Genomic DNA, 233089 nt, shown 5'->3' with positions numbered 1-233089 from the left:
TTGTTACATAATATACTATTCCAGCACCGCATCAGCTTCTCAAACTTGTTGCCAAAAGTTTAACCGATACGAGTGGTGATAAAAAAGAATTAATTCCACAGTGGATTTATAGTTTCTGTGATTACGTAACGGTAGAACCGGTACCGTTGTATTAATACTACAAATGCGTAAAATGGGTATCGAAGAAGTTCATTGCCTTCGGTACATCTACATAATATATCGATTAATGCCGTAAAAGTCTTTAGCGCGGCCTTTATTGGATGTATTTATTGCCTGATAGACGCTTTTTTTTATGGTACTCCATATACGAGGCGTTACTGTGTCGTAAGAATAATACGAGTAACAAAATCAACAATCCCGAATCATAAACATATTGCCAATGCTACTAAGGTGATAGAGAGACAAATTATAATGGACCTCATTGGTAATCTTTGACCTGATAACAATATGCTTTGACAGGTTTATCTAACCCAACATTAGTTTAATAGCTTTTCTCATGTTAGCTGTCAGATGTAAGATAAGAATGTCCTGAGGATTTATCTGCTTCCTAACAACCATATCATTTGGCCCATAAGAATACAGGTAAAAAAACTGTTTTACCACTGCCCAGTGTGGTTTATATCTGATCTAATAAAGGTATATTTTTCTGTGCTCTATAATAACTATAATCGGATATTAAAATAATCGTTAGAGGCCTATCTTCAGAACTATTGGAACCATATAAATATTTGGTAAATTATTTACATATACAACATAATAATGTACCGAATGTTACAAATTTACTTTTCACTATTGGGACCTGAGTAACTAAAAAATATGGAGTTGGGTAAATGGGATCAAAATTGCGGCACCTGGCTGACTATTTCTATGTGTAATTGGAAGTATTTAATCAAATTGAAGTTTAAGAATACGCTGAATTACTACCGACCCCGAAAGCCCGATGTGCACTTTTTTTTTTCAAATTAGTCAGTAACGCCAGACACTTTGGATTTTTTGAAGATATCGTGTAAGCTTCCAGTTATCGATTCCAAATTGGAGTGAATTTTATTAGCTGTACCAATAACTCCAGTCACGCGGATTGTTGACCAAAAAGGAAAATGAAATAGAGCTAGAAAACATCTCGAATCTGCTAGGATTAAATACAATTTTATTGAAAGTTAGTATTGACTATCCCCGTATAATAAAGTGGTATAATGTCATAAAGATAAAAATTTGGCAACTGTTTGTCCTCAGAGGTAGATAAGTAAGACACAGCCCCCTGGGGATTTTTATGCAAATGAATGAATGAAGATCTGCATTTTGCGACTAGTTCACAAGAGCCGTTTCTCGTAAAAGTATTCTTCAGACGTTTTATTGCAAATTGGCAATCGACGTTGCGAAGCCAGCTTTGCTTTGTGTTTTGATGGTCGAATAGTTGCGATTTCTTATTTTGCCGAGATTTTCTCTTGTGAATGGCAGTTAACATTTTCGAATACGATCAGGTCAAGGTACTGATTAAAATTCAGGCTGCGACCTACAGAGGATGGGCAAGGTACGATGATCCGCACGCACCCAATTTTCTTTGTTTTGTTTAAGTGTCCCGAGGAACACCTCGTTTTGCGGTACCAGTAAATTGGGTTCCTTTTTAAGCGATAAAATTCAACGTATTGTCGATAGTCAAAGAAAATGCAAGATAATTTCTAACTACTTTACAGTCTACGCATGTTCGTGACTAATGAACAGAGATTACACGTTCTAACGGAAGAGGCAATTTTCACAGATAACCGCGTTCCACAACGAAGAAAAGTGACGTGAAATCCTTGAAACAAATTGCTTTTTGCCCGTTTTTTCGTCGCACTTGTTTCATTTAACAATTTAAGGAAACTCTTTAGACGTTTAAACGACTTAAAGAAAATAATTGTATCATTATATGTCAGTGTTTCGCTTAAAGCTTTCATATTTACCAATTAAGCGTTAGATTAGGCGACCGTCCCATTAGCGCTGTAACATTGTTGTCTACATTCGCCGACTGTTTTCGGCGTTTTGTCAATCCCAGATGCTATAATTAACCAATACACTTCTATCTTTTCTGGTCATATGTTATGCATGCCATGTCGTTTTTATTACAGCTAATGGTGGTAATAGTAAAAAATTTGTTCACATCAAAAGTTTTGAATTATAATTTATAATAAATTAACAACGACATAATCTGTTCTGCCTACGTCATATCATTGATATTTCAAAATAATCTAGAGCTGTCAATGCAAGATATTGTGACATCACAAAGCTGAAATGAAACCGAAAAACTTCTGGAAAATGAGATCTCAAGATTCCTATATTCTCAAAATTCGGTTGACCTGTGACGTTTCTTGAATTATTACTTAAATGCAGCCTCAAGACGTTTCCGCCTAATCACATTAGACCCAGCATGTTCTGCTATCTGTCTCATGCCTTACCAGGCAGCAAAATGTTAGTACATTATTGCGTAGATTGCTAGTACGTTGCAGATTACTCTTGGAATACGAAGCACCGCAGATCGATCTAACGAAAGACCTGTTACGATGCAACTTTCCTTGAATATTGCCAAAATATTTTTGTGGTTATTAATAGTGCTGGTGTATAATTGGGGATGACAGTAAATAATAAAAGAATTGTTCTGCTAAGATTTAGACCAGAAGATTATATGATTGCATCTAGATTCGTATATTTCCCATATAGATAGAAACGGTAATAACAAAATTGTTGTATTATGTAAATGGACATACGAACAAGCGGTATAAATCGAATTGTCTTGGGTCAGGTCCGAGCACCTACTTTCTAATAATAGCCAATAGACCGCGGCTTGCACAGTGGTGCAGGGATTCGTTGGTTTGCTTCAGAACTGTCGACGTATCCCATTTAGAGAAGTTTTGGAAGTGTTGGCCGGCGGTAATATAGGGCTATCTACCACACTTAGATACTCCGCGACAAACAGCAAACGAAACTTAAAAAATTATTTTATTCAAATCCACTACACATTGATAATGAACGAATACACACGTTAATTGGAACTCCGATTAACTGATATCAAAATTTTCAAACCACTTTAGATATTTCATTGGCATTTCGTACGCTGCTTTTAAGCAGTTTACAGCTTTTTTCAGAAATACGTTTTTTATAAATCACCTTTCAATACGGAACAAATTTGATCCCTTGAATTTTTCCGAACGATGCACCAAATAAAAAAAGAAGCATTAAAACCTACACTTTTGTTGTTGTTTGTTTTGTTTCTTGGCATAATATAGTATTCATTAAATTAATGGCGTATAACTACTTCAAAATGATACTGATGATACTATGTACATGGTGTCTCATTTTGGTTAGTTTTGAGGTGTATCTCCGTTATTTTCATAGATAGAAAGTTGCGGTTTTCATGACGAGATATTACTTTTTCGTCAAACTAACGGTGCTGTTAACAAAATTTTCATATCTCTTTTAGTTTTGAAGATACAGAGCTAAATTGCAAATTTTGCATTTTTATTCAATCATATCTCAAATATCAGATAACTTATCGAAAATGTGAATGCGTCTTTTGCATAACTTTTCCCATAGAACTCTTCCACATTCAGAGTTAGTATACAGGACCAGAACCCCATTGTTTTTATTAAACACCCTATATATATATATATATATATATATATATATATATATATATATATATATATATATATATATATATATATATATATATATATATATATATATATATATATATATATATATATATATATATATATATATATATATATACATATATATATATATATATATATATATATATATATATATATATATATATATATATATATATATATATAGATATATAGATATACTATATAACATAGATTGTTTTTTTTACCTGCTCAAAAACAGATAATAGTATCCACTTTCTTTCAGAAACAAGCAAAAACAATGCTTACTTTAATAGAAGGCCATTAATAACAATACCAAACAAATGAAAGTTGCTAACGAAGAATTATTAAAAAAATAAAAAAATTTTTCTTTGCAGATTTCGAATGGCTAAATGAATTGCCTCTCGAAGTTCTGCTATACTGTCATATCGTTTTTTTTATAAACTTCACTTTGTATAAATTGAGAGATCGAAATATCGCGAACGCCATCCAATCCATCCATCCATCTTTAAGGATAGTTATATAATATCCTAAAACATATATCTCTTCTTTCCGACTTCTCTTTGTTACTATGCGGTTGAACAAATGATCTGTGCTCAACAAAAACTGTTTTTAAAGGAGCAAATACCTTAAAAAATGGTTGCCTTGTCTTCTTGTTGGTTATATACCAAGCACAAACTTATAATGAAAATAGAGATTATCATAGCGATAATAGCTTAAACCTTTGGAAATATCATTCCGAAGCCTCTTCAGAAGTTTCATTACTCTACAACTAACCAAAACAAAGGAAATAAAATGCTTTACATCGATCCAAAAATCACTTAGAATATTTGACTTTTGTTTCTGTTTGTTGTCATAAACAATAGCCACAGCCGACTATTAAATTATGCATTTAACTTTCGAAAATGCCCTATACCCAGCAAAAGTACCCAAAATGGGACACCCTGTAGCTTGCTAATACCACGATTGGTACTTAGATATTTCAAAGAGATTCTACAGGCTTTCAGCTAGTATAAGTTAATAAAACATTTTGCTTGGAGGTTATGTCACCTCATCAAGATCTTCAAGTATAAAGTAAAAAATCAATAATTTGTTTAGAACAAAACTGGAAATTATAAACTGAGATCTAAAATAATATCATTTTAGTCTTCCTCATTGTCTAGTAAAAGTAATCAAGAGGGACAAAACCCAACTCAGGAAGAACAGAACTGCTCACTTACTCCGTTGCTGTTATTAAATTAACATTCAATTCCATAACTTCATTATTATCTACCACATTCCCTTTCATAAGCCAATCAAGACCAACCAGTTAAAAATACTCGTTCTCCTATCTCTCACTAAGTATCAGTTTCGATCATAGGGGCAAATGAAGTAATTTCAAAAGTTGACTGCATCCCACGTTTCAACAAAATAAAATAGAAAAGCAGGTCCCATGCCACTATAATAAGATCGTGATTAATAGGAAGAAAGTGTGCCAACACGGTAAAATATGCGTCCGGCTTATTTGAGATGGCGGTTATGGCCAATTTAACGTCAAATTACCTACATAGTTGTAATTAATGACCTTTGAATATTACCCGGCGTCATCCCTCAATAATAATTGTATTGTTAGCGTTGGGTTTGTGCAGTTAATCCCAACAGGATTGAAATTCTTACCGTGCGGAATAGACAGCACCTGCAAACATTTGCTTTGTCGACGAAAAATAAACAAATGGTACGAATTTTTTCGAAACAGCTCATTATCATGCTCGGGATAAGAACTACTAATCGACTCTTAGGATGTTATCTGTACGGAGTAATTTCTGGCGATAAATCATTGTGATTCGTGCTCGGAATGGCATTTACTCTGCAGTCACATTTCTTTCTAATGTCTCATTACGTTGCGTTTCTAACACTAAAAATTCAAGCGTAGCGAGAAAAAATTGTACGCCACTTTTGTTATTGTACTCGGTGATTCATATATTTAGCGGGGGGTGGGGGGAATTGGGAAATATCTGATTTACAAATAATAATATATTAATATATTATAATAGTCTTATGAAGAAGGTGTTTTCATTTAATATGGCATATACAGTGTGTCCAAGATAAGGATGCACAGCATGGGGATCTCGGAAACTATAAGAGATACAGTGTCGGTTAAATTAGACAAAAGTTGCGCATTTTGATACCGAACAAGATCCCGTTTTACAAATTTGAAAATTCCAAGCCGTTCCGGAAATATCCGAGAAAAACCGAAATATTGCGATTTCGTTTTTATTATTTTTTAAAGCTATTTGAAAAGATATGAAAAAACGGAAAACACTTTTCCATTGGCACTTTTTAATCTCTCCAAATTGACGTTAACAAATTTTCATTACAGCGTTTCGATTCCATGGAACCACCATCAACTTTGATTTTTCTTATGGGACGGAAAAAAAGTACACACAGTATTAGGTTGTGCTTTTCATTGCGAATTCAACGATGTACGATACAATACGGTTACTTATGTTTTTATCCAGAAAAATGGCTTTTTAATACATTTCTAGTATTTTATTGTAGTAGGCCATGAGATCCGAACGATGAAAGGCAAAAGAAAATGGTTGACAAGTTCGAGTTAATGTGTTTATTTATTTACTAACTCTAACTGTTCATTTAACATAACAACTAAATCCAACAAGTTAATGAAAAACAAATTCTATAACAAATGTTCGAATAAATGACCTCCATTTTCTAGGCATAAGTACGCCCGTCTCACGGTAGACTCCAAAACACGACTTAACATTTCAGGAGTAATTTTATTAAACGCTGCTCGTACTGATTGACGTAATTGTTCCTCGTTGTCAAAACATTCTTTGAATACCTCATTTTTTATGTAGCCCCATAAGAAAAAGTCCAAGGGAGTTAAGTCCGGGGACCTTGGAGGCCAAGGTGTTTCACTGTAAGTCCCAATGTATTTTCCATCAAACCGTTCAGTTAAATATTGGCGAACTTCTCTGGAGTTATGGGCTGGGGCACCATCTTGTTGGAACCAGCAGCCTTGCACAGCGCCTAGCGGTAAATCATCTAAGGCATCTTCTAAATCGTGCCTCAAGATGTCAAGGTACCGCTCGGAAGTTAAGGAATTATTATAGAAAATAGGGCCTATAATCTTGCTACCAAAAATCCCACACCAAATATTAAACCCAAAGCGAACTTGATGTCTGGATAGTCTATTAACACGTGGATTTTGTTGCGACCAATAGTGTGTATTGCGCCTGTTATAAATACCGTTATTGGTCACCATACTTTCATCAGACCAAATCACTTTATATGGAAAATTAAAACTCTCATCACACATCCTGGTATACCACTCACAAAAATGTCTACGTCGTTCGTCGTCACCCGGTTTTAATCCTTGACATATTCTGAATTTGTAAGGCTTAAATTCATTTTTCCTTAAAATAAACTGAGCTGTAGATTTAGCTACCCCATTCTGGTCTTCAATTTCTCTGGTAGAAGTTTGTGGATTTTCGATAACAGATTGTAGAACAATGTATTGGTTTTCTTCATTGGAAGGTTTTTGTCGGGATAATGCAGGCTTCTTAAATGATCCATATTCTTTCAGATTAAATAACAAACGCCGAAAAATACTCTTGTCAGGTTGTCTCCGCTCTGGGTATTTGTTAGAATACATACGCTCGGCTTCCACACAATTTCTTTGGCATCAGATGTAGCAAGACAGCATATCACATTTTTCTTCGTTTGTAAAATTACCTCCCTCCATTGTAGAACAAAATAAATTTGAAAAAGACAACAACAATAAAAATACGAAAACAATAACTAAAGGAATAAACTTATGATCGACTGATAACAAAGACAAATAACATTAATGTGTCATTGAAATTGACTGGATGTCATTTTGTCATGGCCTACTCCATTTAAATGCTGAAATGTATTAAAAATCCATTTTTCTGGATAAAAACATAAGTAACCATATTGTATCGTACATCGTTGAATTCGCAATGAAAAGCACAACCTAATACTGTGTGTACTTTTTTTCCGTCCCATAAGAAAAATCAAAGTTGATGGTGGTTCCATGGAATCGAAACGCTGTAATGAAAATTTGTTAACGTCAATTTGGAGAGATTAAGTGCCAATGGAAAAGTGTTTTCCGTTTTTTCATATCTTTTCAAATAGCTTTAAAAAATAATAAAAACGAAATCGCAATATTTCGGTTTTTCTCGGATATTTCCGGAACGGCTTGGAATTTTCAAATTTGTAAAACGGGATCTTGTTCGGTATCAAAATGCGCAACTTTTGTCTAATTTAACCGACACTGTATCTCTTATAGTTTCCGAGATCCCCATGCTGTGCATCCTTATCTTGGACACACTGTATATAGGACATTGCCATCTCGTATAAACAAATCTACATTCCATCATCTTGTTGTTGGAAGATGTAAAATGAAGACGGGGCGGGAAGGTAAACTTCTTCTTTATGTGACTTGATAGGGTTTTTTAAACTGCGCCTCGTTGAAGACAAAAATTATTGCTTTTACCCACTGGTTAAGCGAAATTTAAAATATTTGGGAGCCATATAAAAATGTGCGAAAATACACTTTTCCTATAACGTACATAAAGATCGAAGGAAGGAAGTGCAGTCATGAAAGGAGATGTATTGGATCAAACGTACGTCTATATATTTTCGTTTAAACCCGCATATACACTTTCGCATAGTCAGGAATGACAAATAAATGAAATTCCAACCTATTTTTCGCTGAAAATTTAAGTGGATTTGAAATGCAAATGCGAATTGCACAATTGCTATTCCGCTTATTATTTTCCTTTTTGCAAATTATCTACGACTCTGTCTTTTTCATGGCAAGCTTCGTGTTTCAATGAAATTTTCTGCAAGGCAGTGTCGCCTGCAGTGGCATATTGCGCTTTTTTGTTCTACAAAATTGTAAATGCAAGAACATAAAGTTTACTATTTTTTATTTACATTTAGTAACAGGATTTTTCCTGGTACTCACTCTCCTTTGTTGACGTTTCCGCAAACATACTGCTGGCCTATTCAGATGGCTTTTGAGTATGAGCTTTCAGACACTCCAATAACTTCGATGAAGGATAAGGTTAACAGAAAATAATTGAATGAAACCAGAAACGTAGTCATTTGGAATCTCACGGCCTGGACAATAGTGAAGAAAATATTATAAGGAAAATATATTTCTCTTTATCAAAACCAGATTGTTCCTACTTTGAAGAAACTTAAAAGGTAACTATAAGAATATCCAATACATTTGCTACTCGTGCCAGCCTTCATAGAGTTATTTGTAAATTGGGATATAAATACAACACAACAAACAAAAACAAGAAGTACGGTCAATAAGTTAAACCGGTGGAGGGTAGTGGTAAGAAAATTGAAACAAACTACGTTAAGACATTTTGTTATATTATTATTATTTATTGATTTTAAATTACATTTACATTTATTATATTGTATATAACTGTGTTTTTAAATTCGGCACATATTATTTTATCTTACGATTTGGTTCTTAAAACTTTAACTAGTTGCTTTTTGTAGTCTTCAAAATAAAGGTGAAGCTGACTAAGGAACTCTCGCTAACTCCTTTTTTTTGCTGCGAATCGTTGATACTTTCTAGCTAAAGTGCTGTAATAACTAGCATTACCCTGAACTGTCATAATCATTTATAGTGTGATGGACTATAATGTAATCCCACATATTCCGTACTTCTAATTTAATAATCTTTAGGAAATTACAACGTATAGATTCCAAAAAAGATGTATAATTTACCTAGATGAAACTTCGATACGCACGATGCAGTATCCAAGCACCTTCAAATAAGGGAAAACGCGTCACCATAATTCAAGCTGGATCTCGGAAGAGGGATTTATTCCCCACTGCTTGCTGTTCAATATTAAAGACTAGCTTGGACTGCCTTGAATATATATGCGCAGAACATTTTGAAAAATTGTCTATTTTATTGTCCTCAGCAGCGTATTTCGATAATTGCAATCAAAATCCTACTTTGAAACAAAGTAGAACAGCCTACACAAGTTTCTTTTTGAATTACATTTTCGTTAATTACATTCCATCCAACTTGCATACAACTGCTAATCTGCTAATCGTTGATACTTTTACCATAAACTGTCATAACCACGTGTGATAGACTATACTGTAATCGCACATATTGCGCACTTCTAATTTAATTATACAACGTATAGATCCAAAAAAAGATGTATAATTTGCATAGATGAAACTTCGATACACAAGATGCAGTATCCAAAAGCGTTACTATAATTCAAGCTGGACTTCGGAAGACCGATTTGTTCCAAACTGCTTGCTGTTAAATATTAACGACTCTAACTTGGACTGCCTTGAAGGTACAAACGCAGAACTTTTTAAGAAGTGAAAAATTATATAATTTGTTGTCGTTGGCAGGTTATTTGGATAATTGCGATCAAAATACAAGACCATATACTTTGAGACAAAGTAAAACAGCCAACGCAAGTTTCTTTATTAATTACATTTCAATTTATTATATTAACTAGTTGTTTTTTTGTATAAGTGTCTTAAAAACACAGTAATCCCACATATCGCGTACTTGAAATTAATTAATCTTCAGGAAATTAAAACGTATAGATCCTAAAAAAGATGTATAATTTACCTAGATGAAACTTCGATATACAGGAAACAGTATCCAGGCGCGTCACTATAATTCAAGCTGGAAGAGGGATTTGTTATAAACTGCTTGCTGATAAATATTAGAGACTCTACCTTAAGAAGTGAAAATTTATCTAATTTACTGTGGTGGGCCGGTCATTTCTATAATTGCGATCAAAATCCAACTTTGAGACAAGGTAAAACAGCTAACGCAAGTTGCTTTTTTAATTACGTTTTCATTTATTATATTGCTTCTAACTTTGTTTTTAAATTTGGCCCATATTATTTTATCCTACGATTTGGTTCTTAAGACGTCAACTAGTTGTTTTTTGTACAAGTGTCATCAAAATAATGGTCAAGCTGACTAAATAAATCTCGCGTGTGAACTCTTACCGTGTGATGGGTTGTAATGTAATCGCACATATTGCGTACTTCTAATTTGAACTGAGGTGGCTTTTACTTGATGAAAATCCATTTAACAAAATAAATAAGAACTAAAAGTTCAGATTTTCACGCAATTATATATTTTCACATGACAATTGTTTCGACAACACGGTGTCTTTATCAAATCAGTGATCAAATGTTGTCGAAACAATTGTCATGTGAAAATATATAATTTCGTGAAAATCTGAACTTTTAGTTCTTATTTATTTTGTTACTTCTAATTTAATAATCTTCAGAAAATTACAACGTATAGATCCGAAAGGAGATGTATAATTTACCTAAATGAAACTTCGATATACACGAAGCAGTATCCAAACGCGTCACTATAATTCAAGTTGGATCTCTGAAGTTCCCAACTGCTTGTTGTAAAATATTAAAGACCTTAATTTGGACTATCCTGAAGGTACAAATGCAAAACTTTTTGAAAACTGATAAACAAGACCATAAACTTTGAGACAAATTATATCTGCAAGTTTCTTTCGAAAATGTTTGTTTCAATGATTCCGTCACTTCTTATACATTATAATGTACATAGAGTCTTCAAAGTTCCAAAAATTAATCACGCGGAATTCTGCTTGAAAAATAGATTTTAAATTTGAACCCAAGGTGGGTCAAATTTTGACAAAAATTACTTAATAAAACTAAAAATTAAATTACGAAAATTTGTTTCAGTATTTTCCATATTAATACATTTAGACTTTTTGGGTATTTTACAAGTCTCCGAAGTCTAACATCGATCGAAATTTACGGACAACGTTCGAAGAATTGGGGATACTGACCAGTCCGAACAATGTAACGGGGCATAGAATTGTCACCTGCATTTACTAGTTAAGAGAATCAATCAATCGAAATGGGTCGCGTTTGCTTAGACCTTGACGCGCAGCACCCTGCTTCGACGGTGCTATCGGTCGTGCACCTGAAGAATTTTAACAGTAGCGCCGCACCATGGAGGGGGCGAACGCACCTAGAATCTTATATAGCCGACTGCGATGCTTTTCCCGAGTTTAAACACTTCGAAATACGGATTTTAGAATTTATGTACCGCTCGAGCACACGCGCTAGAACACCATGCACGCGTGAAGAGGGGAAGAGGTTTCCCAGTTAATTTCAACCAAAAAAAAACAGTTTCGTTTTAGATTCCGTAGTGCTTTTTGTTATTGTTATTATTGTGATATTCGCTTTCCTACCATGACGTCCGGTGTTAAACAAACTGTTATCAAGTAAGTCTCAGATGATTGTTTAAAAGATACGATTCCTACGTTTGACGTGATAATTAATTAAATATATGGCAAAATCTCAAAAATGTTGAATAAGTAATAATAAATAACGATTTAAATTGCGAAAACGGAGGTAGCGCCATATGGAAGTAGATGTAAGCTAATTATTTTAAATAACTTATTTGGTATTCGTGTTTCCCTTAAGGCATCAGCTTTATAAACTGATCTACCAATGAAAAATAAAAAAATATTTGCATTATGCCTTGCAATTCTTTTGTTTTGTTTTGATACTCAATTCTTAGCCTCATCCATTTTGCATTACTTATCCAAAAACAAGAATAAAACATAAAAAGCAACATAAACAAATTTAATCCCCAGAATGTTATTTCAATTGGTGTAGAACTTCGGTTGTTTCGGTTGTTTTGTTTGGAATACGTAAAAATGATGCGGCATTGCAATGATATTGTTTTGTAAACGAATATAGTGAATGAAATTTGACAAAATAAAGTCTTATCAAAGTACAATGAGCGTTAAGTAGGGTTCGCTGTGCCCAATATCGTTTTTCACAAAGTTTCGAAAAATAAGCAGGCAGCAAAAAAAAACTAATGCGAAGAAACGTAGATTTCATGCAAAGTTGGACGTAATTAGGTTTCTTGAATCGCGCTGTTTGCTAAAAGGTGTGAAAACGTTCAGCAGTAATGTAAAATACAAACATACACGTACATTCGAAAATTGTAAACTGGACGTGACACTCAATTTAGTATTTCCTGCTAAAAAAATTTGAGTGTCGATGAATTGACGCACAAATGGTGAAAAAATGCTACATACTTGTATTTGTAAAACATTAACTAGAAAAACTGGAATTAGAGTTCCTTCTTTTTTGTGAGTTGTGCAAAGTTGTAATTTTTCAATTATTTTAGAATAGCGGATGCGATTGGATAATGGATAATATAAAGCAAAACAGCCAACTGTAGCTTACGTTTTACTTACTCTGTATAAACAGAAGATAATTTTTTAACTTTTTTTTCATTTTTATTTCTGCTTGTTTTTATATATGTTATGCATTACGTTGTTATACCTATTATTATTGTAGACGTTATCTAATTTTTTCTAATCGTATGTATATATATATATATATATATATATATATATATATATATATATATATATATATATATATATATATATATATATATATATATATATATATATATATATATATATATATATATATATATATATATATATATATATATATATATATACGTATTTTCTTTCCTCTATTGCACTTAGAGATGCTGTAATTCGTTTGTTATTTATGTATATCAACTGCTATGCAAATAATTGTTCACATATATGTAAATTATCATACCAATAAATTTGCAGCTGCTGAAGATAAAATCAGCTTTTATAAGATGTTGCAAAATTTGTCAACCATACCCATTTTTCGGTTGGATATTTTCAATATGTATCTTTTTCAGTTTTTCCTGTTAATGAAATAAAACTATATGAAAACCTGTTTTTCACAAATGGCAATTGGTTTAATAAATATACACCACAATTATATAAGCTCTCTTAAGTTTAGTTTCAAAAAGAGATAAAATTTTTTGACTAACAATTGTCAAATTTTTGAAAACATTTGGTATTTAAAAATTTAGTGTTCATTTCGAGTGTTCAGCAGCAGTAAATAGCGGTAATCACTTTCTTATTAAATATTAGCCAAATTCTATCTATTATTTTTTTAATAGGCAAAGATGAGGACAATGGTGATTGTAAAATAAAATTCTATACGAAATAAGCCAAATCAAAAATATGCTTTTTAAGTTTCACGCTTTGATTCACCTAAGTGTCACTCCAGATTTGCGTGTGACGTATTGCCGGTAGATTCCAAGAAGAATATTTAATCCAGATGAGTCAGTTCAAATTGCAGTCTCAGTTTGTTAGAATACAATGGCATATTTTTTGCTTCATTATTGATTTTTTGTGTTGATGGTTACTACTTGTAACCCCCACGCTATATAGTAAAGATGATTGTATGTAGATACTGAGATCGAAGTGTAGATTACAATTGAAGTGATGACGATATAATGGTATTGTTGTTGACTGTGACGTATTGGAAACACTTCATAGATTATTTTAGAAAATGCTGTAAAATTCTTAGAGACAGAGAGAGTGAATATTTTAAAAACTTCTTTAAAAATTATTCCTTCCTTGATTGCTATTCTCAAATGTTAAAATCGAAACGTTAATTTTCCACAGTGCAGAATTCCGCGAATTTTCTAGCCTCAAATCTCTAATCAAAACAACTAAAAAAATATCACGATTCTGCTATTTATCATAAAACTTGATGGGTTAGTTGTTAAGCGGCGATTGCTAATACTGGTACAGATCAATTTAAAATACCAGGCTTAATTTATTTATGTTATTGTTCAACATATACGGTTTGAGCTTTTTGTAAAAGGAGTTAAATAAACGCTGGTGAATCGTTAATTGTGACGGCTATTTTTGTCCATCGAACGTTAAACAACTTCTCTTGACCATGACCTCTTCGATCTGTCAGTCACGAAAAGTAATTGTTACTGCCACTTCCTCAATCAAAAATTTGGAGAACTCTTGAACATCCACTTGTATTTTTTTTGTGTGAATTGAAAGTACAAGTCAGGTTTAATTAAGTTTATATAATCATAAATCTCTAAATCTGACAGTCATGTTTAAGAAACTAATTAATCACCTGAAAGGTGTTTTGATGTAGTAAAAACAACAATAAGTAGGGAAAGTGGAATATGATAAATATTATTAATGAATTTCGTTTTTATAGGAAATTCGCGTTATTTTAGTTTACAGAAAGACTTTCACGATATTCGACGGCGCTCAATACATTAGGAGAAGAAGAAAAAACGTACGAGTTTCAAGATCGCATGTTACATTCATATTAACAATAACGGTTTTAAAAAGAAAGTAACGCAATTTGATAGTCCCGTAATGATTCCTTACAGTTTCTGGTTTCACTTTTGCGGTGACATATGTCGAAGAAAATTGCTCTTTATGTTTATGGTAACTTTTACTTGGAGTTTGCAGATGTATGACAACAAAATACAATATTGTATCAGAATAGTGTGTTCCTGACTGTTTCTTACTTTTATTACAAATTAGGTAGCAACCAACAACGTAAATATAAGTAGTTGCTCGCTTGGGACAATGTATCTATATGCGCCAGTCAACTCTATGCAAACTGCAATCGTCTATAGAATCAAGTATCGATTTTGGCAAGGAAATTTTATTTAGAGGAAGAATGGTAGTAGTGGACATTAATGTCTTCGTTAAACACGTTAATACTAATACCAGGTAATTCGAATAAGAGATTCTTACAATAAATAGAACAAGAGGTACTTTGTCAATTTATTTGCTTTATTTTTTATTTTATCTTTCTGTATACTAATTGATTTGATTATTTTTACTAAAAGTTTCATGCTTGTGTTCATTAATAAAAAAAATTAATGGTTAGTTCTTGTACACCATATTGTTTCAGTATTGTGCACAATTTATCTTGACAACATTTTAATTGGCTGTAACTTTTTTGTTTTTAGAGATATCAAGCCAAGTTTTTTCCTAAGTGACGTGTAAAACAAAACACCATCAATCTTTTGACATATTTTACAACATATTTTTTTTAAAAAACACTGAATGAAAATATGTTTATGTTAGACATATTAGTCATTATTGTTAAAATGGTTTTTCGCGAATTTAGCATCAGTGAAAGGAGTGATATGCTTCAAGTGTACTTTCTGAATAATAAAAGTATATTAGACACTATCCAGAGCGCCAAGCTCCTTTACAACAGATATTTCCAGGGCTGCAAAGAAATTTGCAGAATACGGTAACGTATTAAATGCTAAAAAGGTATGCCGGAATGATAATGTTTTAAATGAAGAAAATAAGGCAAACATTTTAGGATTCTACGAAGCACATCCAGTTTCCTCTATTACTCAGTTTTGAAAGAATATAAAAATAATGCATTTAAATTTCATAAAACTCAAAAACTAAGTGGAGAACAATGTGAAACTAGGATGCAGCTTTTTGGATTTTTTATAATAATAATTTTTTGAAAAACATTTTATGGACTGACGAAGGTTCGTTCACTACAAGAAAGGGTTGTAATATACAAAATACGCGATGTTGGTCTTTAAATATTCCTACACAAATACAAGAAACAAAAACCCAGGGGTACCAATCAATTAATGTATGGTGTGGTGTCATAGATGGGCATATTTTGGTTCCGATATTTATAGATCAAAGGTTAACTGCAGATCATTATTTGCAATTCTTAGAGCACCGAATAGAACAATAAATAGTAGATTTACATCTAAATATATTAGCGCTGATTATGTGGCAGCAAGACGGTGCCCCTTCTCATAATGTTGTGCAAGTGAAAATTTTTCTTAACATGGAATACCCCGGGGGTTGGATAAGGAACGGCGGAGCTACGGATTGGCCAGCCAACAGGCCGAACTTAATTTTAATGGATTTTTATTTTGAGGACACATGAAAAATTACGTGCACCAAACTCCTGGTAATAATGTCGTGGAATTTCGGCAAAGGATTTCAGAGGCAATCAATAAGTCAAGAGACAAACCGGAAACGTTACAAAATGTAACGTACAATAAAAGTGTATGAGAAATGTGCTCAGCAGGTGGTCACATACAGCAGTATTTAGCATAGTTAAAGAATTTTTTACTTCAGTGTGTCTTGTCATTTTCGTGTTTTTGTTCTACTTTAATTTATAAATAATTATTGTTATTGCAGTGAGTTCCGGCACTCCTTGAAATTATATAAAAATTTCCTATTTTTGCCGATTTGTCAAAAACGAGTGGACTAAAATATAAAGTGTGTAACACCATGTGAATTGAAATGAGATATTCTATTAAACACATATATAATATACAGAGCGTTCCATTAACAAAAATATATGTGTATGAAAATTGATTGATTGATATTGCTTAAATGTATATATTTAAATAAAAATTTTTAAGACCTTGAATAGTTTTAAATTTTCGGTATGTATCAATTTTTTAAAAACGTAGATTTTTTACAAATATATAAGCCAAAAAAAATACACAAATCATTTCAGTAAGCATGATATCGAGAAATAAAATAATTACATATACAGCTAGAATACCCTATTCTCACATTTACATAAAAGAGCAAGAGAATGACTAGCCGTCTTTTTCTACTGTAACATTTGCCTCACTTTTTATCACTCCATTGCCATTTAAGTTTTGGGTCCAGTTCAATGATTTTTGCTGTTCAATTGGAATTTCTGGGAAACCTTGAACTATAGGTCACCATGAATCATAGAAGTTGTTCGAAATTCAAAATTATCCATTTTAAATAAGGCCACTCTTGTAATGTAACATTCAGAGATATTAATATAAAACACTTGAAGTGAAATTTGAATTGTCGGTTACTGAATGCGTAGTTTATTTAATTTCATATACCATTTTTTACATTAGTTTCAAAATTTAGCCAATTTAGCGGATTTACATAAATGATAGTTGGTTTAATACTTCTTTACCAACGAACTAAACTAACCCAGAAGCACTCAGTAATAATTAGAATCTTTAAACAAAATCGATAATGCGTTCTAGTCATAAAGGAAAAACTCAACATCATGAGATTTAAACGTCACCGAAAATAAAAATCTCGGTGTGGTTGCGATTAAAACACCAGCAATGTCAGTAATAAATCGCCGAAAAGGCTAATCCATCACAATCGGTGCACTTAATTTAACCTACTCGCTGATTACGCGCTGATCGTTTGAGCAGATGTTTTACGCGACGGGCGACGCTCATTTATTTCCTGGGTATATTTAGCTTTAAGACTAGACATAATAAGCTACTTACCGATTTATAAATAATATTTCAAAGTGGTAAATAAATAAACTGTATGTTATATGTTTAAATATGTAGTATTATCGATGAAGGTCTTATGAAGTAAGGGAACCCGATCAAGCGAAACAAATTTCATGCGTTTTGGTTAAAATAGCCTGGAAAAAATTATCGCATCGGGATCCAATTTGGTTGTAGGTGGGTACTAGATTGCACTTTTCTTTTCTGATGTATGGATCATTTAATTTGCAACACCTGCTGGTTACCTCGGATGTTTCTCGGAGTTACTAGAGCGCTTTTGACATTCCTAACCTACTTTTCGACGAATCCCTAACCTTCTAGGTCTAATAATTATGGTAGCAGTGCACACCACATCTCAAAGTTCAAGATTCATTGTATGATTTTAGAAGAAAAAACGACACTTGAGTGCAAAACATAGCTGAGAAAGTTCGTTTCCTTGATTTACTCGTTCCTGTTTATTGAATAAATTCTACTTCACGCTCTTTTGGTTTGAGTACTAATTAAATTGGCGTCATGACGGCGTAACGTGTTTTAATCGAAATTTGTGAATGTAAAATACATGACATTCATCTTTTATTCCTACCATCAATTTTCTTCGATGCAAAAATTTATATAAAATGTGCTTAAATTTAACCGGTGAATTCCCGGTCAATCTTTAATACGTGTAGTTCATCCAAATGGCTCTAGTATGCATATTAACATCGTTGTCCAAGATCATGGTTATTTCAGAAGACCATTTTGTAAAAATATGTAAGTTTCGTATTTTTCAGTTGAAAATATTCATTTTTAATTCAACTCAACTCAAAATCAATACAAAAAACATTTACTTTTACACTAATTAAATAAGAGATTCAATCTGCAAAATTTTGCAACTGTTTTTATAATCCCATTATTTCTGGTCTAATAAAATATATACTTTTTACAAAGTTCTGGATTGCTTTATACAAAACTTCTGGATTCCCCCTGCGTCGGTTTTTGCTGAGTCGAAATTGATGACGTTTCGCCAGTCATCCTGTTGGCTTCTTCAGAGCTTGACTGAAACAGTTTCAGTCACGCTCTGAAGTATTACAGTAGCCTGTGGATGTTTTGAAAAAAAAAAACTAAAAAATATAATTTTTGTTTGTTTCGTTGAAATTTCAAAATTTAATATCTTCTTTTTTACATATGTGCACTGTGTTTATTAATTGATTGATACTTAAGACTGTACATCTTTGGCAGATTTTAGGAAGAAAATTGAATTTTAACAAATGTCCTAAACGTATAGTTTTCGCCATCTAAACATTTAATACCATGGACATCACTGGTGAATGTAGAAAATTGATATTTGTCGCAAAAAATGTTTTCAAAATCGGTTGCAGTATTTAAGAGAAAACAGTTTCTTCGTTTTAGCTTTTTTTTAAGTAAAAAGAGCTGCATTATACTAGTTTAATGGATCAAATTTACTTAAAAAATGCAGCTTCCAAATATTAATTTATTTGTAATGAAAGTGGCTGGCCTACCATTCAGTTCAGGCTTCGTACGGACAGCACCGATAAAAATTAGAAAACTTTTTCTTCTACGCGCTACCCTAAAATATCCAATTATAGACTGATTAGGCAGCGGAAACTGTCGCCTTAAAACGTCGGGTGTATTAGTTAGTGTCACGACCTTATCAGAACTTCACAAAAATATTTACAGTGATAGGAAGTTTATATACAAAAAAAACCTTTTTTGCTAACTTGTAGCTTAACAATTAATATATTTTTCTCTTTAAAATCCTCCACGGATTCGCACGGCTAAGTATAGGCACTCAAACGATAATATCCAACCCCCATCATTCAACGAACGTCGCGAAAACGCAGAATAAAAACTTAATTTTGAAAAGATAACTTTCCTTTTAATTTTTTAAATTCATCTTGGTTTGCGGATTTTTTTTCAATAAGCGAAGGTGATTATTGGATACCGACTTCGAAGCATTTACATCACGGAAAATTTTTCAATTTGCCCAATATAATTATCATTACTGCCATAATAACTTGAGTAAATAAAAAATTATGGTCGGCTGTCTCGATCCGTTGCCGCTTTGTTTTTATTTTTTTGCCACGGCACGTTGCGAATCTCAATTGCTAATTAGGAATTCCCCTCTTTTCACAAAAGCGAAGAAGACCGGATGCGCTCTCGGCCAACCAAAAAAACCCTTTCGACCACTTGGAATCGTACACCTCGGAAAAATATTCGAAGCGAGTCTGAAAGGAAGCCGTTTTGGGTGACGGATCAGTCGTTGAACAAAAAGTCTTTCGGAAACTGTGAAAAATTATCGGGGAAATGCTGTTCCGCTTTTTAGGTACCATTGTCTGGCGGCATTGTCGCAAGTTCTATTGTTCAAACCACCTCTCGATACATAGAAAACAAATCTTTGCAAAATGCCGTGGCAAATTAATGGCAAATATCCGTTCGATATAAAAAAATGGGTAACCTTGCCGCAATAATAGTCATCAGCTCGGTGTGCACAACCTGCAAATTAGGTTAAAGTTTTTTTTTATTCAAATTGATAATTTAGTGCCCATTGATGCGGTATATGTTGGCGTTGTTGTAGAGAACAATACTCATTTTATTGTGAGGCAGGTAAACGATGCCATTTTTTTTTAATTAAAAATTTAGCTTTTCGGTGGGAGCTAAAAGTATAAAATATGTTTTTTTATTAGTCGACATTGTGGGGTAAGAAATACAAAAAACTGAGTGATGTGTCCCGTTTCTTTTTTTAGCGTTTCGTTTAATGGGTGTAAATTGGGTTAGAAGACCATCACTCGGTTATTTACAGAGTATAGATCAATTGGAAAACCAAGAGGTAACATTTACAATGAAGGGAAATGAGATCGTTGAATTATTAAAAAGGACTAAAAAAAATAAAAAAAACAGTTTTTAAGTTAGCCAGGGCGGAGCAATTAGCGTTATATATTATTGAAACCACACGGAAAAGTAATTTTTTTGAAATTCACATATACGGGGTGTGACATGTTAAGAAAATGTAAGTTTTGGTACCATCTTAAAAATTAAAACATCCATATTTTCTTTAAGTATGCAACGGAATTCTAATAAAAAAGTCATAGCACTTTTCTTTTTAAAGATTTTTTTATCTCCATAACAGATAATCTTCTAATGCAATCTATTAAATAATTAAATAAAACATTTAAAAAGAGAACGGGACACATATCTCAGATTTACGACACCAATTACAAATTATTGGTACTATACGTAGGGAAGGGTGGGGGGCAAGGCGGTCCAATTAAGCTTTTTATTATTTATCCAATTTACCCAAATTCTGGCCAAGCTTCTGGCTGTATATATAATAAATATAATTATTTGTTAAAAAATATTTTGATATCGATTAAAAAATTGTTATTGGTATTTATAAGATTTTCGAAAGCTCAGTCTTTACGCTAAATCCATAGATTAATCTAAAAAATAGCACTCAATAAATTAATTATGATTCGGAATAGGTTTTTTAGAATTTTTAAGCGGACCATTTTATCCCTATTATTACGCAATTGGCAAAAATGTACAAATAACCAGAATTTATAATTATAATAATGAAACAAAAATTGTTCTGGGCCGCCTTGCCCCACCCTCCCCTATTCTGAATAAAGCTCGCCGTTTTTCACAACATTTTTGTAAGCCATCTAACATCTAACAGAAAACTCATTGTGCCCCCACCAATGTATAAGTGCTTGAAAATTAATTTACACAATTAAATGTCTGAAGAAGGAGGAGATGGGGATCGATTGGCTGCTTTGCTATTTGCCAATGAGACTCTATTATACTAAAAATATACTTCTTTAAATTGCCAAAGGATTTATAAATAGTTATTTTGTTATGAATTTTATTATTGTATTTTATTATTCTATTATATTCTTATTATTCACTTGGATATTGATAGTGTGTTCTTTGTATCGGTCGTCTTTTACGAAAACATGTGTGTCGACTGTCGAAGTGTAGAAGAGTATCAATGGCACTGTTAAAACACATGCTTAAAAAATATTTCAAAACAGTAAATCTTCTAAAACGGGAAGCCAGAAGAAAGTCGAATACTTTCCGACTATCAACAGGTGAAATGTCATGACAAAATGGTATTGGAGCGTGAGTTTCATAAAAGAATGACCGAAGGAATTTATCTACGTGTTCCATATTATATTTTTTCTATGATCATTAGTTTTTAGGTATTTTTGGGTACCTTCACAGAGTGGTTAAAATCTGTCGAAAACGTCCGAAATGGTTCTCTTTTCAATAATGTTAGATAGTTAGTGAACTGTCAAACTATTTTTAATTATTGCCGCCACCACAACTTCCCATCCAAACTAATGCGTGTTGCCAGAATAAGCTCTGAAATAACGACAAATGTGATCGCAGGAAACTGCGATATTTGTAATCAAATATCTGAATTACAATCGCAATTATGCAAGCGACGACGACATAAATATTGAAATGTGCAAACCGAAAAGTGAAAATAATTAAATGTAAGGCGGTTATGTCATTCACTTCACATAAATGTGACATTCCAGCTAACGTTAAGGCACCTGTAGCGGAACTAATCACTGTTGCGCTGTCAACAGGAAATTCTAAGGCTAATGAACTGTAATTTTGGGCGATCCGCCTGGTTGACAATTAAAAAAAAATGAAATTGTTATTTCGCGTCTGCCTTCCGAAAATAGAATGCCAAAGCTCTTCCGTGCAACGACTTTCGTAACAGATGGTAATGGCGGGGATAAAAAATAATTAACAAATAATGAGAAACTACCGGACAAAAGTGACAAAAAAAATGGTAAAAGTTGTTTTAAATAAATAAAGACAAGATAACAAGAAGAATCTTTCTTTCAAAAACAAAAGAGCTAGAGGATTTTATTTTTGCCACAGAAACATGCATTTGCATATTTGTAGTTATCAGAAAGGCACATTGCAATCTTAATTTATCTCTTGTTCTTATTGCACATTTAAACATTCGACTCCGGCAAACGGTTGTATCAGAGATTGCAATAGAAAATGTTCTTTCAACCGAACAGGAATTTTCTTTATAAATCTACTAATATCTACTATATCCATATACAGTTTCGAATAATATCTTTCTTACCTACTACCAACGGCGCGTATATTATCTTATTTCCATAAACACCCAAATCCACTTTGAACATGATCTCGACTTAACCGACTTCAGGCATATAATCGCGTTTGTGTATTCCAAACACAAAATAGGTCTTTGCCTACGTTTTCTTATTAAAGTCGCAAAGAAATAATAAATAAGGTCTACGTAAAATCGATCGCAATTTTGTTATGGTTTTAATATGGTTAATAGAGTTTGTAGACTTGTTAGCTGCCATTATTATTTTGTGTTTCCTACTCTAACGACTCTAATTTTCCTAGACACCTTTAACTGTTTATTCCTAACCCGGCTGCAAGTTTTATACGGAGTCAGTTTTAAACTAATTAAATCATAGAATACGACCCCATAAATGATTGACATCTGAAGTCCACACTTATGAATGGCAAGCAGTTCAATGTGACCCTAAATGCGGTTTACGTAATTTGTTTCCAGCCAGAGACAATATATTACCGCACACTTAAGTCACTTTTTCTAATTGAATAACGTCTAAGTTACTAATTAGGGAGCAAAATGCAGTGATTAAAGGATATGGTCCATACGTCGGTCAATAAATAATAAGGAGACTCCCTCGGATAAAAGGTATTTTGATCAAATTCGACTTGTTCAAAAGCGACTAACACTATTATTACTTACTTAGATTGAATCAAACTAGTCAGACATCGCGTCCTTGAAATGAATTCCTCCTAATCTGCAAAATTTACAGTCTACTGCTTCTGAAAGTCACTGCGGCAAGATCGTTAATTTATAGCTTTGTTGTGATACGCAATTCTGTTTTTTCTACCTAGATTTTTAATTTAATTGAGCACCAGCTATGAGCCTGAAAATTTGCGTCTGCCAAAAATCAATGAGAAGAACGTTGAATTCTTTTTGGTACTTACCTATTTGCAAAACGAAATTCCAAAAGACGGTTTTCGATGCATTTCTGCAATCACGGATTTTCAAAGGGATTTTTATATATAGACGACATTATCTAAATAATAATTATGGAAACAAAGACAACCACATTGTGGATTGTAAACAGCACACATTCTCATATCGAGTGTTTGATATGTAAAATATGAAAATTCAGGCAGAAAAGTATAAGAAAAACTTATGTAACACGACCTTTGTGGATAATTCATTTCACACTGAAGCGATACTACGTTTGTGACATATCATTGCTCTTCCAAGACCTACTTTAATAAATCTAATGACAACCACCGAATCGAAGTTATCCTTCACATACGTCGTCCTTGCCTATAAAACCGATACACACGGATACATTGTTTGTAATCCGCTTACAAATATAAATAACGTAGTACAAACATCGTGATTGTGCGTAAAGTTTATCTCGAAAATTGTTTTTAAAGCTGTTTCCAACAAGTCTGTATTTTTGTTTATGGTGGCGATTAAAAAAATGATAAATCTGACGCTCTTCACGCGTTTCGGAAAATAAGTAATAAATAAATAATAAATAGAGGATCGTTTTTTTTTCAAAAAATTTTTCCTCGATTTGAAAGAATTGTAGGGACACTATCATAATGCCTTCAACCCGTTTTTGAAAAGAATTGTAAACATACTTGCATACACGATCAGGTTTCCGTAAATTATCTTTGTTTTTCGAATACCTAATGGGTACCAACAGATCGTGTTTTTTGTGTAGAAAAATCTGCGGTTTGGGAATTATGGATTTTAAAGCCGCAATGTTTCGTAAACACAAAGATATGTCCTGCAAATTATTGTAATTGCAGTTTCGTCGGCAGAAACTTACCTTACATTTTTTAGAATTAATTTTATAGCGTGGTATCGCGTAAATTGCAACAACTTTGTAATATTTATTATTTAAAGCTAAAATGTATTATTCGAGACGACCAGAGCATTGGAAAAATTCGCCATTTTCAAAAATGCTTGGTGTTAGTTGGCCCGTTCCTGAAAATTTGGTACAATAGTAAAATGGCAAATTTCTTTGGAATATAAATGTTTTTTTTTTTACTTTATATTAAATCGATATTTATGCAGTCGCTTAAAACACATTTTTCTCTTATGTTTTTACTATTTCGAACACTCGCTGTCTGATATTACAAAGTCGTAGCTGACTTGAAATATTTTTTCATATTTTAATACTGCACAAACGAATACAACAGACTACTTACCATTAAATTGCAAATGAGCCTGTTCCTCATTATGCAGAAATGTCTTATCTCCCATTATTAATAAATTTTATGCGGAAATATTAATATTCGCATTATATTTGTGAAAAGTGCCACCATATGTCGCTTACAGGAGGAATCTATTTTGAATACCCAACGTCTAATGTTTCGTAGGAAATAGCGATCTTAACATTTTAAACTTATTTGTTGCGTATTAAACGGTATTCAAAACGGTATCAAAATGTAGTAGAATTTCAAGAAAAAACATTCAGGATAAAATCTTATATTAAAAATAGGTTTGGCGGTCTGCTTGAATATTAAATGTTTCATGTTTTCATGTTTCATTTGTCCTACATAAAATGGTATTTTGTGTTTTTAAGCCTAATGTTAAATCACATACAAGTTTTCTTAAAAAATGAGTTAAAACTTGCAGTGGCTTAAACCTACTTTTACTATTTAAATTAAAAAAAAAATAGTGTAAAAATTTTACTAAATTTTTGTTGACTTCCACTTTTTTCGCAACTGCTCCTTTTTTATTATAAATCGTATTTCTGCCATCAACCCAATTCGACTCTTGTATTGTGGAACAGCTGCAATATTCAACTTCGTAACTTCCACATAATTGTTGAAAGTAAGGTATTCTGTTGACAAGGATTCCGAAGGTGAATCAATTTTAAATACTTTAAATACTTTTGTTAACAATTCATATAATGTATATTCATATAAAACGTGGGTCACCATGTACAAATGGCTAACAAAATAACAAAAATCAATTTGCATAGATATGCACAATGGGCCAATCTCAGTACTCATTCAGATTATCTCAAAAAGATAAAAACGGTAATATCTGCACGGAACTTGCCCTCGATCATCCAAATTCAGTTGAAACAAAGATGTCGCACGATCGACGACTTTCTTTCCGTTTGTTCTCGGATATAGTGTAAATCATACCAGGCGGTAATTCTTAGGGAACAGCGTAAACGTCATGGCACCTGTCCAAGTATTAAGAGATGTCATATACGTCGGGATTCCGGCGAGGATAGTATGTGAAAAGTAAGTTTAGAGAAGGACTTTTTTCGTGCAGTCAGTTGTTTCCTAATAATATTCTTCATTTTCTTGATATCGCTATTATCAAAAATCATCTGGTAATACCACTGCAATTCTGCTCCATTCTAATGAGCCAAAATTCCTATAAGTAAAGTAGTAGATGTTTTTCTACTCCCTTCTGTAAAATATCTAAGTACACACCAATCCTGGGTGCGGGAAGCGTCACTTTACCGCGTGAGTTTCTTGTCCCACGTATCCGAGCGACTTCGGATATTTCCGGTATACTGCCGCACAGGTTTGAGAGCAATCGGATGTTTTCGGAGATTTACCACTCGGTTCAAATTTTAACGTTTGTCAATTCTGACGGTCATGTCAGTGAATGTATTCGTGTTGCACTTTGCAAAACTGCACCCAAAAAGTAACGGACGTAGAAAAGAAAATGCGACACGTTTGCAAAACTTTTTAAGTCACTCAGTCACACAAAAACAAGCTGATGTATAGACGAGAATGTATTATTGCTGCCAAAAAATGTAAATTCAGTTAAGAGGGCTTTTTAAAAGAAGGTTTGCTAATACTATACCGGATGCTTGTTACAAAACTTCTGGATTCCTTCTGCGTCGGTTTTTGCTTAATAGAAACTGCTGACGTTTCTCCAATCATCCTGTTGGCTTCTTCAGAGCTTGACTGAACAAAAACCCAGAAGAAGAAGAAATCCAGAAGTTTTGTAAAAAGCATTACAGTAGCCTGTGGAAGTTTGTTTGAAAAACTATAGCGGATGACGACGAAGCTATGTCCACGGCAGTATTTCAAAATGGCTTGAGATAAACATATGCAGTTTGGTATGTTGATAATATTGAATATTGTAGACATTTGGAGGAAAAAAATTGTCGAATCATCAACTAGTATATTTTCAATTTTTTGGACTCGCTAAACAATTCTAAACAACTCTTTGTTTAAACAATTTTTGAAATAATGCTATAACTGACAAAATTTAGGTTCTCGTGCGAAAGGATTGTTTACAACTTAAAAAAATATACACCTTTTTTCTTCTTTTCAATTTTGTGTACATGGAAGTTGAATTTATCATAATTGGATGTGGGATAAAAAAGTAGGTTGGGGTTCATTTTTGTAAGTTAAACTGTTTTCGTGAAGTAACTGATTGAAAAATTGGTTCGCGATAACTGCATTTTTTTTTAATGGCGTCAAATTTTATTGTTGATGTTTTATTGCATTGTGTTTTCAATAAGGAGTAAGCCACCGTAATATTTCTTGTTCTTGCCTGCATTGTTTTTATTTTACTATTATGGTAAATTTTTCAACGGCTGAATTTCAGAAACTTTTGTTTTGCCACAGAGAAGGTTGGATGAAAGTTGACAAAACTATTGGTCGATTAATGTGTGATGTGGAATAAAACACTTTAAATTTATTAAACCACTTAACGCGATATTTAAACTTTTTTCAAAATGGTTTATTCCAACTTAACCAGGATGAAAGGCCAAGATGAAATCCTCATAAAATGGAAGTAGCATACTGTAAATACACCCTTAACCGCGCTGTTGTGGTTGTCTCCCTGATTTGTACGATGTGTACACAATTTTTTATACGTAGTAGAAAAATATAACAACGTAAGTATAATATTTCTGTCAAAACCAGCCAAACAAAAAAAAGAGTAATTTCACGTCCTTAAAATTTGCACTATCTTGTTCAAGACCCTGTATTATATTCTACAGGTACGTACGTGATGTTGGTGTAAACCTTAGAAATAAACAAAGCTTGCATTCTGGCATTTCGAAAAATTCATGAATATTAAAAAACCCATTAGCATATCTCACTGATTGGTCGTAGTTTTTATCTATTCACCCACCTTAAAAATTTATTGCATTACGTTTATATGATTTTATGTTTTTGCGTGGGAATGAGCCCGAGTTATAATTTTAACACGATTTTTACAACAATTCGAAAGAAGTAAATCAATTATTCGCGAACACGCAAAGTCCATTAAAAATTGGAACGGGCATAGAAAACATTTTTAAAAACGGGTGCGTATGAACAGGCGACAAAACGTGGTTCTGCTGAAACTGCGTCGCATCGTTGTTTTCATTTAAAACTGGAACGAAATTACACCTGTCGTTTGATATTAGGCGGGATAAAAAATATGAAAACTGATGCGGTTTGCATTGGTGTTTTTAATATTGAAGATTCTTGATATTTGAATGGCACTGCACATTTTGCTAGATGGGATTTTTTTTGCGAAAATTGATTCTTAGTAGACATACATTATTAAAATTTGACCTCCCTGCATCTCAAGTAATGTTAAATTGCTTAGGGTATAACTTTAGTAACAAACACCACGTGTTTTAAAACTACTTGCAATTAAAATTTTAACCCAATATGGCAATATTTACAGAAAAAATCAGAAATGGCTTTTTCCTATAGGTTCTTTTTATATACATTATAAATAAAGTCTCCTTTTTTCATATAGCGGCCAACATAATGAGCACACTCTGCGAGTAACTTTTTTAATTCTCAAAAACACCTACGATTGTAAAGCCTACAATGCATTAAAAGATAGTAGTGAGTTTTGTTATATACCAAATTTACAAAATCATAATCTAATTATGAAAATAACAGACTTGGCAATTACATATATTTTATAAACTAAATTCCAGTTTTACTGATATTTAGTATTTACATTATTACATTTTGTAATAATTCTAATACTGAAGTGGTTGCCAGATCCTGGTAATTTTAAACCAGAATATTATCATTATCATCGATAAGAAAGCTCATAGTTATTTATCATTATTTAAAATTTTGCCAAAGTAATAGCCACTGTAATATTAATAACAAAATTCAAACACGCTTTGTCGCTTTTATTGTTTCAGAAACCCAACATGGTGGAAAAGAAGGACAAGCATGGAGAGATGTCTCACTCTCACGACTGCAGTAGTGTTCATTATAGGAATCTCGTTAATAGTAGCTCTTGCCACGGTATTATACAATAGGAATACGGAAATTGCTAGTAAGTAAACCTGTTGTTTAAAATGTCCGCAATTAAAATAAAAATCCTTAATGCTACTTCGGATAATCACTTCATTGTGTGTGTGTTCTGAAAAATTGAGGAGCAGCATGCATGAGATAAAATTATTTTATCCTGTCTGATGACTATTACTATATTCCTCGTTTGTTTAAAAAAAAAGAAATTTAGTATGATTCACTGTGAAATAGATTTATAGATAAAAATATATACAAATATTTGCTAAAATATTGTTTTGTTTTGTGTTTTGCGTATGCGTTCTCGCAGAGAAGAAAGAAACATTTATTCTGGGTTATAGATATTATACCAGTATCTTCACACAAAACATCCAGTTCCTGTGCTGTATTATTCGAATTTATCCATTTCCACTTTAAGTTGTTCGTTACACTTCTTATACATACCCAAACTAACATTTTCCGATAAGGTCTATGTATTTCGCGGTGTAAAATGTTCATCTTTTCAGAAAGCTCTAACATACAGAGAATTATTATATTAAGATGATTTTCTCAGAATGGAAAAACTGATAACCACATATTCCGGACAGCATTGTTAAAAACCGACATTTTTACGCATTTTACCGATAACAAAGAATTTTAAAGGAAGACCTTTGTATAGCGGGTATAGATTCCACTAGGATCCTCACCTTGGTTCCATTAAGAAAAAACCTTGAAGTAATTGCAAGAAGTATAATTAAGTGGTATCCCTACATGCTAAAGTGCAAAGTTTCACTAACGCTCACCATATCATTTTTTCTTTAAATTTGAAACGTTGAAGATAATTATTGAATTAACAAATTCTTCAAATCTTCAATATTTTATCTATTATATTGGGATGCTTGAAAGTCAATTACATTTTTCTTTATATTTGTGACCCTTGGGAACTTAATGAATATTGTTCCATCGAGTAGCCATCTGCAAGTAAACTACAATGATACAAATGATTTAACTTAATTTTTTAAAGAAATTAGTGAATCGCCGTTAGGTTTCGGTGCACAGTTCTGTGTGGAGAACCGCCAATGAAAATCCAGGAAATAGCACTTGGAATCAATTTAGGAAGAAGCGTGAAAAGTGTACAAAAGACAAAGACAAAATTTGAACAAAAACATATATTTATAAAAACCTTCTGGATTTGAAGTTTTGTATATTCGACTTGAACAGCTGCCGGTGGTGATTGAGCCTGTTCAATTTTTAACGAAGTATCATTGTATAGGAACTTGATATTTTTTTTAAACTTGAAAAGCTGAGTTCATAAAAAGTAAATATCAAACATGATTCATTCCAGGTGCAAGTTTACCTTTTTCTTCCACATCAACAAGTTTGGACTATCATGATAATTTGAACTGTAAAATATGTAAAATGACTAAAAGAGAAACTGATACTATTGAAAACATGTTTTTTTTGTTTTTTTTTGCTGTAACATAATTTTTGTAAAAATAATGTTACATGTCTATCACAACACTTACAAAAATGATAATACTATTCTTCCTATGTGTTTTTCGATTTGATTGATATAATTATAATTAGTCACCCTTGGGGCTCGTATAATAAGACCTGATTTGACTGACTATAGCGGAAATGTGTAATGTCTAATAAGTGAATGTAGACCCCACCCTGATGCTAAATCATTATTTTGTTGTTAGCTACAACCTGCACCAGGTTCAATTAGGTTGGACGATACATCAAATAGGCTGGTTCTGGAAAATTTCACAACTCACTCCATATAATTTTATAATGTGTCTGTGCAAATTTCTCTTTAAAATGTTGGCAATTTCTCACTTAGAACACTAAGTTCAAGTAAAAAAGGTACTAAACAAATAAAATGCACTTTTGGGGTTAATATTCCCACCTAGTTTAATTAGATAGCTCTGGGATAAAGTCTTGATTTTTGGTTAGTGTAAATGTTTGTGGAATGGACTGTTATCTCTTAGATGTAGCACTTCTTCTTTCGTGCAGAGAATTTTAAACATCTGAAAGTCCGAATCGCTTTGTATGTTTTACTTCTTATGAATCATTCCTTGTCCAATTCTAAAAAGTATATTGCCTTAAGTTTCAAATGGTGAAATGTAATTTTCAGTTTCAACAACTCCATAGTCTATTATTATTCTTTGTGAATTGAAAACCTCAGTTCATAAAACGGACAATTACATTAAGTGGGTGCAACATATCGACACGTTAAAAATATCGATATAGCGTTGAAGTCCTCTCCCTCCATTGTAATCGAATCGTCTGCATGAATTTCAGCGTGATCTCAGTACGCTCTTCCCCATCAACAATTCAAATTAGTGTTGCTGATGCCTCCGTAAATACTCTCAATTTAAATACAATCGTGTCATATGCATAAACCGTATCTCTCTTTTAAACCCCCGCTTGTAATACACATATAGCTTGCATTATTCATTTTGCGAAACCGTCTCGGGGGTCAATGTACGGCCGCCAAAATATTTAGGTTGAACGAAAGTACCTGCGGATAATGTTTCAATATTTTTTCAGCGTTTGATGAAATCGACTTTTAGATTTGTCTCGATGTCGAAACGAAATTGAATTGTTCTGGGCGGGCTTATGTTTGCCCACATTTTCTTTACAAAATGAGATCTCTTTTTATGAAATTTTGTTATCCCTGACAAGTGCCAATAGAACACCAAAACCCTCTATTACCAAATGATCAGATGTCAAAAAAGTAACATCAGCCAAGTGTCTCATAAAATACTACCTACCTCACCCTTTTGATGATTAATTCGGCATTCTGGATGGGTTCCTTCGTGGCATAAAGGATAGTAATGGTAGAAGAAAAAAAACATTTACTGAAAATAAAATTCATTACACAAGAATGATGTTTATTGAGTTGGGTGAAAAATAAAATACTTTTAGGCTAGGCTAGGTCACTGATTGGTTAACAACAACATGCATCATGCAATTTATTCCGCTAAGAAAAAGAAAAAAACGGTAAAGCAGTAAATTTTCAAATAAAATAAAATACCATAAAAAATAAGGCCCTAAATATGCTATTATGCTATATGGGCTTGCATTTTATGGTCCACATTAGGTTTATGTTATCCTTGTTACGTCAATGGCGAATAGAAAGATAAACTTAATTTTTATATTATACAAGAATTTGTTACTTTTCTTTTATTGTTATTTTAAAAAAATATGTTAGATTTTTGTATACTGTGTATGTTACCGCTAAAAACCGGAAACAGTTGGTATTAATAATAATGGAGAATATTGGGAATTATGCTTAATTACTGAAACTATTAGTGATTATTTCATAATTATTGAGTATTTTAGGAGTTATGCGTAGTTACTGAAACTCTTAGTGATTTTGCATAATAACTGAGCAGTTGAGGAGGTATATGTATTTACTGAAACTGTTAGTGATTTTGCATAATTACTGAGCATTTTAGGAATTATGGATAGTTACTGAAATTCTTAGTGATTTTGCATAATAACTGAGCATTTTAGGAGTTATATTTAATTACTGAAATTGTTAGTGATCTGCATAATAACTGAGCAGTTTAGGGGTTATGTGCAATAACTGACACTCTTAGTGATTTTGAATAATAACTGAGCAATTTAGAAGTTATTACTGAAACTGTTAGTGATTTCGCATAGTAGTTGAACAGTTTAGGAACTATGCTTAATTAATTAAAACCGTTTGTGATTTTGCGAAATAACTTAACCATTAATATTGGTAATAACCGAAAATTTTACAGGAAATATGCGTAATACCTGAACATTTAGTCGTTATGCATGTATTATTAGCTCCTAGAGGTAGAAAACACAAGAAAATAGATACTTATTCTGAAATACATTTAAACAAGAACAACCTTTATAATTAACTTTACTCCTACATATTGCAAAATGATTTATTAATTTAAACAAGCACTTTACTTACCGCAGTTGCACCGTTGAGGTTGATACAGTTAAGAAACTGTGATATTCTTGTTTGGGTTTGTTTTACGACTTAGCTTCTTAATTTCTTAAATTGAATATAAACCTATCGGCTGTTGCCAAGGTCATAAATATGACAAACACTCGCCCTAACCTATATTTAACTTGTGCTCAGAACTCACTAACCTTTAGCAAGGTGGTGAACTTAATCAACCCTAAATAAAAAATTGGGAATATAAATTTTAACATATTTAGCTTCACATGCCTACGAAATCTCACAATGGTACCCTTCGTGAAAATACTGAAGCCAAGTTCACACAATGACTAAATATTTTAGGTATTACGGGCAATTCCTGTAGAATTATTTCATATTATCAATATCAATGGAATATTATGCATAATATCTGACGATTTTAGTGTTCATGCATAATTCCCAATGTTCTCAGTTATTATGCAAAATCACTAAAAGTTCTAGCAATTACGTATAATTCCTAAAACTTGACGTCAAAATTGAAATTAAATTAGCTGATCAAAAATAAAATAATAAATAACATTCGATTAGAAGTGGGTTTCTCTTCTGAGTATGTACAGTCTTATACGAAATACTTTTAATTCGAAACAACACATTTTGCACCAATCATGGTCTAATTTAATTTGTTTCGCTAAAAAAATTCGCTAAAAGGTCCATCTTTTATTGGTCGGTTTTGTTGCGAAATTTGCAGTAATCGGAAAAACAAATATTTACGATGCTATTATATACCGTTTAATGCTATTACGGATTTTTCTTATCGATAATTTGTTCAAAATGTAAAGTGACCGTGAGCTAAAATGTCTTGCCGTATTTTTTATCGCTCTTTTACACTACTGGCATTGTGTGCAATAATATGCCAAATTGGCAAATTATTATAAAACTCAAAGTACAAGACACTTTTTCCAACAATATCGTTTAAACTTCTTATCTGACTCAATTATTGTAAAATGATTTAAATATTTACAAAAATACCTCTTCGGTATTTCCGTTAATCTGCTAAATATCCAGGCAGGCACCCGTATTTGAATATATTTTACATACAAATTAATTAGTCACCAATATTACTAATTTTTTAACCTTACCTAAACAATATTTTACGAATACCCACCCACAAAACTTAAAGAACTAATTTAGATACGGTATTTTTTATTTTCAGAAAATCGTTTTCCACCCGGGCAATGAATGAAAATAAGATACGAGTAATTAATATGAATTATTGCGACATTGTATGCAGAAAACGTTTATTGTGTACGACGTCAATATTGATTAGACATCATCGAATTTCGTTTTAGTCGCTTACTTTCTTTTTGATAACAATCACTATGAAAATTTTATTTCAGGTTCTCAATTTAGTGCCGAGGCACTGCAAGGACCATTCATTATAAATGCTCACCCGGACGGCCATAATCGAGAGTCGAAGCTTTGTCTTACTCCGGGATGCGTCCACACCGCATCCAAGTAGGTACAAGAACGGCTAGCTCCCGCGCCTAAGTCGTTTTACTCATTACCCCCATTTCATATTTCTAATAACCAATTTTTCTGTTAACTTCAGAGTGCTGGAGTATATGGATCAATCGATAGACCCGTGTGACGACTTTTACGAATTTACCTGCGGCAACTTTCTGAAGAAGACCAATATTCCAGACGATAAATCCTCAATAACTTCGTTTAGTATTATAAGTGACACGCTTCAAGAGCAGTTGAGGTCGATGATAGAGGAACCGATCCAGCCCGATGAACCAAAACCGTTCCAACTGACGAAGAAATTGTATAGGGCATGCATGAACAAAACTTTGATCGAAGGCGAGGGTAAGTAACTGATGGATGGTTAATCCCAATATTCCTTTGTTACCATCAAACTTCATTTCAGGTTTGACGATTATCCATTCGATTTTAAAGGAGTTGGGTGGCTGGCCAGTGCTAGACGGCGAGAGATGGAGGGACGGTGATTTTGACTGGAGAAAATCTGTCTATCGGTTTAGAAAAGTGGGCTACAGCGTTGATTATTTTATAGATTTCTCGGTTGGGATAGATGTTAAGAATTCCACAAAGAGGATAATTGATGTAAGTATAATCGACAATCAATTTCCTCGGAGAAACAGTTTCATCTTCAGCTCGACCAAGGCTCCTTGGGCTTGAGAAGGGAGTTTCTAACCAAAGGTTTAGACGATAAACTTGTAAAGGCATATTACGACTATATGGTAGATATAGCAGTGCTGTTCGGTGCTGACAAGCAAAGGGCTACCAAGGAATTAAAAGAGTCGTTAGACTTTGAAATTAAATTGGCAAATGTAAGTTTAAGCCTGGTTAGTAGCGCGTGTTATACGATTTCTATTCCAGATTTCTTTACCCAGTGAAAAAAGAAGAAACGCCACAGCTTTGTACAATCCCATGACTGTTGCAGAGCTCCAAAATAAGTACCCAAGTATACCGTGGATAGAATACATCAATACCTTACTGGCGCCCGATACGGAAGTCGGGAACGATGAGGTAGTGTTCATTCAAAAATTACATCTCACTGATATTTTAACAGTTCCTTTAAAATACTTCAGATAGTGGTTGTCAGTGTTCCAAAATACATTTCCGATTTTGAAGCTCTCATAAGTAGAACGCCAAAGAGGGTGCAAGCCAATTACGTCATGTGGAGAGCAGCTGCTTCGTCGGTATCATACCTTACAGAAGCACTACGACAAAGACAGCTCGAGTACACTACGATCGTCACCGGAAGAACTGAAAGAGAAGCTAGATGGAAAGAGTGCATCGACATTTCTGCCGGAAGGTTTGTATAATGGCACTTATTTTATTCGAAAAAACTAACATAGTTATCTAGTCTATCAATCGCTTCCGGAGCGTTATACGTTCGCAAATATTTCAATGAAGAAGCGAGACAGAACGCAAAGGAGATGGTAGCTGACATTAGGGCGGAGTTCGAAGAAATCCTGAGGAAGGTCGACTGGATGGACCAAGAGACTAGGATGAACGCCATTGACAAAGCTAAATCTATGTCGACTCATATAGCGTACCCGGACGAGTTATTGGACGATAAAAAACTTGAAGAGTTTTACGAAGGAGTTAGCATTTTTTCCTAAACATTGTACTTTGGCTAACTGCTAGTGTTTCAGCTCGAACTTGATTCCGAAGAGTACATGAGATCGATTCTAAATCTAACATTATTTGGTACTAGATTTTCTTTCAAGAGATTGCGTCAGCCCGTTAACAAGACCGACTGGATCACACACGGTAGACCAGCCGTCGTTAACGCATTCTATTCGTCCATCGAAAACAGTATTCGTGAGTACTTCGAATATTCCAGACTTACGGAATTTCGTTTTGAGGAAAAAATTTTTTTTGTCAGAATTCCCTGCCGGCATACTTCAAGGGGTGTTCTTCAGTGCAGACAGACCGAGGTACATGAACTATGGCGCCATTGGTTTCGTAATAGGTCACGAAATCACGCACGGATTTGACGATCAAGGCAGACAGTTTGATAAAAATGGTAACCTGGTAGATTGGTGGCAGCCTGAGACCAAGAAGCGTTTCGTCGAAAAGGCCCAGTGCATTATCGATCAGTATGGCAACTATACCGTTCCGGAACTAAAACTGCACGTGAGTAATAAAAATAATTTTATTATTAGACAACAAAAGCTACGATAGAAGAAACGCTTATTCGCCTTCCTTGGAAATTATCGTCAAACTAATTGGCCTACTAAGTGCCAACATGACAGAGGTTTCAATCACTTAACCACCATTTCCATAAATATTCCCTGTACTACTTTGTAACTCTTCTTGAAGATTATTTGTTTAAGGCGGGCCGATGATAAAATTAAGTTTAATCTATATTTTGAGAGTTTTTTTGATATGCAGATAATGAAAAATTTTAGCACACCCTAAGTTAAACTTCAAGTGCGACGGAAATTTTGAAAAAACAAGCGAGATGGAAGAAGTTATGGTATTGTTTACATTAGTACATAGCAACGGGAAAATATTTGGCAAATATTACAACAGATCATTCTTTATTTGATTCCATTAATGTTGCGGTGAAAATTTAACCTAGGAGTGCGATAAAATTTTTGTTTATGTTTTAAACTATTTTCAGATTGCTTTACAGATTGTTCCGATGCAGTTATTATGAGAATAGCGTTATTTATCCTATAATTTTAATTTAATTCTTAGTGAAAATATGAGTTGTTGGTTGTGGTTAATATGAGTATTTAAACATACAACAACAATCCTTCCAAGTACAGCAGTTTTGTAAATGCATTTCTCTACTAATAAAATGTACATATAGATATTCTAAGGTGAAGCTCATTGTAAATAGCGAAATGGTAAAAGCGTGTATATATTTGATTGCGTATATATATTTTATCAGTGCACATAAAAAAAACAATGAAACCAATCCTGGAACAAAACGAAATAAAAAAAATGCTTTTCGAATACTCCCAAGAACAATTAAATTATTTTTTATACCTAGTTTCTTAATGCGAGAGAGTAATGGAATGTAAATTTGGAGTAACAAGGGTCACTAAATACGGTGGATTAACTTAAAAGTTATAGCGGAAAGTTCATTTCAATTTCAATTTTGAAGACCCACACGCCTCGAATTGTTCCTAAATTAAAGTCACACTAATTTTACATGATTATAATTATTCAATGTAATTCAATCAATTCAAAAAATTCAATTCAATCAATCAAAAAATTCAATATTATTATAATATATTCAAATCAAATCAAGAAATATACAGAGTGTCGCATATTTTTGCTAAATAAATACAGATTTAAAATTTTGCAGGTTGATGGTTTATATTTCTGAAGATACTCAATTGAAATTGCTGACTCCAAAAATATTTGTGTTTTAGATATCGCAAAAAGTTTATTTTTGTTTCGAATGTGTACCAAAATTGTCATTTACTTTTTTCATTATTTTGTTCAATATACAATTCCATATTATGCAACAAGTGCGGTAAAGGACATTTGACCCACGAGTTTATCTGACACGAGCGGAGCGAGTGTTTAATAAACGAGGGACTTAAAAAGTTTACCGTACGTGTTGCATACTATACTTTTTCTACGACCGTTAGTTTTTGGGTACATTTTCGCAAAACAACACGAATATATTCACTGACACGACCGTCAGAATTGTCAAACGTCAAAATTCAAAGCGTGTGAAATATCTCCGAAAACATCCGATTGTTCCCAAACCCGTGCGATAAAATCCCGGAAATGTCCGAAGTGGCTCGGATTCGACAGACAGGAGTAGAAAAAATTATTAAAAGTTAATTAATTTATGTATTTTGCTTTTAGAAAATAATGATTTTTAGTAAGTAACTGATTAAATTTAATAAAATAATTACAACAATGATTTTCATAGTTCAAATGGCGCTCGACTGGCCCTCCATTTATTCGAATACATTTTTCTATTCTAAGTTTCTGGCTGAATATCTAAGTCTAAGTTCTGGGATGCTACTGGACAGGCTTCACCTATTCTGGCACAAAGTTTACCTCGATTTCTGGGCTTTATTTTATAAACTTTATTTTTTTTATCACAAAAATAAAAACCGAGCGGATCTCGTAAGCCAGGATTCTGTTTCTTCCTAACCAACGCCTAGCGAATTTCTAGATGGAAATATATATGCTCCTGCACATTGAGAAAATATTAACTAAACGACCAGCATTTAATGATTCACCAGTCATTGACCTTCTGGGAATATCGATGTTTACAATTTATAACCCAGTGGGGATTATCTCTCGCCCATTTTGAGGTAACACACCCCCATTGGTGGTGATTATAGTCTTATTGTTCTTATGCTTATTTTCATTTTCTTCTGATAATAGGTGTAAGAACTTTGGTTTATAGGGCTTGATTTTGTGAAGGATGAATCACCTGATTTCATTCTTACTTATTTTCAGCTGAGATGATAAATCGTGGATGCGCTCGATTTGCCGTCAGTACATCGTTATTCTCAGGATGTATTCACTGAAGTTGGCCATTCTGATCGATTTTAACTAGTTTAATTGAAAAGAGCAATTATAGCGTCTGCTTTTCCATGTGTGATGGAAGCACGTTGCGGATGTCTCCTATTAAACTCTGCAGCAACTTCTCTGCTACTACGAGCAAAATCACCAAACAATCCGATTATTTCGATTTTTTTCGGTTAAATCAATCACTAAATAGAACTCATTGTAATAAAATGAAACTTTAATCTAATTCACATTAATGATTTCACAATTGTCTAATTATTACTTTCCACGACACACTAGTATATCGAATAAAAAAATAAAGTTATAATAATTTTGGATAGGTATTGACCAAATTAATGAAAAAGCTAAAATTGCAAAATTTCGTCATAGAATTTGATAGGTTTGGTTAGAATAATATTCTTAACAATTTTTCAAAGAAACTTGAGTCGTTTGTTTAAAAATCAAGCTTGCTGACGTTTCGCAAATCATCTTGTGGTAAAATTTGTTTTAACGTTATCTTTCTTAAGAAGTTTTGATATGTGCTCAGTGATGCTGTGGATGCAAGGAAGGACGAGAGTGGCAGCTGTGGGGTTGCTTTTGGGCTCGGAATATTGTGGTGAAATGTATTTTGTGATGGAACGCTTCATATCTCTCATGTAGAAATTATTAGAGAGAATTATGTTACTCTGTAAACCAGAGTTGCTAACCGATGGTTTTTGGACCCGATGGTGATGTGACAATGATAAGAATATCTAAGAATGTTTCCGTTTCCGTTAAGTTCTGAAGAAGACAGCCCGATGATTGGCGAAACGTCAGCAAGTTTGATATGGAGGAGGAATCCAAAAGATTTATAAATAGTAATATTCGGAAGAACTTTTTTCGGTATCTCGAACGCGGCTCTGTAATTTATGGAATAAAAAAATTAAACTTCTAATAATGTTGTGTATTGGCCGAAATAATGAAAAACAATGACAAGCAAATGAGTACCTTACAAAATGTGAACCATCCACCTCTATGACTGGGCAGAACTTCAAATCTGTATCTATTTGAATATAGAGGTGTCATCATCTTAAATGCGACACGCTGTATAAATTGGTGGTTGGACTCTCCAGCGCTATTTAAGTTTAATTAATTTTGAAAATAATAATTTTCATTGACCCTAGTCATTTTCAAGAACGGACTTTGCCAACAACTGTCGGAAAGTAACTATAATTCGAATTTAAAACTACATGTCAGTTACCTACTACTCTCGCGACCCTTGATAATCGTCTGATATCATACAATACTACGCCATTGGAATACGACTAAATACACTAAATTTTACAGTTCAATAATCATTAATAACTCTCTCGCGTTTATTCGATATGCTAAAAGAAAGATTCATCGATTTCATTTTAGAAATTCGGTTTACGCAAGATGTAAATAAACTTCCCTTATAAATAACACGTCACACGTAGACACTCTCCAGTAGTTATCTGCATGTTCGCACTAACCCTGAGCTTAACCTTCCGTTTCTAGCTGAACGGCATTAACACCCAGGGAGAAAATATCGCGGACAATGGCGGTATCAAAGAGGCCTATCTCGCTTATAAACGATGGGTCGATAGGAACGGTAGCGAGCCTTATTTACCAGGCCTCAACTACACGGGTCGGCAGATGTTTTGGGTGTCTGCGGCCAGCATCTGGTGTTCTCTGACGAGAGATGAGGAACTAAGGCAATTGATTGTTACCGATGAACACGCACCCGATAAGTACAGGGTGATCGTACCGTTGAGTAATATGGAATACTTTGCCGAAGACTTTAATTGTCCCCTGGGGTCGAAAATGAATCCGACGAAGAAATGTAACGTGTGGTAGGCTGACGGATCGGCGGTTCCAAAAGGATGAAAGGTCAACGTTTTCGATTGCAGTGTGTGTAGCTTAAATTATTTTAAGGATTGGACTGGATGTATGTCGAAGTTGTTGGATTTTATTAGTTGTGGCCGATGGTCCTCTGCGAAGAAGAGTTTTTAATCATCTAGGTTTCGAGTTTCGTTTCCACATTGTCGCACGTGTCTCGGAAAATGTATTTATTATTTTATCGATAACTTATACTTGTGGTTTTATCTGGCTTTTCGCGTAATATTGTTATCTAACAAAGAGATCTGACGAGTGAATCCAATTATATGAACTTTGTGACGTATTGGTTATTGGCAATTGATGAGTTTAGCGCAATTTAGGCGGTAATTTTTTCTGTTACTGTCTAGGTAGCAAATCTGTATAAGCAGTAAGCAGGGGAAAAGAAATATTAAAATTTTGACTTGTACCCAAATCCTAACGTGATATTCAGATTTTAATTCGACATTTTTGAATTGTTATTTTATTCTCATTTTAATATTTAAACGATTTCGTACTATTTCGCTAATTGTGTTATATTTATTCTATATTTTATAGTTTAAAAACTTTACTTTTCATTTTCATATTCAAATTTGTAAATAGTTTATTAGATTTTGTACCCTAAAATTGAGGACTGCTTACTTCGTTTTTTTTTTCAGTAACCTGCGAAGTGTTTTTTTTTAAATAAAATGATAAAAAATTGATAATTTATTTTGTTCTCTAGTTGGTGATGGAAGATTCGCTTTTTAACAACATGCATGACCCGCTTTGCTATGACTGCAGGGTAGTCCGGTTACCAGTTAGTGCATCACATCATTTAAAAACACGTTATACCGAGAAAGAGCAAAGGAGCGAGTTATGTAAAATAAAATGCCTTTGTTGCTTATTGTAATTCATTATTGCTTTTGTTAAATAGTACTCACACTTCTTTTCTAGAAAGGTAAGACTGTAGCGCACTAAAATATATATTAACTAAAAAAGTTGGTGTATAATCTCGAACTGTAAAAATTCAAAAATTATGGTACTAAGGCCCTGTATATTTTAGATCAATCAAACTATGATTTATAAAATTTTTAATTGTTCGCTCACTAACTGTTAAAAAAAAAACTAGAAATGGAAGAAAAATCTAAGACTTTGTCTGGCCCACTCAATGTTTTGGTTTAACTTAGCTTTCGTAATGACAGTTAGTAAGTGGCTGTAATTCTGTTTATTATTATATTATATTATTTTTCTAATTGGCGTCGTTGTCTGTTTAACTTTGTTTTAATATTTTCCGCCATTAAATGAAATTAAACTAGGATCCTTTCTCAAAGAACAGAAAGCATGGCTTTTTATAATAAAATAAAAATTAATATAACAATCCTACAATTATGAAACTTTTAAAAATGACTTTGTTTTCAACTCATTAATCGACTTACCATCATTGACATACTCCACAGAGAAAATTAACTAGTTTCATCGAACTTCTTCGAAACGTTTTAGCTGAACGGAATAAACACTCAAGGTGAGAACATAGCGGATAACGGCGGCATCAAGGAAGCTTACCTGGCCTACCAAAAGTGGTCGGAACGTAACGGCAAGGAAGCCTTCTTGCCCGGATTGAAGTACACCCCCAACCAGATGTTTTGGATATCAGCCGCTAACACGTGGTGCGCTAAATATAGACCGGAATCGTTGAAGTTGAGGATTCTGACCGGGTATCACTCACCAGGACAGTTCAGGGTTCAGGGTCCGTTTAGCAATTCGGATTATTTCGGCAGGGATTTCAATTGTCCGGTCGGATCGAAAATGAACCCGGAAAAGAAATGCAGGATCTGGTAGATTTGTTTGGGTAAATGGAATCAATAAATTTACATTAAACTCTAACTTATAGGTTAAGTTTTTTTGCCGATATTTGGCTGATGCCAAGAACCATTTTTTCAAGCAAGTTGTATCAGAAGTAGCACGGTGCAAAAAAATAGTAGTTTCTGGGTTATTTGGATTAAACGTACTCATCTCAATAAATGTGCACAAATATAGCTACAACAATCAATTTAATTTTTGATTATTTGAAATTAAATAAGATATCAAACAAGAACACAGTTATGTTACAGAACATGTTATTACATATCATTAAAGTTAAAAAATATTTATTGCATATTTGTTAAATTCTAACGTTGCGTGGAGATTATTCTTTTTCGGTCTATACGCAACGGTATAGAAGTTTTGAAGTTTTGTAGAGTTACTTGTCAGTATTTTGGTTTTGAGGATTTGTGATATTTTTCCACAGCGTAGAAAATGTACGACAGCAGAGAAGCTTGCAGTAGTTTTTATTTCACGGAAATAAGTACCTTCGATATTGTTGTAATGTAAGAAACTTTTATGAAATAAAAGTTGTTTACTAAATTTTGCAAATGTGTGCTTATTGTTACGTAGATCATAGTAGTAAAATTATCACTGTTGAAATCACACATTCCATTGTATCAGTTAATAATGTTTCACTCAAGATCTTTTGCAATTTCATAGTTTCTTTTGGTCTGGAGATACACTTCTTGTGAATCTACATCATATAATATTCTTGCTTTTTAAATGTTAAAGTTTGTACTAATATGCGTGCAACATTATTTATAATTCATTAAATCGCTAAACCAATATACTGCTGAGACAATTGCATAACAAAAATCCTTTCTTAACGTTAACTGTTCGACTTCCAGATACACCGAAACTGTGAAATTTATCGGCTGCCTTGATATTCAACTCCTTGCCTTGTTCGGTAACTCTGAAACCAAGTCGACACTTAAAAACTAGCAAACTATGAAAAACTATGCAAAAATAACAGAAGAAGTCAATATTTCTAATTTTGAGCCCAATCGAAACTTTGCTAAATATTTCGATTTGAATTTGTTACCTCTTCCGCAATTGATATGAGATTATCAGCCATTGATTTTCCAGTCTGTAGCACCATCTGATATAAAACGCCAGTCTTTTTGTTCTGCAGCAGCTCGTGTGGAGGTCCGAATTCAACAACTCTGCCGGCATCCATCACGAGAACTTTATCGGAATCCATTATAGTGTGCAACCTGTGCGCCACAGTTAACACAGTGCACTGGGAAAACTTTTTCCTTATCGTAGATTGTATGAGTAAGTCCGTTTGGGGATCAACGTTAGCGGTAGCTTCATCTAGGACCAAAATTTTGTTATTCCTAATTATGGCTCTAGCCAAACACACCAGCTGCCTCTGGCCGACGCTGAAGTTTGAACCGCCTTCCGACATTATCGTTTCAAGACCTTGAGATAGTTTGGATACAGCTGGTTTCAGTTCGACTTCCTCCAGAGCACTCCATAGTACCTAAAATAGAAACAGTATTCATACCGAATAGTATAGTTAATATCACCTCCTACATTATCGTCATATTCCCCAAATGGGTCCAAATTCTTTTTGAGTGAACCGGAAAACAGAACTGGTTCCTGCGGTATGATCGAAATATTAGATCTCAATTTGTCCAAGCTTATCGATTTTGTATTCAGGCCGTCTATGAAGATATTCCCTTCAATGTCGGCTAGCCTGAACAGAGCTGCGATAATAGAGGATTTTCCGGCCCCCGTTCTGCCGACTATCCCAACTTTTTCTTTGCTCTTAATTTCAAACGACATATCGTTTAAAACTTTAGGTTCACTTGGCGCGTATCTCAGGCTGAGATTCTGGAACTTGATGTTTCCGTTTTCTGGCCATGTTCTCGCTGGTTTAACACGGCCTTCGTCTTTTTCCGGCATCACATCCGCATATTCCTTCACTCGTTCAACGCAGGTCATTGTGTTTTCTAATTCACTCCATTGTCGCGCTGCGTACTGTAAGGTTCCGATTAACGTTATGGACTGTGTGATCGCCAAACCTACGTTGGCCGCGTATGTTTCTGAAAAGGCAGACCATAAGTAACTTAAAAAAATCTTGCTCTACTCGTATTGATTGGAAACATTTACCTCTGTTCAAGATCAAGAAACAAAACGTTACTATTGCAATGAAAATCACACATTGAAAATCCAGCCAAAGTCCAAAACATCTACTAGCCGCCAAATACATGAAAAAGACCGAACTGTATTCATTTTGGTAGCCGTCGAAATCTTTTTTTAAAATTTCTTGGGCACCAAATGCTCTGATTGTCGTTAGGCCCTGTAAGGAGGTAGTTAGCTGGGAATAAACGGGACTCCTAGCTAAAAATGTATTTAAAATAAGCTGGATTTTTGATTTGATTAGGCATTTACCTATTCCTTCCAGTCGCTTAATATTTCTGCTAGTTCTTAAATATATAAATCTGATATAATAAAATATTACGAGGAGGACAATTGCAGGAATCAGCATCCAAAAGTTGACAATTGAAACCACTGCAAATGCTGCTATAACGTTAACACCATACTAGAAAGTGGATGTATTTAAAGAACTACATTATTGCCAAACGCTATAGTAAAATAATGTCATGCATACATACTTACTTGCATCGTATCCACAAACATTGAAGGCAAATATTCGTCTATTACGTTCATATCTTTAGAAAATCTGTTCAAAATTCTCCCAGATGGGTTAACATGAAAAAACCTCATGGCAGCATAAACAATTTTGCCGAACATTGTATTGTGCAATTTTATAGAAGCCTTCATGCAACATCTAAAGAACCACAACGATCTTACGATCGTTATGACGATAGCAACTGCTATTAGGCAGGAATATGCAATCAGGGCCGTGTGCTCTCCCACATTGTCCAACCAAAATTGCTCTAAGTTATTTAACTGCACTGTGCTATTATCCCAACTATAGAGCGCCTCGGAATATAAATCTAATTTCGGCGACGATTCCGGATTGCGATCTTTTATAATTTGCTCCATATTAACCCTAAAACGTAAAAGAGATTTGTACAAACGTTCCACAAAAATAGAAGTACTATATTACCAGTATGTCAAAAAGTAATCACCAAAACTTGCAAATGCTTGAGCCAACAAAAACGTTAAAAGTACTAGGAAAATAGTACAGCCATTACCTCCAGAGAGTATATAAGTTTTGTAAACGCTCCAGTTGACAGTACCTCGCCCTTGACCTTCCTTTCCTTCCGTTGGGTTCTTTTCATTTTTAGAATCTATTTCTGCAGTTGATGTTTTAACACCAGATGCTCTTTTCTGTTCTATAGCCACGTCTTCTGGGTCGTCAATTACATCTTTTAACTCCCCCAAAAGGTTTGTAAAATCAGTTCTGGAATTTTTAATTTGCTCATACGATCCAGAGTGTTCTATTTTCCCGTTGTCGAGCAAATAGATACTTTCGAGGGTTTTAAGGTACTGTAACTGATGCGTGACTAGAACAACACATTTGCGTTTAAGATAACCGGCGATACATTCATCAAAGAGAAGTCTGCCAACGTGTGTATCAACTGCTGATAGCGGATCATCAAGTAAATATATGTCGGCTTCTTTGTAGACTGCTCTGGCGAGGTTGATTCTAGCTTTCTGACCTCCGCTTAATGACACTCCTCGCTCACCAACAATGGTACGATCTCCGTAAGGAAATAACGTGAAATCTCTTTCTAACGCACAGACTTTAACTACCTCGTTGTATCTTTCGACGTTGAACTCTTGTCCGAAAGTGATGTTATCTCTAACGCTTCCAACAAACACCCAGGGCTCTTGAGAAGCATACGAAATTCTTCCCTGTATTCGGGCAGTACCAGATACAGGCAGAAGTTCTTTTAAAATCGCGTGCAAAAGCGTTGTTTTGCCACTACCGACAGGACCAATTACTGCTGCCAATTGACCCGAAGTTGCGTCCATGGAAATATTGTTTAAAATATTTGTGTTGGATTTCTTTACCCAGGTGACTGAGACGTTATCCATGTGAATGCCGACTGGTGCGTTGGCCGAGTTATTGAAGTCATTCAGAAATGATGAACTTGAATCAAATGTCACTTCGTCGTATAACAAAAACCGCTTTATTCTCTTGACTGATATTGCGGCTTCTGCCATCTGTGTTATGCCCGTGGGCCAATATATTGCGACCGATACGTTCAAAATACCATAAAAGCAGGTGGTAACAAACACGTAATGCGGATCTAAAGTTTTCCCTAGGAGAACGTAGGACATCATGCAGAAATAAATTGAAGCTCTGTTTAGGAACATGAACAAGGACATTACAAATGCTCTGATCACAGATGTCTTGCCAATTTCACCAAGTTCTGTTCTAAAATGAAGAAGTAGTTTTAACACTTGGGTCGATAATGTTATACAATTTCTAGCTAGTACCTTCTGCTGATTTCCACCAGCTTAGCGAATGGTTTTTCCCATGTATACATCTTAATCACTTGTATACCAGATATAATCTCGTTCATTAGTCGGATTCTTTCGTCGGTCTTTAAGGCTGTGCTGAGTCGATATGCTGACGACTTCTTCGCCATCCACACTAAAAAAAAAATTGAATACCTTATCATGGGAATCCTGATCTTGTGTATTGGAATTTAAGTTCCGCTATATATCATCTTTCTGTACTTTACTTACTTTGAAAAGGAACGAACGCGAGCATTAAGACGACTCCTAAAACACCAGTCCAACCTACATAAAAGCTCAATAGCAACAACACAACTATTGTTTGGATAGGTGCCAACCATAAGTTATGAATATGCATGATCATCATTTCGAATCGAGTCACATCGTTGGAGATAAGATTAACCATTTGGCCTATCGTAGTTCCAGCAAGGGCTGACTTATTCAGTTTAAGGGCTTTTCTATGAGAAGAAACAAACTTTAAAATCGAATTGCGTTTGCGGTTAAAAATATAAATACGAAAATTCGTTTAGTAATGCAATACGATATCGCATACCAAGAAAACTCGCATTTTTTTTCTTAGATGTCGAATCAAATGAGGCAAATGCATTTAAGAAAAAAATCATACACAATTTTTATAAAACTTAATCCGCATATGTAAGATCCATTTTGTAATCATTTTTATGGCTGAGTATAATCGAAAGGAACAAGGCTATATTACAAAAATGTCACATGTCTACAGATGATGTATGATGTATTGTACTAAGATAATGTAACCAATGAGATAACTAGGTAGCGACATTGTGGAGCGCAGTCGAGAAGAGTATATCATGCAATAAGTGCGGTAAACGGCATTTGAGTCACGAGTTTATTTGGCACGAGCGGAGCGTAGCGGAGTGAGTGTTTGCTAAATGAGCGACTTGAAAAGTTTACCAAACGTGTTGCATTTTATACTTTTTCTACAACCGTTAGTTTTTGGGTACATTTTTGCAAAACGTCACATAACCGTCAGAATTGACAAACGTCAAAATTCAAGCCACGCGGTAAATTCTCCGAAAACGTCCGATTGCTCCCGAACCCGTGCGGTAGTATCCTGGATGTGTCCAAAGGGGCGCGGATCCGTGGGGCAAGAAACTCACGTGATAAAGTGACGCTTTCCACAAGCTAGATCGGTGTATAATTAGGTATTTTACAGAAGGGAGTAGAAAAAGAATTTTACAGAAATTTAGAGAAGAAGCGATTTTTTTATGTACGAATTTAAATTTACGTATTTGGTATCTTAATTACCTGTAGAGAGTTGTGGATGCGGCTACCCTTATCATCATACCCAAATGCAATGCATGAAGCATAAATGTGTGTTGGCATAAAATGTATACCAGAGAAGACAGTACTATTAAAGTTGCATAGATGTAAGCCTCATTCTGGCTCATAGTTGAATCTGGTTGGTAGTACTCCAACAATTTCGATAGAGCTATAGGTTGGGATAACCTTTAAAAAGAATATATCGTTTCCCACATCCTCTAAGATTATAAGAACAAGCGTCTTACTTAGCGCACATTTCCATAAAAAAATACAAAAATCCCAGGATGACGAGATTTTTTCCAAAGACTCTTCCCAATGCCCACCACAAAGACGGATTCTTTTTCTTTTTTAGCTCCTTTGTCCATTCTTTCTCGAATTTATCGGCTAACTTCTTCGAGTCGTGTGACCTTAGCGACGGTAAAATATCATCTTCGTTAAGGTCCGTTCTGAATCCTTTGTAGAAGAGTGGCAGAACCCATCTTAAAATATGAAAAATGGTACTGTTGGTTTTTGAAGAATCATTCACAAAAATGTATCATAGTTAAGAGCTTTGCAAATTGAACTAAATTAACTATAAAGAAGATAGATACTTACAAAAAAAATATTTTGGAGATTACATTCGCTTTTGTGTAGGGATGGTTCTGCTGAACACTTTTTGTCCCTTCCACTTGTGTATTCTCCATGCTGTGGAAGAAAAAAATAAAACAATCACGACGGTAGACAATTTTTTAAAGAACAAATTACAAAATGTTTTGGGAACCATTGGCCCTTTACATAATTGTTTCCATAAACTAACCAAATTGAGTAAAATTTTTTCAAGTGGAAAATTGAGACTGGACAATCTAAAAAAGCCTAAGCAGTCTAAAATATCTTAGGTACCAACCAACCTCTTTCGGCAATTCCGTAAACATCCATGGTTTTTTAAGTTTATGCTTGCATCTCATTGTATGTTTGCTATTATTTATTACTTATTTATTTATTTATTTAGCGCTTGGCTATTTACATAAGCAAGTAAAATTTGCATTAACAAAACTATAAACTTCGCAAGTACAACGTAAGTCTCTTCTTGAACACTCTTGGGCAAGGCGCGCCCTTAATATTATCCGGCAGTTCATTAAAATTACAAGCACCATCATAGAGTTTTCTGTAAATTTGTTGTTTTTACCATAGAAACATAGAAGTGCTGATTGGAACATATATTATATTGATAAAAGTTTGACCTTTTTTCCAACCATAATTTAAGATAGCCTGGTTGGTGACCGTGCGCAATTCCATAAACCAACATTAAACTTGCTCTTCTAATGAACTGCCCGACATTTAGCCAATTTAGCTGGTCTAACATACTCTTTATAGGAGTATATCTATCACAGTTCAGGATGATTCTCATAACCCTATTTTGTTGTAACTGTAACTTATTTAAATCATCTTTTGTACAAGATATAAGCAATGAACAAACATATGAAAAATGAGGCAAAATTATACTAATATACACTAATATCCTAGTCCACTGCGAAAAAAACCTCGATACACGGTTAAAAAACCCTATTTTCTTACCAATTTTTTTTGCATAGATATTCAACAAGGTTACTAAAGCATAATTGTGGATCCAAGATCAACCCTAAATATTTAATTTCGGAAACAAACTCAATTTTATTACCCTGTATATCCACAGAATACCCCGACTTATAAAATTTTTGACAGTTAACCTTAGAACCGATCACCATGCACTTGGTTTTGGAGGTATTTAATTTCAGTTTATTTTGACACCGCCATTCGTAGAAATACTGCATTTCGGTGTTCAGTTTGGTAGCTATTTCTTTGCAATCGTTTCCAGAGACTGAAATAAGCGTGTCATCAGCAAATAAGTTAACAAAGGAGTTTTTAAAACCTGATACATATCATTTATATAAATAATAAATAAAAGCGGGCCCAACACTTATGGTACACTTATATGCTTGTTTCGTATCTTAATTCTTGAGAGATTTTGTAACCTGGACTAAAATTACTTCGGGAATAGCAAGGTCAATTTTATTTCAGGCTGTTCTTATTTTTATGATAGTATTATTTGGAAAGAAAAATTTTGATTTTAACATTTTTAGTGTTACTAAATTGAAAAGTGAACGGAAAAACAATGAAGCTGCATTGGCTTATTTTGTAAAAATCAAATATTGAAACCAAAGTCTAGGTCGGTCAGAGACGAAAACTGTATGTTTTTGAAACTGCTGCAGAAAAACTGGTGTCTTAAAATTTATATTGTGGATTTCTTCTTCGAAGAACATTGGTATCCGCTTGGCAAAACCTTTAAAGCTTTGGTACTGCGAACCATTTACCGTCTATAAAAAAAAATTGTCGCTTCGTCAAGTACTTGAAATATATCTTACATTTCGATAAATTGTACACGCTTATTAGAAATAACCACTTATACATACTCGTCTTACGCATATTTTCGCAAGTCCTTGCCACGCGCAAATTTAGGTTTATTCAATTATCATTAGAAGATAAAGATGACATTATGAATAATATCATGTCTATTACGAGGTTAGAAGGATATTGGAAAATTGTACTCTGACGAGGCATATAAGAAATAGTCTGTGTTGATATTATAAAGCAAAATTTTAAAAATTTGAGATTATGTAGAAGTTGATGCGGATTAAAAGTAAGGGTACAATAAAATACTATAACTTACATTGGGTAAATATTTTGTAGTGACGAGTGGAGAGCGTGTGTAATAAACGAGTGAGTGTGTCACTTACCCACACGCATACATGAAATATATCTAGTAGCTCCAGAAAGTACAGCAAATATTTTTACCAAATGCTCATGATTCAATGTTTCTTTTAATGTAGAAGACATTTTAAAAAACAGTAATTTTTTTTTTGAAGATCATCCTTTCATAATAATATAGTAATTCCTTTAATTACTTATAGTACCTTGGAGTTTTTTTAGATTTCCTTCCGAACTAATACTAAAATTGATCAAAAATAGGTAATGGTGTTAAATGGTAATTGAAATGATAACCCCAAGGTTAATTATATGAATTATATGAAATATAAAGACATTTTGCTGTAGATGGAAAAAAATCAATTTTACCTGTGCAGGTGTCACACACTTCTACAAGACTGTCGCGAATCTTCAGACTATAATATATATATATATATATATATATATATATATATATATATATATATATATATATATATATATATATATATATATATATATATATATATATATATATATATATATATATATATATATATATATATATATATATATATATATATATATATATATATATATATATATCAATCGGTATCCATTAATATCTGCTGGAGATAATAAATTTAAAATATCAAGGTCACAGCACCTAACTTCCTTATACACAGTTTCCTAGAAAATTTTAAGGTAGACCCCTTCACGTTTGATCCAGGTTTTTAGACATCTCGATTATTTTAAAAGTGTTTTTAACTGGTAGTAAATACCTACATTGAACGCATTGTACACGGAATTTGATGTCTCTCACAGCATACAGTTGGCCAGAAAATTTCATGGTACGTTCTTTCGCGTTTCCTCATACTTAATCCAAAATTTTCTTAGATATCTTGATTATTTCGAAAGTGTTTTTGATCAGTAGTAAAAACGGAAGCAGAAATTAACATTTTGAACTGATTTGCCACTTAGAGGGTGTCCAAATTTTATCAACCAAATATATAATTCTGAAAGCTACGGAATTTCGTAAGAGGACACCCTCTAGATTATTGTATAATTTGACGCAAAATTTAATTCTACAGCGACCAGCCTTTATCTATACGTATTATCGTTATTATCATTATATCATATCATTATTATTATGTTATTTGGATTTATTTGGATTTACTCACATTTTCGTTTTCATGGAGATAGTCAATTTTGAAATGTTATTAAAATTGATGTTTTTAGTGCAGACTGAAATTGGAAATACATTCCCGTCGATCCTGATTTAAAGCCTCAATTTTTAAAGAGTTATTTCACTATCTGAGTTTTAACTATCCTATGTTGTCTTATAGCGGCTATCTGTTTGTTAGTGGAATTTCAACTTTTGATTTTACACATCAATTTAGTTACTTATTTGATGGAAAACGCCTTTAATTCAACTAACAATTAATAGGAGGTACTTATGTCAAGACGGCGTAGAAATACAATGACGCGGAAATGTGCTGCTCTCTATTTTTAATTTTAAATATAGATAAGATTGTAAAAACACTGACTGTCACCGATTTTTCAATTGAATTTTAATTGTCATTTAAACTTATTCAGTAGCATCTTCTACAAAAAACGGTGCGAATACGACGTTAAAATTTATGATTTTGTATACGTGGGATCTTTATAATAGGCGTATAAGCTATCAAAACAATTATTTTAAACTGTTATTACCATCATAAAGCAATTAACTGATATTTAAAAATATTTAAGCGCGCCCCCTTAAGATGTATGAATAGAATCATAGTGTTTGGAGCTCCTGAACAAGTGTTGCTCGTTGATTTACCAGTGAAACTTGCTTAGATTTTAAGTTTGTTCTGAATTTTAACACACATCTTATTTCCCAAATTATTTGGAAAGATTTATAATTATTCGTTATGCGGTAAAAATAAGTTGTTCATATAAAATAATTTTAACCAAGTTTCGCTATTTTTGGTATCAAAACATAATATTTATTTTAAGAATCCGACATACTGAAGAATCAAATCAAAACATATTTCTTTCCATACACTCTACTACACTCTACACTCTAAAACTTTGCTTATTGTGTGAACTTTTAGATTCAAAATAAAAAATACAACACAAATCATCAAAACACATAAAAGCTTCTATAGCTTATAAATACAGCATGGATAAAAATGAGTAAAGAATAACAATAACACTTCAAATTCAATACAACATCCACTAATCTTATACATTGAGAAAACAAAGAAAGTTTTCTTTTAATTTTAATTTTTTTCCTTCTATATATTAATATAGAAAATATTTAATATTTAATTAATTTAATACTATTCTATTCATTTATTAATTTATTTTGTGGAATACCGCAAATAAGAAAACGCGAAAAAGGATTACGAACTAGATAATGAATGTGGATCCAAAAGTCTAACGGTCGATATCTTCTTTAAGCAATCATGCTTCTAAATTGTCGAAGTGTTCCATTAAATGGAATTCTCACCATTTGTTTGGTTTAAATTTTATACTTTGCGAAAAATCTCTATAATTATTGTTTTCAGAAAATATGGTGCATATTTCTTTAAATTTTACTATTTTTTCTATTGAAGACATTATGCGAAAACTAATGCTTCCTACCTACAGCTAGTTTTTAAATCTGATGTTTCGCTTCCCATTGAAAATGTTTTTAAGGTTTCTTGATAATAACGGATTTCGTTAGATTTTTAAATAAAACCAGGATAACAAAAAAACGATATAATAAATATTTTTCTATTATAGGTTACAAACTTAACTCTAAATCACATGCAAGGTAGTAAACGTAATTTTGAAGAAAAATATTCGGAAACAAAAATTAAATCCGAAGATTATGCCTGGGTTGATCTTAAAGTAGCTGCGATGTACGATAGCTCTGAAACAAATAGTGCGTACAGTTATCATCATGTTAAAGTTTCATTACTCCGCAGTCCAGGGAAGCCGACTTGAAGTTATCATATGATAACGCTAGGTAAAGGATACAGAACAAAATTAAGAGTTTTCAGAAGTAGTGGTGAAAACACCACTAATAGGAAATTTCTGACGACGATGATAAAGTTCAAATAATATATTGTTTTGGAAAACTGAATAATATTGAACTGAGGTGGTTTTTACTTGATGAAAATCCATTTATCAAAGTAAATAAGAACTAAAAGTTAAAATTAAATTATATATTTTGACATGACAATTGTTTCTACAACACCGTGTCTTTATCAAAACTTAATTAAAGTTATTGTGAGAATTTAAGTTCAATAAAGGAGAGGTATTTAAACCTAATTGGTCGTTAAGCAATACGTTTTAATGTCTCATTTTGTTAATCTCCATGGCTTCCAATAAATTTAATTTTCTACTTTTTGTGGCTGCATGTAAAATATCAAAATTGTAGTCAAAAATGTGTTTTTCTATGTTTAAGTGTGTTGCATAATTAGAATCTAGACTATTGTTTTTAAACGCTCTTATATGTTCGTTAATGCGTTTCTTGAAGGATCTACCTGTTTGTCCATTATAAATTTTAGGATCCACATTTCAACCTGTAGACAGCTGATTTTTGGGATTCTTTACATTTCGTTACATTATATTTTAAAAATTTTCCTATTGTGTTGCTAGTTCTGAAAGCTATTTTTCAACCACATTTTGATGAATGTTTTGAAACTTTTTCACTAGGTTCTCCTATGTATTTAATTGTTTTAAATTGTTCGTGTTCTGTATTAGGTTTCGGATAAATAGAGTTTACTGTTGTCTGTAGTTGTTTTTTATTTATAATTTTATCTATAATGGACGGATTGTAGCCGTTGTTCAGTGCAATTTGTTTAATGATATTAAGTTCTTTGTTGTAATTTTCTGTTGAGAGTGGTGTATTAAGAAGTCTGTGTATAAAAGAGTTAAATGCAACCATTTTGTGTGTATAAGGGTGATTTGAGCTGTTATGTATGACTGTGTCTGTGTGTGAAGGTTTATGATATATTGAAAAGTCTAATTTGTCTTGCGTTTTCGTAATAGTAGTCTAAAAAATTAATAGAGTTATCCTGTTCAATCTCGATAGTGAATTTTATAGGATTATGTAATGAATTAATGTAATTTAAAAAAGAATTCAATTGTCTGTCCGTTCCAACAAAGCAAGCAAAGACATCATCCACGTATCTATACCACGATAAAAACTTTTACTTTTTTTTTTTAAAAGGTAAGGACCCAACTTAACGACAAAAATAATTTAAAAGTTTGCACGGATTTGCGGAGCCAGTTAATTATGGATCGTTATGTAGAAATGTAATTGAAATTGTTACCTCTTCCGCAATAGATATGAGATTATCTGCCATAGCTTTTCCCGTCTGTAGCACCAGCTCATAGAATACGCCAGTTTGTTTATTCTGTAGCAGCTCGTGTGGAGGACCGAATTCAACAACTCTGCCGGCGTCCATCACGAGAACTTTGTCGGAGTCCATTATAGTGTGCAACCTGTGCGCCACAGTCAACACAGTGCACTGGGAAAACTTTTTCCTTATCGTAGATTGTATGAGTAAGTCCGTTTGGGGATCAACGTTAGCGGTAGCTTCATCTAGGACCAAAATTTTGTTATTCCTAATTATGGCTCTAGCCAAACACACCAGCTGCCTCTGGCCGACGCTGAAGTTTGAACCGCCTTCAGACATAACGGTTTCAAGACCTTGAGGTAGTTTCGACACCGCTGGTTTAAGTTCAACCTCTTCTAGAGCACTCCACAGTACCTACAAGAAAATCAGTTCATACCGAAATCTATTCATATCAAACACCATCTTTTACATTATCATTATATTCCCCAAATGGATCCAAGTTTTTTTTAAGTGTACCAGAAAACAAAACTGGTTCCTGTGGTATTATTGAAATATGAGATCTTAATTTGTTCAAGCTTATCGATTTGGTATCAACATCATCTATGAAGATATTTCCTTCAATGTCAGCTAGCCTGAATAGAGCTACGATAATCGAGGATTTTCCGGCTCCCGTTCTGCCGACTATCCCAACTTTTTCCCTGCTCTTAATTTCAAATGTCATGTCGTTTAAAACGTTAGGTTCACTAGGCGCATATTTCAGGCTCAGGTTCTGGAATTTAATGTTTCCGCTTTGGGGCCACGTTATCGCCGGTTTAACAGCGCCTTCGTCTTTTTCTGGTACCACGTCCGCATATTCTTTCACTCGTTCTACGCACGTCATTGTGTTTTCCAATTCACTCCATTGTCGCACAGCGAACTGCAAAGTTCCGGTTAACGTTATAGACTGGGTGATCGCCAAACCCACATTGGCCCCGTATGTTTCTGAAAGGGTGTATCGGAATCTTAGTGGATCTTCCGTAATTTCTATTGATAAATTTTACCTGTGTTCATGATCAAGAAACTAAAAGTGACAATTGTTATGAAAATCACGCAGTGAAAATCCAGCCAAAGTCCAAAGCATCTACTAGAGGCCAGAAACATGAAAAATACCGAACTATATTTGTTGTGATAATCGTCGAATTCCTTCTTTAACATTTCCTGAGCGCCAAATGCCCTGATTGTCGTTAGGCCCTGTAAGGAGGTAGTTAGATGTGAATAAACGGGACTCCTCGCTAAAAATGTATTTTAAATGCTCTTGATTTTTGAGGTTGCCCTAGTTGCTTCTGTGTTTACCTATCCCTTCTAGTCGTTTAATGTTTCTGCTGGTCCTCAAATATATAAATCGTATGTAGTAGAATATGAACAGGACGACAATGGCAGGAATCAGCATCCAAATGTTCACAACCGAAACCACCGTTAATGCCGCTAAAACATTAACGCCAAACTGGAAAGAGGATATATTTTAAACTCTATATTACACGTTAATATGAGTTTGTTGGGTTAAAATTGGTGGAGAGTGGAGGGTGCTGATGACCAAGTGTACTGTTTCTGTTCACATGTGCCCATTCTTTACCGTAAATTGTATTTCTTTAGGATTAATCAAAAAATGTAGATATGCTGTCTACAAGTTAGACCCATGCCAAAAGCCAATTCGAAATTTCCATGTCAAAACATTTCCGCATTACCAATCTGCATCCAAATTATTTCAAAAAGAAAAACAAAAATAGACAACGAGATAAATTAAAGATAGATTTATGTGAACAATTCATTTAGCAATCCGACATTAGCGATAAGTACATACATACTTCATTAACACCCTAAATGGCTTTATAATTTCTACGCTCTTACTTGCAAAGTATCCAGAAGCATTGTAGGCAAATACTCATCGATTTGATTCATATCTTTGGAAAATCTGTTTAAAATTCTTCCCGATGGATTGAGATGGAAAAACCTCATGGTACCATAAACAATTTTACCGAACATTGTATTATGCAGTTTTATGGAAGCGTTCATGCAACACCTAAAGAACCACAGCGATCTAACAATGGTTATTATGACCGTCACTGCTATTATACAGGAGTAAGCAATGAGGGCAGTATGCTCTCCAATGTGGTCCAACCAAAATTGTTGTAATTTATTTAAATGTAATGTGCCATTGTCCGAACTGTAGACAACTTCAGAAAATAAATCCAAATCCAGCGTCTCTTTTTGGTTCCTCCTAATCTGCTCCACATTGACCCTTAAATGTAAAAAGGAATTTTACAAAAATGCTACAAAAAATTAGTAACTAAATTACCAGTACGTCAAAAAGTAGTCTCCGCAGCTTGCGAACGTCTGAGCTAATATAAATGCTAACAGCACCATAAAAATGGTGCAACCATGACCGCCAGATAATATGTAGGTTTTGTAAACACTCCAGTTGACGGTTCCCCGCCCTTGGCCTTCCTTTTCTTCCGTCGGGTCCTTTTCAGTTTTGGAGACAACTTCTTTAGTTGATATTCTAGGACCAGAAGATTTTTTCCAATCTATGTTCTCATCTCCATTCGAGTCATCAATAATATCTTTCAATTCCTCCAGAAGATTTGTAAACTCCGTTCCGGAATTTTGAACTTCCTCATACGTACCAGAGCTTTCTATTTTACCGTTGCCGAGCAAATAAATACTTTGGACGTTTTTGAGGTACTGTAGCTGATGCGTAACAAGTACAACGCATTTGCTTTTAAGATATCCGGCGATACATTCATCGAACAAATGTCTGCCAACGTGTGTATCAACTGCTGATAATGGATCATCAAGTAAATAAATGTCGGCTTCTTTGTAGACTGCTCTGGCAAGGTTGATTCTAGCTCTCTGACCTCCGCTTAATGACACTCCTCGCTCACCAACAATGGTACGATCTCCGTAGGGAAATAAAGCGAAATCCCTTTCTAATGCACATACTCTAACTACCTCGTTGTATTTTGCAACGTTGAATTCTTGCCCGAAAGTGATATTTTGTCTAACGCTTCCAACAAAAAGCCAAGGCTCTTGAGAAGCATATGAAATGCTGCCTTCTATTTGGGCGGAACCAGATACAGGAAGAAGTTCTTTTAATATCGCGTGCAAAAGCGTCGTTTTGCCACTACCGACGGGACCAATTACTGCTGCCAATTGCCCCGAAGAAACGTCCATGGAAATATTGTTTAAAATATTTCCCTTTGCGGTCTGTGTCCAGGTCACTGATACCTTGTCCATATGGATACCGGCCGGCGCGTTCGTCTGGTTGTTGGGTGAATTTAGGAACGATGAACTAGAATCAAATGTCACTTCATCGTACAGCAAAAACCGTTTTATCCTTTTGACAGATATGCCAGCTTCCGCCATTTGAGTAATTCCTTGAGGCCAAAACATTGCGACCGATAGATTTAAAATGCCATAAAAGCAGGTGGTAACAAATACATAGTGAGGATCTAGAGTTTTCCCTAAGAGAACGTAGGACATCATGCAGAAATAAATTGAAGCTCTGTTTAAGAACATATTAAAGGACATTACAAATGCTCTAATCACCGATGTCTTGCGTATTTCACCAAGTTCTGTTCTGAAACGGAGAAGTATTTATTTAATGAAGATGAAAAATGTTATAAAACTTCTAAATAGTACCTTCTGCTGATTTCCACCAGCTTAGCGAATGGTTTTTCCCAGGTATACATCTTAATCACTTGTATGCCAGATATAATCTCGTTCATCAGTCGGATTCTTTCGTCGGTCAATAGAGCTGTACTGAGTCGATACGCAGAGGACTTTTTCCCCATCCACACTGAAAAAAGAATCCATCAATAGAATTACAGTTTTGATTTCTAGACCCACCCTCTCCAGGTTACTTACTTTGAAAAGGAACAAAGGCTAGCATCAAGATAACCCCTACAAGACCAGTCCATCCTACATAAATTCCCAAAAGTAACAACACGACTATTGTCTGAAGAGGAGCCAACCATAAGTTGTGAATATGGGTGGTCATCATTTCGAATCGCGTTACATCGTTGGAGATGAGATTAACCATCTGGCCTATCGTGGTTCCAGCTAGGGCGGATTTGTTCAATTTAAGGGCTTTTCTAAGACGAGATGAATATTTTAAAATCGAATTGCGTTTGCGATTTAAAATATATAGTGAACGTATATTGGTTTGAATTTTTGTATAATAAACCAACAAAAAATCTCATATCAAAGAAAACCACGGTACTGTCGTGTTGGTCGTCATTCAAATAAGTAACATTCGAGTCTATGATTTGTCCAATCCGTGGTCTTTTCTACAAGAAGATGTTTTTTTCAAGATAAACTTTTGCAAATAATAATAATAATATTTATTTAAATCAATAAAAAAACATATATAATTTACCAACTTATTGTAATGTAAACATTAAATTAATATTAATACAAAAAAAAAACACTAATACTCAAGGTATTCTAAGTTAAAAACTTGACAGCCATCTTTGAACATAACGCAGATTAATTTAACTATGTTTACTATATAACATGCAAAAGAAAAAAAAACCATAATATTCTACCAAAAAAAGAAACGCTTTTATATAGTTACAATACATTAATGAATCTGTGAATTTGACTTATAATAAATATTCATTTAGAAACTTAAGTTAAGTCAATAAACCACTTAGTTATTTTTTTTTTAATGATTTTAATTTTATTTTGTTTTTCAGTTCTATATAAATTATAAATTTTTCGAGCAGTATAAAAGTAATTCTTTTGTCAAACGGATAAATGCATTTTTTCTAAAGTTAAATTTTCTCCAAGTTTAATTAAGTCAGATCGCGGATTTAACTTAAATATAATTTTCAAAATTCTTTTTTGTATTACGTAAAGGGGCTGAAGAGTTGTGCGATAGACACCACCCCAACCAATTATTACATAAGATATAAGTGATTGTAACAGTGAAAAATAAGTAGAAAGAAGTAATTGCTTATCAGATATTTTATTAAGTTGCCGGAATAAATACAATAAGAATCGTAACTTTTTCACTAACTGTTCGACATGGAAGTTCCACTTTACATTTGAGTCAACATGAATTTCTAGAAAGGTAATATGCTCAGCTCTACGTAAAAACCAGCAAATGTTTCTAAACAATAGTTTTATAGTAAGTTTATTGTTTGCAGGTAGCCGATCATTATAATTTGATCATGAAATTTGAAATCTAAGTTAATTGCTAGTAAATTATAGTCAAACCACTGTGACATGAGTTGCAAGTCCTAACTTATGCAGTTCCCGACTTCGTCCCAATTGTTACCTTCAACAAACAAAACTGCATCATAAGCAAAAGAGATGATTTTACCGGAAAAATCAATAGTAAGTAGTTGATTTATGTATATACGTTACAGTTCTCGGCTTACTGAAACAGGTTATTAATCTCTACCATTCGTTGTCGATTTTTCAAGTAAATTTCAATTAGTAAGTGAGCAAATCCTCTTATACCAACTGAATATAATTTAGTCAAAAGCCGCGAGTGGCTTACAGTATCGGATGCGTTTGCTAAGTCAATGAACACTGCAGAACATGGTCTTGAATTATCTAAGCGTCTACATACATTTGACAATAGCATAGCAATGGCATCATTAGTTGACTTGTTATCACTAAAACCAAACTGGCATTAGATATTATATGATTTTTAGTAATAAAAGAAACTAGTGGAACATTTAAGGCTTTTTCGAAAATTTTTGTTACATTAGATATAAGACTTGGCCTGTAATTCTCAAGAATGTTTCGTTCTCCTTTTTTAAAAGCAATTTTGAGATTGAGATTTTAGTTTTCTTTTATGATTAAAATCAAAAACTTTTGCAAACCGCTAATCAGAAAGGTGCATATACCAACATTAACGTTAATTGTTACTACCATTGCCATTACAGTTATTTAGCTTAAATTCAGTTTCATTAGATCAACAGGACTGCAGAAATAATTCAAAATCTGTTTCTTAAATTATGTTCGTTTTCGGTATGCAGAAATCTATATTTAAGGTCATCGTAAGTATAAATACTACCTGTAGATAATTGTTGATGTTGCTATTCTTATCTTCATACCCAAATGGAATATATGAAGCATGTAAGTGTGTTGACATAAAACGTATACAAAAGAAGACAAGACTATTACAGTTGCGTAGATGTAAGCCTCGTTCCGACTCATAGTTGAATCTTGCTGGTAGAACTCCAACAACTTTGATAGTGCTATAGGTTGAGAAATCCTGCAAGAAAAATCAATCGATGATGCGGCTTTCAGTTTTTTAATTATACGAGTAGCCTACTTAACGCCCATCTCCATAAAAAAATACATGAAAGCAAGAATTAGAATTATGAGGTTTTTCCCAAAGACCCTTCCCAATGCTCTCCACAGAGAAGGATTCTTTTTGTCTTTGACCTCCCTTCTCCATTCTTTTTCTAGTTTATCTCCTAGTATCGTCGAATCGTGTGACTTTAGTGACGGAAAAATGTCATCTTCGTTAAGGTCCGTTCTAAATCCTTTGTAGAAGAGTGGCAGAAGCCATCTGAAATTATAGTATCATTTTTTTCTTAACCTTCAATTCGATAAACTTTTAAAAAATATTGCAGGTCAACTTTTTTTCTGGAAAATATTTCATAGCTTGTTTTTGTTGTCAAAATCGTCGATTTATCTCGAAACTTTAGCAGTTGAGAAACATTTCCTGTTTACCAAGAAAAACTAATTTTAAAGAAACGATCTCTTAAATAACTATCTGATACCGGCTCGATTTAAAAAGTTCCTCGCGCTATAAATAAAATAGATAACACTCAAATAGTAATTGTTTGGAAACAATATAAAAATTCGCCTGAATTTTTATGCAGATTTACTTATAAAAACTATCAGCGATCTAAAACAACGAAAAATTATCGCACAGACTTAAGTTAAATAAGTGTTTTTAAAGGATTTTCTCAAACGAAATCTAAAATTAACAAACTGAAAAATGGTACTTACACATAAAATATTTTGGAAAAAACATTGGCGACTTTGTATGGATTTTTCTGCTGAATAGTTCTTGTCCTTTCCTCCTGCGTATTCTCCATTCAAAATGCCGATACTGTTGAACGAAAAAAATCAAAACAATTACTAATGTCGGCTGCCTATAGACTCGCTGCCCCGTCAGAGTTGGATTAAAATTCTAGCGCAAAACAATTTTGAAAGTTTATACAAGTTGGTCAAACTTAAACTACAGCAGCTGACAAAGGCAAGCTCAGAAACAATTGTTTTCCACGTTCCTATTATCACCGTTGGTTATTTTGTTGCGTTCAGTAGAGAGTAGCTGTTAGAAGAACCACCGCGATTGATTTAAAACGCAGCTATAATAGGACGAAAGGATTCACTAGCTAAAATGCGAAGGCGACCATCCTGTAGTTGTGTGAAGTGCTCGATTAGTCTCAGTCTTTCGCAAGTACTTGTATAGATTTATATCTTTGTGCAATAGGCACCTATTATTACATTTAATATTTTTCTCGAAAAATTGAGTTCCATCTTTACAAATCGTGTGACAACATAGAGAGGAAATTTACAGGATTGCTACAACTGATTGGGAAACCCTTTTTAATAATCTTGGAAATTAAATCTGACTTCAGTTTAAGTAATCCAGATACTCTTTCGGTTTTTACAATGGCTACACATTCACTCTTTCACAAAGCCTTAGTTAATTTGATACCCTGTTTCCCGATGACGAAATATTTTAGAACACTATATGGTAACTTTTGCATCAAAAATACTCGAGAAGTATCGACACCTATCAACACCTTGTATAATATACATACGCTTCGTTTATATTTATATTTTCAATACAAGTTGTTAAAATTTACTTATCTACAAAAAATAAAATATTTATCGGTAGAATTCAATCTTTGTTTTTTAATTAACCGATAATAAACATTACTCTGTGGCAACCATACTTGGTGTTGGTAAACTTTGGAGCTTATTTAGTATTTTATGTATTTAGATTAACACGTGTAAATTTTTTTTCTTGTCAATCCTGCTTGCAGCCATGAATCTACACGAGTCAAGCCTTCATGGTTAGAAGTACTATTGTGGTAGAATTGTGCAATCTTAAAGGACGTAGAGTTGAGAGATTATTTGTGAATTTTAAAGCGATGGCCATAAAATTTCTGATCCCAAAACATCATTGAAAATTTTATATGTAACAAACACGTCTCTAAAATGAATGACGACCCTTATTTTGCTCCTCAAAATATGAAAAATTTCTTTTCGAGTGGCGTCGACTTCACTGTCCAATAACTATAATAATAACTATCCGATTTTTTAGTCTTTTTACGACTAACTTTAATATTTTATCCACAAACATATTACAATGCAGGTGTGAATTATATCAACTTCCCAAACATCGTACACTAATAGGGCATTTTACAGCCTCTAGCATAGACCAATTAAACTTTACTGTTTTAGCACTTTTCAAATTTAAAATTACTAAATAGAAACACTTATTTCTACTCACTCCATCGAGTTACGATTAGAAATATATTTGTCTCTTCGTCTAATCTTTCCAAACTTTCATATCTAGATTCTTTCCCTGGACGACTCGTATCATCTCTAAAAATATGGCAAAACAGGTCCTTATGATGCCCAGCTCTTGGATTTTGAGACAGTTTTTCTGGCACTAATTTTTGAATTATTTTATTATGACATAGATAGAAGTTTTTGGAAGTTGACGAGCCTAAACTTTGTAGAAAGAAAATCACTAGAAAATAACAAACTAAATTGTCTAAGCAGGATTAAAAGTTTAGTTGGTCTAGACCTTAGCAACCATTCCTGCATCTACTTAGGTAAGACAAGTACGAATGAATCTTCATTTAGAAATTTGTGACGTTTTCCATTATCAAAATTCTTGATTCTTTTGGTGCAATAAATAATTGTTTTTTAATTTTTATCCAACTTCTGGATTCCTCCTGCGTCGGTTTTTGCTGAGTCGAACTAGCTAACGTTGCTTGACTGAAACTGGCTCGTATTTTACTCTGTATGGTCTGTTCATAGATATAAGAAAGTGGCCATTTGCTTTTGAATGGGATTATTCAGGGGTGGTCATTAACATACAACGCAACAAGATTATTATCTAAAGTTTCGGAATTTAAATTCAGGTAAAATTGTGGTTCGTAATAGAAAATAATTTTATACCTACCTGTGTTTAATATTCTTTGGTTTGGTTTACTACTTAGTTTAAGTTTATTAGTAATCATTCTTATTTCGTGTGTAATACAGCGTGTGTTGAATCGTGTGCGAATTATGCAAAATATGTGCGAGTCTAGTGTATCTCAGGAGATTCTCCCGCCCAGATGTAGAAAACACTATTCTATTGAGATTAAGGAAGTTATAAACAATGTTTATTTGACTCTCATTGAACGTGGTGCCAGCAAGTAAGCATCTTTAGAAGAAACGGCCACATTGACGAAAATTCCAATATCAACTGCGAAAAAGAAAAGAAGCGATGCTGACATTTTCTCGAGTGCAGATGAAAGTGATCAAGTTATAATACGGCGTAAAATTTACCAGTTATACGAGGAACAAAGCGTGCCTACATTAGATATCTTAATTAGGAGGCTTAAAAAAGATGAAACCGGTGTTAAATGTGGCGGAACTACTTTATGGAAATGTATCCAACCCATGGGTTTTAGATTTTAAAAAATTGAAAGTTTTAATGGAATGGAATCTTTTAGAATTCGGAAATGGCGACTGGAATATCCAGAAAAAATTAGGATTTACATAGAACAACAAAGGCCAATTATTTACTTGGATGAAACCTGGTTCGACACTTATGATACCCCGGAAAAGGGTTGGGTTGACTCTAGTGATAAGTGTAAAACAAACGCGCAATCAAAAAGAGGTAAAAGAATAATTATTTTGCATGCTGGCTCTGGATTCTAATTGGACTTTCTCTGTCTTCGAAGAATATTAGAGATTCTTCTCTGGATTACCGTGAAGACACCACCGCTGATTTATTTGAAGGTTGGTTTAAAAACAATTTAGTTCCAAACATTCCTCCTAATAGCGTCATTGTAATGGACAATGCAAGTTATCCCAGTAGACAGTTGACTAAAACCTCTTCCTCATGTGACACAAAAGCAACAATCCCAAACTACATGTATAATAACGACATTTATTTTCACGAAGATTATACCAAAAAGCAATTAATTGAGGTTCTACAAAGCTTGAACCTACAAAAGGAATACGTCTGTAATAATTATGCAAAAAATCTAGGGCATACAGTTTTAAGGCTTCCACCTTACCACTGTATCTTTAACCCCATTGAACATGTTTGGCACCAACTGAAATCTGCCATTCGTCATAACAATGTTTTTCCCCGTGTTAACTCCAATGTTCTCAAACTTATAGAAACCGAAGTTTCTAACATCCCTCCACAAAGTTGGACAAATTCTGTTCGTATATCCATATCGCAAATAATATAGAACAAATAATAATCACAAGACGCGATGATAGCGATAGTGATACTGATATATTATGTGAATAATTTGAAGTAATTTAAGTAGGTAATAAAAATAATTTGTAATTTTATTTTATATTTAAACATAAATACATAAATAAATAAATAAATAAATATTGTTTAGCATCTTTCCTAACAAAACCCCAAATAATTAAATTCTAAACAAAGTACGGACCTGTTCGGCCATATTTCATGAGGGCCGCAAACACCGCCTCGGATGACTGATTCTCATAATAATGGTGACCGGAGACCTGAGTCGCGGTTAAGATTGTTAGATTGCTTATAGATTTTTATAGAGTCTCGGATTTTTCGTTGGTCGAAGAATTCATTACATGCAAGAATTTTAATTTTATTGAATAAAATTTTATGCCCTGTTTCGTAATTGTATTCGGCAACTGCTGATGAGTTTATTTATTTTAGTCTCATGTTCTTTGAGCCTAGTTGATATTTTTCGTCCTGTCTCCACAATCTATTCTTTGTCGCATATGCTGTAAACTCCTGGCATATGAAATAGAATGTTATCTTTAAGGAATCGAAGATGTTGAGAGATTTTTGGGAAAGTGGTAAATCTGGTTTTGACGTTATATTTCTTTACAACTTTTGATATGTGGTCAGTGATGTTTTGAATATAAGGAAGGACAACAGTGGCTAGTGTGGGATTGCTTTCGGCTTCATTGCTATTGGAAGGTTGTGGTGAAGTGTATTTTGTGATGGAACGCTTAGTACCTTTAATGTGGAAATTAGAGGCTGAGAGAGTTTTATGGTTCTGTAAACAAAAGAGTGGGTAAGCAATACTTTTCGGGCCGGATGGTGAGGTGACAATGCATTAAGGTATCGGTCTGTATGCGTAAGTTTTCTGTAAAGACAATGACCCAATGTGAGGGCTGATTTTCTATTGATAAGAATATCTAATAACGGGAGGTTGTTTTTAGTTTCTCTTTCAATGGTAAAACGTATGTTAGGGTGCATAGAGTTTAAATGTCTAAGAAAATATACTATTCCTGACCATGAGGCCAAATAACAAAAGTATCATCGATGTCGCGTTTCCATACATTTTTTTAAGAAGGAAGGTGTCGAGAGCTTTCTTCTCAAAGGCTTCCTTAAATATATTAGTTGTGATAGTGGAGAATCTATAGCTGTTCCCAACGTTCAAAAGTTTGACCGTTTTAAGAGAAATATGTTCCCGACAAGCATTTTTCAATTAAGGTGAGAAGGTTTGGTTTCAGGTTTTCGAAGTGAAAGGAATTAAGTACAAAGCTGTCAGTTTTCCCTGTAAAGGGTTTTTTTGCTAGAGAATATGTTGGACAATAGGTGGAAGGGGTAATCCGGGTTTGTGGATCTTTGGAAGCCTGTAGAGACGAGGAATGTTAGAGTCATGAGGGGCGACAGATTTTTTCAAGGAGTCTGATAGCGAAGAAGCCTTAATAATAGATTTAAAGATGCGCTCCATAGGTGACAGGATCTTTTTTAAGTTGAATGAGGAATGCAGAAGTTTTATGAAAAGTGTTACAGTAACCTGTGGAAGTTTCTTTGAAAAATTAAATAACGGTGTTGAAAAGTCATTTTAAGTGTTTAATAAACAAGTGTCGGAAGAAGTTTATGAACGTGATGACATACTATACTTTTTCTACCACCATTAAGTTTTATTAGCTTCAGAACTGACAAAAGTCCAAATAACATCAATGTTTTAAATCTACCGATTTACCAATCCAATCGTTCCCAACCCGTGTCTAAAATATATGAATTGGCCCTCGACCAGTGTTTAATAAAGCAGACGTTTTAAGCCACACTTTTCTAATGGTAGATAATTGCATAAGTCGGAATATTGGAGTAAGGAATGAAAAAAATAATATACGCACCACCTCAGAATAGTCTTTTTCCTTTTCCGAATTTAGTACGTCATATACCATTGTATAAGCTCTATTATGTGCTAGAAGTGAAGGAGGGAAAATCATTCAGTTTAAATATCGGTCCTACAAGTTTTCTGCTTTTACATATTGGAGAAACAAATTTCATCGTTGTTCAGCGAAAAAAAAAAACTAAACATTCCTAGCGGCCGAGTCTATTAAACTACCCCCTTAAACTAAAAAATCACTTAAATTGATATTATTTTCGATTTATTATGTTTTCTGCATAGGAACAAAAACGGTCAAAATACGAGGAGTGCGTAATCGAGTACCGCAGAAATGAGGCTTTTAACCTGTGATTTACCTTACTGAGCAATCAATTACCAGATTAATCCTCGGTGATTGATCGAATAGGTGCTGTAAAACACTAGAATATATCATTCCATTATAGATACCAATTTGTTTGATTATTATAATGGCTATACAGTGATGGACCTATATAACTATGAAATAAATATATATATAGATTAATTTCGTTGATAAAACTTCTTTACCCGTTTTTATTCAAAGACGGTATACAGGGTGATCACTATTAAATCTTTGAAATTGTAACAAAATTGCTTAAAATTTTATGATTCATTTTATTTCTTTTAAGAAATTTTATATTTTAAATTTAAATTCTGCGAACGAATCAACTTCTTAATACGCCCAACCTATTATTCGATTCGATACATGTGATCGTTGAGTATATTTATTTTATTTGACAATTAAACAACTTGTGACAACAAAAGAATGATTTAGAGTTTACTTAAAGAAATCGGTACTTTCGCAATATGGTTTGAGATAAGTGCTGATAATATTTAGTATTCTAGCAGTTCTAAAAAAGTATGATCAGTGATCATAAATAAAATGATTAGGTGCAACTTGCAACAAAGTTCTTTATAAAACAACGGCGTACTGAAAATGTATCAAATCAGGAGAAACAAAATGAGTAGAGAGTTGTGATAAAGTCCCTTATGAAATAAAGGAAATATTTGAAATAGCTCTTAAAATTATTTAATAACATACAGAGTGTTCCCTTTATATATCAAGATTTGGGAATTTCAGAAAAAAACTGTAAAAAAAACATAGTAAATTCATGCCTAGAGAATGGTTACTTTTCAGCCTGCTGGAAGACAGTTGTTGTGTGTCCCACTCCTAAAGTAAGTTCTCCTTCATCGTTTAATGATCTAAGACCGATTAGTTTGCTACCTGTGTTAAGCAAGGTTCTGGAGAGAGTTGTCTACTTACAGCTCTATGAATTTGTTAAAAATAATGACATCCTATCTGTTTTTCAATCTGCGACCATACAAATCACTCTCAAATCATTCACTTGTATGTGCTAAACTGCTATACTTCGGACTACCTGGCCAACTTTTGGCCTATTTTTGCAGCTACTTGCAAAATAAAAGACAAGTTGTTCGGACGACAGCTGGTGTATCGAAAGTTATTGAAGAGTTATCAGGGGTGCCTCAAGGGTCAATCTTGGGGCCACATTATTTTTACTGGATTTGATTTAGGTACCGGTTTGGCCAATCTCAATCATATGCTGATAATACCCAGCTTGTTTATTTTTTTGACCCGTTCCATTATGATGGGATCGAAGCAGATATTAATTTCCATCTGCCGCAGGTTTTTACTTATAGTGAGAGACATGCTTTAAGATTAAATTCGGTTAAACTCAGGTGCTACTCTTTGCTCGCGACTATGCAATGTACTAGTCGTTTTGTCGTTTGCTACCAAGGAAAAAATTTAAGAGTAACGGTCGACGTATCATTATGATTTAGTGAGCACATTTCAAATTTAAGTTAAAGAACTTAGGTTTTACTTAAGACTCTATATGCCAATAAGCATATATGCATTGTCATCTTGCCTCGTATTTTTTTACCCATGTTTAACAGTCCTTGATCGTAGACGCCTTCAAAAAATACAAAACTGTTGTAGGTATATGGCTTAAGGAAATATGACCACGTGTCCCCTAAAATTAAATTGTTGCAGTGGTTGTGAATAAGCAATTCACTTGAGTACCTATTCGCTGTGTTAATATAAAATATCTTAAAGTCTTCTAGGTCTCCCTATAAAGTAAATATTAAGGAGAATACTCTAAGTGTGCCTCAACTCAGATCTGCTCTTTACAAGCGAGCGTACTATTAGATAAATAAAGTGCTGATTGGGTTTTTCATTTTCTAATTAACCACAGAATTATTTCTACAATTACTTACTTCCTTTTTTATTTATTTATACTTCATTTTTCATTCAGCCAGCTTTTTTTTGTTACAAATTATATTGTCATAAAGCTGTATAATATATAGATTAATTGGATTAATGTTGAGTAGCTGACGCTGTCCAGATCAGTTTTCATCTATTCGATAAGTTGACGAATAATCGAGCTACAAGGGCTTCTAAAATTGCAACATTTTCAGAATCACCCTGAATCTAAAAATCAAAGCTAGGACATTTCGATTGCATTTAATAAAAAATCAGCTTTATTGAAAATGTATTGCAAAAGCAACAAGAACCATCTATTCCTACTAAGAATTAATTAAATTATTAATATTATTATTAATTAATTAAAATTAATGGGAAACATATCGGAAAATTAGACCCGAATTATTATAATAAAAATATAGTACCAAATACCTGTCACTAAAATTTTTGATTTAATTTTCCCACGTCGTGTTGTGCAGATTAAAACGCCCACCATGTAACATTTCAAGTTCATTCAGTTCAAGGCGTAACCTCTAAACGTTACAAACGACAGAACTGCACTTTCCTAGGAGCCATTCGGTGTTGCAGATATACTGGCGTCACTGTTTTTCACTGTTTGTTCGCTTAAATCGCGATGTTGTTCTCGGTTTAGTAATTAATTATAAGAACGTGACCGATTTTAACAGAATGTTAAAGAGAAATATTTCCAATGAGTTGGTGTTATCTTGACGCCATAATTGGCAATGCAATGCTTTTGTCGACATATTTTGAGAAATTTGACCTTGTTTCGCTCGAAATTAAGAACACAATTTTCATACAAAGTTGTTTTCTTCGAATGATTAAGCATTATATATAAATATATAAATTATTTGGAAAGAATTTATAACGTAAATTTTTAATACGTGTTTTGAAAAATATCGCATGTTGTATCGAGTTGCTTGACGTTTTGTCAGTTCTGATGGTCAAGTCGCAGGTCACTGAATGAATGTGTTTTTGCCTGCCATTTAGCTCCGCCCCCTCAAACAATATAAATGCAGGTATAGAGTAAAATAAGAGTCAGTTTCAGTAAAGCTCTGAAGAAGCCAACAGGATGATTGGCGAGGTCTTAGCTAGTTCGACTTACCAATAACCGACGCAGGAGGAATCCAGAAGTTTTATAAAAAGTAATATGATAGAATTCTACAAACCTTCTGGTCAAAACTTCGAATCGCTACTAAACAAACTCGTAACTAAAATGGAATAACATGATATACCATGCAATAACTGTAAATTTTAAACTGTTGAAAAAACATTTTCTTTTGTTATTTCAAAAACATAACTATATTATACTCAAATCATTTTCTAAAATATGTTTTTACACAAGCATTTAATCAAGCGTTTTTCTTATCTATTGTTTTCTAATAAAAGCGTTCGAACATTAATGGTTAATGTTTTTGTAGATAAATGTCATATTTGCAACATTTCATATTACTTAACACCTGCCAATATAATTATTTTGCGGTACGAACTCTATAGTATGTTCAAATTTCTATTGAAAATCTCCAGTAAATTTTGACACTGTATTGTATTGTTTATTCGAACTTTTTTTAATCGAAATTTTTTAGCGACACAGTTCTTCTTTCGATAAATTTTCTACAAAGTTTAGAGTTGCATTTTCAATTTCACGTTACCGATGAAAAAAATTTAAAAATTTTGGCTTTGGACTACAGCAACCGTAAAAACGATTCTTCGTTTAGAACTAACTAACGATTAATGAATAGAGTATAGAGAGATCATCTGGCAGGAACAAAATATTTTAAATTTATTGACCAATATTAATGACTAATAGAAATTTCATGCAGCTGGGTTATAGATATCACGGTAAAGAGAATAAGACGGACAGATATGCAGGGTATTCGGAATTTGGGTTCGCAAATTTGGAGGAAAGATTCAATGTGGTATAGAGTTATAGTCTGTCAATTTTTTTTTAACGCTTAAACGCTTAATTCTCAACGTAATCAGCTGGTGTTTTACACACAGTAGAACTACCACCTTTGCTGGAAGAGATACCCTTGCAGTGCAGACAAAACATGTAGTTAATGGAACATGGCGCTCCACTCTGTACCGCTGTACGAAGGTATTTAAATTATGCATTACGCACCACACCTTAATCCGATGGACTTCTTTTTTTGAGGGCTCTTGATCTACGACAAAAAATAATAAACGGGTCCGAAATAAGCATTTTTTAAAATGTATAAGAAAATTTTTAGAAATGAACGGTGGGTATTTGGACATGAATTGTAATTAGCGGTGTATACTGGTTAATTCCCGATTATTGTTATTTATTAATTTTTTATTTTCCAAAATGTGAAATGCATTTATGTTACCCTGAAAATATGGTTTCAAAATAATTTGGAACAATTGTCCGCCACCAGTTCAAAATATACCGTGTGCCATAGAAATTGCCATACCCGGTATATGCTTAGCTATATTTATATTTCTTGATTGCCTGCATGAAGTGTAGTAAACGATAACACTTTTGTCGCCAGTCTGTTAACTAATAACCGGCCTTTCTTTTATTTCACAAAAAATTAGAGGTATTCAGTTTTACTGCCTTTGCGATATTGAAAACATCCTTTAGCAATGCCTTCTCTATGGAGGTAGGCCTTATATCGTCAATTATGGGAACGAGGTAGACAGCAGGTGTACAAGATTGGATTACAATTCCTTGACGAGCTAATGTATAGAAATAGTTATGTTTCCACTTTCAGTACTGGCCGTACAATTTGTACGCTATGAGGTCCTAAGACAACCAACTGCGAACCTTTAACACATCGAGGCTGCAGTCAATATGCAAACCAAAAGTTAGTAAATGGAAATACTTATTTTTGCTTACTGCATCTAACTATAATGGGAGCCTTTCAACACCATTTGGATATTTTTTTGCGATATCAAGTGGTTTCTGATTTTATAAATTGCTTTGTTATCAATGCGTGTCGATGAGATGTTGTCCTGTGAGTCCTTTTCATGGCAAACATAAGCTTTGAAGGAAAAGAAATATTTAGAAAACGTTTTTCTGCTATGATTAAAAGTGTATTTGGCCCAGACTATATCAAGCGAGTAGTATTTAACACGTTTTTTCCGTACATATTGCCAATGCGTTATCACAGTTGTCACAGCTACTTGCAAGTGTAATGTTGGTATAGCAACGATCTCCCGCTCTATCATGACCGTAATCAAACTTTTTCATCGCTAGTCGGTGATTCTCAAACAATATATATTAGTTAAAGAACGGTAGGTGAGGTATTAAATTAATCACACATATATACCACATAAATCACTGTTACAGAAATTGGATGGCAGCATGAGTTTAAGACGAAGGTCCTCGATTTTTGACAATGTTATGACTAAAAAACAAGAAATAAATAAAGAAATTTTTAAGAAATCTTTCGTATTTTCCACGTCTTGCGGGTAAACTGTTTTTTGGCTTTACACCATGTTAAATTTATAAATTTAATACCTTCGCGTAAATCGAAAGATATTGAATGCACTCGAACTTTTTTATTTGGTCTGTGTAATTCCCCTTTAATCTTTTTCCGAAGTCTTCTTAAATACCGAAATCATCGGAGGTCCGTGTTCGCGCGCTCAAAACGAGCTCTAAAGGACCGAAATTAGTTTTTTGTAAAGTAAAATAATGTTGAATTATACTTCTCCATAACTTAAGATTACTACTTTCCTGTGTGAATAACTCAATAAGAAATAATTATATATTAAGTATTAAATATGAAGCAAAGGTACTTCGGACCATTGAAAAACTAATTAACCGCCGATTAACAAAGAGTATCTTTGATGGTTAATACAAAAAAACAAATCAAACAAATTGTAAAAGAAATTACTGAAATGTTGATAAAATAATAATTGTCAAGAGAAAACACTAAAAATAGATAAAACCAAATTCAGAAATGCTGCGTTATTTAACTATAGAGTCAATTATTCAAAAAATTGCTTTAGACGTTCCCATATCAACGAACACACCTTTTCATTTGGATCTAATATGTTTTGGAAGCACCAGTTTCACCAAATAACAGTCAGAGTATCGCTTTGATAAAGTTCAGTGAATATATTTTTTACTTAGCCAACTTATCACGCCACCAAATCACGTGGTGAACAGGTGATGAACCCTTAAATATTAAAAATTTAATTCAAAGACGGCCTTGAAGGTTATCATCTAGTAAGCGTATCGATTTTATTATTTATTAAGTACATATAAATAATTTAATTTTACATAAATCGGGGACGCCTTAAACTTTTTTACAAACTTTCGTGTTCCTTGCTATTCCGTTCACGTTCTTCTTGTGATTTTCTGTAGCTCTGAAAAATAACAAAAATGAAATGAATTAGGAAATAATCTTTATTTGATATACCACCCGTATAGGGTAAATTAAAATTAAATATACTGTTGACGTGCCTTTGGCTAACTCCTATCTAATAAAGCTTAATCCACTCTAGTTTTAGTGTATGCCCACAGAACAGAACATGGTGATTATCCTTTTTTAGGTTTCATCTAATCTAGTCTAAACTACTGAAGAGATCGATTTGAACTACCTTAATGCTGACCTACCTAAATCTGACATCACAAATCCAATTGTGTCAAAAATGTGTAAGAAACGGGTTTTTGATTCATCGAATTTTTTAAGTAATGCAAGAAGCATTGCAAATATATAGCTTTTATATGGGTTATGTTAGCGAACATGTCATTAAATGATCATTTGGGTAAAAAGGAATCTAGATAAACAAAACAACCAACATTTTGGCGTTGATGTCGCCATGATAGTCCACTGAGCAAGAGAAAGTCAAAATTACTGACTGTGTGACACTGAAGAATAGGTGTCCAACTCGAACTTTGGGGACCGATTGGTGGGAATAGTTACAAAAAATCTATTTTTTATCGGGTTCTCTGGGCTAAGTGAAATTTTAAACTTTCCGTGGGTATGCATCAAAGAACCTTCTTTCCTTTTCCGCATTATTTGATATGCAATTTAATAACCAGTCGACATTCACTTTTGGTATAACCGAAAATAATGTCGTTCGTGATTAATTATTAGTTAAAATAATTGTATAATCTTATATATAATACTTACCTCCTCTGCGATGAACATAAGATTATCAGCCATAGCTTTTCCAGTCTGCTGTACCAATTCATAGAGCACTCCGAATTCCTTGTTTTGTAACAATTCGTGTGGTGCTGCGAATTCCACCACCTTACCGGCGTCCATAACAAGCACTTTATCTGCGTCCATGATGGTGTGTAGTCTATGGGCAACTGTTAACACTGTGCAATTTGAAAACTTTCTTCTAATGGTGGATTGAATTAAAGAGTCAGTGTGTGGGTCCACATTAGCGGTCGCTTCATCCAGTACAAGTATTTTATTATTTCTAACTATAGCTCTCGCAAGGCACACGAGCTGTCTTTGACCGACACTAAAATTGGAACCGCCTTCTGACATTTTGCTCTCTAGACCTTGTGGTAGCTCTGAAACGGCCTTCCTGAGTTCAACTTCTTCAAGTGCGTTCCATAAGACCTGCGAAAAAGCAGACAATAATACTACATTTTTATGAAATTATAAGATAGTTGCCTCATCACTGTATTCATCGAAAGGATCCAGATTCTTCCTTAAGGTACCAGAAAATAGTACAGGCTCCTGTGGAATTATAGATATTTTAGATCTTAATTTATTCAGTGGAACTGATTTCGTATCCACGTTGTCAATTAGAATTCTACCCTCAATATCAGAGAGCCTAAATAATGCTGCTATTATGGACGACTTGCCAGCCCCAGTTCTGCCGACTATACCTATCTTCTCTTTACTCTTTATTGAAAAATTCAAGCTCTTTAGAACAAGCGGTTCCGTTGCGGCATATCTCAAAGATAAGTTTTCGAATTTAAGATTTCCTTCCTCTGGCCAATTTTTCGGCGGATCTTGGGTGGCCTCGTCACTCTCTGGTGTAACATCGGCATACTCTTTTATTCTTTCTACGCAGGTCATTGTATTTTCCAATTCGCTCCACTGCCTCATGCCCCATTGGAGCATACCAGTTAAATTAAACGACTGGGTAATGGCCAGACCCACAGTGCCACCGAAAGTTTCTGAAAACCAACTTTGTAATAAGTAGCGCCCAAATAATGTATAGGTTACTTACCTGTCCCAATTAACAAAAAGCTGAAAGTTACCAACGTGATAAATAACACGCAGTGCATGTCCAACCAAAAACCAAAACACCTATTAGCAGCGACGAACATGAAATACGCTGAGCTGTACTTGTTTTGGTAGTTGTCAAACTCGACTTTTAAAATTTCCTGCGCCCCAAAAGCGCGGATTGTCGTTAGACCTTGGAGTGAGGCGGTCAAATGGGAATAAACTGGACTTCTTGCTAAAAGAGAAAATAGTGCCGATTAGGATAATATTTAACAAATCAAATTCTTGGAAATCATCACAAATATACTTACTCACTCCTTCCAGCCTCTTAAGATCTCTACTAGTTCTCAGGAATACCACTCTGATTGAATAGAATATAATGAGAATCACTACTGCAGGTATCAACATCCAAGGATTGACGGTGGAAATCACCAATATTATGGCAGAAACCATTAAACATATCTTAAAGGATGGTGGCGTTGAGAATGAGATCTTAAATTTCAGTTTAAGACTTACTTGAGTGGTATCCAAAAGAGTCATCGGCAACACTTCATCTACTTGATTCATATCCTTGGAAAACCTGTTCAAAATTCTTCCCGACGGATTCGTGTTAAAGAATCTCATAGTGGCATATACGATTTTCTCAAACATATTGTTGTGCAATCTGACGGATGCCTGCATACAACACCGGTAGAACCACAATGATCTCGTCAATGTCAAAGTAATAACCGAAATGACCAAGCAACTGTATATCGAAAGACAAATCTCTTGCGTCATGTGCGTTAACCAGAATTCTTGGAACCACGTTAATTCGCGAGAGAATTCATCCAAAGGAACGTACGTGTCATTAATTATTGCAAAACTATCGTTGCTCGGGAGAAATTCTTGTGCCGGTGAAGTATCGTTAACTGAAGAGGAAAGGTTTGCTGCACTGGTCGTGTTGGTAGTAGTGATTTTCGCCAATTGGCCGATATTGACCCACCAAGTTAAGTAATAATCTATTAAACTACCAGTTACTTGGCATACGACAAATGTCACGAAAAGAGCAATAATTTTACACCAGTGACCTCCAGCCAGTACGTACGACTTATAAACAGTGAGCGCGACTGTCCCTTGTCCTCGTCCTTCCTTTTCTATTGAAGGATCTTTGTCGTTTTTCGGAATCACTTCTTTCGTAGATTTCCTCCTCCTCCGTACTGGTTCTAAATCAGCCTCGGGAATTGCGTCTTCTTCTTCGGACTCATCTTCATCCATTACGTCTTTTAGTTCCTCGAGGAGCTTGGTAAAATCGGTTCCAGATTTCTGGATCTCCTCGTAAGTGCCAGAGTTTTCGATTGTATGGTGTCCGAATAGATAAATCTTCTCGACGTTTTTTAAATACTGCAACTGGTGGGTCACGAGAACAACGCATTTATTTTTGAGGTACCCAGAAATGCATTCCTCGAACAAGTGTTTACCTACGTGGGTATCTACAGCCGATAGGGGATCGTCTAATAGATAAATATCGGCATCTTTGTAAACCGCTCGGGCCAGATTTATGCGGGCTCTTTGACCTCCACTTAGAGAAACGCCGCGTTCTCCAACAATAGTGCGATCCCCGTAGGGGAACAGGGAGAAGTCTCTTTCCAGAGCACAAACTCTAACTACTTGTTGGTATTTTTCGGAGTCAAATTCCTGTCCGAAAGTAATATTTTGTCTAACACTTCCAACAAACAGCCAAGGCTCCTGCGAAGCATAAGAAATTCTACCATTTATTTCTGCAGTGCCCGTAGTAGGCGGCAGTTCCTTCAGTATGGCATGCAGCAGGGTGGTTTTGCCACTACCCACCGGTCCTATCACTGCCGCCAATTCCCCGGAAGATACTTCCATGGTAATATTTTGAAGATTACTCTCTTCGTGCTTCTTTAACCATTGTACGGAGACATTTTTCAAATGGACTCCGATCGGTCCGTCCTTGACTGAGGTCCCGTTCTGCGTTTTCTTAAGTTGATCTTTGGTTTGGAAACCGTCCAAGAAAGTCGCGCTAGAATCAAATTCCACTTCCTCGTACATCAAGAACTGCTTAATTCTCTTCACTGATATACTGGATTCGGCTAACTGGGTAATACCTTGCGGGAAAAACATGGTGACGACGTTACGCAAAATCGCGTAGAAGGACGAAGTGACAAAGACGTACTGCGCAGTTAATATGTTTCCAGTCAAAACGTAGGTCATCATGCAGAGGTAGATGGCGGCTCTGCTGAGGAAAAGGTTAAAGGACATCATGATGGCTCTGATTACGGATATTTTCCGGATCTGTTGAATTTCCTTCCTGGACAGGATAATTTACATTAAAATCTACAGCCAAGATACAAAAAATGAAACCCACCATCTGCTGATTTCGACGAGCTTGGCGAACGGTTTCTCCCAGGTATACATCTTGATTACTTGTATACCGGAAATAATTTCGTTCATCAAACGGATCCTTTCGTCTGTTCTCAATGCGGTCCCTAAACGGTATATGGATGTTTTCTTTCCCATCCACACTAAAAGCAACCAAGTTTTTACAATTTGCTTGGAAATTTCAGAAGGAAGCACGTACTTTGGAATGGAATAAATGCAAGCATTAGACAGACTCCTGCTAAACCGGTTGGTCCGACGAAGAAGTACAGAAGTATCAACACCACAATCGTTTCCAACGGGGCCAACCATAGGTTATGCATATGCGTGGTAGCTAATTCGAATCTGCCGACGTCGTTCGAGATTAAATTTACCATTTGTCCTACCGTGGTCTCCGCCAAAGCCGATTTGCTAAGTTTAAGCGCTTTTCTGTAAACTATCGTCGAGGTAGCCACCCGGATTTTCATACCCAGGTGGAAAATATGCAACATGTAGGTATGCTGACACACGACCGAAGCAAAAAACGACAGTACTATGAAAGCGGAGTAGAGGTAAGCGTCTTCCTTTGACATTTTTGAATCAGGGTCGTAGTAGTCCAAGAGTTTGGATAAAGCCAACGGCTGCGACAATCTGAAATTAAGGCGACGTGGAAATGTTTCTGAGAAGCTCATAACACTTACCTAATGACGACCTCAATAATCAAGTACGCGACTCCAAGAACCGCCACTTGTTTTCCAAATACCCTCATTAAGGCTTTCCATAAAGAAGGGTCCTTCTTATTTTTCACTTCTTTTTCCCATTCCCGTTCCAATTTGTCGCCCAAGTAGGTGGAGTCGTGGGCCGACAAAGCGGGATAAAGATCATCTTCTTCCAAGTCTCGTTTGAAACCTTTTCTGAAAAGGGGAACTATCCATCTGAAAACACCACGGCGTTTGAGGCAACACACATCGACAACAGCTGGAAAATTGCTTACGTAAAACATATTTTCGAGAGAATATTAGCTTTTAAGTAAGGGTGGGTTTTCGTGTTGTATTTCCTGGCCTCGGCATCTTTGCGATCCTCCATTTAGGCATTGGTGGATTTTTAGTTCGGATATCGGGAGTTCTGAAAATTATCACCGTTACGTAATATACTACTTTAAAAAGGCATTTTTTTGATTAAATTTCGCTTCATATATCTTATCTGCCTATAAACGAGGGCATGACTTTTAAAATTTTGAAGGGCGTATATTAAGCGCTTTGTAAGTGGTTTGCATTATTTAATATTCGATATTGGCGATTTGTGCTTAATTACCAATGGAGATTTCAAACAATTTCGATACTCTTCACCAAAGACTAAGTTCTAATTATATTATAAACGATATCTTCAGTAGAATCTGCCTTGATAGTATAACGTAATGGAAATGAAATGGAAATAATAACATCAAAACGCTAGACCCAACAACAATTTGCTTTTCGTAGAACGACCTATTGGTTTTAACCAGCATAAAAGTTATTATTTCACATGCTCTTCGTGATTAATGTCGAAACCAAATAACCGATTTTGAGAGATATGCTAAAACCGATATGCTATCTCCATAGCCCAAATGCTTTACTCTTAACAGTATAGATTAAAGATACTATTTAAAAATTTTATGGATTCTTTCTGCGACGGTTGGCGAAACTTTGAAATTGTGGTTCGAAATAGAGCATTTTCAAAAAATAGTAATGTTCTACCTCCTCTCCATCTTAAAGTCCCTTAAAATGTCGATATTACCAAGTAAACGCATCAATAACTACGAGTCGTCGGTTCAAGTGGATAGAGTTTTACGATATAACTAGTCCCTGAATTTTTTCTCTGATGGAAATGTACTAGATGACGATCGAAAAAGTGAAGATAAATCCATTGTCGTAATTACACAATTTTGAAAACAATGATAATTTGAAATGAGTCCGCGATCCGAGAACAATCCCCAAATCTTGCGCCAACATTCCGATAGATCTTTTGCAAATAACGTATTTGCTTTTTTTTGCCTTCAATAGGGTAAACTAAACGTCCACAAAATAAACATGCCAACTTTTGCTCCATTTACTATTGTGTCATAATCTAAATTCCAGGCAATAAATGAATATCTTGCATCAATTGGTTAATACGGAAACGCGAAAAATTCTGAAATGTCACCTATAATATGGCTGCTAACACAAACTCTACAATTATGGTTGTCATTCTTTTAGTCATGATTAAAAATAATTGAAATGGTTAAATACTTTCGTGATATTAGCGAATTGAGTGGCACAGGATGTAGCTGCAGCTGATGCAGTGCAATTTTTTAGGTTATTTAATAAGTGACAGCTAAGTTAGTTTTTTGCTGAGTTTCTAGAAGAAAATAAGATTTCTCTCAGTTTTTCTCAATGGGAACCTCTACTCCATAAATTCAGGAAAAAAGACAAGCGGCCATCTTGGCAAGAAATATTAACATGTCATGCATCATTTTAACAAGAATTGGGTTCGTAGAATGCGAATACTGTAGTTGAATTGGAGATTTCTAATTAAAATTATAAGGTTGGCATCACTTCCAAATGCACTGAATCTAAATATGAAAAAAAAATGTTTAAAGCTAAAGAAAAAAGTAAGATAGCAACTGCATCTTGTGTCACTCGGTAAACAAGATAGTTCTACATTTTTAAACCCTACATTTTTAAACATATTAATTTAATTTTTTAATATAGTAATGAATGCACATTTTGTGACATATGCTTAACCGAATGTGATTTAAAAATTATCTATACACTCCACTATCCATAGAGATATAGGAATTGTTCATCAAAAATGCAAAATGTTGATCCGCTCTCCAGACACTTCTGGCTATCCGCTGCGAACCAATACGTAAAATACGTGATAATACGTATACGTAAACATGATGCAATAACTATTCATTTAATTAAAACGTTTCATTTTAGCAATACGTCAATAAACGTAAATAAACAAAATTAACGCGATTCGCCGATTAGTGCGGAAATTTTAACCGTTTTGTCGTTTGGGAACATTAATGAAAATATAAAACTTTCTGGTTCCAAAAGTTCGTTTTATCACACCATCATCATGTTTCATCATCTGATCGTCGAAGTTCTTTCTCTCGGGATTCCTTAAAAATAAGTTTTATTCCAAAACATCCAGCAATATTCGAAAACCCATTCAAAATCCGTTTTCTCTCTCGACAGGTGCGTGAACAGACTCCCTAAGCACTTGTCTCACTTCCTCACAAATCAGTTGCGTGCGTAATCATTCTAAAGAAAAGTGCCAAAGCCAAGGCTTTCATTGTTGCCTTAGGCAGTAACTCAGCGAATGTTTGATTTAATGAACACGTGACTTTGAAATATTTTATACGGATGCACTGCAGAATACAGAAATTTATTCAGTCACATCCCTTACTACACTTTTAATTAAACTGTTACATTTATTCATCAAGTATATAAAGAAATACAATTAGCCACAAAAAAGCGTAAAACAATTTTTTTTACCATACGTTATCAACATTTTTTATGATTTATCGCAGGTAAAGAAACACTCATTTATAAAGGAGTTTTTCATGGTCTATGCTGAACTGAAATATCGATCTCAAGTCTAAGTAGAAGTGAAAAATTCTTTGGTGAATTGAAATTTTTAAGATAGTACAGATCTCTGCTTTTGCAACTTTTGAAGCGACGACGACATTGAGATGCAGTACATCATAGAAAAGCAACAAATCTCTCATTAGTCGTCTAGTACTCGATTGAACGTTATTTCTAACAAGAGCAATCGTAAAAATCAGCATAGGTGCCATATGTTGGTGTAAAATATTCCTTAAAATTTTACGAAATATGTAAAAAGAGTTTTATGAATCTATGGGGAGATATATAATAGAAACGAATTGAACTGAGGTGGCTTTTACTTGATGAAAATCTATGTATCAAAATAAATAAGAACTAAAAGTTCAGATTTTCACGAAATTATATATTTATTTATATAGAACATATATTTATTTATGATAAAATCAGAACTAAAATTTATAAAATATTTCGAGCCATTAAATTCAAGTTTGCGTTGAGAGTTGAAGAAAACGATGACAAAATGGTCACCGAATATTTATTTTAAAATATAAAATAAAATGTTGTGCTAATTTCCTTAAGGGACAATTATTTTTGGACTATTTTTATAACATAATTGCAGTTTTTATCTTTTTATGACCATCGTCTGGCATTTTTGTTTGAAATTGCAGTGACTTCCACTAGAAAATACATGCATTGATACAGTTAGGTACTGCCAACAATTTTTGTAAACCCATAATACCAACTAACGATATATAGCACCATACCATATCATGTAACATATAAACCTTCTAAATTATTACAAATCGTATACTAGCAATACCCTTAATTATCAGGATACTCACGGTCCGCAGAGGTCGATGGCACATTAAATCACAGTTTCAATTCCAACACAGAAGACAAACTTATCTAAAAAATGACCGGCGTCAAATCTGGAGGATACAGAGTACGAGACTATGATTCGAGTCCGCTCGCGGAATTGTGATGAACATTTTATTCGCTACAGATAAGCGCTGGTATATTATCGCGTATTTTTATCTCGTATTTGTATAAAAGGCTGCCAGTACCACATTTCAGTTGTTAGCGTTTGAACACAGGTAGAAACCTATGGTCGGCGCGGAATTGTTCACATGGGGCGTTAGGTGGGGATAACGTATTAATTATTAAGGCCAGGCTGAAAGCAGTTAAGCGCCACGCTTTGCCCGGTTCGTTAAAATGCTAACTTTTATCAAAATTGTTTTTACGCAATGATAATGACAGTCTGAAAGTGTTGTTTTCGTCAAGGCTATTTGTATCGTCAAAATAATTTGGCAGTATGACTAGCAAATATTTAATTATGATGAAGTATTGCTGGACCAATGGTCTTAAATACTTCGTAATTTAGTTAGTAATTAGTTGAGATATTGCTGATCTATAACGACTTCAACTACTTTTACATATTATTTAAGTTGTTTTATAGTACCATAAACGGTTTGATAAATGAGGAATATAATTAATAATAAATTAATTAATTAATTAATAAACAGTGACTGAAGAAGTTTTATAGAATGGTGGCATACTAAAAATGTTCTGCGACTGTCATCTTTTTGGTACATTTTTGCAAAACTACAAGAATAAATTCACTAACGGGTGACGATCAAATTTAACAAAACGTTCCCAAACCCGTGACTAATGTACCATAAACATCCGCAATAGTGAATAAAGAATCTAAGACGTATTTAGGTGACACTTTCCGCATTCTTGGTTCATAGATAATTAGGTATTTTAGAGTAAAGAGTAGAGAAAATTGTTTAAAACATAATTGTCGATATGATATAAACTAACCAAAACTAATCAAGACTATTTCTAAGCGTTAAAGCATATTTTAAAATTTGTGATCGAAAAGTTAGTTTATGATACTCGCAAGTAGCATTAGATTCACAATAATTATTACTAAAATAAATGCTCAAAACTTGGTTTAGCAGATAATTAAGTAATTAACAACGTAAAAGTGAAAAAAAAAATTACAGAAATTTAAAATAAATGGAAATTCGAAAAATGCGGATAATACAGATTTGCAGTGTAGTACCGACGTATTTCTATTTAAAAAGCTGAGCCCCTTTGTAGAAATTATTTTAAAAACAAAAAATAATGGATTCTTCAATTTTTTTTGATCCACTTCACAAATAACACATTTTATTTAGCTCCCAATTGTCATGTGCCCCTGGTTTCTTAAAAAAAAAGATAGTATAGTATAGTATAATATAAGTATAATTTTTATTTATAACGTTTAATGTAAAAGAGGTCGGTATATTTGTACTGAGGGATGTGTGATACAAATTTTGTGTTTATATAATTTTACTTAATTTTATTCTATTTTGTTGCAATGTTTTTAGTTTGTTACGTTTTGAAGTAACATTACATAGTATTGTGCAACATGTAAATACATGGTTACTGTTTTAATTAGAATAAACCTATACGCTTGTTTTTAACGAGTCACATACACATACACCTAAAAACCCAGCTCGAATGATAGATAGCCTAAACAATGATTAAATTTTTCTGCTTAAATCAATAAAACTCATTAAAATAATTATAGGATAGACTGTGTAAAGAATAGGAAAATTAATATAAATGCAATCAAACCATTTCATCATGAACTCTAATTATGATAGTATTCAAATCTTTAAAAAACGTGGTATTATGTGCACCTCTTCGTAATCATCTTGCATTGAAATGAATTATCAGAAGTAAAATAGTAGATAAGATTTTTTGAAAGCAATTAAATTTATCGCGCAATCTTTTCTGCATTGCAAAAAGCTGTTACGATGTCATTTTTATCTTAGAATTTAAGTGGAAAAACTGATGAAGTGCGATTTCAGTGTTTGCAAAAACGCCACCGAATCATGAAAAGTGAAGAAACTACCCTCATTCACCCTTATTCCAACGCCACTTTAATATCAAAAATTTTCTTCCTGTAAGTAAAAACTATCACACGCCATCTAGAACGAAATTAATAAATTGTTGGTTGGTCATTTTAATTCACCCATACAAAATATTTGAAGCGTCGGCGTCATTTTTTTCTAGATGGATGATTCCTTTATTCAGAAAGGGTTTCAGTAAGAAATTATCCGAGAACGATATATATATCCCATTAAAATCACTCGACTCTACTCTCTTAGGTAACCAATTGAGAATTGAATGGGGAAAACAACTAAACACTGAGAAAGTACCTTCGTTATGGAAAGTCTTAACCAAAGTATTCTGGAAAGAGTTTACGCTCATGGGATTTTGGTTAGTTTATTAAGTAATGAGTTCCATTTCACTTAGTATGTGATTTATTTTGTTTTTCTTTGCAAATTAGCTCAACCGATGGCCTTGTCCAAATTGCTCGAGTATTACTAATCCGATTCTACCATGACTAAAACGGATGCCTACATCTATTCGTCTCTAATAATTATCACATCTTTTGTACCAGTATTGTGCATCCATAATTACATGCTACGACAATCTTTGCTAGGTCGTAAATTTAAGGTATATATAATAACTTTCATTTAATAAATATCGAGCACTATGGTTTAAGATTGCAACAATGGCCCTGATTTACGAAAAAGTCTTAAATCTTAATAAATCGGTTTTTGCTGAGACAACGGTAGGCCAGATGGTCGACCTGATATCGAACGACGTGACCAGATTTGAAGCGGCCATGTTGTTCATTCAAGATTTGTGGATGACTCCCCTCCAACTGATTATCGTGCTAGTGCTGCTATATATTTACGTTGGACCAACGGGGCTAGCAGGGGTAGCGGTGATGATTGGTTTTATACCATTTCAAAGTAAGTGCGTCTCAAAAACTTTTCGTCATAACATTAAAATTTCATTATGGACGTTCTAGTTTGGTTGAGCAAGAAAATGTCCGCCTATCGGCTGAGGACGGCATTAAAAACTGACGAAAGGATTCGCATAATGAGCGAAGTGATATCTGGTATTCAAGTCATCAAAATGTACACGTGGGAAAACCATTTTCTAAGTTGGTGGAATTTAGTAGAAAGCTTGTTGAGTTACTAGAATTAAACTCTTTTTTCCGTAGAGAGGAAATAGAGGATTGTTCTATCCTGCAGCTTGTTTTTAACTAGAAGTTCAATCTACGTATGCTTACTGGTCTACATTTTAAGCGGCAAACGCCTTACCACTCAATACGTTTACGTCTTGACCTCGTTCTACAGAATTTTGCAAAAATCCGTGACTAGTAGATTTCCCCAGGGCGCTATGCAGTTTGCTGAAACGTCGATATCCGTTCAGCGAATCAAAAAATTTCTCCTACTACCCGAGGTACAGCCCATCAGTAATACTGAAAGTCTATTAGGCAATGCGCAGATAGAGCTATCAAATGTTTCAGCGAAATGGCTGAATACTATTGAAGATAGCACTCTAAGTAATATCACCGTACATGTTTCTTCGGGGTAGCTAGCAGCTATAATTGGACCGGTGGGCAGTGGGTAATCTACCTACATTTAATTTTGAAAGAACTGTGTCCGGTAACGGGCACAGTTAACGTGAGAGGCAAAATTTCATACGCTTCACAAGAGCCATGGATGTTTGTGGAGAGTATTCGCCACAATATTACATTTGGGGAAGAATACGATCCTATTAAATATCAAAAAGTTGTTAAAGTTTGTTCGTTGGAAAGAGACTTCGCTCTGCTACCTTACGGAGATCGAACTATTCTAGGAGAATGTGGTGTTTCATTGGGTGGAAGGCAGAGGGCTCGCATAAATTTGGCTAGAGCAGTATACAAGGATGCTGATATCTACCTTTTAGACTTTTAGACGACCCATTAGCGGCTGTCGACTCACACGTGGGGAGAGAAATATTTGAAAAATGTTTAGTACTGGTGACGCATCAACTTCAATATTTAACCAAGGTTCAGAAAATATACGTTCTTGAAAATGGAGAAATTGGGGTGTCGGGAAACTATGAAGAAATTCAAAAATCCGGTAAAGATTTCACCAAACTGCTTTCTAAACTAAACCGATCGGAAGATATCCCGGATGAACACGAAATCCCAAAATCAAGCTGTGAAGAAGACCATCGAGAAAGTAATCCAGAAATAACCGAGGAGAGTAGAGTCCATGGAAAAGTTAGCTGGAATGTCTACAAATTTTATTTACGTGCTGGAGGAAATTGTGAAAAATTTTTTACAATTCTCACACTTTTCGTATTTGGTCAAGCCATTTACAGTATTTCCGAATACTACTTAACATTTTGGTAAGTAACCCACACAAAACGAAACACTTCTAACGAACCAATTTAACTCTAAGGATTAATATGGATGAAGCCAAGGAAATGAAAAATGAGACGGTGAAAACGACATTAGAAACGTTTTGGACGACGTACATGTCTGAAGATGTGAGCTTAATGGTTTACTCTGCCATTATCGCTTTAGTAATTGTTACAATTATGAGTAGGTCGCTGTTGTTTTACAGAACTTGTATAAATGCCTCTGCTAACTTGCACAAGATCATGTGTGATAAACTCATGTATGCGAAAATGCAGTTTTTCCATAACAATCCTTCCGTCATAATACTTAATAGATTTTCCACCGACATAAACCAGGTGGGCGAAGTTTTACCCTTATCTCTACTCGATACGTTGCAGGTAACAAAAAATATTCTATAAAATTTGGAACTTGATGTAATTTTCATTTCAGGATGGTCTTATGGTGGTCGCCATAACCATCGTGGTAGCTTCAATAAATCCGTGGATGTTGATACCATCTATAATATTAACCTTAATCTTCTACTTGCTTAGAGTTGTTTATTTGTCTACAAGCAGAAATACGAAACGGCTTGAGGGAGCAAGTAAGAAAGAAAATTACTCTTCCTCTCTTGCACTTATATTATCGATTTCAGCAAGAAGTCCCGTCTATTCCCATTTGACAGCAATATTACAGGGCCCTACCACTATTGGAGCATTCGCTGCCCGAGACACATTAAAAAAAGAATTTGATTACTGTCTAAATCGCAAATCTTCCGCTTATTTTATGGTAACAGCTTTGTGTTATATTCGTTGCGTTAGTAACAATGAGCTTTCTTTTTTTTGATTCAAGTAATTTTGTCAGGTGATATAGACATCAAATAATCGTACTTTTTTAGAAGCCCTAGGCACAAATGTGGGTCTTGCTATCACGCAGTCCATAACATTGACGAGCTTGTTTCAGTGCAGCGAACTCGAAAACCAAATGACTTGCGTTGAGCGCATTAAGGAATATGCAGATCTAGCACCTGAGTCTGATGCAGGTGCCAAGGAGCCGCCTGAAAGCTGGCCCGAGAAGGGTGCTATAATTTTTGATAATTTGTGCCTATACTATTCGCTCAAGGAACCTCCTGTTCTGAAACACTTAAATTTTCAAATAAATGGGTCAGAAAAAGTTGGTATTGTTGGTAGAGCTGGTGCCGGAAAGTCGTCAATTATAGCAGCTTTATTCGGATTAGATCATATTGATGGTAACATATTTATTGACAATACAGATACTCGATCCATTCCACTCAGAAGGCTTAGGATCGAACATATCCATTATACCCAGAGAACCGACGTTATTTTCGGGCACCTTAAGAAAAAATTTAGGTCCCTTTGACGAACATAGCGACGGTGTACGGATACAGCAATTGAAACAAACTGTTGATCACTAGTTAATTTGTAGGTGTTGTGGGATGCTCTTTGCGAAGTCGAGCTAAAACTTGTGGTATCTGATACGCGCGGAGGTTTGGAAAGTCTGATATCTGAAGGAGGATCCAACTTCTGTGTCGGTCAAAGGCAGCTGATACGCTTAGCCCGATCTATTGCCAGAAACGTTGAGTCTCATACCGATTCACTGATTCAAACCACCATTAGAAAAAAGTTTTTGAACTGTACCGTGTTGACTATTGCCCATAGGCTTCATACTGTAATGGACTCGGATAAGATATTAGTGATGGATGGTGGACGCGTAGTGGAAATGGTCGTCCGTATGAACTTCTTCAAGACTCGACAGGTTTCTTTTATAATATGGTTAACCAAACGGGCAAGGGTTAACTAGTGCAATTATAATGTCTATTAATTTGAAAAAAAAATCTTCTATTAATGCTGTCTTTTATGTAAATAAAAATTCCACTCGTATAAAAATAAAACGGGGAAATGTGAGATTAAAATAAGTTTAATGATAACAGTACAGATTAGAGTTAAGAATCAATCGTTTTAACAGATTAAAATACGATTTGTTGAATAGGAATCAGGACTAATCAGTCATCTGGCCATCCACTAGTTTTTGACTTTTGCGTATACATCCTCGAATGATAAATACATTTTTAATACAATTTTTAATACTATATTGATTTGGATTTCCTAACAGGGGCTTCTAAATTTCTCAGGGGCTAGGTCGGCTGTACAGGGTAGTCATAATTGCAGTGTTTTAATAGAAAACAATAGCTTATGTTCACGAAATTTTTTGAAGCGGATAAAAACATTATTAAGACATTTTTTTGCAGATATTTTCTCTAATTCTCCGTTTTTCCATAGTATGGTTGTTGCTATCTGTAATGAAAAATGGAGAAGACATAAGGTATTTTTATATATTTTTTGTGTAAGTATATAAGTATTATATAAGTGTTTTATATAGGCATCCCTCAGACACTTTAAGAATTACTTACTGCGAGAGTTTACAGAACCTTAGGCCCATTAAAAATAAAGTAAATGAAAAATACTAAATCCTAAAGCTATTCAAAACTACTCTTTTCATATTATTGATTAGATATTATTAGTACTTAAAAAACACCTCGTATATATTTCGGCAACAAATTAAAAAATTACAGTTCTTATACTTTATATATTATTTACAGTTATGCTTCTAATGGATACATACTAGTTACGATGGCAAGTGTGAACGAAGGTTTCCTAATCGGATATAAATATTCATTTCGATCACCAATCCTCCCCAATTTCAACGAGAAACTAATCCACATGACAACACCGTCGACGTATATTTTGGACTGACCTTCAAAATAAGCAAATCTGATTCGGCTTTTCTGATGCTATTTATTTTATTCATATTACATTGTCTTAAACACTTAAATATTTACGTTAAAATTTCAATGAAAGAGTCCAATCTTTCACGCAAATTGATAATGTAATTTTGATACTCAGTTATCAACCGCATGTGATAATTCGGAATGTTTCATTATGAAATTGTAAGTTAATGTCTACGTTAAAATAGAAGTGGCGCGAACTTAGGTAAGTTTACTTTAGCTTCAGTAGAAGTAGGAAATCCTCGCATATTAAGTGGGTATTGTCAATAAAAATACATACAATTTTCGTAATACAACATTAACTCATTGATCTCCGAGCACATTTTTTGATTATCAGCATTTGTTGTTCAAGGTTATGCCAGATGGCGTTAGTTTCGACGACACAGTAATTTATAATATACTTGGCGGGATTACAAGGTGTGTTCAAAAAGTAAGGTGATTTTTAAGTTTTGTCATAAAGTATTCATTAATAGGTGCCATATCCGCTGAATATGGTGACTGAGACTTCTGGTTTTCTTTTTGGGCAAAAAGTTAGACACACACAAGCCACGATGAGTGAGCAGGTGATTTATTGTGATGCTAAATCCATGAATTATTTTCCCATAGTTCCGGACGTTTTCGTATTGCTTCTCGAAAACGGTGCATAACTTCAACGTAATACTCTTTATTCACCGTACGACTTTGTGGTAAGAACTCTTGAGGTACTACGCCACGATAATGAAAAAAAACAGTAAGCATAACTTTGACATTTAATCGAACTTGACGTGCTGTTTTCGGGCGATTCTGGGGTTTTCATTTGGACGACTGGCCTTTGGTTTTGACGTCGTTTAACAGCTCTTGAGCGACGCTCCTTCGACGATCCCTGTGATCAAAATTAAGCAATTACGGCACAAATTTTGCTGCTACACGTTTCATGCTCAAAACTACGGAAATAATTGCATGGCGCCAGCCAATAGAGATGCCGACGGGTTCAGCTACTTCTTTAATAGTGATTCGATACCACTGGTGCGTTCATCGGCCATCTTGAAACAGCTTGTACGACTTATAAACATTTTTATTTGCTCAAAGTAGAGTCACCATATGCCGTTGTCAACATTTCAAGCGTTCTGCAGCACTGTATTAAATTTTTTACGCAAAATTTTATGCAAATTTTTTGTTACATTTTTTTTGACAGATAAACTCGCCGAGTATACAAAAAAAAGTAAACGTGCCAACCGGCTGGATCTGTGGGATCAAAATTTTGAGAGTATAGAAATATATATAAAAAATATAGGAATATTAATATTAAGTTATATATAAAAATATTGAATATATAAAAATATAAAATATAAAAAAAATTATTAATAAAATATGAAAGCAAGCTAGCGAAATTAAAAACAAACACAATTAATTTTAAATAAGATACACAACTCTTTCTTAAAATGGATTAGAGCTGGATAAGTCATAACTTCAAATATATATGAAAAATTAGACAATGCGAAGATATCTACAGTATTTTGAACAAAAAAATCCAAGAACAATCTAAATACATAGCATATGATTATTATGTTAAATTAAAACTACAGAGAATAAATTATATATTCAATTCACATTCAATTTGTGAGTTTGATGGGTTTAGCTAAAATTAGCATTTTTTATCAGAGAAAAGTCAGAATGTCAACCGACTGACAAAAACTACGCGCGTGAAATGAAAAATTTTATTCTTTAACTTATCTGAATAATTCTGGAATGTTTAATGTATAGACATTACCGAAATGTTTCAATATCAGTTTATAAAATTAAACCATCACTTCTAGGTAGTATTTCAAAATACCGAATATAAAGGTGTCAAATGATCCTTTTCCAGAATCGTGAAGAGATGGAGGACTACAAAAACACGAAGACGAAGGCAAACAAGTACGCCCAACATCCTTACGCAGCAGCCAATATATTTTCCAAATTATTTTTCACGTAAGTGGATCACCGATTTCGTCACGTCGATATAGTTGTTCTTTGTCGCAGGTATTTGTTTTCTTTATTTCGAGAAGGTTTTAAACGAGAATTGACAGAAAACGACCTTTTTCCCACCCTAGAAGCCCATCATTCGACAATTCTCGGAAACAAACTCGAGACGGAATGGAACAGAGAAATGAGAACGAAAAAACATCCGTCACTGTGGAAAGCGCTTTATAACGTCTTCGCAAAAGAACTGGCAATTTTAGGATTCTTCTTACTGATAATCGAACTCCTAGTCAAATTGGCCCAACCCTTAGCTTTAGCGCAATTGCTAAAGTATTACGACAAAAATTCCGCCGTTAGCAAAAACGAAGCTTACATTTACGCGTTCGTGATAGTAGCTTCGTCCCTAATAACAGCGGTTTTCCAACATACCTACTATATGCTCAACCTATTCCATTTGGGAATGAAGATCAGGGTCGCAACGTCAACCCTAGTTTATAGAAAAGCGCTTCGACTAAGCAAATCGGCCATGACGGGGACCACGGTGGGTCAAATGGTCAATTTAATCACTAACGACGTAGGTAGATTTGAACTCACCACGACATATATCCACAACCTGTGGCTGGCGCCAATGGAAACTATCATAGTTCTCGTATTGCTGTACCTGTACGTTGGGCCGTCCGGATTAGCCGGAGTGCTGTTGCTATTGTTTTTTATTCCATTCCAAAGCGAGTATAACCATGACGTGGTCAATAAGTTAATAGTAATCGGTTTATAGTGTGGATGGGTAAGAGGACGTCAGTTTACCGATTGAAAACAGCCCTCAAAACTGACGAGCGTATAAGGGTTATGAACGAAATAATTACGGACATGCAAGTGATCAAATTCTACACCTGGGAGCAACCATTTGCTAAGCTGGTAGAATTCACACGAAGGTAATTGCAAATGTACGGCGTGAGCACTTTATTAGGGGCCTGTATCTTTTCTCGGGAGCTACTGATTTTAGAAAAAAAAAGTTTATACAAAAGTTTTAATTATAATATTAAGTTTAAATTAAATTTTAAAATTATTTTTTTTTTAGGTAACTTTATAAAACTTTTATAGAAACTACCTATTCAAATTTTGTGTAGTTTATACAGAAATTGAGATTATATATTTCTTTATGCAAAATTATGTTCTTAGTAAATATAATCTTCCACGGCTGGCAGTAATGACTACTTGATCAAATTTTAATCACATGTTTAGAAGACTTCCTTCTAATGATCTGCCCTGACTAGGTATTTTAAAACTATACAGGGTGTCTTAAATTAAACACAACTTTTTTAAATTTCAACTTGCAGTATTCGTTTTTTTTTAGTGAGACGCCCATATTTTTTTTTTGTCCAAAGCGGGTCAAAATACCTATAATTTGGTATAACCTAAGTCTAATGATTTACGAAATACTGACACCTAATTATTTTAAAAAATTTTAAAAATGCATTTTTTAATTAATTTTAAGGATCTTTGCAATGGGTCTTTTTTGTAGATAAGCTAATATAGATATTATAGGTTTAGGAAATTAAAACGTCAACGGTGTAAAATAATATGTATAATTATGATAGAATTTTAAAAATTTAAACAAGTAACAGTAACAAGTAGAAGCAACAAACAACAGTAACTGTAACAATTAAAGTAGAAACTAAAGTAAAACAAAATAGAAAATCTACAGTAAGTTTTCAACATGTCCACCATTTTGAATAATGCAACCTCTACATGGTTTATCGCATTAGAAACAAAATCTTTTTATTCTTCTTCTTCTGTAGCTCACAACCCTTTGTGGGTCTTTGCTGCAAGTACTACCTGCCTCCACTTGCCTCTGTCCGTGACCTCCTCTCTCCAATTCTCTACACCCAGGGTGTGCAGGTCATTGGTAATATTGTCTCTCCATCTTAGTCTAGGTCTCCCTAGAGGCCTTTTTCCGGAAGGATTTTCGCCCAAATACGTCTAATAAGACGTTCATTTTGGGATCTCTGGACATGTCCTAACCACATCGTAGCCTGTGTGCTTTAATAATATTTATGATGGATGGCTCGCTGTACAAGTTTTCCAGTTCATCGTTGGTTCTAATTCGGTATTGCCCTGTTTCCTCATCCACTGTAGGTCCATATATACTCCAAAGATTTTCGCTCAAAGCAACTTAGCAGTGCTTCATTCTGCCTTGTGATGGTCCAGGTTTCCGAGCCGTAAGTTATTACCGGTCTTTTTACTGTTCTGTATATTTTGATTTTAGAATTTCTTGACAGTACTTTTGATTTTAATAGATCATGTAGCGATCTTGTAGAAACAAAATCGGTGTTATTTAGTTGGATTACAGCTTCTCATTTACCGTACCGTAGTGCATCTTTATAAACCATATATTTAATTGTTCCCCATAAAAAAAATCCAGTGGGGTAACATCTGGCCTTCGAGGTGGCCACCAGATGTTTCCATTTTGTCATATCCAAAGATTGCAATTTTGATTCAAAAATTCAATGATATCGTTTCTCCGGTAGTACGGAGGGCCAATTTGCTGCCATATTAATTGAGCAGGTTTACAAGCCGGTATTTCATTTACTATTAATAGCTGTATTTCATTTCTTCGAATATTTAAATATCCTCTAGAGTTTAAGTTTTCTTTAAAGAAAATTGACCCTATAACCTTTGATCGGTATATTCCGCACCACAATTTCACAGATCGTCTATCTCGTCGTGTTACTTCCAACACCCTTTTCTGATTTTCATCACTAAAGTAATGTGTATTTTTCAGATTAAAAATTGGGGCTTTTGAATGAAAAATCGACTCATCGGTCCAAACGCCAGGCGTTATCAGCTAAATGCATGTCCATTAAAATATTGCAGTAGTGTAATCGTGCGTCATAGTCCCATTCCTCTGGATATTGGACTGTAAAAACTTAAATGCTTTTCGCTTATTTAGTTTTAAACAATTTCTGAGGCCAGCTCTTTTAAGATACAACTCCAACGCGGCTTGACGAGTGGACGATTCTGGCATATTCTCAACTGATTCTCTGTTAGAAGGCTACCTAGGCTTGCCTAAACTTTGCATAAATTTTTCGAAATGGCGTCTTCTCTGGAATCCGCCTTAGAGGAAACTTTCTTTGATACTCACTGAGAGCCAGAGCTGGACTTTTCGTAGATCACTAGATCAAGTAGTCATTACTGCTAGCCATGGAAGACCATATTTACTAAGAACATAATTTTGTATAAAAAAATATATAATCTCAATTTATGTCTCAACTACACAAAAAGTTTCTATAAAAGTTACCTTTATTTTTGGCAAGGATTCTAAAAATATTAAAATACATACGGTGTTCGGTTTAAAATTTTAAAACTAATGTCGGTTCAGCACTTATTGGACACCCTGTATATATAAAAACTAAATAATTTCACATTTTAATTTAAACCATAAAACTTTTGTTTAATTTCTTTTTTCTAAAATTAGTAGTTTCCGTGAAAAGGTACAGACCCCTAATAAAGTGCCCACCCAGTACAATCTGCACTATTCATTATTACCTATAACACATTTCTAGGCAAGAAATCGAACAGATCAAAAATATCTCTATTATTAGGGCCATTATGATGTCATTCAACTTGTTTCTTAATAGAACTGCCATTTATCTTTGCGTATTGACGTATGTGGCAACTGGAAACATTCTAAATGCCCAATACGTATTTGTTGTGACATCGTTTTATGATATTTTGAAGATAGCCGTCACGATGTCGTTTCCACAAGGCGTCGCTCAGCTGGCAGAATCCGATATATCGGTTAAGAGAATAAGAGAGTTTTTGTTGTATGATGAGGTCGAAAATTTGACAAATGAACAATCGCGATTTAAAGCCATCACTGGCGAAGATAATGGAATCAAATTAGAAAACGTATCTGCAAAATGGAACAAATCCCAGACAGATTTTAATGTAGAAGATATTACGATGCAAGTTGGACGGAAAGAATTAGCGGTGGTAATCGGTCCCGTCGGATGCGGAAAATCCACGCTCCTTCATGTAATATTAAAAGAACTCACGCCAAATGCAGGGGCTATAAAAGTGAATGGAGTTATTTCATACGCTTCACAAGAACCTTGGCTATTCAGCGGAAGTATTCGCCAGAACATTCTCTTCGGAGAAGAGTTTAAAACAAAAAGATACGAAGACGTGATAAGGGTATGTGCATTGGAGAGAGACTTCGATCTAATGCCGTATGGAGATCGAACGCTTGTGGGAGAACGGGGCGTGGCTTTAAGCGGTGGTCAACGAGCTCGCATCAATCTTGCTCGAGCCGTTTACAAAGACGCCGACATTTACTTGTTGGACGACCCGTTGTCGGCTGTGGACGCTCAAGTTGGGAGGCAGCTGTTTGAAAAATGTATAACTGGGTACCTGAAAGAAAAATGCGTAGTTCTGGTTACTCACCAACTGCAATATTTACGAGAAGTCGAAAAAATTTACCCCATGTCGGGCGGTCAAATAGGGCCCCCAGGTTCGCTCGAGAAAATCCAACATGCCGGCAAAGCGTTTGTAGGGAAACTCGAAGAAACGGAATTCGACGGAATGGAAGAAAACACAATCGATAAGCTACAGGTATCACCTCAAACAACCAACGATACAAAAACCGATGAAGAACCCGTAGAAGAGAAAGAAGGGAAAGAAGAAGGGACAGTTTCTTTTAATATATACAAAGCGTACATATCAGCCAGTGGACATTGGTTGACAATTGTGATGCTGGTTATAACGTTCATCGTTGCTCAAACTTTTGGAAGCCTCTGTGATTATTATTTAACTTGGTGGTAAATCGCCCCGCAAAGGCACTCTTAGAATGGACCACACGCTGTTATTTTTAGGGTCAACGGAGAACAGTTGAAGGAAGAACCAACCGCTGGAATAAACATACTATCACCCAAATTTTGGTTACCACCTCTAACACCAGTGCAACGTCTCGCAGTCTATACTATGCTGATTTCTGCGGTGATAGTGCTGACTATATCTAGATCGTTATGGTTTTACAGAATCTGCATGATCGCTTCCGTAACGCTTCACAATGAAATGTTTAACAAAATCGTTCGCGCTACGATGCGCTTCTTCAATGTAAATCCTTCTGGAAGAATTCTGAACAGATTCTCGAAAGATATGAATCAAGTGGATGAAATTTTGCCCATAACTTTTCTGGATACGATACAGGTGCATTAAACTCATCGTACGGATGAATTCACATTCCTTTCTAGTCAACGTTGGTTTTAGGTTGGCTTAAACGGTTGCGCAATAACCATTGTAGTAACTTCGATTAACCCGTGGATGCTGTTGCCCGCTCTTATTGTATTAGCCATATTTTATGCCGTCAGAACGATTTTCTTAGCAACTAGCAGGGACATTAAACGCCTCGAAGCAATCAGTAAGGACTTTTAACCACCATCGCTTCGAGAATAATATTATGGGAACCTATACTTTTTACAGTGAGAAGTCCTGTTTACTCTCATTTTACTGCATCTCTGCAGGGCCTGACGACGATACGAGCATTTGGTGCCCAAAATGTGCTTAACCAAGAATTTGATTACTATCAAAACAGATACAGCTCTGCTTATTTTATGTTTCTAGTAGCCAACAGATCGTTTGGCTTTTACTTGGACGTTTTCTGTGTGGTATTTATCGGTTTGGTAACTTTCAGCTTTTTGGTTATGAATACCGGTGAGTGGGCGTACTTGCAATTTCTTACTTAAAGTCGTATTTTCTAGAAAACTTGAGCGGCGACGTCGGCTTAGCAATAACTCAATCCGTGATGCTGACAGGCATGCTGCAATGGGGCATGAAGCAATGGAGCGAACTTGAAGTGTCCATGACTTGTGTGGAAAGAATTAAACAGTATTCAGAAATCACTACCGAAAAAGACGAAGGAAGCCAGCACCCATCCGAAATGTGGCCCAGCAGTGGCAAAATTCAGTTTTGTAACCTGAGTTTGAGATACGATGACAACCAAGCTGACGTTTTAAAGGGAATCTCATTTTTGGTGGGCGCTAAAGAAAAAGTTGGCATGGTGGGAAGAACTGGTGCCGGAAAATCATCCCTAGTTGCTGCTCTGTTTCGGTTGGCTGAAACCAGTGGATCTATTTTTATCGATGATATAGATACCAAGTGCATACCATTGAAAACCCTCAGATCTCGCATATCAATAATTCCACAGGAGCCTGTGCTTTTCTCAGATACTTTAAGAAAGAATTTGGATCCATTCGATGAATTTAATGATCAGGTAAAGTATGTAATAGTTTCCAATCAATATTTATTAGTCGTTTATTTATTTAATAGACCCTCTGGGATGCCCTCGAAGACGTCGAACTCAAAAGTGTAGTATCGGATCTACCTCATGGCATGCAAACCAAAATGGCCGAAAGAGGAGCTAATTTTAGTGTAGGCCAGAGACAATTACTTTGTCTAGCGAGAGCCATAATTAGGAATAACAAAATATTGGTATTAGATGAAGCTACAGCCAACGTTGATCCTAATACGGATGGTTTGATACAATCTACTATTAGAAAAAAATTCTCTGAGTGTACGGTCCTGACTATAGCGCACAGACTGAATACCATTATGGATTCGGAGAAAGTTCTGGTATTAGATGCTGGAGAAGTTGTAGAATATGGACAGCCATACAAACTTTTAATGAATCGTAACATCTTTTACGATATGGTTCAACAAACCGGAAAAACGATGGCACAAAACCTGAGGACCATTTGTGAACAAGTAAGTTATGGTTTGATAATATTGTAAGTTTGACTGTTGATATTTCTAGGCCTACGAAACCCGTGATAGATGATAATGGTTTTTTTTGTATTCACTAAACCAATAAATCTGTCAAATAAAACTATTTTTACTCAAAATAATTTATTTATTTACATTCATATTTTATTTATATAAGTACTTTGTATAAGTACCCACGTCAATTTCTGACTTTTTGCGCTTCTATTTTTGTTAGCTAGAAACAAAAATGGCTCTGCTTATCCTATGATTAATGTAAATAGCATCATACCTGTTGCCTAGCGATTTCAGTCAAGTTTTCAGCCATAGCTCTGCCGGTCTGCTGTACCATTTCGTAAAATATCCCACCATTTTGAAGCAGTTCATAAGGTCGACCAAATTCAGTTACGCGTCCAGCGTCCATTACCAAGACCTTATCTGAATCCATGATGGTATGGAGTCGATGGGCTACGGTTAATACTGTACAGTTGTGGAATTTTCTCCGAATGGTTGATTGAATTAAGGAATCCGTATGCGGGTCAACATTGGCGGTAGCCTCGTCCAGTACAAGAATTCTGTTGTTGCGAGCTATGGCTCGAGCAAGACAAACTAGTTGCCTCTGCCCGACGCTAAAATTCGATCCTCCTTCAGACATCCTGCTCTCTAAACCTTGCGGCAAGTCTGATACGACCGATTTAAGTTCCACTTCGTCTAATGCATTCCACAATATCTTCAAAATGAAACTTCAACTAGCAACCAAACGATTGTCCGAAACATCCCCAAGTTCTTGATCCACAACAGTAATAAATCATCTTACCTCATCGCTATATTCGTCAAAGGGGTCTAAATTTTTCCTCATGGTTCCGGAAAACAGTACAGGTTCCTGCGGGATAATAGAAATACTGGACCTAAGCCTATGCAATGGTACATATTTTGTATCCACATTATCGATAACAATTGTTCCTTCGTTCTCGGCCAATCTAAATAAAGCAGCGATAATAGAAGACTTTCCTGCACCCGTTCTTCCCACAATTCCAACTTTTTCCCTACACCGAATATTCAAAGATAAATTTTTCAATACATTCGGTTCATCTGCTGCATATCGCAGGGACAAATTTTCGAACGTTACGTTGCCTTCTTCGGGCCAATTTTTAGGAGGTTCTTTTGTTTCGACATCCTTCTCTGGTTCTATGTCAGCATATTCTTTTATTCGTTCCACGCATGTCATTGTATTTTCCAGTTCGCTCCATTGTCTCATACCCCATTGAAACATGCCAGTCAAGGTTATTGACTGCGTAATGGCAAGACCGACGTTTCCGCCCAACGTTTCTAAAAAAATCAAAAGTCGTAATGGAATACATTCAACAATAACCTTAAAAAAGCGTACTAGCGTCAAAAAACAAGAAGCTCAGGGTGACTAAGGCTACGAATACAACACAATGCATATCCAAAGTCATGCCAAAAGACCTTCCGAGTGCGGTAAAGGTAAAATACGCCGAGCTGTTTTCATTTTGATAGTTATCGAATTCCTTCGTAAGAATCTCTTCAGCACCGAAGGCCCTAATTGTTGTCACTCCTTGTAGTGTGGCCGTAAGGTGAGAATAAACCGGGCTTCTCGCTGAAATCAACTGATGATGCTACAAGTTTTTACAATATGAATATCATACTGATTCCCTCCAAGCGTTTGATATCTCTACTAGTCGCGAGATACACCACTCTAAGAAAATAGAATATTGATAATATTATCACAGTCGGTAACAACATCCAGGGATTAACAGACGCCACCACTGCCGTTATTGCGACAACCAGATGTGCATTCTGGAATAACAATGTAGAATAAAATGGTGAAAGCTAGAGTAGAAAAAGTAAACCTGCAGTGCATCCAACATACTCAACGGCAAGAGCTCATCTACTTGATTCATATCCATTGCAAAGCGGTTCAAAATTCTCCCGGAAGGGTTAGTATTAAAGAACCTCATTGTTGCGTAAACGATTTTATCAAACATATTTTTATGCAGCTGCGTGGACGCTCTCATGCAAAAATTGTAAAAAAATAAGGACCTCGTAAGAGTAGCCACTATCATAAATGCTATCAAACAGGAATATGTCGTTAAAATAACGTCTTCGGACATATAAGTCATCCAGAATGTCTGTAAGGCAGTGTTGGAGCGAACCGGACGTGTAAATGTATCATTAACAAAAATGAGATCATCATAAGGAACTATATTGTCTATGGCGGTTTCATTCAACGAATTTTCCGTCTTCATTATTGCTACGCCATTTTCCCTTTTCATCTGCTCCATATTGACCCTTAAAATAATAAATTGCTTAAGGCTGTAATTTTTTTAAAGTCTCACCACTTACCAGTAGGATAAATAGTAATCCGTGAAACTGCAGAAAATCTGAGCTATTATAAATAGAGCAAAAAACAAAAATATTCTGAAAGTGTTCCCTCCGGCGTAGAAATACGACTGATAAACCTTAACGGATATCTTTCCCTCGCCTTTGCTTTCCTTAGCAATTATGGGATCCTTGGTAGTTTTTGAAATCGAGCGTTTTTTCGTTGATCGCCTCCTCGGTTTGCTGTCATTGTTATCTAGTATCTCTTGATTTTCAGTTTCAGAACCTTCTGATTCCTCATCCTTGTTGAGTTCGTTCAGAAGCTTGGCAAATCCTTCAGTCGACTCTTGAATCTGTTGATAGGAGCCAGATTTTTCTACTGTACCACCCCCAAGCAGGTAGATTTTGTTTACATCTTTTAAATATTGCAACTGATGTGTAACCAGGACGACACATTTATCCTTAAGGTACCCGGTAATGCATTCCTCGAATATGTGTTTCCCTACGTGGGTATCTACAGCCGATAACGGGTCGTCGAGCAGATAGATATCGGCCTTCTTATAGACTGCTCGAGCCAAGTTAATTCGAGCTCTTTGTCCGCCACTCAAAGACACACCACGTTCTCCAACGAGAGTACGATCGCCATAAGGAAACAACCTAAAGTCTCTTTCTAACGCGCATACTCTTACGACTTCCTGATATCTTTTGGCGTCGAACTCATCACCGAAGGTAATATTTTGACGAACACTACCAACAAACAACCAGGGCTCTTGCGAAGCGTAAGAAACTTTTCCATGGATTTCCACTGTCCCAGAACTAGCAGGTAATTCTCGTAGGATTGCATGTAGTAGAGTTGTTTTTCCACTACCCACAGGGCCAATTACAACTCCTAACTCGTGAGAATTAACGACCAAATTCACGTGTTCTAGATTGTATTCATTACTTGAAGATACCCATTTAATGGCTACATTTTTTAAATGGATGCCGACTGATTTCTGCGGTATGACTCCATTAGCTGAGAACTTTTCCTTTTGGAAATCATTTGTTGCTAATTTCTGAACGTTTAGTGATTCTACTTCTTGAAATAGCAAGAACTGCTTTATCCGTTTAACTGATATGCACGATTCTGCCATCTGCATGGCGCCCTGTGGGAAACCTATTGTTAAAGTCTTTTGCAGAATGTGGTAGAAGGAGGTGATGACGTAAACATATTGCGCTGTGAGAGCGTTTCCAGTTAAGTAGTAGGTTAATATGCAAATATATATGGACGTTCTTGTCAAGAACAGCGTAAATGACATGTTTATTCCTCTGATAATGGACGTTTTTTTTATTTGCTGAATTTCTTTGCTGAAATTTTAGGGTATTCGTGTAGAAAAGTTTGAGGGATTTTCAGAATGAACGCACCGTCTGCTAATTTCCACCAATTTCGCAAATGGTTTTTCCCACGTATACATCTTGATCACTTGTATACCTGTAACGATTTCGTTCATAAGTCGAATCCTCTCGTCAGTCTTTAAAGCGGTTCTAAGTCTGTAAATGGACGTTTTCCTTCCAAGCCACACTAAAATTCTAATCTATTATCTAATTAAATAGACCGATGCGGTTACTTACTCTGAAACGGTATATAACCAACAACAAAAATTAGGCCCACCATACCAGTAACCCCGACGTTAAAGTATAGCAAGCATAGTACCACCGTTAGTTCGATGGGTAGCACCCACAGGTCTTGCAGGAATCTTGTGGCCTGCTCAAATCGGCCTACGTCATTTGATATTAAATTCACCATCTGACCCACCGTGGTGTCAGCAAAAGCTGATTTGCTCAGTTTAAGGGCTTTCTCATAAACGAGGGCTGACGTTGCCACTTTCACTTTTCTACCCAGGAGGAACTGTCGGAACATAAAATTATGTTGGAACACCGGCGGTACCAAAGTTGTCAATATAACCAACGAGGCGTATATATAGGCTTCATTTTTTGACATAGCTGAGTTCGCTTCGAAGTATTCCAATAGTTTTTTGAGGGCTAGCGGTTGTGACAATCTACGACACGCTTCATCAAACTCTTTCCTCGGCTGATGCCACTTTACTTACTTGATGCAAGTTTCCACTAGCAAATACCAAACACCAAGAACGACAGCTTCCTTCCAGAACACTTTCGCAAGTGCCCTCCACAGAGAAGGAGTGGCCTTCCTTACTTCTTTTGCCCATTCCACTTTCAGTTTCTTACCCAGGAATGTTGAGTTATGAGATTTTAAAATTGGGGATAGGTCTTTCTCCGTCAGATCTGTACTGTAACCTTTCTTAAATAACGGCAGCAACCATCTGCAAATGTATTCGTAGATATAAATTTAAAAAGCAACAGATCTGATCTGAATATTTCCAAAACCAAAAATATTTTATTTAATGCGATTTACTGACGTATTTTTTCAGTTCAAGTGACACCGTTTATCCAAGAGGAGTTCACGACTCTGAAATTTTGTAATTTTTTTTTAAAATACCTTTACGGTATTTAGTAACGTTCACACTAAAAATACAAATTTATATAAGCATCCATTATAAAAATAATATTTTAGTTTAACGTTTGGTTGCCTCAAAATGTGAAACTAATATCCAATAACTCAAACTTACACAAAAAATACTTTGGATAAGAAGCTTGCTTCCTTGTACGGGTGTGGAGTTTTGTTATTATTTCTTGCCTCTGCATCTCTGTAGTCTTCCATTTATTGCATTTGTATATTTTGGTTTGAAATTTCCCTTTCCTTCGATTTTCCCTATTTTAATTACAAGAACCTGAAAACTAAATGTCAACGCTGAAAAATGTCGTAACATTTTTCGCAAATACACGTACAGTCTATTTTTAAGCCATGGAATTATTTTTGGAAACGGAAAACGTATTCAACGAGTGTGATATACCAAGAGCGATCCACATTCGACTTGAAATAGCGATTCAATAAGAGGCAAATAAAAGTTTGACATCGAAATTTCACGTAATAGTAAAAAGTCTCAGCGAAAACGGGGGATATTTATAAATATCGGACGAATAATTAAACCATTATGTAATCAGTTTATAATCTGAACGCATAGGCATATAAGATAATTTTTTTCATTAAATTTAAGATAATAAAATTGTTAGTATTAGCGACTCATATTACTCAGTCACTTTTAGATAACGAGCTTACATGGAAAATCACTGCAAACTTTATAAGACTTAACCAGATTCATAAACAATACAGACGGTACAGGAATAATCTTCTCAAAATGAAAATGTATCTCATAAACATATGACTCCCTAAATTTGATAGGGTAATCATTATTTCATGAGGTTGTGAAATTTTAACCAAGTGGGTTTCATGGATTTTACGTCTTTATTTTTAGGTAAAAGAGTAACTTTGGTAATAATAACCACGAATTTTTATCGCAATTCAATGGTATATTTTTAAATTTGCAAGTTTGACGAAAAGTGAGAACTATTAGTTTTTATGATTTACTCCATTAAATATCTATAGTTAAGAATTCATAAAATTCAAATACTAAAATAATTAATATCTCAAGTATGGATGAGGCAAAGCTCTTCAAAGTTGCATATAATTTCTCCGCAGTAATTTTAAACAACCTCGCAAGTGCGCAATCTAGCTGATTTTTTAATAATGAAATATATGCTACAAAGATAAGCATTAATAAACCCGTAATTAATGTTTTAATATATTAGCAAATAAATAATACTCCGACCGGTTAGTTACCTTAAGGTTTTGGTTAGTTTGGTTTTTTATAATTCGAACTTATTGGTTACTAATATATTTAGTTTCATAGCAAATAGAACAATAACCATTGGGGTTGGTAAGAAGTTCAAAGCAATTCCACTTTTCTTTCTTAAAATAAAGGGCATTGAAGTTCTTCATTAATAGAAACTGGTATATATCGAATGAGTAACTAAACAGTATTGCTTAAAATTGATTGCCAGTTAACTACTAAGAATTCATTTGCATGTTCTTGCTAAGAGCACATGATAATAAATGTAAAAATTCTTTATAAGCTTATGGACATTCCGTGAAAATTTTTAGACCTTGCGTTAATAAAACTAATCGTTTTTTTTTTAAACTTCACCCACTCACGATTGACCTATTAAGGTCCTCGTAACAGCTACAGATAGAGGACTTTTAGTCAGTAGATATCAGATCTTATTTCGGAGATAAAATCATTTTTCCCCTTTAAACTTAAAAAAAATGAGTTTAACCTATCAGCTTCCTTTTCCACGTTGATCCCTAAGAAATCCAGTGAATAAATATTTTGTTAATACCAAAATAAGTAAACACGAAAAACAAGCTACAAAATAATGGAGCTACTCAGTTCATATGTATGTACTATGTACAATGTATAAATACGAAGTGCAGAAATGCGTACAAAATAGGTAAAGTCTAATAATACACCTACGTTTGCTTTTAAAACATTTATAGGTCTGTCGTAATGCATTTGAATTTCTTCGACTTTTTAGGTTTAAGAGACAAACGAAAAATTTAAACAGTGACCTGGACCTGATGAAAGTACACTAAAGACAAAAAAAATGGATGAGCAAGGTTCTTCACATTAATTGCAAGATTTTTAATGATGCATTTAAAAATTGCAAAATGGTTAAGTACTCACATATTACTTGAGACATTGGCTTTTATTGTAAATATGTAGTAGGAAACACACAATTTTCCTAGTGTAATAAATAAATAAATAAACAAGACATATGTCAACTCCTAAATTAATTAATTAATCGAAACACATTTTATTCATGTACTATTTAGATTTACAATGCTGATGCTAGCCATTATTTTGAATCCAATGTTATGGATCTGCAACTATGCAATCATCTTCCGAAAATGAAGAAGACCATATCTTTTTGGTATACTTAAATAAATTAAAATTTTGACATACGACAGAAACATGTGAAAAATAAAATTTAAAATTTAAAGATAAAAATTAAAGAGAAGCATAAACAAGAATAAATACCAATTATTTGAACAATTCCATACCAATGTAAAATGTAATAATCAATAACAACATTCTGTAGCATCAAAAATAAGTTAATTAATTAAACAAATATTATGCAAACACAACGGGCGGTATATTCACGAAACTATAGCGACAAATAAAGATAAAGAAGTTTTGCTTAATTCTAAAAAGCAGTCCTAAACCATAGCCATTGCATTTTACCTGGCCAAATCGCCCCAATCAACAGCGATTTCCACTTCACACACACACGCGCCTTCCCGCTAAAAACATCAAACCTACGACGATTACGAAAATTTTAGCAATATCTATGAACGAATCGTAAGTTCGCATATTCGTCTAGATATTGGTTTCAAATTTTTACGCGGCGCAAGCGTATCTTTTATAAATTCCAAGGACCAGCGTTTCCAGTGAACTTAATTGTGTAGAATGCGTCAACGATAATATAGAATGAGCGATTTTAATTCAGTGATAAGTAACAAGCTTTATAGTCTATATTTCAAATCAATTATTTTCTTTGACTCATGGTAAACCAACCGTGAAAATCAGAAATTTCAAATTGAAGAATATGATGTCGTAAAATTACACTTTCAGTAATTCTCATCGGTCCACAATTGAATATTTTAAAGTATAAGGGCATTTAGCTCTCCCTTTCACTATTTAAATAGTTATTAATATAAGTAACCGATTTTGAAAATGATATTTGAATATCAATATTCCAATTAATTTGAGTCTTCTTATTGGTAAAAAATTGAAATAACAATACTAAGAAAAGCAATGGCAACAAGACACTGGAACACAGTGGGATACCACTCTTAAGATACCTTCTGGAATTTTGAAGAAGAAAAAGAATTGATTTCATTCTTTTTACTGCAATAGCCCTTCAGCCACACCACTGACACTTGAGCAAACAATGCAGTGCAATGAACGCAGGGCGTTTTTATTTTCGTATCAATGCGAAAGGATTTCGCCGACTAGCAACCAGTAATACAGAGTGTCACAAATCCGGTTTTCGCTGTTGGGATATACCAGAGATCCCAAGTGGGTTAAATGGGAGGCAACGGTGCGTTTTGAATGAAGATGAGCGATTTCTCTTTATCTTTCCTTACCTTATCTCAACGACATTATTTAAAGTATTTTTAATTTCAAAATTGTTTTTTTTACAAACATAATTATAATCAACAAAGTTGTATACTTTGACCTAGTGGTTCGTCCAAATTATTTAGTTTACTAGAACTCGCTGGAAATGGATAGTCATCCACAACTAAAGACAGCTCGAAATATGAGACTGGTAATGACATATGTTTATTTAAAAAACAAAATATATGTATTAAATATTGTATGGTCATTCTTGCGCAATATTGCAAAATTTCGTTTAATATGCAAAACTTATTTTAAAATTACAAAATGTTGTGAAATCTATATGAACAATATGAATAGGTGATGCTGCGTTTATATATAAACATAGATTAGTTAGTTAGCGCATTGTGCGTTTAAGACAAATTTGTCCTCGTGGTCTGAACTAATTTCAACAATCGTCATTTAAAACATTGCAAAGTATATTTTAAAACATCAATAGAAATCCCTTTGTGAGCAAAGCTAAAAGGTGTAGCTGTATATAAAACAATATTCAAAGTTCCAGTGGAGCAGAGATTTCCCGCTAGTAAGAGAGAGATAATTTCAGGCTACAAAATTAATAAAAATTAAGTAACATTATTCTATTGTGCACACTATGTACTGTGACAAAATCAATTGCAAAATTGGAGTTACTGCTAACAAAAATTTTGCAAAAGATGCAGATATCGTTATATATACAACTGTATAAATTAAAGACTCAGGATAAACATAAATATTTATTCATTACAATTATGTAAAATCTCAATTTCCCCTGTAGTCTTAAGCCTAATTTTATATACATACTCCCTGGTTTGTTCATCCGATTGAACATTTAGGACCAAGTTAAATATGTCATTTTGATCCTTATCTTTTTCTACTTTAAAACTATGAAAATCGTAAATTGTTGTATTCAATTCCTTCTCCAGCAAACCATAGCATTTTTCCTTAGAGACCTCTGGACAGAATAAAATCTCGTACAATTCTTCCAGAAGTTCCGCCATTATAATTCTGAAATTTGGTTCGTTTTTGTACAGATCCAACGAAATCTTCGATTTATCTTCAAATAGATATTGCCTATAATCATCCGATTTTTGTTTGAGTTTGTAGTAGTATTCATTACTTCCAGCATTTTCTAGAAAATACAAAGCTGCTTCCAACTTAACCAGAGGCAGTACGAAATCAACTGACTGCAAGAACTGCTCAAAGTTAAATATCTTCTCAACACTAACCCCAAACTTGTCCAGTTCCTCAGTTAGTCGATCATAATAAAATCTCAAGAGATAAGTAAAGTAATGCTGTCTAAATAACTGATGAGTTGTCAAAAATATCATACTTAACACGTCGTAGGCTGGCAGAAAATACATTACAGATTGAAAGCCAACCAGTACGCAGTGCACTGGGGTGTTGCCGTCGTATTTAAATAAAATATTCTTAGTGTGAAGGTTTCCATGGCACAATATATTGTAGAACTTACTTTGAGGCTTCATTATATTCTTTATTGATTGTAAATAAGTCTCGAATTTCGAATTGAGGATGTCTATTTCATTCTGGTAGTGAGGATTGTTGCGAAACAACGCCTTTATACCTTTGATACTTGCTTCGAACCATCTGCTATAAGCATCGCCCTGGTTTTTAGCAAAACCGATATATTCGTCTTTGGAAGGGGCCTTTTCTTCATACGCAATGCTCGAAGCGTGAAACTGGGCTAAAGTTTTCAGGGCTACACTTAAATGTACCCTGTCCAAAAAAATTGGATAAGTTCGTTTAGCTCGGACGTAATATTTGACCGATAAATCTTCAAATATCAATGCGCCTTCAGACTTTTCCAGTAAAAATTGTGGAGCAAAATCCGGCCGGCATTCCGGTAGCACAGATAAAATATTTGGAAGATGGCGGGCAAAAAAGAATGTCTCCTTTGAAAACGATTCAGATGACTTTAAAAGTTCATACTCCGGTGTGTCCCTGTCGGGACATTTTTTAATAAAAAATCTGAACTTTTTTATGTTCTTTTGTACTTTGGCATTTATTTCCAACACGAAACCAATTTCGAAAAATTCAGTTCCTTTACTGAAATAAGGTTTCGTTTTAAAATTAATGAGCTCGAAGTTGTCGTTTTTTATATATCTTTTGAGTAGTTGGACGCAATCTTCCTCGGTCACAATATTATTCATCGTAGAACACAAACGTAACGGTTGTTGAAAGTAAATAAACGAACTGCCTAATATTTCCATTAGCTGCCGATATTGATGAAAACAGGTTATCGAGAGTGGATTAGTTGATAACACATTTTATCTGACTAAGTTTTGTCAGATCCTTAAACGAGTAGATATACAAACTTTACCTCTTTCAGCTCATTTTGGACCGAGTATAACAAAAAAAAGTGAAGGTAACTAGTTGTCAAAGAAGCAAAAGTGCACCTAAATAATTAACAACAAATTATTTATTCGTTATTAAATAGTGTCTTGTTTGACCAAATAATGATTCCAATGATTCGAAACTCTATCGATTTGAAGTTGAATTGGAAAAAAGTGTGCTGAAACATCCACACTGAAACATTATTTTAAACTGATGGTGTTTCTAATTTTAGTACTATTTACTACCCATTTTTGTATATTACGAGATAACTTATATTGTTCGTTGCCCTATTGCTTTTAAAATTCATATCGACCCCTCATTATCTGGTCAAAAAGGGACGAGAATTGATATGACTTATAAGCCGCCAATGTCAATCCAATTTGGGCTACAAATTAACTTCATTCTTAAACGAATGTTCTCATTTCGGTGACGTTTCCTTTACGTCAATCAAAATCGTCAATTTTAGGTCAGGTCATGGTTATTGGGTGATTGGTTTTGGTGGAATTCCAATTTTCTCGCTTGCCAACCCCATTATTCTCCAATTATTCAAATTCAGTTCATAAGAAAACATTTTATATCTGTTAAAGGTTTTATCTTGTGACTTCAAAATGACGCATTCTTCAACAATTCGTAACGATCTTTAAATCAATGAGGGACCGTTCATGACTCGAAAAATTCGTAATTTTGGTCACCATTTGCTACGTGCATTTTAATTTTATTACATGATTTGTTTCAAGAAAATTATAAAGAACCATGTAACGTAGAACATGTAAGGGTCCTTCGAATACAAAATAATATTAAATGCTCACTTCTCCACAGATTCCAGTTTAAAATATGTGCAGTTTATATTCAATGTCTGAAATGTCCTGGTTTGTTTTTTTTTCTTTAGACATCTTCAGAAAATAATTATCGTTGTTATCCACGTCTAAATCTTTATCTTATCGTTTAAACAAGTATCCAAGTTACGTTCTGAAAGTTAGACCTTCGTGACTATGAGATCCACTTCAGAGGTTTTAAAATTTTGGATCCCGCATCTTAAATGTTGACGATAGCTGGCTGCTAGTAAGCAACTCGGATGTCATGGACCACCGACAGCAAGATGATTTGAAAGAGAACCCCAGAGAAACGGCGAATATATTCTCGATCATAACATTCGCGTAAGTACTGGTAAATAATATACAATATTTTAAAACTGTTTAAAAGCATCATTTGAAAATAAATTCTACATACATTCATAAAACGGAATCAGCTAAATGTCTCCTAAATCTTTTTTATTTCGGGCAGATATAATTTTTCATTGCTAAGAAAAGGGAAGAACAAGGAACTACAAGAGGAAGACGTATATAAAGTTGTACCTTATCTATCGTCCGAACGACTAGGAGATAGACTGGAAGGTTACTGGTACAGAGAACGAAAATTTAACAATAATCCTTCCATAACACGATGTCTACTGAGATGTTTCGGACCGATGTTTTTATGTTATACCGCTATCCAGCTTGTTTTCGGCACTGGATTTCTGTAAGTAATCTTAAACTTAGCCAAGACGGAGAACATTGCTTGTTAGTGATTTTCGTTGATTGTTTATGAGCAATAAAACAGCACATTTAGCCAACCAAGTAAACAAAACTCTCTTTTGTACTTACATTAATGTAAACGCGATATCCATTAGTATCCCAGAAGGGACAAAGCATCTGCATAATGCTGGGCCCAACATATTTCCAGTTTCCAGAAAAATTCCGGGCAATTTATGTGACCGACATTAAGTATTAAGGGCTATTAAGTCCATGTTGTGTAACAAAACACCGAATTTCTTAATCAGTTTTTACTCCTATTATAATTATTGAGCTAGGTATGTCATACTAGTACAATACAGTGAAATGTTATAACATGAAACATATGAAAATTGATTACAACATTTCCTATTACTCAACATTAGCAAAATATAACAATATTGACCTAGTGTTTTCAAAAATCTTTCCGTATCTAGGGAACATCCAAAAATAAAATTAGTTTGAGGGCCATCAATTGAGAAAAATAAAAGCCTGCAATGGATACAATGCAATGGGTAGCGTTGTATCAAGAGAAGCAACACGTGTATGCATTTTTAACTCACTACTTGACTGACTATCTATAGGGCAATTGTAGAAGCAATAAGAAAAGATAAAGAATGGATACTGTAGAAATGTATATCCCTAACGGAGAGATTAGAAGAAGAATGGAAAGAATGTACATTATAACAGAAAGAATGGAAATCAGACAACAAATAGTGTGTGTATCTATTTGGCCAAAATATGGATGAAGGTACTGATGATAGAATGAGGGACAGAATTATTGTTAGGGTCGGATGGAAGGATAGAAAACAACAGCGATCGAAATGAGGAATAAGGCAAAGACTATAGAACCCCTAAATAGATATAAATGGGACCAAAAAAACGTTTTTTTATCACTTTTGAAATGGTTAAAGATAATTATCTTAATATTTTGTATCAGACTTGTTGATTAATACTACTACTATTAACACTACAAAAAAACTGTTATTTTTTGTGATCTCTTTGAAACTAAATGATGAATTTTTTTTTGTAATAATCTATTTACCCTAAAATTATAGAAATGTTTTTTAAAACACCCTATACAAAGTTTTAATGCTAAGGGAATCACTTTAATTATATTTCAATCAAAATATTTCGGAAGCTGAGCTTACTTCAATAATTTCTCTTCGCAGAATCATTCAGCCTCAGTTGTTTTCCAAAGTGGTAGCGTACTTTCAGCCCAACCAAACATCGATTTCAACAAACGACGCATATCTCTACGCCGCAGGTGTAATAGGGCTAAACATCATAAACGTTTTCTATATAGAAAACTTTTTTCTCCTGGTGACCGAATACATAGTTAAAGTAAAAACCGCTCTGTGCTCTTTAATATACCGAAAAGCACTGAAGATTAGCCCCGCGGTGTTTTCCGAAATGTCGATCGGCAAAATAGTCACCCTGATCACCAAGGACGCCGTGGTCCTTGACAATGCGCTGGGAATGACCAAGGACATGCTCGTCGGCTTTTGTCACATCGTTGTCGTAACCGTTATTTTGTACCGAAGAGTTGGCTTCTCTATTCTACCGGCCGTTGCAGTTTTCCTCGTCATTATTCCCATGGAACGTAAGTACAGCAATAAAAAGACGTCAAAATTATCATTTTAAGTTTCCATTCACAATAATAATAAATAGTCTTTATTGGTCAAAAAATAAATTAATTAATAAATAATTTTTTGCACATCTTATCACAGCGTCTGTTTCATATTGTTTAAAGATGCAAAAAATAAAGCTTACCATAAATCGCATATTTCCGGAATTTACTAAAATATTGTTTCCTCTATTTTCAAATGGACAAACTTTAGTCATTATATCTTCAATAATGCTTAATAAAAGTCAAAAGAAATTGACAAACGCGTTTGATAGACGCCACTGTAATCACGAGTTTGATTTGAAAGGGAGCGGCGTTTAATAAACCAAAGACTGAAGAAGGATCGTGTTAGGCATCCTCTTTCCTTTACCATTAGTTTTTGGGTACATTTTTAAAAAACATTCACTGAATGCCCAGTGAAGTGGCCATTAAAACTGACAAACGTAAAATACCATTCGACAATAAAAAAAAGCATCGCCCAATGGCATGGAACACAGTCTAAAGGGGCAATAAATATAAGTCTTAAAAAAACCGGACATTTCTATATACACATTGAAAGTTGAGATAAAATATATATATATATATATATATATATATATATATATATATATATATATATATATATATATATATATAGACTTTGGAATATCGGAAATAAAAAAAAAACACCTTATCAACGCCTGATTGGTGAAAAGGCGAAAAAAAATGTGAAAAATGAAACTAAAAACCGTTAAGCGATTTTCTAAAACTTATATTCGGTATAGTCAATTGTTTTCGTCTGTTAATCAATAATATTAAACTAAAAATGTTGAAATGATGATTGATTGATGCAATTATTAACTTTGACATTTAAGAAAATCTTATATACTCAATACAAAATTGAAATTATTGTTGCTGAAATATTATTAAGTACAGTACTAGAACATTTTTGATATTTTTGAAACCAATGATGTATCTTGTTTTAGTTCTCCTCGGTCGTAAAACAACACATGTTAGATTACAAACAACCCAGCGGACCGATGAAAGAATTCGGATTATTCAAGAGACTTTGGGTTCGATAAAAATCATAAAGATGTACAACTGGGAAAAATATTTCGAAAAAATGATTACCGCGGCCAGAAAGTAAATCGAACCTTAGCAAAGCGAGTTTCGTATACTAACTATGGCGTTTTTCAGAATCGAAACGGATAAAATCAAAGTGGTATATTACCTGAAGTCTCTAATAGTATCTCTAGGCAGTTCTACGATAAACCTGGCGTTTTATATATTGCTGGTATCGTACATCGCAAGGGGCTATCGAATCGACGCGGAAACTATCTATTTCATACAGAGTTGTTTGGGTTTTCTAGGAATCGCCGTCGGAAGTTCCATACCATTCGGGATAGCCCAAACGTCCGATATGCTAGCGTCGATCCGGAGAATTCAAGCGTTTCTAATCGCCGAGGAAACCAAACGGAAAGATAGCTCCTTCCTTCCTATTCGAGACCCAAAAATTTACCTCGACAAAGTTGCGGTCGAGATCGTCCAACACGAAGTACTTAAATCCGTTTCGCTAAATCTAGATGAAGGTTTACTGTTGGTCTCGGGAAACGTGGGAAGCGGCAAGAGCACCCTCTTAAAAACCATCCTCCGGGAATATTCAATTTCCAAGGGAGAAATGGAAGTAGTGGGCACCATTTCCTACGCTTCGCAAGAACCGTTCCTCTTTCCGTCTTCAATTAGACAAAATATACTTTTCGGGGAAGACTACAATGAAAGAAGGTACCAAGAGGTGTTAAATGTCTGTGCGTTAACTTATGACATCAACCAGTTCGAAAAATTAGACTATACTATTGTGGGAGATAAAGGTATTAACCTGAGTAAGGGTCAGCAGGCCAGAATTAATTTAGCCAGGGCGGTGTACAAAAACAGCGATATTTATTTGTTGGATGATTGTCTGGCTTCGCTAGATAACCACGTGAACAACCATATATTCGAGAAATGCATTCGCGAATTTCTTGGAAACAAGTTATGCGTCGTGGTCACCAACAACATTAACAATATTAAACACGTTGACGTCAGTAGGGTTTTGTTTATGGAAAACGGTACTACTTTGGACTTGGACCAGCAGTACGGCAGTTTAGATAAAAGAATTACTTATTACATGGACGAGGAAGCAAACGTCAAACTAAATAAAACTACCTCGAATGAAAAAGATAACAGTGAAAATTCGACGGAAGCCGATACGTTACTGCCACCGAACAAGGAAGTAGTACTGAGTAATCTTTATCGCGAGCAAAGTAAAGAAGGAGGAGTCGCGTTGAAGAACTACTTCAAATATATCGCATATATTGGCGGATTCGCAGGGTTAAGTTTGTTGTTACTTACATTTCTAGCAGCTCAGATTTCTATATCCTACGCCGACAAGCTTATAAGTAATTGGTAAGTGTGGATTTTTTATATTTAGTGTTCCGACTGTCCAATTAAGAAAGGCACTCGGCCCTGTTTCGAAAACTAATTGTCGTGGGGTAGACAAGATGTGGAATTTTCAATCATATTGAATAAGTTTTAATTACTATTGACATTTTAAATATAATGTAGTTTTCTTAACATAGGATTTAGGATTAAGCAAAGAGATAAATTCCAGATTGGTGTTTTAGGGTAAACCTAGAACCAAAAATAACGGAGTACATCGCATTCAATCGTACTGACGATCCGGAATACGAGGCGGCTCTAGAAGATCGCGAGAACATGCTTAACTTATATACGATCTTAATAATGGGAGGCTTGATATTTGCAGTACTCCGATCGGTATCCAGTTTCTACTTTTGCATGAAAGCGGCCAGGCGACTGCACAAGGCAGTCATAGTCGCGATTCTCAATACCTACATGTACTTTTTCGATGATCATTTAATTGGAAACATTATCAATCGGCTTTCGAAAGATTTCCATTCTGTAGACGAATACATGCCTTTCGTGCTTTACGAAAGTCTTCGGGTAAGCGAAAACATATTGTTAGCCCAACATTTCCAAAGTATTCTTTTGATCCGTTAGGCTATTATTATAATAGATACACACACATACTGACTCGAATCGAAACGTGGAGGAGCTTGTGCGTGCCACCATCTTGTCTATTTTTATCTATTCTATTTTAATCCTTTCAAGTCCCAAACATAGCCTATAATACTATCGAGGGCTATTATTTTGACAAAACCCATATAGCAATGGCCAACTTACTCAAATATGTTCTATTGAATTATCATAACTCGAAAAATGTGTGAATGATGTTCGTAAAACGGATGCGGTCCAAGTAACACTTTGAATCAGAAAAGAGATTTTTGAATTTATATTCTGGTATCCACCTACACTGTTTTTCAAAGGAAGCAGCAAAACATTTTTATAAAATTGCATAATAATTTTTATTAACTTTTATCTAAATTTTTATTCTTTGCAAATCTTCAAAATTTAATTTTATGAAAGATAGGTATAGTTCTTTGGTATCGTAGAGGGAATGAGATATTTGTTTCTAAAATAGATTTAAAATATGTGTAAAAATATGTGTAATTTAAAATATGTGTAACTAAACGTTTTATACCAAATTAAAAAAAATTGTAATATGTAACCACGCATTTGGTTCAGTTTATTTTAAAAATGACTATAACGGCTTACAAGTTCAAAATAGAAAATAATCAATCAACATCTAAATGGGAAAACAAATGTTTAGTATATTTATAGATCCAATGTTAATTAAAAACAATAAAATTTCATACAGATAACATTTGTCAAGGTGTCATCAAAACATCATCAAACAAATAAAATGTTTCGGTTTCCAAGGCAATTTTCGATCATTAAATCCTATTTTCAGATAGGAAACAGACTAGATACATATTTTTGATATCAGGATATAAAATATATTTATTCCAAGTACAAGTCAATAAAACGTTTTGTTCAAAAGTTGTGAGAGAAAAAAATTATAAGAGAACTGTAAATCCCATAGGCTTTAAATCATAATAGTATGGTCGCCTCTTTGATTAATAGTTTAAATTAGGCACTTAAATCCAGTAGCTGAATATGCTTTTTGAAATTTTGACTAGCTTGAATTTGTATTGGATAAGAAGTTAAGGAAAAACGTTTTTACAAATCTTTTTCCTTGCTTTTTTTAAAGTAAATTTTTGCACCCAATGATTTCTGACATTCTGTTTTGCTGAAGCAGCAAATTAAGAATCCCTTTGCTGACCCATAAAAGTTCTTTTACCAACTCTGATTCAATTGACCAGCTTTAGTCCACAGCGATGATATTTTTAGTAAAATTTAATTTAGCATTAGTAAAATTAACTCTCTTTAGTTATTTTTCGGTATAGCCGGTGTAATTACGTTAATCACTTCAGTCAACTGGGACTTTTTCATACCAGCTGGGATACTATTCGTAAAGCTTTATTTTGTTCAACGTTTCTACCTCCCGACAAGCAGAAGTCTTCGCAGATTGGAAGCGTCAAGTAAATTACTGTTATTCATAGTTTTCTTTGGTTAGTAGCGGAACATTACTTTTAGCGCGTAGCCCGATGATTGGATACTTAAATTCCACACTGGAAGGGCTAACCACAATAAGAGCGTCGGAGCAACAGAATAAACTGAAATTTGAGTTTGATAGGCATCAAGACCTGTTTACATCTACATACCATATGAATGTTGCTGCTGGAAAACTTTTTAATCTACTTCTTGGATTATTCAGCACCACGTTTACGATGTCGGTTATTCTGAAGTTCCTTCTTTGGTCCACAGGTAAATAATCCATGTGGCACTTATTGAAAATGCTGTTTTTTTGTATTTTACTACAGACTACAAAGCAGGAGACGTCGGCCTGGCAATATCCCAATCTATGATGCTCGCTGCCCTCGTTCAAAACGTAATCCGTCTCACAACGGAAGTAGAAAGCTCCATGACATCCGTAGAAAGAGTCATGGAATACGCGCACGCGAAAACCGAAAATAAAGCAGGTCAAGTAATACCCAAGTGGCCTTCCGACGGGAGCATACGTTACAAAAATGTTTACTTAACCTACAAGACAGACGGCAACACCGTACTGAAAAACATTTGCTTCGAAGTCAAAGGAGGGAGTAAAGTCGGCATCGTCGGACGAACTGGCGCCGGAAAATCGTCAATTATATCCACCCTGTTCAGGCTCTACGATTTCGAGGGGAACATATTCATCGACAACGAGAATACTAAAAACGTATCTTTAGATTTCCTGAGGTCTCACATAGGCATCATACCGCAGGATCCGGTTTTATTTTGCGGCACCGTACGTTCCAACATCGATCCCTTGGGCAAATATTCAGACAACGAAATATGGAAAGCGTTAGAAAGAGTAAACATGACAGCGCATATCACGAGTTTAAGTCAAGAGATCAATAATAGCGGATCCAACTACAGCGTGGGCGAGAAACAACTCCTATGTCTCGCTAGGGAATTAGTTAGGGAGAGCAAAATCATAGTTTTGGATGAAGCGACTGCCAACATGGATCCGGAAACGGACCGAATGGTACAAAATCTCATTGAAGCGAATTTAGAGAGTTGTACTTTACTCGTCATTGCTCACCGATTAAGCTCTATAATGGATAGCGATAAAATTTTAGTGTTGGACGCCGGAAGAATAGTCGAATTCGACAGTCCGTCAACTCTGCTCAAAAATAACAATGGTCTGTTTTACAAGATGGTTAAAGATGACAATTTTGCGAATATTTATTAAGTTCTTTGATTATTTTGTAAATAATAATCTGTTAATAAACTTTTAGACATTAGCGGGGGAGTTTTTTAATAGTTTTCCATAAGTGCTCTAGTTCGCAATCCTGGCGAATTTTTAAAAGAATGACATTACACCTTAAATCGATACAAAATATTTCAGAAAAAGAAAACATTCAACCGCTAAATTCTTGATATTTAATTGGATTTTGGAGAGCGACCGACAATGCGTGTTTCCATAATTAATGTTAATAAGTTCAGAAACCTCATTTAATAAAATAATTACATATACATTTTTCAGACTCGACATTTCTCAACTTCAATTTAGAATATAGTTTATCTTGCAAATTCAAAAATGAGAAGAAAGAAATTGTACGCTGGGGTTTGCAAAAGTAAGACATTCTTTTTTTTTAAACAAAAAGTTCATTAACATAAATTTTAAACATCATAGAATCAAAGAAATGCTCCGCTCCGCCATTTTGAGAGAACCGCTTGCCGCTGATGAAATGGTCGTTAAATATTGGAGGTTCATATTATTATCAGCCTCTTTTAAGCTTATGTTAAATTCAACATCAATTCCTAATTCATAACAAGGACGTAACATTCTGTGATCGATATTTGTGATTAGTCACCCTAAAATCAGACTAAATCTAATTTAAAACATTTTATCGGATATTCTTGGATGTTTTGGTTACCAAAAAACATTTTTTATGATCGAATATTCAAATAGCTATAAAGGTATAAATTTAGACCACAATTTTTTATATAACAATGAAAACAGAAAACTGTTGTCAATAACAAACTTGCACAAATATTTTTTTTTCCAAAATTTCACTTGACTGAAAACACATCATGAATTAATTTTCAAAAAAAAATAACAATAAAAGTGATCAATAACCGTTTAATTATTATTATTATATTAAATGCCAAAAAATGATGGTTCACTTTAGATATATATAGAAATTACCTGTTTCCCAGGCAGAAAGCTCCCTTTTATTAAGGATTCCATATTCGTAACAAATCAAGTAACACATCAAAGTTCAACAAACCACAGAATTCGAAACATCTGCCTTTACGCATACCTACTGACCTGAAGCAGACGTAACGCTAGCCCACAAATTCTTCAGTCCGAGTGTAATTATAGACGGCCTATAAAAACCGTCCTTTTATTAAAAATGGTTCAGTCTGATTTAAACGCGGTGTAAACTTTCTGTAATTAATCGTCTTTGCTGTACTTGATGTGAAACTCTGATGACTGTAATAACAACTGGTCCGTGTATAATTGTATCGACAAAATTTAGTGGATGTTTCCTGCGAGTCAATTCAGGGATGTGTTTCAAGAGAATCAGTTAATATGGAACATAAGTGATATGCAGCATAGCACAGAAAGATGATTCTAGTTAGTTCTTTATCAATAAACGCGACCAAAACAAAAGCAAATAAGACGAAACTAATTTTTAAAGTTTTTAAAGCGACACAGTAAAATTCTAACACAGACTCATCCAAATTCTATGCTGCAGATTTAGAGAAAATATAAATAATATTTATATTTAAAATCGTTGCTGCAGAAGAAGGTTTTAGGTGAAGTTAAAGAACCTCATAACTGGCTTTCGTAGTTTTTCATCATCATTTTATCACTGTGTGTGTCCCAAATGATGCATCAAATGCCGGAGATGTACCAAAGATGTACAATTTACTGTGGATGTACATGGACTACTAATGCAGTAAGTAGGGTTTGTGAAATAAATTAAATTAGATAAAAATAATTAAAAATCCCTGGATCTAAATTCTTTCTTTTGTGTGGTTAAAGAAAGAGCTTTCACGGTGCTAGAATTATAACTAATACAAATTTTAAGCTTGAACAAGTGAATGCCGCAATAGTAAATGATCGATGTAGTTCATTTGCAGTTTGCCTGCTGAGGTAGTATATATTTTAGATTTTGAAGAATACACAAGGGATATGCTATAATAAATTATCAAAACTCTCAAAAATCGAACTGAGGTGGCTTTTACTTGATGAAAATCCATTTGACGAAATAAAAATGAACTAAAAGTTCAGATTTTCACGAAATTATATATTATAACATGACAATTGTTTGGACAACATTAAATGTAATGTTTACAAACTACCTGCTTCTACATATACCGAAAAATGACAATAAGTCCTTGATTAATGTTGTTGTGAGAATTTAAGTTCAATAAAGGAGAGGTATTTAAATCTAATTGATCGATAAGCAATACATTTAAATGTCTCATTTTGTTCATCTCCATTGCTTCCAATAAATTTAATTTTATACTTTTTGTGGCTGTATGTAAAATATCAAAATTGTCGTAAAAATGTGTTTTTCTGTGTTTAAGTGTGTAGCATAATTAGAATCTAGACCATTGTTTTTAAACGCTCTTTTATGTTCGTTAATGCGTTTCTCGAAGGATCTACCTGTTTGTCCAATATCAATTTTAGTACAAGGTCCGCATTTCAACCTGTCACATCTGATTTTTGAAATTTTGGACAATTCGTTTTATTGTTTTTTAAAAATTTTCCTATTGTGTTATTAATTCTGAAAGCTATTTTTAAACCACATTTTGAAACTTATTCACTGGGTTCTCCTATGTATGTAATTGTTTTAAATTGTTCGTGTCCTGTATTAGGTTTCGGATAAATAGAGTTTACTGTTGTCTGGATTTGTTTTTTATTTATTATCGATAATGGACGGATTGTAGATGTTGTTCAGTGCAATTTGTTTAATAATATTAAGTTCTTTGTTTTATTTTTTTGTTGAAAGTGGCGTATTAAGAAGTCTGTGTAAAAAAGAGTGAAATGCATCGATTTTGTGTGTATAAGGGTGATTTGAGCTGTTATGTATGACTGGGTCCGTGTGTGAAGGCATATAGTAAATGGAAAAATCAAATTTGTTTTATTGTTTCCGTAAGAGTTAAAAATTAATAGAGTTATCCTGTTCAATCTCGATAGTGAATTTTATACGATTATGTAATGAGTTAATGTAATTTAAAAAAGAATTCAGTTGTCTGTCCGTTCCAACAAAGCAAGCAAAGACATCCACGTATCCACCATCCACCATAGGAAACTTTAACTTAAAGGATGTTCTAGTATGATATTTTCCAAATTATCCACAAAAACCTCGGTTGACAAAGGACTAAGCGGGTTTCCCATAATCTTTCTTAGAGATGTAAATCTTTCCTTTAAATTGAATAAAATTGAAAGATACTATTAAGCAATCTAATAAATCTTGTTTCACCAATGGGTTAACCTGTTTCCGAGTTAGGGTGAAATCTACTAAATCTATCACATTCATAGGTGGAATACTGGGAAATAAGTGTTGTACATCAAAAGACAATACTGTTGCTTTAGAAGGGATTTTGTTATCTTTAATTTTGTTGATTAATTCAAAAGAATTTTTTATGGTTAATTTTGGTTTAAAATCTGTGTTAAACTTTAAAATATTTACTAATTTTGTTGAGAGTTTAACTGCTGGAGCTGTTACATAAGACACGACTAGTCTAATCTTGTTTATGTAATTTAACTAAAGAATATAACGTCACTACTGTGGCGTTAGTAATTACTTCCTTGACTTGTTTTTGATATAACTCGGTAGGATCGTGTTTGATAAATTGGAAAAGTTCTGGTTTAAGAAAATGGTTGGTTTTTTAAATATATTCTGGGAGATCGATAGCTATTACTGTCTTCCCTTTATCTGCACGTGTAAATATTATGTTATTCTCAGCTTTGTTTTTGATAGTTTTTGCTAGTGACATTTGAGAAATTTTTGGTGTTTATTGTTATCTATTAATTGAGTGTTTATTATATTCGCTAATCCATGTTTTTTTTTAAATTAGAATCGTTAATGTCCTTAATTGCTAATTCCCAATCGATCCCTAAACAGTCTAATTCTCTGTTAATGTTCGAGTGCTGTAAGTTAAAGTTGCAACCTTTTTCCAGAAATTCAACTCCATTTTTAGAAAATGTTGTGTCTGTTAAGTTGTAAAATTGGTGGGTGGTATTAGAAATTAATTTGTCTAGCTTTAGTTTTTGTCTAAGAAATTTTTTATGAATGATAGATGAAATGTCTGTTTGAACTCTATAATCAAATGTGTCAAATTCTAGGGGATTAAGTCTACGAGACAATTCAGAATGTATTACGTTTACATAAATGTTTGTATCCCGTTTTCCGTGCTCGTGTCTTCGTTCTTCCTTCATCCATTTCGTTTGGCCTTGGATCTAGGCTCTCCTTGCAGCGGGACTTCTGTTGTTAGTTTTTAATTTTATAAACTTTGGAGAATATATAATTTCGTGAAAATCTGGACTTTTAGTTCTTATTTATTCTCTCAAAAATCTATGAACAAAGCAATTTCTAATTTGCCTTCCTTTTTACTTGATTATGACCGCCTAAGTACTTTTTCCGTTCCTTAATAATTTAGGCCAGTAAATTCGATGGTCATCACGAACGAGGTTTTTACATACTTGCTATTCGTTTAAATAAAGTTAAACATCCCAATGTGCCAGTTAATTTTACTTCAAAGAAATAATTAAATTTTAAATTGGAAATATAAATGACCGAAAAGATCGTTGAAATTTTATAAACAAATATTGGTTTGATGACTTCGCTGAAACGTTGTAAAATCGAAAATACATTAAACGCGTAGCCAAATGATTATTGCTGAATTTTCTAGAATGCATGTCAAGTCCACGCATGTGATGGAGGCGACGACTCCTTTCGAGAATTCCTTTAAAAACAATGACGTTCGTAAAACTGCGATAGGGGACTTATAAAATCATTCATTGTACTCCAGCTGTAAAAACAAAAAATTAATGTTAACTTTAACTGGAACCTATATCATGTGTGGAAAATTTAGTCATAATTTATTAATATTTTAACACTGTGTAGTTTAGTGCACTACAGTTCTTCTACAAGGTTTAAAGAATTTTTTCCAGTTTCAAATTTTGTTGTTATATGGGTTGTCTCTAACTACGTTCTGATATGGAAGTGATTATTTGGGTCAAGATAAGAATAATAGATCATATAAACAGTCAAGGAAAAAAAAAATTTTTCTCAGAAGGTGTCAATAGCATCAAAATTAAATAAGTTTTATTAAAATAATAAAATGGAAGAATTACTCACTGATTTCTCACATAATTCTTGCGATTTCCAAAAACAGTAATTTCTAAATAGTGACGTGTTACAAATTAAGCCGACAAAGAAATATTTTGGTTTATTTAATAAATTGCTAATAGTTTATAAGACCATTTAACAATTTAATTTAATAAATTCTGAATCTATGCAAAGTTAAATACGATGAAAATGTGCGGAGAATTATTTTAGCGCAGATGTGTTGTTCTAATAAATTTATCGTATACTAAAAAGGTTCACGAGGTGGACTAGGTGTTAATTTGATTTGAGGATATGCACGACAACAAATATCAACATTTTTTGATGCGCTTCACTAACAGAGTTATATACAGAGCGTGTCAGTTTATTCGCTTAAAATGGTCCGAACTTTTTTTAAGATTGCTGTTGTGTTTGGTTGGTTTTGGTTAGCTGAATCAACAACAACCTTTATTAAAATTATTGCTTACCTAACCACAGGATGGTCAAACGCATACTTTGTACAAAACGCTTACAAAATCTAAAGAAAAAAATTGAAAATTGAATGAAATGGAATTACTACTGCGATATTCACTTGTCGCCATTCCGAATTAAAAAGTCGAGAAAATGGGTGCAAGTCCATGACACACTTCTAAAAATGAAGAAAAATATTTAGCTCATAGATTAAAATTAAATTGCTATAGTTCAGTCCATAACTGAAAGCTATTTTATAGCTACCGAGTTTAAGAGGCGATCTTGAATTTTTGTAAAATTATCGCGCAGTTGTCACAAGTAACAAGTCGCAACAATGTTGGAGGACGTGTCACTCATCAGAAGGCAAAAGTTTTTTTATTGTTGCAAAAAATAATCCACGAGAACAAAGACAGCAACACAATTATTCCAGTTCTGAGGTAATATATTTTTCATTATTTTTCTTCCCCTGTTTGCATAATGTATATCTTCTCTTCTGTTCTTCTATTCCACTCATTCCACACGTAGACCTCCCAATCAATTTTCTTTTCTGCGCACTATAAGAATAATAAAAATTAAATATGGCCCACTTCACATAACATAACAATAGATATTTTTTTTAAGTGTGCTTGAAATTTACATTGAATTCCTAACATTTTTTGAGTGAGATACCAGTAGGTATCGATATTTTGAATACAACTTCACCGACTTCTTAAATACTCTCGGAAGCTCGCTTTATGAAAATTTGCGATCTTACAGCATATCCGCTATGTCAGCAACATCAAAAAATCACTAGACGAAGTCGATGCTAATTATTGACGTACACCGGTTGTCCAAAATCGAAAGCGGTTGCGTCAAGTGACGCGCTTTTGGTTCTTCCGACGGTACATTTAATTCCAGGCTCGCCTTGTTTGTTTATATTTATGTTTGCGTTGCCAGGCGGCATACTTTCGCATATACGTGCGTAACATAATTATAACCATCCAACAATCATCGCATATTTGTCTCACGCTGCCGTCCATATCAAAACGTCAGAATGCGTGGCGGGAACCACTCCTTGGCATGTCTTTAAAATCTGCCGCCGCCAGTAGGCTACCCGTTGATCCTCGTTCGAAGATTTCGATACGTATTTTCCACTAACTTATTATTTTAATATGGTATTGTATTTTATTTGTACTTCTATTTCTTTATTCGCATTTGAATGTTACTGTCAGTGATGATACATAGATTGTACATTATATGCCTGTTATTTTATCATATATTTTAAGTATAAATAAAATGTAAACCAACAAATATATGAATACCAAATATAGGCATTCACCAAACAAATATTAGCATAAATGCTCACACAAAAATTATACAATATATTTAATTAACACACTTCTAAATTAACGTTTAATATACTTTTTCATCCTGGAAGCTCTTGTCAATAGTTGCCATTTTGTTAAAACATTTAATTCCTACGTATGTAGGATGCTGTTGTGCTGGAGAGTCTTGAAAATGACTGTATAAGATTATGTGGTTATGTAGGTCTTTTCTGTTTATATTAGGTGTTTTTAGGTACACAACGATGTTAATGTTTGAGAAATATTTTCTACAACACACTGTCCTTTTGATACCCGTCATATATCTAATTGCTTTTTTTGTATAATAAATATATCAGCTTCCATGCGCTTAGCTTAGGTGCTATATTTTGTATATGAGTGCTCCATGTCATTTTTTGGTCTATAGATATACCTAAAAATGTTGTACTTGCTACATTTTTAATTGATTCGTTCTACAATCGTATCAAGACACTGCGTGAAATTCTTTGGTACTACTTTTATGGCCACGATTTTATCCCAGTTCAAATTTAAATACGAGACTTCTTATGCCCATATATTCTAGTTTTCTTAGGCGCAAGCCATGACAGCCGCTATGAAAGACTCTACTAAGAGCAGTACTAGTTGATTTATTCATACGAAAGCCATTTTGGTTTTTTGGGAGTAACTGAAATTTTTTCAAATAATTATTTAATTGCGAGTTGTAAGAAAATTCAAAAACTGACATTGTATTGTGAGTTTTTAGGATTGGTTGTCTCACCCTTATGCTAATAAATTGGAACATTTTAATTTCTGTAGGTACGTACCTTCGGCGAAGCTGATTCATTAGGAAACTTAGTGGAGAGCTTATTTGTTATGACACTTTTATCAGTATGTTTCCTAGTATGATATCAATCATAGTTTGTTAATGACAAAAAGACTCTGCAAATGCTCAAACCTTTATCAAATTTACATTGCTCTACATCGCTTGCCAAAGATAACACAAGGTTTTGTATTTGGTTTTGAACTAGTGAAACGGGGTTCTAGCCAAGAGCTATTTGGTTTTGTTACATCCTTACACTTACGCTATAATGTGGTAGGTTTTCTGAGAAATATTACCTGAATTGGCCGCATGGAAATAGTAACATGAGTGTTACAAATCATTTGAACCGACGCAATAAATAAAATGAGTTAAATTGTTCAAATAAAAAGGGGAATAACCAGGTATGTTCAAAGTACAATCACGATAACTATTTTTTAAAGATTTTTTGCAGTGAATTGAATTACCAGTTCCTACTTATTAGATAAATTATGATTTAGGACTACAAAAAAAAGTCAAATCCGATCACTAACGCTGCTGAAAGTAGACTAAAATTATTTAGTTTGAGCTTGCTTGGTTGTAGGATACTTGTCCGCTTTAAATGTTTATCAAATAGTATTTGAATTTGCCTACACAATGGCATTGATATTTCTTTCTTGCATAAAAATGTGACAAACTTAATTGTTTAATTTTTGTACCAATTTTTTTTGGAGCCATATTTATATGTATATTAGACTAATCAATTACAAAATAGGCAACGGCATCCGCGGACTACAGCTGAAATTACGTACACTCTAAAAGCCTAGCAGCTTCAAAGCCAAGATGTCAAATACATTTAACTACAGGAAAGACCATCAATAATGTTTACAGCATACGGAACCAGAGATTGAATTTTTACTAAAAATAAAACTGTATGCCGATGTCAGATGTTTTTGCTTAAAGCATCTTTCTTACCAATCACTTTGTACATTCAATATATTCCAAAGCTATGATCTATCCGTCAATCACTTTTGTATGTAATTTTGTAATTTTTTTGTAAACCGCAAACGCTCTTAGGACAGAAAAATTATTGGAATTATAACAATCATAATAATTAGCACAATATTTAATGTAATAGATATATGTAATATTTCTAAAATCTAGATTATAACATCGTACAGGGTTTAATAAATTTTCTATAATTATTAATTTCAGTAGGGGCACTATAGGTAAGAAATATAAATTGAAATTTGCAGTTCGCATTCTCAAAAGGGTAAGTTTCCAATTTCTACTTAACCCTATATTTGCAGTTGCGGATGTTGGGCTCTAACTCCGAAACAGTGCATCTAACAGAAAAAAAAGTTCCGCACACTTTTAAAGTACATAAGATTTTCTGTAATCTGAACCTAAAAGGACCTCGATAGGACTATTAGGTCTCAAGATACGCCTCGTTAAAAATTGTCGATGTCTTCTACAAGGTTTGGAATTAGAGTTTCAGCGACAGTTCAATATACCGAGAAATATCAACGTCGACGTCGTGTCAGACCCTTTCGCCTCGCTTCTTGGTTCCCGACGATTGTAAACAACACTAATTTTTCGCTTTGTATATAATTTATTCTATTGACATAAATGGTTATGATGATGAAGCCGGCCAAGTTAAAACCATGCATTTCACAATCAACGAGGCACATAATTATTGCAGACGTGAAATGATTTTTTACAAATTTAATGGTGTACAAGTTTCACACAGTTTCGCATATATTATAATTTTTAGTTTTTTCTTTTTTCGAATATCAAGAAAACTATTAACTCTACGGGATTCTGCGGGCACTTAATTTAAAGCAAAATACCTGCTCTCTAATTTCATTTGACTCAAATCTACTCTGAATTTCAAACCTTTAAAAAAATACCAATTTTTAAAGAGGCGTATCTCAGGGCCTATTAACAACTTTTTCTGTTAGATGCTCTGTTTCGATGTTAACACCCAGAAACCCAGAAGCTGCAAACTTGGCGAAGACTATGGAAATCTATCCTAACAATATGCCATAAAATCAAAACAGGGTGATTTTTTGGGACCTAACGCGATTTTAGACTAGCTTATAAATATTAGAAATATTCTGTCAATTCTATTCGAAGAGAGCTTGCATCAACTGTAAAAACTCACAATGTTGGGACAGGCTGTATCCATTATAAAAAGTAAAACTTATGCACTCATCGTCTAACTGGAGGAAAAACCGTAGGGGATAGGTAGGTGCATGGTGCACATAACAAAATTTTCTTAAAATTTGAGATGCCTCTGAATCTGCAATAATATATTAAAACAAACATAGGATAGGATATAGTTTAAAAAAAGTTTAGTTTGCTTTATATATTAATCGGAGTATTGATTTCTTTTAGTTATAATGTACTCTAAAAAAAATATATTTATTAACCGTATATTTTTGGAAAATTTTGATTGTCACCTTTTATGCATACCAGATTTAACAAAGTTTCTTAGTTTGGTTCTCTAACAGTCATAGCAGAACACTCCTATCCCCATATAATAACATTTCACAGAGGTTGAGGTTCTGAAATTTTTACAGTATTTCATTGAAGGTACTTAATTCTTAAGTCATAACTTCGAAAATGTAATGGCAATCTTAGGAAAGCAATAACATTTATATTATCCACAGTTTACGCAGTTTATTTACTTATGCTAATGTTAATTATGTATACCGAATGTAGAAAAATCATCCCCACCACCGTACACGATGAAGAACGCGGCACTCTTTATCGTTAACATGTAACATCGGTATTTCCGACATGGTTAAAATCTCGAACCTTGTGCTTCATTTAAACATTAACAACGACGAGACTATAACGACTATGACAACGATAGATCTCGTGTAGTTTCCCACACATCACGCAAAACTAAATTGTTCGTTTTTCAAAAAAATGTTTCTCGATTGATCGAATTTTGGCGCCTTCGCGAATTTTTTTTTTATTCGATTATCTAAGCTCGAAATGCGTTGCGTTCGCGGTTGTATCGACGCGATAAGGTTGGGAGGATTTTATCAACGAATTTTTTAGATACGGTAGTGCGAAAAATGATTCAGTGCTCTACGGACGGAAAAGCTACGGAACATGGATCAGGAAGACCGACAAGTTAAGAAGAAGAACCCAAGAGAAGGTGCCTCGTTCCTTTCCATCATCACATTTTGGTAAGTACATTAATTATAGTGTACTTACACTTATTTATTGTTTGTTGTCAATGCAAATACCTGCACTCTCTGTCATTAATTTGCACTGGAAATATAAATTTTTCGCACTCAATTTGATATCATCACAACTTATTGGAACTGTGGCACTGCCATGAAACGCATATTCTAGATAAAAATCTATATTTCAGAAATATCTTGTTAAATTCAGCTTTTGAGCTTTTATTTTCATGTAACCTTTGGAGAAATGTTATATTGTTTAAGAAAATCTTTACTGGAGAAAAAAACTAAAAAATTAGTTTGATTTGGGTATCTGATGTCAAAACTCTTGCGAAGTATCCCTGTTATTTTTATAGATAAAAACTTGCTGTTTTGCGGCGGTATTCTTATCATGCAGTGCATATTTACCAAAGTTGTGTGTTTTTTTTTAATACAGACCCTTTACAGACCACTTTTTTCACTACCCAAAAGTACCTTTTTCTGTATATTTTCTTTGCTTGGCCATTTAAGAAGTCTCCAAAACTAATCAACAATCACTAAGTTAAATTTACTAACCAAACTAAAAAAGTCAATTATCAATATCTTCATGGGCCCAAATTAATTTAATGAAACATCACAATTATTTTTCACAGCAAACTATTTTCGGTAAGCATAGCCAGGGCTTGTTTAAGGGAAGAAATAATTAAAATAAAAATAAAATCCTTGACAAAAAAATGCCGCAATCTAATAAACGTTAAGGAAAATAAGCAGGTCCGTATTTGGAAAAAATGAAGACCAGACTTTTTATTTCCAATTTGACAACAGTATCTTATAGCAGATAAAAAGTTGCTATAACAACGGATATTATATTAAAGATGTCTAATGAGGTTAGGAAAAAATAGAAAAGTTTTTTCTGGATATCTCCGATACTAGTAGGATTTTTGCCTTAATTTCAAAACAATTTGAGACCTACTTTTGGCAGTTGCTATGATGCCAATAGTGAGAAGCTAATTTATGATACCCTGTATAATACACGATTACATTTGTAATTAGCAAATGGCATGTTTGTTTTCACGTTTTAAACTATTCTAAACCATCCTTTATCTTATTGACTCCCTTTCTCTATAAATAAAAACAAATAAGCCTCCTGTAAACTAATTGTATGTAGGGTTGACGGAAACTACATTAGAAAAGTTTTTTACGGAGAAAACTACACTTATAGCCGTTAACTGTACAATCCCATTTTTCATGGTTTCGCGGCGTATCTCCGTTAATCAAAAAGCTTGCTTGTGGTGGTAGCCTTCGTCAAGTGGCACAAACAGAAATATTTTAGGATTTTTTCAGATAATATAGTGACCCTGCTACGTTAAAAATTGATACGCCTCAGGCAGATAATGATTTTCTGCATTTCACTAACGCCACTTTCTTTCTAAACAGCGATTTCCACACACTTAACTCGTTCTCCTAGAACATTTACTTTAAAATTTATATTAGTGTCAAATTATTTTAATTTTCTAATTAACCATAATCAATACTTACCTGAACATAGTGTTGAGTCAGTTATTTTTTTCTCCAACTTCGATAAAAATTATCTTTTATTTGTTTTTAAAAAACTCCGGAACTCACTCATATTTAAAGACAAGGCCGGTTCAAATTGTTCATGTTAAACCACTTTTTTAAAAAGTGAAAGTGGCATTTGTTGCAAAGTTGACTTGAAAATTACTTCAATTTGAAAACTGTTTACCAACCTCTAGAATTTAGGATAATAGTAATATAATTTAGCTGTCAGTCATCTCATTTCTTAATTAGTAATTATTTCTCTCTGTATTATTTTGTATTTTTTGATGACTTACTAACAAAAAAATTAAATTATAGATATATAATAAAATTATTGCACACATAAGAGATTCGACGCAAAACCACCAAAAGCGGGACACACTTTACATATTGCAATATTGACATGTTTAGGAATCAAAAATTACACACACATACTTAAAACTTATATTTTAAAACTCTTTATAAAGCCAAATTGTGCACGACATCACATCCGCAGTCTTCGATATTCTTCAGGCATCTAATAAAATATATGAGTTTCCACGTTGGACCGTTCCATCTTCGTAAGCAGAAGGTCTATAAATCTGCGTGTGGCTCCATTTTCGCATTGTATTCCGATTGTCCAAGTGAAGTGCTTTAAGTTTTTCAATCGCAAAACTCCTTTCGCTATCCGAAAAGTTTCAAGAGGCGTCGGAAAATGTTTAGAGATTTTCAATTTCGTCACGTTCTGACATTGCTCGAGAAGTTTCGGAAATTGCTCTCCTACAATGGGATCCACCAACTCCAAACTCCTTAAACGAGACATTGTTGCCACGACCCTCAAAGTCTGCCGCGGATCAGCATCACCTCCAAAACTTAAAGTCTCCAAGTTTTTTAAATGCACGAGCGTATCCTGGGGGAAATTATGGAAGAGTGTCGTCAAATATACCCCGAAAGTTTGCAACTGATCCAGATGACTGATAGTGCGGGCTTGATCCACAGTCATTCTAACCGAACCCAGGTGTAGATGGCGAAGCTTCTCCAACGTGGTGAGCAAATGAATCGATTGTAGTTCGAAGAATCCCCGCAAATGCAGAGTTGTCAAATTTCGCAAGTTAACGAGAGATTTGCAATCGAAAACTATCCAAAATCCGGACAAATTCAGCTCGCGTAGACTGCTCGAACAATGAAATTGCTCCAAGAATATATCCGGGAATTCGTAAAGCGATAAGGTGCTCAATGTGGACGTCCTTACAATGCGTCTGAAAATGTGTACCTGAAAAAAAAAAAGAAAAGCTAATTTCAAGGCAGAGTGGAGATGACAATGATGAAATTTTACAAAGTTAAAAAATTCGATGTATAACAAAGTGTTGTAAAGCTTATTAATTAATAGATAAATCACTCCCATAAGTGTTTATTAAATTAGTTTTAAAATTTATTTGTTTAGGATGTTATTGATCACTATGGTACAAAAAAATGTATGACAACACACAACCAGATTATTTTTTCGACATTTGACGTTTTCCTATTTGGGCATCAATAACTATTGTCTTTTATGTTTTTACATAAGTCGAATTTAGTTACAAAAAATGATAAGGATACGACTCGTGTAAAGTACGCAGAAAGTGGATTTTTATAATAATAGGCTTTGCTCCAGTGTTTATGCAATCAGCTACCCTTTAATTTTTTCGCATTTGTTTGAAACACCTTATATACATTCTGTTAAAATAAAGCTTAACATAACCCTTCACTTTTGACAAGGATACATCCATTAACAATGCGTTAGAAACTTAAAAAAGTATCTTTGACCCATTTATTTTTAGAACGTTTTGTATATAATTGTATATAAAGAAAATATTTTTACCTATAACAACCAATAATAAATTCATCTATTTAGGTTCGAAAATATAAGTTCTATATAGCAATTTTTCGAATGCTCACATTCGAGAGTGACATTGTCCGATTGAATATCAGACGATAAAATCGTAGTTAACTTTAAAATTACGTCAAAGTAGTCATAGTAACTAAATAAATAAACTGAAATTGACATTGACGACGATTCCTCGTTAAAAAATTATTGTGTTGACTGTACAACACTACATAATGATTAATTAATATATGAAAAACAAATCAGTTGTTTACTTCGTTAAGTATGGTTGCTAATATTTAAAAAAAAACGTTCATACCTTGGTTGTTATAGATCCGTTAATTGATCGGAAAGCATCGTAATCCATCACTAAATGAGTACTCCCATGTCTTCTTAACACATCGGCGAAAAGGTCGCCGTCTTTTAGCCTGACATTGGTCAAGTTTATTTTACGCCACAAATCACTTCTACACATAATAACTTCGTTCCACATTTTGCATACCTTCGATGCGTTCGATAAGTCTCTCGGACCCAGATACTTAAAAATTTCAGCCAAAATGTGCTCCATTCTTTCTTTGAATAAGCAATAGTTACAAGGATAGAGCTTGTCTGGAGTAGTTATTTGCTTCGCATTCGTATTTGATCAAAAATTAAGCTAATTGCAGTGAGTAAAATCAAATTACTTATTGGAAAGGATTAACCCTAAGCCCCTAACTAGACCAAGCGTACCCTTTTAATCCCGGGAGTTAATTGTCTTAGAATGTAAATTTAATGGAACATTAATATAAAAGGTACTACCACAGATATTAAAGAAAAAAATCCAATAAATGTATCATTAATTTAACATTAAGGGTAACAACAAGATCATTATAGATGCAGTCTGTTAACTACCGGAAATATCTGTTTTTCGACTATAGGCATATTCACACAAAACGTGGATAACTAATCCCTTGTCATCATTTAAAAATATTTTTAGCTGCTAATTTCGCCTTAAAAATGTTAAATTAGGTTTTATTTTAAGTTTACCGTTAATAAACCCAACCCTTTCGGTTTTTGAGTTATTTTTTCAAAACATACAATAATTTTGATTTATGTTTGTTTGATGCCATTACGTTTTTTAGGTAAAAGGTACAAGCGCAAATATGTATAAATAATTATTTTATACAAATGGGAGAATTAGTGTAGTCGTTTTTCATTATTTTATTCGCTTACTGAAATTATTCACATATTTTGTGATGAAACAATATTTTCATTAAATTAAACAGTGCAATTATCTAAAAAAGGGCAGTCAGCACTTTTCAAAATTAAAGTTTCGCTTTAAAGTCCTTTTGACTTTAAAAAAATTTAGTAGAAACTTTATTGTCATGTATGCAGTGTGTATTTTTTCAAAAGGATTATTTCCAAAACGTCTTAAAATACGCACATGTTTAACGAATATTTTTTATTTTTTGAATAACGGAAACACTTATTCTGTTTTCATAACAATTAAATCAACAGACAAAGAATATTAAAATATCATATTCTCTCATACATATTGTGATGCTAATTACAAATCTTCGGGCTTCCTGCTGCATCGGCTGTTGATAAATCGAACTTACTAAAAAACACTCTCTTTAGCCGGGTTATACATTTCTACAACCATATGCAACACAACAATTTTTCATTTTAAAAAATGCTTATTAATTATCACTAGCGTAGGTATACTACATATACAAAACAACCTTTTATGGTATTTATTTGACATTAATATTATTGTGTATGACAAATAAGAGAATATAAATTTAATTTAAAATATATCTAATAAATATTAAACAATCAAAAAATCATCTGAAAATTAATTAGTACCAGTTTTTGCGACATGCTGTATATGTAACGAAATAAATCAATCGCTAAAGCGAAGTTATTTGTGGAATGTGTGCCTTATCTGCCACATACGTAATATTATTATCGCGGCTTACTGAAGAGCGATATTTGAAACGGTAAACTTTGCGTTGGTAAATTTCGCACCCTGAAAAAACTTCTCAAATTTTTTTAACGCGACGTAGTCTGGAAAATGCATACATTTTGTCCGCAATAAATTTAACCTAGCCGCAAATAATTAATGGAAACTTAACCGCAAAGAACGTGTTTTTAAAATTCAACGTATACCTACCGCATGCTTCAATTTTATGACACGAAAATTACGAGGGGCTATAAAGAGAATTGCGTGAATCTTAATTAGATACTAAATATTTTCGCACCTACAAGGTTTCTAGAAGATAAAATTAACATCGTAACGAGTTTTAAGGATTCGATTTCAACTAATGCTATGTTATTTGCGTTACTAAAGTTGTGACCAAGCAATAACATTCAAGCAAAAATTGAAATTTTGATTTTAAAAGTATTAACGCAAATAGTTTATATGCGTCAAGTTTGGTATCGAACTTTTTAGTCACGAGTTGGATTTGGGAGGAACGGAGCTAGTGAATATAATAAACTTCGCACATTTCCAAATGTTGTTTAGCAAAGTTTATGTATAATATATAAGCAAAGCAAATAAATTTGATTTAGTAATCAATATCAAATCTTCCACGTTCGATTTAGATGTTTAGAACGTTCCTTGATTGATCTTGCAGATATCGCAGATTACTGCTGTGTATCGCAAACACGAGCAAGATTCAAATACCTTTAAGAGCTCCATAAATTTAAATAGAAACATTTTTTTTTAATTAACTGGATATTTCTCTTGTAAATGAGTTTTATGTTTTAATTCTGAAGGTGATTAAGTGAAAAAAAGCAGAATTAGTGCTAAAAGTCATTTCATTTTCTTATGTAGAGCATGTACATTTAAAAATTCGGTAAACTAGTTCTGTTTATTCGCTTAATGCTCAATAAACATCTAAACTTTATGTTTCAATTTTGGAAAATTTTCTTTATGCTTGATAATAGTTTTGCGTAATTTTTCGGGCATTCAATTATTGAACGCAACATGTACAAAATATGTCATACTACAGGATTTTATAATAGATCTATTGACATATGTAAACATTTTATATGTGCTCGCACATAAACAATTCTGCTTTGTTAAAACTTAGGAAGACGGAGGGTAATAAATTAAAATAAATGACAACCGACATGCCTGACCGTGAGCGTGACATTCGCATTAGTGAATTACAATAAGCAATTCCTGTAAAATTGTTCCATTAATATATCTAGACCATAAGTTTTCAACATAATTCCACAAAAACTAATTAAAAGGCAAACACTCTTTTTTAAGCTTTTCATTTATTTGCGACTTACTTCTGATTACTTTCTGACTAACTAAATTGATAAGATTATTAAATACTTGTAAACCGCAATGAGTATAAAATTGATAATGATTGCAGATTCAAATTGTTGTTGTTATTACGCGCAGGTTATTCCCGACATTCCCAGAGGTTTATTTCGTAAAGCAATTATTTTTATAGAATATTTTTGCTATTTTATTATGTTTAAACAAATTTTAACTATTTGTAAAAAGATATAGGTTAACGATTTGTTCATAACATACAACTTTTTATTTTGATTATATTGTGTTGCAGTTCATATCTGTTTCTACATCGACTTCTTATTTAAATTAATGAGCCAAAACTAACAACAGAAATAATAACTATTGACCCATTAACTACCCTAAAATGAATTACAAGAAAATGGAATTTTCTATTTTTACCTACTTTTAATTTAAGAATTGGTGCTTTCTACCTCAATTTGAGATTCTCTCTCCAACAGTATTTATTTATCTATATATTAATGTCAAATATATGTATGTTCCCAATGATGCCTCTCTACTTCTACTTCATAGAACCACTGTTGTTGACAGATTATATAAAAGTGAACATTTGTAATTGGTTTAGAAAAATTAGTTTTAAGAGTGGAAAATGATACCAGAGAACACTGGATTGTTGTTTTTTCTTTTAATTAGACAATATTTTTTTGCAGCTTTACATTTCCGATATTACGTAAAGGATGGAAGAAAGATATATCTGAAGCGGATATCTACAAAGTACTTCCCAAATACAAGTCCGAAGATTTAGGAGACAAACTCGAATCCCAATGGGTAAAAGACACAAAAATCAAGCAAAAACCGTCGATAACGAAGTGTTTGGTGAAATGTTACATAAAGTATTACATGTTTTTGGGAGTTGTACAGTTGTGTATGAAAACTGCATTTGTGTAAGTTCCTAAATGGACTTTTTCGTTATTACAGCAAAATCGCACCCAAAACTTTTTCTTCTTGTTAATTTCTTTAAAAAAATATTATACATTTTCAAATCGCGAATTCAAAGCTTTGTATATCATATATTTTAGGTTACTCCAACCCAGGGCTGTCTCAAAGTTTATCGCCTACTTCAGCCCAGCTCAGACGTCGATCTCTAAAGCCGATGTATACGGATACGCTTTTATGGTGATAGGCATCAATCTCATAAATTGCATCTACAATCATAATTTTCAACAATGGGTCGCTGAATACTCATTAACAATCAGAACGTCTCTATGTTCTTTGGTCTACAGGAAAGCCTTAAAATTGAGTCCGACTGCATTTTCCGAACCCGCCATGGGCAAAGTGGTGACGATGATCACAAAGGACGTGTTCTCTATAGATGGCGCGCTACCCTTTTTGAACGACATGTGGATAGGTTTGATCCAAACCATCGTTGTGACGTTCGTTTTATACAGAAAGATCGGGAGTTCGGTATTTGTGGGTATCGGATTCTTCTTGCTTGTTATACCGATTCAAAGTAAGCGAATTTTTGTACTTGAAATTCAATGCTTAGATTATAGGACTAGTTTGCCACCTGAAATTCGGAATTAATAGAAAAAGAAATAGAAAAACAGTAAACTACTTTCAAAAATTCTAAAATAAGAATTGATAAACTAAAAAATTAAAAATGCAATTGTGTCTAACTTTTCAGCACATCAAGAACATATTAATTACCACCATTTCACGATGGCTTTTAAATTGTTCATACAAATTTTATTTATTGAAAAATACAACTACAGACAGCTGGTTCTTTGAAAAACGGGGTTGATGATAATTATCCTAACTGTAAAAACAGCTACGTAAAAACAATCTATTTTTAAACTTTTGTGTTTATTATGAAAGATAGTATAAGCATGAAATGAAACTAATGAATTGTAAAAATACTAATTATAAACATTTTTGTAGCTTTTTGTGCAAGAAAAGGTGCACTGAATCGTTTAAAAGCTGCCAAGAAAACTGAAGAGAGGATTCAACTGGTGCAAGAAACATTGAGTGCTATAAAAATTATCAAAATGTATACGTGGGAGAAGTATTTCGAAAAACTCATCAACGCCGCGAGAATGTACGTAATTGTCACATTAATTTTGTTTCGCTATATGCGTTATCTTTGTCTGGCTGCTATATAATACTGCGTAGCGACTAAGCATTTTATTCCACTTCGTAACTGTTAAGTAGTTACTTTAGACATTAGAGAAAAAAAAAACTAGAAAAGCTATAACAGTCCAATCTACACTTGACAATTTTGGGAAAAATGCAATGAAAACTAATTGGAGCCCGTTATCCGACTTTAAATAAAACAATTTTTTTAACTAGACTGGTTTCGAGTATGTTACATAGTTATTCTTAATATTTTTAAAACTTTAGAATTACTTGTACCGGTATCTTTGTCAATATTGCGGCTAGAGACTTTCTTTATCTTCTTTGTTGTAAATTTTACCTGTTCCTTACCAAATTATCCATACTCACTTAAATTATGATACATTTTATCAAATGTTTGCTTTCCACACACGTACACACACCAATACTCAATTTAATGACAATTCAACTTTGACTTTATCCATGACCAACTGAAAAAATGTTTTCCGATGTTATTGTGTTGCAATAACACTGCATTAAACTAAAAAATACTTAGAGATTTGTATTTGAAGTCTTTTTTTTTATTTACATAAGTAACTCAGTCACACAAGATAATTAAAACTGGCATGTTTTGAGAAATATCCTGTATCTTCTAGTCTAATCTAGTCTAGTCCAGTTTCTCAGTTTTTTATTGTCCATTTGGTCCATACCCTATAGTATAAAATAATACACAGCACCCTGGTGACATATCTTTAATCTAGTTAAATTTCTGAATGTTCGCCAGCCTCAAATTACTAAAGAATCGAGTCCTCTATGCAAATTAGAGCTCAACCAGACACTTGAGCAATGCAATAATAATTGCAGCGGCTAATTAAAACACTGTTTATTGTATGTCCGAAATAAAAATTGCAATTGCAAAGTTGCCAAGAGGCTTTAAATAATAAAATAGTTCTTTCAATTTTCTTGCAAGTCCAGAAATTGAAGGACCTGTTCAGTCATTATGTATAAAAGAGATTTTTTTAAATTCGAATTTTGTAATTGCTAAACCTTTAACCTAAACCTAAACCTTATTTTCTTCTTCAATACGTTTCAATGTGAAAGAAGTTCAGACTAAAATAATTATTCTGACGGATATTTACAATTTTGGAATTTTGCAGAAAGGAAACGTCAAGGCTCAGAATCATCTACTACTTAAAAGCGCTCATTCTAACCCTGGGAGGCTTAACCATGAAGGTTGCCGTTTATCTAGTCATTATCACATACACTCTGACCGGTTATCAAGCAACAGCCGAAATGATATTTTTTATTCAACAATCATTCGTCGTGCTGAAATCCTGTATCACGACGTCCATACCGATGGGCGTGAGTCATAGTGCCGAATTAGTTGCTTCGCTGAAACGAATTCAGGCTTATTTAACTGCCGATGAGTTCGTCCCGAAGGATAACTCCAAGTCGGTAGCAACGCATCCGAGAATTTACTTGAACAAGGTGTCGATGCACATCAAAGATAAAGAAATTCTTAAATCTGTATCGTTGGATATAGAAAAGGGACTGCTAATTGTATCGGGTAACGTCGGAAGTGGGAAAAGTTCCCTTTTACAAACCATCATCAATGAATACCCTATCTCTGGCGGCGAGCTAATCGTCAAGGGAACGATTTCTTACGCTCCGGAAGAACCATGGTTGTTTCCGTCCACCATTAAACAAAACATCCTATTCGGACAGCCGTACAACGAGCAACGATACTACGAAGTGCTAAAAGCTTGCGCACTAACTTACGATATAAATCAGTTTGAAAAAGTCGACAATACTGTAATCGGAGATAAAGGAATCAACCTGAGTAGAGGTCAGCAAGCTAGAATAAGCTTGGCTAGAGCCGTGTACAAGGACAGCGATATTTACTTGCTAGATGACTGTCTGTCGGCCCTAGATGGCGAAGTCAATAAACACGTGTTTCGAGAGTGCATAAGACATTTTCTAAAAGACAAGATCTGTATTTTGGTGACCAACAACATAAACAATATCAAGTACGTTCCCAATAGCAATTTACTTTACATGGAGAATGGAATGACGCTAGACTTGGTGCAGCAAAAGGAATCTTTGGATAAAAGGATCACCTATTACATTGACGAAGACGGTAATTATCCAATCGAAGACAGCGACGTTGAAGCGGAAACTAACGTTGATGAAGACGCGACCGAAAGCGATCAGTTGTTGAGGCAACGAAACTCTGAGCCAAATAGAAATATGTACCACGAAGAAGCGAAAACCGGAAAGGTGTTGTTGAAGAATTACGTGTCCTATTACAAGTACGCTGGCGGTATTTTGGTTTTACTGTTTATGATAATACTATTCGTGACGTGCCAAATTACAGTCTCCTATGCAGATAAGCTCGTCAGCGTTTGGTAAGTGATCGCGCCCCGTGCAGCATACATTTTTTTTTAAATTGTTTGTTTAGGGTGAATGTCGAAGCAAAGCTGACAAAATTCCAAATAAAAAACCAAACCGATTCGGACGAATACGCCAGTACCGTACTAAAAAGGGATCGAATGCTGAACCTGTATACTATAATGATTATTGTGAGTACCGGATTAAGCCTCGTAAGGGCGTTCTCGAATTTTTATTTTTGCACCAAAGCGGGAAGAAACCTCCACAGGGTACTAGTAGAGGGCGTTGTAAACGCTTACATGTCGTTCTTCGACAATCACTTTATCGGTAACGTGGTAAACAGGGTAGCGAAAGATATGCACACGATCGACGAAGCCGTCCCATTTGTTATCTACGAAAATCTGAGGGTACGTTATTTTGCTCACTCCGTTTCTTAATGCTAATTGAAAATTCGCTGTTGTTTCAGTCGTTCTTCCTCATTATCGCCACCATGGTGCTGATCGTATCGGTCAATCTAATATTTCTGGTCCCGGCTGCTTTTCTTTTTTTGATACTATACGTAATTCAACGATTTTACATGCCAACGGGTAGAAGCATCAAGAGATTGGAGGCAGCGAGTGAGTAAAATATCGCATGACTCCTTTGAAAATAGTAGACTCGACTTCCGCGTACGAGGTGTGTTCAAAAAGTAAGGTGATTTTTGCAAAGGGGGTGGTTGAGTTCATACGATCTTCCTTTTTTTTATACTGGTACAAACATGTGTTCACAGTTTCAGCCATTTTGCACTTTTAATTCTTTTATGAGACAGAAGCGTTAGACATGGATTTGCATAAAATTTTGTGGAAATAATGGAATACAGTGTTGCAAAACACTTGAAATATTGACAACGGAATATGGTAAAGACGTCGGCATCTACTTTGAGCAAAAAAAATGTTTATAACAGGTACAAGCTGTTCCAAGATGGCCAAGAAGACCCCGATGACGAACCAGGCTCAGAACGCTCCAGCACGTCAATAACTGATGAAAGCGTTTGAGAAGTGAAACAAATGCTGCTGAAAAATTATCGAAATGTGACTGAAAACGTCGCAATGTCTATTGGCTTGTACCATGCAATTTTTTTCCGAAATTTTGAGCATGAAACGTGTAGCATCAAAATTTGTTCCGAAACTGCTTAATATTGAACAAAACGACCGTCGAAGGAGCATCGCTCAAGAGCTGTCAAACGACGTCAATGATGATAATATGCCGAAAAAGGTCATAACTAGTGACGAATCATGGGTATTTAGTTATGACGTCGAAACCAAAACCCAGCCATCCCAATGAAAGAACCCACCAGAATCGTCAAAACCAAGCTCGTACGGTCTATAAAGAGTATTACCTTAAAACTATGTGCCGTTTGGGAGATGCAATACAAGGACAACTTCCTGAATTGTGGGAAAACAATTCGTGGATCACGATAATGCACCTGCTCACTCATCATTGCTTGTTGAAATTTTTGGCCAAAAACAAAACCACAATCATGCCTCAACATTGACCTGATATGGCCCCCTGAGACTTTTTCCTGTTCCTAAAACTCAAGAAACCCATGAAGACGGGAGATTTGCAACGACTGAAGTGATAAAGAACAAATCGCTGGAAGAACTCAAGTCAAGGATTGGAAAAAACGTTGGCACATATATATCTGGAGTGGATTACTTTGAAAGGGACAACATTAATTTCATAAATAAATAAATAAATACATTTTGATAAAACTTAAAACTCGCCATATTTTTTGGACACACCTCGTATATTAAGTTATCTTTAATTCAATTTTAATATTTCGAATCACATTCATTACCAGGGAGACGAAAATACTCAAAATGCAGTATTATTTTATACTATTGTACGTTGAGGGGTCGAGAATACTGAATGATACTAATTCCGAATATTCCAATTTCCAATTCGTTTTATTTATATGTTAAAATTAAATGAGCCAGCATGTAAACTTGTACTGTCTGTCCAAATAACAATAAATTAAAATTAAAAATCGAATGTTCGACTTGCCTTTCGAAAGGTACTGAATAGCACCATCTTTACAATGATACTGGAATCGATAAAATTTTACCATTTTACCTTTTCGAACAAATAGACTTTCGACTTTTCAATAGCAAGGAGTCCAATGGTTGGATATGTCAACGCATCACTGGAAGGGATCACCACGGTGAGAGCATGCGAACAAGAGAAACTGCTTAAATACGAATTCGACAGACACCAGGATGTATACACGTCCGTATTTTACATGAACATAACCACAGTCAGATGGTTCGCATTCGTGTTGGACCTTTCCTGTACGGCGTTCATCGCCGTAGTCGTTCTGAAGTTTGCAATATTTTCAGAGGGTGAGTGAGAGCATTTTTATGTGCTATTAATATTAATATTGTCAAATTTCTGTGGAATTGGTGCAAAATCTGTTCATTCCAATTTCAGTATACAGAGTTCACCTTAATTACTTATTTGCAATTAACAAACTTACAGCTCAGTTCAGTGGCCTTTTAAAAGTGCCTTCCGAGACCTTTTCAGGGTTTATAGTGTTGTGAGATCTGTTCTTAATCAATAAAAAGTTTGGAATTTCAAATGGAACTCGTTAATTTGGGATACTACACGAAAACCGGATTTATATTTCTTTGGCAAGCGCAAGAAAATCAGAAATCAAATTACAAACTTCTAAGCTTCGGTCTTGCCTAATAGAGACAGAAACAGAAAAAACTCAACATTTTATAAGAAAGACAGACAAAAACGCATTCGCATCTCACTTGGTGTTTAATACCAATATTTTAAAAATAGGTTTTATATAACCAAGCAAAAATGGGCGAATCATTTTTTTTTCTCCAACATATTTTTAATTTCAGGAACTTTGGGAGGAGACGTAGGACTAGCAGTTACCCAAGCGATGATCCTAACCGGCCTTTTACAGTGGTCCATTCGCCAAGCAGCGGAAATGGAAAATACCATGACATCAGTGGAAAGGATTCTCGAATACGCGGAAACAGATACCGAAAAAAAAACGGGACAGGTATTCACCGACTGGCCCCGGAACGGTAGTATTAAATATAAAAACGTCCGACTTTCATATAAAACAACTGGGGAGGTAGCTCTAAAAGACATAACTTTCGAAATTCAAGGAGGAAGCAAGATCGGTATAGTGGGTCGCACCGGCGCAGGAAAATCGTCCATCATTTCGACGCTGTTTAGGTTGTATGATTTCGAGGGTCATATATTTATCGACGGGGAAGACATTAAAAGTCTGGACTTGGAATTTTTGCGCTCCAAGATCGGAATTATTCCCCAAGATCCCATTCTCTTTTCCGGAACGATCAGAACTAACATCGATCCATTGAACAAGTACACGGATTCGGAAATTTGGCTGGCAATTGAAAAAGTCCAACTGAAAAATCTAGTAACTGGGCTGGATCAACCAGTAACCAACGGTGGCCAAAGTTATAGTTCAGGTCAAAGGCAGCTGTTGTGTTTGGCAAGAGCCTTGATCAGCAATAACAAAATCGTCGTTTTGGATGAAGCTACGGCCAATATGGACCCGCAAACTGACGCGTCGTTGCAAAAAACGATCAAGGAATGTTTCGCGCAGTGTACCGTGTTAACCATAGCGCATAGACTAAACACTTTTATACAAGCCGATAAGGTGTTGGTAGTCGACGGTGGCAGGATCGTCGAATTTGACGAACCTACCGTTCTTCTTGGAAATAGAGACGGTGCCTTCTACAGAATGATGAAAGAAGTAGGGACTGTTAACTTTTTGTAAATTAACTTTATTTTTTTACGCTTCTTTGTAGAGAGGAATTATATTATATATTTGAAACGTGTTTCTTCTTTTTACGCAAGGTGATCTGCAGCATGTTTCTTATTTAAAATTCTATAAAACTTCAGAATGACCTTATAGCAGTCACATACTTTAAATTTTACTTGATCTCTTTTGCTCCCCTAAGTTGCAAAATTAACAGTCCATGTAAACTCGGTATTTTAAAGAAAATTAGAAAACATCTCAAAAATTTATGTTTTCATTAATGTTTCCTTTCCATCAGGCAGGGGGATACTATCTCTCCCAAATTATTTGCGACAGTGCTGGAATATGCTTTTAAGGAACTGGATTGGGATAAAAGGGATACATATTAAAGGCAAATACCTGAGTCATTTGCGATTTGCCGATGATTGATGACACAGCCGAAAGTTTAAATGAAGAATCGAAATGACGAAACAACTAAAACCAGTAATAGAAAAAGTAGGTCTTAATAACATTCAGAAAACAAAATTCATGAGCAATCTAGTTCCAAGTGAAAAGGTTTATAGCTGTAATTATCTGCGACATAAGATTAGAACAGGTAAAGATAATAAAACTTGCGAGGTTCAACGCCGTATCTGTTTGGGATGAGCGATGGGCGTCATTTGGTAAATTGCAACTTATCCTGATAGTGACTTTGCCGATATGCTTAAAGAAAGAAGTCTATAACCAATGCATTATGAAAGTGATCACATATGGCTAGAAATAAAAAATATCCTTTTACTAAAATTTTATTAAAAACAATTTTGATCACCAAATTTCAAATCAATTTTTCCGTCAAAAAAGCCCAACCAAACCCAACCAATTTTGTCTGCGATGTATATAAATATTAATTATTGGAAAATATTTCTGAGAAAAAAATGTTTCTGTGCCGCTACGAGAAGGCTCCTTTTTTTAAGAATGACGACCAATATATACACGATCAAAAAACGGTGCCTTTTTCTATCGTCTGGGTAGCTTGTTTGAATTAGTGCGACGGCAGCGGTTTAAATTCCTTTAGAGTAAAAATAGAGCAGAAGAAAATTATGTCCGGTGATATTCATAGTGGTGTCGAAGAGGTATTCGTTAATCCAGAAAAAAGAGAAACTCATGAATTTGTGGACAAAATAAATGATGTAGAAAAAAGTGCGTCTACAAATGTAACGGTAAGTTGATTATTCATAATAGATTTATCATTTTTTATTCAATTAAATATAGTCCAGTAAATTATGCTTAGTATGAAAGAATAGGAAGATCTATTTTATAATATGACAGTGTAAATAATTGATAAACTGTTACCGAATAAGAAAAACATAAAACATCTCTAGCAAGAGGAATCCCTTGTATTTATAATAAATGAACTGGAGGATTACGTGGTGTTTTGTTATGCATTAGTAAAATTGGATATTCGAACAAAAAATTAAGCAAATAATAATTTTCAATGTTATCGTATAGAAATAACAAAAACACAATTATAACGTAGACAAATAATTTTAAATATGTAAAAGATTCTTTTTTCGATATTCGATATTGTCAAATAATGGTAGGTGCTTTACGCTTTAGTAGACCTTTTTTTTTTAAATAAATTTCGTATACAGTTTATAAAACTTAATATCCGGTGGTTGCAGGGTAACCTTTTTTCAAATCACTAATAGCAGTTTTCCGTAATGTGTTATAGCTATTGACATTAAGAAACAAGTAAATAAAAAACCCCACATTTTATATTTAACTGAAAAAACTAATAATAATATTTGGATCGCTATGTGTCATCGTTATTAAACCAATAAGTGGAACATTCCCAAAAATAAAATATTCCAAATATTTCCGAACTACGTATCCTTATACAGTGTGTCGTCTTTGTAGTCCCTTTGCTGCGAAGTTTGCGACATCAAAGTAACCAGTGCTAAAATTTTACAAAAGCATCTCGAGGGTCGCAGGCACCGATCTAGAGTGGAGAGGGTGGGAAAAACTTTTTATTGTGACATTTGCGAGATCCGGGCCAACAGTGACGTGCAACTGAAAATCCACCTCACAAGTGAGTGACATATACAATTACCAAAATCGTTCGAACTTTCTCTTAATGAATAATGTGGTGGTGCAACACTTGCCGTCTCAGTAATTTTGATTTCTGAAAACAGTTTTTAAAATATTGAAGAAAACAATCGTAGTTTCACGAAAACGAAGCAAAAAATAAACAATAATTTCATTATTTTGGAATTATTTTCGGTATATTTTCTTTCAGGTTCGAAGCATAGATCAAGGGTTGCCCGGAAAGAAAACAAGGAATTTACTGATCTGTCTTCGAGTCCAGTCGGTATATACGTCATGTTGTTTTGCGCGTTTTGTTTTTTCATAAATTTCGTAATTTTAGTGAAAATAAATTATTAAAAAATAGTTTTAAATTAAACGCATGTTGTAGTCTTTTATTATTCCGTATGTTTGATATTGTTATTTTGTATTAGTCCAGCGATGCGACAGTTCAATAAATTTTGTGTCTACATCTACATGTACTCTAATGTTTTTGTTGTATAAAAAATATATTATTCAATAAAGTTTTCTGATGTTAAGGTGCATTTTCTTTCCTACCCGATAGTTACCATAACCACTTGAAAAAACGACTTTTTTTCGAAAAAAGTTTGATTTAATGCTTAATATTTACATAACAGCAATGAATTTTCAACTCAACGATCTTGAAGTAAATTAAATTAATGATTTTAAATAAATTAAATAAATAATTACATGAAGTATACTACACTTATTAATTCGATCGATGTTGAACACATTTTCTTAGTAGTCGTCACAACGATTGAAAGACGAGGAATTGGGCAATAGTAAAACACATCTACAAGAACTCGCAATATCGAAGATTTTAGAGACCACCTCCGCTTCTTTCCACCGATATCTTCTTCTTCAACATCTCCTTCTCGTGCTTTTGCTCCTCCAGTTCCGCCATTCTGGCGAACCTCGAGTACGTCACGTGACCCGATTTGATAGCGGACATCATCTGAAAAGCCAAGATATAACTCGAACTAAAAAAAGGACCAACACAGCGACAAACATCGTGGTTCCTTGCCAAACGTTCCCGTCTAGCGCAAAAATTTAATTACAATAAAATAAATACAATACCACGGGGATTACATTACAAACATGCCCATCTAAAAGAAAAAAAATCTGGAGTTAGGTAGAATGCCTAATTCGAGGGGTAAACCGCCGCCCTAAATTATTTTAGTTAATTTGTTATCAATCTAAAAATCAAAGTTGTCTTGGAGAAGATAATTTTGAAAGTTTGATCAAGTAACCTTTGGACAATGCAACCGTAATACAAAAAACAAATGCGTGCTAGTAGTGGCCAAATTGAAATCTTTTAGGTTTAACCATTGAAAAAAATTTCAAAGAATCAACGAAAAAAGCGGCCTTTCTTAAGTTGAACTGAGGTGGCTTTTACTTGATGAAAATCCATTTATCAAAATGAATAAGAACTAAAAGTTCAGATTTTCACGAAATTATATATTATGACATGACAATTGTTTCGACAACACCGTGTCTTGATCAAATGTCTTTATAGACTTCTGTTGTTGGTTTTTAATTTTATGTATTTGGGAAAAACCTTATTTTGCAGACATTTGTTAAAAAACCAAATGTTTTGGAAATATATTCGGCAACGTAGAAGCAATTTAAAATACCAAATAGCCAAGAAACCAATTTTAGCTTGATGAAAATCCATTTATCAAAATAAACAAGAACTAAAAGTTCAGATTTTCACGAAATTATATATTATGACATGACAATTGTTTCGACAACACTGTGTCTTTATCAAATGGTGTTGTCGAAACAATTGTCATGTCATAATATATAATTTCGTGAAAATCTGAACTTTTAGTTCTTATTTATTCTTTCTTAAGTTCATATAACGTTATTCTTGCTAGTTTTGTTAGCTTTAACTATTATATTCACATTGTAGAATTATTTTTAAGGGCCCCTTAAGTCACTATTTCTTGTTTCTTCTCAAAATCACTTCTATTAATTAAGTTCTGCCGCGATCGTCCGAAAATGTCTTTAAGAGGTCGCAACTACCAAATTTACATGACAGTTTGACCCTAATCCTAACTCTAAAAATATATAGAAACCATTTAATTCTGCGTAAAAGCATACTTTAGAAATATACAAATTTTATATAACAAAAAGTTACAGCAATTTCTTTAAAGTTAATATTATATTATAATACTAAAGAAATACTTTATGAAAATTGAGCTCCTTTAATATTTTGGCATACCCTGTACATTTCTTTACGCATGGGGAGGATCCTTCCGGAATTTCCCACTTTTCTTTTAACCGATCAGGGTCGCATTTAGCAAAGAGCGATAAAAACCCATCTCCAACATTCAGGTAATGTTTTCCCTTTTCTCGCATTATAACCCCTTCCGAAAATCCAGCAAAAAAAAAGGACGGTTGATCAAAAGAAAAAATTTTTCCATTGGAATTTCATTCCATCTCTATTGACCATACAAGACAGTTTACATATTGTATGTTTGTATCGGCATAAAGCCTAGCGGTTTACCCCTCTCCCCCGATATATCGACGCTACCCTACCACCGAATCAACACGCAGAATCACAGCAAAACCCTTGCAGTGATAATCACACAATCAACAACCTCTAGTCAAAAAACACAAAGGGATGTATATTGCATACCGATGAATTGTGCAACTACATTAACCGTGCCAAAACCAAGCAAAATATTAAAAAAAAAAAACTGTAATATTCGAGTGTGTGTCGTTTAAGTATCAACACAAACTTTTATTTGGATCAAATCAAACCTGTAGATATTCATCGAGCTCTACTTGTCCGTTCATGTTTGTGTCGATTTCTTTCAATATGCCGTGCAACTCCTCTCCCGACACCTCTTTTTCTCCGTGATGCTGTAATTACAACAAAACGATCAGTGAAATTCGAAACCGATACTCACTTGAAGATAATCGGCCAATTCGAGTTGCCCGTTATAGGTGACGTTTATATCAGAGAGTAAGTTGTGCATCTCTTCGCCAGTTAATTTCATCCCTAAGGACTAAGCAAACGGTGTGTAAACGTGTCGGTTAAAAAGGAGCCCTTCATATCTAAACACTTACTTTCAAGCTCCTTCTGATATCGTTAATCGACACGTAGCCCTTTCTGTCCTTGTCGATGATTTGGAACCTCTTAATGTAAAGCTGGATTTCTTCTTTGCTTAAATTAATTGGAATTTTGTCCCGACTGGCGCGATTCACGTTTTGACCCATCTCGTTTTGCAAAAATTCGGATGCCAATTTGGTCTGCTTCTCTTTTTCGGCTGCAACAAGGAGACTGGTTTTCCACAGTCAAAGTATTAGAGATATCGGTCACCTTCGGACCACCCTAACTCCTCCCCCATAATATTCACTATATCCGGTAAAGCTTCCTGCGCGGCTTGAACGTTCAAGAACGCCAACCTCACCCTCCTCGCGATCATGTCTATCGCGGTCATCGCGTATTCTCTAACGCCGTATCTTAAATTTAAAAAAAACCCAATTTTTTTTTTCAAAATGTAACAACACAAATTCTGTAGAAAATCATTATTATTTTCAAATCCATTTTGCCTTTATATCCGGTATTTGAGGCGTACAACAAAGTCAAGAACATTATGCAAAATGATCAAATCAGACGATTCACTCATTTATTCTTCGATTTATACTACTAAATAATGAGCTTTTTTGAAAAAAAAAACTGAAATAAAAGTTAATCTTAGTAATTTGTCAAATTAGCTTGAATATATCTACGAAACTATTGGGTTAAACCATTTTTGGATTAACAGTTTAGTTAGTTGTTTGTTTCATTTAAAATGTTATAGTTGTATATTTATATACGTGCTATGTATGAGATGTTTGATCTCTGGGAATACAAGTCATAGTAATTCCGTTACACGAAGGGACATAATTGAGAAAAACAAGTTAAAACCCGACCATGCTTCAGTTGACACAAAGAAAGTAATACTTGGCGTCCCTACAAAATGTTGATACACGTCTGGTGCTACTATACCTATTAAATTATGTAAAGTGACCTTACTATTGTTCTTAAACACTTCTATAAAATTTAAAAATTAAAAAAATACAATGAAGAGAAAAATAAAAAAAAGTCAGAATATAGAAATCCAAAGAAGAATGAAACAACACATCTACTATTAATAGAAAATGGAACTAATTTTTTTCTTCTTAATTAATTATATACATTTTGCAATATAATTTTGGTTTAATATTCGATACTGCGAACGCATTAAAATTCGTTGGCAATTAAAGGTTCATTGTGTGTAGTTATACAGAGTGAGCCCTTTTTCGATGTAATTTTAAAGGTAACTTTTAAATCATTAAAGATACAGGATTGGTTAAATGGGAAAAAATTGTATATTTGGATGCTTAACGATCCTGACGCTACAATGAGAGGAATTGTTTTATTTTTCTTGAAAATAGGAAATAATTAAACAAGAAGTTACTAATTACAAATTGAGCTTAGTTGGGTCATAACTAATCTAAAAATACCAAAATACACATTACGTAGTTAAAAAAAAATCAGTTTTAGCCCTGCAACTTTTTTATAACTTTTTTAGGTAACATTTGAATTGATGATTACACAGCATGAGTCAGTGAATTGATTTTTTTTATATTGTTGCGAGGTCAAAGTGAATTTGAAATAGAAAATATTTTGTCTCATTTTACATCTCAAAGGCAACGCTTTTATGTGTATCACCGTCGTATATTTAACCTTTCTGATCGAGTAAATTTATGGTCATAATAATTATGAAGGTGCAAAATCGGCACAGGCTAAACTAATTATGGATCCAAGTTATTTTAATGGGACGTATTAAAAGTTCATCGAGCCGGATTGAGATGAAACCAAATTAAGAGCACCACTAAAGCGAAATTCGCAGGTCATAAAGTTGATTAGCGAGGCTTCGTTTCGCTTTTGCTAAGTGCCACTGAGTCATGGCCAAATTTATTGAAAACATTTAATGGAATCTAATAAACGTCCATCACCAAAAATAACAATGCGATCAGACTGATAAACCAGCAAAGATTCCAACAATTAGAACAAACATGTTAATGTGTTTTGGTGCTAACCTGACTTCCGCGTCGATATAGGGAAATTCGGGATGAATCTTTTTCCCGATGATTGGCCACCGTTTCCCCGTTAGGTTCGCCATTTTGGCAACGGCAAAGGCCCTGTCGCCGTAGGACTTCGCTAGATGTTGCGCCACTTCGCACTCGAGACCGAAATCCTGCACCAAGCGAATGTACATGGTGGGAGTCCATTCGTGTGCTCCCTCTAACAGCAGGCCGTCCGTCTGACTTGTCACGTGTGAACACCTGTTTTCTAAATTACAACCTGAAATAATGTTGACTTTTAACTTATTAATGAGCCATATAAACTTCAAGAGAATCAAAATAACGCTACTGGTTCCTATATTTATTCCTTTTCTAATAATTTATTTTGCTAAGGGAGAAGTAGAGTCCTAAAAACTTTGAAATCAGCCTCTACATTTTAATAACATTCTTTCTTTCTTCATTTTTTTTATTCAAATGTACGGGTGAGCTTATTTTACACCAAAAGCATATGACAGAGTTTAATCAAATGAAATCTTGTTTAATTACATCAATAATTTGTAATACTTTATGAATATTAAAAGAAATTCACTATATTAAAAAAAATTAAATAAAATTCAATTTCGAGTTTTATTTTATCGAACTATGTAGGTATGACATGAATACGGTAACCCTGTTAGTACTTAAATGGAATATTCTGTTTATAATTGTGGATATGAATGCTTCATACTAATATTCGAGCTGGGTATAAATTTAGATAAATTTGCGTTAATTTTTGACGAATTTTATGCAAGGCATAACTCTAAAAGAAAAAAAAGGTTCACGAAATATTAAATTGTTATATTATATTCCACAACCTTGAAATCAAAGTTTTTGGCAAATAATAAGAATAACAATGTGATTAGAATTATCACATCTCACAGAAAGTCATTTTTATTTTTTATATTCACATTTAAAATAATCTACAAATAATATTTACGAGTTGGTTTCTATTCACGCAAAATTGAGTAGTATAGAAAGTATTCAACTTTAAAGTTTAATATATTTTGTGTGGATTTAACCTATTTTTCTTTAAAATTGTATACCTTAGGGGATAAACGAGGTAAGGAAACAGTCCTAGAAATTATTTTGAAGTTTTTGAAATGGCCACAAGGCCACAATTGTTATCTATTTTTTTTAAAAAACTTATTATATAGTTAAAGTGAATACTATTGTAAAGTTGAGAAGAATTCAAATGATTTTTGTTTTAGCATCATTTACTCTATACCTGCAAGGAAAGTGATGGTGTGTGTATGTATATTGTCTTAAAGGTATCAATAGTGTTATGAGTGACGCGATTGCGACTGCTTACCGCCAGGTGGCACTTTCTGACATTTTTCGAAAATGGAAGTCTTTAGGTACCCAAATAACGGCCCAACAAACCTGCGAAAACCGCGTCTCAACCTAAGCTAAACTTAACGCTCAAAAAGAGTGTATTTTTGGAAAAATGTCTTCTGTACTATCCTAATTATTACAAATTATTACCAAATAAAGTTCTAATTTATTATTAAGGGGATGCCGAACAGACTTTAATTGACATTACAAATTTTTGTAGGTGTTTAATTTAAAAATTCAGGATAACAATTACGTCCTCTGGAACTCAAAAATAGCATCTCTCATTGCCCTTAGTGGAACACCGGCGAAGGTCGCTCTTAGTATGATAATTTGATAATTAGAAAAGCAATAATAGCAAGCGCTCCTAAGAAATTAATAGAAGTTTGAAGTCGTCAAATAAAAAAAAAACTATTAACAAACTAATACACACTTTTTATAGCGGCATCGATAGTTTCTTCGGCCATCGATCTATACGTGGTCCACTTGCCGCCGGCAATGGTGACTAACTTTGATTCGCTAACGTGCACGATGTGGTTTCTAGCTAGGGATTGCGTATCTGGTTTGTTCGGATCTGATACTAAAGGTCGAATACCGCTCCATGCCGACAAAACATCGCCCCTACGAACTAACCCAAGACGTAAGCATCTAACCGATCTACGTTGCCCTCCTTGGACTACCTTCAACGTCTGGATTGAGATAATTTTTAACTTCCTCCAAAATAAATAATATCTCGTCTTCCGTTGGCCTTGGATTGTGGGTAACTTCGCAAGGTAAATCTGTAGTTCCGGCTATCGTGTGCTTCTGCCACGGCAAGAAGAATATCACTCGCCCATCGCTAGTAGACGGGTCCAGCAGACCCATTTGCTCCGGGCTGTAGTAGCCTACACGAAAACAATTGCGATTTCGAAAAAAAAATACTTAAAGATCACACTTACCGGGCAAGGTGATATGAACGCCGCTACTGGGAGAGCAGATGCTCTTAATTTCGGGTTTGTCCATTTTTCTAATGGAGTCCGTAAAAGGCCCGGTGGCATTAATGACGCATCTTGCTGGTACCGACCACGTTTTGCCGCTCATTTCGTCGTACACCTTCACCCCAGATATTATTTCTGCGCCGTCTTTTTTCTCTTTTATTAAGTTAACGACTTTGACGTGATTAACTACAGTAGCGCCCAACCTGGCCGCGGTTAGTGCTATAGCTAAGTTCATTCTGGCGTCATCTTGCTGACCTAATAGGAATATTATTATCAAATATCCAGGCGAATTTGAAAAGATTTGAATGCCATACCATCGTAATACACGATGCCTCCTACGAGTTTATCCCCTCGCAACATGGGAAACAACTCCAACGCGTTCTTTTTTGACAAAAAGTACGAACTTTTGAGGGTCTTTGAACCCGCCACAACGTCATACATTTTAATTCCAAACCAGTAATAAGGAACCTGCCACCATCTGAAAGCAATTAGACATTCCTAAACGACTAGATGAAATCAATTGTTTCAATTTTTTCAGGTTCCACTTTTTATAAATCTATTGCAGAACTGTCTATTATAGAAGAAGCCTTCGAATAAATTTAAAATACTTTTTTGAAAAATAAAACAAATCCTATACAAAAATTAAGTTGTACAGGATGTTTGTTTATATTTTGTACTATACCTGTAGCCTGATCTTGAAGAGTTAACATACACTACAAAACATGTAAGGTTTTTTATCAATTATCTTTTGGTATTTATAAAATAGAAAGAAATGAGGTGCAAATCTATCAAAATGACATAAATTACATTATTTAAAATATAAATATGAAGAATTTTTCTTCCTGATTTTAAGAATATAAAGTTCGCCTATCGACGTTTTTCCAATATTCAAGTTTAAATTTTAGGTGAAGTTACTAAACCATAAATCAAATGTGTATAGCCAAGATCTGGATCCATTTATAGCGTATTGTGCGGAAGAACAAGCCGATATTTTGCAAATAAATGAATATTAATGAAATCCGTTCTTATACAGATTTTATTTAAAATTAAAATATGAATATTGGAATAGCGGCTAAACTAAAGATAAGCAATTTTATATGTATAAAATTAGGAAGAAAAATTCTTTTCAAATAAATTAAATTATGCTACACATTGATATATTTGCAATTCATCAAGATTTGACCGTAAGTATGGTGCAAGATATAAACAAACACCCTGTACAACCTGACTGCGCAAATCTTCGTATTGTTAATTTGAATACAGTATGGCAAATTTATAATACCTAGCCCCCACAAGAGAACAATCAGAAGAAAACGTGAAATTTTCATTGGCTTCGATAGCATAGTAAATACATAATATTACTTTACACGTTAAACTAACTAATAATTAAATTATAAATAAAGATTAACCTGGTTACTTCCTATAAAATCCAAACCAAAATAAAAAAATCCTATAAAGACATGTTTCTTAATATTATGGATTTTGGGACTACAAAGAACTATTTTAATACATAATATCAAAAAAACTAAAAAAAGAACATTGGTCCAACTTGTGCTTTCGTGGTCCTAATTATTAGTTTAATAGCAATGATTTTATAAACCAAAACAAAACCCAATCACACGAATATTTTTCTACGACCGTTAGTTTTTGGGTACATTTTTGCAAAATAACAAGCCGTGCGGAAAAATCTCCGAAAACATGCGATTGCAAGCGAACGGATGATATCCCGGAATATAGTGTCATCACATTTTTCCATCCGTGAACCAATACGTGAAAATATATACATATATACAAAACATTATTATTACAACAAAATTATTATTGGTCATTAATTAGTGTTTTGTTATGATAAAAGATCATTTCAAAGAAATCGACGCTAATTAATCACAAGATTTAATGAACCTGCTATAAAAAAGAAAATAAAAGAGCATTATGAACAGTTTTAAACGCGAGTGGATGATAATCTTTAAGACAGCAAAGGCCATTGGCTTTACACGGATAAATCACTCTTTGGGATAATATTAATCTGGACAGTACATTGATACCAGCAACATATCCTTTATATGCTATTGTACTATTGATAAATTGCCATCACATGTTTTCCGCGAATTGTTAAAATGAAATATCGAGTGAACGATAACAGTCTAGACTGCTAATGAAGGTCGCACACGCGGATAAAAGCGTGATATATTTAAATTGCCACTTACTGATACACGGGTAACATAATAGGTAAAGGGTGGGCGAGATGTGGAGCCTGGTGCAGCATGGCTGCTCTTTCATGCAGCGCCTCTTTCACCATCCTGTACTGTTCGTAATCGAGTTGCATTATGGCTTTCTGAAGGTACCTGTAAAAATATTATTGACCGACATTTTTGTACATATTTTATTTTCACACTCGCGTGGAAAAATTTAAATCTATAAATCTACAGGTTCTGATAAATGTATTCCCTTATATTTTTAAATATGTTAAGGTTTAAACTAACCAAACTGTTCTATAACTGGACGTTAATTGACATCTGACATCCAGTCACTTTTTGAAAAAATTATAAATTATTTTTGCAACTTTTCAAATGCGACTTGATTCCGGATATTTGTCTCTGATGAGGATGTACCTTACACCGCCGTGGATCAATTTGGTACTTCTGCTGGAAGTTCCGCTGGCGAAATCATCAGCTTCTATCAAAGCGGTTTTCAAACCGCGCGTACAGGCATCGAGTGCGCATCCGGCACCCGTCGCACCCCCGCCCACTACGACAACGTCGAATTCCTCGGTTTCGAGGGATTTGATTTGTTCATCTCTGTTCGGCAAAACTCGTCTTGGCCGACGAGTTAAATCCTGCTGCGCATTTACTGCGAAACACTGGAGATGAAGAGAAATTTCCACAGTTGCGTACACAAGTTACCTTAATAGTATCGATCTTAACTAGTGTTGAGAATCAATTGAGCACTTTTAATTGACTAGTCAAAAAATGTTTTAACATCTTGCAATTGTAGAGTGTTGTCTAACATTATTTAATAATAATATGTATTTTATAATAAATTATTATGCGTTTGTGATGTCCAATTTACATATAACCCCCTTCAAGGAATAATCGAATGCGATACTTAGCGATTCGGGGAATCCCAATAATAATATCGACTCTATTTGGTTCCTAGAAGACGTGATGGCGACGTAACGCACAACTTAAATAAATATAAATTTCATGGTGTTTTAAAATTTATTTCGGTCAATTGTCCAGTGCCCAGTCATTTTTTCGGTCCATTCCACAACCCTAATCTTAACAAAAAACAGGACTTATCCAGAGTCTTCCAGACGGACTATCATTTATATAAAGCGTTCAGACAGTTTTGAAATTCTCAGTCTAAATGCTCTTTTGAAATAAAACAACTTTTCCTTTACAAAATTTGATGCTGACATATTAATAAAGTAGATATGCTGATAGGAAGGGGTTAAGTAAAACACCAATCAATTTACTGGATGCAGACGTTTTGTTTCTTTTCCAATGATACATTTTTTTTAAATTTTCTTTAAAAGAGCGATTTAGATTATCATTTTTTTGTTACTTTAATTGACTGAAATATTGTACAACGACGTAAAAATAAAAACGCGTACTTACATTTTGACGGTTTTCCTTCAATAGTAAATAAGTGGCAATACCGGCACTAATGGTACCAGCCAAACCACCAACTGCCAATCTTCTCAAATTAGTCGCCATTTCTTAACGTGCTCTGCAACAAAGATTCCTGCTAAAGTCCTTATTATACGTTAATTATCTATGCGATAATTGTCAACGACGTATGTCATATGCCTATAGCTCAGCAATCTCCTTGGTAATGGCTTGCTGGAAATACTTTAGTTTGTTGCGGGCTTATACTTATACACGGTGATTGAAGAAAAATGAGATAATGGATATAATACATATCACATATTGACACAAATATATCTTATCCGGAAGTTATAAGGTCTCACTGCACACTGTACAAACGTATTTCAACGAAGACTTTGATTTTGAGATTAATCTGTAAAATTCACAAACACAGTCGACGAAAGTTTGTGCACGAAATGTATATTTCTTTATAGAATTTTTGGAAAATATGATTCATGTAGAACAACGCAACGAACTGCAATCTTCCTGATATTTTTTTGCATTTTTATTTTATATTTCGTTTATATATAGCAAATTATTTTTCCAAAATGGTTAAACTAATAAAATAATTAATAAAACAATAAAAAGAAATATTTTATCAACACGGGCAAATAATTCATTTAAAACCAATACTCTAAATATTTTGTTTTTGACTCAAGCGATTTGAAGATGTTTCGAAATTTTACAGCTTGTAGTACATAAAGCGGCAATTTTGAGCCTTTTGAAAAATACAGGGAGAGTTTAATATAAAACTAATTTCAAAATGTGGAAAGATGGTATCTTGCACCTTTTACATATTTGGCAGAAATTATGATGTAAATGAAATCATGAGCACTCAAGAAGACTTATGCAGATTTTGGAACCTATTTTACATTCGATATTTAAACAAAATTTTATAGTAAAAATTTATAGCAAGCGCCCTCTATGAGCTGCGTTAAGAAATTAGTAGTTACCGTTTTATTAGCCGATAGCCGTTGGGAAATTATATTCAGATATGATTTACAAATTACAATGGAAAATATCACAGAAGTAAAAAAAACGCAACCGGATTTTTTTTTAAATGTTCAGTACTTAATCCAATTAAAGTAATACTTTTTACAAAAATCAATGCAAAGCAATTCGCCGAGAGCGAACTTGCACAAAGTCGACCACATTCGACATTTATTTTTAAATTATAAATAAAACGAAAGTAAAAAGTCAGAACCCCGCCAAAATTAATAAAACTATAAAAATCACGCTGAAATAATAAAAATGCGAGTGCGATTGTGTTAATGATTGTGTTGAAGGTCGCAATCAGCTATTCTATCTAATGCCGCCAATTTTTTTTTGGCTCGGTGAAGGCGACAAAAAATTAATTTTTTAAGCGTCTACTACAAAACACACTAAAAAAGCGATCACAATTTTGCTTTTAAAAATGTAATTAAATTATCATAAATAGAAAGTAAGTAGTAAGTAAATGGCAAAATTTTAAATGTTTAACTTACGTGTAATTTATTTATTCCGTTTCTGCTATTGCAAAAATCGTAGAAACTACGCCGAATTTTCTTGCGATGCCATAGAGCGAAACTGGCGACAATTTTTTTTTTAATAAGCACCACCGTCAAATCGCTATTTTTTTATTCCATCTTCACTTCGTATTATGAGGTTATGTAAAAAACCAATCGGGATATTCGTTCGTATAAAAAATCGTACGTCGCGATGTGAGGGTTTCGTGGACGTAACAGTATGAATTCCCAAATGCAACGTTGTCGGTTCGATTATGCTGATTTCCTGGGCAATAAATTACCAACTAATAAATTTTTACGAACTGACATTAGCCCTTAATATTTGCTGGATAATCAACATTAAGTGCTCACCATTTGAATAGGATAGGCATAGAATAGGCAGTTTTTTAATAGGTTTTTAGACTACTCTCTAGTAAAGTTCAGTAAGCATGCCATTTAATAGAGTTCAGGACGACATATTCCACCAGAGTAGTTACAGAAGTCGTCATATAGTTAATATTAAATACTAACTCAATACAAAAAACGGAAATCTTCATTTTGACAAATAACTTTTCATTATTATTATATCGGAAAATAGTGATTTTTTATTACAGTGCTTAGAGTCTTACTTAAACGAGATAGAACAAAGTAATTTCCTGACAGTACAATAAAATTAGTAATCCCTATTTGCTACAATCTGTTTATATAATATTTTGAAAACATATAAAATCATATGGAACAGAAAGAAAAAGCTTAAGTAAAAGAAATGCATCCGGTATGTATCTATTAGTCTCAATAAAAGTTCTTTTTGGTTAACTTTATTTTGACACTGCTGTTATATTATTGTCTTTGTATGTACATGCATATATTTACATATAAGATGTGTTAGATGGGTCCTTGATTCTATTGATCTAATCTAATCGTTATGATGAATAAATGGAGGTCAATATATCTTCTTCACATTTTGAATTTTGTATAATATTGTAAACGTTTTTTTTTTATGTTCAATTTAATTACATTTATTTAGCTATATTTAGGCAGATTCGGCAACAGTGCATTCTAAGACTATGCGTGCGCGGATACGAGCGCAAGTCAACGTGATCCCGTGTTGTCGGATCAAGAAAAAGTCGCCATATTTTAGACGCTGTTGTGGCCCTTGTCATATCAGAAGCACGGATTTCTAGGAAATTATTTTTGAAGTACTTACTAATAATAATTCCAAAATTAAAATTGATAATGAATTAAAAAAAACTATTGAAAAAGACTAGATGATAAGCCACATCTGAACTATATGATATAAGATATATAATATTTCTTATATTTATATTAAGATATCGCAAAAATAATTTTGGAAACTTTTGAGATTTTTGGAATTTTAGAAAAATACTAGTTTTAAGAAGATTTTTTAAGTCATTCAATTTTCTTCACGCATTCCCCTTATAATTTTGTCTATTTAACTTAGAAGATACCATCTACATAGTATTTCCTCTATAATGCAAAAATGTCGTTCGATTGTTTTAAACTAATCGAAACGGATTGTTGGTTATTTCCTAAAATTTTCATTTATTTTTTGGCAAAACTCAAGTGTAGTTTATTACTTTCGTAGAGCACAAATAAATGACTTGATTTTATTTCTTTTTTGTGCCCAAAAATTTTATACAAATACCAATGTCTCCAGTTTATAGTTGAATATTAAAGAACTGTAAAGTTTAATGGAAGTGGATAGGCAGCAGCAAAAATATTCAAAGGAAATCCAAATTTCCGACTTGGCAACACTGGCACGATTCCACATTTTGCGGCTCGCGTGTAGCTATCGATTGCGTCATGATCACCTGAAAATCTTGACTTCCCTCATTCATTAACTTCGTGCCCGTCACTGATGAGTAATACCAGCTCAACATATTAGAAGACGAAGGCTGTGATTTTTAGATCGCAGCTCTGATGCTGTTACACACAATACTTCAATTTATTTTATTTTTGTCTCCCGATATAGTCGTTGCCGCCGTAATGTCAATGTGGAATATTGCCAAAGTCAGCAACCATACGATTAGATCAGGTTCTGTGACACGGCGTTTTTTGAAGACATTCGTTTAATCTTATCAGCCAAATTGGCATACAAACGAAATTCAACGTGCGTTAGAGACCTTCAACATTTGTTTTTTCAAAGTGTAGCTAGGATTAGTCCCGAGAAAAGCAAGGTTTCATTTATAATATGTTATAAAAGCATATGTGCAGTATGAATCATTAAAATCAGAAAACAGCATAGCTACATTTATAATAAAAGTTGAAATGAAATAAATAAAGAATGTCTCTTTTTTTCAGAGAGATACTGGCAAAATTTAAAGAACTCTTTTGTTGTTCTTCCTGCTTACTGCACTATTGCTGATTGCCCCTGACAGGAGGTATATCATACTCAAGTAATGCTTTTAAATAAAAAAGAAAACATAAAAAAAAAACAAATTTTCATGTTCCACCTATTGAACAAAACTAAGAAAATAAACTATTCAACAAATTGGAAGTAAAATTTTATTGACGACATTAAATTAATACAAAAAGCACCTTACAATGTACCTTTGGTATAAAAACAAAGCTCACTGACACATTCTTTATAAATACAATCTAAAAATAGCTTCTTTATACAGTGAATAGTAATACCCAAAATATCTACACTAAACCCTGATTGAAGTAACTAATGCCGATGCGACGAAAGCAATATAAAAAAAAGTTTGTTGTAAGAAACAATTAACTTTTTGCAAATATTTCAAATCATATTTCAAATTCCAATGACAAAATTAAGAAATTAAATTCTTTATATACCAAAATCAGTAACACTTTAACTATGATGGATGACTGACCAATGTCTCAGATCCAAGGTAGCTTTCGTAGCATCTTCACCGTTTCCAAATATCACTATTTACTTCTGTGCACGTAAAACCCATACTCCTTAAGCTTCCTATACAGTGAAATGTACTTTCCTGCGGCTGTTGTTCTGGGAACGATATACTTCTCGCAAAAAACGGTTCTATTTCTAGCCGCTTCGCTAAGCGACCCATATCCCAGAGTAACTAAAAAAGTCAGCACAAAACTGTAACAATTGTGCTTATCTTCGCTATAGGTTTTCGCGTTCCAGCACTTCTGTTTGCAGACCTGCCACAGGGTGTTGTCCCAATGTTCGGTCCAGGATGGTGCCGCGCGGTCCACCAAAAGACACTGGTTCCAGTGACTCGAACGGTGTTTCCGCAGACCGTTTTTGTCAAACTCGACAATTGTACCCGTCGATGTCGTCACGCCTATATGAAGATCCATAGAGTTGAGATAGTCACTGGAAAAAATAGACATTGCTAACTTTAACGGAAACAAGCCAATATCTTCAACATCGATAAGGCGCATGAGCGAGTCATCAGGTCTCGTTTTCAACCAAAAACTATAACTATTGAAGTGTAAACAATTTGCTCATACCTTATTTAAATTTGTAATTATTGCTGTGAATCTACAGTTATCTACATCGATTTAAAATTACGATACTTATATTATGGACCTATAACAAAGATTGAAAATTTCAAGTCAAAGGCTAAAACCGACAAATAAACATTTTACAGTTAATTTATATACAATATACATTTTGAACACAAAAAGGTCTAATCAATTTCTACTAGTCACTAGTTTTTCATTGGAGTATGCACAGTCGAACCTAATTAATTAAAAAAGTATTTTCTTCTTAACTTCGTATTAGCAAACCAATTTCAACGAAACATCATAGGAAACGTATTGCGAATGTTTGAAGTTGTTTATCGGTGTTGTTTTGTTAGTACTTTATTTTGTTTATTTTCATGTTGTTCAGGAACACTTTATAAAATTTGATGTAATGATTACGAATATAAGGGTGAAACCAAAATTGAAAAAAGAAGCTAAATTTAAAAGAAAATTGCACCGGAATCAAATTTTTCAAATGACGTAACAAAAAAGAAAAATTTTGGTGAAAAATGGTATTTTCTTCAAAAGTATTATGCAGACAATACTAATATTAACGATTATAATTATAACAAACAAAAAATATAACAGACAATCTCCGCCACTGTCTAAAAAGGATTGTTTTGTATAAATTGCCTTTAAAATTGCAGCAAGAATCCCTAAAAAATAATTTTTTGGCAGAACTGTACCACTCGATTAACTTACCATCCCACGAACGAGCCAGTCAGTTAGAGAACCAGCTTTTCTTTAGAATCTCCAGTCGAGATTGCCGAATTTAATTTGTTCCATTTTTACAGAAACAATTACAAACATTTTTCAGCGGCTTGCCATAGTTTTAGAAAAACGTCCAGTATTCAAATGTATGGAAAGAATGAATAAACAGAATATTGTAATATAGTTGCGTTAATTATTAAACCAAATCGTTCCTACTCACTGGTTTGTTAATTAAATTACCTTTAAATCACTCAGCACATCGTCCGCGGTCATAATAATTATCACTTATTTTTTAAAACCTGCTATTTAGAAAAAATACAATAGAACTTATTTCACCGGGCGAGGTCAATGCAATTGTTACCATCAATTCATAATTGTAGGTATAATAGCCGGTGCTGACCATGAGAACCACTACGTGGCTGTCCTATAGTATATACGTGATTTTACAAACAAAAAAAAAAACAGGAACTCACTTCAAAAAATCGCCTGTCGTTGGTTTGATGACTACTGCGCAGGGGTACTGGGAAGCTCTAATAAACGGGTAAGGAACTCTGGAATGAAATTTTTACCCACATTACGTCACAAAACATTTAAGAATATAGAGCACAAATTAATCATGATTACAAAATTTAATTGCTTTACCTAAAAGGCAACAACTCGAAATTTGCCTGCTCCAAAGATTCCTCGCAGACTGGGCAGGTTTCGGCTAGAGAGAAACAAAATACTTTGGACCCGCAATGCTGAAAGCACACTATTCCCGGATCCATCTTTGGAAACTGAGTAGGAAAGTGCGCGTTGTAACGCTGTTGACTAGTACTATAATTGTAGATACAATTTTAATTAATATATACAGTTATTATTGTAGAGTTACAAAATTTGTTCTACGCCTTATATAAATATTTACAAAAACAATTGTCAGCCAATTAATTTTCAAAACAAATAAATAAAAAAATAAAAGGGGGACAGCAAACAACGTCAAGTAATTAACTTCTTATAATATTATTTGCACTTCACGAAGCATACTCAAACAATTCAAAATATTTTTTAAATGCAGTGACGAACCCAACCTAGCTTTTCGAAAAAAATTCATTTAAATTATTTCATTTATTTATATATTTGTTGCCATTTTGGGTGAATCAACAAGACACATGTAACAAGAAAAAACTTACGAGAACCGCTGGTACGCTTAAACTATAAATCAATGAGTACAAAATTATAACAAATTGGAAAGTACATTTTAAGGTTTCTATTCTAAAATTTATTTTTTTTACTCTACGTTTAAAACATTCACATGATCAATATCTAGGGAATAATTATATTAAACACACTTTACTGCCAAAAGGTTACGTTTTGCCTTGGTTCTAGTAGGATAATTTTGAATAAAATATAAGAGAACTCAACCCGACAGCCTAGAATCCTGTACAGCATTAACAGATCTGCCAGTGACCTCTTGATCTGAAGAGCAATTTTAAATTTTGAACGAATAAGACTATAATTATGATTCTCAATGTTTGAATTTGATTTGAATCCAAGATATCTTAAAAATCTATTTTGCATCATGATATATGGGCGTTATAGTTTGAGTTACAGATAGTGAAACCAAAATAAAAATCTGTTGAATTTATTTTTGTAAAGCCTGCCACTCCATTTCATTCCATGTGATCTTCAAATGTCCAAATGTCTAGGACTCCCAATATTTATATATATTTTTAGATTATCTGAGAAAAATAATATTTTTAAGTGTATTTATGTACTCGTAAATTATATAAAAGGTAAATAGAATTTTGGGAACTTCATAGGTACTTTTTAAAACTTATCTTTATCGGAAGCCTCTATGTTAGAAGAAAATCAGTCAAATTACAGTAAGTACGTAAATTGCGTAGTATATATATATATATATATATATATATATATATATATATATATATATATATATATATATATATATATATATATATATATATATATATATATATATATATATATATATATATATAGTATACTAAGAGCACTAGGAAGCAGCATCACGCCCGTTATTATTGTAAATTAAATAATGAGCGTTATATTCATAAGTTTCCTTTTCTTTATAAAATATTTGTTTCTTAGATTTCTTAGATATGCCACAACGATATCAATTTCTAGAAAAATAGCACACTCACTAAGTATACAGGAAAATATTTACGTGAACTCGCATAAGAACAAACAACGCTACATTGCAGTTCCACATTGTTATCTTTGATCAAAAAATGCGAAAATGTCCATTACTGGGAAGCATGTTTTCGAGAAGAGTAAAAAAAAAGAAGAATATAAAATCCCGGCTTGATGTTGAATTTCAATTTTTTTTTATTGAACAATGGAACAAATGTACAAACTTTGGCTACGTATTTCTAGCATACCAAACAGGATGGAATGACTTTTCAAGACAACGAAATAGCTCGAAAACGAGGTTTATGTGTCTCGACCCTGCTTAAAAATAATGGCAACGATTAACAACAAAATAAACAATACGAACTACGTAAGCGTTTTTTGTATTGCCTGGGTATAACCCAGATCCAACTTGACACGGTATAACTTTCTATCACAATATGTGATTTCTCGTCTTAAAGACTACAACTAGATGAATTGAAATTCTTAATTTTTTGCCAATTACTTAAAAATTATAAAATTGCTATTATTCAGTTATACTTACATACCGCCATTTAATTTTGCGTAGCAGAAAAATAAAATAACAACATTATTTACTAGTGAAGTAAAGAAAAATTATCCCAAACTGTCCTAAAAAAGGGGACATAAATAATAAATAATTCGAAACAAAATTATTAATTATCAAACGCCCTTCCTACTTACTAAGCTTTAATGTGTTTTGCGAAGTTTTCGAGAAGTTTTTTCTACCAATCATCTTTTTAATAATCGTCGAGAAAATAATTATTACTTTTGGTTGTTCAGTTTGAAGTGTTATTTTCCGCTTTTTTATTCTAGAACAGTTGTCGTTCGTGCATATGTGTTTCTTAACAGTATCGCCCCATTTAACTGTAATGTATATTAATTGCCTCCTATGTTAATCGCAATTAAAAGCAAAATTATGAAAGCTTCTCGCAATTAACTTTACGCACGATAAACAAATATAATTTATAACGGAGTTAATTATCCAGAAAGACGTTTAAATTACATTTGCAACCCTTTAACCCTCGCAAGGTTCCGCCGCTTCCCTAGCTGATACACTCTCAAGTTCATGAGTACAGAAGTATAACTACACTTACCTGATATTGTCTAACAGCAATTAGGAACTAAAACAAAACAACTTACCTAAATTTGCGGTTGTTGGCCACACAGATTTTCTGGAAACTCCTCTTTCATATTCATCGAATGTGAATTCAAATCTGTGTCAGAAAAACGAGACAATGAGGCACCGCATTCTTTGGCTTGAAGCGACTTTCGCAGCTCACCACGCTTCAAGAACAAAATATAACTAACATTAACTTTCCATCAAGAGTGATGTCGGCACAGTACTTTTCAACAGCGTTGCCGCTTTAACGCCGTATTTCCGAATATTTAAGATTTTATTTAAAAATTCGATAATTATTCTATGCAAGAGTGGATCTGATAGTGTTTAGTTTTTAGTTTCGTTTAGTTTAGTTTAGTTGCTTAACTTCATCTTAAGATGTGTAAAAAACGACAACAACAAAAAAGTGTTTCTTATTTGATAACAGCTTAGAGTCAAAATATACAAGCTTCTCAGTTTTTGTGTAAGAATCTATTACCAATCAACTCCGTACCAACACTGATAAATATCGTAGTACAGATTCCTTATTATTGACAAAGAATACACTATTCCAAAATTCTCCTTATATGTTATAGCAAATAAACCTGCTCAGACTCGATATATTTTTGAAGAAAATACATTTTCTCTATTCCATACTTTAAAATAACCAATTATGCACCTATCAGGAAGCGCCACATCTGTCACTTTAAAACTTTCAACTTCGTTTAACACTCTCTCGAAAAACTTCAGGCGTTTCCGGTACATTTATGATGGATATGGGAGAAATGGGACATTTTCGTTGTTGATGTTTGTTTTGTATTTAGATCTAGGATTAAGGTCGTTAAAAACAATAAGGTAGTAAAATAAATAAGAACTAAAATTTCAGGTTTTCACGAAATTATATATTTTGACATGACGATTGTTTCGACAACACCGTGTGTTTATCAAATGTGACATGTGACATTTGATAAAGACACGGACACATGAAAATCTGAACTTTTAGTTCTTATTTATTTTGATAAATGGATTTTCATCAAGTAAAAGCCACCTCAGTTCAATCAATGAAAAAGGTAGTAAACTGACGTCGGAAATGGCAACGTTGCAACCCGCACGCAACCTGCGGTCAAACGATAGTTTCGTATTATTGTTGTTTACGGGTTGCCATGGTTACCCACATGACGAAGGTCCCATTTCCGGGAGTTTTGAACGGGGGTGGCGATAACTTTCAAGTGTGAACAGTTTAGAACGAAGTTTGTTTTTGAAAAAATCCTCATTTTTTTTATTACTAATACGGAATTGCGTAAAGTTTATTTTATAGGTAAGCAACACGTTAGCGTAATAATTACTCCTGTTCTGCTTAAAATTGGGGCGATTTGATCAATATTTAGCTATGGTTTCAGTTTTGTCGGTAAATAGGGCTGTAGTCACGCAAGAGCGAAATGCTTCCAAATAAATCGTTGCTGTGGAAATTTATTGAATTTCTATTAAACCAGTGGCCAGGGATAAAATGCACTTAGGTATGCGATAATTGTACTGGTTTTCTAGTTGGTTATAGGGGATAAACGATGGACGACCAAAACTGAAAAAACGCACCATTGTTGTAAATTGGCGTTTTTGATATCAATTATTGGGATATGATACTCGGAACTCGATATTCTAACTACACTATCTATGGACAAACATCGTGCAATCTTGTACATTATTAATAAACCCGTAGGCAGTTCAACGAACGGAAAATATTTTCACTTTGCAGCAAGCAAATTTATAAGTGTAAAAAAATAATAAATGCTATTTCAAAAATTAACTTATTGGTCACTTTCAACGTTGATGTTTATTTTTATTTAGAGCTATAAAAATAGACCACAAACGAAAATAAAATAAAAAATTATTTAAAAAATTAATTATTATTTAAATTATTAGTTCAAGATTTCATGGTGATTTTAACAAATTGCGTAAAAAACGAGATACAGGGTACCAAAAAATTATTATATATATTTATTATATATTATTATATTTATTGAAACAGTATTTCTGGAGAAATCTATTGCGAATAACATACAACATTGTAACATTAAAAAGTAACTAAAATTTACTTTAAACCAGAAGTCTACTTCGGTAAAAGCGATTCCAATTAAAGCGCTTATATTTTCCTGATACCGATGTATGTCCATGCTTACACCTTTATTGGTACCGAATGACTTCGAGAATTGCTTTTTATAAGCCCTCGCGAAGCAGATTCTTATTATAGCTCCTTTCATTATAAATAGCCATTACATTTAACGATTCGTTAGTTAATTGCCTAAGTAACACCCGTGTAAGAATATTTCACCTGTATTTCCACATATCATTTAACTGTTTAAAGCAAACCCACTATAAATTAAACACCGTTCTTTTGACGAAAAGCTTGCAACACGTTGTGCGTATAACATAAAAAATAATTAACGTAAACCACAGTTTTAAAAATAAATTGCCGGTTGTGTGGCCTAACGGATGTACAGTTACAGTGTGTGTCAAAATTTTGACATCTTACGAAAAACATTTTATGGTTGATCTAATGCCGAAAAATTTGACTGCATAAAAAGTGTAGCAACAAAATTGTTAAAAGTCAATTGGGTAGTTAGGAATATATCTTTAGCACAACCACCACATCAAACTAAATCTTTTAACTGTAGTTTCAATGTATTTATGATTAATAAATGATTTAAAATTAAATGAATATTTAAATGTTTAACATGGTGATTGTTTTCTATGTAAAACAAAATTGTAGATACCAATAGAAATTATCGCCATTTTAAAAATGTACTAAAGTATCTTATTATCTTGAGTCTCCTAGTAAACAATAATTTCGTATCAGAGTAATCTATTTCATCTACATATTCTAAGTGAATTGCAAAATAGAAGGTTTTGTTATATGTTCTCATCTAAATCTCATAATATATTTTTTAAAATTTCTTAATAATATTGTCTGTCACCTATCTTCAAATTTTATTTGGTTTCATTATTGATGTTCGATGGTGTGTCTCTGGACAGTCTCTTTTTTTCCTTCCAGCAGAGTACAGTACAGTAATTCGATATGTTATTATTTCACAACACTAATATAACCCTGACATTGTTCGTTATAATAGTAACAATTAAAAACGACCTCGATAAGCCAATCGATGATGTCAACTCGAAAGACACATCATGTTTACGTTTAAGCAGGCCTATATAAAAAAAAGGGTAGGTACAATCCATGCCATTAATGTAGCAATCAATGCAAAAATAGCGCATTAGTAAAAAACGCGCCTATAGTTGGTAGTTGTTTTGCATTAATAAATTTTCAACTCTCAATATCCACTACCAAACCATGTCGACCTAATGCATTGCGTTCATTAAATAATTTAAGAATCTTGGATTGGTTTGTTAAATATATACGCGCCAAAAATAACTGCTTTATTCCTACAATAATCATAGGGGATATAGCTCAGTGGTAGAGCATTCGACTGCAGATCGAGAGGTCCCCGGTTCAAACCCGGGTGTCCCCTAGCGAAAATTTTTTTTTGTACAAATTTGTTTGAATAACACGTTGTAGTGTAACTTTATTTTATTTTCAAATGATATGTTAAATACAAACTACTCTCCGAAATATGGTAGCTGTTTAACTATTTGGCCAAAAATGTTTGTATTTACATATGTATTTCAAATATCATTAGATTTTTCTCCACAAACCATATACAGAAAGGGTTTAGTATTTTTTAAGTCGTACTTGACAGACAGAGTTCACAACGACGAGGTGCGAGGACATAAGTTATATAAGTTCATTGCCACAAGTGGAGCTTTGCAGAGGAATCTTCATATTGTTGACTATGCACTATTTTCTAAGCAGGAGTTTTATTTGACACTAAGCTTTCGTTTGCTCACCATATCAATCAAACTTGTAACAGTGCGTTGAAAATGTTGGAATATGGATTCATATTTCGGAATGCTAGTGAGTTTACAAGCGAACAGACACTAAAAGATCTCTACTTTAGTTATATTGGATCTAAGCTGGAGTATAGGGACTATGGACTTATAAAAAGTTCAAACGAAATTTAAAATTTAAAATATCTAGCTTTTAAGTGTGACGGTGTATTTCCGCAAAGATGTTTTGATCATAATGTTCTCTTAAGGCGATTCGGAACAAAAGTTTTCATTATTCATAGGAACTATACATTAGATCAATTTTTATTTTAATTATGTAGATCTCTTATAAACTGCTCTGAATTGTTATCGGTTTTCACGTTCCTTCGCGGGCAGTCAGAACTTCTCCAATATTCCGCCTTCCAACTCCCTCCACACACTTTTTGATGAGAAATCCACTTATTAAAGCAATGGATATTTTTAATAGATGTGTAGTAATGTAGATGTCAATGATCTAACATCGACAGTTTACATTTAAAGATTGATTTTTACGTTTCAAATGATTATTGTAGATTCGGTGTTGAGTTTTGTTTTTTTGGTTATATACAGTACTTAAGAACTGTACACCCTTGTAAAATCTTTGTTTATGATTCTATATTGATAAGTTAGTTTTTTTTGTTGGATAGATCTCTGAAAAATGCACTAAAATCTTGTTTTGCTTGTTGATTCATCTTCAAGTCATGGCCAACTGAGATTATTTAACAAAAGAGAGAGAAGAGAGAAGGGATAAATAAAAGTTGGCAACGAATCCTTATTCAGTAGTACTTAGAACCCAACTATAGCAATTTTTATATTTCACTACAGTATGTTTAAAATATCGTTTGCGCCCCGCTTAAGGCTGTACATCATTGTAAAATCTTTGATTACCGTTTGATGTTGATAATTTTTTTTTGTTGGATTACTCTCCCAAAAACGTACTAAGTTCGAATACCGGGTGCTCGAAATATAGTGGGCGCCTTGCTTAAGCATTAATCCTGTAGAATGTTTGCTTATGGCTCAATTTTGATAATTCCTTTTTTGTTGGATAGATAGCACTAAAAGACGCTAACGATTTTCTTAAAATTAAATACCATTAGCGAGGATTTTGTTACTTAAAAAGGATTTTTAATTCTCATCTAATAATAATAAAATAATAGAAGTATCAAAATTGTTTGACGTTGGCATACTGTTTCTTTTGTAAAACCAAGTTTGCTCTGGAGGTAGTTCTGAATACGAATCTGTTGCCATTTTTAATTTGAAAAAATCTCTAAAAGTACTTCTCACTTTTCCACTTCAAAAAACTCTGTCAGTTAGCCAAGACTTTGTTGATGCTATATGAAAAAACCCCTTTCATTTGTCCATCAAAAAAGAACTACCAAAATTTAGTCATAAAGAAACATTCTACAGGAGTAATGCTTCTGAATAAGAATTCGTTGACACTTTAATCTTAAAGAAATCCCTACTAGCCCTTCTCCATATTTGACATCAAAAATTAGACCCAGTTGGCCATGACTTCAGGTTGATGAAATAAGAAATAGTGAGTTTTTGAGAGATCTATCCAACAAAAAAAAAGTTACCAAATCAAACCGCAATCGAAAATTTTACAACGATATACAACCTTAAGCGGTAGTAAACGATATTGGAAATACCCTGTGTTGAATCATTATAGAAATTGATATAGTTGGGTTTTAAATACTCCTAATTCATTTATTTTTTAAATCCCTAATGGTACTTCTCTGTTCTCTCTCTTTTGTTAAATAACAAGCAAGTAGGCAAAACAAGGTTTTAGTGTATTTTTCAGAGATCTATTCAACAAAAGAAAAGCTTATATTATTTAAGTTATTTATATGGTTGCTTTTTGTTGGGTTGGTTTTTATTATGTCGATTATTGGTACATTTTCGGTATTAGGAATTTTCATTCGACCTGGTAACTGTACTTCGCCAATTAATTGTCTTGTCATTGGATATTATATTTGTTATACAATAAAGCTTATTATTATTATTATTAAATAGGAAATTTGCATTTTTTTAGGGACAGAAGCATCAGAAGCATGCGGCATGTCGCAAACAGGTAGCGCCAGCCTAGGCCGCACCTGGCTGGTTGTTGCCCTGTTGCCTCTGATAACGTTAGTGCCTGGGGTATGGAACGGGTTCGCTTGTCTCAGCAACCCTTGCATTCATGGGGTTTGCCTGGACGATTTGAACTCGACCTATTTTTGTTATTGCATAGATGGTTATACGGGTTTTCAATGTCAAACGAACTGGAACGAATGCTGGTCTTCACCGTGCCAAAACGGCGGGGTATGCGTTGATGGTATAGCCAGTTTCAACTGTACATGTCCTCCTGGATTTGTCGGTAAATGTTGCGACTTTTTCACATGTTCCCTTGCGCATCGTCGATGACTTTCCTAGGCGATTTGTGCGAAGAAGATTACAACGAATGTGAGAGTAATCCTTGCTGGAACAACGGGACATGTGTCGACGCCCCTAACGGGTATATATGTCAATGTCCACCAGGTTACTCTGGTACTCATTGCGAGATAGATATAGCCGTATGCAATGCGACAGGGGAGACGAGATGTTTGAACGGCGGCATGTGCATCGAAGGACCGGGAGATACCTTCGACTGCAAATGTCAACCGGGTAATCGAATTCTGTGTCCACCTACTCCTATAATCTTACACCTCGTCTACCTAGGTTGGGGAGGGATTTTCTGCGACCACGAATTAGACGAATGTATGTCAGCGCCTTGCCAAAATGGTGGAGTATGCATCGATTTGCACGCGGAATATTCCTGCGCCTGTCTTTTTGGTAACTAACGTTGAGAACTCGTAAATAATAGATAGACCCTTGATCCAAATTGTAGGCTACACCGGTAAAAATTGCGAAGAAGTAATACAAATTTGCAAAAAAAATCCTTGCAAAAATGGAGCTCTGTGCTTGATTGAAGACGGCGTAAACGTATGTTATTGTGTCCCGGATTATCACGGTGACTTATGCCAGTTTCAGTACGACGAATGTCAGTTGGGACCTAGGTGAGTACCTCGATATGTCCTTGTGGGAAATTGGGTTATTATCGGGGATACAAAGATGACTTTTGCGTCTTACTTTGTCAAGACTTGATAAATGGTATAATGAGATTCTGAATATCATCTGTAGTAGAAAAATTTGCGATTTAAAGAAATTTGCAATATCTTCTTTACTAGGAAAGATATTTCGATTTTGTGAATATTTTTTCAAAGGAACCTAGTAACAGAATTAATTAATTTAAATTTTGAATTCAACTTTTAGTTTTTTCAGGACTGTCATGACCGTTTTAGATGTTTTCTTATCAACTTTCGCGATGTTTTAACCGCGAAATATGCGAGGTTATTTTTTTCCAAAATAAAGATATTTATTTATTCACCAAAATCCAAGATATAATACACTTGTGCTAACGTTTCTCCCAATCCTCGAAGCACTTCTGGTAAGCACTTTCTGGTCTAGCCTTGAGTCCTTCTAGCGTCTCACCGTTCCGAACCTCCTCTATGTTGATAGTGACTTTGTGGTAAGGACCCTTGATAATCAAAGAAAACATTAATCAAAATGTTGACATTTTATCTAAATTGACATGTTTTCCTCGGTCTTGGCCATCCATTGGGACGACTGCGGGTTCGACGTCATAACCATATACAAATGATTCCACCACCTTTTTGAGGATCATCATTAACAGCTATTGAACGATACTCCTTCGATGGGCCTTTTGCTAAAAATTATACAGTTTCGGAACAAATTTTCCTACACGTTTCATGCCCAAAACTTCGGAAAAACTTGCATACCACGAGCCAACAGACACACAGACATGTCTGTGTTATTTAAAAAATGATACCATTTTTCAGTTTTAGAAAAAGTAGATTGAAAATGTGCAAACGGCATCTTTATGTCCTTAATAATAACAGTGATTCTAGAAGCTAGAAACTCGATATTTATTGCACAAATTCCAGATGTCTCAACGGAGGTACGTGTATAGACGGTACTGATAATTTCACATGTTCTTGTCCGCCAAACTTAACTGGCGTTTTCTGCGAGTGCCTTATATTAGCAAACAATCATTTAGACTGCGATTACGTAGCACCAAGTACAACTATAAACCCGTGTCAACCAACGGTATCGACCAAACCAACCATCCAAACCATTCCTACTATTTACTCGAGTGTTTTTACCACTCCTTCGACGAGCACTTTTTTCACATCTACGGGGACCACCATCGAAGTGCCAAATGCCACAAGTACTTTCGCCGAAACGACTATGATCGGCACCACAACCGAATTATTAATTAAGTCAACAACAACTCAAGAAACTACAACTTGGGCGAAAATTCCAGTCACCACGGAATCCGAAACGACTGCCACTGAATCAAAAACCACCGTTTCCTCTTCCAATCCGACTTTCTCGACCGAGTCGTCCTCCAGCACAACGGAAATTACAAACAAAGCGTCATCTACGTTCGCGGAACCTGAAACCACCATAACAGACGAGTCTACTACGACGTTCACAATGACTGAACTGGAAATTACCTCGACGCAAGTACCTGTTTATTCGACTTCCATTACACGTTGGATCGAAACAGCTACCACCCTCTCTTCCTCAACTATTACTATCCCAACCGCTACCGCTATTACTTCTACGAATTCCGATGTCGCCGTATTCGATAACTTTACTATGTCTCCCACTTCGACGCCATGGAGTACATTCGGAACTAAACCCGAAACTTTGAGTACTACAACCGCCGTCTATACAAGTAGCACTTCCTTTGCATCTACTTCCGGTGGACCAACAACGCCGGACCAAAAGGAAACAAACAGAACTTTTCCCGAGGAAACTATAGCAACGCAACCCTCGCAAACCACATTTTTTACTAAACAACCAACCAGTACCGTAGAAACCGATATCCCCGGGTCCGCAACAACTCCAGAATCGACCACTATTACCTATTTCGATTGCACTTCGCCAAAAGGACAGTGCCAAAACGGGGGGACTTGTATTTTTGTCGAACGGGGGCACAAGGTAGGTTAAGGCAAAAATAGTTTGAGTAAAGCTTTCCGAAAGATATACCGTTTTTACGACATAATCCGGTATTTAATTTTGGTAAATTTTTATTAAGTCAATTCCACAATGACGTTCCAGAACCGTATTTCTGTACTTCGTGCATACAAATGCTGAAAGCTGATGGATTTGTGTAGATTTTCGTCGGTGAGATTCCTCGATTATTATTAGTCCGTGCAGTGTAGTACTTTAAAATGTTTATTAGAAATATAAATGAAGGAGTAAATTTAGCTACAAAACAATGTTAGAATATTTATAAAAAAAAAGTTATTCTACATTATCACTGGACTCGTTCCCCAGATTCATAATTTATTCTGGCACTAGTCGACTTTTGTAAACATTTTCTTCTTTGGCAACACATTTTTTCCAACTAGAAGCAAATATTTTTTCTACTTCGCTTCTAATTAATTCTATTGCCCCAGAACTAAATGTGTTGATGCTTCTTAAACAGGGTTTCAGCTGTCCCCATATCTGTTATATCGGATTAAATATGATGGAAGACGGACAACTTTGAATCCCCGCTCCATGCCATCTTACCATGAGGACGTTTGTAGCACAAATTCTTTTATTTCTGTCAAATATCTTGTCCTCCACTCCGAAATTCTTCTTAATTCCATTAAGACTTGTCTCTTATTGAGGGTTTTGAAATAAAAGTCAATTCTTCTTGTTCAATGTTCAAAACACTACGCAACCTCAATATCAACTTTTTCGTCTGGACAACGCAGGTGACCCCAAAATTGAATAATGTTAGTATTTGGTAAGAACTAAATTGTAATAAAATATATATGGTGCCTCAATAAAAATGGCACACTGAGTCTTGAAAAACAACTTAATAACAGTAAGTTGGAATAGAAACAACTCCAAAGCTTCGACAGCTAAGAAAATATTGTTTCTTAAAACTGACAGCATACTCCGATTTCACCAACCAGCACAAATAAACCAATAGCAAACTGCGAAACTATTCATTATAAACCAATTATCTACATAAGATTTTGTATTGCTTTCAGAGGAAAATATTTTAGAGTCATTGCGTTAGTCTTAAATTGGAAATCAGTTTAAGCTTTCCAATGTGTTTTTATATAGGAGATAAACCTATCTAATGGGCAAATTCAACTTGAATTTGAGCTCCCTCAAGTAGGGACTGTTTTAAGAAGATTTATAAAAAGCACACTAATATGAAGTAATTTAATAGTTTTATCAATTACAACTTCCCTACTCTTCAAATACAACAGTCCGCACGGCATAGTTCTAGTCGGCTAACAACTTAAATACGGCCCTGGCTTGTGGTACACCTCCTTTCCGCTTTACAACAGCCGGGTCTTAAACTTATTCCGAAGTCAAAACCATAAAAAGTTGTAAAAACGGTATATGGTTTGGAGAACTCTAACACCTCACAATCGATGTCTCCTAGTGCGTTTGCCCATTCGATTCCGAAGGAGAGTATTGCCAAATCAAACTCGGTATCAGAAGCGCCGCCTTCAATGGCAATTCGTATCTCGTACATGGTTTGCCGAACCCGCTGAACATGCGGATCGAGTTTGAAGCCAGAACCTTATCGAGTAGCGGTCTGATATTTTTGGCGACCGTCGACTCTAGCTACATGGCCTTATACATAGAAAACGGTTTTCTTATGTTTAAGTTTTCTTGCGGGTATCAGACTATGTTACTCACGGAAATAAAGGTTCCGGTAAACAATGGGATGCCAATCAACGTTAAAGCTGGGTAGGTACCCGCGATGATGATTTCGATTGGTGTTATAAGTAGATCATTCCAGTCTCGAATTAATTAAAAATGTATCGCACTGCGACGCTGTGATAAAAGTGAACGACACGCTATCAATGACGGGCGATCAAATGGCTAAAGTCAGCTCGTTTTCGTTGCAGCCTTCATGGCTGTATCTGGGCGGCATTGCTAACAGTGTCTCGAATGATGAAATACCTAATGCCGGGTTCATTGGGTGCATGTCAAAGCTGAAGGTTGCTGAACATACTTCAAATTCTACTCCACCATTGCCATTGGTGTGAGTCCAATTTCAAACGTCCTTGCTTACAGAATTTTTTCAGATATCAGGGTTGAATGTAAACATTTATAAAGACGCCAAAAATGGCTACGACATAAGCGAATGCTCTTCGCTAGCCTGTCTTTCGAATCCTTGCAAAAACGGAGCTTCCTGCACGTCCAAGGGTGAGACTTGGACGTGTCATTGTCCGAATGGGTATATTTTTAACAAAACTCTCAGAACTCAGATCTGCATTTACTCAAATTTCAGCTACCTGGGGAAAATGTGCGAGTTCTCCACCTGCGATAACAACCCCTGTTTGTTCGGAGGCACGTGCATTCCGTTTTCAAGCAGCGGGTACATATGTCTCTGTCCGTATGGAAAGCACGGCCACTTTTGCGAAAACGGTACCAGCATATGGTACGCTCAATTGATAGCCTCTTATTTTTCTTCTTTCAGATCTCAAAATTACGGAAACCTATTTTTCGTCTACCGTCAGAGGACTATCTTCGTTCGTGGCCTATCCGCTTCCGGAAGGAATATCGCAAACTTTGGAAATTAATTTTAGATTCACCCCTACCACGGTGGAACAAATTTCGTTGTTGTTATTCATCGGTCAGTCTGGGCAACACGATTTTTTTTCCGACCATTTGGCGGTTAGCTTCGTAAAAGGCTACATCATGCTGACTTGGAATATGGGCTCAGGCAATGATATTGCCAACTGTTTGGTGACTATTACTTAGAAACGTTTACAGGTCCCAGAAGGATTTTTACTTCGCAACCCATCGAGAGAGGCGCTAGGGACTATCACGTAAAGTTGGGCTATTCGGGCCGAAGAGCTTGGCTGATGGTGGAAAATCTGGGAAACGTAACCGGTAGATCTCCGGGAACTTCCGTGTCGCTAGATGTAGCACCCCTCCTCTATTTGGGTAATTACACAGGTCTACCGTGATTTTGAGGTTTGAAAGCTGTTTGCTTATTTGTATATTTTTGGGGGCCCTTCTTCCAAGGAGCGCCATATTTCTGCTCTATTACGACCTTCTTTATAGCGTTCTATATCTTAAAAATATTATTTTATTAATATTCATACCTATGACATGAATATGATTTTTAAATGACTTGATTTTTATGAAATTCAATGTGATTTCGCAACACTGGATAATAGTAGATTTCTCTGCAAAACAGTAGAGTTGGCGCAGAAGCGCTTATGCGCAGTTTGGTTGTAACGGTCTTCGTATTACCGTGTTCGCGGCTGTTTTCTTTTTTGTTGCTTATTTCTAGGGTTGTTAAACTTATGAATAAGACGACATGGTATAAACAATCTAAATGACTTCTGTGGTAGTTATGCCGTAGTAAGGCAAAAGGCAAACTTCTCTTGTGAAAAATGTTATTTTGGAGTAAAAATTGTCGACCAAGACAAGTCCTGGGCTCCTTATACGGTTTGTTCCGTTTTGCGTTGAAGCATTAAGAAACTGGGAAAAAGATAGGAAAAATGTTTAAGCTTTGATGTTCCTGTGGTATGGCGAGAGTCTAGGAATCACAGTGATAATTGTTATTTTTGTTAGTGTAATGTTCGAAGATTCAACAGAAAAAATAAGAAACAAATTGTGGATCTTGACTCTGCTATTCGACCACTTCCTCGTGGACCAGATGTACCGTAACCTACCGTTCCAAAAGAACTAAAAAATGTCATATAGTAAGAATCAGGGGACTCTAATTCCGACCTAGATAACTGAGATTTCACAGAGCCCGAAGTGGTTGACCAGAGCGAATGATTTAATTAGAGATTTGCACCTTCCAAAGAGCGCATCCACATTGTTGGCGTCCAGACTTCGTGGCAAGCATTTACTGGCAACTGGCGTCACATTAAGCTTTAACCAGGATCGAGAAAAAAAAAAGACAATATTTTACTCAGAAAGGACCGCTAGTGTATTGCAATAATAGGATTCCACTTTTTTACGGAATAATTAAATAAATTATTTTTGATATATTATTTTTTCCTTCAATATTTGCAGAGAAACCTTAGGTGATAGGAAATAAATGCATTGAATTTTTGAAATCAGCCTACCAAAATTATATCACATCAGTTTTTAAAATTAAAACATCTGTCAAAATAGTTTAATTTTGTCGACCTTTTTGTTGGTAATTTGTTTGTTAATTGTAGGTGGTCATCAAGCGAAAAATTTTTCCTCTCTTCCGCATGATCTTCCGCTTCACTCTGGTTTTTCGGGATGCATTTTCGACGTCGAAATAAAATCTGGTAGGGTAATCATTCCTCTGCAGGGAACGACCAATGCCATCGGTAGGGCGGTCGGTCAATGCGGCACCACAGAGTGTTACGAAAGGAGCTGCCAAAATGGCGGGGCTTGTCTGCACCACGGCAGCACTTTTATGTGAGTTCAGCGAAAAGAAAATTGAGTTACCACAAAGTTACGCGATTTAATGAAAAATAAAAAAAACACAAGCAAAATTAAACTATGAAATGGTCCAGGAAGGAAGTGGAGGACAATTGAAACACGAACGAATCCGGTCGCCGAGAATATCAAACCACTTCCTTGATATGCCAATTTGTTTCATTTATTTTTATGTAATTAGTCCAAGCACCATTTTAAATTGACGTTTTCTAGTGGAGTAATGGTGGAATCGCTTATTTTTTTGTCAGTTTATTGTTATTACATACATTGTATATAGGGTATTTCGCGGTTAATGGTACCTTACACGTTTACGGCGAACCATACATTGGATTATTATGATAATTTGGTTAGATCCATAAACGGCGATGCTCTATCGATCTAAAATATTTTTAACGCTGCGCCGTTGCCGCTTCTTCGAAAAAGTAGCATCAACATTGAAATTTTGACACCACATTATTGCTTTTTCCGATTTACTAATTCTACACTAAAATGATTGTTTTTCAAAAATACATTTCTTCAGTGATTTCCCAGAAATTAGTTATTTCCTTTATTTTTCGACCATTTTTTTTATTCTACGACACTGGAGTCAGTAGAAAGATAAAACTTTCGACGGAGCAATACCAATATTAGTGGTCAAAACTGATATTTGTCTGCTGTATACAAAAATGGTTAAAAGCACATTTTTTAAAATAGAGCAAAGATGAATGATGTGTCATATCGCTAAACCAAAAACGTTTGGTTTCTGAAATGCCGTCTTATGTTAAATAATTCATTTTCCGTTTGATAGTTTAATAACGATTTACTTATTTAGTGTCGATTTTGTCTATAAAATCGGTTCGAAATGGAAGGAAACCAGTGTTCAGTTACTCTTTTAATGAATTTGTCTGTTATGCATGGCCAATGCAATCACCATATAGCCAGAACATGCAGAAAATTCTAAACACTAGACGCGTGATTTTAACCCAACCCATAGGTAAAAATCTAATGACGTGAGATCGAGCGATCTTGCTGGCCAATTCCACTTCCCCAAACGTAGACACCAATGGTCATTAAATAATGCATATAATTCTCTTCACACCTCTTGAATGCAGTGTTCCGGTGCCTCATCTAGTTGGTACCAAGGGGTCCGAAGCTCCTGAATGCTCAGATTCTCGAGAAAATCATTTACTTAATATTTTTTTATTTTATTATCATTCATTTAATTTATTATTTAATATTTAACTTACTTCATTATTTTTTAACAAGCAAAAGATTGTCGACAGACCAAAACCAAACGATTTAGGTATAGGGACGTGATATATCTTTCGAAATGGAATTCAATTATCTATTAGAATTTGTAATAATATACACAGAGTGTTCCAGTGTGGTATGCAAATCATTATTTTTGACCGATCCTGCATAATGTAGAACTAACTTTGACATTAAGAAATTCTGTTCTATACCCTGCCAAAATTTTAACTCACTACTGGCTCCAGTGTCGTAGTAATAAAAATTGAATTGAAGCTATAATTTTTCAAAGTTCCACCCAACAGCAACCGACGCAGGAAGAATCGAGAAGTTTTGTAGATAATATTATTTGAAGCTATGTTTTGCTTTGAAAAATCTTCCGTAAACGACCAAGGTGCGATCCACTATAAGGAACTATTTTATTATTTCAGAAATGTTCTAGAAAAAACTTAAAAGAAAATGTTAAAAACTCAGATGACAAACAAACTTACCTAAATTGATTACCACCTTAATCAACTTAAATTAAGTTTGGAAATTCAATTCAAATTCATAATAATAGTAGTATTATACCTTGCATACCATCAACCACAATTGCTATTGTTCAGCAAATGTGGTTATTGCCACACATGTTTCCATCAATCATTTAAGTAAGAATTTAACTTTAAATTTAATCTGTATATGCAAAAAACAATCATCATTTACTGATTAACATACAAAAAAATCTTCAGTATTAAGGCAAATATAATTATCTGAATATTTCATTCGACTATTGAATTGGATAGGCCCGCTGGCTTTGGCATAACCATTTGAAACCTTGAAACGATTTTAAAATTAAATGATTGAAAATAGATCAATACAACAGGTTTCGATGATATAAATATGCTTCACCTTTTAGGTGTCTGTGCCAAGATAATTGGTATGGCCCACTGTGTACGTCCAGATATAACTTGTGCGATAAGAACCGTACGAAATGTTCTGGACGTTCCAGATGCGTACCGCTGTTTTACGACTACGAATGCGACTGTCCCCTTGGAAAGACCGGAAAATACTGCCAGAAAGGTGGGTGTCATATGTTGGTTTCGGAAAAAGTGACGCACTTAAATTTTAAATTTTAACTCTCCTATAGATTGAAATGAGCTTCTTTTACAATTTTGTTCTTTTTTAAAATAAAATTTACAGAATTAGAGTTATATTTAGCTATTATCGAATTATGATGAATTGAAACTGGTCATAAATCAAATGCGCCAATTTTCCTGGAACTAAATGTACTATAGAGAAAAAAACAGTAATTTAATTTCAAGTTTTGACTCGTTACTTCTGTAGATGACAATTTTACGGATATCAGCTTTCCGGGACGAAGGTCATATTTATCATTACATCCATTAGAAATGGACAGCTCGAAATTAAATATCGAACTTCACATAAGAGCACTAAACGATCATGGCCTAATTTTATTCATGGGCAAGAAGGATTCGACCTATGTCTGCCTATCCTTGCTGGACGGACTACTCGAATTAAAAGTTCATTCAGGTACAGATTGGAGGGAATGTTAAAATTCAGCTTCCTGGATGAATTTTGTTAGGTAACAGCGGACTTAATACAAAAGACCAGTTAACAGTAAGAAGTTCAAAGCTGCTAATAAAAGGGATTTGGTATGGTATTCAGTTTGGAATATTCGGAAGAAAAGTTTACTTGCAAGTAGATCACGTCATTAACGTTGGAGTAATGGATCACGGATTCCTTCTAAGCATGTCAAAGGAAACCATATTTTTAGGCAAAATTTACATAACCTTTTTGTTACCTATTTAAATGTTACGAGAGGCTTATTTTAGGTGGACTTCCAGACATGTCGGAGTTACCGCTTTCGGCGACTTCCAGCTATCCGGTTCCCTACACCGGGTGTTTAAGGAACCTGGCGATTAACGAGCAAAAATTCCCTCTAATTGCTGAGAATATTCAACACGCCCAAAATGTTAAGGACTGCGATGGTACGCCGTGCGGTGGAGAAGTCTGTCAAAACGGGGGAACATGCTGGTACGAATGGAACTCAACCGAGTGCAACTTTTTTGTCTTGCTAAACGAATTTTGCTAAAGGTTGGACTCATTTCTCAAACCTCGTTGCGCATGCGTCGAGCCTTATTCTGGGGAAAAATGCGAAATTATTCCTGAATGCAGCAACGCCACTTGCCAAAACCAAGGTCGCTGTCAAAACGCGGCATGCTCGTGTAGGGTCGGATTTGGGGGTGCCTTTTGCGAAACAGAAATAGAGGTAAACATTATTAAACAGACATTATGTTAATGGTAATAATAATAATAATAATAATAATAATAATAATAATAATATGCTTATTCCGTACACAACGACAAATTTAAATTAAAAATAATAAATCAACAGTGAAAATTTTCTCTAAAACCCTTAAGTTGTTTGGGATCACATTTCATAAATTTACCCTGCAACATATTGCAGAAACTGACGTTAACAAAGGAATTTCTATATAATTTGTATAAAATACAAAGTCTAAGCTACATAATATATATTTTTTTTGGATATTTTCCCTGTTTTTGTTTTTCATTATTTTTTATAAAAATTTTGGATTCCTCCAGCGTTTTTATCGAGTCGAACTAGCTAACGTTTCGCCAATCATCCTGTTGGCTTCTTCAGAGCTTGACTGAAACTGCCTCGGATTTTACTCTCTTCCTGTTTTTATATTGTTTGAGGGGGGCGGAGCTAAATGAGGGGCATAAATACCGTCTCGGATGACTGATTCCCATGTTGGTGAAAGGTAACCTGAGTCGCGGTTAAGATTGTTACGTTGCTTATAAAACTCTATAGACTCTCGGATTTTAATAAATAACATTTTGTCCGGTTTCATGAGTGTGTTCGGCAACAGCTGACGAGTTTATTTGTCTTAGTCGTAAGGCTCTTTAGTGTTCTTTGAGCCTAGTTGATATTTTTCGTCCGGTCTCTCGAATGTATTCTTTGTCGCATATGCCTGGAGTGCTGTACACTCCTGGCAACTCAAGTGGAATTTTGTTTTTGACTGATCGAAGATGTTGAGAGATTTTTGGACAAGTGGTAAATCTGGTTTTGAAGCTATATTTTTTTAGAACTTTTGATACCCGACGAAAAACATCAACTAGGTTTAGAGAATATGAAAGAGCCTTAAGACTAAGAGAAATAAACACAACAGCAGTTGCCGAACACAATCACGAAACGACGAAAAATCGGAGAGTCTATAGAAATCTATAAGCAACCTAATAATCTTAACCGCGACCGCGAGGTCATCCGAGACAATGTTGAACAGAGTAAAATGGGAGCCAGTTTCAGTCAAGCTCTGAAGAAGCCAATAGTATGATTGGCGAAACGTAAGCTAGTTCGATAAAAACCGAAGCAGAGGAATCCAGAAGTATTACAGTATTACAGTAGCCTGTGGAAGTTTCTTTGAAAAATTTTAAAAAATATTTATTGTATACATTTCTTACTCATATTTCGTTTGCTTTTTGTTCTTTATGCATTCATAATTATTAAGTTGTTTGTTGCTTCGAGGTTTCAATTTTTTGAGATGTTTTTTAAAAGCACTTAATTAAAATCATGATTCTGTGCCTTAAATCCTCATCTAGGAAATTATGAAAATGGGCCTGCAAAAATGTATAAGATCTTTGTCTTACTTGTTTTTCACTTTCTCTATTTCTTGTATTGTAAGAATGAGTTAAATTTTATATTTCGGTTTTGTTTTTGAATATATTTAAAACAGTTGTTTTAAAAAATAACTTCCCTACCATAAAACATTTCGACTCACTAAACACTTGTACAGAAAAATAATTTCTATTTTTGCATAATTTTCAATTTTTTAAGATGCAGATCCAGTACTCCACCGCATCCTAAAATTCCATAATGTATACCCGAGGGCACCAATGCAAAGTAATAAACACTTGGTATTTATTAAGATTTCTACAACATTTGAATTTGTAAATCAGTGGTCTTAGGTTGTTTACTACTGTTTGTAATTGATTTTTCTATTTTAATTGTGTATCCATTGTTATTCCCAAGTACCTTATTTTTTCTGTCGGCTTTATTGAATGACGTTCATTGCTTATTTCACGAAAGTGGCATAAAAACTGTTTTTTCTTTATTCATGTTTTTACTCAAGTCATTTTGCACCTTGATTTTAAGATCATCCCAAGAATCATCTTTGTATAGGAAGACTTGGTCGTCCGCAAAACCAAGAATGGTCCCTGACGTGTTTACATGGTACAAATTATTTAGGTAAAGAATGAATAATACTGGCCCTAAAACAGATCCATGGGGGACGCCATAGGAAATGTTCTTAATATTATTCATTTTTGTTTGCTGCATTATTTATGCTTTAAATTGTTTTCAGAGTCCTGCAACTGTGTCAAAGGCCTTGGAAAGATCGACAAACCCCACATTATTTTCTAGAGAGCGGTAAATTTGTGAAGTTAAAGAGGCTATTTTTTTGTATAGTTTGTTTTCCTGTAGGAACTGGACTAATCACTCTTTAAGACCTTCTCAAAAATTTTTGTTTCGTTACTTATTAGTGATACTCGTAGATAGTTTTCTGGGGTGATTTTGTCGCCCTTTTTAGATAGTGGTTTTACAACAGAGATTTTAAATTCTTCAGGAAAGTTTCCTGTTGCAAAAATTGTGTTTATCAATCGGTTGTAGCATTTCCGTTCTGATGTTATCAGAACCTGGTGATTTTTTTAAATTTAGCGTGTCTATAGTTTGTATTATCTCTACCGATGTGGTATTTTCTGATTGACATTGTTTTGTTGTTTTCAGTTTATTAAATTTACAATTCTGTGGATTTCTAATATTTTTTGCAAGTTTTTCACGTTTGAGACATAGTTGTGAAAAGTTTCCACCATTTGAAAATTATTTTTTGTTGTTACGTGCTCGGCATTTTTTATTTGCATTATTACGTTTGCTCTATTTTTCTTGTTCATTGTATTTACTCTATCCCAGAGTGCTTTAACGTTTCCTCCATTTTCTGTTATTTCTTGTCGATAATAATTGCTTTTTGTTGTCTATATAACTCGGTTTAAGTAAGATAAAATACAATCTTTTTTAAATGATGCTACTTTTTAATTGTGTTAATATACATGAGACAAAATTTTAAACAAAAATTCTTGAGGACATACAAAATATTTTTTATCATCTTTGTTATTCAACATTTTTTTTCTTTTGGCAATTAAATCTAGTTAGGTCATTTATGAAGTAACTTAACTCCTAAAGATTCACAAAGTCGTGAAGTGGCACTCTCCTTTTTCTCATGAAAGAATTCGAGACGAAGGGTCGTAAATCCCAATCCCAGTTTTTTACCTGTGCGATACATACCATGTATGCTTATGGCTTCCGGTTATTGAGTTTAATAATAATACTCCATAATCACAGAATACATAATATTTTTGTTAAATTTAAGGTAAAAGTCCCTTCGTTTTCCGGACGCAGTTATCTTCTGGTGAAAAAACTCGCAGAAAAGAAAAGGAACATAAGGAATGGGGATATTGAGAAATTACATTTAAATTTTACCACTGCCAAAAGCGATGGACTACTGTTGTGGGCGGATACGGTAAAAACATTTTTTCCTAAATCAAACAAATATCTACGTATACCGCACATAATGTATTTATAATGTATTGTATTCGTATGATTTTTGAGAACTTTTGAACATTGCAAATGGTTTTCAGGGAAATTTACCAAACAATTTAACAAACTGTGACAAATCTTAGCATTTGCTGACCAGCACGTACTGTTAAAACTTTGAAACATATTAAGCATTTTTAATTCACCACGAGCGGACTAAGTGTTGCACCTAAATGCTTTTATTTTTAATATCCTGTATAATGACGAATTTAAACAATATTTCTGGTTTCCATGATCATTAAACTAAAAATAAAATGAAGGTGATTTCAAACTAAAAGCTAATGACATAAACTCATACGTTTTTCTCAAAAATGGAGTGAAATGCGGAAATCATGGAAAGAATTGCTAGAATTGCTATAATAGAAGATAAACTTTGCAGCAAAGATTCTAGTTATTGTAGTTTTCAAAACTAAAGAAAATATACGTGTTTCACAGTCATTGTTTTAAGAAGTTCTTATTTATTTATATATTATAGTAATCAACAGGATAACAAATTACAATCAATGAACAATTAGCAAACAAAAAAAAAAGTGCACATGCATAAAGCACAGATACTAAACTATTAATTTAACATGCTACTTCTGAGTAAATAATATAAGTTTTAAAATATTAGCAAATAGAGTAATGTTAGACTGTATTTGAAATTATGGTTCTAAAGTTGCAAAAACGAACTTGAAAAATTGCCACACCATGCAGTTCACTATTTATTAAGTTACAATATAATATTTTCATCGCAGATTAGTATTAGCTCTAGAAAGTTATTATTATATTAACTCACTACTTAAAACAGTCAATTCTGCCCCAAACCAGTCTATACAAAAATGTTGCTTCAGCAATTTTTCCTCTCTCTTGATACTAAGCGACGGCAAGTTACAAACCCAGCGATCTTGACGACTAAGCATTTTGACTAATGGAGAAAAGAAATAAATTCCATAAAGTTGTCAATCAAATCCATGGAACATTTGGAAAAATTTACAGTTGATATTGTTTATTACTATCCACACAATTTTTTGCTATTTCCCAAAGCCTATTGTGAATTATTTGTTATATAGCGTGACTATTAAACATGGTTCGGATACATAATTAATGAAATTATCTTCATTCTCGTTTACATGTTATAAGGCAGGATACATTTCATTATGCTTTCAGCATATTCTTGCTATTATTTGGGCACGTAAATAATAAACAAATTCATCAAAACTTTGAGTAGTTCCCCTTTTATTATGACCTTGTATATCCATTAACTGCTAAATTTTCTGAACATTCATTTGAATGGATCGACAATTTAATGCCTACCTAATGCAAATATAACAATTTTTAACGAAATTTTGTTGTTACTATTAATTCTATGTATGTTTTTAGGGTGAGAGCTTTTTGGGCATGGGCATTGAAAGAAGTTTTATCAAACTTGCACACGGCTCCAATCAGATCGACCACGAAGTTATCGAAATTCCTTCCTATTACAAAATTTCCGACGGTCTTTGGCACAGCATTCAGCTCGTTTTCGATCCGCCATCGCTAAAATTTGACGGCAGACCGTTAAATATGCCTATTAAATACAAAGATTCTTTGAAAAGGTTGAACCTGTCGGACGAAGGAATATTTTACATTGGCGGATATCCAGCGAATCACGCATTACGCGAAGAGCAGAGTAGATATTTTCCTCTCGGGTTTGAGGGATGCGTCGACGGGTTCGTCGTGAACAGTGACAAACCCATTCGCGACTTCAGATCTTACGAAGGATTTAACGTTAACGTTTGTAAAATTTTTTAATGTGTGAATCAAGTTCTCCGCCATTAAAGAGATATTTTCAAAATGCCAAAGATGAAATTCTAAAGTAACTAAGTTTCTTTATTTGGTAGCGAGTTGGCAAAGTTTGACTAACGATATACCGTTTTTACGACATAATCCAGTATTTAAGTTTAGTAAATTTCTATGAATGTCTACCACAGGCCTACCTTGCTTGGGTTTCTTTACGCAATTCCACATTAACGTTCCAGAATCGTACTTGGCTACTTCGTGCATACAAATACATTCAACAAAATTGAATAATGTTAGTATTTGGAAAGAAATAAATTGTAATATGTAATATGTATATGGTAACTCAATAAATATGGCACACTGAGTCTTGAAAAACAATTGAATAACAGTAAGTTGGTAATAATTAATTACAAAGACAAGACGGAATAGAGCTACCTCAAATTTTCGGAAGATTTATAAAGAGCAGACTAATATGAATTAATGTAACAGTTTAATCAAAGAAAATTTCCCTAACCTTAAAATGCAACAGTCCGCACAACAGAGTTCTTGTCGGCTAACACGGAGCTGGCTTGTAGTACACCTGCTGAATGTCCTTTCCGCTTTACAACAGGGGGTCTTAAACTCATTCCGAAGTCAAAACCATAAAAGGTTGTAAAAACGGTACATCTTTGGGCGAACTTTACTAGTGAACCCGACCTAAACTGGAACGGAAACGACGTGATAGTAAAGTGAAGGCAAATTTTACAATAGAAAAAGTCTTTTCTAACATTTTAACATTACCACGACAAGATTATGATCGTCGAAAATATTTTACACCCACTTCAAAAATTAAAACGATATAGTAAAGAACCAGCAAACAGGTAGAAAAATCCGCATTACTACCCGTCTCTCTCTAAATTTAGATCGAGTTCACTGGTTGCTAGTTTTTTTTTATTTATTTTTCGCACCACCTCCGTAGTAAGTCTCTAGAATGAGGTTTAACCAACAGAAATTTATATTTAACGTAAATTTTAGAAGTGGAAACTATTTACAAATAGAAGCGCAATATAGAGTACTTATAGGTGTAAGTGTGAGTCGAGAATATTGTTTCCGTTCCAATGTTAACACTAGGCTTGGCGAAACAGACTGATTAAATGGAAAACGTACCAATGCAATACTAGAAAAATACAAGATGGTCTATTATAATGCGGGAAAAAATCAGCATGGGATTTCCTCCTCAAAAATAACTTCCAAATTTTATTTTTTTTTCCAATATCAAACATCAATCCAAATAAAACCTCTAACTCCACGTAGGGTGGGTCCCTGGGTACCTTTTCTTTTGTACTAAATTTTTTTAATAATGCTTGTATATTTTTTTCCATGACGTACATTTCCCAGCTTCATCTATAGGATATTTACCATGATAATACCAAGTACCATGATAATGTGACAACTAACTATTAGAACGTTCTCGACCGGTAGTTTCGTTTTTTGCACTGCAAACAGCACTTAATATTGTTATAGTCAATGTGTATACCTTATTTGTTATCTAGTTCGTATAATTTATTTAATTTTCTTAGCTGCAAGGTTGCGTATGCTGCTTGAGATGATTTATTAATAAAACAATTAAAAAATTTCGTCCTTTTTGTTATAACATAATGACCAACACATTTTATAAGTCCGAATTGTTCGATAAATGTATACTATAAGTAAAAAAAATATCAATGGGAATGAAATTGGTAAAATGGTTTTATTTAAATTACCTTTCTATGGTTAAAATCTTATTTCCGCCCCGCGGTAGCAGAACAAGTTAGCAGGAATGTATAGTAAAAATAAAGCAAATATCCTCTATAGATTTAGATTTTACAAAAAATTCTGGAACTTTTTACCCTGAGCTATTTTGGAAATAGAAAATACGAAAAAAAAAGTAAAGTCGACATGTGAAATGATTGAAAACCTCTTGATCAATAACACAAGCCTACTTTGATGTTTGAAAGCTTATTGTAGATTTATGGGCGCCCTTTTGTTTATGGCGCTCTATTCTCAATAATTCTTCCTATGACATGAATCTGTTTGTTGCATCTTAGGCATGATTTTTAAATGAATTCATATCTATGAAATTTGGCAACACTAGATTTCTCTGCAAAGCAACAGAGTTGGCGCAGAAGCGTCAATACAGTGTTCTAACCTGCTTATGCGCAGTTTGGTTGTATTGGTCGTCGTGCTGCTGTGCTCGCGGCTGTTGTCTTCTTTGTTGCCTACTTCTAGTATTTTAGAACGTATAATTATGGAAAGACGACATTGTGTGCGCAATCCAAATAACTTTTGTTGTATCTGTGGGAGCTATGTCGTAGTAAAGTAAAGGCAAAGTATAACTTCTTTTGTGAAAAATGTATGCCACGTTTATTTTGGTGTAAAATTGGCGACCAAGACCTAGACTTCTCATGATGTTTGTTCCATTCGCTTTGAAGTATTAAGAAACTGGCAAAAAGGTAGGAAGAAAAGTTTTTGTGTTCCTATGATATGGCGAGAGCCTAGGCATCGCAGAGATGGTTGTTATTTATGTTTGTCTAATGTTCAAAGATTCCACAGAAAAAATAAGAAACAAATTGTGTATACGATGCTATTCGACCAGTACCACCCCAAAAGAACTATAAAACGTCATATTGTCAGAATCAGGGGAATCTAATTCCTACCAAGGTGTCTCAGATTTCACACTAGATTTCAGAGAACCTGAAGTGTTTAACCAGAGCAAATTAAACGATTTAATTAGAGATTGGCACCTTCCAAAGGATGCATCCAAATTGTTAGCGTCCAGACTTTGTGACAGCATTTACTGGCACCTGGCGTCACATCAAGTTCTTACTGGGATCGCGAAAAAAAGTTGTGTCAATATTTTACTCAGGAAGGAACCGCTAGTGTATAAAAATAGAAAATGTGCGATATATAAAAGAAGAATGGCGCCTGCTTATTGACTCAAGTAAGCGTAGTTTTAAAGGCGTTTTATTGCACAATGGTAACGAACTGGCCTCGGTTCCCGTTGCACATTCGGTACATTTAAACTTATTTTGAAGAAAATAAACTACCCAAAAGGTCAATGAATGCTTTGTGGTGACTTTAAAGTACTGTGCATGTCCTAGGACAACAGAGGAGTTACGCTTTATTTGGATAGTCGGGCAAGAGGTAGACATTGGACTCTAATAGTAGCAAAAATTTATAGATAGCTTAGTTGGCCCCAAAAAAGTTTTACTGCATCCTCTTCATTTCAAACTTAGGTTTATGAAGCAGTTTGTTCATGCCCTAAACAAAAATGGGCAGCACAAATATTTGTGCCAGAAATTTTCAGCCATATCTGATTCCAAGATAAAAGAAGGTATTTTTGTTGGGCAGCAGATAGGACATTACGCAAAGACAAGGAAACACAATGGCCAATGTCGAGAAAAACGCCTGGATTCCATTTAAAGAAGTTATTGATAAGTCTCTTGGGAACTCTAAGGGTGAAAACTACGAAAGTATTGTTCAAAATATGTTACAACACTTTCATCTTCTATGTTGGAATATGAGTTCAAAAGTGCATTTCCTGACATTAAGGAAATGGAACTGCGATACCAAGGCAGGTGGAGCATAACGATGATGGCGGAGTACTGCCAGATGTTAAAACGGGATATGACTTAAAAACGCACACCCGAATATAAGGCATCTTTCTGGCAAAAGGACGAAGGTTTCACTCAAAATAGTCTGAGTAAAATTTTGTGTTCACTTTTTTTAACCAGGATTCCACTTTTTTTACTGAATAATAAAATAAAATATTTTATCTACAACCATTTAATAATAGACGCATAATACTTCTGACAGTGAGAGTATTATGCTACGCATAATACAACAAGTGTAATTATATCATAAAAAAACAAGTGTAATTATATCATAAAACAACAAGTGTAATAAAATATTCTGGAATTCTTAATAATCCGGGCTTCAATTAATCGGCGCAGAATTCACACATTTCATTTATTATTTTTATGAAAATTTACTATAAAGTTACCCATATTAAAGTCATACACACGTTACCAATTCAATTCTATTATTCAAAAACAGTTCAAAAAATACAAACCAATATGACAATAATTAAAAAGAATTAGTAGGCCGTGCAGGCTAAATCTGACAGCGCGCAGCGGGTATCCATAGCGACAGCTTACCCGACGCGACGCTCATCGTGAATACAAACATTTTCTTTCATGAAATAATAATTGTAAAGTAAATAATATTCATATAGAGAAGCTTTAAAATTTCGCCTTGCAATTAAAACATAAGATTTAATAAAAATGGATTCTGAAAACGAAGTACTAACACCCCCGGAAATTCGAGCGGCAGCGGAAGCTGCGTCTCTGGATTTACTTCCCAAGAAATCAAGAAACAATTATGAAATTGCCTACAACAATTTCATGGATTGGCGATCAAGAAACAAGGCCACCTCCTTCTCTGAAGATACATTATTAGTGTATTTCAAAGAATTGGCTAAAAAGTATAAGTCGTCCTCCTTGTGGACGTTTTATTCCATGCTGAAAAGCACACTTTATATTAAACACAATGTCAAGATCGACCACTACGCGAAGCTACATGCTTTATTAAAAAGACAATCAGAAGGCTATCAACCCAAAAAATCTAAGGCATTTACCGGACAGGAAATAAATAAATTTATTTATGAAGCTCCTGATACAAAATATTTGGCTACAAAAGTAAGGAATGATAAGACGTTACATACCTACGGTATTTACCAAGAGGTGTTAATTTTTTAGGTTGCATTAATTATGGGAGTGATGGGTGCATGCCGCTCAAATGAACTACATGCAATGAAAATACAACACGTTACATTTTATGAAGGTTGCACTAGAGTAATAGTTCCCGTTACGAAGACCAAGATCCCTAGGAATTTTACTATTACTGAGAAGTTCCATGATATTGTTAAAAAATATGCAAATCTGAGACTGCCAAATGCATCAGATTCTTTTTTTATGAATTTTCAAAATGGAAAATGCACAAAACAAGTTATCGGCATTAACAAGTTTGCCAAAATGGGCAGAGAAATTGCAAGTTTCTTACAAATCAAAAACCCAGAAAGATATACCGGGCACTGTCTACGACGATCTTCAGCCACATTGTATGTCGACGCAGGGGCAAGTATGACAGCTCTGAAGCGCCACGGAGGCTGGAAGTCGGCTTCTGTAGCTGAAGGCTATATTGCAGACTCGCAGAAGAACAAGACCGATGCAGCTACTAAAATATTAAGTCAAATCAACCCTAATTGTAATATTAATAACAGTACTTTTGTTTCTACCCCCTCACAATATCCAGGTATGTCTACTATTACGAGCGAATCTTCTCATAACACTTTTTCGATTAGTAAAGACACCACGGACATTAGTATTGGTACTACACCAACTACGATGAATTTCAATAACTGCCCTAATATAACAATCAATTTTATGAAATAGACAGAGTAATACATAATGATCCTATTAAGCGTCAATTTAAAAATAATTGTGTGCTGAAGTGTAAATGTTAATTAAATATTATTAAACTTATTAAATGTTCAATCCAGGACTTTCATTGAATTTATTCCTTATTACATCACAACTCATAACACATAAACATATAACATAAACAGCATACATAAACAGTAACCAGTGTTGATATTGAGTGAATGGTAGAATCTAAAAATGTATGATATTATGTTCCATTTCATATAAAGCAAGTTAACATCCACTTCCGGCCTAACCGGAAGTGCCACCATCTTGAGAATATTCTAGCTGAATTGCTCTGCCATCAGCATTAGCTTCCTACCGAATTTTCAGGTTTCTCCCATGTATAGTTTTTTTTCACAATAAAATGACACATTTCAATTCCGGTGAGGTACCCTATATAAGTGGATGGTTGTAGATAAAGTATAGTATTTGACTCGAGTATTATGGACCATAATAAACTCAGATGATTATAACACTCGCCGCAAGCGGCTCGTTTTATAAATCATCCTCGTTTATTATGGCCTTCATAATACGCTCGTTAAATAATATACTATTAGAAATAATCTTTTTTTTTAATATTTGCAAAAAAAAACATCTGTCAAAAAGTTTGATTTTGTAGACCTGTGTAATTTGCAGCAACTTCTTACCGAATAAACTGTAACAAAAGTTAAGTTCACCGTTGGATATTGTGTTATACGGCACTCTGTACACATTCAAACATTAACAATTATCACCAATTTATGAAAAACTATCCTTATTTATGTAGCACTTATAGTTTTAATCTCTGGAGAGTGCATGGGGGAGGTGCCAGAGTTAGGAGTGTGTTAATGAGACGGGTTCTCGGAGAGTTCTGTCTAAAATAGTCCTTTGTGGTCTTTCACTTTCGCTATTATTAACTCCCTATCAACCACTTCCACATTTTTTGAAGTACGGAATTCTAAAGTTCAAATTGGATGCTACGGCCACTTTTCTATGGTCGCGGCGATTGTGATCTGATATTATTCTACTGCGGTGTGAGTGTATATATCTGTGGTCAGTGGCCTGTGGTAATTAGTAATCACGACTTTATAACTTACATTTGAAATTTGACAACTTTGATGTTGATTGAAATGGATAAGGATTATGCAACCGCATATTGCCGATCAGAAAATAGAAAGTGCGTTATTTGCTTATTTTCTTCTATTTAACAAAATTATGTTTACAGTCAAAAAGAAGTAAAAAACACAGGATACCTCTGAATTCGTGCAACGTAGATAACGTTATCAACCACAATGTATTTTAAATAAATTCGCCACAAGTTTAATGAAGGTTCCACGCGACACAAACCAATACATATTTATCAGGTCATTTAATTTCATTCCTTTGAAGTACTCGGGTTCCAAATTATATAACCCCACATTATTTCCATTACAAATATGGACCAGAACAGGAATTCCAAAGTTAGAGTTGGATCCAGGAAAAGTGAGGTAAGTTATTATTTATTAGTAAGTATGTATCAATAATGGTTATTACAATTTTTTTCAGCTTGCACTTGTTCAAACTAAGCATGTGATATCTCTTTTAAAAGAATTGAATCCTGAGAAAGAGTTTGAAATAGGTTTGTGTTTTAAACAGCATTAGTTGTAAATTCATTTTTGAATTTGGATTTTAGTTTCAATGAGTACCTTAGGGGATAAAATTTTGGATATATCGTTGCCGAAGATAGGAGAAAAATCTCTCTTTACAAAAGAACTAGAAACTGCCCTTGCGACTGGTGGTGTAGATTTTGTTGTTCACTCCCTTAAAGATTTACCCACTGTGTTACCTAGTGGAATGGCAATTGGAGCTGTCCTAATAAGGTTTGGCAGATACTGTCGTCAACATAGTCATTGATGTATGAAATAGAAAAATTTATTTTTTAGAGAAGATCCTCGAGATGCTCTTGTCTTACAAAAAGATATACTCCACCATACCTTACAGACTCTACCAGCAGGTAGCATACTTGGTACATCTAGTTTGAGAAGAACTGCCCAGTTGGCTAGGAAGTATCCTCATTTGAAAGTAGAAAGTATTAGAGGAAATTTGAATACTCGTTTAAAGAAGTTGGATGATCTAGGCAAATACCATGCTATTATTCTGGCAGCTGCAGGTCTAATCAGAATTGGGTGGAAAAACAGGATATCAAAGGTACCATTTAGCAATAGATTCATTGAAATACTAGTTAGTTTCTGGACAAACAATTAGTACCCATGTAATTGATATATTTTTTCTACAATTTATGATTGTTATCAACAATTGACATTTAAAATAATATTGTTCTAGAATCATATATGTTTTGGAAGACTTAAAATTATTTTTTTCTATGCAAATTTTAACTGGATTTTAAAATGCTTATTGAATAAACAAAACGGAATAACATTGTATCTATTTGTGAACACACCACTAATCCCTTATGCAAATATTTAAGTGCTTACTTGGTGTATCATTTTTTTCAATATTCTTTTATTTTCATTATCTTAGATGTGTTGAAATTGCGCAAATATTTTAATCCGTTTTTTGCTTCAATACAACTCAAATATTTGTATCAAAGAAGTGCATTGTGATAAAGTAGTGACTCAACAAACTTTAGAACTAAAAAAATTTTCTTGTAATGATTTCATTATTTATTACTAACCAAATACTTGTATATATTTTTTACAATTCCAGTATAAACCTTGAAATGAAAAATGTCTATAAATTAATTTGGATTATGGTTTATAGGTAGTCTTATCTTTTATAGAAATACCAAAGTACTATTTTCTGTCACAGTTTTTAGACACAGACGACATTATGTATGCAGTGGGTCAGGGTGCCTTAGCAATCGAGTGCCGCGAAAATGATGAAACCATCCTAAAACTTTTAGAACCCCTGTATGACCTGCAAACAGCTTTACGCGTTATCGCTGAACGCAGTTTTCTTAAAACCTTGGGTGGAGGATGTAGCGCACCCGTGGCAGTTTCTTCCAATCTTCAGTTAGTCAAAAATAAACTTGTAGAAGTTACTTTGCGTGGGGCGGTTTGGTCTTTAGACGGAAAGGAAGAGATTGTGGAAGAAGATAGGATTACTTTTGAAGTTCTTACGGACATAAGGTGCTCTTCGTGTCCATATAATAACGATGGGGGCATCGCTATTGAAGATATAGGTAGTTTGTTAATAATTTATCTTCTGATCTCTGGTGTTACATTTATTTCATTTCAGAATGTTGTGCCAAATGTCCAATGAATCCCAGTTTGGAACCTGCTACAAAAAAGAAAAAGATAGAAATCCCTGATGAGCTTTTGGCAAATGATCCCCATGAAAAGTGTCCTATTCCATTACCAATTGGTTCTGAATTCATGGGGCAGTGTCCATATTTAGATGGCGAATTAACTGATATTTCCAACCAATATGGACTGAAGAATGATTTTATGGGTCCAAGCAATGCTAATGAATGCCCTTACTTGGAACAGCAAAAATTGCTACAGCATTTACACACTAAGATAGAAAAATCCAGTGAAGCGTCAGCAGGGATACAGGAAAATGAAAATCTCTTTGCTGGTTTAGTGCAGCACAAGGACATAACCAAACATAATTTGGAAAAGGCCAGGAAGTTAGGTGAAAGAATTGCGAGAAATTTGATGGAAAAAGGTGCAAGCGATGTCATGACCAAAGCTCAAGCCATTGTGCACAGTCAACAAAATGAAATAATCAAATCAAATTGATTTTATATTTTAGGGTTTTCAGGTTTTGGATTATTTTGTCTCGCATTAGGTAATATAATTATAGAACCAATTGAAATATTCTTGTTCTCTCTCTTTTTTTATAAATAATAGGTTTTTTATTATAGAATATATATGTATATTTGTTGAACTTGGACTGGTGTAGTATAAATAAAGTTATTGTTAAACTGATTTCCACTGTGTTAAATTTGACAGCATCATATCCTGACAGAATTTTTTCAAACCCTTGTAAGCATTATATTTTTTCAAAGTGCTTTTAATTATAAAACATTCAATGCCAAGTTATTTATATTATTAATAACAGACAGTAAAACCCTGATTGCGGTTGTTATTCAGGGTATATCTGGATTCCTGCAAACATACAATATTACCATTTATTTTAATTTTAATGGCTTCAATATTCAATACCACAGACCAAACCAAAAAGCAGCCGCAACTAAATAAAAAAGTTCTCCAACCTATTTAACCTAAATAATCTCAGATAAATTTGACATTTCTTTACCTTGCTCATAAGTTTTTGCATCGAATGACGTACCATTGTCAAAAGTAGCGTATGATCCGGACCACTGTTCTCTGATGTCATTTTTGTATTCAGATATATTCAAACGAAGTAACTGATTTAAATTCGCCATTTTGGCAAGTAATCCCACTGGTATTAATTTGTTCAATCGTAAACAAAAAGTAAGATTGGACTATGATTAGAGATCCAAACGAACTAATAAAAACAATGTTCCATGTAAATTTATCTCAATCAGTATTCTATGCTATATATTGACTATATTGTTTTATTTATCTTTGCAATTTTGGCAGTTTTATTATTGTATTTGTTCGGCATTCTTGGAAAGAATTTTCGTTGTTGCTTACCGATATTTAGTTTTGTGTTAGCTAAAATAAGACAATGTCTAAAGATTCACATATTGATAGGGATTTAGATTTGTCCAATGCCAATAGAGGAGTATGGTTAGTAAAAGTACCTAAATATGTTGCAAATAGATGGGAAAAAGCTCCAAGCGATATGGAAGTTGGTAAATTGAAGATAACAAAGTAATGTGCTTTATATATCTGTAGTCGGTAATAATAATTGCAAAACATTGTGTTATAGGCAGCAGGGCCAAAAACCTCAAGTTTCTTTAACTCTGTCATCCCCTATTTTAAACTTAAGTGATTCAAATGAAGGCAGTATACCAAAGGACCACAGGCTAGACGTTTCTACCGTTACGCAGCAAACTTTAGGAGTGTTTTCTCATGTGATCCGTAAGTATTTTGTATTATGTAGGTGCAATGTGTTTTATCCCTTGAAAATCCTTAAATTGCAGAATATTGCATTTTTGTTTAAGCAACAAATATGGATTCTGTGATCCCAGAGACTGAAAAACTTTACATGGAGGGTAAGATTGTTCAAAAATTGGAATGTAGGCCATATGCAGATAACTGTTACATGAAACTGAAATTAGAGTCAATACGGAAAGCTTCATTACCAACTAGAAAAGTGCAACAATTGGAACGAGTTGTTCAAACTTATAAGCCTGTTTCAGATCACAAAAATAATGTAAGACATTTAATTTTGTTTAACTACTATCAAGTCTAAACTGTTGGTGAATTTATATCATTGGAAAACCATTCCCTATGACACAAAATTGTGCCAACAATTTATTCCTTGTTTAGTTATAATCAATAAATGTAGCACTTTAGGCTGTGAAAATGTTTAGTTTATTCTAAAAATCAATTCCAGATTGAATACATGGAAAGAAAAAAAGCCGAAGGGAAAAAAGCACGTGATGACAAGGATGCAGTGCTCGAAATGCTGTTTGCTGCTTTTGAAAAGCATCAGTACTACAATATTAAAGATTTGGTGAAAATTACTAAGCAACCAATTACCTACCTCAAAGAAATACTGAAGGAAGTTTGTAATTACAACCTCAAAAATCCACATAAGAACATGTGGGAATTGAAACCTGAATACAGGCACTATAAGCAGGCTGAAGATGCTGAAAGGAAAAAAGAAGATTCTGATGATGATTGATATTTTGTTAGTTGATTTAAAATTTAATTTAAAATATGAATGCATTACATTATCCAAATTCTTGTTGAATTACTTGCTAAAATTGCAGTCTGTTAGGTGATTAATTTTGGAATAAAATCTCAAACTGTGTTTGGTAATAATAGGTAGTAGTGCACTCCACCCATTTTTTTAAGTTGCAAAAGAATATTACATAGGAAAACAATATTCATCATTTCCAAAGTCGATGTAATAAATTTTTTAAAAAAACTTACAATTACTAGTATAGAAAATAATTTATACAATTTTAATACTTAATAGTGTATGTAATTTAATTCATTTTTTAAATGAAATTTGAAAAATCACTGCTGCCGTTTTAAATGTGTTTATAGGTATATTGTTTTTCACTCTATTTTCCCATAATTTTTGTATACGCGGCTCTACCTATCCTTAGAGATCTTTGGCCAACATTGTTCTGTGTTAGAAGTGTATTTCGTTATACCAATATAAATAATAAACTGTTTCTCTCAAAATAAAAGAAATGGTGATATTTTCAACCTTGTTTATAGGAAGAAACCCTGTCCTGTTTTTTGTATAAAGGTTAAACACCTTTCGCATTCAATTATTTATCAAAATCAAATTATTTATGATACTTTTTTTGTGGAAATAAAAAACAATTATCAGCCAAAGTTCAAACATTGTGAATGGTGTCGGAAAAACTAAATCACCTAGTTTTAATATATAATAAAAAATGAAAAACCTAATATATTTACTGTCGATTTCGTTGATATTGTTTGATTTTGTATTTTTATTGTTTTTTATATGTGCATTTTTTATAAATAAACTTTGGATTGTTTTAATAGCCTATTATTCTTTTGCCTCGTTTGTTTTTTACTTTAGTAAAGTATTTGACCAGTCTGCAACTACAGATGGTTGAGTGTGATTTTAAGTTATTTTTTGATTTTACGATTTCCATTTTATAGTATCTATTTAATTAAAAAGGGTGAAATATTTTCATAATGTAAATCCAATTTTTTTCTCTGCTTTTTTTAATGAAAATTTATCAGTTACTGCTGACATGAAAATAGGACTTCCAACACCAGTCATGTTAATAAATATATCACAAAGAACGAGATCCCGAGGTTAGTAAGAAACGTGTATAATTACGAAATAAAGTCACAAGATACAGATTTTTATATTCGTGTTTTAATATGGATCTTGAGTTGTCTGTGTAAAAAAATCAATTTTCAGTTACTGCCTTTTATTGCTCTTACCTAAGAGATAATATTTACTTAATAAAGAAACATAAATATCCCATTTTTTTGGAAAAATTGTTAGTTACAACTTTTTTCCTTTTCGATTGGTATATAAATAAGCAGTTCGTTGTTTTTAAGAAGCAATACTGGACAAGCGTTCCTTAAGTATGTTGAATGCGCCGGGATGCTAGTGTTATTTGTTAGCTGTTCTATTGGATTGTTGGTTCCTAAGTATCTCGGAAATAGTACGGAATATACCATTTTTCAAATTTTTAACTACATTTCAATTGGGTTTTTATCAAAATTTAATAAAATATCTACTAAGAGAAAGGCTATGCTGGATTTTTGCAGTTTTATTTTCCACGTTTTTATTAATACAGCTTTTAAAAAGTTTTTAATATTAAAGAAATTGTCTGTAGTAAGTCGACTTATTGGTAGAAAACTGAGATTGTTTTCGCGGATTGATTAGAATACTAAATTAATGGAAATATAAAAATGCAGAAACAACAATCAGTCAGAACATTTGGTACATCTTCACTAGAAAGTGCACTCTACGTCATATGCTTTACTGTCCAATAAGCATCTGATATTCGGAACTTTAGTAAATTAAACATAACACATTATCGGTCTATATTTAGTAAGTACGAGATCTTAATCAAAATCTGTTCATGTGATCGACTGATGTTCATGCCACTTTATTGCGTACCTGAACCTCGTTTTAATGCGTTTTAATGCTTTATTCATTATTATGAACTATATGTTGAAATTATGTTCTTCTATTATTATTAGGTAAGGTCACTGAAATTTGAATTGAAATTTGAAAACATGTAAAAGGTTTCAAAATTTGATCCCTTAATTATACGCAAACGATATAAATAATCATCCAAATAAATGTATTCATCCAAGCGAAAGACGCTAAACCTTTGATGCAATCTTAAGGTTTTTATATTGATAGACGCAACAAATATGTATTATATAACTACTCCAGAAACCGACACGATTGTTGACAATTGACAACAAACGTAAATTGGAAATAGCAGCTAAATGTATTTATAAGGAAAAATGTTTAACTGGCATTATGTCGAAAACTAAAAATATTCAGGACATACAAATTTACACAACAGGTGATGCAAATAAGATACGATGATAAAAGGAAGTTGTTCCTTTTGGATTTCTTAATTTCTTTTATTTAGCAAATAACTAAAAAAAACGATAGAAAATATTTTTAATTAATTATTTTAGTCATTCATTTATCTTAATTTTAATGAATAAAAAGTTATTGTCAAGAACACTGATTATCAGGTAACGAATTAAGCATTATTGCTTAAATTGAACAAGTAGCATGTACCCAAACCGTATTTTAATAGTGGCCCCTATTAGCGATTTTCATCCAAATTTAAATTTTTGTTTTTTAATATATGTTTTTGAGTCCAGCTTCTTTTTGCCCAAATTTGATTAAAGCTAAACTACATTTTCATCTATTAATACAACTATTGCACGTTCACACTGATTCCTCATACCTGTCAAATCCATTGTTTTTTTTTAAGTTAAGTTGAATTTAACCACTATGCTTTTTTACTAAGCGAAGCTTCGTATTTATACATGATGTCAAGTAAATGCCCCCCGTATGCAAAATTCAGCAGATAAAAAGTAGTGTAGTACGCACTTTTTTTTTCTTGCTTAAATTATCTGGTACGCATGTAGGTACATATAAGATGCACCCGTAGTAAAAGAGAACGCACCAATTAGGTTGCATGGCAATGATTATTTTGTTATCTTATCGGAAATATTTTATAAATATTTTTCTAATGTATAAGAAATAGTCTGAGGCGTCTCGTATTGCCGTAAACCACTGACAGTGGTTAGTTTTTAAATAATAACATCATTGGTGAGTGCAACACTGGTTTAAATTGATATTACCTTAAAAACTTATTGCCCGAGTTGATTGAGTATGTTACATTGACTTCAAATCATCATATACATCTTGCAATATTTGTGATTCCTTATAGATAATTTTTCTTTTATATATAATGTTATGTAGCTACTACAGTTAGCTACAATAAGTTACAAAAAGGAATATATCAGCAGAGGTCTTTAACGTTTGTTTTCCAAATTGGAGGACATACTCTTTGGAAGAAGCATTTTTTCTGTTAACTATTCACGATAACTTGACTAACTAATAAAGATAGAAGTGTGTCCTTGGAATTCTTAAAAATTTATGAAACTAACTTATTGTTCTTGCTAAAACTTCTAGCGCAATTAAAAATCTACTCTAGTACCTACTCTAGAGGTATTTTTTGGTGCGTTGGTTACTATTTAATTAAAGAATGCAAGAGGTCAAAAGCATAGTTCTTCTCTGAAATGGAAGGCTGTTAATTTATTTTTTAAATAATTTGATCCAATTGAAAAGCTCATATCGTAATATTTGCAATTTCAAGGGGTAAGGGGGCATTTCCGAACTTACTGGAAGCTGTAGTTCATTTTAGACCCCTTATTACCTTGTATATTGCTGTCGAGTTATTTTAAAACTTTTAAGTTTGTTATTTCATGTTCAATAAACAAGATTTTCGCATTTCGGATGACAACCATACTTTCTAATGTTTTCATTGTCAAATTTGAATTTTACTTAAAATATATTTTTTCAAAATTTCAAGTTCAGAGAAGAAACTAAGTCTTTAACTTATCTAATTTATAACTATTTGACTTTGCTTACCAAGTTTGTTATGTAAATTCATTATTCTGATATAGTGCGTATACTATGTAAATAATTACTTTTCTACGAGCGTGCCGAAAAGCATTTTCGTTTGCAAGGTTTTCCTCAGTAATGGGGGCAAGTACTTTTGCAAGTAATGATATCTGTGTTTGCGACATCTAAAATTGAAACAGTACGTCAATAAATTTGCGTATAAGTGTAAAATTGCCCAAAAGACTTGTAGTTCTTCATTGGACGTTAAAAATTTAAGAATATTATATTAAACATTAAACTTGAGTTAAATTTGTCAAAAAGTTATTAGTTTGCTTGACGTAGACTAGCTTACGACAATCAAAAATAACAATCCCGCCTTGATATTAATTTTATGGTAACAAGTTTTTGATAAAGTCAAGTCAAATAGATCTAAGGAGCAGTTATATGTCCTGAACAAAAAATTGGCTACAATAATAAAAAGAAAAAAAGATAAAATCAAGGGACACAATCGCTTTGGGCAGTGTGAAGAATTCTAAGATTTTTTTTATTCATAAAATGTGTTTTTATCACGTTCGTAGAAAAACAAGCGCCCCGAATTCCTGCGGAAACTGATACTTTTCGCATATTTTTGAAAACTGTATTTTGCCTAAGATATAAAAGATATGGAAAACATTACAAATTACAAATGTGAAAATATATATTTTTTTAATTCTTACGGAGGTTTCCTTTTCAGTTTGACTTGGAAAAATGATCTTTTTGTACCTAATAACACTTTTGGTGGTGACATTCGTCATATATTCCAGACGAGTTCACAGCTATTGGAAACGGAAAGGAATTATCCAAATGGAAAATCCCCACCTAATCTTTGGTAGTTATAAAGAATTGTTTCGACGCCAAATGTCTCCTCAAGATTTCGGAATAAAATTGTATAAGGAAGCTACCCGAAAAGGTTATAGATATTGGGGGCTCTACCAAATGTTTACGCCTGTATTGTTCGTTTTCGATTTAGATTTAATAAAGCGTGTTTTAATAAAAGATTTTGAATATTTCATGGAAAGGGGCGGGTATCATAATGAAAACGAACCGCTCACGGTGAACATGGCTACCGTCGACGGTACCAAATGGAGACCCCTACGTCAAAGGTTTTCTCCCAACTTTACTTCAGGTGAGGGTTTATAGTTATATATTTGTAGTATAGTAAACTTTTACAGGGAAAATGAAAATGATGTTCCAGACAATGGCGGCTTGTACCAACCCACTTGTAGACATGTTACAGGAATACGCCGATGAAGAGAGAACCGTTGAAATTAAAGACGAATTTTCTAGATTCACTACCGATGTTATCGGCAACGTTGTTTTCGGAATTGAATGTAACTCCATGAAGAATCCGGACTCGGAGTTTCGTGAATACGGAAGTCGCGCGTTCAAAATTAGCAGCAGAAAAAGATTTATCCTGCAGAAACTTCCGAATAGTCTCCTAAATTTGTTTGGTATTAGGCGGATCGATAAAGATGTGGAGGACTTTTTTAAGAATCTCGTGAAGAACAACATGGAATACCGAGAAAAGAACAACATATATCGCAAGGATTTTTTGCAAGTGATGACGGATTTAAAGAACCAAATTGCTCAGAATCCGGATGAACCGGAATTAACGTTGAATGACATAACGACCGAGTGTTTTATGTTCTTCGCCGCCGGTTTGGAAACTTCATCGACCGTAAGTACTTTCACTTTATATGAGTTGGCCGTTCACCAAGATATCCAAGAAAAACTTCGAAACCACATCAAGGACGTACTGGAAAGGCACGACGATAAGTACACATATGAAGCTTTCCAGGAATTGACTTATTTGGATAAATGTATTCATGGTAAGTGTTTCTTATATCCTATCTGTTTGAAACAAAAACCTTTACACTATGTTCATTATATCTATTTTAAAATTAATAATAAAAAATTTAATAATAAATTTAAATTTGTTTCGTTTCATACTTCACTGCTGACTTTATTGTAAATCATCAGTGCTAATAACAAAACAACGTAAAGACAAAAGTTGTTTAGATTCACTTATACTTTTAAAATACTATATTGTTATATACATACTGTATTGTAATTTAGTGGACGAATAATAAATTTCATATTAATTTTTCAAAGAAACTTCCACAGACTACAATAGTTCTATTGACAAAACTTATGGATTCTTCCTGCATCGGTTGATTATAAATCAAACTTGCTCGCCAGTCATTCTCTTGACTTCTTCAGAAAGTTTCAGGTATATGTGTGTAATGACGTTTGCTGGTCTAAATATATCCATCAATTCCTCCGACTAGAAACAATTGTTATATACATATCTGACGTTGATTTCCTTATAGAAGGGAATCTACTTTATTATTGTGTTTTGATATTTTTAAAATAAATAAATGCATGGCGATCAAAAACTGACATTAAAAATTTTAATGAAGAAATCGTTAAAATTCTTTTTTTTTTATAATTTTAACATATTGAGCACTAAATAAATATTTACTGTCGTTTGACAATTTTTTAGCAATTCTTATAAATCATGCCCCCATAATGAAATTATTATTACAAAAGTTTTTCATTTTTTTTTTTCAAAAATTGAACAAATTTTATTAAAAACATGCAAATGGCTAAAAACCCAATAGAAACGCTATTTTAAATGATCAATATATTTTTTTAAATATTATTTAAAAAATACATTTCTAGAAAAAATATATATTTTTAGGAAAAAAAAAACATTTTTCAGTCAGATGGCATAAAATATTGATTTCCAAACCCACAGCAAGCCAAAATAGTGACTTTTCGGTAGTTTTTTCGACATGTTTCATGGGCACAGCATTTTTAAAGTGAAAAACTTATTATGGCTAATATTTCTAAATCTACAAATAGACAACCTTACAGAGCCACCTTTTTCTTAAAAAATGTTATGTCGTTAATTTAATTTTTTGATCAGTCTGTATCAATTTTTGTTAAATATCACTTCAGACCACTAAATAATCCCAAATGTATAAAAAAATGCTTTCAGGGGTGTCAAATTTAAAAAAATGTCAGCAACGATAAGACTTAGACTTAGGAAAGTAGTTACTTGTCTACGAAAATATAAACTCCATGTATATATAATAATATAATACTTAAAAAGTATAAATGAATCCAAAGAAATGTTTTGGCAGATTCTGAGAAAAAGTATCATCCCAACTCAAGTAATCTGTTATATTTTAGAATCAATGAGAATTCATCCGGTAGCTACGCTACTTCCTCGTATTTGCACTCAACGCTACAAAATACCAGGCACTGACGTAGTTCTCGACAAAGGCGACGAAATAATGATTCCCCTCGCAGGAGTGCAATACGATCCAAAATATTTTCCCGAACCCGAAAAGTATGACCCTGAGCGATTTAATGAAGAATCGATTGCTTCCAGGCCCAGTATTACTTTTATACCATTCGGCGAAGGCCCCAGGCAGTGCATTGGTTGGTTTTTAAATATTCTGGGGGTACTATAGAGAAGGTCTTTACCAACTAGACCGCTTATCACATTTATTTCATTTTTTACCTACACAAAGTTATTCTGGTAAACCTTTTATTAAATTTTTATACTAAAAGAGGCAATATATAGCGTTTAACGGAGCGTGCTGGTTAACTTCTGCTCCTTAGGTCAAACAATTCGAAAGTTGAGAAAGTGACACATAGTTGGCACTGAAACCATTACTTATCATCTCCTTCAACTCCAGGATAGTAATTTTTTTACCTCAATAAGTTCTTCGTAAAGTTTTAACGGACTACAAGGCCGTATAATACGAATTCAATTATTTAGATTAATTTACAAGCATAATCGTCATAACTCACTGCATTTTGTTTTGTTTACAGGTTTGAGATTCGGCTTTCTACAGAGCAAAGTTGGAATAGCAGCAATCATAAAAAATTTTAAAGTAACGCTTAATAAAAAGACCATCCATCCGTTAGAAATCGTAGCAGATAGTTTCATACCATCAGCGAAAGGTGGCGTTTGGTTAAATTTCGAGAGAATATAATCAGAATTCGTGCTCGTAATAGAACGATATTTGAAAAATATGATTTTATCTTTATCTAATATTGCAAGTGTTTTATTTATACTTGGCTGCTGTCAAAATTCAAGTTGTCTGGCTGTTGATAATTGATTCCGCAGCATCATCATCATGATGGGTCTGTGTTTTTATTGGTTGCGGTGAAACAATGTGTAACAAAAAGAGTTTGGTGTCTCATTTTGATTTTAACTTTCCGAAACGTGTACTCTATCCACGGAAGAAGGTCTGCATCGTACGGGAAAGACTTCTTCTTCAAAAAAGATTAGAAATTAATTTTAGGAAAATATCTACGATAATTCCGTTTTTAATTTCGGACATATGATTGTGATATCATTTTTTGTATTTATAAGAAAAATTAGAGCTGTAATTACATTGTAAAAAAGATCATTAATAACACTTTTTTTTAATTATCGCTTATAAAATCTACAAATAAAATGATTTATTTTGGCATATCGTGCACATTCGCGCATTCGCCATTGTGTCAAGAAAAAAATTATGTTGGCCCAAATGATCAATATCTGCATACAGGGTTATATCTGAAATGTTGGTTACTTATGTAAGCCAATATGAGCTACTTATGTAAAATATTTTTGCCTTGCGGTGTTGCCAGATGTACTGTTAACATATCAACTTTTGTTTTATAATGGAACACCCTGTATATTATTACATTTTTAGATTCTGCGAAACATTCTGGAATTTTTCTATGTAAAATGCGTCTCTTGAACTTTTTCGGAGATAAAAACTAGTCTTTAAGAAATTTCGTAACAAACAACCCGATATTAAATAATAATTTTTTCGCAACCCGTACAACTAAACACCTGAATTTTTGGTTGCGGTCCCTATTCAATTGCTTTACCAGAGAGAGAACTAACTTATCGCGTACAGGGCGTCCATAAGATAAGGCCTACTGGGCAAGATTTAAAAATCCATGATACGTAGACATTTTAAATGGAACACCCCATATTTTATATTGGTACGGAAATGAGTAATTAATTTGTCATCTAAAAGTACCAACCTATGGTATATCTATTTTCACTTGTTTTCGAGTTATAAGCAAAAAACCAGAACATGGCAATTAAAGCGAATTAAAGTAATCACATCTCATTTGGGTAGCAGGCTCTGGTGAAGTTGAATATCAAATAATTTATAATAATAAACTTATATCCACATTTCTCACCAATGTTTGAGAAAAAGTTTAAAAGAATTGAAGCAAATTTTCGAAACCTGCGAAGAAGGCAACTTCCAATACCTGTTACAAACTCAAAAAAAAGTGAAACTAACGTTTTAGCATATTTTCACGCATTTCCACATGCGTCTATTCTGAGCGCTAAGTGATTTAAGCATACCTTGCTTGTCCATTCAACGGATATTGAATAGACGTGATATGCATAATTACAGAATAATTACATTACAATCTCTTATCCCCTGTCATTAGAAAATCCAAATTTGCACGAGAAAAGCGATTTCAACATACATTTAGTTTCAACGTGTTTTGTTTGATGATGTATAATAAAATTGATTTTTGTATCTACAACGAGAATTTGAACCATGAAATATCTGTAGCGTAACATGGCTACTTGATGGAGCTCCGGCCCGTTGCACAAATAGAGTACGTAAGTACAATCATGTTTGAAAACCGATGGATAAAGCGTTTAGGTCCATGGAACTGGCAACCGCGTTCGCCAGATATTACACCGGTTGATGCTTACTTTTGGGGCGTTATTAAAGAAAGAGTGTATACAACTCCAGTTGGAACAATATATGATTTAGAACGCCGTGTCGGACAGGCTTTTCAACAACTTGATCCAAACTAAATTCAAAGGTCCAATGTTATGAACTCAATTCATGGATATCTTAGAGCAGTAGGTCATTTCAAGCATAATATCTAGTTGTATGTAATTAAAAACAATTTAAAACTGTTCCATTTAAAATTCCCACGTAAGATGGATTTTTAAGACTTGAACATTGGCCCCTATCTTATGAACGCCCTGTATGCGATAAGTTAATTCTCATACTATATCATGGTGAAGCAATTTAATAGGGAACCCGAACCAAATATTCAAGTGTTTAGCTGTACATGTTGCCAAAAAATATTATTTTATATCGGTTTGTTTGTTACCAAATTCTTAAATAGCAGTTTTTATCTCCGAAAATGTTCAAGATAGGTATAGTACGTTTTATATAAAATGGATTCCAGAATGTTTCGCAGAATCTAAAAATGTAATAATATACAGGGTATTCTATTTAAAAAACGACAGTTACGTTACGAGTATATCTCACAACACCGCATAGTCAAAAATATTTACATGGGTAGCTCCTATTCGCTTGTAGAAGTAACCAACATTTCAGGTTTTTACCGTAAGTCATTCACCATAAAGGATACTAATAGGACACTTACCGTAAATAACCCTGTATATAGTTTAATATTATGTTAAATTTTGTTCTTTATAGTGCATTGTTTGAAGGATTTATAATTTGTAGAATTTAGTGCATTTTTCAAAGTTTCACAGAATGATCAATTTGATTTGATCAATATCGTGCATACGATACACAGTGAGCCAGGGAAACCCTAGGTGTTTGACTAGTTTGACTAAAACAAAATATCGTTATCCGATTTTTTAAAATATTTAAGTTTGTTTACTTGAAAGTATCATTCAATTAAGCACTTTGCTCTGTTTTTGTTACAATTTTTGCGTTAGTCATAGCTCTAAAAAGTGAAACCATTGCTTTGCAATAAGCGCGTTCATTTATGGTTTTGATTTATAATGTCAAAAGAGCATGAAAATCCATAGTAAACAAAAGTTATGACAATACATTTTATTATTGAAATACCAAAAATAATAACAATGTCTTACATGAATCAAACTTAGGTTACACTATTGCTCTATAAAAAAAGAAAACAAAATTAATAGGTCAAAACGTATAACGAAAAACATTTTTCGCCGTTTTTTTGCCCACCCGGCAAATTTTTAGAAAATTATTTTTGTAAAATGGAGTAGGTGGGAGCAAGATTGTTTCTTACACATAACACCACAATATATATATACTTTAATATATAGTATCAACAGCATTCCTAAATTATGCTAAAATTGTAACATATTGCTTAATAAATTAAAAACTTATTTTTTGGGAGATTTTTTTAATATGACTCAAAACAAATTAGAATTTTTTAAGGATCATTGCCTTTTAGAGTAATTTACTTAAAATTTTAATTAATTAATTAAAAAAAATTAATTTACTAAAATTTGTCTCAAAACTTACCTTTACTGGCTTCCTCCATTTGGAATTTTGTCAAAAGCTACTTTTCACACAAAAAATTGTATAAATAAAACATTCATGACACTGACAACAAACATTACAAAATTGTTGTTGACGTTTCCATGGTAACTAGACGACTTAAATCGCTTGTTTTGTGAAGGTTCATGTCCTAATTAATTAGTGTGCGATAAGGAAGTCATTCATTGTACGAAATGTATTATGGGTTCATTTCAGTAGTTTGGGCTTTCCCTGGCCCACCGTACTATACTTCTTCTTTATGGGTACGTATTTGCAAAACAACACTCAGCTCAATCAGCTAAAAGTATCTGAAACAACCGAAACAATATAATTGACGTTTTAGAGTGACCCTTTCCGCTCGCTTGAGTATTTTAGAGTAGGGACAAGAAAAAGCAATATTATGTAGATTAAAAATTATTTATACTATTAAAAAAATGTCTTCAAAAACGCATTTTTAACAATTTTATAAATCGTTAATACCCATTAATATCAGATAATGAATCTATAACACATAAAATCCCGCCCAACCTATTTAACCTGTTCAAACCCTCACTTGCTACGCTTATAAAAAAGAACCACCTCGCTCCCCTTAAAAAACGGCACGTGCCATATACGTTTCCACTTGACACGGACGAAAAAAAAAAGTTGAAAAAAAAACCACCAAACCCATACGCAAAACAAATTAAAAAAGATCCATCTAGCCCCCTTTGCCGGTCGATTTCCGGGTGATGCAGCCAGTTTCTACGAGGGTAAAAAACACCCCTCGCAGGCCGGCGTGCCAGCGTCCTTATATTCGTTTTTCCCCCTCGCCCCATTTTTTACGTCTACGTATATAGTTTCAGAATTTCTGCCGCCCTTATGTGCGCACTTTGTATATATAAGCACGCTTGGGGCACGTACCATCCGCCGAAAATAACTCACCCTTATTTTTGGCCAGACACGTTTTATGTTCGAAGGAAAAAGAAAAATGGACACGAATTTAAATAGATACGGCGAGAGCTGGCGTTAATATCCGTGCATGAAAATCTGTAATTTTTAAATGCAAAGTGAATGTTCTATTTTATTTTTACCATTGCTATCAATAATAAAAAGAATATTTTTAGTTATGGCAGATCGTATCTAAAATTAAGTAAAATAAGTAAAACATAAAAATACTTATTTAAAATAAACTAAAAATACATAAATGTAGAATTATAAAACTTACATCTAATTTAAAGGGGCGTGTAATTGTTTCAATGTTCGGCGAAAAAGATGTACCTAAACATCACTAAGCTCCTGAGACACACTACCTAAATCAGTACTAAATAATTTATTGTTTTGTATTGTATATTTGTAACATTACATTGATACCGCAAAAATCTTTTCCGCAGCTTTTAGTTTTATCAATATGTAGTACGGATTCTAGTGCTATCTACATTTGTGAGGCATATTCGGGTTTGGATAAAACCAGAAAATTGTATAAGTTATGGTATTAATTTGAAAACTTATTTTTTTCTAATTGCAATTTCACTAAATTGTTTATGATATGGCTAAAACACTTGAAAAGGGTAAAGAGGTAATGAACCATTGCAAGAATAATAATAGTAAGCATACTATGTGACAAGTTAATTGGCACAAATTTACTTGGCACAAGCGGAGCGAGAGCCTTTACTACGCTAGAAAGTTTACCAAACATGTTGCATACTATACTTTTTCTGCTACCGTTAGTTTTTTAGTATATTTTTGCAAAACATCACGAACACATTCACTGACATGACGGTCAGAATTGACAAACGTCAAAATTCAATCCGTGGGGTAATATCTCCGAAAACATCCGATTGCTCCCAAACCCAACTAACCAAGTGGCTCAGATCCGTGGAAAACGTAACTGACGTGGTAAAATGACATTTTAGGTATTTGACAGAAGGGAGTAAAAAAAATTGTTAATCTTATTGTAATCCCAACATCTCAATAATGCCAAATATCATTCTTAATATCGTATATAATACTTGCGAAAGCAAAAGCAATAGGACACGAATTAATGCCTTCTGGTTTTAAAAAAATTATAAAAGGCTTAATGCATTAAGGGAGAAAAGAATTGTGATGAAAACTTGGAATTTAAATAAAAATTTATAAAATGTTTAAAAAACTATAATGGTAAATAAAACTTTTCAGTTATCAGAACGATTGTAAACGAAAAAAGACTGTTTCTGTTTGTTTTGTAAATGCTTCTAAAAATTTAAAAAAAAAATGAGCAATTACAAAATTGTCTAATGAATGAAAGAAAATTAGTTAAAAACAAATCAAACCAAATTAGGAAATGATAAAATTTACAAAGTTTTTCAGAACCTTATCTAATATGTTGATTTTTTTTTCAAAGGTACATTGACAATAATGAAGCCCTTGGGTTACGAAATTTTATTTTTTATTATTAAGTAGTTGTTTTGAGGCAATTTCTGCGATCTAAATTTTGCTACTGCTGTTAGCACCGACATAATAAAAATCCGAACGGACATCGGTGATCATTGACCATAAAGGCAGGTGTTGGCCTATCGTACGGTCACTTAGGGTTATTTCTTGCCTTTATTCGTCGATCAAAGGGCCACATGTGACTTATCAGCCGTTTTACTAGCAAAAAAAACGTATTTAGGACAGCCGACTATCCATAAATTATGGAGTTTGTGTAAAATTCGTGTTTTAAGTAGTAATCTTTCGGATTTATCCCATTTTTTTTTCACGTTGGCATTCAAGATTTAGCGCCCGAAAATGGAATGACTTAACTAAGTCATTTTATTGGATTGAATGAAAGATATTTTTTCGGTAAAATTAATTATTATTCGACAGCCAGAGTCCTAATTACAATTAGTATTAGAAATGTGAAATACAGAAGACAAAACATTCCTTATGGACGAAGTTTACAAGAAAAATGAAAAAAATAAAATAAATTATGTTATCGTAAACAAAACACAACAAATTAAAAACGATAAGCAGACGGAAATGCGCAAATAAATCATTAAACAGCAGAATTAAAACAAAAATGTTAGTCACCAGACTGCTGGTGACTAACATTAAAGTAGTAATTGATTTTGTATAATTTTTTTTATACATTTTAATATATAAATATCAGTATATAACCTCAAATCTTCGTCGATAGGCTCTACCCAAAAATTGGGAACAATCCGTGGTGAGCTTTTAACATATTGAAACACAACCATACTATTATTATTACTATCCGTCCTTGTTGCAGTATAACACATTTGTATTATCCGCAAGTGAAGTAATTTAAATCATTAATGTAAAATAAGAACAAAATAGCTCCCAAAACGAACTAGTTCCCTTGTGTTTCAAAATTCGCGTTTAGACAGATTTCCTCGTTTAGTTTATTCACCAATACTATTCTGAATAACTATTTTAACGACGCAAAGGGTCCACAATCTAAATTTCTAAGTTTTTATGCTTTTTTCAAACGCAAACCCATATGTTTTTACTAACAACCTCATGTGTAACAGAATACATATACATTGTCGACGCATCATTTATAAAATTATTTTTTAACAACTGAACGTCCGAAAAATATGATTGATATCGCCGAAATACGAATTGCGTGGTTTCCTCGAAAACATGTCCTTTGTTAAATTTCATGCAAGTCACACTCTTGAGGACCAGCAACAAAACGTGCATCGCTAACTTGAGAAATGCCTACCAAAAATACTCTTTAAATGGCTTTTTGTACAAGGAGTGTAAAATATTAAACCGTGCTTTTTTCCAACGAGAAAACCATTGGGGTGACATTTTTTTGGCTCTCGATGACTGATGATACGGCTCCCAAAATGGCCAAAAGGATCGATGACAAACGTTTTATATTAGTCGCGACTAATTTTGGGCAGATGTTCATTGATTTTTATCCACCATTACTTAATTATTAACATTTAATTTACGAAACAAATCAAGTTTCCATAGGAAAGCAAAATGAACTTATAAGTCCATAAAATTGAGAACATAATGTCGATAATTATTATTGCGCCATAGCAAAATTATTAATAAATTAACTACGCACATTTTGTAAAACACACATCAACTATTTTTCTTGAAAAACGTGCTAACTTTTTGGTTCAATATTAATTTCTGTAATAATGCTCTATTGCATTTAAATAGTTAATATCTACCACATATACATATTTTTTTTGCTAATGAAAAGATAACAAGTTAATTAAGACGGAATAAGTAACATTTATAACAATATATACCCATATCTCAATTATTGGTCCAATCTGTACGGGTCTACTGCAGAGAAGTATATATAAATGTCAATAATATTGGATATTTGAAATTAATTTTAATTATGAATAGCTTTCTTAATAATCATTATCGACATTTACTCCTGAGCAAGATTCATATTTTAAGACAAAATCTTATATACGCCTGAGGATTTTCTTATAAAAAAATAACTGAGAATAAAGAGTTTCATATATTGCAGACGTAATTTTACTTCGGGCCACACCTTACCACCCCTAAATGATATTTTTTTCATGTACATGCAACCCCCTATATAAAAATTCAACACGCGCTTACCACGCGCTTTTTGTATTTTGCCTTCCTTTTTATACGCGTTTTTGGCAGGGGATGGGTGTTTACTACATGAATTGGGTTTTTTCCCGATTCATGCAAAATGGTAGCTAATATATAGTCGCACGCGTCACACATACGGTTTGTTGAACATATTATCGGAAATTTCAGGCAATATGTTTTTTATTTTAATTTCTTCTATTTCTTTTACACTGGACTTGGAGTTTGTGAATATTAAAGAAAACTATAATGATACTAAAAAATATCTCTAATTTAAATATCATAATAAACTTCATCAAAATAAAAGAAAATACCGAGTAAAATACCAATTAATAAAACATACAATAACCTAATCTACATGTATCAGTTTCAATTTCTTAGTGCGGTATGATTTACATTATTTACCACTTGTCACATTGGATTGTGAGGTATATTTATTTGTTTTCATTTGCTATTGATACGGTGGTATCCTCAAATAAACAATGTTAAGATATGTCCTCGACATATGTGGTAGACATTGGACAATCTTTTTCTGAGAATGCCTGGTCCATTGCTGAAAAGTTTGGTTAGAGTTTGTTTTGTCACGTGATATGCCTTAACATTTCATGAAATGTCCGTGAATGTACTTATTAATGACGCTAGCAATATTTTTACTGTAATGAAAGTGTTTTAATTGATCCACTAGATGCACAGTCCAAGAGTTTTTTTATATCGCAGAAGTTAATAAATACTGATCTTCTTCTTAAGGTGCCTTATCCAATTAGTGGATGTTTTTGACATTTCTGGTATATTCCTCTGTGTGGCTCTAAAGAGTGCGTTCGCATTGAGATTTGTTCAATCCATTATGTTTTTTAGTTAGTTTTTTAGTTTTTTCCTTCTGATGCTTCGTTGTCCTTCCATCTTTCCTTCCATTATTCCAGTTTTTCTTCTTTTTATTATTGGCAACAATTCTCTTTCTCTGCCCATTCGATTTAATACTTCTACATTTCTTGTGTGATCTGTCCAGGGAATTTTGAGTAGTCTTCTAAATATCCCTATTTCAAAGGCCTCCAATCGATTCATCACGGTTCATCATGGTTCAGGTTTCTACACCATATACCCGTATGGAATAAATGTAACATTTTACAAAGCGATATCGATATAAGTTAAGTCCACTGCTGATTAGCAAGGTTCTCATATTAATGAATGCTGCTCTGGCTTGCTTGATCCTGCTACGTATCTCTAAGTCTGGATCTAGATCTTCAATTATCCAACTACCGAGATATCTGAACTTGGTGAAATTTTGGATGTTCTTGTTTTTTACTCTTATATTTAATTGCATGTTTTGTGTTCTGCTAACCACCATTACCTTCATCTTGTCTATATTGATCTCCAGTCCCAGTCGTTCTCCTTCAGTGTTCATTCTATTTATTATTCGTTGTAGCGCTTCTTGGCTGGCGGCTGATTTTGATTCCATCTTCAATGTCTCTTAAGGCTCTATCGAAAATCGTTTCAGGGTAAAGATTAAAAAGGAGGGGTCCTGTCGTACACCTTTATCGATTGGGGAATATGGTGTAAATTCCTGTCCTACTCTCACGAATGCTATTTGATTCATATAGAGGTTCTTTATGATTTTAAGATCATTCTCATCTATCGAACGTTCTTGGAAAAATCTATTAATTTTGAATGGTTAACACTGTCGAACGCTTTCAGGTAATTTGTAAAGCATAGGAAGACATCTTTTTGCTGGCCTCTGCATTTCTGAAGTAGGACAGTTAAGCAATAAAGTGCTTCTCTTGTACCAAAACCTTGTCTGAAACCGAACTGTGTGGGATTTATGTCTCTTTCACATCTGCTGAATATTCTTGTGTTTTAGTACCTGGCTCAGTAAGCTGATCATTCGGAATTGATCGCGCCTATTCGTGTTTGGCTTTTTTGGAATTGGTACAAAGATTGATTGAAGCCAATCCGATGGTATTTGACCCGAGCCATAAATGTCAATAAAGAGACTTACCAAGAAATACTGATAGTCTCACCAAATTATTTCTCAAAGAATAGAAAGTTTTAGGTTGTAATTTTTGATTCATTGATGTCACCACTTTAACATAATCGCAGTCAATGCAAAAAATTTTCAAAAAAATGTAATTTTCTACATGTTTTTGAAATTATCAGTGATACATATTTTTTATTTGTTATTTAAATGACACATGTTTTTTTAGTAGTACAAATTACTTACTAAGTCATCTCTAATATCTATCTTTTTTTATGTTTTTTTAACGCTTTGAGCATAAATCCTCCGCCCTTGTTTTTATGTAAAAATCATATTTTTCTCTCTTGATGTGCGTAATTGCGTACTTGTATTAGTAAATTAACTTAAACTTTGTCCTTAAAAACGCTCCAAAGGTGTCCAAATTCTAAACACTAGTGGGTGTATTATTGACCAAAAAAACTACCAAACCGCCGTACGGGGTTCGTTTTTAACAAAAATCCGAAAACACAAAAGTGTCCGAAGGACTCGTGGCAGCCAATAAATAAAATATCAGTGACAATCGTTGGGCAGTGGTGATTTCTGGGGCTTTTGTCCACATGTGCAGCTTTTTACGACCAGGTGCGGCCACCCCATATTAGGAAACGCGCGGATTTTTTCCTTTTTTTGACCCTTCGGGGATTTTTCGGTTTCGGGATTTTGTCCCGTGCCGAACGCCAGTTCCGTTGACCGCGCATGCAATATTTTGATTGGCCTTTTCCATACTTAGGCCGATTGAAATTACCAAGTTTAATTTTGGGAACATTCGTGACTGTTGTGATTTTTCTACTCACAACCAAAAAATTATTTGCAGCAGCAAAAAACTCTATCTATATACTAGGCTTCAGCCAAGTATATAGTGATTTTATTTGAACAGATTTATAGCAGCAGCAGAGATATTTTCGCCACTACGTGTTTCGAGAACATTAATGTAAAATGTTTTTATTACCAGGTTTTTCTTGTTGTATTGATTACTCAGCTTGGAGAACATAGTTTGCTAGAATAGTATTTTTTTTTTGTTAAGCAAAATATAGAAACATCTATAATACTATTTCACTGTTTTCGAATACACTTCATTGAAATTGATATGCCATCAACGTGAATATTTCTATGTCTATACGTTATTTAAATGGTTTATATCTTTCGCTATATATATTTTTGCACATTTATCTATCATATAAGGGGGGGGGGGTGGAGCAAAGCGGCCCCCTGGGACAAGGAGGCCCACCTCAAATATTAACCAACATTTTTTTTCGTTATAATTATAAATTCTGGTTATTTGTACATTTTTGGCCCATTGCGCAATGCCAGGGGTAAAATCGAGACCTCTTAAAAATTCTAAAAAAAGAGCTATTCCATATTATTATAACCGAATTATAATTAAGTTATTTTTTGGATAATTCTATGGATTTAGCCTAAAGCAGCTTTCTAAAATGTTATAAATACCAATAACAAATTTTTTAATCGATAGAAAAATTGTTACTTATCAGTAATTTTCTTTTTTATTAAATACTTCTAAATAAATAATTATAATTATTACATATAACATTATAAATAGGAGAGAGTTAAAAGCCACAAAAAATAATAAAAAGCTTAGTAAAAAATAAACAACACCGAAATAATCCCAATATGACACCTAACATATAATAGCAGGGAAGCTGAAAATTAAAAAAAAAATTAAATCTTGCTAGTTCATTGTGCATTAAAGTTCATTTGCACCACAACCTTTTTTTTCCTAGCAAAGCCCTAGCTTAAGTGCTTTACTACTTTACTATTAAATAGTTTACTAAAAGTAGCATAATACTTTTTTGCAGTTAGCAAAACCATTTTTGCTAGAGAATAAAGAAGGATCTGCAGAGTTAGGCTAATTGATTAATTTTTGCACAAAACATTATATATATATATATATATATATATATATATATATATATATATATATATATATATATATATATATATATATATATATTCTCACGTATTGATTCACGGATGGAAAAATGTGATGACACTATATTCCGGGATATCATCCGTTCGCTCGTTGAACTCCGACTGGAATCCTGCAAATCTTGCATCCGACTGGAATCCTGCAGACGTTTCGCCAAAATCTCACTTGGCATCTTCAATGCTCGCGCTCCGAGTGTTCGAAGTGTTTTCGGAGCGCGAGCATTGAAGATGCCAAGTGAGATTTTGGCGAAACGTCTGCAGGATTCCAGTCGGATGCAAGATTTGCAGGATTCCAGTCGGATGCAAGATTTGCAGGATTCCAGTCGGAGTTCAACGAGCGAACGGATGATATCCCGGAATATAGTGTCATCATATATATATATATATATATATATATATATATATATATATATATATATATATATATATATATATATATATATATATATATATATATATATATATATATATATATATATATATATATATATATATATATATATATATATATATATATATATATATATATATATATATATATATATATATATATATATATATATATATATATATATATATATATATATATATATATATATATATATATATATATACAAATATATATAATTATAATATTACATAATGTTCAAAATTGGCAATGACGCTATAATAATATTTACATCCGCGTAAAAAATTAAATACATATCAGTTCTAGTGTGCTTAAAATAGTAATCCACCTTGCATCAAATTTGGCTGCCTAATTAGATAGTAAAAAGGAAGAGTTAAACATTCTAAAAGATTTATTATCTTTCTTAGTTTGCGCCACGTTTAACATAAATTATATCTTTCTATTTACCTTCCATGTGCCACATCTAAAAAATATTTCGATATATACATCAGACTAAAATAGGAACAAGATTATCTGATTACGGATCCCGTGACATATCAATTGTGTGAAACTGTTTTTATTTGGCAATTTTTTAGAAAACCAACAATGGTCCGAAAAATCTTAATCCGTCTTATCTGACCAACACGTGATCTTGCAAGTTTTACACGTATTAGGGGTTGAAAGGACGCTTCTTTGTCGACAACTTGCTGTTTAAGGACGATGATCTGATAATATAAAGATGTGTATTCATTCGGTGTATGTTATTGGCACCGTAATTGTAACTCTAACAGATTAGTGCAGTGACAATTTTTTACCCACTTTAGTAAAATAAATTGTTAAGAATGAGGGGCATTAGTAATTTTAGTCGTAAAATACTACATATCTCACATTCTAAATCTCTACTGTGTTCAGACATTTTGTTGCTTAACACAATAGAGTGCGATGATCAGAAGTAAGTTAAATTTCGTTTTGTTTATCATAATAACCACAATTTAACAATTTAAATGTTAAAATATAAAATTTTGACATTTGAGAATTTCTATTGAATTTGCACTCTGCTGAGTTATTTTCGTTTAGTGAACCGATAAATCAAGGATAAATAAAGTAATAAAGTATTGTAAAAGGTAGTTCTTAAAGTGTTTATTATGAATTTTAGTCAACCTTCGGATATTTCTAAAAAATAAATGGAAAAGTTGAATGGAAATTTGATAATTGGGAAGAGCAATGTTTGTGCCAAAAGTAGCTCGTTATTAAAAAGGTCATTTTCCTAAAAGACGAAAATTTTAATATGTTTATCTAGTTTATTCATCTTGAGCAGCCAAAAATAATGCTTCTGTTACGGACTGTAGTTGTAAAGTACTAACTCTCTCACATCCTTACTCTCGGTCAAAAAATTACTTTCTACGATGTTAAGCTACAAGATGTCCATTGTTGCTAACCTTAGTACAAAACTTCAAATGTAGTAAAAGTTGAATAAGGAAATAAATAAATAACTAATTAATTTATAATCATCCAACTCGTAATTTAAAATTAAATGTAGCAGAATTGATTTAATTGATTATTACAAAGATAACTTTTGTCAAACTAATAGATAGCTGGACAAATACAATAACAAAATTGGATAAAAACAAAAACATTGCGATTTTTATAGATTATTCACTACACCCACTGGGTTAGTTTTGATCAGGGAATCAATAAACTGATAAATATAATTAGTTCCTATGGTAGTTATCATAAATTTTAGTCCAGCTCTCCTTATTTCAAAAAGACAAGCAAAAAATAGATCACAAAATTCATTATTGGTTGGTTGTTGGGAAATGGAAGTATGAGGTATTTATTTCATTAAAAAAGACAAAAACGCTATGTTCAATTGTTTTTCTATTTTAATCATCTTGATGAGGAGCATATTTCTATATTAATGCTATGGGATAATGTAATAATCTACAAAGTCAACAATTCACCCCAAATTAAAATAGTTAGCTATACATGGAAAATAAGAAATTATAGGTAAAATTTTCATAGATATTGCTGGATGTTAATGGACTTTACGCCATAGATATGCTTACGACACATTGAATATTTATAAATAATATGATACCATTACCAGAGATAAATTTGCAAAATAGGTTCTAACCTGCTAAACTCTCGACGGAAGAACATTAACGCAAACGATTGTCCTGGTCAACAAAAGCTTCTTATTCCTAACGACGGCCGTTCTGAATAAAAATCCGAAAGGCCTATTGACAGAAACTCCACTTTTTTACCTCGCAAAAATGTACATCGCCTCCTTCAGTGGTCAAACCTTTTTCATTCATCCCTCTAAGTACCTACGCACTAAGAAGAGAGATTAGGAATGGTAAACGATGAATAGCAACTTTTTTCAAACGAACCTAAAAGATCTCCGAAATTTTCGCAGGTTACGTGTGGTTTGCCTACGCATTGTTGTAAATTCAATTATTTGGATTTTCAATGGAAAAACACGTTAAAAATGGATTTAAAAAGTTCCGAGAAACTACTGTATCGTGCTAAATAAAAAACGACGATTTCACAATTAAGCATGTGATGGTAAAAACCAACGTAGTGGTAGTAGTAGTATGGCTGCCTTAATAATCCATAAATTAAGAGATAAGTAAGTTTATTCAGGAAAGATGTGGATTATGTTAGCAATGACACCATGCGTTTCCTTAAGGCATGGTGTCATCAAGTCATCACCTTTCCTGATTTCGAGTAAGTAATAATTTATTTCCAACAACATTCATGACAACATAACATTCTCCAACTATAATATATACAATATATAATTTTGGACATCAAGTGTGCAGTTAACATGGTGCTGAAAATATTTTTACTAAATATAAAAGGTTACAAAACGTCCTTATGGACTGTGGACTATATATTGATCCAATTTTTTTTTGTTTTCAATATTAAAATATTTAAGGATTATTAGTTATAAGAGATACAAATGAAATTAGTTTTAAAGAACTTGTAACAATATTATGCAGAGACTATACCCAGCGTGGTTATACAATTCGTACTAAGCACAGAATAAAGTTTATTTATTCTTAAATTCATCGGTTCACATGCTAAATATTTTTGGTATAGAATTAGGCAACAAGTGAGTCACGAGCAGAACTAGTGTTTAAAAAACGAATGACTTAAAAGTTTACCAAACGTGTATCATACTATACTTTTTCTGCAAAACAACACGAATACATTCAATGACATGACCGTCAAAATTGAAAAACGTCAAAATTCTCGGAAATGTCCGAAGTCTCTCGGATCAATGGGACAAGAAACTCACGGTGTAAAGTGAGACTTTTCGCATGCTAGATCGGGTATCATTTGGTATTTTACAGAAGGAACTAGAAAATAGTATATTATGCAACAAGTGTGGTAAATGGCATTTGAGTGGCTATGGCATTTGGCTATGACCTTTAGGTTTTGGCTACATTTTTGTAAAACAACACGAATACATTCACTGATCTGACAGTTACAATTGACAAACTTCAAAATCCAAGCCGTGCTGTAAAATATGCCGGAAATGTCCGAAGCAGTTAGGATCCGTTGGACAAGACACTCACGTGATAAAATGAGGCTTTCCGCGCGCTAGATCGGTGTATAATTAGGTATTTTACAGAAGGGAGCAGAAAAAAATAATGTTGGCATTTAAATAAATAATACAGTTATTATTGTGTGCGTATCTCATGATGTTTTGTGTTGTTTTGTGCAAGTATTTTTTTTTTGGTCAAATCTTACCGCTGATTTTATATACAAAAAACTGGTTTTTATGCAGCCTCACCTTTAAGACACATTTTTGAGTGACAATCAAAAGTTGACTTATGGTTTTTTTGGCTGCGCCCCATGAAATGAGACAGTAATTAAAAAGTGATTCAACTAACGCACAGTACATATTTTTTAGCATTTTTGTAGTTATAACCTGTCTAAGTTTATAATACTTATATATTTTTTTATTAGTTTTATTTATTTTAAGGGTACTTTTGCAATGGGGGCGATTTTAGACTTATCAACGTGTCGACATGATCCTTTAGCCACGCGACAGCGTTCTCTATACTAGAGTTTCATCTACATCTAGCTAGCATACTCGTGTTTTGAAATAAGATCAAGGTCATGGTCAATAATTGTTGGCGTGATAATTGCTTTTTTACAACATTCTGAGTATTTTCCGATCTTAGAGATTAAATTTAGTAGACGTAAAAGCGGTAGCAGAACAATAACCTAATAAAATTAAATACATGCAAAACAAATAAATATTATGGCATTAAAATTGTGAGATTTCTGTCGGTTGAACAAGAAAATGGAAGATCTTGAGATTGTGTCGAATTCTAAAATAGAAGAAATAATTATTATGGAAATTAAATTTTCTGATCACATCTTAATTATTGCATTATAAAACACTAGCGAAAAGTAGGCAAAAGAGAACACGCGGCACACCTATTAGTTTATGGTCTCCTTTAGCAGCTAAGCACGTTCTAAGAAAGCAAATAGTTAGGTTTTTTCTCCATTATTCCGCATTTCTGTCCGTCCCACGATAAGCTTTCATCAATATCGATCCCCAAGTACTTAACAATTATTCAGGCCGAAAGCTTGTTGGCAGCATATGTTGCGGAAATTAAATGTTGAGACGGATCCGCTTCCTCTTTTTATCTTTTTGGCCTGTGCGGTTGTCCGAAAGCAGTCTCGGTTTCGAAATATAGACATTTTACGGGTAGCTAGACTCACTTATGGAAGATTATTGAGGTCTTAGACACAGTAGTTTATTTTTATTCGCAGTGATTATAGAGAATTAGGACTTTTGTATCGTGCGTGGGACGGTTTGATGTTTTTATTATTTGATTTAACAACTCTTTAATATTTGGTGCTATATATTTCACTATTTCAAAGGTTGTAATAGAAACATATATTCTAGGGAGCGATAATGGAATCAATAATCTATTAATATATTAATAACTTTTTAAGCCAAAACAAATCAAAAATAAATAAAATAAACCGATTTTTGTTTTTGACTTAGAGGCAGAAGAATTGGAAAATAATTATTATGGTTAAAGGCAAATGGCTTTTCCATTAAATTAAAGAAATTTGCCATATAGTATTAATGACTTATTTTTTCAGACTTCTCCCAATCACAACAGCCATAGAGCTAGAGTAAAAGATTTTCTTTTAAATTCAAATTGTAACCTTGTATTGCAAAACTAAAATACAAAATACTAAAATACAAGTATACATAGCCGAACATTTAAAAAGAATAAATATGTCCAATGCCCTGGACTCGTGGCTAATGTGACAAATAATCGTAGAGTACAGGTGATATTTTTTGTGTTAAATTACCAAAAAAACTGAAAATACTAAATCCACAAATTTTATAGTCAAAATTGGGTGGCGACAATCTATTAGATTATCTTCAGGGGAGACTAGACAACCGTGTAGCAGTTATGTCACCAACATAAAATTCGAACAACTTTAAACCCACATACCCCTTATCTTTAGAAACACACGCAATCATTATATCAATAAATGACAATTTTAGTTAAATTGTTAATTCCAATTCCAATTATTAACATTATTAACATTAACATTCATTTTAATAAATTTTAATAATAATAATAATAAAATAATAATATATTCGTCCGGAAACTGGGGGCTGAGGGCAAGGTAATTAGAAATAGAAATTATGAAAAACATATATTGAAAATCAACACCATTGATAAATGTAGCAAATGTAGCAATACTGGAGAATCTAGTGGACAGGAAGGCACAATCAACTGGCACCATATCATACATCAGCAACTAGGTTTGAAATTGAACCATTTCTCGAAAGGTACGCCTGCATTATACAAATATAAATCCAAATCAATTCTCGAAAATAGCTCACATCTGCTATACGATATTCTCCTCATTAATAAACAGAACAAAAAGGGACAACCATTGATATTGCCATACTGTTTGAGATCTACGGAAGCTGACAAAGTTCGAAAATATGAAGACCTGGCTATCCAGCTAAAACAAATCCGGCGTATTAACTAAGCAACTATATGTCCATTCGTTATGTCAGCGGAGGCACTGTTACAAAAAAATTCAAGAAAAACCTGGAGAAACTAGACAAGCAGAATAACATCTTTGATGCATCACAAACAGCTATAATACTCCAGACATATCACATTGTGCGAAATTTTTTGAGCTTAGATGAAGTACGATAGAAGAAAGTTCCTCTCTACCAATATCACATCACCAATAAATGCAAAGCAGATAAGTCTGAGACCGGTAATAATAATAATATACATAATTAGTTTTTTTTTTGTTTCGCTACTCTACTGAACCAAACAAAGATATTTTTTATATTTTAATTTGTTTGGCATTATTTCTAATATTAATATTGGATTGTTTATTGCATTAAACAAAAATGTCGAGAAATGTAGGAATCTGCGCTCATTCATTTTAAGCCATTTGATATCACTGTATAATTGTGATACATGATCGAATTTAATCAAACAATAGACAAACCTAATAAATGCTTTCTGTACTATCTGAACACTCTCCTTACTTTCCTGATCAAGACAAATAGTGATTTTGGGAAGACTTTTATCCCTAGATTGTAAAACACATTTTATTTCCTAGGTGTGGGGGATACGCCAATGTAAAAATGCCTAAAACCAGCTAGTTTGGATATTATATCATTGGCGCCAACGTTATCACAAAATTGATAATAAATTTAAAAGAATTTGAAGATAAAATGGCAAGTACATTCAACAAAACACATGGTGGTACGTCCGAGAACAAAGTTCATTCGTCCACATCCGCCTTTAACTGTCACCGATGTTTCCGAGCCCACTACGAGGGCGGACATTTCTTTGACGTCCCGATATGGATCTCGTACCAAAATGTGATACCAACGCGTTACCCAATACTCACCTAAGGAATATCCTCATATTTGAATGAATTAATATCTTGGTAAGGCTTGTTTTGTTCCTATAAACGGAAGGACCGGTCCATAATACGGAAAAAATTAAAAAGGGAGAGAGTCTCCGTGTGCAAAAAATATCTGAGTGATGGAAAAAAATAAAACTGACAGCTGACGTGACGACCGAAGGGTGTTTTGATGGCCCGGTGACGTCTTTTCTCCTCGCTTTTTCTAATAAACGAGCAAATAATTTGCATTCGTTCCGCGTTGAGTTCTTCGGCGACGTTATTTTTTGAACTGGAAAATGTTGACAGTCTTGACGATTTTCGGCCTTCGCCATTGAAAGTCGACGGCAAAATAAAAAATGACACACTTGACACTGCAAATTACTCGCTTTGCAAAATAATATCCGAAGTCGGACTTGCAAAATAACATGTACTCATTAAAATTCATTTTGTAGAGTTTGTTTAAATTTCGACAATTTTTATGATCGTCTGGGTTTTTCAAATTCACATTCAAAAACAATTTATCCTCATTTAGGGTAAGGTGTGAAAATTTAAAAAAGACATGAGGTCAGAATTGACAAACGTCAAAATCTAGGTGGCGAAGTAAAATCTCCGAAAACATCCGATGGCTCCCAAACCAGTGCGGCAATATCCCGGAAATGTCCGAATGGGCTCGGATCCGTGGGAAACGTAACTGATATAAAATAACTGTTTCCGCACTCTAGATCGGAGTATTGGTGTATAATTAGGTATTTTACAGAGGGGAGTAAAAAAACGATTTTTTTTTTAAGTTCTACTTCGAAACTTTTATTTCAGTCTTTACAAGAAAACTTAAATAACCCAGTTCTATGGGCATTCACAGTTATGTTATCATACTGGTTACTAAAATGGGCTTTATCAAACAGGTAGCATAATATACTATTTGTGTTTTTAATACAATTTTTATTAAGTTTCTTAAAAATATTTCTTCGTTGGCATGAGTCGGTGCCTTAAAGCTTCATGAAAATGGTAGAATGTTGTTTTATTTACATTAGAATACTCGATTACACTAGATTTTAATATACGGGGTGGAAGAGGTTTCTTCAATGAAACTCTAGTAGTTAGGAAAAAAATGCTATAGAAATCTATTTTCCAGAGGGTGTTAAACCTCTAATCACCAGTATCGCAATGGTAATGCTAATATGAACTGAAAATACAATATGGTACACGTGTTGCATCAAAGTTTTGTAAAAAAAATTATCTTGATAATTTTTACCAGCAGCTTCTATACGCCATTTCCATTTTGAGAGGATGGGAGATGTCATTATACGAACTATTGTAAAGTATGGCAAGAAAAACATTGAAATAGACCGTAACTATAATAAACAGAAACGAAAAGTATGAACCATATAACTATTAGATAATGTAGTGGCCCTACTGAAGTAAAGCATTGATATTTTCTTAGACAAGGTAATGATTTTCGGCGCATGCCTGTACATTTCACCCACTAACCTGCACTCGCGCCATTTTCTTTCTAAACAGCGATTTTAACACGATCAACTCGTTTTCTCAGAACATTTAACGAGATCTAGATATATTTTGAGAAAATACTGCCGTAAAAGTGCCGCATCCGAACTTTTTGATCATCTGTCAGCGGCTAATTTGGCTGTCGGATGCAGCCCGGTCATGTGCATGTTGAATGGACCTTTCCGAACTGTTTTCGCTAGTTGCTTTATAAGTTCCTGAATGATCAGCATAGGCAGAGCCTCTATATCTCCAATAGCTATATGGTTAAAAAAAGTTTTTTATATTTTTAGCTTTTAAGCTGCTAGCTGTGTGTTAAGCATTAGGAGAGAGAGAGAGATTTTTTTAAAATTACGAAATAAAAAGCTAGTACATTTACAAAGTTGAGTTTGATACATAATTAAATTTGTAATGATAATGTATTCGTGAATAAATTTGCTGCACACATTCTTGTTGATAACAACTTACATATTTTTTTCTTTTAACAGTTAAATTTGAGTATTCTTCGATTATTATCCAACACCCTTTCACATGACACAATATCGCCCTTACAATAAACCAAACAGAACCAACTGCTATCATACGAAAGTGATTTTAACACGCAGAGATACTAAATTCACATATATATGTTACATAATAAACGATAGAACGGAACCCCCGAAAAAATACGCATTCGCCACACATCGTTTTCGGCATCACTTTTCGAGGGTGCTACTTCTTAAATAAGGGTGTCTCTTTTCTTACAAGACGGAATTTTAACGGCCTAAGTGGACGTCATGCTGAAGGCAGCTGACGGCGTGGCAAAAAAAATTAGCCCTCTGCGATCTGGTTCATAATTCTGATGATTCTGTTTGTTGTTCACTTTAGTTTGTAATCAAAAATAATGCGTATGGAAGGAATATATTTTTTCCGAAAACCTTAATACATTAAAAAACATACTTAATCTTAAATTAAAGCAAATATATATTAAGAGTGATTTAAATAACAATAAGTAAAAATAGCTCTAAAACTACCGAATTTTGGGCAACGGATGTTATGGTTGTGGCAAATAGCAAATTCCCAGGGTAACCGTCTAAAAGTAACACAAAACTGTATATTGCGCACTTTCCAGCGAAAACCAAGACTATATTCAACAAATCTCTTGCATTGTGGGGATATACATATATGAAATTAGAAGTTTCTATATAATTACTGCATACAGTTATGTCCATACAAATGAAAAGTTTAACACTTTTATCTGTGACAATTACAACACGAGAGGAAATTTAAATATTTTATTTAATCAAAATATATAATGTAATACATACGAACTTACGTAACACTAAAGAAAAAAGATTTAAAAAATTGATTTAAGGGGTTTCTTATTGAATAAACAAGCCTTCATGTATGTGTTTTAATTTTAGAACTATGGCTAAGTAAAACTCATCAGTGAACTAATAACACTTTTCTAATATTTTTATAGTTCTATGGTGTAAGTGTAGTAATTATAAGGTTTGTTGTGTAGTAATTTAAATAATTTAATGAACTTTAAATTGATATTATAAATGACGCACACTTATCGGCTCTATTTTTGGGATCTTATACTTGTTTTACTGTAGGATTCGTATAAAATATTTTATTTTCAAATTTTGTATTTCCTGTAAGACAAAGCAATTCATCAAATACCCGGCGAACCCATTTATTACTCCTTTCCATAAAACCCAAACAAAGCGTGAAAACCCTTTACTTGATCTTTCTAACCGTCCATCGGCTATTGCGCAATAGTTGTAAAAGACCTTTTTTTCTCGCCGAATTCGAAATTTCCTGTGTTTTTTTCTAATTTTATGGTTTTATTTTTATGGTTGCGTAAAATTATCCTTACAGGAAATAACGGTTTCAGGCGGTATCTTCAAAAAAGGGCAAACGAACGCTGTCATCTTTGTAGTACTCAATAAAATAAGAGAAATATCTGCTTATTAAATTAAGTATTATTAACAATTAGTCACACAACCTCTTAAACTTGCTAACTGAACTAAACTGTAATTGACGTTAATTGCTTGATTGAATAATGTATAATAGAAAGTGTTTTATTGTAATTATAATAATTATCACTATTATTATTTATATTATTATTATTGCCAAACTATACACATGTACAAACGAAACTGGACAAATTTAATTGCGAAGAAATTTCAATCAAATTCTACTAATTTTGATTAAATGAACCCAATTAATTTCAATTCAATTTTTATAATTTCTTACTTGGGATAGAAAAAAAAAGTACGATTTTTTATGACCGTAAACTTTGCTCATAAAAAATATCTAGAAAAATATTAAAAATATTAAAATGCATGTAAATGAATAATATTTTAAATATTTTTAGGTATTTTTTATATTTTATATTTTCGTCTTAGAAATAGATGAGTTCAAAATATTTTTAAAATCTTCTATAAATTTAGCTTTAAAAAATTCTACGATAATTTGGGTTCAAATAATTAATGTTCAATTAAAAAAAAAAAAAGATATAAAGATGATACATTAAACTTGACAATTTACGCTTTTTTTTCATATGCACTGATCATTCTCATAAGCCTAATAGGCAATTCTATTAATTATACCTGGTCATTAAAAGCTCCTTAAGTAGAAGTAATAGCAACCCTTTGTCCGTACCGTAGATATACATAAAAAACGTGGTTCCGTTGGAAGTACATTTTTTGTCTACTTGGTACCGTTAGTAGCCTTGCATTGACCGTTAGATTGTCAAAAAAATAGGGATACGTATTTTACCTGTTGAAAAACCGTTAGAACTTCTAATAAGCGAACCGTTAACAAAAAAAAATATATGATAGCAAAGGAATTAGCAAGTAAATATGTATACGATTGCCAACTTAAATATTTGTAAAGTATTCATATAAACACATCTTTTTTCTACAAGTATTCTTAAAGGCCGAATGGAAAAGAATTTACTAGGATTACTGTTTTCACTGAAAAAACTATTATCGTAATCTGGAGTACCATATTTTATTTATTAGATAATTAATTAATTAATTCAAGATGAAAATATTAACGTTCGGACAAAACTAAAGACGTCACATTATTCTTGTCTTATGCAATTTTTTAACACTGTGAATATACACCATAATTTTGACATTCCTGTTTTGAACATATTTTGAATGAATGAAATGAGCAATTGTATATGTATTTTAGCATTTAAAAAAGGACAAAATGGAATGATTATCATTTTGCGAGTATTGGAAACCCACCGACACCCCAAAATCATAAAAAAACGGCACGCGCCCAAAACCTGTTTAAACTCTCCCCTAACTTTTTACGAATTAGATATTCCGGTCGGCGCTTCATTTTACAAGGGTGCGTTTTTTTTTTATACGCCTATCGCGTATCCCGTCGAGGGTTGATATTTTTTGCCTACCTGTCCCCGAGCCACTTTTTTATAGTGCTCTTTATCATGATCCGAGGGTGGGTCGTTGCTGGGAAATATATAAGGGTTAAAAAGTAAATGGCTGAGGGTTTTTTATGTTTTTTAGCCACGCCCCCTGCCTTATACAAAATGGATTCCGAAAGAGGGCACGATGCATTAAGCACCTACATCCCGCGAGCGAGTGTTTATATTTATACTTTTGGAATGCACAAAAGGGTGTGTTAGGAGCTAAATTTAAATTAAATGGTAGCGACAAGGATGGCTTCCGTGCCTAAATAAAAGACGAAATGGATTTTGATCAAATTTCCCCATATTACTTTTCGATAAAAAGTTAATTTCAATTAAATAAAAGTTACGAAAATAATATTTATCGATTTTATTTATTATTATATATTTATTATTTATTAATCTCAGATTAAAGGAGGTTTAAAATTTTAAAAAAGATCCAAAACCTATTTCAAGAGTATAACGAGTAATAAAAGTAACGTGTAGGGTCAGTAGGGAAGTGCTGTAAGGCAGGCTGACCAACAGTACAGGCTTGACCGGTACAGGTACAGGTTTTCCGACAACGTACTGGAAAATCTACTCGTTCTGGATTGGCCGGGATTTTTCAATATGGTTATATTAAGTCAATACCGAAATGCTCCATAATAATTAAAACCCTTTTCAGCAATCCGGAAATAGAATTGTGTATGTATTTATACAAGATAGAAAAATGTCTAAAAATTTATAGAACACTCAAGTGCAAAATAAAAGCTAGTAAAGAGGAGTGCTTCATTCATTCCTGCGTAATTCCATAGAAAACGTGTCGTTCACTTTTACTTGACCTCTCACATGGATATATTTAAATGGGTATTACTTCAAAACATAACAAGTTACTCAGGAATTCAACCCGCAATGAAGACGAACGAACGAAACATTAATAAATGAAGAATTGCTTTCAGAGGCGATAGAATTTATCCAGTTAGAGGTAGATCGCAAAACTTAACTGCGGAGACTGAGGATCCTTCTTTCATTTCTCTATAGGCTAAATAAGATATACTTCCAGTGCAAGGCTAAAACCACACCCACATTTTTCAGCTGTGAAAAATAGTGGTATATTTCAGCACTCTTTGGGTGAACTGAACTTGCATCCAACTGTTTACTTTAGTAATAT

The 233089-nt window shown here is 33.7% G+C and overlaps 18 protein-coding genes, 1 non-coding gene and 1 pseudogene across 32 annotated transcripts; 13 read left to right on the top strand and 7 right to left on the bottom strand.

Moving 5' to 3' along the window:
• The first annotated feature begins 11725 nt into the window (after positions 1-11725).
• LOC132697366 (neprilysin-2) lies at positions 11726-43258 on the top strand. Of its 2 annotated transcripts, none has more exons than XM_060662809.1 (12): positions 11726-11956; positions 29055-29191; positions 34465-34582; positions 34677-34933; positions 34995-35188; positions 35239-35415; positions 35465-35614; positions 35677-35903; positions 35955-36195; positions 36247-36415; positions 36480-36730; positions 42440-43258. In XM_060662809.1, the coding sequence occupies exons 1-12, from the start codon at positions 11925-11927 to the stop codon at positions 42776-42778; spliced, it is 2292 nt and encodes a 763-aa protein (XP_060518792.1). In that variant the 5' UTR covers positions 11726-11924; the 3' UTR covers positions 42779-43258. The 2 variants fall into 2 exon arrangements, with proteins under 2 accessions (XP_060518792.1, XP_060518791.1); XM_060662808.1 differs by lacking the exon at positions 42440-43258 and adding an exon at positions 40601-42194.
• Positions 43259-43623: 365 nt separating this feature from the next.
• LOC132697159 (probable multidrug resistance-associated protein lethal(2)03659) lies at positions 43624-51676 on the bottom strand. The gene is made up of 13 exons (XM_060662452.1): positions 51632-51676; positions 49136-49225; positions 48787-49020; positions 48527-48727; positions 47474-47700; positions 47222-47378; positions 45882-47159; positions 45428-45824; positions 45200-45350; positions 44918-45148; positions 44339-44850; positions 43845-44285; positions 43624-43715 (listed from the first exon to the last, which is right to left on the bottom strand). The coding sequence occupies exons 2-13, from the start codon at positions 49222-49224 to the stop codon at positions 43671-43673; spliced, it is 3963 nt and encodes a 1320-aa protein (XP_060518435.1). The 5' UTR covers position 49225; positions 51632-51676; the 3' UTR covers positions 43624-43670.
• Positions 51677-54004: 2328 nt separating this feature from the next.
• On the bottom strand, positions 54005-70793 carry LOC132697365 (probable multidrug resistance-associated protein lethal(2)03659). 3 transcript variants are annotated; one of them, XM_060662804.1, is made up of 13 exons: positions 70633-70793; positions 62590-62692; positions 61904-62143; positions 61643-61843; positions 59482-59708; positions 59257-59413; positions 57914-59194; positions 57466-57856; positions 56911-57061; positions 56619-56849; positions 56048-56559; positions 55552-55992; positions 54005-54143 (listed from the first exon to the last, which is right to left on the bottom strand). In XM_060662804.1, the coding sequence occupies exons 2-13, from the start codon at positions 62676-62678 to the stop codon at positions 54117-54119; spliced, it is 3948 nt and encodes a 1315-aa protein (XP_060518787.1). In that variant the 5' UTR covers positions 62679-62692; positions 70633-70793; the 3' UTR covers positions 54005-54116. The 3 variants fall into 3 exon arrangements, with proteins under 3 accessions (XP_060518787.1, XP_060518788.1, XP_060518789.1); XM_060662805.1 differs by lacking the exon at positions 70633-70793 and adding an exon at positions 63305-63370; XM_060662806.1 differs by lacking the exons at positions 61904-62143; positions 62590-62692; positions 70633-70793 and having other exon boundaries at positions 59482-59676; positions 61643-61741.
• A 3612-nt stretch (positions 70794-74405) lies between these two features.
• LOC132696862 (ATP-binding cassette subfamily C member 4-like) lies at positions 74406-83429 on the bottom strand. Its single transcript, XM_060661950.1, has 11 exons — positions 83167-83429; positions 79729-79859; positions 79436-79669; positions 78958-79385; positions 78745-78901; positions 76893-78687; positions 76688-76838; positions 76381-76611; positions 75816-76327; positions 75321-75761; positions 74406-74550 (listed from the first exon to the last, which is right to left on the bottom strand). Exons 2-11 carry the CDS (start codon positions 79818-79820, stop codon positions 74491-74493), a joined length of 4101 nt encoding a protein of 1366 aa, XP_060517933.1. The 5' UTR covers positions 79821-79859; positions 83167-83429; the 3' UTR covers positions 74406-74490.
• Positions 83430-85709: 2280 nt separating this feature from the next.
• On the top strand, positions 85710-86368 carry LOC132697158 (ATP-binding cassette sub-family C member 4-like). The gene is made up of 3 exons (XM_060662451.1): positions 85710-85834; positions 85884-86136; positions 86196-86368. Exons 1-3 carry the CDS (start codon positions 85718-85720, stop codon positions 86366-86368), a joined length of 543 nt encoding a protein of 180 aa, XP_060518434.1. The 5' UTR covers positions 85710-85717.
• A 1022-nt stretch (positions 86369-87390) lies between these two features.
• On the top strand, positions 87391-89468 carry LOC132697005 (probable multidrug resistance-associated protein lethal(2)03659; annotated as a pseudogene).
• Positions 89469-90361: 893 nt separating this feature from the next.
• Positions 90362-99197, top strand: LOC132697355 (probable multidrug resistance-associated protein lethal(2)03659). Of its 4 annotated transcripts, XM_060662790.1 has the most exons (13): positions 90362-90568; positions 90716-90780; positions 90837-91049; positions 92210-92313; positions 92365-93029; positions 93080-93236; positions 95868-97121; positions 97176-97512; positions 97573-97723; positions 97786-98016; positions 98064-98575; positions 98632-99066; positions 99116-99197. In XM_060662790.1, the coding sequence occupies exons 4-13, from the start codon at positions 92222-92224 to the stop codon at positions 99137-99139; spliced, it is 3858 nt and encodes a 1285-aa protein (XP_060518773.1). In that variant the 5' UTR covers positions 90362-90568; positions 90716-90780; positions 90837-91049; positions 92210-92221; the 3' UTR covers positions 99140-99197. The 4 variants fall into 4 exon arrangements, with proteins under 4 accessions (XP_060518773.1, XP_060518772.1, XP_060518774.1 ...); XM_060662791.1 differs by lacking the exon at positions 90362-90568 and having other exon boundaries at positions 90763-90780; positions 90824-91049; XM_060662789.1 differs by lacking the exons at positions 90716-90780; positions 90837-91049.
• On the bottom strand, positions 99197-112699 carry LOC132697354 (ATP-binding cassette sub-family C member 4-like). 5 transcript variants are annotated; one of them, XM_060662784.1, is made up of 12 exons: positions 112567-112699; positions 104028-104196; positions 103491-103721; positions 103012-103439; positions 102805-102961; positions 101425-102747; positions 100932-101370; positions 100728-100878; positions 100448-100678; positions 99878-100389; positions 99353-99790; positions 99197-99298 (listed from the first exon to the last, which is right to left on the bottom strand). In XM_060662784.1, the coding sequence occupies exons 2-12, from the start codon at positions 104117-104119 to the stop codon at positions 99263-99265; spliced, it is 4038 nt and encodes a 1345-aa protein (XP_060518767.1). In that variant the 5' UTR covers positions 104120-104196; positions 112567-112699; the 3' UTR covers positions 99197-99262. The 5 variants fall into 5 exon arrangements, with proteins under 5 accessions (XP_060518767.1, XP_060518765.1, XP_060518766.1 ...); XM_060662782.1 differs by lacking the exon at positions 112567-112699 and adding an exon at positions 106599-106753; XM_060662783.1 differs by lacking the exon at positions 112567-112699 and adding an exon at positions 106599-106745 and having other exon boundaries at positions 104028-104189.
• LOC132697157 (uncharacterized) lies at positions 108248-110168 on the bottom strand. Its single transcript, XM_060662450.1, has one exon. It carries the CDS (start codon positions 109739-109741, stop codon positions 108248-108250), a length of 1494 nt encoding a protein of 497 aa, XP_060518433.1. The 5' UTR covers positions 109742-110168.
• LOC132697356 (ATP-binding cassette sub-family C member 4-like) lies at positions 110818-118808 on the top strand. Its single transcript, XM_060662792.1, has 9 exons — positions 110818-111022; positions 111150-111383; positions 112588-113018; positions 114008-114164; positions 114219-115463; positions 115682-116018; positions 117367-117517; positions 117573-117803; positions 117860-118808. Exons 1-9 carry the CDS (start codon positions 110946-110948, stop codon positions 118768-118770), a joined length of 3774 nt encoding a protein of 1257 aa, XP_060518775.1. The 5' UTR covers positions 110818-110945; the 3' UTR covers positions 118771-118808.
• A 1159-nt stretch (positions 118809-119967) lies between these two features.
• LOC132696162 (ATP-binding cassette sub-family C member 4-like) lies at positions 119968-145559 on the top strand. The gene is made up of 11 exons (XM_060660822.1): positions 119968-120487; positions 129506-129636; positions 136970-137203; positions 137339-137769; positions 138198-138354; positions 139526-140773; positions 140827-141163; positions 141223-141373; positions 142904-143134; positions 143645-145032; positions 145491-145559. Exons 2-10 carry the CDS (start codon positions 129560-129562, stop codon positions 144553-144555), a joined length of 3777 nt encoding a protein of 1258 aa, XP_060516805.1. The 5' UTR covers positions 119968-120487; positions 129506-129559; the 3' UTR covers positions 144556-145032; positions 145491-145559.
• Positions 145560-145580: 21 nt separating this feature from the next.
• LOC132696164 (uncharacterized) lies at positions 145581-147104 on the top strand. The gene is made up of 3 exons (XM_060660826.1): positions 145581-145736; positions 146434-146605; positions 146813-147104. The coding sequence occupies exons 1-3, from the start codon at positions 145617-145619 to the stop codon at positions 146956-146958; spliced, it is 438 nt and encodes a 145-aa protein (XP_060516809.1). The 5' UTR covers positions 145581-145616; the 3' UTR covers positions 146959-147104.
• Positions 147105-147216: 112 nt separating this feature from the next.
• On the bottom strand, positions 147217-159390 carry LOC132696163 (glycerol-3-phosphate dehydrogenase, mitochondrial). Of its 3 annotated transcripts, none has more exons than XM_060660824.1 (13): positions 159157-159390; positions 157643-157754; positions 156638-156885; positions 156233-156370; positions 154340-154503; positions 153987-154280; positions 153729-153932; positions 153482-153676; positions 151696-151960; positions 149948-150090; positions 149695-149894; positions 149535-149633; positions 147217-147574 (listed from the first exon to the last, which is right to left on the bottom strand). In XM_060660824.1, the coding sequence occupies exons 2-13, from the start codon at positions 157739-157741 to the stop codon at positions 147440-147442; spliced, it is 2184 nt and encodes a 727-aa protein (XP_060516807.1). In that variant the 5' UTR covers positions 157742-157754; positions 159157-159390; the 3' UTR covers positions 147217-147439. The 3 variants fall into 3 exon arrangements, with proteins under 3 accessions (XP_060516807.1, XP_060516806.1, XP_060516808.1); XM_060660823.1 differs by lacking the exon at positions 149535-149633 and adding an exon at positions 149386-149487; XM_060660825.1 differs by lacking the exons at positions 149535-149633; positions 159157-159390 and adding an exon at positions 149386-149487 and having other exon boundaries at positions 147261-147574; positions 156638-156875; positions 157643-157760.
• A 2278-nt stretch (positions 159391-161668) lies between these two features.
• LOC132696493 (MKRN2 opposite strand protein) lies at positions 161669-166815 on the bottom strand. 2 transcript variants are annotated; one of them, XM_060661349.1, is made up of 4 exons: positions 166648-166815; positions 163984-164157; positions 163815-163892; positions 161669-162478 (listed from the first exon to the last, which is right to left on the bottom strand). In XM_060661349.1, the coding sequence occupies exons 2-4, from the start codon at positions 164106-164108 to the stop codon at positions 162067-162069; spliced, it is 615 nt and encodes a 204-aa protein (XP_060517332.1). In that variant the 5' UTR covers positions 164109-164157; positions 166648-166815; the 3' UTR covers positions 161669-162066. The 2 variants fall into 2 exon arrangements, with proteins under 2 accessions (XP_060517332.1, XP_060517331.1); XM_060661348.1 differs by having other exon boundaries at positions 163984-164144.
• Positions 166816-167772: 957 nt separating this feature from the next.
• On the top strand, positions 167773-190320 carry LOC132696805 (protein eyes shut). Its single transcript, XM_060661844.1, has 20 exons — positions 167773-167921; positions 172554-172877; positions 172934-173164; positions 173219-173332; positions 173388-173556; positions 174505-175567; positions 177018-177328; positions 177381-177582; positions 177670-177821; positions 177876-178012; positions 178065-178310; positions 178361-178534; positions 179770-179998; positions 182142-182305; positions 182570-182776; positions 182829-183020; positions 183079-183280; positions 183341-183515; positions 186691-186840; positions 188277-190320. The coding sequence occupies exons 2-20, from the start codon at positions 172580-172582 to the stop codon at positions 188685-188687; spliced, it is 4827 nt and encodes a 1608-aa protein (XP_060517827.1). The 5' UTR covers positions 167773-167921; positions 172554-172579; the 3' UTR covers positions 188688-190320.
• On the top strand, positions 170056-170127 carry Trnac-gca (transfer RNA cysteine (anticodon GCA)). Its single transcript has one exon. It is a non-coding gene; the product is annotated as a tRNA-Cys (tRNA).
• Positions 190321-192455: 2135 nt separating the features above from the next.
• LOC132697045 (uncharacterized) lies at positions 192456-194146 on the top strand. Its single transcript, XM_060662299.1, has 2 exons — positions 192456-193390; positions 193451-194146. The coding sequence occupies exons 1-2, from the start codon at positions 192977-192979 to the stop codon at positions 194144-194146; spliced, it is 1110 nt and encodes a 369-aa protein (XP_060518282.1). The 5' UTR covers positions 192456-192976.
• Positions 194147-195195: 1049 nt separating this feature from the next.
• Positions 195196-198087, top strand: LOC132696452 (porphobilinogen deaminase). Its single transcript, XM_060661269.1, has 7 exons — positions 195196-195332; positions 195381-195642; positions 195701-195773; positions 195828-196014; positions 196078-196342; positions 196964-197336; positions 197393-198087. Exons 2-7 carry the CDS (start codon positions 195592-195594, stop codon positions 197893-197895), a joined length of 1452 nt encoding a protein of 483 aa, XP_060517252.1. The 5' UTR covers positions 195196-195332; positions 195381-195591; the 3' UTR covers positions 197896-198087.
• Positions 198088-198479: 392 nt separating this feature from the next.
• LOC132697046 (general transcription factor IIF subunit 2) lies at positions 198480-200736 on the top strand. The gene is made up of 4 exons (XM_060662300.1): positions 198480-198957; positions 199016-199167; positions 199251-199462; positions 199646-200736. The coding sequence occupies exons 1-4, from the start codon at positions 198812-198814 to the stop codon at positions 199934-199936; spliced, it is 801 nt and encodes a 266-aa protein (XP_060518283.1). The 5' UTR covers positions 198480-198811; the 3' UTR covers positions 199937-200736.
• Positions 200737-202982: 2246 nt separating this feature from the next.
• LOC132697059 (probable cytochrome P450 6a20) lies at positions 202983-208431 on the top strand. The gene is made up of 5 exons (XM_060662318.1): positions 202983-203056; positions 204588-205019; positions 205066-205722; positions 207089-207340; positions 207737-208431. The coding sequence occupies exons 2-5, from the start codon at positions 204602-204604 to the stop codon at positions 207898-207900; spliced, it is 1491 nt and encodes a 496-aa protein (XP_060518301.1). The 5' UTR covers positions 202983-203056; positions 204588-204601; the 3' UTR covers positions 207901-208431.
• Positions 208432-233089: the final 24658 nt, after the last annotated feature.

This window comes from Cylas formicarius, unplaced genomic scaffold (genome assembly GCF_029955315.1).
Source record: "Cylas formicarius isolate icCylForm1 unplaced genomic scaffold, icCylForm1.1 PGA_scaffold_1__22_contigs__length_36826433, whole genome shotgun sequence".
Classification (NCBI taxonomy): Eukaryota; Metazoa; Arthropoda; class Insecta; order Coleoptera; family Brentidae; genus Cylas; species Cylas formicarius.
The sequence above is the reverse complement of the archived record's forward strand: the minus strand, read 5'-3'. Positions and strand labels throughout refer to the sequence as shown.

Bases quoted from the DNA above. Each gene is read 5' to 3' on its own strand.
- LOC132697046 (XM_060662300.1), top strand. From the start codon at position 198,812: ATGTCTAAAGATTCACATATTGATAGGGATTTAGATTTGTCCAATGCC. The intron at 199,168-199,250 runs GTAAGTATTTTG...TTTTTGTTTAAG, and splicing joins AGTGTTTTCTCATGTGATCC to CAACAAATATGGATTCTGTG. The intron at 199,463-199,645 runs GTAAGACATTTA...AATCAATTCCAG, and splicing joins TTTCAGATCACAAAAATAAT to ATTGAATACATGGAAAGAAA.
- LOC132697059 (XM_060662318.1), top strand. From the start codon at position 204,602: ATGATCTTTTTGTACCTAATAACACTTTTGGTGGTGACATTCGTCATA. The intron at 205,723-207,088 runs GTAAGTGTTTCT...GTTATATTTTAG, and splicing joins TTTGGATAAATGTATTCATG to AATCAATGAGAATTCATCCG. The intron at 207,341-207,736 runs GTTGGTTTTTAA...TTTTGTTTACAG, and splicing joins AGGCCCCAGGCAGTGCATTG to GTTTGAGATTCGGCTTTCTA.
- LOC132697366 (XM_060662809.1), top strand. From the start codon at position 11,925: ATGACGTCCGGTGTTAAACAAACTGTTATCAA. The intron at 29,192-34,464 runs GTAAGTAAACCT...ATTTTATTTCAG, and splicing joins TAGGAATACGGAAATTGCTA to GTTCTCAATTTAGTGCCGAG. The intron at 35,615-35,676 runs GTAGTGTTCATT...AAAATACTTCAG, and splicing joins CGGAAGTCGGGAACGATGAG to ATAGTGGTTGTCAGTGTTCC.
- LOC132696493 (XM_060661349.1), bottom strand. From the start codon at position 164,108: ATGGATCCGGGAATAGTGTGCTTTCAGCATTGCGGGTCCAAAGTATTT. The intron at 163,893-163,983 runs GTAAAGCAATTA...ATTTCATTCCAG, and splicing joins TTCGAGTTGTTGCCTTTTAG to AGTTCCTTACCCGTTTATTA. The intron at 162,479-163,814 runs GTGAGTTCCTGT...TATTTTTTCCAG, and splicing joins ACGACAGGCGATTTTTTGAA to TGACTATCTCAACTCTATGG.
- LOC132697157 (XM_060662450.1), bottom strand. From the start codon at position 109,741: ATGGAAATATTAGGCAGTTCGTTTATTTACTTTCAACAACCGTTACGT.
- LOC132697354 (XM_060662784.1), bottom strand. From the start codon at position 104,119: ATGGAAGACTACAGAGATGCAGAGGCAAGAAATAATAACAAAACTCCA. The intron at 100,879-100,931 runs GTTTACTTTTTC...TTGTTATTCCAG, and splicing joins GTATGTTGGATGCACTGCAG to AATGCACATCTGGTTGTCGC. The intron at 99,299-99,352 runs GTATGATGCTAT...TTTTGTTTCTAG, and splicing joins CTGAAATCGCTAGGCAACAG to CTAACAAAAATAGAAGCGCA.
- LOC132696162 (XM_060660822.1), top strand. From the start codon at position 129,560: ATGGATCAGGAAGACCGACAAGTTAAGAAGAAGAACCCAAGAGAAGGT. The intron at 138,355-139,525 runs GTACGTAATTGT...GGAATTTTGCAG, and splicing joins CTCATCAACGCCGCGAGAAT to AAAGGAAACGTCAAGGCTCA. The intron at 141,164-141,222 runs GTACGTTATTTT...CTGTTGTTTCAG, and splicing joins TTATCTACGAAAATCTGAGG to TCGTTCTTCCTCATTATCGC.
- LOC132696163 (XM_060660823.1), bottom strand. From the start codon at position 157,741: ATGGCGACTAATTTGAGAAGATTGGCAGTTGGTGGTTTGGCTGGTACC. The intron at 151,961-153,481 runs GTGTGTATTAGT...ACATTATTTCAG, and splicing joins TATCGATGCCGCTATAAAAA to GTTGTAATTTAGAAAACAGG. The intron at 147,575-149,385 runs GTTTGATTTGAT...TTGGCTTTTCAG, and splicing joins AGCTCGATGAATATCTACAG to ATGATGTCCGCTATCAAATC.
- LOC132697045 (XM_060662299.1), top strand. From the start codon at position 192,977: ATGGATTCTGAAAACGAAGTACTAACACCCCCGGAAATTCGAGCGGCA. The intron at 193,391-193,450 runs GTAAGGAATGAT...TTAATTTTTTAG, and splicing joins CAAAATATTTGGCTACAAAA to GTTGCATTAATTATGGGAGT.
- LOC132697365 (XM_060662804.1), bottom strand. From the start codon at position 62,678: ATGGAGAATACGCAGGAGGAAAGGACAAGAACTATTCAGCAGAAAAAT. The intron at 59,195-59,256 runs GTACTATTTAGA...TCTCCGTTTCAG, and splicing joins CTGGTGGAAATCAGCAGAAG to AACAGAACTTGGTGAAATAC. The intron at 56,850-56,910 runs GTAAACACAGAA...ATACATTTTTAG, and splicing joins TAAACGACTAGAAGGGATAG to CGAGGAGTCCCGTTTATTCA.
- LOC132696164 (XM_060660826.1), top strand. From the start codon at position 145,617: ATGTCCGGTGATATTCATAGTGGTGTCGAAGAGGTATTCGTTAATCCA. The intron at 145,737-146,433 runs GTAAGTTGATTA...TCGTCTTTGTAG, and splicing joins GTGCGTCTACAAATGTAACG to TCCCTTTGCTGCGAAGTTTG. The intron at 146,606-146,812 runs GTGAGTGACATA...ATTTTCTTTCAG, and splicing joins ACTGAAAATCCACCTCACAA to GTTCGAAGCATAGATCAAGG.
- LOC132696452 (XM_060661269.1), top strand. From the start codon at position 195,592: ATGGACCAGAACAGGAATTCCAAAGTTAGAGTTGGATCCAGGAAAAGT. The intron at 195,643-195,700 runs GTAAGTTATTAT...AATTTTTTTCAG, and splicing joins TTGGATCCAGGAAAAGTGAG to CTTGCACTTGTTCAAACTAA. The intron at 195,774-195,827 runs GTTTGTGTTTTA...TTTGGATTTTAG, and splicing joins TGAGAAAGAGTTTGAAATAG to TTTCAATGAGTACCTTAGGG.
- LOC132697356 (XM_060662792.1), top strand. From the start codon at position 110,946: ATGGACCACCGACAGCAAGATGATTTGAAAGAGAACCCCAGAGAAACG. The intron at 115,464-115,681 runs GTAAGTGTGGAT...TTGGTGTTTTAG, and splicing joins GACAAGCTTATAAGTAATTG to GGTAAACCTAGAACCAAAAA. The intron at 116,019-117,366 runs GTAAGCGAAAAC...AACTCTCTTTAG, and splicing joins TGCTTTACGAAAGTCTTCGG to TTATTTTTCGGTATAGCCGG.
- LOC132696862 (XM_060661950.1), bottom strand. From the start codon at position 79,820: ATGGAGGATCGCAAAGATGCCGAGGCCAGGAAATACAACACGAAAACC. The intron at 76,328-76,380 runs GTAAGTAACCTA...GTTGGTTTTCAG, and splicing joins CTTTTTGTTAATTGGGACAG to AAACTTTCGGTGGCACTGTG. The intron at 75,762-75,815 runs GCAACTATCTTA...GCTTTTTCGCAG, and splicing joins TCGATGAATACAGTGATGAG to GTCTTATGGAACGCACTTGA.
- LOC132697355 (XM_060662788.1), top strand. From the start codon at position 91,303: ATGGCGCCAGCCAATAGAGATGCCGACGGGTTCAGCTACTTCTTTAAT. The intron at 97,122-97,175 runs GTAAATCGCCCC...TGTTATTTTTAG, and splicing joins GATTATTATTTAACTTGGTG to GGTCAACGGAGAACAGTTGA. The intron at 97,513-97,572 runs GTGCATTAAACT...CGTTGGTTTTAG, and splicing joins CTTTTCTGGATACGATACAG to GTTGGCTTAAACGGTTGCGC.
- LOC132696805 (XM_060661844.1), top strand. From the start codon at position 172,580: ATGTCGCAAACAGGTAGCGCCAGCCTAGGCCGCACCTGGCTGGTTGTT. The intron at 177,329-177,380 runs GTAGGTACCCGC...AGATCATTCCAG, and splicing joins CCAATCAACGTTAAAGCTGG to TCTCGAATTAATTAAAAATG. The intron at 178,311-178,360 runs GCAATGATATTG...AAACGTTTACAG, and splicing joins GACTTGGAATATGGGCTCAG to GTCCCAGAAGGATTTTTACT.
- LOC132697158 (XM_060662451.1), top strand. From the start codon at position 85,718: ATGACTAAAACGGATGCCTACATCTATTCGTCTCTAATAATTATCACA. The intron at 85,835-85,883 runs GTATATATAATA...CTATGGTTTAAG, and splicing joins TGCTAGGTCGTAAATTTAAG to ATTGCAACAATGGCCCTGAT. The intron at 86,137-86,195 runs GTAAGTGCGTCT...TGGACGTTCTAG, and splicing joins TGGTTTTATACCATTTCAAA to TTTGGTTGAGCAAGAAAATG.
- LOC132697159 (XM_060662452.1), bottom strand. From the start codon at position 49,224: ATGGAGAATACACAAGTGGAAGGGACAAAAAGTGTTCAGCAGAACCAT. The intron at 49,021-49,135 runs GTAAGTATCTAT...TCATATTTTAAG, and splicing joins ATCTCCAAAATATTTTTTTT to ATGGGTTCTGCCACTCTTCT. The intron at 47,701-48,526 runs GTAATTAAGATA...TTCTTCTCATAG, and splicing joins GCATCCACAACTCTCTACAG to AAAAGCCCTTAAACTGAATA.